General features: G+C 40.0%; 1 protein-coding gene, 2 long non-coding RNA genes, 1 other non-coding gene and 1 pseudogene across 4 annotated transcripts; 2 read left to right on the forward strand and 3 right to left on the reverse strand.

Annotated features, from left to right (window-relative positions):
• Positions 1-4,653: 4,653 nt before the first annotated feature.
• On the reverse strand, positions 4,654-53,580 carry LOC100606653 (probable C-mannosyltransferase DPY19L1). The gene is made up of 10 exons (XM_030795621.1): positions 53,395-53,580; positions 29,905-30,006; positions 27,777-27,848; positions 25,176-25,225; positions 21,795-21,819; positions 20,947-21,066; positions 19,325-19,499; positions 18,462-18,561; positions 17,176-17,301; positions 4,654-4,818 (listed from the first exon to the last, which is right to left on the reverse strand). The coding sequence occupies exons 1-10, from the start codon at positions 53,578-53,580 to the stop codon at positions 4,662-4,664; spliced, it is 1,113 nt and encodes a 370-aa protein (XP_030651481.1). The 3' UTR covers positions 4,654-4,661.
• On the reverse strand, positions 49,647-49,779 carry LOC115831045. The gene has a single exon (XR_004026593.1). It is a non-coding gene; the product is annotated as a small nucleolar RNA SNORA31 (small nucleolar RNA).
• Positions 53,581-90,348: 36,768 nt separating the features above from the next.
• LOC100593437 lies at positions 90,349-218,781 on the forward strand (annotated as a pseudogene).
• LOC115830895 lies at positions 107,959-125,774 on the reverse strand. Its single transcript, XR_004026426.1, has 3 exons — positions 125,762-125,774; positions 113,611-113,616; positions 107,959-108,451 (listed from the first exon to the last, which is right to left on the reverse strand). It is a non-coding gene; the product is annotated as an uncharacterized LOC115830895 (long non-coding RNA).
• A 10,528-nt stretch (positions 218,782-229,309) lies between the features above and the next one.
• On the forward strand, positions 229,310-232,655 carry LOC115830896. The gene is made up of 3 exons (XR_004026427.1): positions 229,310-229,391; positions 231,988-232,047; positions 232,576-232,655. It is a non-coding gene; the product is annotated as an uncharacterized LOC115830896 (long non-coding RNA).
• Positions 232,656-276,527: the final 43,872 nt, after the last annotated feature.

A 276,527-nucleotide genomic window follows, 5' to 3' on the forward strand; every position in this document is an offset into this window, starting at 1 on the left:
CGAGTCTTCAACTCTTATATATTCATTCAGAATTTTAAAATCTCTCTCACAGGAGGAAATGTAAAAGGAAAGTTTTCAAGACCTTTTTGTACCTTAATATCCTTTTCAACTTCTAATGTAAAATGTATTTGTTCTGATACAATGCTGTGAAATAAAGACCAATTCAGGAACGTAATGAAGTTTAAAAGTAGCTCCTCTTTTTCTGCACTGAGAACAATTTTATTGATTCAAATTAGAAACTTCTAGTTGGGGGCAGGAGAAAAAGGAGAAAGAAGAAAGAAGCAAGCAATCTGTGACCTAGCGCTGATTATTGGCTGACCTCTAATAAAGGAAGAAGATTCGGATTTCTGGTGCCAAAACAAAAGTAATAAAGTGGAAAATGAATTTTTGCAATCCCCACACATCATTGAATTTATCTATTGTCTTCTAGACAAAGTAATCCTACAAAAGGAAGTTCTATTTCAAGGATTGAAAATCCTTTACCATCTCTGAACTGAAAAGAAACAAGGGGCAGTTTGCAGCTTCAAAATATGTAAATAATCTATAATTCATATCAGTGTTCCGATTAAAAATTACCTAATCTGTTCTTTGCTCCTTGCAAGTTTCATTGAAACAGTGCCCCCTAACAGGCAAAGAAGGTACGTGGTAAAATTCAGCTCCTGGTAGAGTGTCCATCAACCAGCTCTGGTGGGATTGCTGCGAGGAATGGATCGCCCCCTAGAGGCCAGTCATCCAGCCAGTCTGTTCCCACCGATCAGAGCAGAGGCTCTCAAGTATGGTCCCTGGACGAACAGCCTCAACACCACCTGATAACTGTTAAGAAATCCAAGTTCTGGGGCCCCACCATAGGCCAACTGAAACAGAAACCTCTGTGGTGGGGCCCAGCAATCTACAGGCCTTCCAGGTGATGCTGATGCCTGCTAATTAAAAGAGGAGCTACTTTTAAACTGTATTAGAACACCTCATTCCCCAAAGATGTCAGAATCAAGGTGTCATTGTGTTAAGAAAGTAATTATACAGGAATGAAGAGAGCTGAAATGTCTTTCCTACATAGAGAAAGAACCAAGAAGTTGATGTTTGTATCAAGTAAAAACATCGAGCTACAATTTAGAAAATGTTGATACCAGCGTATTTTTTAAATACATTAAAGCAGGTTTTAGCAACTCTTTAATTATTCCCAATATATAGTTTGAATGAATTATTGTGTCCCTTGATGAAAAGGATAAAGGAATGTAAGTGACTCTACCATAAATACAGGAAAAGTTTGGATAATCTCAGTACCTACCACTACCAACAACAAGACCAAAGAGTCTACCCCCACTGTTATGATCCCTCCCTCTCTTCTCAGAACTGCTATCTGACTCAAACCAGTTCATGGCTATCTGACTACAAAATGAGGCCGAACTTGATCACGATCAAGGTGGCAATGAAAATAACAATCAAGAAAAATACTTCCCTCATTTTTCATGATTTTTTTTATTTAACATATATAGTACATGTAAACAACTGGCATAAAATTCATAAAAATACAATACTCCTATGCGGTATCACTTTATTCCTGATACATACTTTCATTTTCTCATTAATATCACTGCCTATTTTAACACTATACCTTTTTTGCTAAGCATTTTTAGAGGCTTATCTTTTTAAAGAAATACGGCCCCAACTTTGTTTTCTAAAATATCATAGCAATAGCTATTTTGATCGCCTCTTTGCCCATCCTTACTTTCCTCACACTAAAGCAAAAATATTTTTAAATGCTAAAAATATGCAAAACACTGAGCTTTAATACTGTTTTGTCATGCCTATGGAACCTGCTATCACTCTGCATTGCCATCAAAGGTGCGGATGCTCCACAATGCTGGTGCTGTGAGCAGGGACCTTCAGGTCTCTGCTCCGAACTGGCTCCCCTAATATATAGCCATATTTTGCTGGGGGTTACATTCATAAACACTGCTACAAAAGGATCCTTCTGGAAAAAGCTAATTTATACTACTTTTAATGGTTCCCAGCAAATGAATAAGTTATAATAGTATTTTTAATGCTTTTTTCCTATACAGAATTTAGACTTATTACATGTGAACTTATTTGGAAGGAAATTACTGGGGGTGAGAAAAATACAAAATAAATATACAAGTATAATTTTTAAAAATTGTAACTGCTGGATGTACACAATCAGCCACACTCAGGCGAGAAACAATCACAGATAAGCAGAACGCACCTCCCTCTCCCTGTCCATGTCAACTCCCATCCTCGGCCTCAAGTGTCCACTGCCCATTTTCCTGGACTGTTGTGCATCATCGCTCAAATGTTGTTTTTAATCCACAAATCATGGGCTGCTTCCCATTTTCTAAAACTAGCAAAAGCCTAAGAAATAAAAACAGTCAACCAGCAAATGAGAAACAGTGGCCACAAATCTGAAGAACACTGCCAGAGTCCCTCTCCTGAGCTGCCTCTAGGGAAGGAGCATCCCTGGGAGCTTCAGCTCTGGGCGCTGGGGCAGGGCTGGGGGCGGTGCTTCTCTGAGGGCACACTCCTCAACCTTTGCAGCTGACTCATGTCACCAAGCTGCTGCTTCCCCGGGACCAGGCCTGCCCTTGGGCTCTGGTAAGAAGGTAGAAAGGGAACAGTGGCTTCCAGGAGTGGGCACCAGAAACCATGCCTGAGGACTAAGGTCTCAAGGACAATCCACAATGAGGTTCATCTGCCTGTGGTTAAGAAAGAGAAGCAGTATAATTAAATGTGTAGTCAGTCAGCCATAGTCACGGTTTGCTTAGATTTTAAAGACACATGCACATGTATGTTTATTGCAGAACTATTCACAATAGCAAAGACTTGGAACCAACCCAAATGTCCAACAACGATAGACTGGATTAAGAAAATGTGGTACATATACACCATGGAATACTATGCAGCCATAAAAAAATGATGAGTTCATGTCCTTTGTAGGGACATGGATGAAACTGGAAATCATCATTCTCAGTAAACTATTTCAAGGACAAAAAACCAAACACCGCATGTTCTCACTCATAGGTGGGAATTGAACAATGAGAACACATGGACACAGGAAGGGGAACATCGCACTCCAGGGACTATTGTGGGATTGAGGGAGGGGGAGGGACAGCATTAGGAGATATACCTAATGCTAAATGACGAGTTAATGGGTGCAGCAAACCAACATGGCACATGGATACATATGTAACAAACCTGCACATTGTGCACATGTACCATAAAACTTAAAGTATAATAATAAAAAAAAAAAGTAGGCTTGTGTGCCAGTTGAAAATAAATAAATAAATAAATAAATGAATAATAAAACTCTAAAACCTTTTCTCAGAGCTATGAGGTTTCATCGTTTTGAAGAATCTCATTTCACACAAATTAACTTCTAAGAAACAAAAATTCATACCAGGAATTCAAAGAAGGTGTAGAAATTTTTCAAAATAAAAATAAATAGGAAGAAAAAAACTAAAGAGGAAGACGAAATACACTCATTCCTCATACTGAAATGATGATTTTTAGAACCAAAATTATAACATAACGCTTAAGGCTTTGTCTTATTAAAGACAGGCAATCTTAAAAGTAAAATATAAAAACTTCATTTATTGTTATTCTTTACGTTTTTGACAGGAAAATTAGTAATGTTTTACTGTATCTTAAGAGTAAAAGAAAAATTACCATGTACTACAGTCTACCGTTCCACTATAAGTGATGTCTACTCAAATATACATTCGTTTTTAGATGCACTATATTTGGGGTTGTTCAAAATAGTTTTTCTTAAAACTATAATTAAACATGAAAAAATTTTAAAGTGGTTTAAAGGTATTAAAATGTAAACATTTGAATAATGCTAAAAAATGAGAAAAATGCACTTACCATTAATTTTTTTAAAACCAAGAATAAGTATTTGATAAGCAACTAAATGAGTAAACAGTACTTATTTGACAGAAAATGTGGGGAGGAGGAGAAGAGAGAGAGGGAGAGAGAGAGAAAGAGACATGATAATGCCACATGGCTGGAAGTTAAGGGAATTTCCTAACCAGAAGGCCCAAGAGTTTGGATTAATAATGGGCAGGAAAAGCTTCATTAACAAGAGAACAGAGAACAAAAAGAGCACAAGGAAGTAAAACAGACAGACAGTTCTACATAGCAAACACTCCATGTCTGCCCCATCTACTGTAACTCAAGCTGATGACAGGGGCTGACATGACCGAAGAACTTACAATCATCACTGAAATGTCCAAAAGACAAGAGCAAGAGGCAGAAAAAAAAAAAGCAAGGGGCATTAATAGTTCTTACACTATAAAATCAGCCCCTACATTGTCAGAATTGTCCTGTATTTTCATGTCATCCTTGTCACAACCCATTGTGTTTTCTTTATACAGGTAACTTTGCTCACTTTAGCACAAATACTGAAGTCAAGTCCAAGCATATACTCATTTGCATAGCAAATTTTAAAGGGGGCATTGAAATAGTAACCAATTGATAAAGGTATGAGTCATTTTTATAATTAGAATGACATTCAAATTGACCAAATAAAATGTTTTCTATTTGCAAACAGTTACCTATTAAAGTTTTTGGGATATGAATAACACATGACTTAGCAAAACATTAAAACCATTACTGATGTAGTTCTCCGTAGGCAGTGGTTCATGTAGCAGTCATTCTTTTACAACTTCCAGGACTTTGTAAACACTGTTCTGGAATACAGTGGTGAAGTGAGGTTTGGAATCCTTCACCAAGAGGTTACATAAGGGAGTTTTCCCAGCATTGACAGGATCTTCTACATCCCAAATTTCAGGCATACTGCAACCAGGCCTAGAAAAATGAATGTCCATGTTAAAAATCAATGTGCATTATATAACTGCAGAGAAAGCAGAGCACTCCTTATATTCCTGACCTCATTTCCTTTTTTCCACTTAAATTACTTCAGTTTTTAAACAATCCTGTCATCTAGCTTTCATGCGCGTCCATGTGAAGAGACCACCAAACAGGCTTTGTGTGAGCAATAAAGCTTTTATTCACCTGGGTGCAGGCAGGCTGAGTCCAAAAAGACAGTCAGCGAAGGGAGATGGGGTGGGGCTGTTTTATACGGTTTGGGTAGGTAAAAGAAAAAGGGGGGTTGTTCTCTGGTGGGCAGGAGTGGAGGTCACAAGGTACTCAGTGGGGGAGCTTTTGGGCCAGGATGAGCCAGGAGGAGGAATTTCACAAGACAATGTCATCAATTAAGGCAGGAACAGGCCATTTTCACTTCTTTTGTGGTGGAATGTCATCAGTTAAGGCAGGAACCCGCCATCTGGATGTGTACATGCAGGTCACAGGGGATATGATGGCTTAGCTTGGTCTCAGAGGCCTGACATTCCTGTCTTCTTATATTAATAAGAAAAATAAAACACAAAATAGTGGTAAAGTGTTGGGATGGTGAAAATTTTTGGGGGTGGTATGGAGAGATAATGGGTGATATTTCTCAGGGCTGCTTTGAGTGGGATTAGAGGCGGTGTGTCAACCTAGAGTGGGAAAGATTAAGCTGAAGGAAGATTTTGTGGTAAAGGATAATATTGTGGGGTTGTTAGAAGAAACATTTGTCATTGAGAATTATTGGTGATGGCCTGGACACAGTTTTGTATGAATTGAAAAACTAAACGGAGTAAGAGAAGGAGAAAAACAGGTATTAAAAGACTAAGAATTGGGAGGACCTAGGACATCTAATTAGAGAGTGCCTAAGGAGGTTCAGCATAGCCTTGCCAGCAAAGATTATTTATTTACTTAAGAGTTAAGAGTGGCGGTTTGGGGATAGCACCAGGAGATATCAGCTGTGATGGCTTGGAGAAACAGTGTAAACTGGCAGTGTAAACAAGAGCAGGGCATGTATGAGTAGTTGAGGACAGTGAATAGGAGTATGACTAGACAGAAGATAGTAGGGATGACAAGTTTTTTGGGGGCACAGTCCAAGTTGGTCTGGTGTCTGGAATGAGACTGGGGCCTAATAAAATGGAGCGTCTATACAGGATCTTAAATGGGCTGTACGTTGTAGCATTCTGAGGACAGGCCTGAATTCTGAGAAAGGAAAGTGGTAAAAGTATTGTCTATTCCAAGTTGGTGGCTGAGCTTGGTGAGGTGTGTTTTTAAAAGACCTTTAGTCTGTTCTACTTTTCCTGAAGACTGAGGACCATAAGGGATATAAAGGTTTCACTGAATACTAAGAGCCCGAAAAACTGCTTGGCTGATTTGACTAATAAAGGCTGGTCTGTTATCAGACTGTATAGAGGTGGGCAGGCTAAACTGAGGAATTATGTCTGACAGAAGGGAAGAAATGACCGTGGTGGCCTTCTCAGATCCTGTAGGAAAGGCCTCTACCTATCCAGTGAAAGTGTCTACCTAGACTAAGAGGTATTTTAGTTTTTGTGACTCGGGGCATGTTGAGTAAAGCTAATTTGCCAGTCCTGGGTGGGGGCAAATCCCCTAGCTTGATGTGTAGGGAAGGGAGGGGGCCTGAATAATCCCTGAGGAGTAGTAGAATAGCAGATGGAACACTGAGAAGTTATTCCTTTGAGGATAGATTTCCACGATGGAAAGGAAATGAGAGGTTTTAAGAGGCGGGCTAGTGGCTTGTACTATAGCATAGCCTGCCTTTGCTGGTGTGTGGCAATTAGGCCTGGTGGAACGGCCATCAATAAACCAAGTGTGATCAGGGTGAGAAACAGGGAAGAAGGAAATGTGGGGAAATGGGGTGAACGTCAGGTGGATCAGAGAGATGCAGTCATGAGGGTCAGGTGTGGTATCAGGAATAATGTGGGAGGCGGGATTGAAGTCCGGGCCAGGAACAATGGTAATTGTGGAGACTCAACAAAGAGTGAGTACAGCTGAAGGAGCTGGGGAGCAGAAAGTATATGCATCAGGTGTGAGGAAGAAAATAGATTTTGGAAATTATGAGAGCTGTAGAGAATGAGTTGAGCACAGTTTGTGATTTTAAGGGCCTCTAAAAGTATTAGGGTGGCAGTAGCCACTGCACGGAGATGTAATGGCCAGCCTAAAACAGTAAGGTCAAGTTGTTTGGACAAAAAGGCTACAGGACGAGATCCTGGTCCTGTGTAAGAATTCCTTCTGCACAGCCCTGCACTTCAGCTGTGTGTAATGAAAAGGGTTGGGATGAGTCAGGGAGAGCTAGAGTGGGGGCAGTCTCTAAAGCTGTCTTCAAGGAACGGAAAGAGGAGTGGGGAAAGGATTTAGGATCTATGGGGTCAGCTAGGTTTCCTTTTGTGAGTTTATAAAATGGTTTTGTTAGGATGGCAAAACCAGGTATCTAAAGTTGAAAGTATCCAACCATGCCTAGGAAGGAAAGGAATTGTTGTTTTGTAGAAGGTACTGGGGTTTGAGAGATCAGTCGGACACCATCGGCAGGGAGAGCACGTGTGTTTTTATGAGAATTAAGCCGAGATAGGTAACAGATGAAGGAGAAATTTGGGCTTGACTGAAGTAATAGGGGCTGTCTGTGATGCCTTGCGGCAGTATAGCCCAGGTAATTTGCTGAGCCTGATGGGTGTCAGGGTCAGTCCAAGTGAAAGCGAAGAGAGGCTGGGATGAAGGATGCAAAGGAATAGTAAAGAAAGCAAGTTTGAGATCCAGAACAGAGTAATGGATTGTGGAGGGAGGTAATGAGGATAGAGAGTATATAGGTTTGGCACCACGGGGTGGATAGGCAAAACAATTTGGTTGATAAGGCATAGATCCTGAACTAACCTGTAAGCCTTGTCTGGTTTTAGGACAGGTAAAATGGGGGAATTGGAAAGGGAGTTTATAGGCTTTAAAAGGCTATGCTGTAGCAGGCGAGTGATAACAGACTTTAATCCTTTTAAAGCATGCTGTGGGATGGGATATTGGCATTGAGCAGGGTAAGAATGATTAGGTTTTAATGGGATGGTAAGGGGTGCATGATCGGTCGCCAAGGAAGGAGTAGGGGTGTCCTATACTTGTGGGTTAAGGTGGGGAGATACAAGGGGAGGATGTGAAGGAGGCTTTGAACTGGGGGAAAAGGCAGCAATGAGGTGTGGTTGTAGCCCAGGAATAGTCAAGGAAGCAGATAATTTAGTTAAAGTGTCTCGGCCTAACAAGGGAACTGGGCAGGTGGGGATAACTAAAAAGGAGTGCTTAAAAGAGTATTGTCTAAGTTGGCACCAGAGTTGGGGAGTTTTAAGAGGCTTAGAAGCCTGGCTGTCAATACCCACAACAGTTATGGAGGCAAGGGAAACAGGCCCTTGAAAAGAAGGTAATGTGGAGTGGGTAGCCTCTCTATTGATTAAGAAGGGGACGGACTTACCCTCCACTGTGAGAGTTACCAAGAACGTCTCTGATGGTCCTGTAGGCTTCTGAGGCGATTGGGCAGTGTCAGTCTTCAGCTGCTAAGCCGAGAAGATCTGGGAAGGTGTCAGAGAGCCTTGGGCCAGAGTTCCAGGGGCTCTGGGAGTGGCTGCCAGGTGAGTTGAACAGTCTGATTTTCAGTGGGGTCCTGCACAGATGGGACACAGCTTAGGAAGAATCCCAGGCCGTGGGCATTCCTTGGTCCAGTGGCCAGATTTCCAGCACTTGTAGCAAGCTCCTGGGGGAGGCAGTTCTGGAGGAACCCCTGGCAGCTGCGGTTCAGGCATTTGGAAGTTCTTGTGTGCTGGAGATATGGCTGGGATTTGTCTCACAGTGGAGGCAAGGAATTGCAACTCAGAAATACATTGCTACTTGGCTGCCTCCACTTTATTATTGTACACCTTGAAGGCGAGGTTAATTAAGTCCTGTTTTGGGGTTTGAGGGCTGGAATTTAATTTTTGGAGTTTTATTTAATGTTGGGAGCAGCCGGGCATGGTGGCACACGCTTGTAATCCCAGCACTTTGGGAGGCTGAGACGGGCGGATCACGAGGTCAGGAGATCGAGACCATCCTGGCTAACACGGTGGAACCCCATCTCTACTAAAAATACAAAAAATTAGCCGGGCGTGGTGGTGGGTGCCTGTAGTCCCAGCTACTCGGAGAGGCTGAGGCAGGAGAATGGCGTGAACCCGGGAGGCGGAGCTTGCAGTGAGCCGAGATCGCGCCACTGCACTCCAGCCTGGGTGACAGAGCGAGACTCTATCTCAAAAAAAAAAAAAAACAGTTGGGAGCAAGTTGGGTAATAAAATGTATATTGAGAATAAGATGGCCTTTTGACCTTTTAGGGTCTAGGGCTGTAAAGCATCTCAGGGTTGCTGCCAAGCAAGCCATGAACTGGGCTGGGTTTTTTATTTGATGAAAAAGAGCCTAACGCTATCTGATTTGGGATAAAGAAAAAGGAGCATTAATCTTGACTATGCCTTTAGCTCCAGCCACCTTTTTAAGAGGAAATTGCTGGGCAGGTGCGGGAGGGTTGGTTGCGGAACAAAACTGTAAGCTGGACTGGGTGTGAGGAGGGGAGGTGATAAAAGGATTACAGGGTAAGGGAGCAGAGGCTGAGGAAGAATTGGGACCTAGCTCGGCCTGGCGAGGAGCAGCCTGGGGAGGAGGGGAGAGGTCAGGTGGGTCTGTAGGAAAGGAAGATTGGAAAGAGGAAAGACTCAGCGATGCTTGGGGTTGGGACTGAGGGGACAGGCGGGAGGGAAAAAAGGAAGATTTGGGATGAGTTGCATTGGGAACAGAGACTAGAGAGGGACCGATGTGTAAAAGAATGCCTGGACATCAGGCACCTCAGACTGTTTGCCCATTTTACGACAAGGATTATTTAGATCTTGTAGGATGGAAAAATCGAAAGTGCCATTTTCTGGCTATTTGGAACCACTGTCAAGTTTGTACTGGGGTCAAGCGGCATTGCAGAAGAAAATAAGGCATTTAGGTTTTAGGTCGTGTGAGTTGAAGAGGTATTAAGTCTTTGAGAACACAGGCTAAGGGAGAAGGAGGAATGGAGGGTGGAAGGTTGCCTATAGTGAAGGAGGCAAGTCCACAGAAAAGAGAGGGTAGAGACATGGAGACAAGGGGTGGGGGATGCTTGCCCCCCAGGAAAGTGGAGAAGGGGTAGAGACATGGAGGGAAGGGGTTGGGGCGTTCTTGTCCCCGAGAAAAGCGGTACTTGCTGCTAAGGGTGAAGGACCAAGACAGGCATCCCTGTGTGGTCAGACACCTCTGAAACATGGGTGAATAATCATGTAGGCGTCCTCATGTAATTAAACACCAAGGGAAGACTCTTCCTGATTCCGTGACCAGCGCCGGAGTTTTGGGTTCACAGATAAAACGCGTCGCCTTTGTCTCTACCAGAAAAGGAAAGGAACTGAAATTAAGAGAAGAGAGAGATTTAAGTGTGGCGCCAAGATTGAAAGGAGAAAGAGGTTGAAGGATAGTGAGAGAGGTTGGAGAAGAGAGTAAAGAGAGGCTGCTTACCCGATTTAAAATTGGTGAGATGTTCCTTGGGCTGGTCAGTCTGAGGACCTGAGGTCGTAGGTGGATCTTTCTCATGGAGCAAAGAGCAGGAGGACAGGGGATTGATCTCCTAAGGGAGGTCCCCCAATCTGAGTCATGGCACCAAATTTCACTTGGATCCGTGTAAAGAGACCACCAAACAGGCTTTGTGTGAGCAACAAGGCTGTTTATTTCACCTGGGTGCAGGCGGGCTGAGTCCAAAAAGAGAGTTAGCAAAGGGAGGTAGGGGTGGGGCCATTTTATAAGATTTTGGTAGGTAAAGGAAAATTACAGTCAAAGGGGGGTTGTTCTCTGATGGGCCGGAGTGGGGGGTCACAAAGTGCTCAGTGGGGGAGGTTTTGGGCCAGGATGAGCCAGGAGAAGGAATTTCACAAGGTAATGTCATCAGTTAAGGCAAGGACTGGCCATTTTCACTTCTTTTTTGGTGGAATGTCACCAGTTGAGGCAGGAACAGGCCATTTAAATATCACTTCTTTTGTGATTCTTCAGTTACTTCAGGCCATCTGGATGTATAAGCATAGGTCACAGGGGATATGATGGCTTATCTTGGGCTCAGAGGCCTGACAATATTGATTTAAAAAATTATAAAGAACAAATATGCTTAGTTCACAGGCAAGTTGCATTAATTGTATAGATGCTCCTCAACTTACAATGGGGTTATGTTCCAATAAACCCATCAAAAGTTGAAAATGCATTTAATACACCTAATCTACCCAACATCACGGCTTAGCCTAACCTACCTTAAACATGCTAGGAACACTTGTATTAGCTTACAGTTTGACAAAATCATCTAATACAAATGCTGTTTTATAACAAAATGTTGAACATCTCATGTAATTTATTGAATGCTGTACTGACACTGAAAAACAGAATGGTTGTATGGGTATTTGAAGTATGCTTTCTACTGAATGCATATGGCTTTAACACTGTCATAAAGTCAAAAAATCAGTAGGTCAAAACATCTTAAACTGGACAGTCGATATTCTAGAATGAATCAATTTAAAGAAATTCTGGTAGTGTTGGACATACATCTTAGCTAAATACATAATTAAATCTCAAAAGCAATATATATAAAGAATAGAATAAGTAAAATTGGCATCATATGACATTTGCCTAAATAAGTCCTTCAAAATAACAGTACCATTTATTTTAAATCAAGAACAGTTTTATAGATATAACTGTTGGATACTGCTATCTACCTTTTGAGGAATTTTAAAAAACAGAAAAACATATGGGAAAATTATACAGAATTGACAACTGCTCATGTTTTATCATAATTGCCTCCCTTTTTATTTTTATTTCTAAATAAGAGAAAAAAAATTCCCAACAAGTCCCTCTTATGTTTAGTAGCAGTCCTTCCCTCACTCTCCTCCATGAGGCAAACACTGTAGCAGGGATGTACATCATTTTCCCTTTTTAAATAACATATTTAATTTATAAGTAATCAGTCATTATAAAAGTATCAAAATATAGACCTACATACATTTTAAGAAATGAAAGTCACCATCATCTCCAATAGCATTTCTCAGAGGTGACTTCTATAAACAATCCAGCATATATCCTGCTGGACCTTTTTAAAAAAAAAATTTTTTTTTTCAATAGCTTTTGCAAAACAGGTGGTTTTTGATTACATGGATAAGTTCTTCAATGGCAGTTACTGAGATTTTGGTGCACCCATCACCAGAGCAGTAGCAAGTGTACTCAGTGTGTAGTCTTTTATCCCTCACCCCACTCCTCGATTCCCCCGAGTCCCCATAGTCCGTATCATTCTTATGCTTTGCATCCTGGTAGCTTAGTTCCCACTTATAAGTGAGAATGTACAGTATTTGCTATCTGCTGGATCTTTTTCCAATGTCAGACACACATATAGACACGGATATCATTATATACATAGATGCTGTGATGATGAGTATTGAGTGTCAACTTGATTGGATTGAAGGATCAAAGTATTGTTTCTGGGTGTGTCTGTGAGGGTGTTGTCAAGGGAGATAAACGTTTGAGTCAGTGGACTGGGAGAGGCAGACCTACCCTCAATCTGTGTGGGTACCATCTAATCAGCTGGCAGCATGGCTAGAATAAAAGCAGGCAAAACAATGTGGAAGGACTAGACTGGCTGAGTCTTCTGGCCTCCATCTTTCTCCTGTGCTAGACACTTCCTGCCCTTGAACATTGGACTCCAAGTTCTTCAGTTTTTGGACTCTTGGGTCTACGTCAGTGGTTTGCCAGGGAACCTTGGACCTTCAGCCACAGATTGAAGGCTGCACTGTCAGCTTCCCTACTTTTGAGGTTTTGGGACTTGGACTGGCTTCCTTGTTCCTCAGCTTGCAGGTGGCCTATTGTGGGGCCTCACTGTGTGTTTGTGTGAGTCAGTACTCGTTAATAAACTCCCTTTCATATATACATCTATCCTATTAATTCTGTCCCTCTGGAAAACCCTGACAGATGCTCTTGAGTTGTTTTTACAAAATCGAATTATTCTGGGACTCTATACTGAACAATAAAATGTGGCACTATTTTTCCATCTCAGTGCATAAAGACCTACTCTATTGTTTTCAAAAGCTGCTAGTTCTCATATGTATTATTTAACCAATTCTTTACAGATAGATATTTTAATTGTTTCCCATTTTGCCATTATAAAGCAATGCAGCTACAAGCAGTCTTGTGCAGTGCTCCCTTCTGCAAACTAAACCTCTAGAGCAGCAGTCCCCAACCTTTTTGGCACCAGGAACTGGTTTTGTGCAAGACAATTTTTCCATGGACTGGAGGGTGGGGGCGATGGTTTTCAGATGAAATTGTTTCACCTCAGATCATCAGGCATTAGATTCTCATAAGGAGCATGTACCCTAGATCCCTCGCATGTGGAGTTCACAATAGAGTTCGTGCTCCTATGAGAATCTAATGCTGCCACTGATCTGTCAGGAGCCAGAGCTCAGGCTGTAATGCTTGCTCACCCTTTGCTTACCTCCTGCTGTGAGGCTGGGTTCCTAACAGGCCACAGACCAGTACTGGTCCATGGCTGGGGGCTTGGAGACCCCTGCTCTAGAGGCAACATTATCACTCTGCCAAAGGACTGCACATTTTTTTTTTTACCTTCCCTTCATCGAACTATCCCCTAGAAATGTTTTGCCAATAAGTGTTCCCATGAAGAGGGTTCAAGTGCACACTTTTTGCACATCCTTGCTGACACTGGTTTCTACTGACATGGAACACCTATGATCATATGGCTGGGCATGGGTTTTCTACCTTTTAATTTTCTCATACACGTCAAGGCTGAACTGTTACAACACTGAGGGCCCATGGTGGCAGAGAGTGAGACACACAGAAAGTAGAGAATGACCCACAGTTTTCCTGAGTTCAACAGCTTTTAGGAAAAAGAGGGCAAACAGCTGTCTTGGGGATCTCTGTTTGCCTTGTGCAACACTATTTATTACTCATCTGAGTTTCCCAAGGTTTCCCAGGCCAGCCATCTGCAAATAGCATTAGTGGAAATCTGAATAATTTTCTTCTAAATGCACGTATTTTATGTCAACTCTATTATTGGAGTAAAAGAAAGCAGAGAACTGTAGTTAAATAAAAACTAATCTACAACTTGCATGCAAGTAGATTTGAGTGTTTATATTTAAACACAGTGTCAAATATTTAAGGAATAATCAAGCCATACAATTAAGCCACTTGTAAATGAGATCATTTAAACATAGTGTTCACCAATTGCCAGGCACAGATTAAGCACTAGATGAATATTGGTTCCTGTTCCCCTTCCTCTCGTATCTGAGTTCCCCATCTGCTTCCCCCATTCCGACATACTTTCACGTCCCCGCAATCCACAGGGGTTTCAGGCTGATCATAACTGAAATGGAGAGTGAAGGCCAAAGAAATAAGGAAGGTCCCAAATCTGGCAGAAAGCTTTGTCAAGAAACTACCAGGCTGGGCGCGGTGGCTCACGCTTGTAATCCCAGCACTTCGGGAGGCTGAGGCGGGCGGATCACCAGGTCAGGAGATCGAGACCACAGTGAAACCCCGACTAAAAATACAAAAAAATTAGCCGGGCATGGTGGCGGGCGCCTGTAGTCTCAGCTACTCGGAGAGGCTGAGGCAGGAGAATGGCATGAACCCGGGAGGCGGAGCTTGCAGTGAGCCGAGATTGAGCTACTGCACTCCAGCCTTCGGCGACAGAGCGAGATTCCGTCTCAATTAAAAAAAAAAAGAAACTACCTAAACCCTAGATAAATGTTAGTCATTCTTCACTTTCCTCTCCTATCGGAACTCCCATTTGCTTCCCTGTCGGGACAGAAAGCACAGCTTTTGTTTTGTGTCAAGGTTGAAGCAGAGTGGACCTGTCCAAGGTTTCCTGACAGTGTGTCATCAGCCTGGCTTAGATCTTGTACTAGATGGAGAGTGTTGTTTTAATGAGTGGGGAAAACAGATGAGAGAGTCATTTTAGTAGCTTCCTCCCACTCAACTCCTGCTGTGACAGACACAATAAATGGCAAGTCAGGGTCCAGATGGGGAAATCCAGCACACCCTCTTCTGCACCCCAATTCTCAGTCTGAGTGCTTGTAAGTGACCTGAAGTCAGTTTAATGTCTGCTGATTTTGTTTAGTGTGCAAAGTTTATTGCCATATTTCCTGAATTTGCCTTCATATCCTTTCTTGTGTGGGTAAAACAGTGCTCTGCCTACTCTGCAAATAGCATGAACCCAAACATGAGACTGTTAGAGCTATACAAATCCAGGGAGCTCTCCCAACACTCTATAGCACAAAGCCTCTGCAACTTTCACATATTCAAACTGTATGTAGGGGTCTAGGAAAAAAAGGAACTCTTGAATTAAGGCTCATTGTGAGCTTGGAGAGAAAAGGTTATGAAAATTATTTTTATGTTCCAGTAACTTACAGTTGTTTCAAGAGAGTGAAGCCCACAGAAATAAAGAAGATCCCCATTCTGGTAGAAAGCTATGCTAAGAACTGAGTTCTTCCTATTGCAAATGTCAGCCTACCATTCATTTCATATAATTTCCTAATAAGATCATTATGAGATGCTTAGAACTTTTCTGTCCTAAATTTATATAACAATGTGAAAGGTGAGTATATGAATTTCATATATATATCCACAAACGCTTAAAGCATTTTCTAAATTATTACAAACTAACATTTTCTATAAATCCTGACTGAATTCAAACCACATAGCACACATTCATAGGAAAATCATTCTATAATCAACAATTATTTTAGTTGCCTTATCAGCAAAGCTGTAGATACTATGTCACAGAACTATTTTTCACTCACCACTCAATATTTAACAATGTTGTCTTAATACCGTATGTGTCATTGAAATATATGGTGGGCAAGTATGATCAAGCCGCAAATATAGCAATCTCTTGAACACTTATGTTTAGTTACAGAGTAGTAAGAATTTTAAAAATATTATTATTCCATAAAATAGTGTTTATTTCTGATAAAATTATTCCTGTACTGTGCTCTCCATGAAGTGAATGTTATGGTACTTTAAAAGCAGGCTACTGTCACCTGCTGTCCAGTCACTTATGTGCCACATTTTTAGATAGCTTTAGATTCACATCTGCTTTGAAGATCTTACTGTCACTTGGAGCTATACTCAGCTTAGTAAACATCTCTGTGGAAATAGAAACTTTTAAAAACTATAAACCCAAGAGAATGTGGGTCACAGTAAAGTCATTTTCCCATTCAAGTAAGATGTGAAACACCAGGAAAGAAAAGCTTCATTCTAGGCTGGGCGTGGTGGCTCACGCTTGTAATCCCAGCACTTTGGGAGGCCGAGGCGGGCGGATCACGAGGTCAGGAGATCGAGACCACGGTGAAACCCCATCTCTACCAAAAATACAAAAAATTAGCCGGGCGTGGTGGCGGGCGCCTGTAGTCCCAGCTACTCGGAGAGGCTGAGGTAGGAGAATGGCCTGAACCCAGGAGGCTGAGCTTGCAGTGAGCCGAGATTGTGCCACTGCACTCCAGCCTGGGCGACAGAGCGAGACTCCGTCTCAAAAAAAAAAAATAAAATAAAATAAATAAAAGCTTCATTCTGAGTTGATGCTGACAGGGTATCCCATCCATTGACAGGACATGGTGTAGCACAGAGACCCGGTAAGGATAATGCGGCCCCTGGTGCTCAGCTGCCTGACTTCACCAAAAGAGACTCCCCATTACTTGGTTTCAGACCCTGGAAGTCTTTTGAAAGAAAATACATCCAACTTTAAATAAAAGTTTATTTTAAAACTTCAAAAGCAAATATGAACAATTTGGGAGATTATCAACTAGTGCCAATAAAATCTCTTTAAGGTAGTATACACATACAAATCATTATTTAAAAAAAAGATATTTATAAAGACTAGAAAACAAAGTCTCCAAATCATTATCTAAAAGGTCTTTTCAGGCCAGGCGTGGTGGCTCACACCTGTAGTCCCAGCACTTCGGGAGGCCAAGGCAGGAGTAGCACTTGAGGCCAGGAGTTTGAGACCAGCCTGGGCCAACACGGCAAAACCCCATCTCCACTAAAAATACAAAAATTGGGTGGAGGCTGCAGTGAGCCCAGGTTATGCCAGTGCTCTCCAGCCTGGGCCACAGAGTGAGAGCCTGTTTAAAAAAAAGAAAGTTTTTTCCATGTATACTTTATGTTATATACACACCCCTGCCACCAGCAAAGCATGTGCCATGTGCTTGAATTAACCTTCGTGTCTTATGATTATAAAATGTTAACTGTGTTGATACTCACTTGGATCTTCTTACACACCATGACTCTTCTAGAATGTAATAGTTCACTTTTAACTTTATCAGTTCTCGCTTCACTTCTTCGGCTGCTTTCCGACTATACATTGAGTATACTGTTTTCGTTCTGGCTCTTTAAAGAAAAATAATTGGGCACAAAATTTTCAAGATTAAAACGATACAATAACACATTTGGAAGAAAGCACTGAATTAGGCTAGAAAACGATGAAGAAGAATCCAGTCAGGAGGAAATTCCCCATGGAAGTTCCCACTAAGGGGCATCAGTGAGGTCAAAAGCAGAAGGCAGAGGGAGGACAAGTCGTGGGAGAAGAGGGTGACCTTTAATACACCCCTACATTTCCAAACTTGGTCTCTTTGTGTTTGTTCACTTATTCATTTGTCTTAAATTCTTCACTACTCTATCACATGTAAGAGTAAGGTACCCTGTGCGTGAACAGGGATGAACTACAACAAACACAACTATAGGACTACTCTGAAGCTGCAACGGTCCCAACTTTGATATCAACAATAATTCACATTAAATGGTTCTTCGTTTTATTTCTAGATTTTAGAAAAACTAAACTTGTTTAACAAAATTGGTCTGGAAATTAGCTTGAGGAGATTGATTTTTTACTGAAAAAGCTTATTTGTGAATGTACATGCCATTGTTATGCAAAAGAAGATGCTAATAAGATTCACCTAATCACTTAGAAAATGAATAGCTTCACCTGCCTTAGAAATTGCATGAAAAACTTAATCTTTTTAAAAAAATAATTTAGACAACACATCTCTAAATTATTTTTTAAAGTCTCAAAAAAATCTGAAAAAAAAGAAAACACCCAAGATCATTCTAACAGGCTATACTGGTGAAAACCAGAATAAACTCCTCTTTGAATGGGATTCTATTTCAAATGACTTCTCCAAACTCAAGAAAAATCACCTATGAGAAAACCTTAATAAACACTCTAAGCTAAACTCTTCAGGGAGTTACAGGATGAAAAGGACTTGGACATTTTAGAGCCCTGTTAACCTGTGGGAAAGTGCAACAGTATGACTTCTTTTTTCTGCCTGGTAGAGAAGACAGTCCCCAAAGTTGTCGCTTTCCTGCCCTGTGAAGCCTTAATGGATTTGTTTAGAGCTTAGCAGTCTTATTTCAGCTTTCTGCTCCCTGACTCGATAAGCCTCAGTTCATCATATCCTTTTGGAACATTCCTCATTACTTTGCCGGTGTCCTCCACTCACTGTCTGTTTGCATGGGAGGTTTGTTTTGATGATGCGAGACTGTGCACTGACCTCAAGCCTGCATCTTCATAATGTGGATGATTCACAATGGGCTGAAGCGCAGAGAGCTTAACACTTGCCATCATGGGCATGGCACCTGCAAACACTGCATCTGGAAAGGAAGAGGAAGGTCTCAGGAAGACACTCACTGAGGGTGAGAAGGGGTCTCCTTCAAGTGTAAATCAATTATTGCACAGGTAACAGAGCAGAGGTCCAGCAGGTTCATGACTTCAAGATTCAATGGCAGAACTAGAATGAAGTCAGATGACTGATAAAGTAGCAGTTGGCAGCCAGGCCTGGGTAAACTATTTTCCTTGGAAAATAGAGCTTCATCATCTCATCATTAAAGATTTCTTTCTTTAAAGAAAAATCTTAGAAATCTTTCCTGAATCTAGAAGTACAAAATGGACTAGGAAAGCTTTATAGTAACAAGGAGTTCTGGAAGATGATTTAGTATTCAATCATTTGATACTCAGATGACAACAAAGTCTCCCTTTCCACACACATGAATAAAATATCACATTCCATGAGTCTATTTCAAGAAGGAATGTGGACTAATATTAAAAATTCATTAAGAAAATAAGCACAGTAAAAATTATTTTAAATATGGCATTTATGACTGAATAAATTTTGAAAAAATTAAAATCTATAAAAAGTGGCAGAATAAATTACTAAGAACATATGTATAACATTTCCCCTGCAAACCATTTAAACAGGATTGATACCTCCTTTGTTTTAGATATACTAAAAGCAACATTGCTTAGAAAGAGTAAGATCAGTGGAAGTAACTAGGGTTTAAGAGTTTGCAGTGGTATATAAAATTGTGGGAAAAACAGTTAAATAATATGACTTTTTTTTTTTTTTTTTTTTTTTACCTGGTTTAGTACTATATTTGATCCATTCTATAAGTTCTTCTTGCGGCAAATTGCTGAACTCCCCTACAATATTCCACTGGGTTTGCAGATTTGCTGAATCTTGTATTGACATTGCTGCTAATATAGCAAAAACAACAGCACCAGGATGTACTTTGCAAAAGAGCCATCCAAATAGCTGAAACCAAATTAAGAATACATTGGTAATTGTTAGTATAAGGTAGTATGCATCTGTTATGCAAAACTTCTTCCCAGAGAAGAATGTGGCCTCTGCTAGAGTCCCAAATAAAGGATTAATTATCCTGAAGAAAAAGCCCCAAAATAATAATCTTTGGGATCAAAAGAATTCTACCATCAGCCTCATGTAAGTCGAACACAATGTAGGAAGCTCTTTTCTCAACCTGCTTTCTCTACTCCCAGATTCAAGTAAAGCCACAACCACCTGTGCAATTTACAAGGCCCAGTGCAAAACAAAAATGTGGGGTCTCTTGTTAAAAAATTATTAAGACGTTCAAAACAGCAGCAGCAAACATTCAACCAAGTTCAGGGTCCTTCTGAATGCGAGGTCCTGTGTGACCAGCAGGAACCCCACACTTGCAAAACCTGCCCTGGGTGACACTTTCTATTAGGTTGGTGCAAAAGTAATTGCGGGTTTTGCTATTTTAATGACAAAATCCACAATTACTTTTGCACCAACCTATATCATCAGTCATGCTGTGGGATAAGACTCAAGATTAAAGGCTTCCAACCAACCTCCTTTCCTGTGTCACCCTGAAGGGGTCAGAAAGGTGGAAAGTAGTGCCTTTCTAACATAATACAACATTCTGATCGGGAACCTCGAGGCTGGCTAATTTTTTCCGCATCCAAATAGTCCACACTCCACAACAACACTTTGTTCTCTTGATCTTTCTCTACGTGTCTACAGAGCTAGATTTCAAGTTTCTTGAGGGCTTATAAACACTGGCTTTTGACTTTTCTGACCACTACTCTCTCCTCTATTCCTAGAGTGCACAGTGTAGGTGCTTAGTGACTATCTGCTACATTTAAGGGAGGTGCTGCTGTTGTACCTAGACTGGTTGACTGATGGAAAGGTGACACTAGGGAGAAGCATAAATCTGTGAATACAGAGCAAGGAGGCAGTTATCCAGGAAAAATAAGCAGCAAACCACCAAGGAAGGCTTAAACTAAATTTTAAAAAGCACAAGTCAAGAATGTGCACACAAATGTGCACCAAATGAAAAAAAAATGTTTGATACCAAAAAAAGAACATATAATTTTCAAGCACTTATAAGTTGAAATTGTTAGAATTCTTTGTGATATGAATGTCAAAACAAAAAAAAGTTATTTGTACAATTAAGCTCTGCTTTCTATCAGCACCTGCAGTAATCACTCATGAACTCAGTCTGTACTAAATCGGTGTTTGTTGTACACCAACAACTATTTTAAATCTTTAGAAAGATAAAAAACGATCAGCTTTGGCCCTTACCCTTTAAGAAAGATAAGTACAAAACCATGAAGAGCTTTAACTATAATCACTTAAAAGACTTTGTAATTCATTATTTTAGGGCCACTAATAATAAAGACTAAAATTATCATAGTAGCTATACTCCAACATAACATATTACCTGTCTTGAGCAGATCAGTGATGCCATAACACATATGTGTGGTGTCAAGAAGAGTTTTAGTCTCATAATTAAAATACCAAGGGCCGTATATGCTAACAATTGCAATGCATGGTAAACCAGCTGAAAGAAAGAAGAAAATGTTTTTTACTCCTACTGTTTGTGAAGTTTAAGAATACTAAGCTGGCAATATGCAGAAAGGGGTACGTTCTCCTTAGTAACAAAAAATACTACTACTTTGGTCTCTGAAATTTCTAAAACAATTCTTGAAATTCACTTTCAAACTGTTCCATTTTAGTGGAAGGCTAAAATTATAAAGTCATTAAGGCAAGTGTTTCTGTGATTCTCAGAGTCAAACCTGTGGTTAATAAAGCCCACATTTTTGAATCTACCTTGATGCTACATCAGACCAAGAAAAGACAGTGGTAAAAGAAATGACTGCTGCCTCAAGATCTGAGGGCTCCACCTTGGAACTGCCCTCAAAACCAGACTGGACCACTAGGAGATGGGAGCAGTAACCAATCACATCTCTGAGGCCTCAAGCAAGGTGAGCAGAGAGGAAAGTGATTTCCAATTATGCAATAGACACCTCACATGTATGTCTAAATGGGCTCCAGAAGTCAACTGCTATTAGCATAAAGATGATCAGAGCAGAACAAATGAGTTTCCTAGTTAATTTTAACGAATGGTCAGTGAATCTGCATGTAGCATTCTCATAAAAACACATAACAGGCTATTTTCAAGATGATTGCTGACAATTGCCAACAAAGTTAGAAACTGGAAATAGAAAGGAAAGTCCAAATGCATGCAACTTTAAGATAAGTAAAATTATAATGATATTAAGTCTTTACCTCTCCATGATCAAACTGGTGTTTTCTGGAACAGAAAAAAATATATTGCTATCGATTCATTATTGAAGCACTTACTTCACATATTTGCATTTTCATCTTGCAAATAGGAGTTTTACAACTTCTATAACATTCTCTCAGGACACATATAGGCAAATCAAAATAACTAAAAGTCACATGCCAAAACTGGTGTTATACTCTTTTAAGAAAGTTTAGAAGAATGACAATATTGTATTATATCCTAACTATTTGACCACATGAGTATTTATTAGGACAACAAAGGCACACTGTGGTGTCCCAGCTCCCTCACTGGTGATACCCCAGCCAAGCATGGAATGAAAAAAACCTCTGAGATTTTCACTAGGCAACCAAGTAGAGATAACAAATAGGTGGTTATATGTGTAAATCTGAGTTCAAGGGAGAAGTCTGGGTCAGAGACAGAAATGTGTGAGTTGACAACACACACCTTCTCTTTCTTAAGCACTGATATGTTCCCAAGACCTAGAGTAATACCTGGCACTTACAGCTCAACATTTTTAATGAATGAACAAGTGTATCAATAAACTGTTAATCCAGGCTGGGTGGTGCTGGCTCACGCCTGTAATCCCAGCACTTTGGGAGGCTGAGGTGGGCGGATCACAAGGTCAGGAGATTGAGACCACCCTGGCTAACACAATGAAACCCCGTCTCTACTAAAAAAAAAATACAAAAAATTAGCCGGGTGTGGTGGCGGGCGCCTGTAGTCCCAGCTACTCGGGAGGCTGAGGCAGGAGAATGGCGTGAACTTGGGAGGCAGAGCTTGCAGTGAGCCGAGATAGTGCCACTGCACTCCAGCCTGGGTGACACAGCGAGATTCTGCGTCTCAACAAAACAAACAAACAAAAAAACAAAAAACTGTTAATCCAGGTAGCATATAATCTGAGAATTTGGCCTCAAAAAGACTGATACATTAGCAAACTCAGGACACACAAGGGGCTAGTGAAGGAGATGAAACAGTTCTTTCTTTATTCTTCTTTCGCACCAAGTAAAAACTATCAGTTACCATTTGTTGAGTACTCACAATGTTAATATGCTTAGTACATTCCATTAACTCTAATCCTACAACCATTTATTACCCCAATTTACAGCCAAGGAAAGGAATCACAGAGCTAGTAAGTGGCAGCCAGGACTATATCCTGCCTGACTTCAGAGCCAATATACTTTTTACTACATCATGCTGCCTCTATCCCACTTTACTTCCTGGGTCTTTGAGTAAAGAGAATATTGGCATTCATGTCTTTGGTAGTTAAAATTTATGTCCTACTCTTCTCCTTTTTATACTGGCTTTGGTAGTTATGCAAAATAAAATGTCAACATGCCACTCCTCTTCCAAAAAAGAGCTCTGATCCTATTTGAACTGAAAACCCCATGAAGCTCAATGGTTTCCTATAATTATTTCTATAGGTGAGTTATTACTCTTGAAGGGACAGCTTTGTTTCTGTGAGAAGTTCCACCTTCCTCTTCCAGAGTTGCATACTACAGCTGAAACTTTGTAGCTCCTTCCTGAGCTCTGCAAAAATAATTTCACCTCAAATGAAGAAAAATTTTGGCATTGTAAGCCAGAACGTTTTTCTTTCCCCCTTAGCCCTCAACTCAAATGTTACAGGTATAAACAAGGGCATAGTTACAGTAAATTGTTTCCAAATGAGAACAAGGATTCTCTCAGGAGTATGTGCAATAATTTATCATTATGTTGGCAGAGACTTGGAGGTGCGGGAATAATATAAGGGTGTGTATATTCAAATTATAAAAGAGGTATAGGGCCAGGCACGGTGGCTCATGCCTATAATCCCAGCGCTTTGGGAGGCTGAGGCAGGCAGATCACGAGGTCATGAGTTCAAGACCAGCCTGGCCAATATGGTGAAACCCCGTCTCTACTAAAAATACAAAAATTAGCTGGGCGTGGTGGTGGTCGCCTGTAGTCTTAGCTATTCAGGAGGCCGAGGCAGACGAAATTGCCTGAACCCGGGAGGCAGAGGTTATGGTGAGCTGAGATCGTGCCACTGCACTCCTCCAGCCTGGGCGACAGAACGAGGCTCTGTCTCAAAAAAACAAAAAACAAAAAACAAAACAGAAAATATAGATACATACATTTGACAATCATTGTCCTCCCAAAATCCTACAAAAAATGAAAGTAAAGTTAAAACTACTTTCACTCCACCTTCCAATCCCACACTCTTAATAATTACAGGTTTTATCTTTCCAGATCACTTCTATGCACAAACACATAAAAATCTCCAAATTTTAAACAGAAGTATAATCATCCTATACACACACACAGGCAATTTTTAAAATTCAATAATGTATACTGGACCTATTTCCATAACGATGGCCTAACATTCCACTCTATGATTGTATCGTAGTAGATATTTTGGATGTTTCCATTTCTCACATAACACACAATACTACAAAAGGCATTTCTCCCCATCATCTCTGTATTTCCATGAGCATCTCTAGAGGGTACACTTGCACTGGTGGAACCTGCAGGGCTAAAGGACAGGCCCACTATATGTTTTACTGTGTATTGCCAAACTTCCGTCCCATCTACTACCTCCCACTCCTGCAAGCATTGGATATACTATTAATTTTTAGAAATATTAGAAGTGAAAAGGTCTTCACTTTAACCTGAATGTCTTTACCATAGGATCAAGACTACCTTCTCATGTTCATTAGTCATATGTAAATACTCACTCATTGAACTACTATTCTTTACTATCTTGCCGGCACTGTATATAAACTGTTGAACAAAAATGATCGCTCCCTTCAGGAGATACAGGTCACGCATCAACATTTAAGTACAAAGAGTGACAAATGGTAAGAGAGTAAGATAAAGGGTGTGATGGTGGAAAATACCAAGCATGCTATAGGCCTCCCTAAGTCTCAGGTTATAAACATACCCTCTTAATTTTGGGGTTTTATTTTTTTTTTCTATACTTAATTCTCTGCTTCATCTGAAATTTATTTTCTGCAAAAAGTGAGGTATGAATCCACCTTTATATTTCCCTGCTCATTTCCCAAAAGGCAGTCCACTGGTCCTAAAACCACTCATATAATAATTTACTTTCCCTGCTGAACTGAAGTACAAAACTGTGTCCTTTGAGTGTAGATTACGTGCAGTGCTACTGTCAGATTGTACTGGATAACATCTGAGGGATGAATAAGTGATGTGCTGTGTTCTGCACAGATAGGAAATAAGAAGAAATGCCAGGAAGGGAAATGACCACAATAAAAACATCAATTATCAAATATTAGGTACACAACATGTAAGTATACAATTAATACACTGTAAATATCTATTTAATAAATGAACAGAGGAGGTAATAAAATTCTTAATAGCATATTTACCTTACATGTGTCTGTTGTTTAGCTAAGACACCCCACATATCACTAATAATCTGTAAATAGATTTTGAAACACTTTAGAAAAGCTGTGTTGGGAAAAATGATATTTTAACTAAAGTATCTTCTAAACTGTAAAACTTTCAATGAAAATATAAGTATAGAGATAAGAGATAACTCAGAAAATAATAATCACAACAACATAATCTTATATTTGTGTAGTATCTGATCAAAGCTAATATTCAATAACCCTGTTGGGTAGATTGTATCATCCTCATTTTGTAAATGAGCAACAGGCTCATATGGATTAAATGATCGCCCTGTAGGTAGACAACTACTAAGAAGCACTGCAGTCTTGAAACCAGATCTTCTGGCTTCAAATTCACATTCAGTGCTGCTTCCACCATGCCAACGTTGTTGGCCACACCTCTTCTTAACAGTGCACACAGAAAACTGGAGAGTTGGCTCAGAGGTTGATAATCACAGCTGGAAGCATTCAAAACACAGTCACTGTGCTTTCACATTTAGCAATAACGGGGAGGTCATCTAATCTAAAATCCTATCTCCAGTACAAATATTCTCTACAACACTGCTGACAGGCTGTAATCCAGCCCTCAGAATCCACCAGCTGCTGCTTGAATCTGTAACACTCTCCTTATCAGTTGAGATCAGTTCTGGTCAAAACTCCTACCGCCTGGAATTGGCCATGATTCTAAGGAGCCAGATTGTGTGTAACCTTATTTTCAAGGCGCAGGCTTTTACCGTATTTCAAAGTAATTGTCCGCTTTCCATCTGAATCTTTTCTTCTTTAAACGAACAGCCTAGCTAATAGTTTTCATCATCTCTCACCACTCAGGTTGCTGTCTTTTGCATGTGTTCTGGATGGCCAATGCTTAGTATTTTTTGAGTGCCCACTAGGTGCAAATCCACATAAAGTATATAAAAGTGCAAAGCACACACAAAGCCTAGCACACAGCAGGAACTATTTTTTTTTTTTTTTTTTTTTGAGGCAGAGTCTTGCTCCGTCGCCCAGGCTGGAGTGCAGTGGCGCGATCTTGGCTCACTGCGAGCTCCGCCTCCTGGGCTCACACCATTCTCCTTCCTCAGCCTCCCAAGTACCTGGGACTACAGGCGCCCGCTACCACACCCGGCTAATTTTTTGTATTTTTAGTAGAGACGGGGTTTTATTTTTATTTTTATTTTTATTTTTATTTATTTTTTTTGAGACGGAGTCTCGCTCTGTCACCCAGGCTGGAGTACAGTGGCGCGATCTCGGCTCACTGCAAGCTCCGCCTCCCGGGTTCACGCCATTCTCCTGCCTCAGCCTCTCCGAGTAGCTGGGACTACAGGCGCCTGCCACCACGCCCGGCTAATTTTTTTGTATTTTTAGTAGAGACGGGGTTTCACAGTGGTCTCGATCTCCTGACCTCGTGATCCGCCCGCCTCGGCCTCCCAAAGTGCTGGGATTACAAGCGTGAGCCAGCGCGCCCTGCCGAGACGGGGTTTTAATGTGTTAGCCAGGATGGTCTCGATCTCCTGACCTAGTGATCCACCCGCCTTGGCCTCCCAAAGTGCTGGGATTACAGGCGTGAGCCACTGCGCCCGGCCAGGAACTGACTATTAACTGATTAGAAATGAAAAGTGCTGTCAGAGTGCACAGCTGAATACCAGACGTAGCCCAGTGACGGGGTAAGGTGCAGAGCCTGAGTCTCACTCTTCCCTTGCTTTTAAGTGGACATGATGTGAGGCTCCTGACAACATCTTTGATCTTTCAGTTCTGTATGTTAAAATGGAGATAACATTCGTCTACCCCATAGGGCTGTCGAATAACCAATTTAAATACTCACGTGAAAATGTTCTATACAAAGCAGAGTACAAATATATAATATGAACAATTGTTATAATACAGAATATTCTACAAATCAATGACATTGTGTTAACACAGGAATCACTGGCTGTAGATCAGGAAGCTTTTAAAGTCTGTCATCTCTTTTCCATCACAGATTAACTCTGTTCATTCTCTTAAGACACATTTGGTTACAGAATGCACAATTGTTGAAAGAAAAAAAGAGAGGGAATATCACACTTGCTTTGACCTTATTTATATCTGGGCTTTGAATTTTATTATCAAAGCCAACTTGGGGATCCTAAACATTTTATCTAGTTCATCAACACATTGCAAATACTGTTTTTTCTTTCTGATTAATAATAAACACAATCCAGTAGTTACTGCACACTGCACAAATCACTTAGAAAGGTATATTTTAAATATTTTAGGGAAATATTACATTAAAGGTAAAAGCCAGTGATAATTTACACAGGCAAGTTGTATCTGGGTCAATATGGTCTCTGATCATGCCTTCCAAAATACATGACTATCGAAACTTGAGCCATCCTTTTCCGATGTCTGTTTTATGCTAGCAGATAGAATATTTTGAAGCTATATAAATGTCTATCAAAAACTATCATTAAGAAAACATACAATATGTTACAGTAAGCCCACACAAAACATTGTATCAGATTAATATGTGGCCAAGTATATGCAACTACTATGTAAAAATAAGAAAACATTCTATTATAGGAAAGACCTCTTAAGTGATGGACATACCTTTCTAACAATAGCAATAAACACTACAAGAACAACTGGAAGCAATAATGTCTTTGTGTATCTCAGTGGAGTCTGAAATTCAAAGAGATGTTTTGTTAGAAGGAAACACTTTAACCAAATAAAGTTTCATTTCAAATAATGAAATAGGGAAATTTCTAAAAGTAGAGAAATATGAACATTCACCAATCTACTCACTGACTGCCATCATAAAAAGGAAGGTGCATTTCCATAGAAATGAACTTTCCCAAAATGCTGAGTTGAAACACTAAAAATACAGTACCCAAACACCTGTAAGTGTGAAATGAGACTGAAGAGATTACTGTTCACTTTTTGCATGCTACTTATCTAACTAGAGAGACCAACTTAATATTCATCTAAGGTACGTAAAGCTCCTTTAAATGGAATAAGCTTTACCTGTATATTTTGTGGGGGATAAAAATATTATCCTTGAAACACAAACACACACACACACACACACTTTCTCACACATAAACAAAATAATGATCAATGTTTGAGGGGAACAAAAGACTTACATTTTCTTTAGTAGCAGAAAAAAATAGAAATAAGTTTAATAACAAAGCCCTACACCTCTCAATTATCTCTCCACCCAAAAAACCACTGTTACAATTTTGCTCTTTTACACTTTTTTTTTGCTTTTATATGTGTTAATTATGGGTTAATAAGACTATATCATTTTGTTTACTCCCTTATATATCTTAAGCATCTTTCCATGTCAGTATGATATCATGTTAGGAAATACCATGTTATAGGTATTGTATGGGTGTACCATAATTGGAACATATGTTCCCTGAACTGACACTACTCTGTCTCTACAGCACAGTCCCTGTGAGTTAAGATACTTACAGTGATGAGGAATGGTATGCTGGAAACAGCTTTGCTATTTTCTTCAAATTAGCTGAAGTCATGCTATGCCTCAATAATTTCTTTCACCACATAGCTTATGTTTAATACTCTCAGGTTGTAGCAGTATGTATGATGTTCTCAATAACGTTAAAAAACTTCTACCACATCCTAATTCTCTAATATTTGAAGGAGTCTTGAACCCCTACGAACATGCATTTCAATGTCTTGCAAGATATGCTTCCTTTGTTTCAGCAGGTTTAACACTAAAACTCATATACTTTTGTCAGCCATTGTGTGTCAAAACCATTTGCCAGAACACAATAAATGAAGACTGACAGGCCACTGGAGTAAACAGTACCTCTGCAGAACACACTCAACTCCGAATGGCTGGTAGATAAAACTTTCCTGTGTGGTGCCCTGTCATCCACTGGTCTGGAACTCTGGACACTGGGCTAACACAGTGGGATCATGAGGGAAACTAACATGTCAATAGAGTATTGTTGGCCAGTTTCATATACACACACATACCACTCTGAAGGGGTGACACAGATGATGTAATTAATCAGTACCACATGGATGGTGTTAAAAATGCACATATATGCATGCTTGTTGAACTAAACCAGCTCATAAAGTATTGCAAATTAATATTTAAATATCTATTTAAAATATCAAAGTACTTTCCTTTGTATTATCTCATTTTGTCTTCACAATATCTGTTTATGGCATGCTACTAGAAACTAGTAAACTATAACACAAGATATGAGAGTTGCTTGTTCAAGAACATCAAGCAAAATTGCAGGCTTCTGTCTCACAATCCGCTAAACTACTCTCTGCTTTCCTTCTAAATCTCTGAATACAGTTTTAGAAAGAAAAATGCTGTTGGAATGAAAGCTTGGACTTGATGTTTCAAAGCAAATATCTATTTAAATAACCACAAAATGAGTGGAAATGTAAGAGTTTGAGAGCTTGACTAAATTAATGCTATCACTGAAAAATGGCAACTTGAAATGCCTCTGTGTTGACTCACCTAGAAAACCACTGCTAGTCTGAATATGTATTTCTAAATTATCAAAATGAGTAAAGGCCATATATTTCAGGGAGCTGCACTAAAGTAAATAGAAAAATCTTCCTCTAAGCTGCCAGATTTTGCTTTTCCTTCAAACTGAGATAACAGCACATAAAGAGTCTGATATAAGAGGAGCACCCTTTATGAAAAATGTGTGGGCCAAAACCTTAGGAAACAGAACTAGAAATCACATCTTACCTCTTTTTCCATAAAGTCAAACTCCGCTGCACAGGTATACAATAAAGTATCAAAATCCTTATAACTAAAGAATTTTGATGTTAATAAGTTGCCAGTATGAGCCTGGTAAGAAATAAAGTTACCATTACATTAAGCCATACACTGCAATAATATATTTTAATTTCAATAGTATCTGAAAATAGTTTTCATTACATTATGGAGCCCACCGTTCCCACACCAAGCCTGCTTTTGTTAAAGAAGGAAATGCTATATCCTCCACCTTCACAGTTCCCTTCTTTTGCTGAATAGTGATAGCTCCAACGACACCCTACCTTCCATACTCACCAACATCCCAAAGGCTTTTTCCCTTGGGTTTTCCCAGCTTACTGTGCTAAACCTGGTGAAACAGGCTACACAGCATCTCCCTTGCTGGAGCCTACCAGCAGCTCTGGGCTTGGGAACACATACAGACTTCTTTTAATCATAAAAGCACAAAGGACTACGGGGTAAAGGAAAGGAAATATGAATTCTGAAAAGGAGATTGAAAAGAGTACTTGAGTGAAGTAGAAATGGGCAGGCATTGGAATAAAAGGTACTTTTTGACTGATAATCTCCTCTCACATAATTATTCACATGTTATCAAGCATTCTCACTCACACTGCCACATTTACCTCCCACAAAAAGCCATGTGAGGAAGGTGGAATTATTTTCACTTTATAAACAAGAAAACTAGGGCACAAAGACATAAAACATTTGCCAAATGTTCAAGTTCACTATGGTCTGAAAAAGCAATGACCAAAGAAAAGAGGAGAAATTATATCTAGGACAAACCATGACTAAAATTCTGTATGATATCTACATGAAGCAGAAGGAACAGGATAAGAGTAGGAACTAGATGGTGGCAGATATGTGATGAAGCATTTCAAAATACTATGCCTCGTTGGGGGAAGAAATGTATGCTGATAAGTTTAAGAAATCAATAGGAAGAATATGCAGCACCTGAAATAGCATAAGAAAACAAATGCCAAACAAAATGAAAGAAATAAACCCTAGCATTATGACAATTACCATATATGTAAAGAGCATAAATTCACTAATTAAGGGACAGAGGCTCAAATTGGACTTAAGGGAAAAAAATCTAATATTATGTTGTCACCAAAAGAAATACTTAAAACAAAAGTATGCTGAAAGGTTGAAGATAGAAGAACGGAAAAAGATATACCAGGTAAGTTTAAAACAAATAAATCTGTTAACAATTATAATGTCTCACAAAACTGAATTCAAGCAAAAAATATATGAAAAGAGACAATAAATATTATATGCTAGTAAAATTAACAAAAAAGCAAGATTATACATATTGCCAACATATCTGCAGTTAAAAATATAGATTCAAAGTACATAGAATAAGAACTGACAAAAACTAAAGGAAGAAATAGAAAAGTTGAGTGTTCATTGAAAATGTTAAACACTGCCTCCTAGAATAAAAAAGTTGACAAAAGTTAACATAAAAGCTGAATACAATCAATTAACTCACAGAGAATATAAACTTTACAAAGAGAATACACATTATCCTTGAACACAAGTGAAATATTTTTTAATATTCACATACCATGCAACAATAAATTCCATACATATATATATATATATATATAGATATATATATATATATATCTCAAGCCCAGCTAATTTTTTGTATTTTTAGTAGAGACGGGGTTTCACCGTATTAGCCAGGATGGTCTCGATCTCCTGACCTCGTTATCCACCCACCTTGGCCTCCCAAAGTGCGGGGATTACAGGCATGAGCCACCGCGCCCAGCCTAACTTCTTTTTTTTAAGAGATAGGGTCTTGGCCGGGCGCGGTGGCTCACACCTATAATCCCAGCACTTTGGGAGGCCGAGGCGAGTGGATCACTTGAGGTCAGGAGTTCCAGACCAGCCTGACCAACATGGTGAAACTCTGCCTCTACTAAATATACAAAAATTAGCTGGGCATGGTGGCATGCACCTGTAGTCCCAGCTACTCAGGAGGCTGAGGCAGGAGAATCCTTTGAACCCGGGAGGCAGAGGTTGCAGTGAGCCGAGATCACACCACTGCCCTCCAGCCTGAGCGACAGAACAAGACTCCATCTCAAAAAAAAAAAAAAAAAAAAAAAAAAAAGAGACAGGGTCTTGTTATGTTGCCCAAGCTCCTGGGCTCTCCTGCCTCCACCTCCTGAGTAGCTAGCTATGACTACAGGTGTGTGCCACCATGCCTGGCTTCTGTATTATTATTATGAGACAGGGTCTCTGTCACTCAGTCTGGAGTGCAGTGGCATGATCATAGCTCACTGCAGCCTCCAACCCCTAGGCTCCAGAGATCCTCCTAACACAGCCTCCCGAGTAGTGAGGACTACAGGCACGCACCACTATGCCAGGCTTAATTTTTTTTTAAAGTTTTTGTAGAGATGGACAGAATGAGCCCAGAGGCAAGCCCGGAGCCAAGTGAGTGCCGGGCAGGGGTGCTGCTGGCTGCGGAGATTTCCACATGGTGAAGCTTCACAGAATCCTGTGTCAATATTACCTTTCCCAGTTTTACTATATCTTTTCTATATTTAGATACAAAAATACTTACCATTGTTTTACAGAAGTCTACAGTATTCAGTACAGTACATACTGTACAGGTCTGTGGCCTAGGGGCAAAAGGCTCTACCGTATAGCCTAGGCTCTTCCATCCATCTAAGTCTGTGTAAGTATACTCTGTGATGTGGACACAATGATGAAATTGTCTAACGATGCATTTCTCAGAACATATCCCTGTTGTTAAGTGATACATGACTGTATACAATTCAGTAGTTTTTTGTTTTTGTTTTTGAGACAGGGTCCCACTGTCACCCAGGCTGGAGTGCAATGGCATGATCTCGGCTCACTGCAGCCTCAACTTCCCAGGCTCATGTGATCCTCCCAGCTCAGCCCTCCAGTAGCTGGGACTACAGGTACATGCCATCACACCTGGCTAATTTTTGTGTTTTTAGTAGAGACAGGGATTCACCACGTTACCCAGGCTGGTCTCTAACTCCTGGGCTCAAGCAATCTACCCTCCTCAGCCTCCCAAAGTGCTAGGATTATAGGCACGAGCCACCACACCTGGCCCAATTCAGTAGTTTATAGTATATTCACAAAATAATACAACCATCACCAGTACTGAATTCCATCACTCCACAAAGAAACCCTGAACCCATTAGCAGTCACTTCCGCTTTCTCATCCAGCCCCTGGCACCCACTAATATACTTTCTATTTCCATAGATTTCACTATTCTAGACATTTCATATAAATGGAATCATATACTTTGTGGTGCTGTGTCTGGCTTATTTCACGTATCATAATGTTTTCTTTTTATTTGTTTAAAAAATTTTTTTAACACCTTTAAAAAAAAGGGTCTCACTCTGTCACTCAGGCTAGTGTGCAGTGGCATGATCTAGGCTCCCTGCAACCTCTGCCTCCAAGGCTCAAGCAATCTTCCCACCTCAGCCTCCCAAGTACCTGAGACTACAGGAACGCACCACCATGCCCAGCTAATTTTGTATTTTTTATAGAGATGGGGTTTCACTTTGTTGCCCAGGCTGGTCTCAAACTCCTGAGCTCAAGTGATCCACCCACCTTGGCCTCCCAAAGTGCTGGGATTACAGGTGTGAGCCGCCATGCCTGGCCACATAACGTCTTTAAGGTTGATCCATGTTGTAGCATGAATCAGTCCTGTATTCCTTTCTATGGCTGAATAATAGTTCATCATATACTTTCGGCTATTATGAATAATGCTGCTATGGATACTTGTGTACAAGTTTTTGTTTGGAGTCATTTATTTTTAGCTGTTTGTTTGAATTAGGACCAAAATAAAGTCAACACATAATGATGCCATTGTTTGATACATCTTGTACATCCCTATGGGTTCCTCTATTCCTTTATATATTTTTCCAATTTGTGGAAGAAAATGAATAATTTAACCTGTACAAGTCTACAAAATGAAGATTTTTTTTTTCTTTTTCTTTTTCTTTTCTTTTTTTTTTTTTGAGACAGAGTCTTGCTCTGTCACCCAGGCTGGGGTGCTGTGGCCTAATCTCAGCTCACCACAGCCTTGATCTCCTGGGCTCAAGTGATTCTCCCACTTCAGCCTCCCAAGTGGCTGAGACTACAGGCATGCACCACCATGACTGGCTGGTTTTGTTTCTTTTTCATAGAGACAAAGTCTCACTATGTTGCCCAAGCTGGTGTCACAACTCCTGGACTCAAGTGAATCCTCCTGCCTCAGCCTCCCAAAGTGCTAGGATTACAGGCATGAGCCACCATGAAGCACAAAACCTAGATTTTGCTGATTGCATCCTCTTGGTATAATTTAACATGTTCTTCTAATATCTACAGTTTTATAAATTGGTAGCTGAGTGTAGCGGCTTGATTAGATTCAGACTTGCCGGGGAGGTTGGAGGGAAGATTACATTGTAGATGGTCTGTTAATTCTACCAATATAATGTTTAGCAGTCTCTCTTAAAAATATTAATAGCCATTGGTGATCATTGCCTAGATCCATTATGGAATGAGAAATAGTGATAGTCTAATTCTGTCATTCCTTCTCTACTAGCTGGAATATGGTATAAAGAAAAAACTGGGCTGGGCGTGGTGGCTCACGCCTGTAATCCCAGCACTTTGAAAGCCGAGGTAGACTGATTGCTTGAGCTTAGGATTTCAAGACCAGCCTGGGCAACATGGCAAAACCTTGTCTCTATAAAAAATACAAAAATTAGCCGGACATGCTGGTGCACACCTGTGGTCCCCGCTACTTAGGAGGCTGAGGTTAGAGGATGGCTTGGGCCTGGGAGGCAATGGTTGCAGTGAGCCAAGATCACACCAATGCACTCCAGCCTGGGCAACAGAGTGAGACCCTGTCCCCCCCGCCAAAAACAAAATGGACTCAAGGGTCAAACATATTTGGTATATTCCAAACTTCTGATTTATTATTCTTACTGTTGCTCACACTGTCTTTTCTTTGGCCAATGGCTCTTGTTGCCTAGTTGGGTTACAAGTTTTCTGACTCTAGCAGTATTGTGTTTTGTTTTGTTTTTTGTTTGAGATGGAGTCTCGCTCTGTCACCCAGGCTGGAGTTCAGTGGCATAATCTTGGCCCACTGCAACCTCCACCTCTCAGGTTCAAGCGATTCTCCTGCCTCAGCTTCCTGAGTAGCTGGAATTACAGGCGCACACCACCACGCCCAGCTAAGTTTTGTATTTTTAGTAGAGACAGGGTTTCACCATGTTGGTCAGGCTGGTGTCAAACTCCTGACCTCAGATGATCCACCCGCCTTGGCCTCCCAAAGTGCTGGGATTGCAGGCGTGAGCCTCCGTGCCTGGCCGACTCTACTAGTCTTTGATAGCTTCCTTGATATCTGGTAGAATGAGATGTTCTAGGCTCCTTTCTATATTTCTTGACTCTCATCTGGAATCAGCTTTTTCTCCAAGAACTCTTGGCTCCTTTAGTGGGAAAGGTCAATTCAGAATTACTCTCCAAGGGCTAGGATGCTCACTGCCATAGGATTGGTGATTATTTTTAGGCCTCTTCAGTATAAATAAAGAGGAGATATGTTTTGTTTTCTTTTACAGTGAAATACAGGATGTATTCATACAGATAATTGCAGTGCAAACTCAGGACCACAGGGTTTTACTTCTATTTTACATCTCCTTTCTCCTATGCAGAGAAGCTCAGTTCTGAACTACACTACTAATGACAGATTAGATTATTGCTCATTTGCTTTAACCCACAGCACACATGCAACGGTCTCAGAATACTAATACCAACATCACCACTAATAATATGACTGAAAATACATATTTTTACTATCTTCTTTTCTTTGAGGTATATTCCACTAGTGATGCACAAATTACTGTTTTGATAAAAAGCCATTATTGGTATGGTTATGCTACCCCCTGGATACTCATTTAGATGCACTAGCTTCATTCTCAAATCTTTTACTTTGGTTTCATAATTATGTAAAATATTTACATCGTTCCAAAGTCAAGTTTACAAAACAAGAGATATTGAAAGGAACTTTTTTTTTTTTGAGATGGAATTTTGCTTTTGTCACTGGAGTGCAATGGCATGATCTCGGCTCACTACAACCTCCGCCTCCCAGGTTCAAGCGATTCTCCTGCCTCAGTCTCCCAAGTAGCTGGGATTACAGGCATGAGCCACCACCCCTGGCTAATTTTTGCATTTTTAGTAGAGACAGGGTTTCACCACGTTGGTCAGGCCAGTGTCAAACTCCTGACCTCCAGTGATCTGCCTGCTTCGGCCTCCCAAAGTGTTAGGATTACAGGCGTGAGCCACCACACCTGGCCAAAAGAGACTTTTATTATGTCGTTTTCAGAAACAGGGTCTCATTCTGTCACCCAGGCTAGAGTGCGGTGGTGGGATCATGGTTCATTGCAGCCTCCACCTTCTGGGCTCAATTGATTCTCCCAAGTCAGCCTTCCAAGTAGCAGGGACAGGCGTGCACCACCACACCCTGCTAACTTTTTGTACTTTTTGGTAGAGATCAGATTTCATCGTGTTACCCAGGCTGGTCTCCGACTCCTAAACTAAAGCAATTCACCCACCTTAACCTCCCATAACTTTTATTTTTATCCCTCACTTTGTTACTTCCCTCTTCCTGTAATTAACCCTTTTTAAATGTTTATAATTTATCCTTCCATTAAAAAAAATATAGCAAGTACTGGCCGGGCACAGTGGCTCATGCCTGTAATCCCAGCACTTTGGGAGGCCGAGGTGGGCGGGTCACGAGGTCAGAAGATCGAGACCATCCTGGCTAACACAGTGAAAACCCGTCTCTACTAAAAATACAAAAAATTAGCCTGGAGTGGTGGTGGGCGCTTGTAGTCCCAGCTACTCGGGAGGCTGAGGCAGGAGAATGGCGTGAACCCGGGAGTTGGAGCTTGCAGTGAGCCGAGATCGTGCACTCACTCCAGCCTGGGCAACAGAGCGAGACTCTGTCTCAAAAAAATATAGCGAGAGAGAGCAAGTATTTTATATACATAATATATTATGCATTTTACTGTACACAAACTTTCCTCCACTTTGCATCTTAATAATAATATGCTTTGAAGATCTACTCTATCAATCTGACATTATTTGTATAATCAGTCCTCTATTGGTGGACAACTGGGTTGTTTCTGTCCTTTTGGCTCCTACGAATATTGTTGTAAGGATGGCTGTACGTGGTGGGTCATGCCTGTAATCCCAGCACTTTAGGAGGCTGTAGTGGGAGGATTGCTTGAGCCAGGAATTTGAGACCAGCCTAGGAAACATAGAAGACCTGGTCTCTATAGAAAATTTTCTAAAATTAGCCAGGCTTGGTGGCATGGGCCTGTAGTCCCAAGTCCCAGCTACTCAGGAGGCTAAGGTGGGAGGATTGCTTGAGGCTGGGAGGTTGAGGCTGCAGTGAGAAGAGACTCAGCCACTGCACTCCAGCCTGAGCAACAGAGTGAAATACTGTCTCATATATATATTTGTTGTAAGGACTAACAGCCTTGTGTGTACATTTAAAAAGTATTTTTGCAGCCAGGTGCGGTGGCTCACGCCATAATCCTAGCACTTTGGGAGGCCGAGGCCAGAGGATCATGAGGTCAGGAGATTGAGACCATCCTGGCTAACACGGTGAAACCCTGTCTCTACTAAAAATACAAAAAATTAGCTGGGCGTGGTGGCGGATGCCTGTAGTCCCAGCTACTCAGGAGGCTGAGGTAGGAGAATAGCGTGAACCCGGGAGGTGGAGCTTGCAGTGGGCCGAGATCGTGCCACTGCACTCCAGCCTGGGTGACAGAGTGAGACTCCATCTCAAAAAAAAATAGTAGTTTTGCTCATGCCTGTAATCCCAGCACTTCGGGAGGCTGAGATGGGCAGAACACTCGAGGTCAGGCGTTCGAGACCAGCCTGGCCAACATGGTGAAACCCTGTCTGTATTAAAAAAAAAAAAAAAGCCAGGTGTGGTGGCACATGTCTGTGGTCTCAGCAACTTGGGAGGGTGAGGCAGGAAAATTGCTTGAGCCTCAGAGGCAGAGGTTGCAGTGAGCTGGGATTGCACCATTGTATTCTAGCATGAGCAGCAGAGCAAGACTCTGTCTCAAAAAAAAAATGTATTATGCCAGTTTGTTTTGGGGATAGATTCCTAGAAGTAGAATGCTGGTCAAAGGGTGTATGCATTAGTAATTTTACCAAATTTTGCCCAATCCTCCACAACCACCATAGTAAGAGGGTAATTTACAGGACCATCAGCAATGTGAGTGTGCCTGTTTACCCATCAGCAGTCATGTCAAACTTTCTAATTTTTGCCAATTTTATATATGAGAAAGATAATCTGTGATTTTTTTTTACATTTCTGTTAATATGAATGAGATAAGCATATTTTCATATGATAAAGAATCATTTGAATTTCTTTTCCTGTTTATTGTTCATCCTACAAGCTCATTTTCCTAAGGTTTGGGTTCTTTTATTATTATCTGTTTATTTTACTTATTTATTTTTGAGATGGAGGTCTCATTATGTTGCATAGGATGGTCTTAAACTCCTGGCCTCAAGCGATCCTCCCACTTCAGTCTCCTGTGTAGCTGGGATTACAGGCTTAAGCCATCATGCCCAGCTTTTTATTTGTAAAGGTTGTTTATATATTAGAGATACTAACACTAGGAATACTTTTTCCCATTTTGTCATTTGTCTGTTTACCTATGATGTCTTGTTACTTGCAAATGTTTAATTTTTGGTAAGCAAAATTATACTTCTGGAATTTGAGCCATAGTTAGGAAAGTTTTCCCTACTCCTTGTTTATAGAGGAAATCACCTATGTTTCTTTGATATGGTTTGGCTCTGTGTCCCCACCGAAATCTCATCTCAAATTGTAATCCCCACGTGTTGAGGGAGGGATCTGGTGGGAGGTGACTGGATCATGGAGCAGTTTCCCCCATGCTGTTCTCATGATAGTGAGGGAGTTCTCATGAGGTCTGATGGTTTTAAAGCATGGGACTTCTCCATTGCTCATGTTCCCTCTCTCCTGCTGTCATGTAAGTTGTGCCTTGCTTCCCCTTTGCCTTCTACCATGATTGTAAGTTTCCTGAGAGAGCCTCCCAGCCATGCAGAACTTTGAGTCAATCAAATCTCTTTTGTTTATAAATTATCCAGTCTCAGGTAGTATCTGTATAGCAGTGTGAGAACTGCTGAGAATTGGTAATGGGGCACTGCTATAAAGATAACTTGAAAATGTGGAAGTGACTTTGGAACTGGGTAATGGGCAGAGGTTGGAACAGTTTGGAAGGCTTAGAAGAAGACGGGAAGATATAGGAAAGTTTGGAACTTCCTAGAGATTTGTTGAATGGTTTTGACCAAAATGCTGACAGTGACATGGACAATGAAGTCCAAGATGAGGTGGTCTCAGATGGAGATGAGGAACTGGAGCAAAGGTCACTCTTGCTATGTTTTAGCAAAGAGACATTGGCATTTTGTCCCTGCCCTAGAGATCTGTGGAATTTTGAAGTACAGAGAGATGATTTAGTGTATCTGTCTGAAGAAATTTCTAAGTAGCAAAGCATTCAAGAGGTGCCCTGGCTTATTCTGAAAGTATTCCATTATGCATTCACAAATAGATGGTTTGAAATTGAAACTTAAGTTTAAAAGGGAAGCAAAGCATAGGTTTGGAAAATTCATAGGAAGCAGAAATTTGGAAAATTTGCAGCCTGACCATGTGGAAGAAAAGAAAAACCCATTTTCTGGGGAGGAACTCAAGTGAGCTGCTGAAGTTCACGCAAGTAACAAGCAGTGAACTGTTAATAGCCAACACAATGGGGAAAATGTCTCCAGGGCATATCAAAGACCTTCAGGAAGCCCTTTTCATCACAGGCCTGGAGGCCTAGGAGGGAAAAATGGTTTCATGGGCCGGGCCCAGGGTCCCACTTCAGGACTCTGTGCAGCTTCAGGACTTGGTGCCTTGTGTCCCAGCTGTTCTAGCTTGAGCTGTGGCTAAAAGGGGCCAAGGTACAGCTTAGATTGTTGCTTCAGAGGGTGCAAGCCTCATGATTTGGAAGCTTCTATGTGGTGTTGGGCCTGTGGGTGTGAAGACAAGAGTTGAGCTTTGGGAACTTCCACCTAGATTTCAGAGGGTGTATGGAAATGCCTAGATGTCCAGGCAGAAGTCTGCTGCAGAGGTGGAGCCCTCATGGAGAACCTCTCCTAAGGCAGTGTGGAAGGGAAATGTGGGGTTGGAACCCCCATACAGACTCCCCACTGGGACGCTGTCTAGTGGAGCTGAGAAGAGGGCCACTGTCGTTCAGCCCCCAGAATGGTAGTTTGCACCATGCAGCTGGAAAAGCCACTCAACATCAGCCCATGAGAATAGCTACAGGGCTGTACTCTGCAGAGCCACAGGGGCAGGGATGCCCAAGGCCATGGGAGCCCACCCCTTGCATCAGCATGCCCTGGATGTGAGACATGAAGTCAAAGGATATTTTGGAGCTTGAAGATTTAATGAGTACCCTGTTGGGTTTTGGATGTGCATGGGGCCTGTGGCCCCTTTGTTTTAGCCAGTTTGTCCAATTTGGAATGGGAACATTTACCTAATGCCTGTACCCCCCTTGAATCTTGGAAGTAACTAATTTACTGATTTTATAGGCTCATAGGTGGAAGGGACTTGCCTTGTCTAAGATGAGACTTTGAACTTGGACTTTTGAGTTAATGGTGGAATGAGTAAGACTTTCGGAGACTGTTGAGATGGTATAATTGATTTTGAAATGTGAAAAGGATGTCAGATTTGGGAGGGGCCAGGGCGGAATGATATGGTTTGGCTTTGTGTCCCCACCCAAATCTCATCTCGAATTGTAATCCCCATGTGTTGAGTAAGGGACCTGGGAGATGATTGGATCATGGGGGTGGTTTCCCCTATGTTGTTCTCGTGATAGTGAGGAAGTTTGCATGAGATCTAATGGTTTTAAAGTATGACAGTTCCGCTTTGCTCTCTCTTCCTTCCTCCTGCCACCATGTAAGATGTGCCTTGCTTCTCTTTCACCTTCTGCCGTGATTGTAAGTTTCCTGAGGCCTCCCAGCCATTCAGAACTGTGAATCAAACTTCTTTTGTTTATAAATTACCTAGTCTCTTGTAGTATCTTTATAGCAGTGTGAGAACAGACTAATACATTCTTCTATGAACTTATACATCTACAATTGTTCAAGCACCATTTTTGAAAAGACTATCCTTTCCCTATTGAATACCTTTATTAAAAATATTGACTATATATAGGGTCCAGCCCTACAGGGTCAGTGGGTTTTTCTCCCCATTTGCGGAGATGAGAGATTGTAGAAATAAAGACACAAAACAAAGAGATAAAAGAAAGGACAGCTGGGCCTAGGGGACCACTACCACCAAGACGCGGAGACCAGTAGTGGCCCCGAATGCCTGGCTGCACTGATATTTATTGGATACAAGACAAAGGGGCAGTGTAAGGAGTGTGAGCCATCTCCAATGATAGGTAAGGTCAGGTGGGTCACATGTCCACTGGACAGGGGGCCCTTTCCTGCCTGGCAGCCGAGGAGGCAGAGAGAGAGAGGGAGAGAGAGAGACAGCTTATGCCATTATTTCTGCATATCAGAGACTTTTAGTACTTTCACTAATTTTGCTACTGTTATCTAAAAGGCAGAGCCAGGTGTACAGGATGGAACATGAAAGTGGACTAGGAGCATGACCACTGAAACACAGCATCACAGGGAGACGGTTAGGCCTCCAGATAACTGCGGGTGGGCCTGACTGATATCAGGCCCTCCACAAGAGGTGGAGGAGTAGAGGCTTCTCTAAACTCTCCTGGGGAAAGTGAGACTCCCTTTCCTGGTCTGCCAAGTAGCTAGTGTTTTAACTTGACACTGATGCTACCACTAGACCACGGTCCGCTTGGCAACGGGCATCTTCCCAGACGCTGGCGTTACCGCTAGACCAAGGAGCCCTCTGGTGGCCCTGTCCGGGCATAACAGAGGCTCGCACTCTCGTCTTCTGGTCACTTCTCACTATGTCCCCTCAGCTCCTATCTCTGTATGGCCTGGTTTTTCCTAGGTTATGATTATAGAGTGAGGATTATTATAATATTGGAATAAAGAGTAATTGCTATACACTAATGATTAATGATATTCATATATAATCATGTCTATGATCTAGATCTAGTATAACTCTTGTTGTTTTATATATTTTATTATACTGGAACAGCTTGTGCCCTCAGTCTCTTGCCTCGGCATCTAGGTGGCTTGCCACCCACAACTATACAGGCCAGGCACTGTGGTTCAAGTCTGTAATCCCAGCACTTTGGGAAGCAGAGGCAGGCGGATCACTTGAGGTCAGGAGTTTGAGACCAGACCAGCCAACATGGTGAAACCCTGTCTCTACTAAAAATACAAAAATTAGCTGGGTGTTCACACCTGTAATCCCAGCTACTTGGGGGGCTGAGGCAGGAGAATCACTTGAACCTGGGAGACAGAGGATTCAGTGAGCCAAGATAGCACCACTGCACTCCAGCCTGTGCGGCAGAGCAAGACTCCATCTCAAAAAAAAAAAAAAAAAAATATATATATATATATATATATACTATACATATGTATGTGAGGATCTTTCTGGATTCAATTATATCCCATTGATCTATGTCTATCCTTATGCAGTACCATGTTATCTTTATTTATAATAAAACTTTGGAATAGTTTAGAGTAAGTCTCCTTTGTTCTTTTTGTAAAAATTGTTTTGACTATTGTAGGACCTTTGCTTTTCCACATAAATGTTATAATCAGCCCATCCATTTCTGCAAAAAAAGAAAAAAAAGCATAGTGGTGGTTTGATAACAATTGCATTAAATCTGCAGACCAATTTGGAGAGAATTACCAACTTACCAATATCAACTCCTCCAAACTATGAACATGGTATGTTTCTCTCCTCAGATCTTTTTAAATCTCTCTCAGCAATGTTATATAGTGTACAGTTCTTATACATCTCTTATTGAATTTATTACTAAATGGTTTTCCTTAATGACACTGTTAATTTTTTTATGGCTGGGCACAGTAACATAATCCCAGCACTTTGGGAGACCAAGTGGGCAAATTGCTTGAGCCCAGGAGTTTGAGACCAGCCTGGGCAACATGGCAAAACCCCATCTCTACAAAAACTATGAAAATTAGCCGGGCATGGTAGCTTGTGCCTGCCGTCTCAGGTACTCAGGAGGCTGCAGTGGGAGGATTGATTGAGTCTGGGAGGTTAAGGCTGCAGTGAACCACGATGGCACCACTGCACTCCAGCTTGGGTGACAGAGTGAGACCTTGTTTCAAAAAAAAATGTTTTTTAATAGTTGATAGTACATACAGTGCAGTTGTTTATTAACTTTTTTTTTTTCAGAGATGAGGTCTTGCTCTGTTGCCCAGGCTAGCCTTGAACTCCAGGGCTTAAGTGACCCTCCCAACTCAGCCTCCTGAGTAGCTGGGACTGCAGGCATGAGCCACCAAGCTTGGCTTATAGTGGTCTTTATCTTCTAACCTGGCTAAGTTATTATTTCTAGAGTTTTTGTTTTGTTTTTTTGAGACTCCTTGAAAGCCATATGCCTTTTCATTTTTCCTTAAACTATTAAGGGTTAAATTTTTTCTTTTTCTTGTCTTATTGCCTCAGTTAGGACTTCCAGTACAATTGTGAATAGAGGTGGTGAAAGCTGATATCTTTGTTTAGCTCCTGATGGTAGGGGGAAATTTTTCCATCTTTCACTATTATACATATTATCTGTAGATTTTTCATAGATGTTCCTTATCAGGTTGAGGAAGTTTCTTTCTCTTCCTAATTTGGTGAGTTGTAATCATAAATGGGTCCTCTAATTTGTCAAATAATTTTTCTATGTATTAATCCATTTTCACACTGCTATTAAGAGCTACCTGAGAGTAGGCAATTTATAAAGAAAAGATGTTTAATTGACCCACAGTTCCACGTGGCTGGAGAGGCCTCAGGAAACTTACAATCATGGCAGAAGGCAAAGGAGAAACAAGCCATATCTTACATGGCGACGAGAGAGAGAGAGAGAGAGGAGAGAGATGAAGGAGAGAAGGAAAGAGAGAGAGAGAGAGAGAGAGCGAGCACAAGTGCAAAGGGGGATGTGCCACACTTTTAAACCATCATATCTAGTGAGAACTCACTATCACAAGAACAGCATGGAGAACTGCCCCCATGATCCAATCACCTCCCGCCAGTTCCCTACCCTAACATGTGCGGATTAAAAATTCCACATGAGGCCGGGCGCAGTGGCTCCCGCCTGTAATCCCAGCACTTTGGGAGGCCAAGGCGAGCGAATCACCTGAGATGGGGAGTTGGAGATCAGTCTGACCAACATGGTGAAACCCCGTCTCTACTAAAATACAAAAAATTAGCCGGGCGCACAGGCGTAGTGGTACATGCCTGTAGTCCCAGCTACTCGGGAGGCTGAGGCAGGAGAATCGCTTGAACCCGGGAGGCGGAGGTTGCAGTGAGCCGACATTGCCCTACTGCACCCCAGCCTGCTGACAGAGCAAGACTCCGTCTATTAAAAAAAAAAAAATTCCACATGAGATTTGGGTGGGGACACAGAGCCAAACCATATCAGTGTCTATTGGCACAATCCTATTATTTTTGTCCTTTATTCTGTTAGTATGGCATGTGATTTTCTGATATTAAAGCAATCTTTTATTTATGAGATAAACTCTACTTGTTTATATCCTTTTTATATGTTAGGAAGTTTTTTTTTTTTAATTCCAACTCATTTGATGGTTATTTGACAAATCCTTTCATCGTGGTGTCAGAGACATTTCAGTACTAATTACAATTCCAAAATAGTTGCCTGAATGACTTTACTGAAGCTAAATTTTTCTTCATGACCTATACACTCCTTTACATAGGTTTGGTTCAGTTCTGTGCTTGTTATGTGCCACACACTGTTAGGTGTTGAAGATAAAGAGGTAAATAGGGTAGACACAAGCCCTTGTCCTCACAGCAGTGAAGACAATCAAAATGACAATACAGTTTGGTGTTAAGTAATATGAGGTACATTTGAAATTTAAACAAAAGGAACCAAGATAGAATTTTTGTTAAAGCCTCCTGGAGGAAGTTACATGAAGTGTAAATTGAACTTAACCAGGGTTACCATATCATTTACCATCCAAACAGGCACACTTTTGAGAGTGATAGTGAAAACAAGCATAAACTAGGATGTGTGGTTACCTAAGATTTAACCAGTCCATGGGGAATGGTGCTTAAGGCAGAAAAAACTGTATGAAAAGAAGGCCCATTAAAGTAACTAAAACATTCAATTTGGTCAGTTTGTAAATTGTAAAGAAGGAAATTAGTCCAGAAAAGCAAGCAAAGACCAGATTCAAAAGGCCTTATAAATCAGAAAATAGCCTAGATTTTATTTCAAGGGTAATAAATGTTCAAAACAAAAGCATGACATTATAATTTTATTGAAAAATATCTGATTGCAGTGTGGAGAAAGTGTGAGCAAAGAACTGCACCAAAGAGATCATCTGGGGAGGGAACGGAGAGTGGTATGGGTTTTGGGGGTCATGAAAATGTTACACAATGGATTGATAGGTGCACAACTCTGAATACTCTAAAGATCAATGGATTGTACATGTTAAATGGGTGAAATGTATGGAATGTGAATTACAGCTCAATAATGCAGTTAACTTTGAAAAAGAGATCCCTTAGAAATTTATTAAATTCTCCAGGTGACAGATGATATGGGCTCAATTCATGTGTTAGAAGTGAGGATGAATTCAAGAGATTTGAGAACCTACCAGGCCTTGTGACTGACAGAATTCATGGAGGTGCAGAAGAGGGAAGAGTCGATGTTGACTTTCAAGTTTCTACCTTAGCAAGCCAGTGGGAGATGGTGCCACTTACTGAACCTGAACCACAGGCAGGTGTGGGGTAGAGAAGAGCCAGAGGTTCTTCAGACATGTTAAATTTGAGACCTTTGACATATCCAAGGTGGATATCCAAGGCAGACTCTCAGGTAATGGTCTGGGCTGAAGGGTATCAATATGAGTCACTGTAGTGAACAAGACTGCCTACAGCATGTGTGAATAGAGGAAGGCCAAGATCTGAGATGGTTAGAGGTGAGATCAGCAAGAGGCTGAGAAAATCCCAAGATAGGAAGAAAACCAGGGAAGTATAACATCAGAAGTCCAGTTCAGAGTGTTCACACAAAGTGTTCAGTGTGGATTACTATCATGTGTCAATGAGACAAGTAGCCTCTGAACTTTAGAAAGATTGAAGTTTCAACTTCAGTGGAGTGATAGTTGCACAAACCACTCTCGCCTGGGTTCAGTGGAGAATTGCGGTTCATCAGAAGACAAGGCATGGAACAAGGTTTGTGAAGGGGAGAAGAGGGAAAGAGTTGAGGTGAGAAAGATCTTTGTTTTTAAAATGGTTTGGCTGTTTTTCCTTTAGAGAGATTAAAAATATTGAAGAAATGAGCAGGCTGCATAAAATCAGCTAGGAATGATCGTTTAAAAGTTAAGGTATGGTGGTGGCCGGGTGCGGTGGCTCACACCTGTAATCCCAGCACTAAGGAAGGCCAAGGCGAGTGCATCACCTGAGGTAGGGAGTTCGAGACCAGCCTGACCAACATGGAGAAACCTCATCTCTACTAAAAATACAAAATTAGCCGGGCATGGTGGTGCATGCCTGTAATCCCAGCTACTCGGGAGGCTAAGGCAGGAGAATTGCTTGAACCCGGGAGGCGGAGGTTGCAGTGAGCCGAGATTGCTCCATTGCACTCCAGCCTGGGCAACAAGAGTGAAACTCCGTCTCAAAAAAAAAAAAAAAAGTTAGTTTGGCAGGCTGGGCACGGTGGCTCATGCCTGTAATCCCAGCACTTTGGGAGACCGAGGCAGGTGGATCACAAAGTCGGGAGTTCAAGACCAGCCTGGCCAAGATGGTGAAGCCCCGTCTCTACTAAAAATACAAAAAATTAGCTGGGCATGGTGGCGGGCACCTGTAATCCCAGCTAATGGGGAGGCTGAGGCAGAGAATTGCTTGAACCCGGGAAGCGGAGGTTGTAGTGAGCCGAGATTGCACTACTGCATTCCAGCCTGAGCGACAGAGTGAGACTCCATCTCAAAAAAAAAAAAAAAAGAAAAAAGTTAAGGTTTGGCGCCAGGCACAGTGGCTCACGCCTGTAATCCCAGCACTTTGGGAGGCTGAGGCAGGCAGATCACTTGAAGTCAGGAGTTTGAGACCAGCCTGGCCAACATGGTGAGACCCTGTCTCTACTAAAAATAGGAAAATTAGCTGGGTGTGGTGGCGGGTACCTGCAGCCCCAGCTAATGGGGAGGCTGGGACAGGAGAATCGCTTGATCAGGAAGATGAAGGCTGCAGTGAGCTGAGATCATGCCACTGCACGCCAGCGTGGGTGACAGAGTGAGACTCCGTGTATGTCTGTGTCTTCACATGGCATTCTCCTTTCTGTGTGAGTCTCTGTGACTCTTCCTCTCTTATAAGGACACCAGTCATATTGGATTAAGGTGCACCCTAATGACTTTATCATAACTTGATTACATCTGCAAAGACCCTATTTCCAAATAAGGTCACATTCTCAGGTACCGGGGTTAGGATTTTGGCATATCTTTTTGGAGACACAATTCAACCCATAACAGCTGGGAATATCTTTCTTACATTTATTTGCATGCCAAGTTCTTTGTTAAGATTCAAATCTCCTCTCAGGTTTTCTTTCCTGCAGGAAGAATTCTGAAGATGCCTTGCTCCCATTTCCATCTTGGTGGCATCATCATATCACATTGAAGTTATATTTTTATATGGCTTCTCCCCTATTGGACTACCAGCCCCTCAAGGCCAAGGATATTCATATATGCCTAGGGCAAAGCCTGGTGTCTAATAGATGATATTCAAAGCAGAATTTAGATTTTGTGTGTGTGTAGTTTAAATCTATTTTTTCTTTGTTGCGAGTTCTTGTTGTGAAAAGAAAAATTATGTTTTCCAAATCATATACCCTGGAAGCACCCAAAAAAGATCGATTGGCATGTAGAAATAATACATTAGAATATCTATTTACATATTTTATCTCTTCCTTTAAAAGCTTTTGTCAAATGTGCATTATTATGTTTATACTATATTTGTACATAGTACAGATATAAAGTCTAGAAATATTAATAAGCAATCAATAAAATTAGTAAATAAATACAAATATTGGCAAATGCTAACATATATCTCTATGTTTCCCTTTTAAATGACAATTACTAATTTAAAGTGGCTTCACCAGGGTAGGCAAAAAAAAATCACATTTGCAGAAACACTCAGCACTCTGGCTCATATTCAAATGACCCATCCTCTTCTCTGACCCATCAGAGCTTCAACTCCTGTTGTACTGAGCCTTTGGTTTTAAAATAATTAACATTTTCGGCCGAGCGCAGTGGCTCATGCCTGTAATCCCAGCACTTTGGGAGGCTGAGGCGGGCAGATCACAAGGTCAGTAGATGGAGACCATCCTGGCTAACATGGTGAAACCTCGTCTCTACTAAAAAAAAAAACAAAAAACAAAAAACAAAACCAAAAAATTAGCCGGGCGTGGTGGTGGGCGCCTGTAGCCCTAGCTACTCGGGAGGCCGAGGCAGGAGAATGGCGTGAACCCAGGAGGCAGAACTTGCAGTGAGCCGACATTGGGCTACTACACTCCAGCCTGGGTGACACAGTGAGACTCTGTCTCAAAAAAAAAAAAAAAAAAAAATTAACATTTTCCACTCCAGCCTGGGCTATAGAAAGAGACCTCGGCTCAAAAAACTAATAATATTTAAGAATACCTGAGACTTAACACCTCCAGGGATACTTTTGTTTTTTTTTGAGACGGAGTCTCACTCTGTCGCCCAGGCTGGAGTGCAGTGGCACCATCTCGGCTCACTGCAAGCTCCATCTCCCGGGTTCATGCCATTCTCCTGCCTCAGCCTCCTGAGTAGCTGGGACTACAAGCACCCGCTACCATGCCCGGCTAATTTTTTGTATTTTTAGTGGAGACGGGGTTTCACTGTGTTAGCCAGGACGGTCTCGATCTCCTGACCTCGTGATCCTCCTGCCTCGGCCTCCCAAAGTGCTGCGATTATAGGCGTCAGCCACCGCGCCCGGCCACCTCCAGGGATACTTTCATAAAATTTTTCTTGTGAAAAATGTCAAGCATTGACACAAATAGGAGATTAGTAAAATAACCCCCTGCCTGCCCACCACCCAGCTTCAGCAATGAACACTCAGACAATCCTGTTTCGGTCACTCCCCACTCCCACCCCCCTGTCAGTTACCCGTCCTCCCACATTATGATTTTTCAAAAAGGTTAATTGAAGTATGACGTACATACACATGTATACATATACACAGGCACAGAAAAGCATATGCTATAAAATTAAAGCACAGTGAATTTTCATAACCCCAAACCATTTGTGTAAATGTAAATCTCAGATGCCCACCTCGTCCTATCTACTGGTCACTATCTCCACCCTCCACCCCACTCTCCTCACCTCAACAGCATGGGTTTGTGATTTTCTTTTTGCTTTTGTACTTCATGTAAATGAAATCATACTCATCCTGTATTATTTGAAGCTAATCCCACAATCATATCATTGTATTCATAAATATTTCAATATGTGTCTCCAAAAGATAAGAACTTTAAAAAAAATGACCACAATACTTTTATATAATTACATTTCTACCCTCTGTATTTCCCTATTCAATCTGGGCTGCCACAGTCAGACAGACAGAAAGTGTAAGTTCACTTTTTTCTTGCATCTACAGGGGAAACCTTAGCAGCAGATAGTAATTATTCTAGTCTGTCAAATAGATGCAAATATAATTGAATTTTTAAAGAGATGTGTTGTTAATACCAACATATCACTATCTCTGGGAATGAGTGGAGGAGATAGTTGTGAGGGTTGTTTACTGCCAGCAGTGTAAGTTGGGGCATGGGGCAGGTTGTTTACTGCGCCATGTTCTCCTCTGCCACTTCGTGAGGTTTTACACACCCCAGATTCAACAGTGACAGGGCTGGGGATCAAATGTCTCCACTCACACCTGTGCTGGTTGCTGATGTTTATTCTTTAGTGTGTTTCTCCTAAGGTAGTTACAGGAAGTCCTCTTTGGGGAATTGGAAGAGCTAGAATTGGGGAACACTGATCCTGGTTGTGACTTCAGGTGAGGATAAATCTGCTTGTCCTGCTGTCCTTGATGACTGCACTGTAGAGGAAGAATGTATCTTTTGAGCATTCATGTCAAGGATCCCTGACTGGAGAAATCCCTCTACAGCTGCACTCAGGGCATCTTGTAAAATGTATAGGTAAAGCAGAGATCTGCTGACGTTTCACTTGTGAGAGACGTAAGTGCCCTTGACTCAAAAGCTCCAGCACCCCGCCCTTGGAAGCTTCTAGAGCCCTTGCCCTAATGTTGGTTCTATTCTAAGTCCATGAATGGAGCCTCTTGTTCCAGTCATGTCAGCCTGTGGAACTCAGTTCTGCCAGATTTTCACAGAAAATGCAATCAGACTAGCATCGTGTGAGCCATTGGCTTAAGGCTGAGAGTGCAAGTCAGAGGCCACACCACCTCCCAGACAGCCTCCTCCAGCTCCAGCCTTCTTCCCCCACCAGAGAGAACTTAGGGGCTCATTCCCTCAGGAGCAAACACATTCCTCTCTTCCCCAGGGTGAGTCGTCCCACTGCATCCTTTCCAAATCCCCTGCCCGCAGACTCTCAGCCAGTTTTCAGACTGACTTGTCAATGATTCATGTTCGAATATTACAGAAGTCATAATAAGTGGTCAATAAATATTTCCAGAATTAAACTCTCCCTGCAGGTTGGCTATTAAAAGAGGAAAGAAACTAACATTTGCTGGGTGCTGTTATATGCCAATCATGATGCTACTGTCTCTCACAAATACTATCTTACTTAATTCTCACAACAGCCTTGTGAAGAAGGCACTATTATCCCTAGTGGGAAAGAAAAGGAAACTCGCTGGATGCAGTGGCTCATGCCTGTAATCCCAGCATGTTGGGAGGCCGAGGTTGGGGGCAGATCACTTGAGGTCAGGAGTTCGAGACCAGCCTGGCCAACATGGTGAAATCCCATCTCTACTGAAAATACAAAAAATTAGCCAGATGTGGTGGTGCATGCCTGTAATTCTAGCTACTCAGGAGGCTGAGGCATGAGAATCACTTGAGCCCAGGTGGTGGAGGTTGCAGTGAGCTGAGATTCTGCCACTGCACTCCAGCCTGGGAGGCAGAGCACGACCATCTCAAAATAAATACATAAAAGGAAATTGATGTTTAGAGGGATGAAGTGATTTGCTGCAGCTGTTCCAGACATCACATCCAGACCCATAATATTCAGTGTCGATTCCTGTGAGTCTCCCTCAAGAGCCAGGGACCTTCCCAGCAGTTTCTGCCTCTCAAAAAAGTCTTCCCCTCAGGCTGCTTCCAGTCAGAAGTGAAGCAGAGAATGAAGAATCTCAGTATTCGTAACAAATATTGTCTCAACGGCTGAAGGGGAGAAAAAAGCAAACACCTCCTCTAACCATCCGGCCCCAACCCTGAGTCTTCAGAGCAGGCCCATACTGTCACTCCATCCTGAGGAGGGTGAGTGGCGATGGGATCTTGGGAGCTGGACGATGGTCATGATCAAGAAATCCATTGAATAGATACTGTTATCATCCCTACTAGATGAGGGGAAACTGGATTTAGTGAAGGACAGTAACATGCCTGAGTGTTCAGTGCCAGACTCAGATTTTGAATCCAGCTCTTTCTGACTCCAGAACCTTGTTCTTCACCAGTGTGAAGCACTCCCGCTGGACTCACACCAGGTCTTCTCCCCTCCTGCCCCAGGGAGAGCAACAGCAGACTCAGCCCTGGCATGACGCAGCTCTGGCTTGACAGGGGTCTGGGGTCCCCACTGAGAGCCCTGGCACTAGGCACAGGGCCACCTGCAGCACCGGGGAGCCTCCGCACAGCAGCCTCTCTTCCCCACCATGTTGATATCAACCTCAGGTTCCTTGCTCAGCTCTTTCATTTCCTGCTGACTAGAGCCCTATCCCGAATGCATGCCCAGCCCCCCAGCCCTGATCTCTTCCTTAACTCTTATGGAAAAAAAGTCAATATATTAATTTAATAGAGTGAAATGAGTGTTCATTTACAAAAGCCAGCCATGCAATCTGCTAGTCAGAATGAAGAGTGTATTGAAACAAACACATACGAACACTCGCCAGAAGAAAGGAAGGGGACAGCACGCCTCTCTGGGAGGCATTGCGTTTCTAGGAAATCCACACAGGGAATCTGAGCTAAGCCACTCTGGGAGTCCAAATATGTCATCATCTGCTCCCCAGCACTCACAAAATCATATTTTCATTATGAACAGAATATGTGTTTATTATAGAAAGTTAACTGAGAAAGGAATAAAGAAGAAAAACCTTTATCATCCTACAACTCAGATATATGCGCATGAGTGAGTGCGTGTGTGTTTACAGAATCGGAGTTATACATTTATTATATACTACAAAGTATATTGCTTATATATTTACAAAATTGGACACACACTCTAAGCTACTTTTTGTGAAGTCATTTTTAATATTTGGATAGTTGTATTGTTTTGTGTAGATCAATATTTTCCAAATTTGGCCGTGCGTCACAATTGCCTGTGGAGTTGAAACATTTTTGCAAATTCCTGGGCTCTTTCCTACATGTTATTGCATCAGAATTTCTAGGTTTAGAAGTCTGCCTTCTTTCCTGGGCACGATGGCTCACACCTGAAATCCCAGCACTTTGGGAGGCTGAGGTGGGTGGATCATTTGAGGTCAGGAGTTCGGGACCAGCCTGGCCAACATGGTGAAACCCCATCTCTACTAAAAATACGAAAAATTAGCCAGGCGTGGTGGTGGGCGCCTGTAATCCCAGCAACTGGGGAGGCTGAGGCAGAAGAAGTGCTTGAACCCTGGAGGTGGAGGTTGCAGTGAGCCAAGGTCGCACCATTGCACTCCAGCCTGGGCAACAAGAGTAAACTCTGTTTCTGAAAAAAAAAAAAAAAAAAAAAAAAAAAAAAAGAAAAAGAAGAAGTCTGCCTTCTTATAGCCCTCCCTGCTGATTCTGATGCAACCCATCCTGCTGTGACCCATTTTGGGAACGACCGGTGTCCTTGTGCCCTCGTAAGCAGTGAGAAGTGGCACCAGGCACAGGGCCACCTGCAGCACAGGGTGAGAGCTGTCACCTTGGAAGAGCCCAGGAAGGTACACCTGGCCAAGTACTCTTCCAGTTCTCTCTTTGAGGGCAGAGTGTTAGGGCAGCCTCCTGGAGCTGACGGAGAGGGATGACCCTGGGAAAGAAGAAAGGCTTATTGAAATGTTTAGGGACCTGGGTCTCCCTTATTTGCATAAAAGGAAGGAATGTGTGACCTCACTGTGGTCATTCTCATAAGATATAGCCTACCTCCCACCTCGGGTCTTCACTTTCTACGTAATACCACCACAAATGGCCTTTTATTTTGGGTGACAGCTCTGCTTCATTCATCTTCTCCAACTCTTTCCTAAGGGCTGGGCCCTGCTGCCTCTTCTGAGTGTCTGTTTTGAAGTGACAACTGGCATTGTGGCCACTCCAGCTGAATGTGGACAGCATCTTTGAGCACCTGACTCAAAGCCTCCCTGGAGGCTTTAGGATTACTCTAGTGACTCTGCAGCCATTTCAGTTTTATGATTCTAATGGGCACCAACATGTTCTCCCACATCTGTCACCAATCCTACCCTGACGGCCGCCTCTCAGCCAACTGACCCCTCTGCCTCTGGTCTCCCTGGACTCCTCGAATGGGTGGACCAGTCCTCATCAGGCGTGTGCAGTCTGCTACCTGGGCACTCACTATTGCTCCGTCCAGCTTTTCTGAGGCTGTGCCTCTGACCCTGACCTCCATCCCCTTCCCACACCCCCAAATAGTGCAGTGACACTTGTCCCAACACCTGGGGCCTGGGTGCCACACTCTCTCTAGAAGCCCTTTTCTTGTCTTCCATTGCCCTCTCCTCAAGACTGTCTGCAAGGAGGCAGGAGTGGGCCACCCTCTTTGTGTCAGGTTTTGGATAAGGGGCCCTAAGGGCTACCATTCTGACCTCAGTTTGGCTCTGTGCTCTTGCCACCCCCACACCCCCATGCATCCAAGTCCCACCACCTGTCGGAACATTACCTTCCTGGCCCCACCCCATGAGAATTGTGGCTCATCAGTGCTCAGTGGCTCCATGGTCCATGCCGAGATCCAGATCGTTTTGGCTATCAGAATGATTGTCATCTTGGTGGCCCCATCTTGTGGTTCATGAACCAAATGTAGACCTTCTAACTTTCCAAATCCTTCAGAGCAGTGGTTATGGGTCTCTACTGTCCAGAAGTGGGGGGTAGGCCCACGTTGTGTGTCTGTGTGGGGAACTCAGGCTCTGCCATGTGACCTGCAGCCCTGACTCTCCCAGGCCTGATTCCCCAGTGACTCCTGCCACCCACTGGCCCTCACTGCTGGAGCCCTGCAGCAGAGCTCCTGGCATTCCAAGTCTTTTTCTGCTGTCAGAGCATTTCTCTCTAACCTTGCTCAATGAATGCTGGATTCAGATCATATTCAATAGTCTCAGACAGAGGCTGAGTAGGAAAGTGGTCCCATAGCGGTCATGACTCAAAAGATATCAGCCCAGGTCCTTCTCGGACCTCCTGATACCATTTCCATGATTAGAGAGTCTCTCTCTCTTTCTTTCTTTTTTTTTTTTTTTTTTGAGACGGAGTCCAGCTCTGTCTCCCGGGCTGGAGTGCAGTGGCGCGATCTCAGCTCACTGCAAGCTCCACCTCCCGGGTTCACGCCATTCTCCTGCCTCAGCCTCCCAAGTAGCTGGGACTATAGGTGCCTGCCACCGCACCCAGCTAATTTTTTTGTATTTTTAGTAGAGATGGGGTTTCACCGTGGTCTCGATCTCCTGACCTCGTGATCCACCTGCCTTGGCCTCCCGGAGTGCTGGGATTACAGGTGTGAGCCACCGCGCCCCTCTGAGTCTTTCTTTTGAAACAGAAGCCATTGACTCTTTTGAAGACCCCACTTAAATACAAATATTAGGTTGTATTAAAAGTAATGGCAAAAACTGCAACAGCTTTTGCACCAACCTCTAATATCTTGAGAGGAATCATGCCTTAAGCCTTTCTCAGGGGGTGACATGGGCAGGACTGGGGCGGTGCTGTATGTACTAGTTGACAGGCAAAGGAAGCAATTTCTTGTTCTTTGTGAACTAGAATTGACAGTTTATGTGTTAAGAACTGTGCTAAGCACTTTCTTATGCTTCATTTCGGTTAATTTCATTGGCATATTACCACATACGGCTAATATCAGCATCTGCATGTTGCAGACCAGGAAAATGAGATCCAGAAAGCGTAAGCAAAATGCCTTAGTCACATAGCCAGTACATGGGGTAAGGGTTTTGAACTTGGGCTTCCTGATGTCCAGCCCCATGATGTGGGACAGCAGTGATATTTCGCTTCCCCCTTCTTTCTCTCCTCTCTTCCAAGATGCAGTACAACATTTACAAATTCTGCTGTCTGCATCCTTCCCTGATCTGCTTGTGGTCTATGGCTGTCACCTCCTGTCCCACCTGTCTTTGCCCCTTCATCTCTCCCTGCCTCACCATCCCTCCCAATCCCTGGCAAAGTTTGCTGTAGCTTTACACCCTTTTCCTTGAGGAGAGACAAACAGGCCTTGCAGTGTGTCCAAGGAGCCACAGTGTTTCTGAGGAGGGTGGTGGGGCTCATGAGAGGCTACAGGAACAGTGGCCATTATAATAGGGATTTCAGGGCTGGGCTAAGCGTGGTGCACACACAATGCCTTGACTTTTGTCTCTTAATCATTTCCTGGTCCATTTAGCTGGTTCCTGCCATTCAAATCCTGTAGTAAAGGGCCATTGTGCTTCTTTCCCAAATAGAATTTGGTCTGTCATTCCAAATGCAGATAGGAGCCCCGCCTTTTAGTCAGCATGTTCAGTGCCACTGTCCCCGCAGCTCCTCATTCTCTCCTAACAATAGCAGCCAGGTGCTGCCAAGAGCATGATTCCACACAGCTGTAGGCCTCCAGGAGGCACTGGGGCTCGACACCCTCTCAGGGAGTGCTTGATTCCTTGCCTCACACTTGGGGATCTCTAGGCCAATCTGGGGTGGAGGGTAGACTGATGATGGAGCCCCAGGGCCAGAGACCTTAGTGATCTGCCTGTATTTGCAGCCTTCCATCTCATTCCTTGAATCAGACCCTTGAGGTAGGGCGCTGGAAGCAGCTAAGCTCTCTGGAAGACGTTACCCCTTAGAACAGGGCTTCTCAGTCTTCAGTGTGTGGGAATCATCTGGGGATCTTGTTAAAATGCAAGTTTAGATTCAGCCTGAGAGTCTGTATTTTTACTAAGCTTCCAAGAAAGACCAATGTTGCTCCAAGGGCCCTGTTTTTACTAGCAAGGGCTCAGGAACTTGCTCAGTATGGTCACTTTGACTTTCAATTACTTATGTGTGGGACTAGGGCCTGAATTTGATGTCAGGAAGAGTTCCAAGCATTCGTTCATTAATTCATTCATCCAATAAATATGCAAAGAGTGTCTACTATTGTTTTGGAGTGATAATGCCACAGGGACGAAGATAGAATATACCTGATTGTAACTGGTCAGTGGTGGAAGCAGGTAATTAAGCTGATGATTAGGTATAGTGCATCAGGTGAGATAAGTGAAGTGATAGAGGAAGTACTTCCCAGGAGCAGGATCCTTGAAAAATACATCTGTTGCGGAAAAAAGCAGAGGTAGTGGGAGCCAGGAGAGCAGAGGAAAAGGGAGAGCCAACGGTCTACTTAGCCTTGATGGATCAGTAAGTCCAGAAAGGGGAAAGGAAACCAACATAGCCTGCTGGGGTCTTATAACTTGGTACTTCACGTGGGACCTGGGTTTTCCTGTTAGTTGCTCATGTGGGGAGAGTTTGCCTGGCTCTGCTCAGTTTAAATTCTTCTCTCCCTAATCCCTTCCTCCCTCATTCACCATTCCTAGGGTCCTCAGAGGATGTTACCCAGAAGCTCCATAGATCCCACCCTTTCAGCTTTCAGTGGTTTTAAGCAATAAGACAAGATGGTCCCATGGTTTAACTGAGGTTTCATTGAACATCCCATGAAACAATCCATTTCTGACTATCGTGGCCCTTGCGTAATTCCAGGGGTAGGACCTGGGGACAACATAAATGACACCCCCACCCCCAAATTATCCCTCCTTTTTTTTTTAACCGGTGTCCATTTTCATCAGGTCTTTACCCAGGAATCTTTGAATTCCTTGTAGCAGCCTGATGGTAGGGTGAATCTTAGGGTAATGTGAGCTCAAATATGACACCACTATGTTTTAAAATATTAAGTAATTTAATTCTACAAGAAGATCCTGAAAGGCATTATTATTGTTTCTACATTACATTTGAGCAAAGAGAGGCGCACACAGAAAGATAAGCACTACAGCTTTCCTAGCATCACTGGGCTGGTGGTGGCCAGCGTGCCAAGGCTCCCCTTAGCTGACTAGGTGAGGACCGTCCTCTAGTTCCAAGAGCACCGGGCTCCGGTGGGAAGCCAGATTCCAGTCTCAACTCTCTACTTGTTGGGAAATTTACTCACTTCTCTGGGCCTCAGTCTTCTCCTCTTTCAAGAGAAGACTGTGTATTGTTAAGGATCTTGCCAGCTCTAACTCACCATGGCCCTTACAGGTATGAGTTGTTATAATGATCAGTTAGGGGCTGACAATAATGCCCCTTTGCTGCACTCAGGGGAAGTTGAATAATGAGGAGCCTGCTTTGTTCTCCACTGCTTCTTGCCGCCTTGTCTTCCTGCCTCCTGCCTAGGCTGTTTCTGAAGCCTGTTCCTGGCTTGCCCCACCTTGTCCAGCTGTCTTGGCATTCATCTCTGTTATGGTTTGGATGTTTGTCCCCTCCAAATCTCATGTTGAAACGTAACCCCCAATGTTGGAGGGGGGCCTGGTGGGAGGTGGCTCCCTCATGAATGGCTTAGCCCTATCCGCTTGGTGAAGAGTGAGTTCTTGCTCTGGTAGTTCATGTGAGATCTGGTTGTTTAAATGAGTGTGATACCTCTGTCTCTGTCTTGCTCCTGCTCTGACCATGTGACACATTGGCTCCTCCTTCACCTTTCACCATGGTGTAAGCTCCCTGAGGGCTCCCCAGAAGCGGTGCCAGCACCATGCTTCATGTAAAGCCTGCAGAACCATGAGCCAATTAAATCTTTTTTCTCTATAAATTAGCCAGCCTCAGGTACTTTTTTTATAGCAATGTAAGAATGGCATAAAACAAAATAACTACTGAGGAGTGGGGCTTTGCTATAAAGATACCTAAAAATGTGGATCCAGCATTGGAACTGGGTAATGGGCAGAGATTGGAAGAATTTGGAGGTTTCAGAAGAAGACAGGAAGATGAAGGAAAGTTTGCAACTTGTAGACTGGCTAAATGGTTGTGACCAAAATGCTGATAGAAATATTGAAGTCCAGGCTGATGAGGTCTCAGATGGAAATGAAGTTATCAGGAACTGGAGTAAAGTCCCCCATGTTATGCTTTAGTAAAGAGCTTGGCTGCATTTTGTCCAGGCCCTAAGGCTCTGTGGAAGTTTGAACTTAAGACTGATGACCTAGGGTGTCTGGCAGTAGAAATTTCTAAGCAGCAAAGTGTTCCAGAAGTGGCCTAGTTGATTCGAACAGCCAATGCTTATATGTGCAAGCAAAGAAATGACCTGAAACTGGACCTTATATTTAAAAGGGAAGCAGAGCATAAGAGTGTGGAAAATTTTCATGCTGGCTGATATGGTTAGGCTGTATCCTCACCCAGATCTCATCTTGAATTCCCATGTGTTGTGAGACAGACCCAGTGTGAGATAATTGAATCATGGGGGGAAGTCTTTCCTGTGCTGTTCTCGTGATAATGAATAAGTCTCACAAGACCTGATCATTTTATAAAGAGGAGTTCTCTCTCTCTTTGCCTGCTACCATCCATGTAAGAAATAATTTGCTCCTCCTTGCCTTCCACCATGATTTTGAGGCCTCCCCAGCCATGTGGAACTGTAAGTCCATTAAATCCTTTTTCCTGTATAGATCACTCAGTCTCAGGTATGTGTCTATCAGCAGCATGAAAACAGACAAATACACAGGCCATGTAGCAGGAAACAAAATCATTTTCAGGAGAGAAATTCCAGCAGGCTGTGGAGCAACCACAGCAACCACAGCAACCACAGCAACCACTTGATAGGGAGATTAGCCTGACCTAAAGGGAGCCAAGTGTTAATATCTAAGACAATGGGAAAAAGGCCTTGAAGGCACTTTAGAAGTCTTGGGGGCAGTCCCTTCCATCATAGGCCCAGAGGCCTAGGAGAAAAGTGGCTTAGGGGTCCACGCCCAGGGCCTTGCTTCCCTGTGCTGCCACACTGCTCCCTGCATCCTGGCCACTCTGGCTTCAGCCATGACCCAAAGGGACCAAGGTACAGCTTGGGCTGCAGCTCTAGAGGGTGCAAGCCATGCCTCAGCAGTTGTCACGTGATGTTAAGTCTTCAGATGCTCAGAATGTAAGCATGAATGAGGCTTCCACCTAGATTTCGGAGGATTATGGAAGAGCTTGGGTACCCAGGCAGAAGCCTGTTGCAGGGTGGAGCCCCAACAGAGAAACTCTACTAGGGCAATGGCAGGGGGAAATGTGGGATTGGAGCCTCTACACAGAGTCCCCACTGGGACACTGCCTAGTGGATCTATGGGAAGGGGGCCACTGCCTTCCAGACCCCAGAATGTAGATTGGCAGCTTGCAAACTCTGCTTGGGAAAGCCATAAGCACTCCACTCCAACCCTTGAGAACAGCCATGTGTGCTCCACCCTGCAAAGCCACAGGGGTGCGTCTGCCCAAGGCCTTGGGAGCCCACCCCTCATACCAGAGTGTGGGACATGAAGTCAAAGGAGATTATTTTGGAGCTTTGAAATGCAATGACCGTCCTGCTTGGTTTTAGACTTGTGTGGTGCCTGTTACTCCTTTCTTTGGGTGAATTTCTTTCTTTTGGAATGTGAATGGGTGAATGCTTGTGCCACCATTGTATCTTGGAAGCAAATAACTTGTCTTTGATTTTACAGGCTCATGGTGGAAGGAGAATGAGTCTCTGATGAGACTTAGGACTTTGGACTTGATGCTGGAAAGACTTAAGACTTTGGGGAACTACTGGAAAGGTATGATTATATTTTGTAATGTGAGAAGGACATGATATTTGGGGGCCAGAGATGAAATGATATGGTTTAGATGTCTGTCCCCTCTAAATCTCATGTTGAAATGTAATTCCTAATGTTGGAGATGGGTCCTAGTGGGAGATGTTTTTGTCATGGGGGTGGATCCCTCCTGACTGTCTTAGCCCCATCCCTTGCTGATGAGTGAGTTCTTGCTCTAGTAATTCACATAAGATCTGGTTGTTTAAAAGAGTGTGGTGTGTTCTCCCTCTCTCTCTTGCCATGTGACATGCTGGCTCCCTGTAACCTTCTGCCATTATTGTAAAATTAGTGAGGCCCTCAGCAGAAACAGATGCCAGCATCATGCTTCTTGTAAAGCCTGCAGAACCATGAGCCAATTAAATCTCTTTTATCTGTAAGTTACCCAGCCCCAGACGCTTCTTTATATCAATGCAAGAATGGCCTAATACAATCTTACTTGCCACCTCCACTACTAAGCCATTCACAACCTCTGCTTTCAGAGATCCATCTATCCATTCATCTACCCTTCCTTCATCCATCCATCCATCCATCCGTCTTACCCACTTCTTCCTGATTAAGCTGTCAAATTAGGGCACCCTGTTTTTTCATGTCTAGATGAGATGAATTTAAAGCCCTAGTCCAAGGATTCTGAAGTATCTAGAGCTTCACAAGATTTTCATAAATTCCCGGGGGGCTTATTAATTGTGGTCACTTCTGGCTCCAGCCTCCTTATCCTGAGCAAATTCAGTCTAGGGATCACTGTGCTTGTTGCTCATGTCTTCCCTGTTCTGCACCCCATTAACTCAGTTATAGAACTCAGTCATTTTTCTTAACATTCACCAGTCCAACCACTTATATAAGGCATTCACATTGTGAATATCTTGTAGGTATGGAATAATTTTAGCTCAGAAAAGGAAATCTCAGTGTTACATATTACTATACCTAAATATCCCATGGTCATTCCTACAATTTGGGCTCATCTCACCTCATACTTGACTCCTTTCCTAAAATGAAGTCTGATGACAGCTATTAAAATAAGATACATATTTTTTCCTGGCTCCAAATTTATTCAACAGGAATTTATTTTAGAGTGGTCCAGAAACTGGGCCAGGCACTATACCAGGGACTGGGGATATTGATGAGTCATGTCTGACTCATCCCTGGCTCCAAGAAATTTACAGTACAGTGGGGTGACAGTCACATGACTAGGTAAGTGCTGAAAGTGTTCTGGGTGTGTGCATGGTACAGAGGCAGCTCAGAGGGAGGAGGAGTCTGCTCTCCCTCTTGGGTCCAAAACTGCTTTGATATTTGAATTAAGTCTTGAAGGTAGGTATTCATCAGGCAGATGACAAGAAGAAGAGATTTCTAGGCACAGAGAGCAGCCTGGGCTAAGGTACAAAAGTATGCTGCTAAATGTTCAACAACCTGTTCTTGAAAAAGAAAAAAGCCTAGCGTCTGCTTATTTGTAGTGACTGCTGATTTCCATGGTGTAAATATTCCTACCCAGGTTGATTTCAAGCTACCAAAGCAATATCACTGAATGCAAAGTTGGGAAGAGATGTGCACCCTTGGTATCCATGAGCTGGTAAAAGCCCATGCCCACACCACTGAATGCAGAAGAGCTGAACACAGAGAGGTACTAAATTTTGCCCATAGAATGTAACTTCCTAAAGTCAAGGACTTTTGGTCTTTGGTTTACTGTTCCCTACCACTCTTAACAGTAGTCTGGGATGGAGTTGGCACTTGATAAATATTTGTTAAATGAATGAATGAATGGATGGAGGCTTTTATAAGGCCTATAATGTGTGTAGACTTTCGCCCCAAGGGGGTAGGAAGTCAGGGAACATTGCTAGAGGTAAGGAGGTCCCTGAAGAGTTTGGATATTTACACGGATTGTTGTGAAAGCAGTGGGGAAGTGGGGGAGTACAGTGAGGTGAGACTGGTGACAGTCAGAAGACTACTGCAATAATCCTAGCAGTAGTTCATTATGTCTGATAGGAGAGGGTGTGTGGGAATGGAGAAAAGGCATATTTTAAACAGGATCTGATGTCATCAAATTTGCATTTTAGATTAATCACCTTGCAGTACTATGAATGACTGGGGCTTTATGTCCCCCCACCTTGAATTGTTTTGTTGTTTCACTTGAATCATGTAATTGTCTAATCCATGCTTCACTGGTTTTTGCCTCCACTTGGTTATGCAGGACACTTTCTCCCCATGGTTTCCAGAGGCTGTCATTGATGAAAAGTCCTGTCTGCTACCATACTGTGGCAGCCCTGTCATGGAATAGACATTCTTCCTGCCAGTGTTGTGGGACTCATTTCCCCAGAACCTTTACCTTAAATGCTAAATAGAGTGGTGCATGCAACATCTTTATCAATGATAGAAACAGTAGGTACAATGAGAGGCAGCAAGGGGCAGGTCCTCAGGAGTGGTTGGTCTCCTCTTCGGCCGAAGTCCTGTCTTCTGCAAGCGGGCTTGTTGCAAGTAGGCAGCTTGTTGCTCTGGGCCACTCCCATTCAGGCCTTTGGAGATTTGAGGATCAGCAGCACCTCTTTCTCCTTCTGTGTTATATTTTGTCAGAGCGGGACAGTGTAGTCCTAATGCCTCACAGACTTCTAGTGACTCTGCCTGCCTGCCCCCAGGGTTTAAATGGGAGTCCATGGAAACTGACTCAGGGGGCAAACACGAGTGACCGAGACCACAATACTGTGAGAGCTGCCCCTCTTATTTTGATGAGAAAGTTTGTCTTACTGGGCCAATCTCACGCACCCAGCTCCTTCTTCCCTTAGTGGGAGGTTTCTCTCTTCTGCCGAGAGCAAGCTAACCCTGCCATATCTGCTGGACAAGCGTAGACACTGCTGTGCCTAGTGGTGCATCCTGCTGAGGGTCATGCTAGATGTTGAGTGCAGCTGTGTGTCCAGATCTCGTTCCCTTTCCTTGACTTTGGGGCTTACTTTTTGCAGATTGACCCTAAACCTTTCTTGGTCAGGAATGCTGAAATTCCCAACTTTGATTTTCTCCTTACTTGGGTTAGAGTTACTTAGGTCAGGCTAAGGGAGAGACTAATAGGCCAGGCGGGAGTAACAGAGGGCTGTGTGGTGCAGAGTGGGGCTGCTGCCCGGTCACTCCCTCCCCAGAGCTGGCTTTCTAGTGAAGGGGAAGCAGAGGTTTTAGACCCTTCCTAACTCTCACTTTTGGCTACCGCTGAAAGGGTCTACATCCCTACATTCCCAGGGCTTTGAAACCAGCTGACTTCTTGCTCTTTAATAAAGAAAATTCACCAGGGGTTTATTTAATAACAGTCCACTCTCCCACTGTGCCTGCAGATTATTTGGCGATTTGGCTAGTTGAACTGTCAATCTTAGATTCCTCTCATTTGATTTCCTCCCTAACGTCATTGTTTTTGGGGAGACTCAGATACTTCAGTATAGTATAGCTTTCCATGTTATAAATTTTAAAGACTGAAAGTTTTCAATAATACTGGCTGGATTTTCTCCATTTACGGTAGGCATACCTCATTACTTTATTTATTCTACAGATTTCGGAGTTCCTCCTTTTCCATAGGTGAGCTTGGAATTGTGTGCCAAACTATTTTAGACTTATCCTGAAAGGCTGGGAGTACAATGCCACAGACACCACTGAGCAGGGGAGCCACTTGCTTTATAATTTCTTAAGAGAGATTGCTTCTTAAGGAAGCTATAGTTCTATTCATCTCCCTAGTGACCCATTACTTATTTCCAGAGCAAAAATCAATCATCCCTGTTGTTCCTGGGGTGATACAGGAAATCTTCAGGAAGAAAGATGACAATGCTTCGCAGCTATGACAGTTGTGAGTCACGGGGACTTGGATGTGTTTCCAATGGGCCCTCTGATGTTACTGGCCAGTGGGCATTGCCCCAGGCCTGCCTTCCTTGGGCTGAGGAGCTGGCCTGGTCAATTGCCTGTTCCCTCCAGCTGCTGGCTTCTGGGCTGCAAATAGCCTCAAGCCTTTACTGAAGATAGAAACAGGAGGTGCAATGACAGGCAGCAAGTGCAAGGATTTGTGAGGCATCAGCTGGGATATCCTATCTCACATGGGACTCCACATCTACCACGCTTTCCACCTGCCACTTTGCCATCCTCTCCAGGGCTTGGCTTGGGAATAAGCCTTCTCACCATCCCTCCTCCCATCTGCTCTGTTTTGGAGGTTGAGTCCACAAAGCCTTTTGGCTCTTAAAACTCTGTCAGGACAATCACTCCCTTTCTTAGAGACATTCATTGGCTTTGATGATTAGGGTTCTGGGTTCCTATGTTATAGTAGCCCATGTTTATGGGTACTTGTACTCACAGCCTCTTTCACCTTTGCTTGGAAGGGTCTTATTCAGTCCTCAACATCCCACAGTGGAAGGGCTCAGTCTTGCTCTTGGGTGGAAAGATGACACTGAGGCCTGGCTTTAGTTCTCCCATCCCCAGAAGAAGAGAAAGTAAAAATCTCTCTCTTTTTCTTTCTTTTTTTTTTTTTACCAGCACCATGATTTTCTTGAAGACCTCCCATGTGGTCTAAAGAATTTTTCAATTTGGCACGGGTTTTGCTGCAGGAAACTTTTTTTCTAACTGTAACCTCCAAACCTCATAGTAACCTAAAGAATATCCCAATAATTCACCTAGCTTACTCTCCTTTCTCCCTAGAGTGCAAATCTTGCAAAACTATCTAGTGCTTATTCATACCCTTTTCCCAAAGTTTGTAGCTCAAGGCATCTTCTATTTTAGGTAGGAAGAGGAGAAGCTCATATGATCATGGTTTTCTGGATCACTTATCACAGTCTAATTATGCAATTGTGCAACTGAGTTGTCTCAGTCAGGCAAGGCACAGTGACCTTGACCACTCAAGTCAGGTCAAGGAAAAAGGGGCTTATTATAAACATAGACATGAAAAGAAAGCACTGAACGATGGACAGGTTCCAAGATATCTCTGTGAATTGTTTCCTCCAGGCTGTACGCTCTGCCTCGTGTCCCTCCGCTATCCTCTCATCATTTGCATGTCTCTCTACAACTGTGCCATTGTCCTTTCTCCATGAGCTGACTTCCTCTGTTTACTCATGGGTCCTGCTGTCTTATAGTTTTGAGATGGTTCATTGTAACTTATCTCATTTGAATTCTACATCATGAACTTTGGGTTTCAATTCCCGTTAACTGGCTTATCTCTCAGCCACAGTGTGCTGACCAATCCATGGGCGTCCACCTCTGCCTCATCTGTTTTGGTTGGGACGTGGAGGCCATGTGGGACCAAACATTGGCCCAAGTATCCAGGGCTATGCAGGGCATTGTCCCTCAGTAGGGACTACGAGCATGGCAAGCACATTGAAGTGGATTCATCCCAGCATTAGTTCAGTTATGATGGAGACTGGAGCTTTTCTCTCTCCTTTTCAAATAAAGGCAGAGTGGGGGTAGAGCCAAGATGGCTGAATAGGAACAGCTCCAGTCTATAGCTCCCAGCATGAGCAACTCAGAAGACAGGTGATTTCTGCATTTCCATCTGAGGTACTGGGTTCATCTCACTAGGGAGTGCCAGACAGTGGGTGCAGGACATTGGGTGCAGCGCACCGTGTGTGAGCCGAAGCAGGGCGAGGCATTGCCTCACTTGGGAAGTGCAAGGGGTCAGGGAGTTCCCTTTCCTAGTCAAAGAAAGGAGTGACAGATGGCACCTGGAAAATCGGGTCACTCTCACCCTAATACTGCACTTTTCCGAAGGGCTTAAAAAACGGCACACCAGGAGATAATATCCCGCACCTGGCTCAGAGGGTCCTATGCCCACGGAGTCTCCCTGATTGCTAGCACAGCAGTCTGAGATCAAACTGCAAGGCGGCAGCGAGGCTGGGGAAGGGGTGCCTGCCATTGCCCAGGCTTGATTAGGTAAACAAAGCAGCCGGGAAGCTCGAACTGGGTGGAGCCCACCACAGCTCAAGGAGGCCTGCCTGCCTCTGTAGGCTCCACCTCTGGGGGCAGGGCACAGACAAACCAAAAGACAGGAGTAACCTCTGCAGACTTAAAGGTCCCTGTCTGACAGCTCTGAAGAGAGTAATGGTTCTCCCAGCACGCAGCTAGAGATCTGAGAGCAGGCAGACTGCCTCCCCAAGTGGGTCCCTGACCCCCGAGCAGCCTAACTGGGAGGCACCCCCCTGTAGGGGCAGACTGACATCTCACACAGCCGGGTACTCCTCTGAGACAAAAATTCCAGAGGAATCATCAGGCAGCAGCATTTGCGGGTCACCAATATCTGCTGTTCTACAGCCACCGCTGCTGATACCCAGGCAAACACGGTCTGGAGTGGACCTCTAGCAAACTCCAACAGACCTGCAGCTGAGGGTCCTGTCTGGTAGAAGGAAAACTAACAAACAGAAAGGACATCCACACCAAAAACCCATCTGTACGTCACCATCATCAAAGACCAAAGGTAGATAAAACCACAAAGATGGGGAAAAAGCAGAGCAGAAAAACTGGAAACTCTAAAAAGCAGAGCACCTCTCGTTCTCCAAAGGAACGCAGCTCCTCACCAGCAATGGAACAAAGCTGGACGGAGAATGACTTTGACGAGTTGAGAGAAGAAGGCTTCAAACGATCAAACTACTCCAAGCTACAGGAGGAAATTCAAACCAATGGCAAAGAAGTTAAAAACTTTGAAAAAAAATTAGATGAATGGATAACTAGAATAACCAATGCAGAGAAGTCCTTAAAGGAGCTGATGGAGCTGAAAGCCAAGGCTTGAGAACTACGTGAGGAATGCAGAAGCCTCAGGAGCTGATGCAATCAACTGGAAGAAAGGGTATCAGTGATGGAAGATGAAATGAATGAAATGAAGTGAGAAGGGAAGTTTAGAGAAAAAAGGATAAAAAGAAATGAACAAATCCTCCAAGAAATATGGGACTATGTGAAAAGACCAAATCTACATCTGATTGGTGTACCTGAAAGTGATGGGGAGAATGGAACCAAGTTGGAAAACACTCTGCAGGATATTATCCAGGAGCACTTCCCCAATCTAGCAAGGCAGGCCAACATTCAAATTCAGGAAATACAGAGAATGCCACAAAGATACTCCTCGAGAAGAGCAACTCCAAGACACATAATTGTCAGATTCACCAAAGTTGAAATGAAGGAAAAAATGTAAGGGCAGCCAGAGAGAAAGGTCGGGTTACCCACAAAGGGAAACCCATCAGACTAACAGCGGATCTCTCGGCAGAAACTCTACGAGCAAGAAGAGAGTGGGGGCCAATATTCAACATTTCTTAAAGAAAAGAATTTTCAACCCAGAATATCATATCCAGTCAAACTAATATTCATAAGTGAAGGAGAAATAAAATACTTTACAGACAAGCAAATGCTGAGAGATTTTGTCACAACCAGGCCTGCACTAAAAGAGCTCCTGAAGGAAGCACTAAACATGGAAAGGAACAACCGGTACCAGCCACTGCAAAAACATGCCAAAATGTAAAGACCGTCAAGGCTAGGAAGAAACTGCATCAACTAATGAGCAAAATAACCAGCTAACATCATAATGACAGGACCAAATTCACACATAACAATATTAACGTTAAATGTAAATGGGCTAAATGCTCCAATTAAAACATGCAGACTGGCAAATTGGATAAAGAGTCAAGACCTGTCAGTGTGCTGTATTCAGGAAACCCATCTCACATGCAGAGACATACATAGGCTCAAAATAAAGGGATGGAGGAAGATCTACCAAGCAAATGGAAAACAAAAAAAGGCAGGGGTTGCAATCCTAGTCTCTGATAAAACAGACTTTAAACCAACAAAGATCAAAAGAGACAAAGAAGGCCATTACATAATGGTAAAGGGATCAATTCAACAAGAAGAGCTAACTATCTTAAATATATATGCACCCAATACAAGAGCACCTAGATTCATAAAGCATGTCCTGAGTGACCTACAAAGAGACTTAGACTCCCACACAATAATGATGGGAGACTTTAACACCCCACTGTCAACATTAGACAGATCAACGAGACAGAAAGTTAACAAGGATACCCAGGATTTGAACTCAGCTCTGCACAATGTGGACCTATAGACATCTACAGAACTCTCCACCCCAAATCAACAGAATATACATTTTTTTCAGCACCACACCACACCTATTCCAAAATTGACCACATAGTTGGAAGTAAAGCACTCCTCAGCAAATGTAAAAGAACAGAAATTATAACAAACTGTCTCTCAGACCACAGTGCAATCAAACTAGAACTCAGGATTAAGAAACTCACTCAAAACTGCTCAACTACAAGGAAACTGAACAACCTGCTCCTGAGTGACTACTGGGTACATAACGAAATGAAGGCAGAAATAAAGATGTTCTTTGGAACCAACGAGAACAAAGACACAACATACCAGAATCTCTGGGAAACATTCAAAGCAGTGCGTAGAGGGAAATTTATAGCACTAAACGCTGACAAGAGAAAGCACGAAAGATCCAAAATTGACACCCTGACATCACAATTAAAAGAACTAGAAAAGCAAGACCAAACACATGCAAAAGCTAGCAGAAGGCAAAAAATAACTAAAATCAGAGCAGAACTGAAGGAAATAGAGACACAAAAAACCCTTCAAAAAATTAATGAATCCTGGAGCTGGTTTTTTGAAAAGATCAACAAAATTGATAGATCACTAGCAAGACTAATAAAGAAGAAAAGAGAGAAGAATCAAATAGATGCAATAAAAAATGATAAATGGGATATCACCACCAATCCCACAGAAATACAAACTACCATCAGAGAATACTACAAACACCTCTATGCAAATAAACTAGAAAATCTAGAAGAAATGGATAAATTCCTCAACACATACACCCTCCCAAGACTAAACCAGGAAGAAGTTGAATCTCTGAATAGACCAATAACAGGCTCTGAAATTGTGGCAACAATCAATAGCTTACCAACCAAAAAGAGTCCAGGACCAGATGGATTCACAGCCAAATTCTAGCAGAGGTACAAGGAGGAGCTGGTACCATTCCTTCTGAAACTATTCCAACCAATAGAAAAAGAGGGAATCCTCCCTAACTCATTTTATGAGGCCAGCATCATCCTGATACCAAAGCCTGGCAGAGACACAACCAAAAAAGAGAATTTTAGACCAATATCCTTGATGAACATTGATGCAAAAATCCTCAATAAAATACTGGCAAACCAAATCCAGTAGCACATTAAAAAGCTTATCCACCATGATCAAGTGGGCTTCATCCCTGGGATGCAAGGCTGGTTCAACATACGCAAATCAATAAATGCAATCCAGCATATAAACAGAACCAAAGACAAAAACCACATGATTATCTCAATAGATGCAGAAAAGGCCTTTGACAAAATTCAACAACCCTTCATGCTAAAAACTCTCAATAAGTTAGGTATTGATGGGACGTATCTCAAAATAATAAGAGCTATCTATGACAAACCCACAGCCAATATCATACTGAATGGGCAAAAACTGGAGGCATTCCCTTTGAAAACTGGCACAAGACAGGGATGCCCTCTCTCACCATTCCTATTCAACATAGTGTTGGAAGTTCTGGTCAGGGCAATTAGGCAGGAGAAGGAAATAAAGGGTATTCAATTAGGAAAAGAAGAAGTCAAATTGTCCCTGTTTGCAGATGACATGATTGTATATCTAGAAAACCCCACTGTCTCAGCCCAAAATCTCCTTAAGCTGATAAGCAACTTCAGCAAAGTCTCAGGATACAAAATCAATGTACAAAAATCACAAGCATTCTTGTACACCAATCACAGACAAACAGAGAGCCAAATCATGAGTGAACTCCCATTCACAATTGCTTCAAAGAGAATAAAATACCTAGGAATCCAACTTACAAGGGATGTGAAGGACCTCTTCAAGGAGAACTACAAACCACTGCTCAATGAAATAAAAGAGGATACAAACAAATGGAAGAACATTCCATGCTCATGGGTTGGAAGAATCAATATCGTGAAAATGGCCATACTGCCCAAGGTAATTTATAGATTCAATGCCATCCCCATCAAGCTACCAATGACTTTCTTCACAGAATTGGAAAAAACTACTTTAAAGTTCATATGGAACCAAAAAACAGCCCGCATCACCAAGTCAATCCTAAGCCAAAAGAACAAAGCTAGAGGCATCACGGTACCTGACTTCAAACTTTACTACAAGGCTACAGTAACCAAAACAGCATGGTACTGGTACCAAAACAGAGATATAGATCAATGGAACAGAACAGAGCCCTCAGAAATAATGCCGCATATCTACAACCATCTGATCTTTGACAAACCTGACAAAAACAAGCAATGGGGAAAGGATTCCCTATTTAATAAATGGTGCTGGGAAAACTGGCTAGCCATATGTAGAAAGCTGAAACTGGATCCCTTCCTTACACCTTATACAAAAATTAATTCCAGATGGATTAAAGACTTACATGTTAGACCCAAAACCATAAAAACCCTAGAAGAAAACCTAGGCAATACCATTCAGGACATAGGCATGGGCAAGGACTTCATGTCTAAAACATCAAAAGCAATGGCAACAAAAGCCAAAATTGACAAATGGGATCTAATGAAACTAAAGAGCTTCTGCACAGCAAAAGAAACTACCATCAGAGTGAACAGGCAACCTACAAAATGGGAGAAAATTTTCGCAACCTACTCATCTGACAAAGGGCTAATATCCAGAATCTACAATGAACTCAAACAAATTTACAAGAAAAAAACAAACAACCCCATCAAAAAGTGGGTGAAGGATATGTACAGATACTTCTCAAAAGAAGACATTTATGCAGCCAAAAAACACATGAAAAAATGCTCATCATCACTGGCCATCAGAGAAATGCAAATCAAAACCGCAGTGAGATACCATCGCACACCAGTTAGAATGGCCATCATTAAAAAGTCAGGAAACAACAGGTGCTGGAGAGGATGTGGAGAAATAGGAACACTTTTACACTGTTGGTGGGACTGTAAACTAGTTCAACCATTGTGGAAGTCAGTGTGGCGATTCCTCAGGGATCTAGAACTAGAAATACCATTTGACCCAGCCATCCCATTACTGGGTATATACCCAAAGGATTATAAATCATGCTGCTATAAAGACACATGCACACGTATGTTTATTGCGGCACAATTCACAATAGCAAAGACTTGGAACCAGCCCAAATGTCTAACAATGATAGACTGGATTAAGAAAATGTGGCACATATACACCATGGAATACTATGCAGCCATAAAAAATGATGAGTTCATATCCTTTGTAGGGACATGGATGAAACTGGAAACCATCATTCTCAGCAAACTATTACAAGGAGAAAAAACCAAACACCGCATGTTCTCACTCATAGGTGGGAATGGAACAATGAGAACACATGGACACAGGAAGGGGAACATCACACTCAGGGGACTGTTGTGGAGTTGGGGGAGGGGGGAGGGATAGCATTAGGAGATATACCTAATGCTAAATGATAAGTTAATGGGTGCAGCACACTAACATGGCACATGGATTCACACGTAACAAACCTGTGCATTGTGCACATGTACCCTAAAACTTAAAGTATAATAATAATAAAATAAAATAAAAAAGGAAACATCATTAAAAAGAACAAAACAAAACAAAACAAAAAAATAAAGGCAGAGAAGGAAGGTGGATCTGTACGGCTGTAAGGCAGGTGGACTCTGGGCATTGCTGTGGGTGCAAACTTTCCTTAGGAAGAACCTGGTGATTTGTGAGGAAATGACCTCATTGTTAAAGAGAAGAATGCATCCAGGATCCTTATTATGTCTGCTGAGAGTGACCCTTCATGGACTCTGGAGTCTGGAGCAGGTGGGGAGAGCCATCAGGAAGGGCTGTTTCTCCTTTAACTCTCACCCACGCTTGCCCAAAGGGGACCATATGACTGGCATTCATGGGCTAGTCAGAAGACAGAAATGTAGTGCCCCTCTGTCTTATACCTGCTAAGGATGCTAAGAGGGGATGTGTCTTGAGAAACAGTATATAGAATCTGGATGGGGAAGAAAGGGAAAGATTTCTAGACATCAAGAAAGAGCTGCACAGAAAGAAAACACATTTCGGTGGGGAGCTGTTTCCTTCCATGTGGCGGTGTGATTATTTTAGCCTCTGGAAAGAAGCTCCCTCACTCCTACAAAGGAAGAAAGAGGGGCTTAAGCTGCTTGGATTGAATGTGGAAAGATTCTACTGAGCATGCTCAGCTCAGCCTCGCCCTCTTTTTCGTTGGGGGAGCTGTCCTTAGGGTCAGAAGTTTCTTCTGCGTCTCTGGATCACCTGAGCAGTTCACTTCCTGCCACAGGAAAACCTGTCCTGCATCAGCGCTTCCAGGGATTTTCTGGGTGTTTCAGGCAGGATAGGCTAACCAGCGAAACAAACAACTTCCAAACATTCCATAGCAGAACAAAAATAAATGTTTGTTTCTCACTTATGTCACCGTTCAATGAGGATTGGTGGTAAAGAAACAGGCTCTATTCCATGCAGTAATGCTGAGACTTAGTGTTCTTCCATCTGGTGGCTTTGCCCTCTTCTAAGCCCTGAGAGTCCTCTTCATTCAGCTTGCAAATGAGGGGAGGGTGTGAAAGCACGAAACACATTTGGGAAATTCTTATCGACCATGTTACGAAGGTGCACAGAATTTTTTTCCACATTCCATTGGCCAAAATTCAATCACATGAACAGAGTTAACCATAAAGGAGGCTGAGAAAGATATAGTGTAGTTGTGCCTGGAAGAGGGGACAAACACAGGCATGGGTGAACAGTAGCTGTTTATGCTACAGTGGAGAAGATTAGTTCTAGAGTTCATTGTTAGCAGGCTTTCTTGCCTGTAGGCACAAGCCACATTTGTTAGTAATAAGGGTGTTGTTTTAGTCTCTTCTCTGTTCTCTTTGTTTTATTTTATAATCTGTTCAAGATGCTCATGAGGAAAAAAGAAGTTATATTTGGACATCTCAACTCCAACATTTTGTGCATGGCCTAGGAACATTGAGAAATATAACAAAGAGTTTGAATAAGAAATTGGGATATATTTTGGACATTAATTTTCTTTAAACTTTTAATTACAAGGTGAAGAGAACATGATTTTGGACTTTAACTCCTTTGGGGTTTAATATCTTTGTATATTAATCATTGAACTTAATCTTTTAATTTTAATTTCAGAAAATTCATGATGAGAAGGAGTTTATATTCAAATTTGGAACATCTTGTAATTGGTATTTTATTGCTGGAGTATCTTTTTTTGTCTTTTTTTTCTTAATATACTTTAAGTTCTGGGATACATGTACAGAATGTGCAGGTTTGTTACATAGGTATACACATGCCATGGTGGTTTGCTGTATCCATCAACCTGTCATCTGCATTAGGTATTTCTCCTAATGCTATCCCTCCCCTAGCCCTCCACCCACTGACAGGCCCCAGTGTGTGACGTCCCCTTCCCTGTGTCCATGTGTTCTCATTGTTCAACTGACACTTATGAGTGAGGACATGCAGTGTTTGGTTTTCTGTTCCTGTGTTAGTTTGCTGAGAATGATGGTTTCCAGCTTCATCCATGTCCCTGCAAAGGACATGAACTCATCCATTTTTTGTGGTTGCATAGTATTCCCATGGTGTATATGCGCCACATTTTCTTTATCCAGTCTATCATTGATGGGCATTTGGGTTGGTTCCAAGTCTGTGCTATTGTGAGCAGTGCTGCAATAAACAAATGCGTGCATGTGTCTTTATAGTAGAATGATTTATAATCCTTTGGGTATATACCCAGTAATGGGATGGCTGGGTCAAATGGTATTACTGGTTCTAGATCCTTGAGAAATTGCCATACTGTCTTCCACAATGGTTGAACCAATTTACACTCCCACCACAGTGTAAAAGCATTCCTATTTCTCTACATCCTCTCCAGCATCTGTTGTTTCCTGGCTTTTAATGATTGCCATTCTAACTGGTGTGAGATGGTATCTCATTGTGGTTTTGATTTGCCTTTCTCTAATGACCATTGATGATGACCTTTTTTCATACTTTTGTTGGCTGCATAAATGTCTTCTTTTGAGAAGTGTCTGTTCATATCCTTTGCCCACTTTTTGATGGGATTGTTTGTTTTATTCTCATAAATTTAAGTTCTTTGTAGATTCTGGATATTAGCCCTTTGTCAGACGGATAGATTGCAAAAATTTTCTCCCATTCTGTAGGTTGCCTGCTCACACTGATGTTAGTTTCTTTTGCTGTGCAGAAGCTCTTTAGTTTAATTAGTTTCCATTTGTCAATTTTGGCTTTTGTTGCCATTGCTTTTGGTGTTTTAATCATGAAGTCTTTGCCCATGCCTATGTCCTAATGGTATTGCCTAGGTTTTCTTCTAGGGTTTTTATGGTTTTACGTCTTACATTGAAGTCTTTAATCCATCTTGAGTTAATTTTTGTATAAGGTGTAAGGAATGGGTCCACTTTCAGTTTTCTGCATATGGCTAGCCTGTTTCCCTAACACAATATATTAAATAGGAAATCCTTTTCCTATTGGTTGTTTTTGTCAGGGTTGTCAAAGATCAGATGGTTGTAGATGTGTAGCATTATTTCTGAGGCCTCTGTTCTGTTCCATAGGTCTATATATCTGTTTTGGTGCATAGTACCATGCTGTTTTGGTTACTGTAGCCTTGTAGTATAGCTTGAAGTCAGGTAGCATGATGCCTCCTTGCTGGAGTGTCTTAATATTGTCATTGAATTTCACTGTAGAACATATGATAGTCTATATTTAGAGTGACCATATAATTTATCACTCAAACTGCATAGTTTTGAGAGAGAAAGGAGGCTATAATAATAATTTTGCTGGGATAACAGGCAGAAACCTGGACTGTCTTGGGTGCATTGGTGTGTATGGTCACCCCAATTATATTGGGCAATGTGGAAGAGCATATTTCAGAAAGAGAAATGGAATAAGGAATGGATTTGCAGTCTTGTAGAAATTTAATTGGTAAATTTTCTGACCCACATCATGGGGATGAATTTTAACTTGTCCACTGATGTTCCCAAAAGTATCTACAGAGAAGCTGTATGAGTTAGGGTCCATCCAGGCAAGGAAAGAGAAACCACACTAGGTATTTCAGAAAGAGAGACTCAATGCAAGGAACCGATCCCATGGCTACTGGAGGAATGAAAGAGCAGGAAGGAGGGAGTAACATAGAAAGTCTAACTGCAGAAAGCTGCTAATATTCCTAAGACTGGAGGAATGAAAAGTAAAGGGTAGAACTATCCTGAGAGTTCAGAGGAGGCCCCAGGGCTGATGCTGGGACTCTGGGGGTGAGCTCCATGCAACGCAGGACAAATAGTGTCTGGATGCTGCTAGTAACTGAGGAGATGGCAAGGCTGGGGCTTGGAGGAAGAACTGCCTGCTGCCACCCCTGACCTCCCCACCACAATTATGTTCTTGCTTGCTTCCAGTCTCCTGCCTATCTCCTTTAGGCAGACAGGAAGTCAATGATTGAGGTATTCTGAGAAATTTGGTTTGCAAAGTACTCACCCCACCATCAAGAGAAGGGAATAGAAGGGTGGCTTTGGAACTGAGAAACAATAGGGAAATAAAGGACACAGGTGCAATGGTTGGCACTGGGGGAGTGCCTGCTGAAGAGGGAGCAGAATGCTCTTGCTGGAACTTCTGATCTCTGAGGATCACCACAGGCTTAAACTGAGCATGGGCTTAGGAGTCAAGTGCAAATGAGTTAATAACAAACAGTTGGGGATATTGGGGTGGGTTCTTCTTTTCCATTCCTGATGTCTTCTTTCATTGTGGAGATGTCACATTCCCAATTCCTATTTGCCCTTCAGTCACTCTGATGAAAAGGAATGGCTGAACCATGCATCATGAATTTGCAGAGAATAAACCAAGCATGCTCAGCTCTGCCTTCCCCTTCTCTTGGGAGTAGGCTGCTTATAGGAAGCTGATGTTCTCCTCTGCCCCTCCATGTGTAAATATTACCTGTGCATTCATTAAGCTAATATTTATTGGTGTCTACTCAATTTTGGGTGTGGTTCTGTCCTTGGGAATACAACATTGAATCAAACAAAGATCTTTGTCTCATGAGAAATATCAACAATAAACAATAAACATAGCCAGTAAGCACATTGTACAGTATGTTAGAAAGCAATACATACTACTGCAAAAGAAAAATGCCGGATGGTCGGGCATCCGGATTGCTGGGCTGGCAGCTGCAGTATTAAACAATGTAGTCTGGGTGGGCCTCTCTTAGAAAGCACCATGTGGGCAAAGATCTGAGGAAAGCAAGGATGTTGGACAAGCAGATATCTGAGGGAAACATATTCTCAGAAGGGGAACTGCTCAAGTTCATGGGGAGGTGGCTCAGAGGCTCATTCTGACAAACATGAGTGCTGTTTGTTGCTCAAACTCAGAATCCTGGCAAATGCCATCGACTTTGAGGTGAATCTTGACTATTCTCTTCCTCAATTCAAGCAATCACCTGTCCCCAGTGTAAGCAGGGCATCAGGTTCTCGCCCCCAGCAGAGGTGGGTTTAATTGCCAGGTGAACCTGCTGAGGTGTTTGTTGCCTGGAATGAAGCCTCAATCGGCATTGGCTATAGTTAGCACTTTTACCAGCTCTGCAAATGGATGCGAATGGTCCCTTAGCTTGCCTGCCTCACCCGCCTCAGCTTTGTGTCCAAGGGAACAGTGTTACAGCAAGGGCTGTCTATTGGCAAAGAAAGGAGCACACTGCTTTTCTTTGAAGATGCAGTCTTCAGTCTCCAAAGCATGGTCCAGAACTAGGATGGGGGGTGGGGAGAGTGGGGAAGGGGAGGCCAAGTCTGAAAATCTTGGGAGTCTGTGAAGTCAAAACTATTTTTATAACAGTACTAAGATGTTACTTGCCTTTTTCATTTTTGTTCTGTCATGTGTACAGTGGAATTTTCCAGAGGTTACATGCCATGTTATAATGCAACAGATTAAGTGCAGAGGTAGATTAAAATGCTCCTTTTTCTGTTAACTACATATTTGTGAGGACTGATTTTCCTTATATATTTCCATCAAAACAGCATATTGCAACAGATTGAATGCAAAAGATATGAAAATCTGTCTTCTATTAAGTCAAACTTAAAGAGATTTGCATAAAGTTAAAACAATGTCACTTTTCTCACTAAATTTTGTTGAAAATAGTTATTTTCACATAAAAGATATTTATGTTAATATAGTGAGTTTATTATTATTTGTAAATGATTTATAAACAAATACTTTTTCATTTTAAATTTTAACACAAATGGATTATAAATATCCTTGTAAATATCAATGCATACAATACACATAAGCAATCATAAAGGACTTGTTTGGTCTTTTGAGGCCAAAATATTTAAGAATGGCTGCTCTAGAGTGCTTTGACAAGGTATCACATCAGCATGTTGGTATAGCCCTCAAAACACCTCTGCAGAGGTGTCCTTCCTTGTTCCAAGACATCACATCAACACATGGCCATATTTCCCAACTTGGCTCTTGTTTGGGCATTTACATGCATGCATAACTACATTAGATTAAAGTCCATCTTTAAGTGAAAAAAATGCATTTAATCTCTAGTGGAAAGAGGAAGAATTAGAGATGTCTTGAGTTTTACTAGCAGATATCTAGATGGTTAGAAGAAGTGATTAAGTTGGACTCAGGAGATAACATTCGTGTTCTGGTTGGACCATGGGAAACCACTTAGATGTAAGCAAAGAAGGCCTACACAGTTCCTGGCCATGAGGTACTTGAGCTCTGACCCCCTGGGATGCTCCTGAGTACCAGCCCATTGAAGAGTTGCACCAGAGCCACCTGGATGAATCGCCTGGGTGAGTTGCTATAAATACAGATTTCCATATTCTACTCAGAACCCAGTAAGAATCTCTGGGGTTGGGGGTTCAGAAATCTGGATAAAAAATAAATTCCTTGAGTGATTCATGATGCAGCCAGGTTTGAGAACATTGGATTGGCCTACTTAAAGCCTGTCAGATAGTTATGATGATGTTTGAGTTACACTGTTTGCCCCAGATAGCTCTTCCAGTTGCCTACCATGGGCCCAAAGTCCCAAGCTTTGGTGATTAGTTCTTTGGAGTTAGGGCAGCAATATCTCCAGTGTTCCCTATATAGAGGATGAATCCTCTCCTGAGGAATGCTGTGTTCAGCTGTGCTCTGGGGCTAACATCACCACATAGTGGGGTATTATACACTTGAGATCTTCACCCTGGGGGACAAGGAAGGGCAGAAAGAATGAAAACAAGCAGGAGGAGACTCTTTGGATGAATATTGAAGTGGGAAACCAGGAGCAAAAGCTTAGGATTCCAGGTCCCCTCGGCAGGCAAGAAGAGAACAGAAGATGGATATTGATTTCTTCTGAACTGACTCACAAGGCTCTGTGGAGGAGCCAAGTCGTTTCTGCAGACTTTGAAAAATGTTGGCATCAATGTTCCTGCTATCACTGGATGCTAATGATAGATGATGGCTCTGAACACAGAGAAGGATCTTTCAGCTGTCTCTGCTGTTTTCTGTATGTAACCAAGACCCAGTTGATCACCTCCCTGTTTCTAGTCTGGCTCCCTTCTCTGCACTGCTTCCAAAATAAAGTGAACACCCTTGAACCTGCCACCTAGAGCAAAAAAGAGACTCTTCCAGCCCCTCTCTGTACATCTCCTCCCTCTCCCCACAAAGATATTTCAATCTGGACTCTTATAAAAAGTGATTTCCTGCTTTGCTTTAGAGTTTTATCACTGATATGGTTTGGATATGTGTCCCCACCCAAATCTCATCCTGTAGCTCCCATAATTCCCACATGTTGTGGAAGGGACCCAGTGGGAGATGACTGAATCATGGGGATGGGTCTTTCCTATACTGTTCTTGTGATAGTGAATGGGTCTCACAAGATCTGATGGTTTTAAAAATGGGAGTTTCTCTGCACAAGCTTGCTCTTTGACTGCTGCCATCCAGGTAAGATGTGACTTGCTCCTCCTTGCCTTCTGCCATGATTGTGAAGCCTCCCCAGCCATGTGGAACTGTAAGTCCAATAAACCTCTTTTTTTGCAAATTTCCCAGTCTTGGGTATGTCTTTATCAGCAGTGTGAAAAATGGACTAATACAATTACCTATGTGTGCATTGCCAAATATGATAATTTAATTTTGGCTAGTTTTGAATTTCATATAAATGAGCTCATATGATATCTTTAATGTCTCTGTCTTTGACCTTTATATTATGTTTTTTAAAGTTTTTTTATGTTGCTGCAAGCATATGCAGTTTCTTCATTTTTTTTTGTTGCTGTAAAGTATTCCATTGTATGAAGTATACCATTGTTTATTTATCTATTCTACTGCTAATGGGCATTTGTTTTGCCTCCAATTTGAGGCTCTTATAATTAGTGCTATTACGAATATTTTTTCATATCTATTATGGTGCACATAATTCACACTTCTGTAGGGTGGGTACTCAGCATGGCATTTCAAGGTCATGGGAAACACAAGTCCTTAGTTTTACTAGTTTAAGGCATGTAATTTTCCAGAATAGTTGTACTACTTATTCTCCAGCCCAACAAGATAAGCATTTCTGATCCTCTACATCCTCACCAACATTTGATATTGTCAAAGGTTTTAAGTTATGCCAATATGCATACTCATATATCATTGTGATTTAATTTACTTTTCCTCAATTTTTAATGAGATTAAACACCTTTTCATATGTTTGTTGTCCATTTGGATAACCTCTTTTCTGAAGTTAATTTTTGCCCATTTTTCTTTGTCTTCTATTGTCTTTTTAAATCTTTTTCTTACTGATTTGCAGTAAGAAATTCTTACTGATTTTATATATTACAAATACTAGATCTTGGTCAGTTATGTATTTTGCAAATGTCATTTCCATTCTATAGCTTGTCTTTTCACATTTTTAATATACTTTGATGAACAGAAATTTCCAGTTTTAGGTAATTAAATATATCAATATTTTCCTTCTTGAGTATAGTGGTTTTGTGTTTTAAGAGCTCTTTCCCTCCTCTTAAATCTTTAAGGATATTCCCTCATATTATTTTTTCAATGTTGTATTGTCTTGTGAATTTAGGTCTATAATCCACCTGGAACCAATTTGACATATAATCCAGTAGGTTTGCATTTAAATTTTCTCCCGCATAAATGTCCAGTTTTTTATATAATTGAAAAGAATACCCTTTCCTTACTGCTTTGCAATATTACCTCTGAAACAAATCAAGTTTACCTATATGTGGGCATCTTTTTCTGGACTCCTTTTCTATTCCATTTGCTAAGTTGTCTACTTTACGCCCATACCACAGCTTTCATTATTATTCTTTCATGGTGAGTTTGATATGTGGTTAGTTAAGCTCTCCCATTTTTTTCCTTTTGAGTCAACAGTGTCGTGGCTATTCTTAGCCTTTGCATTTCCATATAAATTTTAGAGACAGCTTATTAAGTTCTACCAAATTCCTCTTGGGGCTTTGGTATTCTACTGAATCTTCAGAGATCAATTTGAAAATCGATTGTCTTAGGATATTCAGTTTCCGAACAATAGTCATGATATATTTCTGCATTTCATTAGTTTTTAGAATACATCTCAATAGTATTATAATTTCTCCAGAGAGATTTACATACCTTTTATAAATTTACTCCTACGAATTTCATTTTTTAAGGCTACTGTAAATAACAAATGCAGGAGCTCATGGAACTTTACCCTAAAATATGGCTTCATGGTATTGTAATGAGTATTTTGAATTAAAGGCCCTTAAAGATCAACAGATGCTAGAAGAAATTTTCCCCCCTATCTACATAAAGACTGGACTAGTTTTCAGTTCTCTTACCAGCAAGAACAATTGTTTCTCCTCTCCTCCTGCCTCTCAATCCTGAAGTTTCCTCATCTGCCTAATTCTAGACTTACCAAAGAAGAAAACAATGACTTCCGGTCCCTTCCCTGAGTTTTCATTAACTGAACCCATATCACAAGAAGGAAGACTAAAGTCTATCAACAAACCTGGACAGACTTTTGTCACAAACAAAAGTCTGCTCTGTGAGCCCAACAGACTCTGTCCTGGACCATTGTTTTCTTCAAGCCCACCAAATTCCTAAAAATCATTTATTATTCCCCTAAAATCATCCACACTTTCCCATCTTTCTTTCCCCTAAGAAGAAGGCTCTACAAGCATCTGTACCCATTGAAGTATTGGCCAATTACTCTGATTTTACCCGTGTGCATAGGAGTAATAAATTTGTATGCTTTTTCTCTTATTTATCTGCGTTTTTATGACCTGATTTTTCAGTGAAGCCTCCAAGGGCAAAAAGGAAGCTTTCCCTTCATTGCTACAAAACTTTGAAAATTAAATTTTTTATTTATTGCTGCTATGTGGAAATAATATTGATTTTTGTATCCTGCAACCTTTTTAAACTTTCTGATTAATTCTAATAATTTATCTGTATATTATTTTGGATATTCAACTATATATTTCTATCTATAATGTCAGTTTTTATTATTCGTTATGAATCCATATACCTTTTATCTTATTTTTTTTTCTTGTTTTACTGTACTGGCTAAGATCTCTTACAATGTTGAATAGAAGTGATGATGCTGGCATTCTTCACTCATTCTTTATTTCAAAAGGAACATCTTCAAAGCTTCACCATTAAGTATAGGTTTCCTGTAGCTTTCTTGCAGATAAACTTTAAGGTTTAAGAAACTGTCTTCCATTCCAAGTTTGTGAAAATCTTCTATCATAATTGGAGGTCAAAAAAATTTATCAAACATTTTTTCTGCATCTGTTAATATATTGTTTTATCCTGTAATCTATTAATATAATGAGTTGAGTGATTTTCTAATAGTAAGCCAACATTGCATTCCTGGAATGAAACCAGTTTTGTCATATATGTTAGCCTTGTTATGTTTTGCTGGATTTGATTGGTAATTTTTGTTTTTGGAATTTTTACATATATTTTTATGGCAAAATTGACTTGCGATTTTTTTCTTGTAATGCCTTTGTAGCGTTTAGTATTGAGGTTTCTTTAGCCTCATAAGTAATCTGAAAATTCACACTTTTTCTATTTTACTGAAGACTATAAAATTGGTGTTGCTTTGTCCTTAAATTTTGGTAGAGCTCACCAACGAAGACATTCTCTTTCTTTAGCAGTTATGCTACTATTCTGATTTTGTTTCTTCTTGGGTCAATTACATGTTTTCCCATTTATCTGTATTTTCAATTTGTTTTGACATAAGCTTAATCATAATATCCTTTTACTATCTTTCGATCGACTCCAGGATCTATAGTGATATCCTTTAAAAAATACTGTTTATTTGTGCCTTCTCTCTTTTTCTTCCTTCGATCAGTCTCACCAGAGGTTTATTAATTTAATTTTTTTCAAGAACACAATTTGATCTTTGTTGAGACTTTTATTATGTCTGTTTCTTATTTCATTAATTTTACTCCTATTCTTATTATTTTATTCTTTCTACTTCCCTTGAGTTTAATTTGGAAAATTTTTCTAACTTCATAAGATAGACAATTTGCTTATTGATTTTAATCCTTCTCTTTTTTCTTTAAGTATTGTTTTATTTGTATCCCATACATTTAATACATAATGCTTTCAATAGCATTCAGTACAATTGTTTTCTAATTTTCATATGCTGTCTTCTTTGGCAATAAGTTATTAGGAAGTGTATTTCCTAATTTCCAAACCTATCAGAAGTTTCTAGTTATCCTCTTACTCTTGAGTTCCACCATAATTACAGCGTGATCAGAAAAACTAGACTATATGAATTCAATCTCATGGAAGTGTTGAAGCTTGTTTTATGGCCTGGCATGTGGTCAACTTTGGTAACTGCTTCATGTGTGCTTGAAAAAAATGTCTGTTCAGGGGTGGTAAGGTAAAGTGCTCTACCTGTGTTATTTATGTTGTTCAAATTATCTAGATCATTCCTGATTTTTGTCTGCTTTAATTACTGGCATTAAGTGTGATAAATTTCCCCATTATTGTTGTGAATTTTTCTATTTGTTTTATAGTTCTGACGACTTTTAAAAGTATTTATTTTGAGGCCACGTTTTTAAATGCCTGGAAATTTAGAATTATTACTTTATCTTATTAAACTAAAATGTTTATCATTATGAAGTGTCCCTGTTTAAATCTACTAATACTTTTTGCCTTAAAGTGTATTTAGTCTTTATTAATATAGCCTTACCAGCTTTCTTTTAGCTACAGTTTCCATGGACTCTTTGATCCATTCTTTGATTTTCAAACTTTCTATATCCTTGTGTTTTAGGCATGTCTTTTGTAAACAACAGACAGTTATTTATTTTTTAAAAAATCAGTCTCATAGTCTTTGATTATTAACTGGGGCATTTAATCTCTTTGTACTTATAATTACTAATAAGTTTGGATAAAAAAACCACCATCTTCCTATGTGTTTTCTGTTTATCCCAGCTGTTTTATGTCCCTGTTTCTCTCTTTTCTTGCTTTCTTTCAAATTGTTTGAGTGACTTGTCACTCAGCTTTCCTTCTCTTTTAGTCTGAAATATATGTATTTTTGCATTTCTATTATTTCAGTGATGACTCTGAAATTGTAACATGCATTCTTGGTGTATCAATGACTAATCTTAATCCACATTTTGCATGTAAGATAATTCAAGGAACTTGAAACTATTTAACTACATTTAATCGCCTCTAGATTTCTATGCTATTGTTGTGTGTAAGAATTTTTTTTTTTTTTCAGGCAGAGTTTCCCTCTTGTTGCCTAGGCTGGAGTGCAATGGTGCGATCTCGGCTCACTGCAACCTCCTTCTCCCGGGTTTAAGTGATTCTCCTGCCTCAGCCTCCCAAGTAGCTGAAATTACAGGTGGCCCCCACCATACCCAGCTAATTTTTGTATTTTTAGTAGAGACGGGGTTTCACCATCTTGGCCAGGCTGGTCTCGAACTCCTGACCTCAGGTGATCTGCCCTCCTTGGCCTCCCAAAGTGCTGGGATTACAGGTGTGAGCCACCATGCCCGGCCGTGTACAAATATTAATATTGAGTCACCTCCTTGGAACAGCTTTGGAGTCTCTCAGCAATCTGAAAACCATGAGACCAGATGATATAAGACTCCACCCACTTTAACATTTTGTAAGCCTGGAATTGCACTTTTAAAATGTTAACTGGACCAGCCTGTTGCGGATAATGTATTTTAAAATGCAATTGCAGAGAAATGAGGCATGGGTTTTTCACGTTTCCAAAAACACAGAGATTGGCACCTAAACAGTTACAGCCCTCTCCCTTCAACTGAATGCAATTGGAAAGCTTCAGGGAACACTAGTCGATCTGCATATAAGATGAGGTATATTCAAATAATGATGAAAAAGTTGGAGTTAGCAGCAGGTCTGTAGCTCACCTAAGATAATTCTAGAAGAGCAGAATCACTTCATTTCCTGCTAAAGATATTTTTGTTTTCGTTTTTTCTCTCAGACTCAGGCTTGTGGCCTTTTCTGATTGACATGGCAAGTTGGTGTCTTTCCACTTTCTCCTTGATGAAGCACCTGCATCCAATATGAATTTAAAGAGGCTCTGTAAAGTAATTCAACAGCAGCAAATATGCTATTTAAAAATGAGTCAATCCAAGATATGTAAATCCAAGAAAGGTTTTAGACTTTAGAAGCAGTTGTTTTATAAAATAAACATGTCCAAAGACACTTTTTTAGTGGAGTCAACTTGCTGAAGAAGAATTTGAAAGGATCTTTTAACATTTATAAACAGACCGATTTGAAATTGCCTAGAAAATAAGTAAGCTCCAAGAAGAACATACCTATGGCTATCCTATTTTTTGAAGGCAAAAATGGAGCTACAAAATTAAACAAAGGATGTATTTCATGTTTGAATTTGTAGAAGTCTTAGAGCAGGATAATGAAAATAAAATTACTAAATAAAATAACTATGAGATCCTAAAAATTTTGCCACCATCTTTGGGAATAACTAATGCTGATAAACTAGAGACTAATACTTTGGTGCCAATTCCAACTCCTTGCACTGTACAAAGGGGGGAAAGTATCTTAATGCATAAGAAATTATGAGACAGCACAAATAAAAACCAATCTTTTATGCAGAAAGTTTCAATTAAAGTGAAATTCATATTTTAAATTAGCAAATTATAAGTGGAAAAGTTTGTAATGTTTTCAAAATGGTCTTCACTGAACTACCTCTATCTAGCCTGGAGGCTAGAGATGGAACTTAACTATCCACTTAAATTATATCGATGTATTTGTGCAAAGTTAAAACTTTCAATCTAATAAATTATCAGAATCAGTTAAAACAAAGTCATTATTATTTGGAAAACTAAACCTTGGCCATGATGAATATCTTGATTATTTTGATATATGAAATATGCAATGTAATTTTTATGTGGGGTTACATTTGGAATTTTCCTACATTTCATATTTAGTAAATGAATTTATTATAAGAACTGTGTTTTTTTAAAGAATGAATTTAATAAGTAATTGAAAAGTCTTGAAATTTTGATTTACAGATAATTATTGCCATCTGCTGGTTACATAGTTTAATTGCATTTTTTTCCCAATTGCTTTACTAAAAGACAAAGGATCAGATGGTATTTCTAGTTCTAGATCCCTGAGGAATTGCCGCACTGACTTCCACAATGGTTGAACTAGTTTACAGTCCCACCAACAGTGTAAAAGTGTTCCTATTTCTCCACATCCTCTCCAGCACCTGTTGTTTCCTGACTTTTTAATGATCGCCATTCTAACTGGTGTGAGATGGTATCTCATTGTGGCTTTGATTTGCATTTCTCTGATGGCCGGTGATGATGAGCATTTTTTCATGTGTCTTTTGGCTGCATAAATATCTTCTTTTGAGAAGTGTCTGCTCATATCCTTTGCCCACTTGCTGATGGGGTTGTTTGGTTTCTTTTCTTGTAAATTTGTTTGAGTTCATTGTAGATTCTGGATATTGGCATTTGTCAAATGAGTAGATTGCAAAAATTTTCTCCCATTCTGTAGGTTGCCTGTTCACTCTGATGGTAGTTTCTTTTGCTGTGCAGAAGCTCTTTAGTTTAATTAGATCCCATTTGTCAATTTTGGCTTTTGTTGCCGTTGCTTTTGGTGTTTTAGACATGAAGTCCTTGCCCATGCCATCCCATTACTGGGTATATACCCAAAGGATTATAAATCATGCTGCTATAAAGACACATGCACACATATGTTTATTGCGGCACTATTCACAATAGCAAAGACTTGGAACCAACCCAAATGTCCAACAATGATAGACAGGATTAAGAGAATGTGGCACATATATACCATGGAATACTATGCAGCCAAAAAAAGGATGAGTTAATGTCCTTTGTAGGGACATGGATGAAACTGGAAACCATCATTCTCAGCAAACTATCACAAGGACAAAAAACCAAACACCACATGTTCTCACTCATAGGTGGGAATTGGAGAATGAGAACACCTGGACACAGGAAGGGGAACATCACACACCAGGGCCTGTTGTGGGGTGGGGGGAGGGGGAGGGATAGCATTAGGAGATATACCTAATGTTAAATGACAAGTTAATGGGTGCAGCACACCAACATGGCACATGTATACAGATGTAACAAACCTGCACATTGTGCACATGTACCCTAAAACTTAAAGTATAATAAAAAAAGACAAAGGAAAAATGAGGCAAGCTTTAGATATCCATAACTGGATTAGAGATCTCTATGTAAGACAAGTAATTTGCAGCCAGGTGCAGTGGCTCATGCCTGTAATCCCAGTACCTTGGGAGGCAGAGGTGGCAGGAGTGCTTGAGGCTAGGAGTTTCAGACCAGCCTGGGCAACATAGTAATACCCTGTCTCTACAAAAATAAACAAATTAGCTGTGTGTGGTGGCCTGCACCTGTAGTCCAAGCTACTCAGGAGGCTGAGGCAGGAGGATTGCTTGAGCCCAGGAGTTCAAGGTTGCAGTGAACACCATCACACTTAGCCTTTGTGACACAGTGAGACCCTATCTTGAGAACAACAACGACAACAACAAAAGCTAAATCATGAAGCATCTCTGTTTCAAAGATGATAAGATAATGCAAGAATATATTGCATCATATTTAATTATAATGTGCTACTTTAATTGTCAGTTCATCATAGATTAAATTATCAGGCTACCTTAAGTTATTGTCATTAGTTAGTATGCAGCTAAAAATGTGACTCAAATAACCATTGAAAATAATGAGGTCATCATAAGTGACCACTGTTAGAGGCCATGAAAAGATGAAAACATCCATGATTCTATTTAACCACACATAAAACTAAGTGTCATGATTTCCCTCTTATACACAAACCTCCTCTCCTTAGCAGGAGTAGATACATAATGATTTAGGCAACTAACTCTCAGTTAACTAATGAACCTAAAACATGTATTACTGTTCAATAATTACTAACATATCACTTGATGACAAAGAAACCAAGTGAGCAAAATATTAATTGGAAGTATTAGCAAAAATAAAAATTACTTTTGCACCAACCTAAAAATCCTCACTAGTGCACTATAGGATGGCCAGTCTAGAATGTAATAAAGGAACAGTTGTTTAAGCACGTGCTGTGTTTTTGATGCTTTACAAGCATTAATTCATTCAATCATACCATCAGTAAGACAAATATAACTGTCTTCATTTTTCAGATGAGGAAATTAATCCTCGAGTGGCTAAATTACTAGCTCAAGGTCATACATTGGTAATCTTCCTATATGAGTCCCCTGTGTAAAAGATTTAGAGCAGCACATGACACACAGTTAATTTTATGTGTTTACTAAACATATAAATCATACAATACATCCTACTTCTTTTTTCCTTTAACACTATATCATGACTATTTTCCTATATCATTAAATATCCATGCAAAATGACTTTAGTGGCTGTAATGCTTCACTATATGAATGTTTCATAACTTAGTGTTTGACATTGAGGCCATCTCTATTTTTTCAACGATATAAATAATAGCACAATGAACATTCTTATAAAAAGATTAATTTTTTAAATGATAAAAATGACCAGATTTGTACTTTCAAGGACTAGACCACGGGTAAGAGCATTTTGTATCCCACCAGGACACCAAGTGATGCAAAAGGCAGTTGGAAACTCCAGAAAAAACAAACTGACCAAAAAGAAAAACAATCACTCCACTTCACTTATTGTTCCAAAAAACATTAAAACAGTCATATTTTAAAATAAGGTGCTTTATTTTGAGTTTGCCTAGCCATTCAAGAATATATTCTTATCAACCACCATAAATACTTTGTATTTTAAATGCAGTATTGGACAGATAGAATTTATTAGCTGTTAAAACTTGGGCAAATAACTACATCCTGATGCTTGATTTTAAAATTTGCATATAGTTATTCCATGAATTAAGTAAGAAAACATTTTGAGCACTAAACACAATGCCAGGAATGTAGAAATGCTCCTTAAAAAAAACTCCCAAAACAAGAAATGAACTGTAATAGCACTTACTGAATTTAAATGAATGACAAGATAAATAGTACCATCAGTTAAGTGCTCTAGACCTTCAGAAAAAGCATAATTAATATGGACTGGAGAAATGGGCTGGGGCTTGGAAGGTGATAGCATTCAGATGGGCAGGGAGAAAAGGATGTAAAAGCCAAGGGGTGGCTTTTCCATATGAGTAAAGGAATTCAGCAGTTATGATGTCTCAGACTGTGGACCTCACCTGAAATAACTGGGATGGAAGATTTGTGCCCGAGGAAGTGGGAAATTGAAGTTGAAAAGGTATATTGGGCAATTATTGAAGGCATTGGTGAGCAAGCCTAGGACGTGATCTGTGGGCTATGGGGAGCCATGAACATTTTTGTGCTGTGCTGCATCAGGAAAAATTAACCTGGCCACAGTGAGCCATGATTTAGACTGGTCAGTTAGGATATGGAAGTTCAATTTGATCCATCATCAGACAGATGGGAAGTGAAGCGGTGTGGGCTACAGCATGTGGCCGGTGACAAGACGACATGGAAAATGTCAGTGGCCCCAGTGCATCTGTGCTAACCGCTTTGGCCTCCTGTAGGGCTGCGCGGTGACTGGGAGCTAAGCGCTCCCCTCTTAGTTGGTCCTGGCTGGTGCTGAAAGCGCTTGAGCACACCGCTCCTAGGGCTGACGACTTCTGAGGAACCTTATTAGAAAAGCATTTTGCTTTAAGATTCAGTAAACACTGTCCCGTGCCAAGGAATTGGCGTCAACCTGAGGCTCTGGGGTCAGACCCACCGGACTCAGGCCGGCTTTGCCACGTGTTGCCCGCAGTCTCGGCCCGTTCCCTTCGCATTGGCAACAGGCACTGACTGTCCGATACCCCAGACATCGTAGGAGAGCAGAGACGTTCCTAATGCCAGGCGCACCACGGGCGGTCCGGCGGGTCCGTTGGCTTTCCTGACACACTTACTACAGTCATTTCTTTCAGCTGAGATCTTCCCCTTTAATACCTCGTTAACGTGTAACCTTTTGGTTAAAATGTCAGAGCTAAGACTAAACCCGAAGAAAAGAATGAAACCACGGGAAGTTCTTCAGACTTAGTCGCCAGCAAAGTTATGGCCCGAAGCGGTGCAGGGTCGGCGCGCGGGGAAGCGATTGGCAGAGCTGTGCGCACTGGGGGTGCTGCAGGCGCTGGGGAGAGTGTGGAGAGGCTGCGTGGAGCTGCGCGCTCGGGGTGGGGGCTGCACTCCCAGTGAAGCGCGTGAAGGGCGAGCGGTGATGGGTTCTGCGCCAGTGGGGCTGGGAGCGTGTGGGAAGTGTACGTGGAGCTGCGCGCAAGGTGAGGACTGCACGTGCGGGCTTGGGGACTGCGCGCACCGGGGGCTGCAGGCGCTGGAGAGGGTGTGGGGGGCTGTGCGTGGGGCTGCCCTCACCGGAAGCTGCACGCTCGGGGAAGCGCGGAGGCGGAGGTGCTGCGAGCGCTGGGGAGCACTTGGGGGGGCACGCAGGGACTGCCCGCGCGAATGGCTTCGAACGCACGCGCCCCACCCCACATTTCACAGTCGCCATGACGACCGGGAGGTCCGCAACGGCTGCGGGGACAAGTCTTTTGAGGCTGCCAGGCGAGTCAGGCCTTTCTGGACCTCGCCCGACTGGGCTGGGCTGTGCCTGAAATTGACCCAGCTCCGCCAGGGATTATGAGAAAACAAGGAGTAAGCTCAAAGCCGCTACAATCTTCCCGCCCAGCCAGTCTAAGCGGCGGCGCGGGGCCTCCCCCGCCTGGGAGCCGGAGGTGGAGGAGGAGGTGGAAAAGTCGGCCCTAGGCGGTGGGAGCCTGCCAAGGGGCGCCCCGAGGTCCTCCCCGCGGAGGATCCGAAATCTGAAAGCATGAAAAGGCTTGGAGCTAGAGGTGGGGGCCAAGACCCTTCTTCTCGGCCCCTTCCAGTTCGTCCATAATTTCCTGGCGCAGCTCCGGGAAAAGGTACACGAACTGCAGGCGCGGCGGTTCTCCAGCAGGACCACTCTCGGCATCGGTGAGGAGAGGGCAGGAGAGCCCTGGGAGGGAGCCCCGTGGCGCTTTTCTTAAGTTTTGAAGGAGATCAGTTTAACAAGCAAGGGTTTGTGGGTGCCTAGTGGCAAACAATAGCAAGGTCCGAGTAGAAAGCAGTTGGCCAAAGATCTTGTCATTGAACCAGGGGAGAGAGAGAGATGGGGAGTATATTGGTTTGAAGGGCTGTCAGATCGCAGAGAGTGTTTTAAGGTCTAGGAGTTTTAAAGGCTGAGGGGAAGGATCAAGGAAAGAGGATGAGATTAAGATTCCAAGAGAGGAAATAATTAGCGGAGCAAGTCTTGGAATATTTGGGAGGGGTAGAATTAAAGGCACAAATTTGAGAAGCTAACTGTGGAAAAGAGGAGAGAGACTTCCTTTTCTGAGATGGCAGGGAGTAGAAAAGAAAGGATTACTCTATGGAGAAATATTAAAATGGAGATAAAAGAAGTTGGGAGTGCTGGCGTCTAATGGTCTTTGTTTCAGTGAAGTACGAGACTGGGTCACCTTCAGAGGTGAGATTGATAGGATGCTGGGGTCCAGGGGACATGCTTCTGTCACAGCTTGGAAAGGGCATGTGATAAGCCCTTCAAGCATTTAGAATACTGGCGTCGTTACACCATATCATTTTTTTTCAGATATGGTATGTGGGTTAAGGGAGGGAGTGAGAGACACAGAAAGATTTTGAGCATCTTTGGAAAGCTGGATGAATTTGGTAGTATATTTGACTTTTTCTTTATATATCATCTGAAGAGTTTTTGCCAGTGTATATAATTGTTAGGAGAATTAGAAATAGGATACAAATATAGTTGAATAGGATAGTCTCTGTATATTTTAAAATTAATGAAGCCTAATAAACAGTTAATGAACATCTTTATAACCATTTAAAGTTTTCAACCTTTTAAAAATTATAGCAACTGTGCTTGCAGACAGTCCAAAAATACACCGTGGGCCATACTTTGCCTATCCTGGTATAAAACAAGTAAATCTTTTGAGCAGTATTTAAGATAAGCCCAGGACAGTTAGTAGTATAGGAAAAGATCTGGATAAGCATGGTTGAGAATTTCAACATTGCAATTTTTAATTTTAAAAAATTTAATTTCTTCAACAATTATTGAATTAATTTGCATTTATTTTGTTAGCCAAGAGGAGTAATTTTTGAATTTTTAAGAGGCTATTATTGGTGGTTTGTAAGACGACTTGCCAAGTATATTTGGGATAACCATAAGAAATACCATTATAAAATCTCAGAAGGGAGGTAGGACTTCTGGAATAGCCAAGGAAATGCACTCCTCCATGACGACAATGAAAATACTTGGAAAATTATCGAAATCATTTTCTTCAAAACTTTGGAAATTAACCAAAGGTTTACAACAATCTAAAGGGCATTAATTCAAGAAAAGCTGCTGATCCTCTGTAAGAACAGCAAAGCCTGTGGTGCTTTAACTTGTTCCATTCCCCACTCTTCTCTCTTCAGCTCCATGGTACCCTCGAAAACAAGCAATTCCCCAACCAAACGGGGGCACAGGCTGCGTTTGCAGCTCCGGTAAAAGCTACATACCCAGATCAGTGTCTCCCAGCTCCCTGGTGAAGTCTTATGTATACGTGGGGCGCTGGAACAGGTGCCTCCAGATTAGTCTCCTAGGCCATCTAGTAGCTCCTAGGTCTGGGCACTTGCAAAGAGCTTGCAATTCATCAAGGGTTGAGTTGCACAATGGGGCTTTTAGATGTGCTGCTGAGGAAGTGATTGCCTGCATTTAATCGTCTTCTGATGAATGCTAGAGAAACTGATCTAGAGTGGCTCCTCTTGGTTAGAACTAGCTGAAGCATACTGTATATATTTACTTCTTTTAAAAATTTCATATAAACGAATAGAAAATAATACTAAAAAACCAAAAAAGGTCATAATATTCCATAATTCCATCACTCTTACCAATTACCTGAAGTAAGAAAACCCTCTCAAGTCTCTCCCTTTGCTTGTCAAGCCCTGCTGCAGAGAGGTAAGCTCTGTTCAGAATTTACTTTGTGTCCTGGATTTTTTCCTATGCTCATAGAGACAGGATTAGCTGGCCGTCTTGCTTTGTGTGTTATCTTTCTAGACGTGTAAAATAATACATTAGAAATACTTGTTTTAACGGTATTTTATAATAAAGCAGCTTTTCTTTTTTCCAGCCGTCTTTGTGGCAATTTTACATTGGTAAGATTTAGTTTCAGTTTGAAATATTTAAAAACATTTGAATTAAAAATTGCCATAACTCTTTGCATACAGTAAAACAATAACTTCTGGCTATATTTTGCAGAACATCTTTATGTGCACCAGTTTATACATATATTTTGCTTTTTTACAAACCTCATATGTGAAACAGCATTTACAAAATAGATGCATTAGGGGAATAGTAACTTATGAATTAAAATATTCTGGCTTTACCAAATAATTCACCACACTTTTAAAAAATATCTAGCTTTTCTAGTGTATTTTGCATGTGTAGTTCATTTAAAACCCTCCTTTGTTTTATGGTAATTATATGTTGCTAGTGAAATAACTTTTTTTTTTTTTTTTTGAGACAGAGTCTTGCTCTGTCTCCCAGGCTGGAGTGCAGTGGCGCGATCTTGACTCATTGCAACCTCTGCCTCCCAGGCTCAAGTGATTCTCGTGCCTCAGCCTTCCGAGTAGCTGGGATTACAGGTGTGCGCCACCACACCCAGCCAATTTGTTGTATTTTTAGTGGAGACGAGGTTTCACCGTGTTGGCCAGGCTGGTGTCAAACTCCTGGCCTCAAATCATCCACCTGCCTCAGCCTCCCAAAGAGTTGGGATTACAGGCATGAGCCACCACACCCAGACAGTGAAATAACTTTGGTGATAAAGTTTTAGTAACACCTGCCAATTGGAAATCAGGTAAAAAAGAAGATAAAGATTCTGCAGTGGTTATACAGAGTTAAATGGCTTTGAGTCTTTCAATGTGCAAGCCTGTGTACATTATTTTACAAAAGTGTTTATAAAAATTTGTAAAACAATATTTCCCTTTGGAATATTTTATTTTTACCTGTGCTCAGCGATTTCTACCCTTGGGAGGTATGAGATCTGCCCCTATGTTCTATTGACACAGTGCTTCTCTAGACATTTAATCTGCAGGGAGATTTTGATATTAGAACTGAGGCTGCAATGGTAGGGAATATTCCTGCAGTTTTTGGTACCCTGGCATATGTCCTACATGTAAAGAAGGGTTAGTGGAAAACAGGGTTAATGTATGGAACTTTGCTTTATTTTCAACTTCACTGGAAAGTACTGACTACATAACTTAGCTATAGCATAATTGTCGACCACAGCTAATTTTGTTTATCACATATACTCCTTTCTTCACTGTCTACAGCTGTTGAGTTTCACTACAAAAAGGTCTTCAAGTACACACCTGTATTCTTTGGCACTTGAAAGTTGATCCCTTATGTGATATTATACTTATTGTAAGTCTGCTTTGATCTAAAGTAATTTTATTTAAAATTATATTCTGAACCCTTTTCAACAGTTATGGAGGTATTTCCCAAGGCTGGTACATTAGAATCACTTGAAACTTAAAAAACAAACACTAACCTGCCTCTGTTCTGATTTAGAGGCCTGGGACGGAAGGGAGGGGGAAAAAAGCCACAAGAATTTTAGATATACAATTAAGTTTTTTTTTTTTGAGACAGAGTCTCACTCTGTCGCCCAGGCTGGAGTGCAGTGGCGTGATCTCTGCTCACTGCAACCTCTGCCTGCTGGGTTCAAGCAATTCTTCTGCCTCAGCCTCCCTAGCAGCCAGGATTACAGACATGCCCTACCATGGCTGGCTAATTTTTGTATTTTTAGTAGAGACAGGGTTTCGCAGTGTTGGCCAGTTCGAGACCAGAACTCCTGACCTCAAGTGATCTGCCCGCTTCGGGCTCCGAAAGTGCTGGGATTACAGGCATGAGTGAATGCACTCGGCCACAATTAAGTTTAAAAACCACGGAGTTAAGGAATTTCAGGTGTGTGCCATACTGCATTATAAATGCCTAAAAACATAAAAGTAAGCAAATTATAAAAACAATATTATAACAATTTATTGTTTTCTTTTTTATGGCTTTCTTACTTATCGCTTATTTTAATGTTGGTTTTGAAACTTGTTCTTACTGTAATATGATACTTCATTTTTTTCTAGGTTACATTTAGTAACACTTTTTGAAAATGATCGTCATTTCTCTCACCTCTCATCTTTGGAACGGGAGATGACTTTTCGCACTGAAATAGTTAGGTTTCTTCTTCTAATGAATTAATTTGTGGTTTAAGAATAGCGAGACTATGAGGTAGAAATGTATTAGGAATTGAAACGAACTTTTGGTGAACTGCACTGTTTCATAAGCTATAACCCAGGTTTATTATTTAAATAGTAAAGTGTTTGAGATTATTTTTCTGTTACTTACTTCATTATCTCTCACCCTTTCCTAATGCAGACTTCTTTTTAAGATAACGAAGATGAATTATAATAGCTGAGGAAGGAGGACAAAGAAAGCACTGAAGAAGTGATAAAGGGGAATGAAATGAGATGTTATCAGAAATTGCTCTCTTTGGCTACAGCTGGGAGATCCCATGTTTTACTGGGTCTTTTACTGATGATGATGATTATTTGGCTCTCTTTTGATTTCAAGATAATCTCTTTTAAGAGATAACTTTTGATATAATTTTAAAATATTTTTCTGTTTTTTGATACTTAATCTTTAAAATGGAGTTTTCTGCCATACACATCTCACATAATTACTGTGAGGAGTAAGTGGGATAGCGAATGCCAAAATTGTGCAATTTTACATTTAGAAGACACCACAATTGTCCATCTTCCAGATCTGCTCGCAACTGGTCGGGGGCCTAGTGAAGCATTGAAACTGACTCTTCTCACTCTAGCCATTGCTTTTTGTTTAAATTATGGTAAAATTTAGATTTAAATTTGTAATAGAAAAATTTCAATGTTTATCATTGAAGCGTACAATTCAGTGACATTAAGTACATTCTTGTTGTCTTGCAACTATTACCACTGTCCACATCCAGAACTTTTTGCTATCCCAAACAGAAACTCCACCCACTAAACACTAATCACACCCAGCTCTATTTTCAGTCTCTATGATTTTGCCTATGCCAGGCCCCTCAGTCACTGCTTTTAAATTTTCATCCCTATATTGCCCCTATAAAGTTTCAAAGCATTGGATACATTAACATATGTATGACATTTGAATATTTTAAAGGTATTTCCAAAGACAGAATATAAAATATTATTAAATAAAGAGTGTAACTGTGGCAGGGTCTGGACTTTGGTGACAGATCGCTGGATTCTAATAGCAGTTCTGTGCTTTATTATATGACGGGAAGTCAGGTCACCTCTCAGATTCTCAGTAATCTCATCTGCTCAATAGAAATAATGACAACCTTAGAGGGGTTTAAGGAAAATGAAGGGAGATCATGAAAGGCAACACATAGCAGAATACTTAACACAAAACAATAGCTGTTATTAGTAACTTATTTATATATTTAATATTTCCCTAAATATAGACTTTTGCATATTAGATATCCTTTAATTATTGTATTGCTTTATCCTCCTAAGCAGAAAGGAAAATTCTTTATGAATTCATATTTTGCCAATCAACTATGAGGTAATGGCCTTTCAGACATCAGCTAAAACAGACCTGTAATTTAGTAGTTACTCGTGTTGGATGAGGCAGATATGATTATAGCATATAGCATTTTTTAGGGAGAACGCATTTTAAACAATGTGGCCCTATTTTGCTTTTAGATTTTAGGAGCGAAAGCAAGAAATTGTTGGGGAAATAAGACATAGCATGCTATTGTTAACCCATGAATTTTAACTCAACAGCACTTTTACTATCCTAATGAAGCCTTTATTTTATATGCTGAAGTGTAAAACACTAAAATAATCTGCTTTTTAGTACATAGCATTTGTGAGCAACAATAGTCACTCGACATTGAGCTTTCTCACTTTGCACAGAGGATTAGATGGAGCTATGAATAAGCTAGAAGCACTGGATTCCTTGCTCATGATGCTTATGGTCATTATATTTTATTTCCTAAGAGCGTGGGAAAAAAAGAAGTAATTTTCTATATGCAAAGTTGTACAGAGGCATGAAGGCATCCCTGTTGATGATAGAATTAATCAGATGTCAACCTTCAAGCATCTCAAATGTGGGGGATAAAACCAGATTTGGGAAAATTAAACATACACTGTCTACACATTTTAAGACATTATTAGAGAAACTCTTTAAATCGTTCGACCATCCCTCCAACTCTTTAGTTTGAAAGCCTATAGAAAATGTGAAAGAATAGTACAGTGATCACCTGAAAATAAGTGCTTTTTAAAGTCCAAGAATGCAAAATAGCGAGGAGTAATTCGGAAGTCTTACTATTGACCTTTTTTTTTCAGAAAAAAATGTTCTGAAGAAGTGATAAAAATAAATATTTTAAAGTTTTGATTACATTGACAACATGTGCCTTTTTTTTTTTTTTTTTTTGTGACGAAGTCTCGCTCTGTCGGCCGGGCTGGAGTGCAGTGGCGCAATCTCGGCTCACTGCAAGCTCCGCCTCCCAGGTTCACGCCATTCTCCTGCCTCAGCCTCTCCGAGTAGCTGGGACTACAGGCGCCCACCACCACGCCCGGCTAATTTTTTGTATTTTTAGTAGAGACGGGGTTTCACCGTGGTCTCGATCTCCTGACCTCGTGATCCGCCCGCCTCGGCCTCCCAAAGTGCTGGGATTACAAGCGTGAGCCACCGCGCCCGGCCCACCTTTTTTTTTTTTTTTTTTTAAAAAGGGACTTTATTATTCCTACTTCAAGACCATTATTGAAGCACCTTCATTTTTGGAAGCACTGTGGATGATTATGAATGACAGGCTTACTGAATATCCTCTTGCAATTAATACAGTAAAATGCTTCCATCTTTATCCAGAGGTGAGTCATAATTTGAGACAAATAATATTTGTAGAGTGATCCTCTTTATCAGATAAAAATAATAAGCACAATCTTGTTAAAAAGAAAGACAGGGGACCTTTCAGGTTTATTAATTGTGTGTATCCTTATAGTTGAGCAGAATATCGTAAGTTCCTCTCTTAAAATTTAAAGACCCCAGAAACTGTTCTCGCATGAACTCAAAGAATGAACCTTAGTGTGTAAATAATGGCCAGGGTAATAGACAAGCCAAATGGAAAAGAGAATCATGGGAGCCAAAAAGGTTCTAACTGGGGATGGGCTTTTGGCTTTGGACACCTCGTAGGTGGGCACAATGACCACGTGAAGGGACAGTGAGAGTGACGAGCTTGAATAGTGATCTTGGAGTTACGTTAGTAAAGTAAGATTTCTTTTACAGCCAGAAATCTGTTACTATCTTCCAACACTTAGCCTAAAAGAGTATGGTTGTTATAGTAGCCTGTAAATGCTAGAATTCGAAAAACGGAGACAAAATTAGTGAACTCAGTTTGTGAACTCAAGATAAATGCTAAATTTGACACCATGGCAAATACTACTGTTGAGTTTAAAGTCATCTCAGAATCCAGCATATTAATGAAAAGTTACTGCTTTCTAGTCCTTTATTCATATTTTTATAGCTTTTAAAAATTATTATTCTTTAGATTTTGAAATGCTTAAAACTACAGACTTAGAAAATAATATTCAAATATGTGTGATCAACCATCTAAAATAAATAAATGCTAATCTTTGTCTTTTTGCATCAGCTATTTTAAAATAATTAAAATATTATAAATACAGTTAAAATCACCTTTGTTCTGCTTCTAGTCCAACTTATACCTTTATTAAAATTGGGTGTGTGTATCCATCCAATCTCTGCTTTCAGAGATTGTTTTATTATGTGCTTTAAGTCCACATAAATAATCTCATACTGAATGTGTCACTGTAGGATTTTTTCTTCAAAATTGTGTTTTTGAACTTTCTGGATATATATATTTCTTTAATTTTAACCATTTTATGAATTCTAAAGTTTATGTATTTCCCCATCTTAATATATTATTTCCAATTTTTTGGTTACAAGCAATGTAATCTAAAATGTACACTTTTGTATGGTTTTCTTCTGTATATGTGCAATATTTTGTCTAGGATATATACCTAGAAGTGGAATTGCTGTTATAGAGTGTGTGATTTTTCAGCTTTACCAGATATTGTTAAATTGCTGTCTGAAGCAAATGTAGCAGTTCACACTGCTGTCTAGAATTTTCTCATATCCTTATTAGATTTTGAATTGTCAGACCCTGTGATTTTTACTCTTATGATGGCTGTGATATGCTTTTTTGTTTTAATTTGTTCTTCTCTTATTATTTATGGGGATAAATATATTTCCACGTTTAATAAGCATTTGGATTTTTTCTTCTATCAACAACGTATATAAATCTTTGTCACCAAATCAGCTTTTTTGAGGTATGACTTACACGTAATAAAATATGCCAATTTTGAGTGTACCATTGTCTGAGTTTTGACAAATGTATGAAGCTATATATCCATCCCCACAATTGAGTTACAAAACATTTTCGGAATGCCAAAAAATGCTCCATTGTGGTAACTGTCTTTTCCCCCATTGAATTAATTGTCTCGGTACATTCATTGAAAATTGATTGATCACATTAAATGTGAATCTGTTTCTGGACTCTTATTATTCTCTTGATCTATAATTATGTCAGTACCACACTGTCTTGATTACTGTGACTTTACAATAAATCTTGAAAGTAGATAGTTCTCCAACTTTGTTTTTCCTTTTTAGAATTACATTTCTATCTAAATGTTAGGGTCAGCTTATTCATTTCTCAAAAAAACCTTGGGATTTTGGTTGGGATTATGTTGGATTTGTACATGTATTTGGGAAGAATTGACATCTTAACAATATTGAATTTTCTAATCTACGATCATGGTATAGATCTCCATTTTGTTGATTATTTTTAATTTGTCTCAGCAATGTTTTGTATTTTTTCAATGTACAGTCTTCCTCAGTACTCTTTTGTTATAAATGGTATTATTTTAAAATTATTTTTCCATTTTTTGTTTCTTTTGTATAGAAATATAGTTGATTTTGAATATTAACTTTGTACCTGCATCTTGATGAAGTCAGCAGTTCTAGTAGCTTTTTTGTAGAATCCTTTGGATTTTTCTATGCACATGATGATACAGTCTGTAATTAAAAGCAGTTTTACTTTCCAGTAGATATACCCTAAATGTTTTTAAAACAGCTTTATTGAGGTATAATTGACATATGATAGCTGGTCATATAGATGAAGTGTAAAGTTTGATTAGTTTTGGCCCACCTGTAAAACCATCACCAGTCAAGATAATGAGCATATCCCTCATCTCGAAGTTTCCCTGTGCTCCTTGGTAATCCCTCCTTCCTTCATCTCTCTTTGCCCACATCCCATCCCTACGAAACCACTAATATTCTTTTTGTCATTATGGTTTAGTTTGCATTTTCTAAAATTTTATAGAAAGAGTTGTTCTGTGCCTAGGTCTTAATTTATGTGGTTGACTGAGTGATGACACAGATAGATCAGTGCCACTGAAAGAAGAATTTATGAGTAATACTTCCTTGGAGAAGAGGACAAGTCACATCACACAGAGCCACAGGAGAGATAGTTTGGTCAGGCGGAAGCAGGACTGAGGGTAAAGCCTAGGCCTCTGCTTTTATTGGGGTTTCTATGGGAAAGGCAAAACCGGGCAGAGTTTAAAAAAGAAAAGAAATAAAATCAAAAGACAGTTGATAAACTGGGAGAAGATATTTGTGCGGTTTCTTTTTGTTTGTTCTGAGACAGATTCTCACTTCATCACCCAGGTTGAAGTGCAGTGGCGTGATCTCGGCTCCCTGCAGCCTCTGCCTCCCGGGTTCAAGCAATTCTCCAGCCTCAGCCTCCGAATAGCTGGGATTACAGATGCATGCCACCACGCCTGGCTAATTTTTGTATTTTTAGTAGAAACGGAGTTTCACCATGTTAGCCAGGCTGGTCTCAAACTCCTGGCCTCAAAGCTAGGCTGGTGATCTTCCTGCCTCGGCCTCCCAAAGTGCTGGGATTATAGGCGTGAGCCACCATGCCCGGCCAGGAGAAAATATTTGTAATATACCTCACAGATAAAGGGCTAATACACCTAATTTATAAAGAACTCTTAATTCTTTATATATTTAACGTCTGGAGGCTTCAGGTGTCAGTTTGGTGATGAAGAGAGCTGGAATGATGGCACTCTCATTCCTACAACAAGGAAAATAGCTGGACAAACTGCAAGATAACACCTTTTCTTGAACCCTTCAGAAAACTGAGGTCAGAGGACAACCAACGCAAAATTTCAAGAAGGACAGGTGCCTGCAGAAAGCAACAGGAAGTGAGTATTCTGGAATAGGAACTGCTTGACTGAGATAGATGCTTTTGCATGCCATATAAGCTGGTACAAAGATTAAACCAGAAATTTTTAATGAACTGCTACAGGGTTAGTGTGAGCTGGCATGAAATGAGAAGGTGGGCAGGCTCTCTCAGGGAAGACTGGGGAAGTATTTAGAGAAAGCTTTCCCTATGGTGCTGGCTAGGGGATAGGAAAAGCAATCATTTCTCAGACTCTGCTCACACCCTTGTTGTGAAATCTCTCCTAAGGAAAAGAAAGCCATGATCTGCAGGGAGAACGGTATCAAACCCATTGTCTGAGGACACTGGTGGGTATCCAGTGAAGCTGGTGAAAGAGAACAGGCAGGAAAAAAAAAAAAACCTAAATGTTAAAAAACAGTCATATTCCTTGAGGAGGGAACACTTATGAAGGGTACAGCCCCCAAGTCCCAAATTCACAGTACCTGTCTAAGATTGAAGCTTAATTGGAACATCAGAAAACCTGCCACTCTTCCCCCATTACATTAACAAGCCTTTGGTAAAAATCACAGTGGAATGTGACTGAGTGAGTTTTGCAAGGCATTTTCTTTCTAGAGAGCAGCACAAAGGAAAACCCAAAACCAAGTTCAAAACAAGGTACCACTAGAGGAATCTGAAATCGCTAGTGTCCATAGCGGCAACAAACTCCAGCTTTGGTAACTATAGCAATTACAAACTTCAAATCCAGCCCACCCTAACTAGATTAACAGAAATCCCTACAATAAAGACCTAACAGTAAGAAAGGTGTTCTTATTTTCAAGCATAAAAATACTGACCTCTATGTCTACTGTCTTATACAACATGTCTTTCAGCAAAAATCATGAGGCATACCTAAAGGTAAGAAAAAGCACAGTCCGAAGAGCAGAGCAGTCATCAGCCAGACCCAAAGAAGATACAGATATTGGAACAACTGGACAGGAGATTTCAGTAACTATGATTAATATTTTAAAGACCCAAATGGAAAAGACAGATGATATGCAAGATCAGATAGATAATTTTAGCAGAGAGTCAGATACTGTAAGAATCAAAGGGAAATGCTCGAAATAAAAAAAAAAGTAAAAAAATGCCTTAAATGGGCTCATCAGCAGACACAGCACAGCAGAAGAAATAACCAGTGAGTTTGAAGATAGGTCAATAGGAATGCAGAGAGGAAAAAAGGTGGAAGAAGGAAATGATAGAGCATCTAAGAGCTGTGACACCATATCAAATATTCTAATATATGCATAATTAGAATCCTGGTGGGAGAGGAAAGGATGAGGAAGAATAAATATTTGAAAAATAAATGACTGAGAATTTTCCAAAATTAGTGACAGATACCAAACCACAGATCTAAGAAACTCAGAGAACATCAAAAAGGATACATACCAAACAAATGCATGAATGAATAGATGAACAAACCAAACATGCATATGCAAACCTAGGAGTAAATGTAAACACATTAAAGAGTATGAGACAGAGACTATCTCACAAAGCCTAAAATACTTATCGTCCGGCTCTTTATAGGAAAAGCTTGCTGACCTCTTATCTAAGAGAATGAATAGACTAGGGATATAATGTGAGTTTCTTGGGCAGCACCAAGGGCTTCATTTGAGGTTGATGGTCTTGAACTGAGAACAAAACCAGCCAACAGAATTGTATTTCTCCAGCTATAATCAGATTCCCGAGTACAGACGGGGAGAAAATGGAGAGTTGGATTTAATCATGTTGGGTCAGCTTTCCCTTGGATGTAGAAAGCCGAAAAGAACATTGCTCGTGGCCTTCCAGCAACGTCAGCAGCAACAACAACAAAAGCCAGACAGTCTTCAAATTTACAGAAGCAGTCCCTGAAGCAGTCAGGGAGCTGAGGTCACAGGACAATCAAATAACCCAAAATAAATTAAAAAGAAAAACCATGTGCAAGGAGAACAGAAACAAGCATTTAATTATACAGGTCATGCCACTAGACAAAATGGTAAAGAATTCAGCTCAAATTGTTCACCAGTCAGTCGGTAAATGCCTAGTGTGGGTTAGCAAGGGAATTTGCAATTGCTTACAGACATTTTTACACAGATCTCATAAGGTGCTGACAAAAGATTAGCAAGAGTGCTCAGAAAGCATCCTCCATGGTAAAGCCTGGGAGAACAGGAGCCACTTAGAGAAAGGCATGAAACCCACCCACCCCCCTCTTCCTTATCTCTCCTATAAGTCTTAAACTCTCTTAGCTTAAACTGCTGGGGGAAAGGTAACAAACACTGTCCTTTTCACATTACTGGTACAAAAATAGGCCACAGATCCTGATATGGTCCTTGAGCCTTTCTTTTGCTAACCCCTTGATGCCTGTTTCATATCTTCTCTCTCCAGTTATCCCAAACCTCCTGTCCCCCTTTCATTCTCAGTGAGTGACCTTGTTTTCCACTGTTTTCTCGTGCCCATTATGTATTTCCTAGCTGCATCCCAGGTGCCTACTTCCTGGAATATGGAGTTGATTCAATATCATTTTTGTTGAATGAATGAAACTATGCAAATTTCCCTGTGCTACATACTCAGTAGTCAATGGATACAACCTAAGCACAACCAAAATTAGGTTTATCTGTATCCTCACCTGCATTTGGTATTGTCACTATTTTTTATTTTACTCATTCTTATACATATGTAGTGATATTATGGTTTTAATTTGCATTTCCCTATTGGCTAATGATGATGTACATCTTTTTGTGCTTATTTGCCATCCGTATGTGAAACATGTCTTTATGTATTTTGCTCCATTTCTATTTGAATCGTTTGTTTTATGAATTTTGGATCTTAGTATGCTCTTTACATATTATAGATGCTAATTATTTTTCACATATATGGATTGCAAATATATTTTCCCAGTCTGTAGCTTGTCTTTTCATTCTTTTAAACAGGGTCTTTTGCATAGTATTATTGAGTTTGTCTCAATTTTGGGGGAATTTCTGTCTAGGTATTCTATCAACTAAAAGAACTAGTTGAAAATACTAATTCTAGTTTTTTGTCAGAGGGATTCTGAAGTCTCCTAGTAAAATTATGTATTTGTACATTTCTCCTTTGACTTCTGTTTTTCTTCACATATTTTGTAGCTCTATGTTTGGCACATATGCATTTAGGATTGCAGGGTCTTGTTGAATTTTTTAAAAAATAATTTAACGAAGACTTTTTCTTCCTTCTCTGATAATTTTGTTTGCTCTGAAGTGTGCTTTTTTTCTGATAATGGCATCGTCACTTCTGCTTTCTTTTCATTACGGTGTGTATGATAAATTCATCATTTTCCATCCTTTCACTTTCAGCCTGACTATTATTATATTTGAAGTGAGTTTCTTGTAAACAGTTGGGTAATATTTTAAAATCCAATCTGTCAATGTATCTCTTAATTGGTGTATTTACCAATTGGCCACTTACACTTAATATAGTTATTAATATGTTAGAGTTTAAGTCTGCAATTTTATTTTGTGGTTTCTATTCTAGGTTTTCAATTTGTGTTTTTTTTAACCTTCTTGTGGCAGAATATTTTATTTGAACATTGTTTAGAGTTATATTTTGATTTATCTAGTTTTTTAAATATATCGCTTTACAAAGCTTTTTTTAGTGGTTCTAGCGATTATATTAACACAATTTATTACAATCTGTTGCTGCTGTCATTGTACTGGATGTTTTAATCATCAAACTTATTTTAAACTCAAGTTTTCCACACATTTTATAAACTCAGGAAGAAAGTGAAAGCCTGTTTTATTTCATCCATGTTTTTTATTTCTTCCTCTTTGATGTTCCAACATTCCTTCTTTTATCATTTCATTTCACTTTAGGGAATTTTCTTTAGCTACACTTTTAGAATAGATGTCTGTTCTAAAACTTCTGCTGGCTGCATTTTCTTTTTTTTAGTTTTTCTTAACTCAGAGAATGCAGTTTCTTTTCATTACTGAAGGATATTTTTGCTGGACATAGGATTCTGGGTCGATAGTTCCTTTCCTTCAGCATTCGGCAAGTGTTGTGCCATTTTGTTCTGGCCCTCCATATTTTCTGATGAGAAATCCACTGTTAGTTCAATTCTTTTTCTCCTTTAGGCAAGGTTTTGTTTCTCTCTTGTTGTTTTCAGTATTTTTTTTAATTTAGTCTTCAAAAGTGTATCAAAGTATAATGTTCAAATTTCAAACGTTTTCTAAAGTATGTTGTGTTTTAGTGTGGATTTGTTTAGATTTTTTTCTGTTTGAGATTTGCTCAGCTCCTTGAATATTTAGGTTTATATCTTTTGCCATATATGGGAAGTCCAGTCATTATTTCTTTTTCTTTCTTTCTTATTTGTTTGTTTGTTTGTTTATTTATTTATTTATTTATTTTGAGACAGGATCTCACTCTCGCCCAGGCTGGAATGCCGTGGTGCATTCTCAGCTCACTGCAACCTCTGACTCCTGGAATCAAGGGATCTGCCCACCTCAGCCTCCTGAGATGGGCAACAACCATACCTGGCTAATTTTTTTGAGTTTTTTGTAGACATGGGGTTTCACTGTGTTGCCTAGGCTGGTCTCAAACTCCTGGGCTCAAGCAATCTGCCTGCCCTGGCCACGCAAACTGCTGGGATTACAGGCGTGAGCCACCGGGACCAGCCTCAGTAATTATTTCCTTGAATTCTTTTTCAGCCCTGCCTCTTTCCCATCTCCTTCCAAGACTCCAGTGACATGAATGTAGGATCCATTGTTAAAGTTCCACAACACCCTAGGGCTGTTTTGTTTTTGTTTTTTTATTCTGTTAGCATCTGTTTTTTCTCTTTTGCTCAGATTGAGTAATTTCTATTGTTCTGTCTTCTAGTTTACTGGTTATTTTCTTCTATCTCTGCCATTCTTCTCTTGTACCATCCATTAAGGTTTTTTATTTTGATCATTTTATTTTTGAGTTCTGAATATTTTGACTTTATGTCTTCTATTTTTCTGCTGACACTTTTTCTTCTTCCAACTTCTATTTTAGGTTCATGGAATACATGTGTGGGTTTGCTGTATAGGTAAATTGCATGCAGTGGGGGTTTGGTGTATAGAGTATTTTGTTACCCAGGTAATAAGCATAGTACTCAATAGGCAGTTATTCAGTCTTCACCCTCCTCATACCCTTCACCCTCAAGTAGGCCCCAGTGTCTGTTGTTCCCTTCTTTGTGTCCATGTGTACTCAGTGTTTAGCTCTGCTTATGAGTGAGAACGTGCAGTATTTAGTTTTCTGTTCCTCCATTAATTCACTTAGCATACTGGCCTCTAGCTCCTTCCATGTTGTTGCAAAGGACATTATCATGTTCTTTATAATGGCTGCGTAATATTCATGGGGTATATGTACCACATTTTCTTTATCCATTCCACCATTGATGGCATTTAGGTTGATTCCATGTCTTTGCTATTGTGAATAGTGCTGCAGTGAACATACATGTGTATGTGTCTTTATGGTAGGCTAATTTATATTTCTTTGGGTATATACCCAGTAATGGGATTGCTGGGTTGAATGGTAGTTCAGTTTTAAGTTCTTTGAGAAATTTCCAAACTGCTTTCCACAGTGTTTCAACTAGTTTATGTTCCCACCAGCAGTGTTTAAGCATCCCCTTTTCTCCACAACCTCACCAGCATCTGTTATCTTTTGACTTTATTTTTTTACATCACAACATGGTTTATTATGTGAATTTTTTACAATACAAACAAAAAATACAGAAATGCAATATATGAATACAGCTAAATGCAGAATGGTGACTTTTTTCTCTTCAAGGGGGCATGATTCCCATTTCTAGTAAAATAAAGAGACTGCATATATGTAGAAACAGGTTGGTCATTAGCTTCACAATTTTGCCTAGAAATGATCTATAAATGCTTTTTTTCCCCCAGCTACTTACCATAAAGTGTAAAAAGGCAGTTAAAGGAAAGTTTCCATGTTGGTTCCTACCATATGAAAGATGCTATATTCTATTTTAGCAGGGTCAATATATGGAAAGTATCTAAATGCTATTACAAAAATGAAGCAGTAATGAGATTCTGGCTGAAGAGGGCACTAAATGAGAATAATATACAAAGAATCCAAAACAAAAAAACAAAAAGAGGTTGTTATAAAAAAAGCTCTAGGTGCACTGTAAGCATATAGGGTTTTTTTTCATGTGTATTTTTAAACAATGGAAGTGTCAAAAAATAGGGTCAACTGTGTTACACTAAATTACATTATTGTATATGCTGCATTGAATGGAACCTTTGTATTATAATCATCATAGAGAAGCACAGTTTGCATATTATGGCAGTTTATCCTCAGTGAAAACCTTTCAGAGTCCTTTTATTTTGGAATCTCCTGTAAACTATCAAACCACCAGAACATGATTGTACAACAGTAAAATGTTCTCTTGCATTAAATTGAAGATACCTGTTTAATAAAAAAAGAAAAAGAAAATTTAGGAAAGGTACTTAGAGCTGTTAGTTTCTAAGTACACAACACCCTAGACAATTCAAGGCATCTTAATCTCCATCAAGAACAACAACAAAAATAATTTTTGTCATGCTGTTAAATCCATCATTATGGATAAAACTGGTGCAAATTGGTCAAACGGATCCAACAAACACTGACGTCCCAGCTGGCATATTAGCAACTAATACATAACTGGTGGTCAATGGAGAGTTTAAAAGATCTTCCCTTTCTTCTTGTTCTTTTCCAAGGTCCTCGAAGAGTTCTGTTGTTCTAAAATATGTTGTTGAGTTTCCCAGTTTGCTTTCTCGTCCTCAAACTGTGGACATTTTTTCTCTAATTCTTTGTGCTGTGCTTCCAAATTCTTTTTCATTTGCTCATGGTGCTGCTGGAGCTTTATCTTTTCAACAAGATAATTTTCTTCATCATCTGTTTCTGGAAATTCATATATTTTAATTCTATGCTCTTGGATTTCTTTCATTATCTGTTTTGTAAACTGTTGGCATTCCTCTGGTGTGAGTGTGTCTGCTTTGGCAATAAGTGGGATGATATTCACTTTTTCATGCAAATGTTTCATAAACTCAGTATCCAATGGTTTAAGTCTCAACAAAAGGCAATGGCAAGTAGTTACAAACATGTACTACCCAATCCTGCCTGAAGGTGGGAGTCTTCAGTTATGTAATGGTCCATGCCCTATAGGAGCAATGAAGTATAAACAACACTGTACCCTGTTATCAGGCATCTGACGTCTGTTCACTCGCGATTCTGCATTTAGGTAGTCCTCAAATTTACTATCAATGTAATCGATAACAGGCTGCCAGCAATTACTATTATCCACTGCATCTCCAAATCCTGGGGTATCAACTATTGTGACCAGCAACAGAACACCACCTTCTTTGATTAAAACTTTGGATTGTTCCACGTTTCTCCAGTGCTAGATTTCTAGGAGACCACACTCTTCTCTTCCTGTTCCTTCCCTAGATAAAAATGGAGCACAAAGTTCTGACTACAGATTTCTTCAAGAAAGACCAGTGGATTCGGTAAGAGCCAGAGCCCAGGCTCAGGCGAGGCGAGTACGCGGCCGGGGCTGCAGCGGGCGCTGGCCATTGAGGAGCTTCTGCGCGACCATGCGATCGTGCCTGCCAGGCGCCGGCCGGTTGGCGCGCAGAGCCTGCTCACGCCGAGTCTGGCCCTTGCTGCCCCCGGCCCCGCAGTCCAGGAAGTCTAAAGCTCCTCGTGTAGCTTTTTATTATTTATGTAAAATGTTTGTGTTTCTTTTTTCATATCTAAAAGTTACTGTAATTCTCTGTGGTATTGGTTCCCAGTACATCCCAGTAATGCAGAATGGACAATTTAAATTTCCACATGCTTCAGCTGAATTCTAGAATGACTTTTTAATTTTTTAAGATTCCTTTTTCCTTAACTTTTTCCCGTAGTTGTTCACTTATTACTTTGCCAGCACTTACATTTCTCTTCAATGTTTTTTGAAACAGAAAAGTGGTGGTATATAAAAGTTGTTGCTACACATACAGGAGAAGCATGTTGAGGTGTGCAGGGGCAGTGCCGTGTCCTATTTTCTGACCTCCTTGCTGGAGTATTAAATTTCTTATGTCATGCATATGTAGAGAAAAATGAGCTTTTGTATTTAAAATATTTAATGGTAAATTACAATGTTATTTTTGAAACTAATTTTGATTGCTTCATGCAAGGCAGGAAGTATTTCAATTTCTTTTTAGTATACTTTAAAAAGTTAACTATATTTTGTTGTATTATAGTAAAGGTAATGGAATAATTTAGATTTTATCATTTTGCAATTAGTCTTTCTTTTCAGTGACAGACTGTTTTTAGGGTGAAACTTATTGGTATCAATTCTCTCTATTAAGGACCTCGAGCAATGATAGAAGGCCCTTCATTGCACTCTGTCTTTCCAATGTTGCTTTTATGCTTCCCTGGCAGTTTGCTCAGTTTATTCTTTTTGCACAGGTAAGATGACTTTTTAAATTCATTTTTATTTTTATTTTAAGTTCTGGGGTACATGTGCGGGATGTACAGCTTTGTTACGTAGGTAAATGTATGCCATGGTGGTTTTTGCACCTATCAACCCATCACCTAGGTATTAAGCCCAGCATGCATTAGCTGTTTTTCCTAATGCTCTCCCCAGCCCATCCCCTGACAGGCCCCAGTGTGTGTTGTTCCTCTCCCTGTGTCCATGTATTCTCATTGTTCAGCTCCCACTTATAAGTGAGAACATGTGGTGTTTGGTTTTCTGTTCCTGTTGCTGAGGATAGTGGCCTCCAGCTCCATCCATGTCCCTGCAAAGGATCTGATCTCATTCCTTTTTATGGCTGTGTAGTATTCCGTGGTGTATATGTACCACATTTTCTTTATCCAGTCTATCACTGATGGGCATTTGGGTTAATTCTATGTCTTTGCTATTGTGAATAGTGCTGCAGTGAACACATGGGTGCATGTGTCTTTGTAATAGAATGATTTATATCCCTTTGATTTGTATTCCTTAATTAATTTATATTAATTAAGTTGAATGCAAGATGTACCTGGTTGTTTCCATAGAAATTTTAAAATATGGTTACATTTATGCCCTAAAAGATTTTCAAAGTAGGGAATAAAGTTTACTTAAAGGTATGATTTTTATGAAATAATATAATTCCACATTATTTTACTGTATTGGTTAGTTTGACAGATTTTAAGGCTCGACATGTGAAAGAGTTTTTCTATTATTTTTATTCACAAATGTTATTTTTGGTGTTTGAGATAATATCTGTGTATATCTACCTATAGATTTTCCTTTTGTCCTGGGAATCATTCTGGGTGCCAAGCTACATAGCATGCTAAGGGCCAATCCTACTCTTCACAGCAGGACGTTCTGCTTCTAATCCAGCTAAATGTTGGCTGTTTTATCTGTGGAGCAGAATTTTACCTGGCATCATTTCTGCGAGCTTTAGTCATAAAGCTCATCATTGCTTAAGAGAGCTGAGCCCATATACTGTTTCCAAAGCAACTACGTAACTAGTACCAAGAAACTGAATTGGGGAAGCAAAAAGTAAATGGAGAATTTTGATGAAATTTCATGACACTAAGATTTTCCATCAGAGCTCCTTCCTGCATAACAAGTACTGATGATAATAATAATATTCTATATTGGAAGTGAAAAATTCTGCCAAGAGGTCTCATGCTGCCAATAGCCTACAAAGAATGAAATTATAACCCCAGCTCAATTGGTGCTGCATGTTTAAAGTATTCCCTCTCTTTTACTTCATGATAGTTGGCCCCTTTCAGGTTATAACACAGACATTATTTCTATGGTTTTCATTATTTGCACATGCCAACAGAGTAGAATAGATTTTTAATGAGCATCACTTCATTGCAAGCAAATTTATTAATCCAGTGGTACTGATGAAACTAAGAACCTCTTTGGGGCCGGGCACGATGGCTCACACCTGTAATTCTTGGACTTTGGGAGGCTGAGGCGGGTGGATCACGAGGTCAGGAGTTCAAGACCAGCCTGGCCAAGATGGTGAAACCCTGTCTTTACTAAAAATACAAAAAAATTAGCCGGTTATGGTGGCGGGCACCTGTAATCTCAGCTACTCGGGAGACTGAGGCAGAGAATTGCTTGAACCCGGGGGGAGGTGGAGGTTGCAGTGAACCGAGATCGCACCACTGCACTCCAGCCTGGGTGACAGCGAGACTCAGTTTCAAAAAAAAAAAAAAAAAGGAAGAAGAAGAAGCTATTGAGTAAGTTTGATATTGCTGTAATGATTTTCTAGCCATTCTCTGGATATATACTAGGCTTTTATTTTCTTTACTAATGTATATAGTTTTATTTGTATGTGTGCATTTCATGCTTACAGAGGGATAATTCAATGTTATTTGTTATTTTCTGGGATTACTTTAAGATTTATTCTTAATTGTGTTTTTCATAGATTAAGGCTAAAATTAGTTCATCGTGCCACCACACCTGGCTAATTTTTTAATTTTTTTAGAGATGAGGTATCACCATCTTGCCCAGGCTGCTCTTGAACTCCTGGGCTCAAGCAGTCCTCCCATCTTGGCCTCCTAAAATGCTGGGATTATAGGTGTAAGCCACCATGCCTGGCCCAATTTTTTTTTATGACGTCTGTGCTCTCCTGGAATTTTCAGTCCTATCTGTTATTTCCTTGAACATTTGAAGCAAAACTAAAGACATATCTGATTATGCCAGACAAGTGTTTGAGTGATCTCCAAGCTAAGAATAGTTTTTTATATATTTAAAGAGTTATAGAACAAAAATAGAAAAAGAATATACAAGAGACTGTATGTGACCAACAAAGCCTAACATATTTATTATCTGGCCTTTTATATATCAAATGTGCTGATCCCTGATCTAAATCTTTTGTGGATCTATTTCTATTGTGTTAGTGATAGTGTCTTATCTCTATCTATGCTGGGTTATTTTTGATTTGGTGCTGGATATTATAAATGAAAAATTGGAGAGGCAAGTAAAAAGCACTAATAAATCTTGAACCACCTTATGCAATCAGATTGAGATGATCCGTAGATGGGTTTCAGTCTTTCTGAGGGCTGCTTGATTTCTGGTCCACTATTATAGTATGGCCTTTTGAAACTCCAAACTAAAGCACCCTTCTTGGTGCACTCTGACTGCTGAATCTGCTGAAATGCCTGCTCAGCTTGTTGGTCTCCCAACTGCCTCTCAGCTGGCAGGCATCTGCCTCTGTTGAAATTGGCAGATACCTCTGGGAGAAAAGTGGCCCAAAATGTCATGCTCATCGGTATAGATTGCCATCTATCTTTTTTATTCCTCATTTGTTTTGTTAATAATCTGTGGCTTTTGTACATATTTTTAAAATATGTTTATTTATATCTTTATATTTTTCCCAGCCATTCTAGTTCTTAGTGGGAAGATTGGTTCAAATTCCTTTGCTTACCATCATTAGAACTGTAGCCCTCCTCTTATATTTACTTTGCCTGTGAATAGTAAAGTGTTAGTTTTCTATACTTTTTTCACTTTTGCTTTTTTATATTATTTCAGATAGCATCATTATTTCCCATGTATGTTGTGGGATACATTGAACCAAGCAAATTTTGGAAGATCATTTATATGAACATGGTAACATTTTTAATATATATAAGTCAAATATTAAGATAGGTTCTCAGAGTTTATAAAATAGAAATGATTCTGTTTTATAGGGTACCTCCTTTTTGGTAATATTTAATACATATGGTATTGGTGATACCCAGAAGGAAAACTGGAAATGTATATTATAGATGTCATATTATAACAGATTATACTTTCAACTAGACGTAGATGTGTTTTACTCTCTAAAAGTTTTATTTTTATGTTTTATTTATTATTATTACTACTTTTAAAACTGCCTTTTCTTTCTCAGACATGAGATTTTTAGCATTTTGCCTGAATATGACACTCTAACTGAAATTTTATATTCTTGCAATTTTGTTTTTGGCTTAGGTCCCAAACATACCTTCCTTAAAACCATAAAAAGTTAGTAAAGCTTCATAAATAATAGAAGTCCTGAAGTCTAACAAAAATAAGATTAGTAAAACTGGTATTTATAACTAAGTCTTTCTTGTTATATTACTCCATTGATAAAACAATAGAAATCATAGACTTATTTTTCATTGTTCCAAGTAGCAGATAGAGAAAAAGTTAAATTCTGCCAGATAGAGTTTATAGTCTTGAATTTTAATACTTAGAATCCAGCAGTGACTTGAAATTCTATTAACATTTGGCCAAGAATCATTCATCCTTATGCAAATAAATTTGCATTAGAAATGGCTATATACCTACAAAGTATGCATTATGCCAATATATGTAATAACCATAAAATGTATTTTTTTCACTTTTTTTCAGATTTCAGTTATCCTTAGTTTCATTTTGATGTTTGGAAATTTAATGTACTTCTTATTATTTTTCGTCTTTGTTAATGATGTGGGTGTTTAGTTCATAAAGTTGGGTTTTTTTTAACTTACCAAATGGCACGTTTTCCTGTCTAAAACAGGTATAAGAGAATAAATAGGCCCTTTCCCGATTATCGTTCAACATGACACAGTTCTTCCCAAGCAAACCTTTTTCTCTGTCTTATCCTTGAAAAATATTACAGTATGAAGTGTTTCTTTTTAAGACAGTGCCCAAGTAAATATTTAAAAATTATCAAGTAATAAGACTTACTTTAAACATATCCCATTTTATGATAAAAATGACTTCTTTTCTCCTAAGTCACTTGAGGAGGTTAAGTACTCATTGCAGTGACACTGCCATTGCCCAAAACATTTTTGGAACTCTTCAGAGTTCCCTTCACAGACTATGGCACATTCTTCAGAATGTCTTCACTGGTTGCAAATCTTTGCCTTTCAAGAGTGGACTTGATTTTTGGAAATGACCAAAATTTTGTGAATATTTTGTGTGATTGGGCTGGGTAATACAGATCTTGCTCAAACGATGGTGTGACAATAAAGTCATAAGACCAATTATTTTGCACCTATAACTAAATTATTTCTGAAGGCAGTTTAGAAAGTGTGGTTCCAAAGTACTTTGAGCAATGGCAAGATAATTAGAATAAGTGTGCAGTCTCCTCACAGGAACTACATGGAATGACACTCGTTTGGAAGGGTGGTTTAGTAAATCAGTTCTATTACATTGTTGTCATATTTCTGGTATCTATAAGCCAGAACCTAGAATATTCTCCTCTACCTCCCATCTCCACACTGATCAGAAATGATACCAACTACAGTAATGCCAAAATATAGCACTTTTCCATGTATGGTGCAGTGATTTAATCTTTTAGGATTGCCCTTATGTTTTAACATTTTTGCTTTCCATATCCTTTTCCCCTCATAGTAATTAATCCCTCCTCTTTCTCTCCCCCCCAAAAATGCTCTTTCTTTCCAACATTTTGTCAAACTATTTCACCATCACAGAGCAGAGGACTCCTAATAGTGTGCTCATCTACCTCTTTTAATGAAAACATTTTTTATTTTGAAATATAGTACAGATAAAAACTGCATAAAGCAAATGTTTTGTGTGCTTAGTGCTGGCTAATGCTGATAAGTACAATCTCCCCTCCGTGTCTGCTGGGATTGATTGCAGGACACCCCCAACCCCTGTGAATACTAAAATCTGCAGATGTTGAAGTTTGTTGTGTAAAATGGTGTGTTATTTGCATATAATCTATGCAAATCTTCCTATATATTTTAAATCATCTCTAGATTACTTATAACGTCTAATGCAATATAAATACTATGCAAATAGTTGTATACTATATTTTTTCATTTGTACTTTTTAAACTGTATTATTATTATTATTTCAAATATTTTCTATCTGCTGTTGGTTGAGTCTGCAGCAGTTGGAACCCATGGATGTGGAGGGCTGACTGTGTTATGTATTATGTGGCAAACATTCTTAAACTACCATTATATCAAAATTATAACTTTCTAAACGAGTGTAGAAGCCCTCCATGTGACCTGTCCCAAAGCACTCCCTTGTGCTGCCCTAAAACAGTAATGACTGTCTTGACTGCTATGATAGTAACTTTCCAGCATTCCTTTATAGTTTCATCACTTAAGTTTCTCTTTTAGCTACAAGTTTCCTGCATATCTGCCTGGTTTTATCCTCATGAAATTTATTGAGGAACTGGAGTCATAGAACATGTGGAGGATTTCATGGTCCAGATTTTGCTTTTTGAGTTCTTGTGGTGTAGCTAAGTGTGTTCCTTTGTCTCATGCTATAGCTTAATATATTAGAAATTGGATCTGAAACTTGGATTGCTTCAGGCTTGATCACTTTGGCAAGTCTATAGTATTGTTCTTTCATTAAAAGGCACATAATGTCTGTCTTTATGGTACTAGCCTTCAGTGCCTTATGCTGGATCTGTTAATTCATTAGGGATTGCAAAGTGGCCACATTCTAATCTGTCATCTAAAGTTCATTTAGGAAAAGTAAAGTAAGTGTTGATTTACCTCCTTATTTGCAAGTTTTAAAAATAATGAATTGATTCCCTGTCATCTTCCAAATGTGGGCTCTTTGGGCTGGGTGTGTGTGTGTTTAGGTTTCATTAGGAACATAGGGATTTAAACATTTTTGATGTATTTCAAGTTAATTGAAATTAATATCTTTACTCATTCTCAGATTGTTTCTTTGTTGACCAGGGGAGCCTCTTTAGGTTTCTCCTAAGTTCTCTGACATGACACTGGTGGTCTGATAGCATACCTGTGTCATGTATGACAAGTTTTTCCAGGTTTCTCTTGTGTACTGCCCAAAACCTGGAGGAAGCCATTCCTGCAAGGCACCCTCCTTGCCTTTATTGGGGAAATGGTGTTTTAAGACCGCAGTCTGGGACCCAAGGTTGCTCATTGCTACTAAGTAGGTCATTGTTTCTAGGCCTTATTAGTGGGCAGAGCTAGGAAATATTACAGGTTGCAGGCTCTCTCTCTTTCTTAAAAAATCTACCATGAGAATATGTGTGTGTGCATGTGTGTGTGTGTGCGTGCATTTATGGTAAACTAGCTCACAAGTTCTGATGGATATTTCTAAATCAAATTCAACAATACAGGGTTTTTACTTAACTCTTTCTATCCTGTATTTGTTTTTTTGTTTCTCTTGGGTCTCAAGAAGCCTAGGGATGATAGAATATCATATATCCATTTGCCTTCTCCCTAAGTGTGTGCATGAGAATTGCTATACTGCACCACGCACATGATTATGAGAAATAAAGAATTTTTTGCATATCCTTCTTTCATTCTCTTCACCCAATTTTTTTTTGTTTTTTGGAGATGGAGTCTCGCTCTGTCACCCAGGTTGGAGTGCAGTGGAGCAATCTCGGCTCACTGCAAGCTCTGCCTCCCAGGTTCACGCCATTCTTCTGCCTCAGCCACCCGAATAGCTGGGACCACAGGTGCCCACCACCACGCTCGGCTAAGTTTTGTATTTTTAGTAGAGATGGGGTTTCACCGTGTTAGCCAGGATGGTCTCTATCTCCTGACTTCGTGATCCACCCACTTCGGCCTCCCAAAGTGCTGGGATTACAGGTGTGAGCCACCGTGCCTGGCCCTCTTCATCCATTTTTTTTTTAACTAATTCTGTATCTATGTTGTCAGAACATAGAGTATTGCATACTGTACCTTCTGCCCTATAAACCTTATTTCATGTTTTTATGTGAACAAATATGCATTTATTTATCACCAGTCTTTACGTCGTTATCTCCTAGTTATCTTGGTTATTTAGTCTTGTTCTACAAGAGAATTCCTTCAATTCTGATGTGTTTGTCACAGTTTGTTTTGTCGCCTTTTACTTGAAAGTGAAGTTGGCTCTGTAAAATTCTCGTCTCTTTTTTCTTTTTCTTTTTTTTCTTTTTTTGAGATGGAGTTTTGCCCTTGTTGCCCAGGCTGGAGTGCAGTGGTGCAATCTTGGCTCACTGCAACCTCCAGCTCCTGGGTTCAAGTGATTCTTTTGCCTCAGCATCCCGAGTAGGAGTAGCTGGGATTACAGGCGCCCACCACCACGCCCAGGTAATTTTTGTATTTTTAGTAGAGACGGGGTTTCACCATGTTGGCCAGGCTGGTCTCGAACTCCTGACCACAGATGATCTGCCCTCCTCTGCCTCCCAAAGTGCTGGGATTACAGGTGTGAGCCACCACACCTGGCCGTCTCTTTTATCTTTTGTGTTGAGTACTTGTTTTACTTCTGTCCAAAAGGGTTTCTGTTAAAAGTGTTACAAGTTTTGATACGTTATAAACGTATCACTTTCTCTTGAATACTTTTTATCTTATTTTTTTTATTTCTAAAGTTTTCTTCTCTTCACCTTTTATAGCTCTTAAGGCATTATTGTTATGTTCATTTCCTCATGTTCCTTCTACTTTAATTTTTATGTCTGAAATTATTGTTTTATTTCAAATTCTTTGATTTCTGTCAGCTCATTTCTCAGTTTTTCTAATTTTGATTTGTGTCATTCTTTCACATATTTTAGTATTTTTAAATGTCTTATTTTAAATGGCTTATTTTGAAATATAAGTTTTGTTTAATTATACAGTCTTTCATCCTCAAGTAACAGTGTTAGCTATAGGATTTTTCAGAGAAGCCCTTTATCAGGTTGAAGAAGTTCCCTTCTGTTCAGTTTGCTGAGTTTTTTCAAAAACGAATTTTGAAGATATGATATAATCATATAGTTTCTCTTTTCTGTTTTGTTAATGTGCTGCATTATATTGGTTGATTTTCAAATGTTACAGCATCTTTGCATTGCTTGAATAGACCTCACTTTGGTCATGCTGTTTTATTATTTTTTGTTGGATACAGCTTTCTAAAATTGTGTTTATAATTTTTGCACCTAAGTTCATGACAATAATTGGTTCATAGTTTTCTTATGACATCTTTGTCTTTTTTTGTTTCATGGCAATGCTGGTCTCATAAAATGAGTTGTGAAGTGTTCTCTCATCTCCAGTTTTCTGAAGAGTTTATGTAAAATCATTATGATTTCTTCCCTAAATATTTGGTAGAATTTACCAGTGAAACCATCTAGGACTTTCTTTGTAGGAATGTTTTTAACTACAAGTTCCATTTCATTAATAAGGTATAAGGCTATTCGTGTTATCCATTTCCTCTTGAGTGAACTTTGGTTGTATCTTTCAAGGAATTTTTAAATTTTATTTATTATGTCAAATTTATTGACAAAGGCGTAATATTTTATTTCTTTTATGCATCTATAGTATCTGTAGTGATAGTTCCTCTTTCATTCCTGGTATTAGATGTTTGTGTTCTATTTTTTTTTTCTGATCAGTCTGGTTAGAGGTATATCAATTTTAATAATTTTCTCAAGGAAGCAGCTTTTGGTTTCATTGATTTGCTGTACTGTTTTTGTTTTCTGTTTCATTGATTTCTACTCAATCTTTATTACCTCATTTCTTCTGCTTACTTTGGGTTTTGCTCTCCTTTTTTTCTAGGTTTTTTTTTAAAGGTATAAAGCCAGGTCATTGACTTGAGACCTTTCTTGTTTTTTTTTTTTTTTTTTTAAACACAGGCATTTAGTGCTATAAACTTTTCTCAAGGCACTGCTTTATCAGCATCCTACATATTTTGATAAAGTGCATTCTTAAATTTATTTCATGTTATTGTCATACATTTTACTTAAACATATGATATAGAAATCTCAATAAATTTTTGTTTTTATTTAAACAGTAAATTACCTTTTAAAAGTATTTTAAATTTTTAAAACGTTATATATTTATCCCATAGTTACAATTTTCAGTGCCCTTTACTTGTGTACAGCCAGATTGACCTACTGTGTTCCTGCTGTCTGAAAGACCTCCTTTAACATTTCCTTTAGTGCAAATCACCTGGTCATGAAGTCTTTATTTTGCCTTCATTTTTGAAATGTATGTTTCCTGGGTGTAGAATTGCAGGTTAACAGCAATTTTCTTTAAGAATTTAAAAGATGCTGCTTGACTTGTCTTGTTGTTTGCATTTTTTTCTTGTGAAATCTGTTGATATCCCTACGCTTTCATCTGTAAATAATATGTTACTTCTCTAGCTATTCCTAGCTAAAGATTTTCTATTTACCACTGATTTTGAGCAGTTTGTTTATATAATGTGCCTTACTATAGCTTTCTTTATGTTTCTTGTATTTAGGATTCATTGAAATTCTTAGATCTTTAGGTTTACAATTTTTATCAAATTTGGAAAAATTTTGGCCAGTATTTCTTCAAATATTTTTCTGCCTCCCCACCTCACTTTCATTTAGGGACTCTCATTACATGCATATTGGGCTGCTTGAAATTGTTCAGTGGTTCATGGAGCCTATGTTTATTTTTGTTCTTTATTTAATTTTGGATAGTTACTATTGCTGTGTCCTCGAGAGTTCACTAGTTGTTTTTCTGCAGTATCTAACCTGTTGTTAATCACATCCAGTGTATTTCTCATTTAAGTCATTGTAGTTTTCATATCTGGAAGTTCATTTTGGATCTTTGAAGTATTTTTGTGTCTCTAGTTAACATGTTCTCTCTCTGTTACCACTTCTTCACCTTGTGTAATACAGTTATACCAACTGCCTCAGTGCCTCCACCTGCTAATTCTGTCATCTGTGTCAGTTTCAATTAATTGTTACTTCTCCTCATATCGGGGTTGTGTTTTCTTGAGTGTTTGCCTACTTGGAATGTTTACTTGGATGCCAGGCTTTGTGACTTTTACCTTGTTAGCTGCTGGATATTTTCTTATTCCTATAGATATTCTTGAGCTTTTTTCTGTGATACAGTTAAGTTACTTGAACATAGGTTGATCTTGTCGGGTCTTGCTTTTAAGATTTGTTAGCTGGAATTAAAGTAGTGGTTAGTTTATGGCTAATATTGCTGCTCTCTGAAGCAAACTCTTCTGTGTAGACTACCTGACGTGCCCTTTGGCTGCACTATTTTATATTCCCACCAACAGTGCATAAGCATTCCAATTTTTCTACATTTTTGCCAAGACTTGTTACTTCTGCTTTAATTTTTGTTTGTTTTGTTTTATAATGGCCATCCTAACAGGTTTGAGGTGGTATCTCATTGTTGTTTTGATTTACATTTCCCTGATGATAAGTGATGTTGAACATCATTTTAAATACCTGTTGGACATTTGTATTTATTCTTTGGGGAAATGTTTATTCAAATCCTTTGCTCATTTTTAATAGAAATATTTGTGTGGGTTTTTTTTCTTTTTTCGCTATATTCATCAGAGATACTGGCCTGCAGTTTTCTTGTAGTATCTTTTTCTGGATTTCATATCAGAGTAATGCTGGCCTCATAAAATGTGTATAGAAGTGTTCTCTTCAGTTTTTTGGAAGAGCTTGAGAAGGATTGCTGTGAATTCTTACTGGACTATAAATCATGCTGCTATAAAGACACATGCACACGTATGTTTATTGCGGCACTATTCACAATAGCAAAGACTTGGAACCAACCCAAATGTCCAACAACGATAGACTGGATTAAGAAAATGTGGCACAAATACACCATGGAATACTATGCAGCCATAAAAAATGATGAGTTCATGTCCTTTGTAGGGACATGGATGAAACTGGAAAACATCATTCTCAGTAAACTATCGCAAGGACAAAAAACCAAACGCTGCATGTTCTCACTCATAGGTGGGAATTGAACAATGAGAACTCATGGACACAGGAAGGGGAACATCACACTCCGGGGACTGTTGTGGGGTTGGGGGAGGGGGGAGGGACAGCATTAGGAGATACACCTAATGCTAAATGACGAGTTAATGGGTGCAGGAAATCAACATGGCACATGGATACATATGTAACAAACCTGCACATTGTGCACATGTACCCTAAAACCTAAAGTATAATTTAAAAAAAAAATGTTTCATAGAATTCTCCAGTAAAGCCACCTGGTTTGAGGTTTTCCTTTGTTGAGAAAATTTTTTATTACGGATTTAATATCCTTATTGGTTATAGGTCTGTTGAGTTTTTTGTGTTTTCATAATTTACTGTTGGTAGCTTGTATGTTTCTAGAAATTTATTTCTTATAAATTATCTAATTTGTTGGCATATAATTGTTCATAGTTGTCTCTATAATCTATTTTGCTTGGTATTTTAGTTTTTTAGGGTGAGAAAGTAAATGTGGTTCCTGTTATACAAACTTGGACAGAAGCAGAAGTTTCATTCTGATTGATTTTAGTTACTTTGGGTGAAACATTACCATGTTTCAGTGAGGAAGAAATATAATTATACTCAAAATATTCCCCACTAAATATATTTATATAAAATATGTATAAAATATATATACATATATAAATATACATATAAATATATATAAATATATAAATATATAAATGTATATAAATATATATAAAAATATATATGTAAATATATATAAATATATATAAACATATATAAATAAATATATAAACATATATAAATATATAAATATATAAAAATATATAAATATATATAAATATATAAATATATATAAATATATAAATATATAAAAATATATATATAAACATATATAAATATATAAATATATACACATACATATAAATATATATAAATATATAAATATATATAAATATATATAAATATATAAATATATGTAAATATATATAAATATATAAATATATAAACATATATAAATATATATAAATATATAAACATATATATAAACATATATAAATATACATAAACATATATATAAATATATGTGAATATATATAAATATATAAACATATATAAATATATATATAAACATATATAAATATATATAAACACATATATAAATATATAAACACATATATAAATATATATAAACATATATATAAATATATATACCTATATATAAATATATATCTATATATAAATATATATCTATATATATAAATATATATCAACATATAAAAATATATATAAATATATATAAAAATATAAATATATATAAAAATATATATAAATATATAATATATATAAAAATATATATAAAATATATATATAAAATATATAAAATATATAAATATATAAATATATATAAATATATAAAAATATATATAAAAATATATATAAATATATAAAAATATATAAATATATATAAAAATATATAAATATATAAATATATATAAATACATATATAAATATATAAATACATATATAAATATATAAATGCATATATAAATATATATAAATATATACATATATGTAAATATATATACATATATATAAATATATATAAAATATATAAATATATATATAAATATATATAAATATATAAATATATATAAAATATATAAATATATAAATATATATAAAATATATATTAAAAATATATAAATATATAAATATATATAATATATAAATATATAAATATATAAATATATAAATATATAAATATATATAAATATATAAATATATATAAAATATATAAATATATAAAATATATATAAAAAATATATAAAAATATATAAATATAAAAATATATAAAAATATATAAAAATATATAAATATATAAAAATATATAAATATATAAAATATATAAATATATAAAATATAAATATATAAATATATAAATATATAATATAAAATATATAAATACATATATAAATATATATAAAAATATATAAAAATATATAAATATATATAATATATATAAAAATATATAAATACATAAATATATATAAATATATCAATATATCAATATATATCAATATATATCAATATATAAATATATAAATATATATCAATATATAAATATATATCAATATATAAATAGATATCAATATATAAATATATATCAATATATAGATATCAATATATAAATATATATAAATATATATCAATATATATCAATATATATCAATATATAAATATATATCAATATATCAATATATCAATATATAAATATATATAAATATATAAATATATGTAAATATATATAAATATATAAATATATATAAATATATAAAAATATATAAATATATAAAAATATATATAAATATATACATATATAAAAATCTATAAATATATATAAAAATATATAAATATATAAAAATCTATAAATATATATAAATAAATATATAAATATATATAAATATACAAATAAATATATAAATATATAAATATATAAATATATATAAATATATAAATATATAAATATATATAAATATATAAATATGTATAAATATATAAAAATATATAAATATATATAAATACATATAAATATATATAAATATATAAATTTATAAATATATATAAATATATAAATATATAAATATATATAAATATATAAAAATATATAAATATATATAAATATATAAATATATATATAAATATATAAATATATAAATATATAAAAATATATATAGATATATAAAAATATATAAATATATAAATATATAAATATATATAAATATATAAATATATATAAATATATAAAAATATATATAAATATATAAATATATAAATATAAATATAAAATATATAAATATATATAAATAATAATAATTATATATATATATATAAAATTATATGGCTGCGCGAGGTGGCTCATGCCTGTAGTCCCAGCACTTTGGGAGCCCGAGGCGGGCGGACCATGAGGTCAGGAGCTCGAGACCATCCTAGCTAACACGGCGAAACCCCATCTCTACTAAAAATACAGAAAATTAGTTGGGCGTGATGGCGGGTGCCTGTAGTCCCAGCTCCTCGGGAGGCTGAGGCAGGACAATAGCGTGAACCAGGGAGGTGGAGCTTGCAGTGAGCCGAGATACGCCACTGCACTCCAGCCTGGGTGACAGAGTGAGACTCTGTCTCAAAAGAAATAAATAAGTAAATAAATAAAAATAAAAATAAAATTATACTCAGAAAATATTCCCTACTATTCCTTCCAGCCCATTCTCTCCACCTTTCTTTTCACCCTGTTACTGCCTATTCCTTGTAGGTAAGAAATCTCATTCGTTTTCTGGTTGACCCATTTAGTTGGGCTTTTTTGAGTACTAGTAACTGTTATATGTATTTTTTTATATCTCCTCTTGTTATATTAAAGATAGACTTTTGCACTTTTTTTTGCATTTAACAACATATTTTTTGCATTTAACATCATATCAGTTCATAGAGATTTTCCTCATTCTTTCTGGTAGTTTCCTAGTGTTCTACTGTGGATTTACTGTAATTCAGTCACTCTCCTATGTCTGGGCATTTAGGTTGTTTCCTAAATTTTGCATTTACAAACAATGTTGCAATGAATAATCTGATACATTTATATTTTCCTACTGGAAGTTTAGTAATCTTGGCTCACTTTGGGAATTTCTACACCAACAAAATGATATTTTGAATCCAAATCTAAATAATATGCAAGTCCAAGAATTCAGCTTCTCATGAGAGCACTGTTTTCACCCCAAACTTGGGAATAAACAAATAACCTATCAACTTGTAGAGATGGTAGGTGAAGTATTCTTAGTCACTGTGTGTCTTAGTCAGTTTGGGCTGTTACAACAAATTTATCACAGACAGGATGGCTTAAACAACAGGAACTTATTTCTCACAGTTCTGGAGGCTGAGCAGTTCAAAAATCAAGGTGCCAGCTGATTTGGTTCTTGGTGAAAGCCCTTTTTTTTTTTTTTTTTTTTTTTTTTGAGACGGAGTCTCGCTCTGTCACCCAGGCTGGAGTGCAGTGGCGCGATCTCGGCTCACTGCAAGCTCCGCCTCCCAGGTTCACGCCATTCTCCTGCCTCAGCCTCTCCGAGTAGCCCTTTTTGTGGTTTGCAGACAGAAGCCTTTTTCTGTGTCCTCACATGGTAGAGAGAGACATCAACTCTCTAGTCTCTTGTAATACGGGCACACTAATCCCATTCATGACGGTTTCACCCTCATGACTCAATTACTTCCCAGAGGCCCACCCTCCAAACACCATTACACTGAGGATTAAAGATTCAGTCTATGAATTTAAGGTGGACACAAATACTCAGTCCATAGCACTGCAGATATAGTTTTGAGGACCCTAGCTTTATGTATTAGTCTCAATTCCAACTTCTTACCTTGCATAGACCGAAGGCCTCTTCTGCTGCCCTCCCCTTACAATACAAGCCTATAGTTGTAATCTTATTCTACAGGCCTTTATAAAGACTGCCAGGGGTGGTGGTTCTCTGCTAATTAATACTGTATTTTTAAAAATTCACCTTTTTTCTAGCATCAGAAGTTCCTTCTCTTTCACAAGTGTATACATTTTTTAAACATGTTTAAATATTTTATTTGGCAGTTTGGAGAGGAAGGATTTTCATGTTAGTTTAGTTCACTAATGTTGCTGGATAACTCACATACAGACTTGCATGGATGCTCTCATCTGCTCACATACCATTTACCTTCGTAGAGGAATTATCCTGCAGAAAATGGCCCGGTTGTCTAAGTGAGGAAATAACTTGATTCAAGAGGCCAGCTTTTTGACACATAAACCATTTAACTCTCACCTCAAGGAAATTTGCCACGTCCAGAATTTGAAAAATAAACAGTTAAAGAGGAAAATGGCTGGTGATAGCTGAGATGGAACAGGGTGACTATGTAATTTTTGGAATGTACCATTTATACAAAATATAAATGTTAATTGAATTGAATTGTTTCATTTTCGCTTATATGCATTTTAGGCAATAATTCTAAAGGAAATAAAATTTAAAAACTGGGAGTAACTGAACTCAACTTTTGGGTAAGATTCAATGTTTTTAATGCAGTTCATTTAAATTCTACTTTTTATTTCTATAAACTGAACACAGTTAATAGGCTTTAAAATGCTAATGACTTATAGTTAATAAATAGCTACTGTCTTAAAAATAGCTACTATCTAAGGTAGATTGATATGTAAGGAAATAGTCCTTAGCAAAGACTAGAAATCATTTTCAAGAAGTTAGCTCACGTATTTCACAGCTAACTTTCAGGCCACTCTTCCTTTATGTTTCATTCTGCTATATCCATACAGCCTTGCTTTTTAAAATTTGTTTGTCTTGAGTTTCTCTCTTTAGCTTCAGTTAACCTTCCCTTCAACATAACTCAAGTTTGTAGTTTCTTTCCAGCCTTCTCCTTTTCTTTCCTCTGCATCTATCCATCATCTATCTCTCTTTCCTTCTGCTTCCAACTTTCGACTCTATTACTTTTGTCCTTTTAACATTTTCCTTACGGTCTCCCAGCCCCTTCTAATTTGAACTCAGCCACTACCTAATTTTTGTTTGGCTTCTTCCCAAATATGCAGATGGATGGCCCATATTACCTCCGTGGTTTCCTAGTAAAATAAGTTATTAGGCTGGTATTGCAACTCCTAAATTCTCTTAATATGAGACAGACGATATTCTTTTTCTCTGGTCTGTGATGTACTTCTGTTAAAAAATAAACCCTGGGCCACACACAGTGGTTCACACCTGTAATCACAGCACTTTGGGAGGCCGACGTGAACACACAGCTTCAGCCCAGGAGTTTGAGACCAGCCTGGACAACATGGCAAAACCCCGTCTCTACAAAAAACTAGAAAAACTAGTTGGGCATGGTGGCATGAGCTTGTGATCTCAACTACTCAGGAGGCTGAGGTGGGAGGATTGCTTGAGCCCAGGAAGGTTACAGTGAGCCATGATCACCCCACTGCACTCCACCCTGGGTGACAGAAGAAATGAACTGTATGTTTACATGTTATATATTGAGAGGATAAGTCTGGAAGTGTTACAAGTTGAGGAGTTAGGTTCCTACCTACAATACAAGAGAACAAAATAGAAGGAGTTGCTATTTTCTCCTTGTTGGAGGCATTCTCCCATCCTTTATGGTGAAAATATAGAAAGATTTGTCCACTAAGTTGTTGAATGAATGACATGATGCTTTTTTTGTCTTTTTATTATTCTTTATTGGTTCTATCAATTTGACTCTTTACCCAGGCCACCTGTCCTTAGGCATGCAGGCTTTGTAGAAATTCACATGTCGACATTACACTTGTAATATATAATTCTTTCACTTCAGAAAAATTGAGCAATTTAATAACTCAAAAGAAGGTCAGAATTTCAGTTGCAAACTATTGAAAAATGACAATAAATAGAAGAGTGTCCATAAACATCAAAAAAATTCTGCCAAGGCTGCACTCAAAGGAAAATTTACTGTCTTCATTTTCAACAACATTTTCAGTAGTAGACTGGAAAGAACATGAATTGACTAAGTTTTAAATTCAAGAATATCAAAGAAACAAAAAATCTAAGTAGGGAAAAGTTGAGATTTAATCAAATGTTCAGCTTATGTTTTTTAAGCCTCCGTAGGTATTATTTTCTGTTTTTAACTCTGTATATCTTTGGCAAAGATAAGTGTTTATTACACACAACCTGAACACGATATTTTTAGATCTAAGTGATTCACTTTAGAGTTTAACGTCAATAGAAGCAAATTCACTGTTTAATGGGAGACTCGAGTTTTAGGTGGCAAGGTAATTATTGACGTGAGCTCATGCTGAAATTTACAAAGGGGAACTTTGTGTGTGCCATGAGGCATGAGAATCATTACAAGAAGGGAAATGGAACCTCCAAGATAATCTAAAGCTCAGTACTAAGGCCAGATAAGGATAGTATGAGAAAGGATATTCTTACTCATGAGCGTAGATTCAAATTTTCACCTAGATTAAAAACATTCCTTACACACAAAAGTATAGAAGATTAGTAACTCAAGAGCAGCCGTATATGTGATACAGATAATCCATTCATGATAAAACTGGCTTATTCTAGGAATCCAAAGATGTTTCTGGAAAATCCAAAAATGTAAGTTATCACACTAACAGATTAAAAGAGAAAAATACGATCATCCTATTAAATGCAGAAAATAAAATTGATAAAATTGAAAAAATTGAACACCCATTTATAATGAAAACGTTTAACACAATAGAAATAACAGTTTTCTCAACCCAGCAAAATTCTTCAGCAGTCATTAGTCTTACTGATAACAAGGTATTTAGAGTGTTCTATTTAAAATCAAGATAAAGATAAATGTGCTTTTTCACATTTTATTAAAGTCCAAACTAGCCTAGTAATGCAAGAAAAGTAAATAATAGGAAAAGGAAAGAAACAGAAAGAAGGAAAATGTATTATAGTATCAGTATTTACCTAGAAAGAATAAAATAATTGACAAATTATTAGGAATTAGAAGAATTCAATACCATGGCTAGATATAAATTTAATATTCAAAAATCAATTGCATTTCTATTCTTTGGCAACAAACAGAAAACATATTTTTTAAAAATATGCCTTATGTATTAGGAAGAAAAATGCATAGGATCTGAATGAATCTAACAAAATATATATAGTATTTGTATGGAAATTTATTTTAAAAATTCTAAGACATAAATAGAAAAATAAAACACATTTATGTGTATGAAGGTTCATGTAATGCAGTTCTCTCCAGTTGATGTTCAGATTCAAAGCAATTTCAGCAAGATTGTCTTGCAGGTCACTTTTCACTAAATGATGCTGGAATAGTCTATCTAAGAAAAACCATATGTTATACACAAATATCAGTCCCAGGCCTAGCCGTTTTGAATGTTCCTAAGCTGGATGTCTTGTTGACATGTCTTTATACATTTATAATGCTCCAGGCTTTTCTTGATTTTCCTTGTGCTAGCCTTGGAATCAGCCATTTTTTCCAAGGAGCCCTGGTTCCTTTTAGAGGAGAATGGTATTTGGAAATCAAGACCTGAGTGGTATGTGCACTCATTACTACCAGTGTGTCCTTGTTTCTAGGCCCTTTCACTGCACGTATGTGCACGTGTGTGTGTATGAAATCATGATTTCATAACTATAGCTCCAATCCCAGCCTAATGCTATAGAAAGGCAGACTAGTTAGGTACCTCAGAACTCACAGAAAAACACCACAGCCTGTCATCTCCTGAAACTCCATCCAGTGGCAGAAGACACTCAGAAAGAGGGTCCAGGGAAATGCTCTCCATCCTGTGGGTCTGGTATCTACTATTCCCTCCAGGGAGGCTGCCCATGCACGTAGCAGCAGCAGGTTTCTAACAGGTGCCCTGCTAGGACTAGGCAGCCCAGGAAAGAGCCCTCTGCCCTCTGCTGACCCCGTACCCCACAACCTGGTGTCTCTCACCCTCCACCCCATGTCAACAGGACATGGGAAGTACATTCTTCCTGCATCAGCAGCATGATTTGGGGCGGAGACGGAGCACCAGGGCACCAGATGAATCAAGCTGACCAGAATAGCACTAGTGCTGCAAAGGCTCTGAAAACTAAACTGTCATTGTAACTATAGCACACAGAAGTAGGCCAGGACTTGCGTGATAAACCTAAAAACAAAGTGACTGTCTGCTGAAATAGAAATTTAAAATAGGATCCACAGTCTCTAACATAATATAAAAAATGTACTGGACACAACAGAAAAACCACTCATCATAGCAAGAATGGAGAAAATAACAACTTGAATGAGAAAAGACAATCAACAGATGTCAACACTGAGATGAAATAGGATGTGGGGATTATTTGACAAGAGTTTTAAAGCAGTCATCATGAAAACACTTCAATGAGCAGTTTTAAATACTCTGGAAGCAAATGAAAAGGCTATAAGATCTCACCAAAGAATTGTTTTTTTTTTTTAAAGAACAACTTGGTGATTATAGAACTGAAAAATACAATCACTGAAATTAAAATTCAGTAAATGGACTTGGTAGTGGAGTGAATATTACAGAGGAAGCAATCAGTACTCTTGAAGATAGAACAATAGAAATCTCCCAATCTAAATTGAGAGAAAATCACAGGAAAAAGGACAGAGCCTCCGGGACCTATGGTGTAGTAACAAAAGATTTAACATTTGTATCATCAAAATTTCAGAAGGAATGGAAAAAGAGAGTGGGGCTGAATAGTATTTTAAGAAGTAATTGCTAAAAACTCCCCAAGTTTGGTGAAAGACACACCTGCAGAGTGAAGACACTGAGTGATTCCCAAGTAAGACAAACCCAGAGAAATCCATGCCAAGATACATGATAAGTTAACTTTTAAAACTGAAAGAAAAAATCTTGAAAGCAGGTACGGAGAAATGACACATCACCTACAGGCAAAACTGACTTGAATTGTAGCAGACTTCTCATGTGAAACTAAGGAGGCCAGAAGGTTGTGGCAGAACATTTGTCAAGATGAATTACATATCCAGTGGATGTTTCCTTTAGGAATGAAGGGGAAATAGACATTCTCCAATCAAGGAAAATTAAGATAATTTGTGGCTAGCAGAGAACCTTAAAGAATGGTTAATTGAAGTTCTTTTGTCAGGTTTCTTGAAGACCAGATGGTTGTAGATACGTGGTTTTATTTCTGAGTTCTCTATTCTGTTCCATTGGTCAATGTGCCTGTTTTTTACCATGACCATGCTGTTTTTGTTATTGTAGACTTGTAATATAGTTTGAAGTCAGGTAGGCTGAGGCCTCCAGCTTTGTTTTTTTTTGCTTAGGATTGTCTTGGCTATATGAGCTCTTTTTCGATAGCATGGAAGCAACCCAAATGCCCATGAATGATAGACTGGATAAAGAAAATATGGTACATATATACCAGGGAATATTTTGCAGTCATAAAAAGAAATGAGATCATGTCCTTGGCAGGGACATGGAAGGAGCTGGAAGCCATTATCCTCAGCAAACTAATGCAGGAACAGAAAACCAAACACTGCATGTTCTCACTTACAAGTGGGAGCTGAACAGTGAGAACACATGGGCACAGGGAGGGGAACAACACACACTGGGGCTTGTCAGGGGTGGGTAGGGGGAGGGAGAGCATCAGGAAAAATAGCTAACGCATGCTGGGCTTAATACCTAGGTAATGGGTTGATAGGTGCAAAAACCACCATAGCACACGTTTACCTATGTAACAAACATGCATATCCTGCACATGTACCCCTGAACTTTAAAAAGTTCTGAAAACAAAAAGGAAATGAAAGAAGGAATCCTAGAATGTAGGGAAGAAATATAAAACAGCAAAATAGATACAGAGAGGGGTAGATATAATAGACTATTCTTCTCATGAGTATTTCCTTTCGTGCACTTTTTTTGCTTTGTTATTCTTTATTTAGATTTTTAAGACAAGGATTTAATTCATTGATTTTCACTCTTTCATTTTTATTGATAAAGCTTTTGAGGCCATGAATTTACTTCTTATCCTTGCTTTAAATGTCTTCCTTAGTTTCCATATGGAAATGGTATTTGCCTGCCATGCTTGCTGCCATCATTCTATTTTTCACCTTTCTGAATCTGTTTTTATTTTTCTTCCCTGTGTAGCATAAGTTGAGTCTGTCTTTGCTTTGTGAGATAATGTGAAAACCTTTGTTGTAAGTTTTATGTGTATTTGACTATATTTGCTTTGTTTCTGTATGTGATTCTCTTTAAAACTTTTTGTATTTAAGAAGGTTACTATTATTTCCTCAATTATTGCATATTTGAAACTTTTTTTATAACGTCTATACTCGAATGACAGATTGGCTAGATATAAAATCCTTGGTTCTCACTTTTTTTTTGAGACGGAGTCTTGCTCTGTCGCCCAGGCTGGAGTTCAGTGGCGTGATCTTGGCTCACTGCAGCCATAAAAAAGGATGAGTTCATGTCCTTTGTAGGGACATGGATGAAGCTGGAAACCATCATTCTCAGCAAACTATCACAAAGACAAAAAACCAGACACCACATGTTCTCACTCATAGGTGGGAATTGAACAATGAGAACACATGGACACAGGAAGGGGAACATCACACTCTGTGATGTGGGGTGAGGGGAGGGGGGAGGGATAGCATTAGGTGATATACCTAATGCTAAATGACGAGTTAATGGGTGCAGCAAAGCAACATAGCACATGTATACATATGTAACAAACCTGCACGTTGTGCACATGTACCCTAGAACTTAAAGTATAATAATAAAAAAAGAAAATAAGTCGTTATTACCTAATAAGTTTTAAGGTATGTAGTCTCTGCAATTTATAGTTTCACCCTAAAGAAATATTGGTACAAATATACCAAGGAAACCAATTACATGAATCTTCATGGAAGCATTATTTGTACCTGAGGAAAAAAAGCTGAAAACAACTCAAAGGCCCACCAACAGAATGGAACCAATGTCAAACAGCAGGAACCAATGTCAAATAGACTGTTAAAGATAAAAAACTAAGTCATCAAAGGGGATGTGTGTGCATATCAATATATATGCCATTTACATAGGGCCTAAAAGCAAACAAGACAGCAATATTATAGAAGATATAGTGTGGCAAAACAGCGAAAGCGTAGGCATAGTTAATTCAAAACATAGGCTGGTGATCACTTCTAGGAAAGACTGCAATACAGGAGAAGCCCTGGGTGCTTCAGTGTTAATATTCAATTTCTTGGTGTTAAGTATACAAGTGTTCATTTTATAATTCTTTAAAATGTGTGTGTATATATGTATATAATGCTTGATATACATTTATACTCTTCAAAGTAGGGCTTTGATTCCTCATCAGTGGTTCTTAAACTTCATGTTCTCTTTAGGTAGCTCTGGGTGCTTAAATAAGCATCAAGAATTGTTCTGATGACACGTCCAGCTATTTAAATAAATGTTCAAATTGTAGATTTTATTGTTTCCATTTGTGCAATGTATTTTTTTCCTTCCAACTTCTATTTTAGGTTCAGGGGTACATTTGCAGGTTTGTTATATAGGTAAATTGCATGTCATGGGGTTTGGTGTACAGATTATTTTGTCACCCAGGTAATAGGCATAGTACCTGATAGGTATTTTCTCGGTCCTCGCTCTTCTCCCACCCTCCACCCTCAAGCAGGCCCTGGTGCCTATTATTCCCTTCTTTTTGTCCATGTGTGCTCGATGTTTAGCTCCCACTTATAAGGAGCACATACAGTATTTGGTTTTCTGTTCTGTGTTAGTTCACTTAGGAAACTGGCCTCCAGCTCCATCCGTGTTGCTACAGAGGACATGATCTCATTCTTTTTATATGGCTGTATAGTATTCCATAGTATATATGTACCACATTTTCTTTATCCATTCTGCCATTGATGGGCATTTAGGTTGATTCCATCTCTTTGCTATTGTGAATAATGCTGCAGTGAACATACGTGTATATGTGTTTTTATATAGTAGAACAATTTATATTCCTTTGGGTATATATCCAGTAATGGGATTGCTGGGTTGAATGATAGCTCCATTTTAAATTATTTGAAAAATCTCCAAACTGCTTTCCACAGGGCCAAACTGATTTACATTTCTACCAGCAGTGTATAAGTGTTCTCTTTTCTCCAAAACTTCACCAGCATCTTTTTTTTTTTTTTTTTAACTTTTTCGTCATAGCCATTCTGACTGGTGTGAGATGGCATCTTACTGTGGTTTTGATTTGCATTTCTCTAATGATTAGTGATAGTGAACATTTTTTCATATGCTTGTTGCCTACATGCATGTCTTCTTTTGAGAAGTGTCTGTTCACATTTTTTGCCCATTTTTAATGAGGTTGTTTGTTTTTGCTTGTTGATTTAAGTTCCTTATAGGTGCTGGATATTAGACCTTTGTCAGATGTGTAGTTTGCAGGTGTTTTCCCCCATTCTGTAGGTTGTGTGTTTACACTGTTGATAGTTTCTTTTACTGTGCAGAAGCTCTTAGTTTTATTAGATCCCATTTGTCAATTTTTGTTTTTGCTGCAATTGCTTTTGGCATTTTCATCATGAAGTCTTTGCCAAGGCCTATGTCCATGGCCTTTCCTATTTTCTTCTAGGGTTTTTATAGTTTTAAGTTTTACATTCAAGTCTTTCATCCATCTTGAGTTGATTTTTGTATATTGTGTAAGGAAGGAGTGGTACAGCTTCTTAAAAATTACTTGATTGTGGCCGGGTGCAGTGGCTCACACTTGTGATCCCAGCACTTTGGGAGGCCGAGGTGGGCGGATCACGAGGTCAGGAGATCAAGACCACGGTGAAACCCTGTCTCTACTAAAAATACAAAAAATTAGCTGGGCGTGGTGGCGGGCGCCTGTAGTCCCAGCTGCTCAGAGAGGCTGAGGCAGGAGAATGGCATGAACCCGGGAGGCAGAGCTTGCAGTGAGCCGAGATTGCGCCACTGCACTCCAGCCTGGGCGACAGAGCGAGACTCCGTCTCAAAAAAAAAAAAAATAAAAATAAAAATAAATTACTGGATTGTGTTTCATAGGGTTTTGAAAAAAAGATGTCATTCATAGAAATTGCATTAAAATTCACATCTCTCAGGATGTGTTTCTTCATCTGTACATAGGTGGTAATAACTACCTCATAGAATTATGAGGATCAAGCAAGATGTTCCAAGTCAATGTGCATTATTAAGGGCTACACATGTGATCCATTTTAATACCACCAGACAATAGACCAACTTTGAATTGGATGTTAATAAAAAAGCTATGATGTATTCATAATCCGAAAGAGTAATAAGATTATTTATATTTGACTTTGAATAATTTTTTGAGGAGCTTTTGCAGATACTGGCTTCCTTAGTATGCTTGCCTGAGATTAAAATATATATTGACTTCCTTATTATGCTTTTCTGAGATTAAAATTATTTTATATCCTTTGAGCACATGTAGATAATGGCCTTTACTTTTAAAATTTTCATCCAAGAGATACATATAACTCATATATAAATACTGATATTATTCAGATGAAGCTGCAAAGCCAGTTCGTGGAATATACTGGATTGAATCATATCCAAGAACATACGAATTTTATTTAAAAAGCACCTCAGCTGGCCGGACACAGTGGCTCACGTCTGTAATCCCAGCACTTTGGAAGGCCAAGGCGGGTGGATCACGAGGCCAGGAGATCGAGACCATCCTGACTAACACAGTGAAACCCTGTCTCTACTAAAAATACAAAAAATTAGCCAGGCGTGGTGGCGGGCACCTGTAGTCCCAGCTATGCAGGAGGCTGAGACAGGAGAATGGCGTGAACCCAGGAGGCAGAGCTTGCAGTGAACTGAGATTGCATCACTGCACTCCAGCCTGGGCGACAGAGCGAGACTCTATCTCAAAAAAAAAAAAAAAAAAAAAAAAAGAATACCACCAGAGACTAGGTAATTTATAAAGAAAGGAGGTTTAATTGTCTCATAGTTCTGCATGGCTGGGGAGGCCTCAGGAAATTCACAATCATGGTGGAAGACAAAGGGGAAGCAAGGCACATCTTATATAGCAGCAGGTGAGACAGAGAGAGAGACACAGAGAGAGAGAGAGAACGAACCAGGAAGTGCCACACTTTAAAACCATCAGCTCTCATGAGAACGCACTCACTATCATGAGAATAGCATGGGGGAAACCACCTCCATGATGCAATCACCTCCCACCCAGTTCCTCCTTTGACACCTGAGGATTACAATTTGAGATGAGATTTTGGTGGGGACACAGAGACAAACCATATTATTTCAAAGTTCCACAGGTCTCTAGAGCAGGTGCAAAATGCTGCCAGTCTCTTTGCTAAAGCATAGTAAGAGTGACCTTTACTCCAGTTCCCAACAGGTTACTTATCTCCATCAGAGACCATCTCAACCTGGACTTCATTGTTTATATCACTATCAGCATTTTGGTCAAAACCATTCGACAAGTCTCTAGGAAGTTCCAAACTTTCATTCATCCTCTTGTATTCATCTGAGCCTTCCAAACAGTTCCACCCTCAGCTTGTTACCCAGTTCCAAAGTTGCTTCCACATTCTTGTAGCAGTGCCCCACTACCTCAGTACCAATTCTCTGTATTAGTCTGTTTTCACACTGCTATGAAGAATACCACCAGAGACTGAGTATTTATAAAGAAAGGAGGTTTAATTGACTCATAGTTCTGCATGGCTGGGGAGGCCTCAGGAAACTTACAATCATGGTGGAAGGTGAAGAGGAAGCAAGGCACATCTTACATGCGGCAGGCAACAGAGAGAGAGAGCACGAAAGAGAGCAAGCACCAGGAAGTACCACACTTTAAAACCATCAGCTCTCGTGAGAACTCACTATCATGAGAATAGCATGGGGGAAACCGCCCCCATGATCCAATCACCTCCCACTAGGTTCTTCCCTTGACACCTGAGGATTACAATTCAAGATGAGATTTCATTGGGGACACAAAGCCAAACCATATCAGAGTCTTCCTCTTAAAATTCATGGGAAGGTCATCTCTGTCTAATGTCTCTCTGACGCTTCTTTTGGCAGTACCACTAAAGATATTTCCATCCCAGAGAGTAGATGTGGAGGATGTCAGATTCAAAGACAAAAAATTATTTGTCATTGGTTTAAACCATAAAACCATTTACTATGGTTTTAATATTGTGAATATCTGTTCTGATCCCAAGAAATCATCAGTCAAGCAGAGAAAAATAGAACAATCTATTTGTAGAATGTCTAAAACATTAATTCTATCATTTTAGTAGATGATATATGTGACCATCAACATCCAGTCATTTCCTGAATAATACAAGACATTATAATTTACCTTAGAGTGAAGCTGTTCTTACAGAATTTACATTGTGCAATTTTGCTTTTTCACATGAATAAATTAGGAGCTCAGGAAGTAGAAGGACAAATAAGGCAGAGAACAAGCAGGAAAAATAATTGAGGTAGGACCAGTGATCCATGGAGGATCCCCAAGTTCAGGTGAAAGCGTAGAATATATCTGAATGTGAGAGTTGGGCCAAAGACAGACTCATTTAGCCATGGGCTTACTGATGTGTGATCAAAGAAAAATAAGTCTGAAGGGCATTGGAAACCTGGGCAATGGTCATGGAATAAATGGATAGTCAAATACTACTAAAAATAATAATAATAGCCATCATTTACAGGCTTACTGTTTGCTAGACTCTTTATCTATTATGTAACTTAATCTTTAGGACATCTTAGTAAAACTGTTTTGCAGATGAGAAAATCGGGTCTCAGAGATGTCAAGTGCCTTTCTTAAAGCCCTCCAACTAGACAGGGGCAAAGCTTGCAATTAGATTTGGGCCTGTCTGATCCATTGGTACAATCAAACAAAACCATTGTGCCCTGGATGGAAGTCATTAATTTAAGGGGAAGTAGAACTGGACACCTAGAAACTAAGAGATCCAGGAGTTCTCATTGTATATTTGGGACTAGGTGGTAGAGGATATGAAGAACAAGGAATAGCTAGCTGGGAATAAAAGCACTGACCCTCCTGCAAGAGAAAAGTAAGACAGAAACCCTGTAGTTGAAGAACCCAGATTCCAAAGGTTATCTCAAGCATTGTTTCAAAAATTGTTGACCAAGCAAATTACTCAGCTCTTCTCATCCAAAAGCTTCTCAGGCTTGACGTAGACCTGGAATCCAGGACAGGACTGTACCTCAGGGATGAGGACCACTGTCCACCAGTGCACACGGTGCAGAGGGCAAGGGAAGCAAGCCAAAAGGCCATTAATTAAACCCAAGGACTCCTGGCTCCCAGCAGGATCCTGTTCTTTCTCTTCCCACAGTAAGAAGCTAGTGGGGAGATACAGACTCCAAGTGAGTCCCTCAGCTGACTAGTCAGCTGTAGGATCACTGGGAAAGTGAGAGGATCCTGCGTCCTCTTGAGGAAGTGCAGCTTTCTGCTGTCCAGGCTCTGGAGTCCCTGCTAGATTTGCTCACACACAGGACTTGCACTGGGCAGAAGTCTGTGGCATATGCCTTTGAAGCATTCCATTAGCTGGAATTTAAACTTCTCTGGCAGAAATCAGAATCCTGTCTGAAGGCAATTTTGCAACAGTGTGAGGCTCCTGAGGGCCATGGAGCTATTCCAGTCAATTCGATGAATGGAGCGTTCAGCTGGACAGGGCAGGCACTCAATTTAAAACGTGCAGGTGAATGACTGATGGGACGTCTTGCCCAAATCTCTCGAATGCATTTTGCCAGGCTCTCCAAGTATGCAAAAGCCTTGGAAAATAACATGAAATTGCCTTGACTGCACTCATAAAATGGCTGAATGTAAATGCCCTTTAAAAATAAAAAAAAAAAACTAAAGAGCATTTTTAAGGCTTTTGCTTCACAATAGGATGAAAATGATTTGAGGTGGGGGCACAATGATGTCAGTGAAGTGTGTGGCTCAGCCACGCTTTTGGTAGTTAATGCAGTCAGAGACACAGAGGAAGTCGGAAAACCTATTCTAAAATGATGTCGTAATGCAAAAAGAAAAAGCAGTGATGTGTAATAGATACTGAGTTGTGTATTCTATTATGCCGTTGAAGGAAATTGAGATCAGAACTGCCATTCTAAGTAAGAGTTGACGCAGATTCTCCATTTCAGTTTCTTTGAGGTGCTTAATAATCTGAGGTTGAATACAAAGACACCCGACTTTCCCGTGCCTTGATTTACCTATCTCTGAAGCAGAGAAGACACAGTGTGGCCACTCCATGATACTCTTGTGTGTAGTGTTTACCTTTCTGAGGCATGAGAAGGCTGCAATTACAAGATGGTTCTCAGAGATGTGTGGGGTATTTTTATCATACTTGTTTAAGAGAAGAAAAATGCTATCCCTCATTCCAAGAATATGAAAGTCAATTTTAAAGCAAGATCACACATTAAAAAAATTATTATATTCCTGCTATGTACCAGAATCTGTGCTAGGAGCTCAGAAGGCAGAGAACATTCTGTCCTTAAGGAACCTCAAGGAGGAGATAGACATATAAACCAGCAATTACACTAAGTATTGTAGATATTGGTGGCAGTAGTAGTACATGTTTCCAGAGTGTGAACATAAAAATGGGATACCAGATCAATATGATTTGTGTGAAGTTGAAGCTATCAATATGCAAATGAGTCCCAAGTAGATGCCAGAAAATGCTTACCTAACAAAGCTGTTCCCACCTCTCCCAGTGAAAACAGAAGTCATCCCACAATGTCTCTAAAATTCCCACTATGCAGCATTCTTAAAAGCCCTCCTAAAGAGGGTAGGATAGGAGATGCGTGTTGTACATGGAATTCAATAATTATTAGATGTTAAATATTACTGCGACTGCCAAGATAAAGTCAGCCCTCTTAGTCTGTCTCTCTCACAGATTACAGCTAAAAATAAATACAGAAAGCAACTATTTAAGGACTCTGAAAAGTAAACACCAGAAGATAGTTTGAAAGTCAAAATTTGAAGAAAAACCAGTATTAGGATGAGAATCCTGAGTTATTTTTGCTTTTTTATCCCACTGCTTTGAAATGAAAGTGGCCCTAATTATGGAACTGAGTAGTAAGAGCAGATGTCAAAACTCAGAGAAATCTCCTTTGTTGAACCAAACAGATACAGAGACCTCTGTAAGCTGAAAAGTGTAGAATATATTCCAAGGCTTTTTTTTTTTTTCTCTTTTTCCCCTCTTTTTTTTCTCCTATCTCTAAGCGAGGAGTGGCCACAGTCTAGAGCTTCTCTGCAGCAGTTGTGGCATGAGCACCTAAAACACTGAGAAAGCAAACAAACAAACCACTGTCTCTCTGGTCAGAGGATCTTCAAAAGAGTTCCCTATCACCCCAAGTGGATGGGGGAAAATTTTTGTTTTCGTTCTCTTTGTCTCTCCAGTTGTGTGGAACTGCATAACAGGGTGGTCATTATGGAAAATCAATATTCTCTAGAGGATTTTAACAGGACTCAGAGTCTCGCAACATAATATCAGATTGTCTAAAATACAATCTGAAACTACTTAACATACAAAGAACCAGGAAAATGTGACCAGTAGTCAAGGGAAAAACCATTAACAGGTGCCAACCCACTCCGAAACAGCAAAACACGTTCTTTTCAAGTACCTATAGAGGACACGTTCTGAACCATTAAATAAACCTTAACAATTTTTAAATAATTGAAATCATACCAAATATGTTAATAATATGTATGACCATAAATGGTTAAATTAAAGAAAAAAATAAAAAATAAGGTATATCTAGAAAATACCTAAACATTTGGAAGTTAAACAACACAATTTAACTGTGTTAAACAACACAGTTCTAAATAACCCATTGGTTAAATAAGTTTCAAGGGAAATAATAAAATATTTTTAAATAAGTAACAATAAAAATACAATTTATAAAAAATTGTGGAAGTGCTTAGAGAGAAGAAAATTATAGCACTAAATGCTCATATTAGAAAAGAAAGTCTCAAATCAATAACTTAAGCTTCCACAGTGAGACAGTAGAAGAAAAGAACAAATAGCCAGGCGCGGTGGTTCACGCCTGTAATCCCAGAACTTTGGGAGACTGAGGTGGGTGGATCACCTGAGGTCAGAAGTTTGAGACCAGCCTGGCCAATATGGTGAAACCCCTTCTCTACTAAAAATACAAAAAATTAGCTGGGCGTGAGGGTGGGTGCCTGTAATCCCAGCTACTCGGGAGGCTGAGGCAGAAGAATTGCTTGAACCCGGGAGGCGGAGGTTGCAGTGAGCCAAGATCGTGCCATTGCACTCCAGCCTAGATGCTAAGAACGAAACTCCATAAAACAAACAAACAAAAAAACACAAAGAAAAAAAGAACAAACTAAACCCAAAGCAAACAGAGAAAATGAATTAACAAAAATAAAAACAAAAATCAATGAAAATGAAAACAGAAAAACAGCAGACAAATCCAATGAAAATATCAATAAAATGCATAAATCTCTAGCTAAAGTAAGCAAGAAGGAGAGAGGGAGAGAGAGAGAGAGAAAGAAGACAAAGGCTATCAATATCAGGAATGGAAGAGTGGATATCACTACAGAACCTAAAAATGAATGACTCTATTACCATAAATTTGGGTTTAAATCAGGGTTAAATCGGGAATTAAATGGACTAATTCCTTGACAGATACAAACTACCAAGCCTTGGTGAAAAAATTAGATAACTTGATTTATCTCATATCTATTAAAGAAATTGAATTTGTAGTTAACATACTTCAACAAAGAAAACACCAAGTCCAGATGGTTTTACTGAGTAATTCTCCCAAACGTTTAAGGAAGAAGTAACCAATCTATATAATCTTTTCTTAAAAATAGGAAAGAATGAAATACTTCACAACCCATTTTATTAGGCTAGAATTATACCAGCATTAAAACCAGACCAATATCCCTCATGAACATAGGTGAAATAATTCTGAACAAAATTTTAGTGAATCTATTCCAGCAATATTTACATAGGATAATGTACCATGACTAAGTGGGATTTGTCTTGGGAATGTAAGGCTGGTTCGACATTTGAAAGTCAATCAATATAATTAACCATGTTAATAGGTTAAGAAGGAAAACCATGATTGCTTCAATAGACACAGAAAACATATTTGAAATTTTCAGTATATATTCATGATAAAAATTCTCAGCAAAATAATAATGGAAGGAATTTTTTTAACTGATAAAGGGCATGTAGAAAAAACTTTATAGTTAATTTCATACTTAATGGAAAAATATTGCATTCCCCTAAAATAGGAAACAAGGCCAAGATTTTTGCTCTTACCATTTTTTTACAACATTGTTCTGGAAGTCCTAGCCAGTGCAATAAGGCAAGAAAAAGAAATAAAAGGCATACAGTTTGGAAAGGAAGAAATAAAACTTTGTTTATGGACAACATGATTATGTGGAAAATTCCAAGGAATCTATAAGAAAGCTCTAGAGCTCATAATCATAATTGACTAAAAAGATCAATAATATAAAAATTAATTTTGGCCAGGCATGGTGGCTCACACCTATAATCCTATCACTTTGGGAGGCTGAGGGAGGCAGATCACTTGAGGTCAGGAGTTCGAGACCAGCCTGGCTAACATAGTGAAACCCCATCCCTACTAAAAATAGAAAAGATTAGCCAGGTGTGGTGTCACATGCCTGTAATCCCAGATACTCAGGAGGCTGAAGCACGAGAATCGCTTGAACCCAGGAGGCAGAGGTTGCAGTGAGCCAAGATCATGCCACTGCACTCCAGCCTGGGCAACAGAGTGAGACTCCATCTCAAAAAAATAAAAAAAACCCAAAAAAACAAAAAAAATGTATTTCTATATACTACCAATAAATAATTTATATTGAAATTTTACATTATACCATTTATAACAGCACCATAAAATAAAATATTAAGAGTAAAGGTAATATCAGCAGGATCTATATGTTATAAACCCTGACTAAAAAACAATCCCAAAGAAGGGCCAAATAAATAGGAAGATATACTGTGTTTATGGGATATTCATAAGATGTCAATTCTCCCCAAATTTATCTATAGGTTCATGCAATTATAATCAAAATCTCCACAGAATTATTTGTACATATTGGCAAGCTGATTCTAAAGTGTATAGGGAAAAGCAAAAGAATGAGAATAGCAAAACAAATTTGAAAAAGGGCAAAGTTGGAAAACTCATACCATTTTATTTCAAGTTAGTGTAATCAAGTGTGATATTGGCAAAAGGATGAACACCTAAGTCAATAAAATAAAGTCCAGAAATAGATCTATATAAGTATGGTCAACTGAATTTCTAAAAACATACAAAGATAATTCAGTGGAAAAAAGGATGGTCTTTTTAACAAAATTAACTCAAAATGAATCATAGAGCTAAGTATAAAATGTAAAACTGTAAACTTTTAAAGGAAAACATAGGAGAAAATTATTACATCCCTAAATTAGGCAAAAAATTCTTATATATATATATATTAATAGCACCAAAAACATAATACTTTCAAGCAAAAAATTGGTAAATTAGAATTCAATAAAAATTAAGAATTTTCTTTGCAAATGACATTGTCAAAATAATGCAAAGAAAAGCCACAGACTAGGAAAAAACCATCTGTGAATTACATATATGACAAAAGACTTGTATCCAGAATATAAAAAGAACTAAAATGCAACAATAAAAAACCAAGGAAATTTTTAAAAGAATCAAAATTTTGAACAGACATTTCAACTAAAATATGTATGTATGGCAAGTAAGCACATGAAAAGACAGTCAACATCATTAGTCATCAGGGAAATACAAACTGAAACCACTACCTGCCAATTAGGAAGGCTAAAGTTTAAACACAATATGACAGTAAAATATATTAGTGAGATTCAGGCCACTGGAACATTTGAAAAACAGTTTGGTAGTTTCTTATAAGAAACTTAAATGTACACTTACTACCTGATCCATCAATCTCATTTTAAGGTATTTATCCAAAAAAAAAAAAAAAAAGAAAACTTAAGTTCATATAAAACTATTATGCAAATATAACATAGCAGCTTTATCTATAATCACCCAAAGCTGGAAACAACTTAAATGTCCTTTAACTAGTGAATGAATACACAATGAATAGGCAAATTCAGCCATAAAAAGGAACAAACTATTGATACATGCAACATGGAAGATTCTCAAATTCATTATGCTAAATTTAAGAAGCTAGGCTCAAAAAGCTACATATGGTAATCCATTTACATGCTACCCTAGAAAAGGCAAAACTATAGGAATGAAGAACAAATCAGTGGTTGCCAAGAGTTTGGAGTGAGAGAAGTTGCCCCAAATGGGGGGAAGTTAGAAGGAACACTTTGGGGTCATAAAACTTGATTGGGATCCAAAATCATACAACTATACACTAAAATCAGTGAATATTACCTTATGTAAATTAAAAATTAAGAAATCAAAAGAAAAGCATCATATCAAAAATAGTTTTTTCTAAGCATTTCTCATTTGTAAAGTGTTTTAAGTACGTTGTATGTTGTCTCATTTCACCCCCATAACAAATCTATGAAAGAGGTACTTTTATCCCCCTGTTAACATGAATAAACCCGGGTTTGCAAAGTCGAGAAACATACTTACTGTCATATAGTTAACAAGTGACCGAGCAGGGATGTGAAGCCAGATTCCTCTGACTCCAAGGTCTGAGTTCTTCCTCCTGCACAGTGGTCAATTGGCTAGATCCACTTAAACAGCACGCACAAACTCACACATACATACCCACAGACACACACCACACAGATGGGATACAACTCACAGTCACATATATGGAATAAGTGATATGCAAATATAAAATTGCATTATTTTTATATTATTCTCATTTTATATAAATCCTACCACGAGGTACAGTCTGTCTTATTCATTCATTCATTCATTTATCCATCCCTTCATTCATCCCCTCATTTCTTCAGGAAATAGATTCCTTTGTGGCAGGTGCTATTCCAGACTCTGGAGATACTACAGTAAACAAAACAGAATAAACTCAAAAACTCTAAAATGCAACAATAAAAAACAAGGAAATTTCAAAAAGGATCAAAGTTTTGAACAGACCTTTCAACTGAAATATATATGTAGTTAATACACAAAGAAACAAGTAAATAACAAGTGGGATATTTGGTAGTGACAAGCGCTATGAAGAAACACTAAAGCAAAGTAAGAAGAGTAAGAGGAGGAACTGTTTTAGAGACAGTGACCGGGGAGGCCTCTCTGGGAAGGGGAATTGAAGCAGAGAATGGATGGAAGTGAGGCAGGGAGTATTGGGAAGGTCTGGGAGAAGGTTCTTCCAGGACACAGGAATAACCAGGAGAAGCCCCTGAGGCAGGAGTCGCTTGGCACGTTTGAGGTGCAGTCAGTGGGCTGCTCGGCTGGGGTGAGCTTGCAGGGCTGAGAGTGGGAGGAAGCCAGGGAAGCTGTAGAACTTTCCTACTTACGGTGCGTACTTGTAGCTGTTCTTCAATTCTCCAGTATAAGTGTATCTCCCTGGTTAATTTCAAATTATTTACAGGACCATGCTTTCTATTTTTTAAATGAAGCTCAGTCTGTACCTAGCACTTCACTGGGCTTGGAGCTAATGCCAAATAAAAACGTGATGGTTGATGAGTGCTGTTCATACACATTTCCCAGTGGTTCTACCCCTGGGAGGCAGCTATGTGATAATAAATAGGATGCTAGGAGAGTGGGAATTTCCAGCAGTGCTTCATACTGTCACATTTGAGACCTATAGAGAGTTCTGCTGAGGGCAAGGTTTTGTGGTATAGGAGGTCATCCTGATGAGGGTTTTTTTTTTATGGTGGCTTTTAGCATAAATTGGCAGGGATTGATCAGGTGCTTCCTCTGGGCTAATGCTCCTTGGGGATCATGGGATGTGGTCTGCATACTCATCTGAGAAGGTCCAGTAATGGCAAGGCAGTCACCAGGGGACCCATGTCCTCAGAGGACCTGGCCTCTCAGAGAAAGTGCAGGTTCACTGGGGGAGATTATCAGGACTTTAGACCTCAGGATGAAGAGACACACTCCGGGAGGCGCTGTGGATAGTTACTACAGTATCCCAGAAAGGTGTCAGGGTAGTGCATGGGGAAAGGCCCCCAGGGTCCTGGCCAGCTTAGAGGCAATGGGGAGGAGCATGCTGGGCAGACTGTGTGGGGTCCAGTCATGACCAGCCTAGCTCCTGAGGGGCTTTGCGTGGCACAGGTGTGAGGATAAGAGCAAAGATTCCAGTAAGGAACAAAGAGACAGTGAGTCTCTAGGAAGCCTGGACTTTTGATTCAGCCAGACTTGGGTTTGCGGCCTGGCTCCTGCCCAGGGAAGAGTAAGCTCCTGTCACCACCTCCGCCATTACAGGGGAATCCTAGCAAATCTATGAGAGCCAGAAGCTAGATACAATGCCTGGCGCTTAGTGCTCACCATATACTTGTCCTTGGATAGCCAATATCAAGTTAAATTTGCCAGAATTGTCACTCTGGGCCAGAAAGAGCTGTGTCCTGGCAATGGTGGCAGGGAGTCACCAGCAGGACCAGGTGGGACCTGTGGTTGCCACAGTGGCTAGTGCTGTGAGGAGGATGGAGATACGGGACAGTTTGCTCCCATAGGGCAGCACCATGGTGGGGCCACTGAGACTGAGACCAGCGCACTGAGGGCTGGGCCTAGCGGTGGCCCCTTTGCACAGGCAGAAGAGCCTCCCAGAAGAGGACTCCGTCTGGGCCCACTATGGGGGCTGGCTGCTTGTAAGGAACGGAATAGACCACCAGGGGAGAACACCTGCCAGGTGGGGCAGTGCCAGGGCAAGACGCTGGACCTGACAACAAAGCCTTCAGTGGTGAAGACAGCAGAGACACTAAGCTCCCTGTGAAGGAAATGACTCACCCCGTCCCCAGCCCAGCTCCTTTCCTAAGGAGGAAAAGGGTGAGAATTCCAAAAAGAAAAACTCTGTCAGTAAATTCTAACATGGGAGGTCTCAAAGAGCCCTACTTGGCCCCCATCCAACAGCCAGTAACACAAAAAGCTGGCTGCTCAGAGACCATAGCACAGTCTGTTCTTAGGACAGAAGAGCAGACGGGTGGCACACAGGCCATAACCTCCAACATGGAGTTGCTGTGCCAGGTGGAGCCAGGGCCTCACTCCTGCACCCCGTGGAGCTGTGACAGCTGGTGGCGGGCATTCTGGTGACAAGTGAGCCATGGGCAGGCTTGCGTGGCACAGAGAGTGGGCTTGTTCTTACACACCCATGAGACACCCTCTGGAAAGTCCCAGAAATACTGGCCTGGAGCTTACAGGTGGAGGAGGTGTGAAGGTCTGCAGGTGCAAATGAGGCCAAGCAGTCAGTGAGATTTAAATTGGTCCTGTTAACCTGACCTCATTTGTATCCTCAGTATGGAGACGCTTTGGGAAGATAAGGCAAGAATAGTGATGATCAGTGACAGCCATTTGTTGAGCACCTATTGCAGGCAGGCACTATGCTTAATACTCTAAACATATTTTTTTACTCTTTATCCCAACCCTGAAATAAGGACATTTGAGACAGGAGGAAACTGAGGCTGAGCACTCATGTAAAGGTTGCGGCAGCATCTGGGAGAGGTGTGGGAAAGCACAGGAACAGGACCCAAATGTTCACAGCAGAAGGAGTCCCTAGCAGGGGCCCTTCCCTGGCATGCTCGCTGCTCCCTCTGGACTCGGCAGGAGCCTCCAGGCTCCAGGAATGACATGGGACAAAGCTCTGCTTTTTGACCTGGGCATCTCCTTTTGAGGGAGCGGTGAGTTAGCCAAAGGGGGCATGGAAATGACTGTGAAAATGGAATGGCAGCTGGAAGAAGGTCATGATCCAGGAAAGGGCATGAGGAGGGCAAACTGCAAAAGGCTGAGGCACTGCAGGGATGGGAATGTTGAATGGTGTAACAGCACATCAGGGTTTCCATGACTTTGATGCAAGGAGAAAGCGATTTTCACCTCAGACTCAAACTGGAAGTTTTTCTCCCTACCAAAAAGGCAGGATGCCAGAGAAACAGACCTTTTCCCTCCTGGGTAAGAATTTGGTGTTTCTCCAGTGCTCCACTCTGACCTAGGAGGGAGCCAGCAGGGACCATCCCACAGTCACCTCATCCAGCAGAGGATTTTCCACATGTGCCATGGGCTCTGTTCCTCAGCGACTTCAGTAACAGAGGTCCAGCATCTGGAGGGTGCCAGGCTAAAGGAAGTCAATCAAGCTTTTTGTTTTATGTTTCATTTTGCTTTTACCCTAGCATTTTCCAGAGCCTTTAACATGCTAAAACGAATTGTCACTCATCAGGAGTGGAGATGCAGCCACTCCTGAATTTATCTGAAAAGTGAAAATCTTTATTTGGAAAATGCTTATTAACATCTTAGCGAATTGGTGTTCTGGGGAAGATGGTTTAGGAAAATCTGCTCTATGCATGTCACTGCCTGCTTCATGATTGCTTACTGCTTAATTTGATGCAACTTTTTTTTTTAAACCAAAAGTCAAGTAATAACCCAGGTTTACCATTTGCAAAGCTTCTCCCTACTCCCAACACACACACCTTCCTCCTTCCTCCTTCCTCCTCTTCTCCCTTCCCCTCTCCCTCTCCTTTTCCTGCCCTTTACTGTACAAGAATGCCTTGAATAAAGAAAACCTATAAAACAGAAATATAAATTTTGCAGTGATTATTTAATTGGCCTTTGATTTCATGACAGGCAAAAATAAGTTGTCCCTCATTTTTTTTTTTTGAAAAAAATGTTACTTTAAATACTAAAGGATTTAAAGGATACTTGGTAAATATTTGTTGGCTTAATTCATGAAACATGGGGATGTTATGTGAAAATACATTATCTGTACCCCAGGAATAAAAAAATAATAACCTTTTTCTGGCCTAGAGCATATCAGCCCTGGGGACCCCACTCACTTGGTATCTTATGTATATGGCGCCCCCTGCAGCAGCCCTGGCCTCATTACAAGTAACATTGATTCTTAGGTGTTCTATGCCTTTTTACCAATCTCTTTAGAGGAAGCAGATGAAAATTTAGAATTTTAACAGGGAATGTTTACCTGAGGACAGAAGCTAGATGAAAAGATCAGCTGGCACCCAGAACACACATATTTTTCCTGACAATCCAGCCAAATGTGAATCTAGGGACTGGGTGTAATTCATCAGAACAAAGCAACACTCTGCAGGCAGGTTGTGTGGTACCCACTTGCCTTTGTAATGCCGCTGCGCTCAATTCTAAACACAGCCTGTCAACTTATCAGAGCAGGACTGGTGAGAAAGCCAAGGCTGGCAGCAGGTTTAGTGCCACCTCTTGGTGCCAGAGCCACCTGCACACAGCATGGAGCAGCGGAATAGCCAGGGTGCCCTGGAGCCAGTTCCTTCCAGAAGCCAGCAGCCCTAGGACTCTTCTATCCTGCCACTCCCAGCAAGAAGGAGCTGCCATGAATATGAAGGTGGAAAGAGGAAGCTCAGAGCAGGGGAGGGCTTGGGCTGTGTCTTAATTCTTCTGTGGTCCCCAGGGCCCAACACAGTTGTCTGGTTAATACTGCATTAAATGCAGTGAAGTGATTCTAGCCCCAGTTCCACTAAGAAATTCCTGAGTGATCTTAGAAAGTTACTTCTCTTGGAGCCTGCAGCACAACAAACCACTCAGAACTTAGTGCTATAAAACAAAGGCAAGCATTTGTCATTACTATCTTTCACTTCTTTAGGGGTTGATGGGGCTCAGCTAGGCAGTTTTTGGTCCTCAAGCAGTGACAGTCAGACAATGGATGGGGCTAGAGTTCTCTTGAAGGCCTTTCCATTCATACTCTCTGGTGCCTGACTTGGGAAGACCTAAAGAGCTGGCGGCTGGAACAGCCGGGGCTCCTCAGGCACCTCTGTCTATTACAGTGTGCTCCCTCCATGTGGACTCTCTGTCAGGGTAGCTGGACTTCTTACATGAAGTCACCTGTCCCTGGAGACAGGCTAGTGGAAGTCAATCACCCATTGTGATCCAGCTTCACAAGTCAAGCAGTGTCACTTCCACCATATTATATGCATGCAGACAGTCGAAAGTGCTGCCCATGTTCCAGGGCAGGAGATAGGTCTCTCTTCTTGATGGGAAGAATGTTAAAGAATTTACAGACTTGCTTTGAAACAGAGCCTCCGTTTCTCAATGTCCTCTAAATGAGGATAATAATACATCATGGGCCAGATTTTTTTGGTGCGGGGGATGGAAGGATACTTGGGGCTAATGCAGATGAACTCATGTGGTGAAAATTAAGGTGCAGTCCAAACATAAGAGATGGACAATTAGAGCTGTCTGGAGTTACAAATTCTTAAACTGGAACATATTATAATCTTTCAGAGGCCAAAAAAGTTTTCCTGTTGGCATTCTTCTCTTCAATAAATAAATCACCTGAGTTGCAAAAATATAATTTTCCCCATAAGATCAACAATAAAACCATTTTGAATGAGAGAGAAATATAGCCTGTAAGTAATTTTTGCTTTTTCCTAATTAGCTCTTTATCAAAATAAGGTTGCCCACCATTGCTATGCGTCTTGTTACACTCACTGCCAAGGCTCAATGTCTTGCAAATGTTGCTGTGCATGTTTACAGTGGAAAGGATTTAAGAACAAAAATGAGTTGTCATTGGCCTATTTAACATTAAGTACAATTGACATCTGTACTCTATTTGTATAAATAAGATAGGTTAAAATTTGTTCTGTTGTCGTACCAACACTTCCATTGTCATACCAATAACAAGTTATTACACTCATTTATTAGTTGGAACTCTTGGTTGCAAAGAAAAAAAAATCAAGGCTTAAACCACAAAAAAAGGAAATGTAGGGGGCCTCAAGCACTGGGGTGTTGGAATGTGGCTGGAGGGTCTGGATTCAACAGCTGGTGGGAAGCAAGGCTCTCCAGGATTCATTCGGTCATCTAATTATTCATTCTCTCTCCCTCCCCATCCTTGTTTCTCACTGTCTGCTGCACTCTACTCTGCACACTGATTATTTCTATATTTCTACTTCTCAGCCAACATGACAAGCAGAAGTGGCTGCTCCATAATCTTCAGTTTTGAGTCTGTCATTCACCAGGCTTGCCCAGGCTAAATTAAAACTCTTAGTTATAGGTCCAAATTCTTGGGAGAGACAATGTTGCCTGGTTGTGCAGGGGCCAGTATCCATTCAGGGCTATGTCACATAATACAATTGTGCTGCAGGCTCTTGGGCATAGAAGGGGAAAGAGTGCTGCTGGGGAGGGCCTAAGGGATTCTTGGTGAAATGGAGAACCACTCCAGAGGGTGGCGGCTACAACGTATTTACACACACACTTTCCTGCTCTACTAGACTTAAGGACAGAACTATGTTTTGTTCATCTCTGTCCTCCATGTCAAGCCCAATCCGTAGTAGGTAGTCAATGCACGCTAAGCTTTAGGAGTGGAAGTTTTTACAGTCACATTTCTTTTTTTTTTTTTTTTTTGAGACGGAGTCTTGCTCTGTCGCCCAGGCTGGAGTGCAGTGGCGCAATCTCGGCTCACTGCAAGCTCCGCCTCCCGGGTTCACGCCATTCTCCTGCCTCAGCCTCTCCGAGTAGCTGGGACTACAGGCGCCCGCCACCACGCCTGGCTAATTTTTTTGTATTTTTAGTAGAGACGGGGTTTCACCGTGGTCTCGATCTCCTGACCTCGTGATCCGCCCGCCTCGGCCTCCCAAAATGCTGGGATTACAAGCGTGAGCCAGCGCGCCCACAGTCACATTTCTTAAACAGCAAAAGCACCTAGAGCTCTGGCGCACTTTGAGAATCTTGTGATAATTAGCACACTAAACGGTGTTACCTCTTTTAAGTCCATCTTGATAATTTGAAATGTAACCCAAAGGCGCATGTTCATGTCTGAAAAGAAGCTTCTCTCTTTAATGAAACTTCTCCTCTTTAATGAAACATCACAAAATGCATTTTAGGTGGTAATGGAATGGGGAAAAAGTACATAATGATCAAGGAAAGTATGCAAACACAGTACTTAGATATATAGATATGTCTTTGGCTTACAATTTAATAATGCTAATGTATGTCTTAGTGTCTGTGGACCAGAGATGCAGTAGGGCTCTATGAAAAGTCTATTCATTTGAAATAATAAGGATTTGGGGGTAAATTATTGGGAGACGATTGAAGGCCAGGGGAAAATATGCAGTGAAAATCTAGCAATCAGAGGTAGACATTCTCAAAGGGAATCAGAATTTTGTGCCAATCTCATTTTATTGAAAGTATCCCATATTTTTTGAGTTGGAAGGGATTTAGGGAAACATGTATTTCATCCCCTTATGGTAACAACCAGTGACTTGGCCAAAGTCACATCAATGTCTTGGAGGGTCAGGGGACCAAAATGCCTAAGTGGAGGCACACATGTCCTAGAAGAGTTGGCTCATTCTTTCCCCGGTGCCTTGCCATTTATTCCTTCAAAGGGAGAAATTCTCAGCTTGGAGTGATTTAATCTTATGCAACAAATGCTGTGGCTCCTGGGACTTATGTAGTCTTGGCAGGCAGCAGAACGCCCCAGAACTTATCTCTGCAGGCTCACTCACAACACTGATGTGTTTGCTTTGTCACCATCTATTTTTCCTGCCCATTTTCCAGGAAGGCCCTAAGCTGGAGCACCTGACACACACTGCCAATGTCTAGCTTCATGCACCTTCCAGCTACCTTCTTCAACTCAGTTACATAAATATCTTTCTGCCTAGGTCTGTTTTCCAGGCCAATTGTTCCCAGCCATGGTGGTATCACAGCACACTGGGGTGTTGCAGTGGGCTGGGGTGTAAGCCATTTGTTACTAACAACAGAGTTCCAAAGTCTGCTAATGACTTACTTTGTAATATATAAAAAGAATTCAAGTTAATCCCCATAATTTGCCACACTCAATTGCACTGAACATACTTTCTTAGGATGGGTTGTGATTCTTAGGGTGGGCTCTTAGCATCTTTATTTTCAAGGAAGAAATTTTTAGCTTTTAAGGGAAAAAACCTCATGTTGTTATCTTTTATGAATTGTCCACCTCACAAGACTGTTGTGTCAAGGGTTAGGAACAGTGGCCTGAGTTCATACCCCAGCTCCACCCCTAACTAGTGATATAACCTTGAGCAAGTTTCCTCAGCCTCTCTGAGTTCTTTCTCCTACAAATTGAGGATAATGAAAGGATGCATCTTGTAGGCTCCTGTGAGAATTAAACAAGGTAGTACATGTGGTATCCTTAGACAATCCCTAGAACTTGATAAAGGCTAGTTTTGTAGGGCTCTTTTTATTTGCTATTGTAAGGCTTGTCCCTTTTCTGGGGGTTTTCGTTGATGGTGTATCAGTCTTCTTATTTTGGGGCATAAAGAACAAATGTATCATTACTGCCTTGTATCATGCCCATACACAAATCTACAGGCTGGCTAAGCCTGGATTTCTTTTGTTTTCTTGACTCTTAAAATTCCATGGGCCTCTTTCTTGGCTGGCTCCTGAAATGCATCTTGTGCTTGAGTAACTCCAGGAAAAAAGGGGATTTGAGGAGATTTTCTCCAAGATATTTCATGACTTCACCAGCTCTCAGTCTTGCACCTTGATTCACTTCTTCCTTCCTCCATCCATCATCTTCACGCTCTTTCTGTTTCTCTTCCAGGGAGAGGGGAGATGGGGTGAGTCCTGCTCAGGTTGCCTGCGCTGCAGTCAAGCTGGGACCAAGCAGAGGAGACAAGTAGGGGTCTGGGAGGCAAACCTCTGGCATCCCAGGTTAAAGTTTCAAATCATTTTCCAGCCAATACTGTATATCTACTGTGCCCGGTGGGATAAATTAGCATTCATGAGCTAATCTAATTGTTGTAAAGGCTACAAAAGAGGAGCTCAAATAGAGACCAGTGCCAGGAACGAAGTCCCACCTTTGATGTGGGAAACCCACTTCCACATTTTGACCTGTGATCAGAGAGACATTGTGCATTACTTGTTACCTCATTATCTTTTCCTTTTATTGTACAGACCCTGGGTAAAGATAAATTAACATATGTTAAAAATCTGTCATATCATAAGGAATGAGCAAAGAGGTCATTTCTCTTTTCCCTAAAGCTGTGGGTCTCAGGCTCCCCGCTTGGCAGAATCACCTGAGAAACTTCTAAAAGGTACAGATGCCACCCTTTTCTGATTGCATTCTCCTGGAGTGACATCTGGGCACCAGCATTTCTAAGAGCCTCCCAGGTAATTGTAATGTTGCCAGAGCTGCAGGGATGAGAGGCAGTGGCCTATGGGTATCCACTGAGCAGTGTCATTACTCCTTTTGCCCCTCACTTTCAGGTTCCAAAAAAAGGGTTAGATGACACCAGCTCTGAAATAGTCTAACTCCACAGATCCCAAAATAATGTATCTGTGTAACCTCTTAATAAAGTTTTATAAATAGTACATGTCCTGGCCGGGCACGGTGGCTCAAGCCTGTAATCCCAGCACTTTGGGAGGCCGAGGCAGGCGGATCACGAGGTCAGGAGTTCGAGACCAGCCTGGCCAATATAGTGAAACCCCGTCTCTACTAAAAATACAAAAAAAGTTAGCCAGGCATGGTGCCAGGTGCCTGTAATCCCAGCTACTCGGGAGGCTGAAGCAGGAGAATCGCTTGAATCTGGGAGGCGGAGGTTGCAGTGAGCCGAGATTGCGCCACTGCACTCCAGCCGGGGCAACAAGACAAGACTCCGTATCAAAAAAAAAAAAAAAAAGATGAAGGATAAACTTTGTGAAAATATGACTATTTTTTCCACATGATTTCTACAAATTTTGTTTACTTTTCCTGAACATGTCCTTCACAAGTGTATAGATTATTAAATATTCCTAATAGAGGAATATGAGAAAATATTTGTCCTCAAAAAATGGAAAACAGGAGCAAAAACTTTTAAAAAATTGAAAAACCTTGGCCAGGTGCCATGGCTCATGCCTGTAATATCAGTACTCTGGGAGGCTGAGGCAGGAGGATTGCTTAAGCCCAGGATTTTGAGGCCAGCCTGGGCAACATAGTGAGACTCCATATCTATAAAAACACACATACAAAACAAAAAAAACAACCCTTAAGTTAGTGGGAAGTGTGACCTCCAAACACTCAGAACTGATTCCTTTGGAGTAATGACCCTTAAACCACCTTTCAGGCCAGCATTTTGCAAGGTATGGTCAAGATCCATCTGTCTGACAGTCCTCTGGCTAGAAATGCAGACAAAAGCCTCACCTGAAACTCATTCTCTAGGGACAGGAGCTGATAAAGTGCATCTTAAGCAAGCTTCCTAGATATTTTGCTTGCCTTTATTTTTTATAGCAGCATTGCCATCTTTAAAATAAAATTGTGCCTGGAATCCCAGTAAATAAACTAGGTGAAGGGATGATGCAGGCTTGAGGTTCAGCAGTGGCCTGTTCTGGGGCTCCAGAGAAGTTTCCCTGAGGCATCATACCCAGCCACATGAGGGACTCCAAACATCAGTGTCACCTCTGCCTCCAGCTTCCAATGAGCTGCCCATCCCTTAGCTTTCCTACTCTCTCCCTCCATCATGTCTTCATTCCCTGCGCTGCCTTTGTTAAGGTCCTTGGTACCCTGGTCTCACCATATTCTTTCTCTTTTAATCGTCTTATTTGCTCAATAATTTCTGGAATGCATGCATTTGTCCAAAATAGTCACAGAAGAAAAGAAACTCAGAATATATAAGGTTGGGGTGAGGCAAACTAATTTTTTTGAATGTTTGCATTTAACACACTGAACAGTGGAAGTTTAGCATCCCATTATTTCATTGTTTACCCACTTTGGCTGGAGTGGGTTTCAAAGATAGCCAAGCATTCTCTAGCTGTCCAGGATTGCTATGGAGGGCCGAATCTTGTATTACATGGTTGTCTATATTATGTAAAGTAACTAACATCAGATTCTCCATGCAAGTCTAATTCTCATGAAGAAAATAATATTGCAGATTAGAACTTTGAAGCTGACATTGTAGGAATTGTGTGTCAGTTCTTACAGTCCTAGTTGTGTTTTTTTTTCATCATGAGAGATGAGGAAAGGAGAACAAACACCAAGTCTGTGTGTGAATTGCAGTGCTATGATAAGCATAGATTGGGCAGTTCCAACTAGCCCTCAAGGCTGTTGAAGATCCAAATGTGACTAAATGCTGATCACATAAAGCAAGACACATCATTTGAAACAATCACGGGGGGGTATTATTGTGGCATCTCTTTGGGGGAATCCAGAGGCCCAACCTAACCCTCTCTGACTTCCACACATTGAACAACTGAGTATTGAGAGAGGCTCAGGATGAAGAAAAGCACTGGCCCTAAAATATCATGAACATCATTACCCACCCCCCCAACCCCAGTCACCCCCAACCAGAGGTGGAAACCCTCAAAACATAGGTGGAAGTCCATGGACCAACCATGGAATTTTGGGCTGTGTGCTTAGCTGATGCCACTTCTTCCTCTGTGTGCTTAGCTGATGCCACTTCCTCTTTTGTCCATTGCATCCATAAAAGAAGCCATTTTGGGCAGGCCAGAAAGGATGGGAATAAGCTCTTTTTTTAATCTTCTATCCTCCAATTCTCTCATTAACTCAGGGCCAGTGGCAACTGGGAATCACTTATTTTGATTCCTCCTGAGACTGCACAGAACACACATGGCATATTCCTCCCAAAGCTGCTAGAAACCTAGCATGGTGTACATGGCTCTGCAAGCAAGACGCCAACGCTGGAGCACAATTTCACTGCACTTTATACTTCAGCTCTTGCCAGAGCAGCCTTGACTCCTCCAGACACAATGTTCATAGTCCAGGTGCAAAAATCAGGTGCTGGAATTCATGTCAGTTAGTTTTCTTTTAAAAGCAAAAGACTCCTTACCAGCGACTCCTCCCTAATCTGTTGCCTGTTACAAACTGGATACTGTAGCAACAGGGAGCTTCTTGGCTGGCAAAAGTAGGGAATTCACCCACTCCAGCGTTGTTGAGCAGAGTGTGCTTCAGGTCATCTTGCCACAGCAATGAAATGTTTCCAGCTATTTCCTTAAGGTTCATTTCCTAAGAACAAACTATGATTCATGGCACTAGGGGAGGTGAATTGAATTAATGCCTGATTGGTAAGTAAAACAACTAAATCTCTTAGTTTTAAAATATATCTGCAAGATTACTGTAAAGTAACTATAGTTTAGAAATGTACAGTGAATACTTTGAAGGTCTAGACTTACATCAATCTGTTTCTTAATCTTTAGGAATCTGTATTAGAGTTCTGTCAGTCAAGATTTGATTCACTTATTTATTCAACAAATGTACTATGCATGTAGTGTGTGCAGCTACTGCCCTAGGCACTGGGGATACAGTATTGCCTTCAAGGAACTTACATCTAATCTATACTTAATATATTCAAAATGGGCGAATCTTTGCTTGAAACTATTAATGAGGTCAAGTACAATCACACATATTTTCCAAAGAATTAGTTTAACCTTTCAGCTGGTCTTATATTTGTCCTGTCATGCTCTAAACATTGTATTACAGGCATGCCATACCTCATCCTTCCTGTTCAAAGCAGCAGCCTCCCAGTCCCTAGGAGTTCTCCCCTTGTCCACATTCTTGCTGTCATCTCAGCCATCCCCACCGCCCACATGTCACAAATTTACTCCCTCATAACGTATCTACTTGCACAATGTTCCTCAAATCCTGTTTAAAATCCATTAGTGTTTTGCTCAAGAACCTTCACTAGTTTTTTATTTCTAAATAAAACATTTGCCCGTCTTTAAGGCCCTGAATCTCAAGTCATTTAACCTAATTAAACTTGTTTTTCTGTTATTTAATTCATTCATTTAATCATGTAATCAATCATTAACCAACAAAGATTTAATAGGCACCTATGGTGTATCTGGTGGCCCTGAGCCACTAAAGGTATTGGTAGCAGATGCTGTGGTGGCCACCCGGATTCCTCCTTCAGGTCTGAAGCCCTCCTCCCCTCAGCATGACAGGGGTGTTGGTGGCTGAGGGCTCCCAACTGAGTACCTCTTTGGCAATTGCTCTTGGCTGAAGGGAGCTGTCTTCCTGAGGTTACTCCTGCTCATTGGAAGCAGTCAGCACTGATAATAGGTTGATGTGAATGTCAAAGGTTTGAGATCCTTACTGCAACTTGCAATGAGTTTGAAGGGGCATCCTAGCTCCAGAATTCCCTGTGGGATTGGACTGAAGTTCAACTTCTCTCAGCCCAATTCTACTTTCCTCAGCCCATTACAGGCTCAAGAAGCTTACAGTCTAACAAAGAAATCAGACAAATAAGTGGACAAATAAAACTCTAGTAAGGCTCACGCCTGTAATCCCAGCACTTTGGGAGGCCGAGGTGGGCGGATCACCTGAGGTCAGGAGTTCAAGACCAGCCTGGCCAACACGGTGAAACCCCATCTCTACTAAAAATACAAAAATTATCCGGGTGTGGTAGTACGCGCCTGTAATCGCTGCTACTCAGGAGGCTGAGGGAAGAGAATCACTGGAACCCGGGAGGCGGAGGTTGTAGTGAGCCAAGATCACGCCATCGCACTCCAACCTGGGGGACAAGAGCGAGGCTTCATCTCAAAACAAAACAAAAACAAACAAACAACAACAAAAACAGTGTGGTAAGAGATACGACAGGGGAAGGTCTAGGTTACAGGAGGAGAGGACAGTTCCTGCAGGAACTGAGTTCTAAGTGAGATGTGAAGACTGAGCCAGAGATATTCAGGAGAACTGGCAAGGCCTGGGCAGAACAAAAGAGTGGCCATCCAAGATAACAGTATCTGTGCATGTCCAGGGAAGAGAGGGCATCAGGCACTGAGGAATGGTGAGAGGCACTGGGGAATGATGAGGAGCACTGGGGAATGGTGAGGGGCACTGGGGAATGGTGAGACGCAAGGCTGGAGAAGAAGGGGCAGGAAGAGGGTATGCAGCATAGATCTTGAAGGCCTAGTTAGCTATGTCGACAGATTTGGAAGTGTTGAATGGTTTTCAAAACAAGGAGTGACAGGATTCGATTTGCATATTGGAAACAGCTCTCTGGAAGATTGATGGGCAGCAAGAGAAGATGCAAAGAGGCCAGTTAGAAGCTGCTGATGAAGACCATGGGAAAAATGACTGTGGATCATGGCATTCACGGTGGAAAGCAATGAATTGATTTGAGGACCATTAATGAGACAGAATCAGCAGGATGACTGCCTGGATAAAGGAATAGAGGGAATGGTAGTGCCACTTGCTGGAGTAAGGAGACTGGAGGAAAAGCAGGCTTGGGCTTTGGGGTTTGAGGTGACTAAAAGATACCCCATCACAAGGAGCCCCTCTTCTGGACACAGCTAACCTCTCTTCCAGGGGATGGTGCTCCCTCTACTAACTAGCTGCTTGGTCATCTCTCCACTCTTCTGGCTGCCTTTCTACAGCCTTAAGCATGCCCAAGGGACATAGCTGTTATCTTTACTAGAACTCTCCACTAAACCAGCATCTCCCCAAGGCAACCACTCGATCTCCCTCTTTCCTTCATGCATAGACATCCTTGGCAGAGTCCCTTATACTTGCTGTCTCTGCTTCCTCAGAGGCTTCTAGGAGTCCTTGTGCTTTCCTCAGAAGGATTTTCCAGTCACATTCAAGTTCACAGAAGTCTGGCATCTTCATCTAATACTGCACAGAACTGCTCTCACCAAGATGATTAAAGACCTCCATGTTTCTGGATCATAGGACACGCCAGTCATTATCATGTCAGCTGACCACTTCCTTCCGTTGGTTTCTCTGACCCACATGCTCCTGGGTTTTGTGATCTCTCTGGCTGCTCTTTTCCAGTCTCCCTTAAAGACACCTCTTGTTCACAAACATCAATGTCCTCTAGAGTTCAAAAACTAGGCTCTTTTTACTTCACACACATCCCCTGGGCGATCTCATTATTGTCTTTTTTTGAAGATTTCCAAACCTGTGTCTACAGGCCAGCTCTCCTCAGCCTCAGACCCATATGCCCACCTGCCCATTCAGTGCTTACACTGGGGTAAGAAGCAGAATCTTTGGTGAGTCTGAGGGTATGTGGCAGCTCCTTCTGATGGTGCCCAGTTTCTCCACTGCGTAGGAGGCAAGGCCATGTTTAGGGATGTGGGAGCTGGTGACAGGGTAGCAGGTTTAAGAGACTAGTGGACATTTGCTGTATCTTCTTGGGAGAATGGAACCAGGAGAATGTAGAAGGCAGTATGTAGGATCCAGTTGCTAATGGAAACGATGAATCCATAGGGTTCCTGCCTTCTAAGTTGTGGGATTTCTCCAGCACTCCAGTAAATACCATGGGTGTACATCCAAAGTTGGATAGTAACATTCTGCCACATGGATGAGACAGAAGGACCATGCAGGGAAAGATCCTGGCAGAGGAGTTGCAGTGACAGGCCCTGGCATGAAGATAGAATACCAAACAGACTTGGGGGCAGTGGAGGATTGGATGTTTGAATTTTAAAATGCAGAGGCAAAGCCAGACTGGGGTGATGATATGGTGCAAGGTGAGACCATAAGTGTTGGTCAGTGACATGAAGTGGGAGTGCAGGTCCCTGGAGATGAGGATGTCAAGGGACTGAGAGGCTCAGTGTTGAAGTCATTCCTAGCACTGGTAGGAGCTGGAAGGGCTGGGGCCAATGCTAGTGAGGTCAAGGGGGAGCTGACGGGCAGTCTGCACAAGACACTAGTGACAAACAGCGGAGATGAAAAGGAGTTCAGAGGAGCTTTCCAGGAGGGAGAAAGAAGGCTTGGGGAGCGAGGGAGTGGAGCTGTGGGAGAATGAACCTGTCATAGGAGAAGGGTCTTCTGGGAAGGGATGGAAGCTACAGAGAAGAGCTGAGTGTATCAGGAACAGATCGCTGACCCCAGGGAGCACAAGGCAAGGTTGAGTAGAGGGAACAGCTTAGGAGTGAGAGGATACATTGTGTGATACATCCAGGTGCCCACCCTAGATAACGGAGGTAGGAGACTGACCATATGGTGTCCAGCTGAATCAGTCCCAAATCTTCCTGTGTCTGGGGGCAGGTGAGAGGAAGGTTCAGAACTCTGGCAAGGAGTCAACAGAGGCAAGCTGGAGGAAAGCAAGTTCTGACCCAAAGAGAAGGCCAGAGTTAGAATTTTTGCCTCCCAGTATTCCTAAAGCCACCTTCACTGTAGGGGGAACTAAGTACTCTTGGGAGAGAAGCCTGCTCTGGCCCAGTTAGATTTGGGGAACTCTGAAAGCCAGGCTCCAGATTGGGGTACTCTAGGCATTTCATGTTCCACTCATTAGCTAACTCATTCATTCACTCTTTAATCCATTCACATATTCCTAAAACGTACATTAGTTGTTTCTTCCCTTCCTCATCTGAAAAGGTTTAAGGTGTTCATATTAGCACCGACTGTGTGCCAGGCACTGAGCAAGGGTTTTTAGAAATATATAGCTCCCTGATTATAATTCCTTTGCCATGTTCCCTTCTATTAAAACAAAATCTAGCCTTCCAGCATGGCCTAGACCAAATTTCACCTACTTCCCGAAAACTAAATCATGTTGGCCATCATCTCTTCTCTTTGGAATTCTTTTAGTACTTATTCTATGAATCACATATTTTGCTATATATTTTTTTCTAGCTTACCCTGCCTGTTCAATGAAACTGTAAGCCCTTGGGGATGGGGACTTAGTATATGAATTTTAAGTGTCTCTAATATCTACTAAAGACATAGTAAGCCTTCAACAACAGGAATTACATTCTAAAGAGACATGCCTGTCTGCAACAGAGTGGTTCTTGATGATTTACTATAACTAGACCCAATAATGAACGCTGAGTTTCTCAGGAACACTCACTGAAGCATGAACAGTTTAAATTACAAGGTCAGCTCCAGGAAAGACAGAAGATAAAATGTGAAGAGCAATAGAGTAGCAATTACATTTGTTCTCACCAGACTAAAAGAATACATTATAATATAGTGTCAAGTTAATGCTGGAGCTTTGGAAAGTAGAATGTTACACAGACATATTTTTTTGCACCCATTTTAGGTTTCCAAGAAGTGTGCTGGAATTATGCAGGTTCCTCTCTTGGAATGAGCAACTGCTTAGCGAGACAAATGTCAGATTCTAGAACTTGACCCCAGGATACTTTTCCAATACAGTGATCAAGTGACCTAGTTTAAGGAAATGACAAATAAATGTCATGGATTTCTCATTCAGCTGTCACTCTATCGGTAGGAGGAGAGCAAGTAGGAGGAAAAGGGGAATATTTAGAAGTTCTAAATGGGGCCTTTAAAATGCCAATGTGGAGACATAGGAAAACTGGTTTCCAACACAGTCTTCCTTTGACCAAATTTACTTTTTTCATTGCACATCTGATGATGTTTCCCTGATTCCTATACCTTATTATCACTAAGCTTTATTTCTCCACATCGTTTTATTCTATGATTTTGTGTTCTTGCTTTTTATTTTATGTGCATTTCCTCCTTATAATCTCCTCTGTCTCCATCCCCAAAGTTTAAAAGATATGTCTGTTTAATTAAACATTTTTATTTCAATGCCCAAAGTGTAGCTTATAGTGAGAAAAAGACTTGGCTTGCACCCCAGGGACCAGTGCAGCAATTCTTTATAAGTGGTTGCTCTTTCAGGTTCTTGTCCTTAAAAATCTGTCTGCCCTGACCCAGTATTTCTATAGCATCATGCAGGAAGTACCTTTCTGGTGCATCTGGAATTCCCAGAAAAAAAGGACATTAAAGCTGGTAATTTTAATGCTTAATTTCATTATAATCTTAGATCCATTCATAGATCATCCATGTATAAAATGTTTTTTTAATATGCAGCTTGCAGTGCTTGCAACTTTCAGTTTGCCAGAGGTTTTTTGTTTTTTAGCATCCATCGCTATGTGTGGCAGGCACTGGTCTACAGATACAGATACAGAAATTAACTGCATTCCCACTCCCTGCTCTTATGGATCTCGTCGTACTAAGGATAAAATGAAATTAGGCATATAATCTTCCATGACTGTTATGGTTTCCATTCCTCCACCCTTACTGTGTGAAATGCCTCCGTTTTGGGAGGGGGCACGAGGAGTTGCCCACTATTTTATCCAGGCCTAAGGACCCATGAGATGGGCAACATTTGTAAAGCATCTGTGGAAAGCAGGAAGCCATTCAGGCACATCAACTGCCCAGGGAGCTGAGAAGCTTGACGCCCAGCAGGCCTGGCTCAAAGATCACGTGGCTGTTCTTTCTCTCCCACTCAGGGCAGCATTCTCCCCTTGCTATACCCCAACTTGGAATGTCAACCTCAGGTTCTGGGAAGACAGAAGTTTGCCACTCTCCTTAAATGTCATCCACTACTTTGAACACTTATCGAGCAACTACCAACATCCAGACAATTTGAACATTCACTGAGCAACTACTTGGATATATGTAATTGTTAGATGCTTTACATACATTGTCTTATTTTTTACAAACCTGCGAACTAGATGTTTTTGTTACTCCCATTTTAAGAATGAAGAAATCCAGACTCAAAGAGGTATAATACTTTGGTCAAGGCTGGTATGGGACAATGTAGTGGCTGCAAGCTGGATCTAAATTGACCGTGTTTAAAAAAACAAACAACAAACAAACACAAAAAATCCAAAAAACTAATACCCCGCACTGCCCCTCTCTGGGATTCTCTGCATGGTTGCCAAGCCAAGAAGGGGAACTGACAAGCACTTGCAGAACTGCATTCATTCACTCACTTATTCATTCGACTAGTGTTTTCCTGGTACAACGGTATCAGCTTAAGGGAGGCAGTTCCTGAATTCAGGGCCTATTACATAAGGAGACACACACCAATCTAATAGTTCAAATGTTGAACCTCTTTTTCCACGTCTTTCTAATCATTAAAAGAAAATCCATCACGTTATTTATCTGGTTTTTTTTTTTTTTTTTTTTTTTTTTTTTGAGATGGAGTCTTGCTCTTTCGCCCAGGCTGGAGTGCAGTGGCACGATCTCGGCTCACTGTAATCTCCGCCTCCCGGGTTCAAGTGATTCTTCTGCCTCAGCCTCTGAGTAGCTGGGACTACAGGCACCTGCCACCATGCCCGGCTAATTTTTGTATTTTTAGTAAAAACGAGGGTTTCACCATCTTGGCCAGGCTGGTCTTGAACTCCTGGCCTCATGATCCACCCGCCTCGGCCTTCCAAAGTGTTGGGATTACAGGCGTGAGCCACGACGCCCGGCCAGTTATTTGTATTATCTTTAATAGACATTGAATTAGCTTTCTTTTAGCTGAATAAATTCAACATTAATCCCAGAGGTAACATTGGGTTCAGATGACACACTGTTTCAGAATCCAAGCCTTCTGTATCCCACTTTCAACCATTTTTTAAAAACCCGTTTATAAAAATAGTTGTTCCTTGCTCCAATAAAGACATTGGAAAATCCAAATTCACAAACTAGACAGGGTATGAGGGAGTATTAATTAGCATGGCAAATACCCCCCCTTTACAAAATAATCCACTGTCTCTTAAAAAGGCTAACAGTGACGAATACTGGTATTAGTAAAGAAATCACTGGGCAAAGAAACATAGAGAGCGAGAAAGCCACGTGAAGTCCCTGGAATTACAATAGAGATAAGCAGAACGATGGGCCTTGATTTACAACATTGGGACTTAAAGACGACTTTTTGGAACAAGCCCACTGGGCACGGCCAGGAAAGGAACTTCCCAGTTGTAATGCATGCGGTTGTAAGACTGTGCAAAGAATGAGGGGGTGGAGGGAGAACTGGGATCTACCTGGGTTTCTACATTTTCCCGGGTTTAATTTACTCGTGCATTCTGCTATGTAAAAGAAAACATATTTTCGACTAAAATCTCCTATTTTATCAACGCAAAGTGTTCCTGCTTTCTATTAAGCAACAAGGTTACAGCAAGTGTAGCAAACTGAACGTACTTGTTGATAATCTCTCCTGCTCCAGCCAAACCATCCTATCACCTTCAGCCTGGCTCCTACCCTGGTCTTCAGTTTACACTTGTGCCTCGGCCCTTATCAGCTCCCCACAAGATTCCTGGCTGCTATTTTAATACTCTGTTACTATTTTAAATCGGGTCGCGCCCGTTCTTCGTGTAGGTGAGTAAGGGGCTGCGATCCAAATTGCGCGACCACACAGTGGGGAGTAAACGGAGACGGTGACTTGATTGCCAACCGCGCGCTTCACAGCGGCGGGGCAGACCAGGCGACCAGGGCGCACGCACAGCGCGCTCCGGGCGCCTTCTCCCTGCCCCGCTGCGTCTCGCCCGCGCCGGCTCCACGCGCAGCCTTAATAGGCTCCGAAACTTGGATCAGCGCCCCGATCCCGAGAGGGCTCTTCCTTCGGCCCCATCACTCCCACAGTGGAAGGGAGGCCGCCTCCGGAAGGCTTTCCGCGCCCGCGTCCTTGCCCCGGCCGAGCCCCGCAGACTTGTGGGTCGCCGGGCGGCAGAGGAGTCCGGCCCTGCCCGCGCCGGAAGTCCGCGCGTGCGCGCTGGCCGGCCTGGAGCTCGCGTCCGGCGCAGAGGGGCGGTAGGGGCGGGGGCGGGGCCGCAGCCGTCCCCGCCCCCGCCCCGCCCCCCAGCGTTCCGCGGTCGCCGTGACAACCGGAGCGGCGGCAACGGCTGCTCACTAGCGCGTTCCGCACCGCCTCCCGGCGGTACTGCCGGGCCGGCAGCAGCCGCCCAGTCTCCGCGATTTCCCCGCCTCCCGGCCCACGGGGAGGGACGGGCCCGCCTTCCGCCCGCCCTCCGCCCGCCCGCTGGAGAGTGAGCACCGCCCAGCCGCCCAGCCAGCCCGCCGTTCTCCGGCTGTCGTTCGAGCGCGCGCAGCGAGCCGGCGCGACCATGCCAAGGTGGTCCTGCAGGCGCCAGAACAAGCACCGGGAGGCGGCTCCCAAGCCGCCCCAGCCGCCCCGCGCCTCGCAGTCGCCGCTAAGGGAGGCGCCGGACGTCGGCGCCGGCGAGCCCGGGCCCGAGCGGGCGCTCCTGTCCCCAGGGCGCAAGGGCGCAGCGGGCAGGAAGGGGCCCCGCGCAGAGCCCGCCGCGCCGCCCGCCGTGGGCGGCCTCGGGGGGCGTCTGGCGCCGGCGCTGGGGCCGGACCTGGACCACGCACCTGTTAGGTGAGCAGCCCGAGCGCGGGCGCCGCCGGAAAGCGGAACTTTGAGGCGCGGGACCCCTCCCCTCCCCTTCCTTCCCCTCTCCTCCCGCTGCGGCCGCGCCGAGCCCCGCCAGCCGGACCAGCCAGTTTGCAGCCCTCTCCGACTTTTTCTCCGGGACGTTCTTACCTTCTCCTCCCCCCAACTCAGCTCTCCTCGCACGCTTCCCACCCGCTCTCTGCCTGGGCTTTAAAAAAATGGCCCGGGGATCAACAGCTGGCTGCGGGCGGCAGGTCTGCGCTAACGAGACTTGGGCGCTGCTGATTAGTACGTACGATCTGCCTTCCCGTTATCTCGGCCTCTGACCGCCCAGATGGTTTGCTTTGGCTTGGAAACAATTCCGTGGAGCTCAAAGAAAACGCACGTTCCATGTCCTAGAGAGTTGCTTAAACTTAGAATTAAATTTTAGCGTGCTTTTTCTTCTTGGCCGCAAACGCCGCCGGTGGCACTTTATTTGTGATTCCCCTCGACACGTCACTTTCTAGGTTGTGTTGTGTTTGGGCGCCCGAGCCTTAATCCTCCCTGCTGGCCTGGGAACTTCTGGTGAGGAGGGCTCTCCTCCCCTCCTTCTGTCAGGCACCAAATGGATGATGTGTAATGATGTCCTGAAAAAAATGAAGTTGAAGTATTCATATGTTTCGGACTGACTTCAGGTTTCCTGTTTCCTGATTGACATTTCGATAAGGCAAGTTATAGCAGTTTGGATAACAGGCCTAATTTTTGTAAGTCAACTAGTAAAATACTGTAACATTGCTTTTTCTATATGCCTCAGTGGGCTTTTGGCTACTGAACTATTTATTTACTGTTGATTTATCCCTTAGTATATTTTCAAATTCCCTTGGTGACCCAAAGTTCCCTTAGCCAGGAGTTGGGGTCCAGTATAAGTCAAGGAATAGGACACAGCAAATTGGCTTTCCCTGAGATCACAGCCACCACTAAAAGCCACTCAGTCATAAAATACCACTCATCTCTGTGTGTATGTTTTAATGGGCTGAAGAAGGTTGTTTTTAGGGTACTTCCCCCCCATTGCAGATTCAAGCCTAGAAAAACTCATTTTTTTTTCCCAGCACATTCCCACCCCCACACCCCCCACCCCGCCGTCCGCCTTTTTTTTTTTTTTTTCTCAGTAGCGAGTGTGCAGGTTAGAAAAGCTCACCTTGGGGAGGCAGCACGATACAGTGGATGAGGCAGAGCCTTCAGATCTAGTACACAGCGGTTGGTTCAGTTTGGTTTAAGTTTCAGGTTCCTTTGTGAGTCTTTCGTTCTCTGCTAGTGGAGGGTTATCACATGGCGAATTTACTCCACAGGGATCCGCAGGGATCTGCTAAGGATCATAACTAAAAGGGGTTGGTGATACATGGGAAGATACTTTGTGTTTAGAACGTTTGACACATTGTAGTTGCTGTAATAAAAGCAAATGTCTGATGCTGATTTGAGATCTGATGACAGAATGGAGTTGCATTTTTATTGAATGACTAATATAAACATTAACCACTTTGTAGTAAAATATAGAATGGCATTGCTTTTTCAGGGATGTTACAATAACAAATCTTAGAATAATGATATTTATTGCTATTTTCTGCATATTTTCTTTTTTGATTGCCTTTCCTTTGAATCTTCTTTGGATGGATGCATGACTTATATTTGGATGACTTGTCTTTGGATTTAGTAATGCCCATAACTAAATACAGTTTTGTATTAATGTAACAGTATAGCACGTTGCTTGACTTGCCACTTTGAACATTGAAAGGAGGTACAGTGAATGTGGTAGACCGTATTCTTGGGTGTACCCTGGACCGTGGCCATCAGATGTATGGAAGTTGGATGAACAGACCCAGGTCTAGAGACTTTCTGTCCTTGTTAACCCTCTGCATGAGGCCCCAGGGCACCTTGAGAGGTGATTCTGCTGAATGATTGGACCTGGGTTGCTTCTTTCTCTGTACCCTCATAGACTGATGTCAGACCTATTTCTTCCCCACTATTATGCCCTGCCACAGCGTCAAAAAAACACTCAGATCCTGCAGAGAGGAGCAGAGTTTAGACATTTTTGAAAGCTGCTTTATTTCCTGTTTTCTTCCTCCCTCCCAGAATGAGTGAGAGTTGAGCTGACATTATACAGTATTTCAGTATGGGACTTTAAAATAGCTGTTTGGTTTTCCACACTGCATTGCATATTCTTTGGTTCATCAAGAGTTCATTTGTAACTGAACAAAAAAAAAAGAACAATTATAACAACTAAATATTAAGCTAGACAGAAATGGATTCATTTCTATTTAGAAAGTAATTTTGTAACTTGAAGCTCCGTGATAGAAGCACACATTTTTAAGAGTTAGAAACTGACTGGGACTTTGCTCCATAGGTTCTAATCACTGATGAGGAACTCACTGCCTTCCAACATGGTCTTTCCACTGTTGGGCAGGGTTAAGCATTGTTGAAAAGTCTGTTTTAATAAATATATGTTTTTCTTATTTTGGGGCATTATTTGCTACTTATTTAGAGGTAATGTTTGTAAAGAGGGGTTCTTGACATGTTTATTTTTAGAAGTTTCAACCTGATAGCTTCCTCATGCAGAGGCGGCTGTGACATACTAAGAACCTTGACAATGTTTCCCAAACTTTTTTGACCACAGCCCACATTATAAACAATACATTTTATATTAAACCTGTTCACACTTCCAAAATGCAACTCAGTATATATATGCATAAGTCTATATGTCTGTTGATCTATTTATGTATGCCAGTGCTCCGTCAGGAAACAATGGAGTATTTTCAGAAGCGTGGGCAGGTTTAAAGAACCTACAAAGGATATTGAATCACCACCAAATGATTGTCACCAACAGGAAGGTGCTGCCGCCTCTGGGTCTGAAGGGAAAGGGGAGCTTTATCAGAGGCTGCCCTCAGTGAGAGCTGTGTTGTGGGAGCAAGGTCACTCCAGAAGAGTGACCTCAAGCACTTTCCCTGCACCCTCTGGTGTCCCTCTAGTGTCTCTCACTGGCTGAAGCTACTAGAAACCCTTGGGTAAGGGGCACAGCTGAAACACTCTGTAGGGTTAGCTTCTTGGGGCTGAGAACAAGGTAGAGAAGGGAGAAGAATGGATTTGAAGAGATAAATGGAGCAGCACTTATATGCATATATTTAAAACAAAAGTTTCATGTCACAATATATATATTTTTTAAATCTGGAGCTGCATCTTTTTTTTATTATACTCTAAGTTCTAGGGTACATGTGCACAACATGCAGGTTTGTTACATATGTATACATGTGTCATGTTGGTGTGCTGCACCCATTAACTCGTCATTTACATTACGTATATCTCCTGATGCTATCCCTCCCCCCTCCCCCACCCCACAGGCCCCGGTGTGTGATGTTCCCCTTCCTGTGTCCATGTGTTCTCATTGTTCAATTCCCACCTATGAGTGAGAACATGTAGTGTTTGGTTTTCTGTCCTTGTGATAGTTTGCTGAGAATGATGGTTTCTAGCTTCATCCATGTCCCTACAAAGGACATGAACTCATCATTTTTTATGGTGGCATAGTATTCCATGGTGTATATGTGCCACATTTTCTTAATCCAGTCTATCATTGATGGGCATTTGGGTTGGTTCCAAGTCTTTGCTATTGTGAATAGTGCTGCAATAAACATACGTGTGCATGTGTCTTTATAGCAGCATGGTTTATAATCCTTTGGGTATATGCCCAGTAATGGGATGGCTGGGTCAAATGGTATTTCTGGTTCTAGATCCTTGAGGAATCACCCCACTGTCTTCCACAATGGTTGAACTAGTTTACAGTCCCACCAACAGTGTAAAAGTGTTCCTATTTCTCCATATCCTCTCCAGCACCTGTTGTTTCCTGACTTTTTAATGATGGCTATTCTAACTGGTGTGTGATGGTATCTCATTGTGGTTTTGATTTGCATTTCTCTGATGGCCAGTGATGATGAGCATTTTTTCATACATATGAAATAAATACGATATTTAACCCTATAATGTGCAATAATTCTGATATTCTATTCTTTTTTAAAAAAATATTTATAAACCATTAAATTGATATCATGACCCAGTGTTGTGACCCACAGTTTGAAAACACAGGAACTATTTTCAGGTTCTGTAACCTGTTTTAAATTAGTTAGGTGCCTGAGCAAAGCATTTAGTTTTCTGAGCCTCAGTTTGTGCACATGTAAAAGGAAAGACCTGGACCAGAACAGGGCTTCTCAGTCTTAGCTGTGTACTAGAGTCACTTGGAAACTTCAACACAGTTTGGTATCCAAGCCAACATCAAACCAGTTAAATCTGAATCTGGGATGGGAAGGATAGTGGCGGCGGCGGCGGCGGCGGCGGCGGCGGTGGTGGTGGTGAAGGGAAGCGTCAGTAGTTTTTAAAATTTAATGTCCTGCCTCATTTTAATAGTAGGCGTCTAGCATCACTGAGCTGATGTTCCTACATGGCAACAATCTGCAAGAACTATGTAAATCTCCCCACCCCCCATGAGGACATGACACAGACAGGCCAGTTTGCCACAGCTTCTCCTAATCTCTACAGTTTCCCCAAAACTGGGGCTGTTATTTGCCATTTATCATCTGATTAGGCCATTATTTTAATTAGAGAAGAGTGATGTATTTTTTTTACTCGTGTCCTTTATGAAAAGAGAAGACAAAAGGGTAGCTGGAGAAGGCTCTGCGTTTCAAGGGAAGATGGCAAGGGTGCTTTTCTTTGTGGTGGTAAAAGATATACCCATTAGACATGCAAACAGCATGTCTGTGGTGAAAGACTAACATGAGATACGATTTACAAAACAATAAAAAAAGAACCTGAGTATGGAAAAAGTGGATGATAAAAACTACCTTTTCCCCCCTTTGCATCAGTCTTGTTTGACTCATTCCCATTACTCACCTGGTTCCTGTGGTCAGTGGCAAGGGTACCCCTGCTATAACCTGGTTCCTTATTGACAAGGCTTTGCAACCTCAGCATTGTGGCATTTTGGGTGGGATAATTTTTTTGTTTTGGGGGCTGTCCTGTGCACTGCAGGATTTTAGCAGCATCCTTGGCCTCCACCTACTAGATGCCACTAGTACCTCCCGAGTAGTAACAACGAAAATGTCTCCAGATATTGGCCATTGTACCCTGGGAGGCAAAATTGCCTCATTTAGGACCACTGCTTTTATTCTCCACAGCTTACGAGAGCCTTCAAGCCCATATGATAGGAAACACTTGTGACTTCTCAGAGGCAGAAGTGGTCAGAAACTGGGTGGAGACAGAGAGTTTAATCTAGCTGTTGGGGACTAGATGTGGGGAGCAATGTGGTGTGGTGGAAGCAGCATAGCCATTTCAACACTGGCCTGCATTTGAATCCTGTTTCTGCATTCAAGCTGTTCTACTCCCGTAATATTTCTCACCCTTAGTTGGTTTGTCTTTAAAATGGGGATAATAAATGCTTTGTCTGATTATGGTAAAGAATAAATGAGATCATACATGTAAAATAGCACAGTAAGTTCATTCATAGTCAATCATACCATATCATTGAGCGTCTACTAAGCCAGATGCTAGTTGGTTGGGCTAACATGTAGAATGAGACTCTGTCACCCCTACCTTCATGGAACTTACATTCTAGAAGGGGGGATGGTAAATAAATGAAAATAATTGCACATTGTGAGTGAGTGCACTGCAGGAAAGAAACAAGCTGAGATAGAAAAAAAAAAAGGAAATACCCACTTTAAGTAGGGTGAGGAAAGGCCTCTGGGGAGGTAGCCTTAAAGCTGAGACCGATAAAAAGAAAAGATGTCAGCTGAACAGAAGAAGAGAGAGTATTGTGAATAGCATGTGCTAAAGATAGGACAGAGCTTAGCATGTTGAAAGAAGAGAGGGTGCAGGTGCATCAAAGTGAGATGGGCATGGACCAGATCTTGAAAAGGAGCTTGGGTTTTATTCTCAGTGCAACAGGAAGCCATTGAGGAATGCTGAACAGGAAGAGAGTGATATGATTCAATTTTTGCTTTGAGAAATCTGCTCTTGGGAAAATGGATGGTTGCACTATAAGGACAAAAGCAGAGAGACCCATGAGGAGGCTGTTCAGGGACCTAGCAAGAGGGTTGCTGGCCTGGATGAAGGCAGTGGCTGTAGAGATGGAGAGAAATTCGTCAATTTGAGTTGTATTTTGGAGGTGAAAATGATAGGACTTATGAATTGGGCTTGGATTGAGGGAAAGGAAAGAGTTATGAATACTTTGTACATTTTTGGCTTCTCTAATTGGGTAAATAATGCTGGCATTCACCAAGATAGTGAAGACTGAAGACTAGGGGTATGGATGAGGGAATGGGTTTGAAGGAAAAGGTCAAGAATTTCATCTTGGACATGTTACTTTTGGGATATTTGTGAGATGTCCAAGTAGAAATGCCAATCAGCGGTGGGATATGAGAGAAAAAGTCTGAGTAGAGACATACTACAGGGAGTCATCAGCAAATAGGTAGTTTTCACATTATTGGAAATCGAATTCATATTCCCATTGAACTTCTATTTCCATGCTTACGGGAACAATAGCATCTTATACTGATGGGGGGGCTTACTCTTTGCCAGGCTTTATTCGAAGTGCTTTAGATAAACTCATTTAACTGTTAACTCAGTCCTCACCATGACACTATGATTACTGTGCTTGTTTTACCACGTGGGGGGAATCTGAGGCACACAGATATTAAGTAACTTGTCCAAGGTCACCCCTAGAATGTAGAAGGGCTGGGATTTGACCCAGGCAATGTGTTTCCTAAGTTCATGCTCTTTACTAGTATGCTATATTTCATCTCCTCTAGGGGGACAGTACAGCAAAAGAAGTGAAGCCCTAGAGTCCAGTTGTCAGAAACTCTAACATTTTGTGCTCAATGTTAGTTTTCTTGTTTCTTCCTCCTCCTGGAAAAAGAAGGAAAAGAGGGTCATACTTAGAGATACAGGAACAGGAAATACAAAGAGCATATTAGGGGTGGCATAAGGGCCAAGAAAAGCTAAGGAAGCATGAGGCACAGGGACACAGGCCATCTTGGTGTGCTTGCTTTCAAACAGACACGTAGACCCAACTGAGCACCAGCTGTGAGAGTGTATTTATGTTAATTCATAGAGGTCATGCCAATGGGAATTTGGGATTTTAAAGAATTTCTTTAATGTGTACCGCCATTTTTTTTCTTTCTAAAATAGACTTCTGTCTAACTCTAAAGAATGTTTATAATCACCTAAACATATTTTATTATTAACAGATACAGTTAGAAGTTTTCTGAATACGTGATGCTCATTAGCATCCAAATAACAAATTTGATGAGTTTAGTTTATATATATATAAGCATATGTTATCTATTTGTGATTGATTTTTGGCCAATAATATGGCATCAATACTGAAAGCACATACAGTTTTATTTATGTACATATGGGTATTTGGATGTTGCTAGTATTTGAACAGTGGCTGTTTTTCATTGTAAATAGTTATCCTATTAGGCTGTATTAATTTCTCTTAATGAGTGTATTAGGTATATTAATGTTTCTTAAAGTTCATGCTAATGAGGCACAGTTGTTCCTTAGTATCCCCGAGGGATTGGTTCAAGGACCTCCCTCAGATATCAAAATCTGCAGATGCTCAAGTCCCTAGTATAAAGTGGCATAGTATTTGCCTATAACCTACACGCATACTCTTAGATACTTTCAATCATCTCTAGATTACTTAGAATACCGAATAGAATGTAAATGTTATGTATATATTTGTTATACTGTATTGTTTAGGGAATAATACCTGTATGTGTTCAGTACAGATGGATTTTTTTCCCCCTACTATTTTCACTCTGAGGTTGGTTGAATCCACAGATGTGGAACTGACAGATATGGAGGACTGACTAAATCTACATTGTCACAGAGACCATAAACCTGTATACATATTTCCAAATGGGGTAGCTTTAGGCTTTATTATTCATATGTTTAATCCTAAATTCCTGTTTTGCTAGTTCTTCTGCCATCAGCTTGTACTTTAGCCAAACCATTGGGACATTACTCTTCCAGGGGAAGAGGCTGCTAGTTTTATTTAGTTACTGTTAGAACCATTTAGTTATAATGGTTACTAGTCATCAAAGCTAGTAAAAATTATGTCTATATCTGGGTCCAGGTGTTGTTTAATCTCATAAAGGGCAGTCTCATTTCATAGGGAAGATCAGTTCTCATGGAGGACCTTTCATAATTCAGTCAAGAATCATTGAATATAAATACATTTAAAAAGTGGAATAATTTATTTTCAGAGTACATAAATCTACAACTATTGTAGCATGTTTTTGTGCTTTAATATTGCTTTCTATTTTCTCAGCATTCTCACTATTATTTTTTTCCTGAGGGCCCTTAAATGAATAGCTGTTTATGTTTTTCTGGCATCTTTCTCCATATTTGTGGCTGATTGTCAGGTGTGTTTTTCAGTACGGTCACTATCACATAAAGAATGTTTGGATGGCATTTTGTAACTTTAACTTTATTAAAGCAGCAATTGTTAACATAATAGCGTAGCTGTCACCAAGACCACTTACAGAAGTTCTAGTGTGGTTTATTGTACTGATCATGAACGCATGTGATTTTATCTACTAGTTTACAGTAGCACTAATTGTAAACACAGTTTATAAGTCACTTGACCAGTTACTTTTGAAAACTTGCTATCTAGACAAATTATTAGTTTAGGGAGATTGTTGTAATTGAGAAGAGTGAGGCTTTATTCATATTTTTAATACTAAAATTTGCCCAAAGTGCTACTACTCTGCCCTGCATTTTCCTATTTCCTAACAGTAATTACAACTTTTTATAATACAGCTTTTCAGTGCTGGAGTTGTCAACAGTAGAATCTTTTTCTGTGGGTTTTCATGTTAACCATAAAGTTCTTATGTAATTGTTTTCCACTAAGTTTAAAAAGTTGTTGTTTTTTTGAAAATGAGACCTTATTTCTCACTCTTTTCTCATCTTTCATATCCATGGGAATGTTATAAAAATGTACAACTTAAAGGTTACCTCCTAGACTTTTCCTGTTGAGAAAACTAAAGTAGGGCCAGGTGAATGGTCCAGTATCATTACTGAGTTCAGCAGGTGAAGTTTGGGATTGAAGTTGAGGTCTCTTGGCTTTGTTAATTACATCTGTGTAAAATTGTAGGTTTCAGATCTGAAGTCTAAGGCATCTGTCAAAGGCACATTAGTGGGAAGTTGACCTCATGTGTCCCAAGACCCTAGAGCTCTTTTGGCAAGAGCACTGCTTTACTGGCTTCTGGTTATTTGGGGGAATCACTCTTTTGTATCTTTGTGGTCAACCTGTCAAGTCTCTGTTTTTTGTTTTTTTTTTACGTAATTATTTTTGAAAACTAATCTGAATTTTTTTATTGGTTGGTTGGTTTGGCAATGATGTAACAACACAGTAAAACAGTAAAAACTGTCACAGTTTTCTTAGTCACTTAAATTAAAAGATAAGCAAGATTTGTGATACCCAAGAGAAGCTTGCAATTTGAGGGGAATGTGTATCTTACCATTGGAATGGGTTATCAGTTAGTGAACTTGTTAAATCTCTTGCTGAATATCATGGGCCTGGATGTGTGTTGTAGGTTCTATTTTTACTCTAGTGGAGAGATGCAGTTTCTACTTAAACTTTTTCCATTAGGTTTACTAAAGTTTTACAGCTTCTCTATGCATGCTCAGAAGCAGATCATATTATCTTGGTTGTGTATCTTATCTAGCTATTTGTTCTTAAAACAATAGAATGTATTTTTTTCAACAAGGAGAAAGTTACTTTATGAAAATTACTAAGGTAGATTACTGTTTGATTTTGAAATGTTTGTGTCAGAGTCATTTGAATCAGAGCAACTCCATTTCGAATGGAGGCTGGGTAAAATAAGGCTGAGACCTACCAGGCTGCATTACCAGAAGGTTAGGCATCCTAAGTCACAGGATAAGATGGGAGGTCAGCAAAAGGTACAGGTCACAAAGACCCTGCTGATAAAACAGCACGCGGTAAAGAAGGCAGTGAAAACCCACCAAAACCAAGATGGCGATGGAAGTGACCTCTGTCGTCCTCACTGCTCATTATACACTAACTGTAATACATTAGCATGCTAAAAGACACTCCCACCAGTGCCATGACAGTTTACAAATGCCATGGCAATGTCAGGAAGTTAGGCTATATGGTCTAAAAAGGGGAGGAACCCTCAGTTCCAGGAATTGTCCTTCCCTTTTCTAGAAAACTCATGAATAATCCACCCCTTGTTTAGCATATAATCAAAAAATAACTATAAGTATCCTTAGTACAGCAGCCCAAACTGCTGTTCAGCCTAGGGAGTAGCCATTCTTTATGCCTTTACTGAATGAACTTGCTTTGGACTCACCCGGAATTCTTTCTTGCGCAAGATCTAAGAACTCTGTCTTGGAGTCTGGATCAGGACCCTTTTCTGGTAACATCTGTATTCATATTATGTGAGGATAAGACTTTTATGGGAAGTTAGAATTTATTGTCTTCAAAACACTTATGTTGAGTAGTTGTTGTATTAAATATTGCCTACCTTAATATCTGTACATATATACATATTTAAAATATGTGAACGTTTACTTAGTGTATTTCTCTGTTTAGAAGCCTAATTATATTCTGCTTTGGGATGGTGATATATACTTTCCATGCTCTCCTGTTTTCATATACTGTATTCACTTTAAAATAAACCATTTTGTCCTTGATGCTTTTGTGATTTCTAAGGCATTTCCTCTTGTGTGCCAATGCATCCTCTTCGTTGAATGTGCTTAACATCGTCGAGCCTGAGCTTGGAGTCAGAGAAACCCAACTCTCCTCCAGGCCTTGCTGTATCCCAGTCATGTGCCCCTGAGCCTCATGGGAAAATAAGACCCATATCTGCCTCAAAGGCACCCCTGGATCATTTTTGCTTAATAAGTGAAAGGGCTCTCTAAACTGCAACTGACAAACAGATGTTAGACATTTTCATTGTAATTAAGTTTTCTAATTTTTTCTTAACTGTTGAAAAAGCAGTTTTGCTTAATGCAAAATATATGGAGGATATTCTGATTAACTAAAGTTGTCCTTAAAACCATCATCACGTAGACCACTGATTTGTAGATCTTACTGGGAGCAGTAGTTTCTTCAAATCATGACTGAATTTTATTTTTATTTATTTATTGAGACAGAGTTTTGCTCTTGTTGCCCAGGCTGGAGTGCGATGGTGTGATTTTGGCTCACTGCAACCTCCGTCTCCCAAATTCAGGCGATTCTCCTGCCTCACCCTCCCAAGTGGCTGGGATTACAGACATGTGCCACCATGCCTGACTAATTTTTTTTTTTTTTTTAGTAGAGATGGGGTTTCGCCATGTTGGCCAGGATGGTTTGGAACCCCTGACCTCAGGTGATCCACCTGCCTCGGCCTCCCAAAGTGCTGGGATTACAGGTGTGAGCCACCAAGCCCGGCCTTCATGACTGAATTTTAAAAGCAATCTTGCTTCTCACTTTGAAACTCAATATCTGTATTAATAGAGTGCATTCCTTCTTTTCCTAGTCAAAATAGATTTCTTTCCCTATTCAAAACAGAAAACAAAAGTGCCAAACCTACCGAGGCTTTGTAGTTCGAGGAGCAGAAAAATCAAAATGAAAACAGAAAATTGTCAGAAAACAGCTGTGCAGTCACCTTGGAGGGTACAAAGTCCAGTGTGTTAGTGATAATAGCTGTAGGTACCTACTCAAAATTGTCAAGTGCTAGGGATGGAGACGACCTAAGAGAAACCCCCCCCCTTTTTTTTTTTTTTGAGACGGATTTTTCTCTTGTTGCCCAGGCTGGAGTGCAATGGCGCAATCTCGGCTCACTGCAACCTCCGCCTCCTGGATTCAAGCAATTCTCCTGCCTCAGCCTCCCGAGTATTGAGTAGCTGGGATTACAGGTGCCTGCCACCACGCCCAGCTAATTTTTTGTGCGTTTTTAGTAGAGACGGGGTTTCATCATGTTGGCCAGGCTGTCTTGAACTCCCACTTCTTTTTTCCTCCTCCTTCTTCTTTTTCTCTTTCCTTCTTTCTTTTTTTTTTTTTTTTTTTAGAAACAGAGTCTCACTATGTTGCCCAGGCTAGAGTGCAGTGGCTGTTAACAGTCACAGTCATAGCACACTGCTGCAGCCTTGAATTCCTGAGCTCAAGAGATGATGCTGCCTCTGCTTCCCCAGTAATGGATACTACAGGCATGTGCCACTGTACCTGGCTTGGGTTTCATTTCTAAGAGTATTTTCATAGTTTGATTCCTTAGTTAAGAGTTATTTAATGAGAAGCCTGCCATCAGCTGTATCTTGTGAGGTAAGAAAATTGAATGGTGTCTTCCAGGTTCATCTTAGTATGTTCTTCCTACTCGGACAGATAGCAAGGTATTCATTCTCATATGAGACTGATTTTATTTCTAGCTTGTTTTCTGTCTCTTACCTTTTCTTCTTTTTTCTCCTTTACTCGTTTCATTTTAAATTTGTTTAAAAACACGGGTAAGATTGGTCATAAAATTTCAGGCATTCCAGCAGTATATCAGAAGTGGTAGTTCCCTTTTTTCTCCCACCCCAATCCTGTACCCCTAAGCCACCATATTTCCTTATTCTAAGTTGTCCTTACCTGTTGATTCCATTCCTCTCTCAGTTCTGTTAGCGATAGTTTCCATCTAATGGTTTCTGTCTATTAGCGGATATTAGGCCCTCATATATTTTGTTGAATGAGTGAGTGAATGAAAATGGTGGCTGTATGCTTAATTCCCTTATGAGCTAGTCAATCACAATTTTAAACGTAGCCCTGGGGCTTTTCTTGAAGAGCCAGTATTCTTTTTTACACATTTCAGTATTTGACATGCTTATCTTTGAAATGGCTTTTCTATAAGATGAACATATTTATGCTAAAATTCTAATTTAAATTTCTTTTTTCTTACAGCTGCTTTTGCAGCAGCATTGGCACTGGTAAGATTGTTTTTTTCTCCTATGGTATTTTATGCAGACGTTTATAATTTACTAAAGCTATTTCCCATACATTTAAAGGAATAATTTCAGCATAATTAGTATGAATATATATTACATGTAACACAATAGTCTGAAAAGCTAGTTTAATTGATAAATCAGGGTCAGAATAATATAATTGTTTAATAAAAAAGAGATTCATTATTAAAGAGGCTATATTTGAGACTCCACTCAACATTAATATGTTCATGGTGAGAGAAAGATTAGTTTAATCTTCTAGATAGAAATATGAATTTCATTAGATGTTTCTAAAATGGTAACCCAATGACATTTACAGTTTAATCTATACTTTTATTGTACTTCACTTAAAATATTCTGGTTCATTTTAATTTTAAAATCTAATTTGATTTTTTATAGAGGGAAATTTTAGTATAAATGCAATGCATACTGAGCGGAAAACAAATATAGATACTATTGTATTTGAGTTTTATTACAAAATTATCTGCAAGTTAGTTGATACTTTTATTTTTGCTTTTAGCTTACTTTAAAAAATAATACTTACAGTGTAAGTTTTAACACTGTTGCTTTGTTTTGTTTTTCCGGGAGCCATATAATACCCCTCTTTGAAAATGACCGTCATTTTTCTAACCTCTCGACATTGGAAAGGGAGATGGCTTTTTGCACTGAAATGGTTAGTTTTTATTTGGCATTTCATCATAGTACTTTAGGAATTTAAAAACATTTAAGATTTTTTATTATGGAAAATTTCAAGATGTTCCAAAGTAGAAAGAGTAGATGCTCCAGTTTCTACAGCTGACAGCCACAGTCAGTTTTCCTTCATCTACACCCGCACTCACTATGTCTTTTTATTTTTTTATTTTTATTTGTTAATTTGTTTTTTTGAGACGGAGTCTCCCTCTGTCGCCCAGGCTGGAGTGCCGTGGCGCCATCTCGGCTCACTGCAAGCTGCACCTCCCAGGTTCACGCCATTCTCCCGCCTCAGCCACATTCTCAGCTACATTCTCCTGAGTAGCTGGGACTACAGGTGCCTGCCACCACGCCCGGTTAATTTTGTTTTTGTATTTTTAGTAGAGATGGGGTTTCATCATGTTAGCCAGGATGGTCTCGATCTCCTGACCTTGTGATCTGCCCGCCTCAGCCTCCCAAAGTGCCGGGATTACAGGCGTGAGCCACCGTGCCCGGCCAACTATCTCTTTTTAAAGGGAATCCCAGACATTATATCATTTCATGCTTTCATACTTTCATAAGTGTCTCTAAAGATAAGACTTTAACTATGACACAAAACCGTGGCACAAGACATACTGGAAAACATTTAACAATATCCTTAATATCATCAAATAGAAATCAGTATTTAAGTGTCTTGTTGGGCACCTTTAAAAAAAAACAAAAAACAGTTGATGTGTTTGAATAGGATCCAAACAGTGCCTACACATTGCATTTAGTTGATGTGTATCTTAAGTCTTTTAATATGTTAATTCCTTTACCTGTTTTTGTTTTGTTTTCCTGCCATTTGTTTGTTGAGAAATCCAGGTGATTTGTCTATAGAATTACCCACAATAATCCACATTCTTCAATTATGTTCCTGTATCCCAAGTTTCCTGAACATTTATGGATCAGAAGATTTGACTTTTTTTCTGGCAGGAATACTTCCTAGGTGGTGCTGTATATTTCTATTGTATCAGGCCAAGAGGCACATCATATCTGGTTGTCTCACTTTCTGTGTTGTTAAGATTGATCACCAGCTTTAGGTATTGTGATGCTGATTCCTCCTATAGCCAAGCCATCTGCCTAGGTTAATTATTTCATTATCCTTCTTGAACTGTGATACCTAGTCTATCATTTTTTTCCCTGCACTTATTAGCTATAATTCTTCTATTAAGAACTTTCATACAATACCTTTTGATTTCTCTCTGAGGTATACTTCATAGAGGAAAGACAGGAAAATGCTTTATTCTTTCTTTTTATTTACCAGTTTTCAGAAAAATGAGTAGCTTCCCTAGCATCTTCTAGTAGTGATCAGTGGAGTACCTTCTTTTGGAGTATCATTATGATATGATGGATTTTAACATATTTTGTAAACTTTCTTGTCTTTAGCTATTAAAGCCCTTGCAGCTCTCCCTGTTTGCCCTTGATGTGACCTCACTAGTATCCATAGCTTCCTTCCTTTCAGATACTACAAGACATTTTCTTCTGAGACCTGGCATCAGCCAGTTTTCCCATGAGCCACCATTCCTGTCAGTGGCAGATGCTCATTGCTACTAGGTTGGCCATTGTATTTCGGCCTTTTTACTGAACAGAATTAGGCTACAAAATTTTTTTTAAAGAGAAAATAAATCATGAATTTATATTAATTTTTAAAATGGAAACGATTAGATTTTTTTTTACTTACTTGATATTAATCTTTTAGTTTGAGAATCTTGGTTTCAAATTATTGATTTGTTAGGAATAAAAGTACCAAAGGTATAATAAAAAATGTGATTACTGAAAAGAGTTTAAGATTTTCTTTGGTTCTTCACAGGGCAACCCCCAGAATTGGGGCTGAGCCCAGGAGGCCATGTGGGTTCTTGGCTTTGGGCAGGAAGGAATTCAAGAATGCTCCAACAGAGTAAAGTGAAAATAAGTTTGCCTTAAGAAAGTAAAGGGATGAAAGGGTGGCTACTCCACAGGCAGAGCAGCTGTGAGGGCTGCTGGTTGATTGTTTTTAAGGTTATTTCTTCATCATATGCTAAACAAGAGGTGGATTATTCATGAGTTTCTGGGAACAGGGAGGGGAATTCCTGGAACTGAGAGTTTCTCCCTCTTTCAAACCATATAGGGTAACTTCCAGAGGTTGCTTTGGCATTTGTAAACTGTCATGCTGCTGGTGGGAGTTTCCTTTAGTATGCTAATATATTATAATGAGTACTAAGGATGACCAGAGGTCACTTTAGTTGCCATCTTGGTTTTGGTGGGTTTTGGCCGGCTTCTTTACCACATCCTGTATTATCAGCAGGGTCTTTGTGACCTGTAACTTGTGAAACCAGTCCTGCCGAATTCCTGGGCTCCATTTTAACCTTAGGATATAGTCCACTAGGGATATACAGTAAAATTACAATATCTTAATGTTACTTGAAATCTTCTCCCAAGTTGATAAATAGTTCATTCCTTTCTTTCATTTTTATTTTGATATTTAGGGATTTTTAAATTTTTGATATGTTTCCAAAATCAAACCTACAAAAGAAGGAAGATATAGTGTCCTAGGGCTGTCATAAAGAAATACAACAAGCTAGGTATCTTAAAACAGCAGAAATGTATTCTCTCACAGTTCCAGAGACTAGCAGTGGGACATTAAGGTGTTGACGAGCATCTTGTCTCTGAAGGCTGGAGGGAAGAGTCCTTCCTTGCCTCTTCTCAGCCTCTGGTGGTTGCTGCCCATCCTTGGAATTCCTTAGCATGCTGATGCCTCACCGCAGTCTCTGATCCATCTTCACACGGCCTTTTCCCCTGTGTGCCTGTAGCTTTGAGGCCAAATATTTCTCTTTATTTAGATTTACCAGTTGTGTTGGGTTTAGAGTCCACCTTAATCCAATATGACCTCATCTTGATCACGTCTGCAAGAATCCTATTTCCAAATAAGGCCAATCCGCAGGGTTTGGTGAACATGAAATTTTAGGGGACACTATTCCAAATCAGTTCACAAGGAAACATAATTTTAAAAATAGTGATATCAGAGCTAATACATCAGATTATCAAGACCATTTTTTTTCCTTTTTCAATAAATTTCTGGGTAGGCATATCACTTTTGTATTTGTGAGTCTTAAACCTGGTTTAAACTTTGGCAGCTACTGGCACTGGCTACCAGGGCAGCTACAGGCAAAACTGAAGATGCAAATACAAGATGTAGATTTATCTTGTGTTTCTCTGTCTTCCCTCATACTGCCACTTAGACTCCCCATTAGGCTTCTAGTGTTTTCTTGTTTTTTTTTTTTTTTTGTCTCACGTAATTTTCCACCCTTGCTATCTTTCCAAAGTAGTGTGCCAAGCTAGAAAACTGTCTCTTTTCTTCAAACTAGGACCACTCCCCACCCTCATCCCCAGTCCCACAGGGTTCTTACCTTATGCTGAATTGATAGGAGGGAAAATAATCTATAAAATTAGGTGGCACCTGAGTGAAATTCATATGTAATAATACATTAGTGTGTAGCCTTCTCAACACATTTGCACTTTTGCATGTAAATCTGGAGGAAAAATGACTGATAGTGTCATTTTGGGGATTAAAATAAGCAGTTAGAGGAGCATTTTTGGCTTAAGATTTCTTGGTTAATGATAAATTTTAGTTCCATAAGAAACCACTCACTCTATTCATAAGATAGCATTTTCTAACAGTTATATTAGTATGGATAATAGGATTTTCTTTTTTTTAATATATATATATTTTTATTATACTTTAAGTTTTAGGGTACATGTGCACAATGTGCAGGTTTGTTACATATGTATCCATGTGCCACGTTGGTGTGCTGCACCCATTAACTGGTCATTTAGCATTAGGTATATCTCCTAATGCTATCCCTCCCCCTCCCCCCACCCCACAACAGACCCCGGAGTGTGATGTTCCCCTTCCTGTGTCCATGTGTTCTCATTGTTCAGTTCCTACCTATGAGTGAGAACATGCGGTGTTTGGTTTTTTGTCCTTGCGATAGTTTACTGAGGATGATGATTTCCAGTTTCATCCATGTCCCTACAAAGGACATGCACTCATCATTTTTTATGGCTGCATAGTATTCCACGGTGTATATGTGCCACATTTTCTTAATCTAGTCTATGTTGTTGGACATTTGGGTTGGTTCCAAGTCTTTGCTATTGTGAATAGTTCTGCAATAAACATACGTGTGCACGTGTCTTTATAGCAGCATGATATATAATCCTTTGGGTATATACCCAGTAATGAGATGGCTGGGTCAAATGGTATTTCTAGTTCTAGATCCCTGAGGAATCGCCACACTGACTTCCACAATGGTGAACTAGTTTACAGTCCCACCAACAGTGTAAAAGTGTTCCTGTTTCTCCACATCCTCTCCAGCACCTGTTGTTTCCTGACTTTTTAATGATGGCCATTCTAACTGGTGTGAGATGGTATCTCATTGTGGTTTTGATTTGCATTTCTCTGATGGCCAGTGATGATGAGCATTTTTGCATGTGTTTTTTGGCTGCATAAATGTCTTCTTTTGAGAAGTGTCTGTTCATGTCTTTCGCCCACTTTTTGATGGGGTTGTTTGTTTTTTTCTTGTAAATTTGTTTGAGTTCATTGTAGATTCTGGATATTTGTCAGATGAGTAGGTTGTGAAAATTTTCTCCCATTCTGTAGGTTGCCTGTTCACTCTGATGGTAGTTTCTTTTGCTGTGCAGACTCTTTAGTTTAATTAGATCCCATTCATCAATTTTGGCTTTTGTTGCCATTGCTTTTGGTGTTTAAGACACGAAGTCCTTGCCCATGCCTATGTCCTGAATGGTAATGCCTAGGTTTTCTTCTAGGGTTTTTATGGTTTTAGGTCTAACATGTAAGTCTTTAATCCATCTTGAATTAATTTTTGTATAAGGTGTAAGGAAGGGATCCAGTTTCAGCTTTCTACATATGGCTAGCCAGTTTTCCCAGCACCATTTATTAAATAGGGAATCCTTTCCCCATTGCTTGTTTTTGTCAGGTTTGTCAAAGATCAGATAGTTGTAGATATGCGGCATTATTTCTGAGGGCTCTGTTCTGTTCCATTGATCTATATCTCTGTTTTGGTACCAGTACCATGCTGTTTTGGTTACTGTAGCCTTGTAGTATAGTTTGAAGTCAGGTAGTGTGATGCCTCTAGGTTTGTTCTTTTGGGTTAGGATTGACTTGGCGATGCAGGCTCTTTTTTGGTTCCATATGAACTTTAAAGTAGTTTTTTCCAATTCTGTGAAGAAAGTCATTGGTAGCTTGATGGCAATGGCATTGAATCTATAAATTACCTTGGGCAGTATGGCCATGTTCACGATATTGATTCTTCCAACCCATGAGCATGGAATGTTCTTCCATTTGTTTGTATCCTCTTTTATTTCATTGAGCAGTGGTTTCTAGTTCTCCTTGAAGAGGTCCTTCACATCCCTTGTAGGTTGGATTCCTAGGTATTTTATTCTCTTTGAAGTAATTGTGAATGGGAGTTCCCTCATGATTTGGCTCTCTGTTTGTCTGTTATTGGTGTATAAGAATGCTTATGTCTTGCAGTCCTTGTTAACTTCCAGTCTTGTTGATCTGTCTAATGTTGACAGTGAGGGGTTAAAGTCTCCCATTATTATTGTGTGGGAGTCTAAGTCTCTTTGTAGGTCACTCAGGATTTGCTTTATGAATCTGGGTGCTCCTGTGTTGGGTGCAGATATATTTAGGATAGTTAGCTCTTCTTGTTGAACTGATCCCTTTACCATTATGTAATGGCCTTCTTTGTCTCTTTTGATCTTTGTTGGTTTAAAGTCTGTTTTATCAGAGACTAGGATTGCAACCCCTGCCTTTTTTTGTTTTCCATTTGCTTGGTAGATCTTCCTCCATCCTTTTTTTTCGAGCCTATGTGTGTCTCTGCATGTGAGATGGATTTCCTGAATACAGCACACTGATGGGTCTTGACTCTTTATCCAATTTGCCAGTCTGTGTCTTTTAATTGGAGCATTTAGTCCATTTACATTTAAAGTTAATATTGTTATATGTGAATTTGATCCTGTCATTATGATGTTAGCTGGTTATTTTGCTCGTTAGTTGATGCAGTTTCTTCCTAGCCTCGATGTTCTTTATAATTTGGCATGATTTTGCAGTGGCTGGTACCGATTGTTCCTTTCCATGTTTAGTGCTTCCTTCAGGAGCTCTTTTAGGGCAGGCCTGGTGGTGACAAAATCTCTCAGCATTTGCTTGTCTGTAAAGTATTTTATTTCTCCTTCAGTTTTGAAGCTTAGTTTGGCTGGACATGAAATTCTGGGTTGAGAATTCTTTTCTTTAAGAATGTTGAATATTGGCTCCCACTGTCTTCTGGCTCGTAGAGTTCCTGCCAAGAGATCAGCTGTTAGTCTGATGGGCTTTCCTTTGTGGGTAACCCGATCTTTCTCTTTGGCTGCTCTTAACATTTTTTCCTTCATTTCAACTTTGGTGAATCTGACAATTATGTGTCTTGGAGTTGCTCTTCTCGAGGAGTATCTTTGTGGTGTTCTCTGTATTTCCTGAATCTGAATGTTGGCCTGCCCTGCTAGATTGGGGAAGTTCTCCTGGATAATATCCTGCAGAGTGTTTTCCAACTTGGTTCCATTCTCCCCGTCACTTTCAGGTACACCAATCAGACATAGATTTGGTTTTTTCACATAGTCCCATATTTCTTGGAGGCTTTGTTTGTTTCTTTTTTTCTTTTTTCTCTAGACTTCCCTGCTTGCTACATTTCATTCATTTCATCTTCCATCACTGATAGCCTTTCTTCCAGTTGATCACATCGGCTCCTGAGGCTTCTGCGTTGTTCACATAGTTCTCGAGCCTTGGCTTTCAGCTCCATCAGCTCCTTTAAGCACTTCTCTGTATTGGTTATTCTAGTTATACATTTGTCTAATTCTTTTTCAAAGTTTCTAACTTCTTTGCCTTTGGCTTGAATTTCCTCCTATAGCTCAGAGTAGTTTGATCGTCTGAAGCCTTCTTCTCTCAGCTCGTCGAAGTCCTTCTCCGTCCGGCTTTGTTCCGTTGCTGGTGAGGAACTGCGTTCCTTTGGAGGAGGAGAGGCACTCTGCTGTTGAGGGTTTCCAGTTTTTCTGCTCTGTTTTTTCCCCATCTTTGTGGTTTTATCTACTTTTGGTCTTTGATGTTGGTGATGTACAGATGGGTTTTTGGTGTGGATGTCCTTTCTGTTTGTTAGTTTTCCTTCTACCAGACAGGACCCTCAGCTGCAGGTCTGTTGGAGTTTGCTAGAGACCCACTGCATACCCTGTTTGCCTGGGTGTCAGCAGTGGTGGCTGCAGAGCAGCGGATTTTTGTGAACCGTGAATGCTGCTGTCTGATCTTTCCTCTGGAAGTTTTGTCTCAGAGGAGTACCCGGCCATGTGAGGTGTCAGTCTGCCCCTGCTGGGGGGTGCCTCCCAGTTAGGCTGCTTGGGGGTCAGGGACCCACTTGAGGAGGCAGGCTGCCCGTTCTCAGATCTCTAGCTGCGTGCTGGGAGAACCCTTCGAAGCTGTCAGACAGGGACATTTAAGTCTGCAGAGGTTACTGCTGTCTTTTTGTTTGTCTGTGCCCTGCCCCCAGAGGTGGAGCCTGCAGAGGCAGGCAGGCCTCCTTGAGCTGTGGTGGGCTCCACCCAATTCGAGCTTCCTGGCTGTTTTGTTTACCTAATCAAGCCTGGGCAGTGGTGGGCACCCCTCCCTCAGCCTCACTGCCGCCTTGCAGTTTGATCTCAGACTGCTGTGCTAGCAATCAGGGAGACTCCGTGGGCATAGGACCCTCTGAGCCAGATGCGGGATACAATCTCCTGGTGTGCTGTTTTTTAAGCCCATTGGAAAAGCGCAGTATTAGGGTGGGAGTGACCCGATTTTCCAGGTGCTGTCTGTCACCCCTTTCTTTGACTTGGAAAGGGAACTCCCTGACCCCTTGCGCTTCCCGAGTGAGGCAATGCCTCGCCCTGCTTCGGCTCGCGCACAGTGCACTGCACTCACTGTCCTGCGCCCACTGTCTGGCGCTCCCTAGTGAGATGAACCTAGTACCTCAGATGGAAATGCGGAAATGACCCGTCTTCTGTGTCCCTCACACTGGGAGCTGTAGACCAGACTAGTATGGGTAATAGTATTTTCTAAGTTGAAGTATGCTGAGTCATATTATTTTTTAAATGCTGAAGCTATTGTTGAAGCTATTTTGCATTCAGTTATTTCAATTAAGACAAGTTTATGTGAAAATACATAGTTTTTTCGCAACTTTAGGATTTATCAATGGTCAGAAACCTGTGAAATTCATTGTCTTAATAGCTATTAGTTGCTTAATTGCTTTGTTTTTCAAAAACAGTGTATTTACTTAGAAGAGGCATCATAATTATGTACCTTTTGTTGTTTTAACTGAGCATATCCTTATTTCAGGGACTGTATTATTCCTATTTCAAGACTGTTGTGGAAGCACCCTCATTTTTGAATGGAGTATGGATGATCATGAATGATAAACTGACTGAATACCCCCTTGTTATTAATACATTAAAAAGGTTCAATCTTTACCCTGAGGTAAGGTACTTTTTCCAATTGTGATTTTTCACTTTTGTAAAACTTTTTTGTATTAAATGCTGATTCTAAATCTGAGATATAATTCAATATATTAAATTGTATTTAATTTTTTAAAAGAAAATATGTGTCTTGGGGAGGAATATGTAAAAAAGATCATTACTGATTTTGAGGAGGGGGCTTTAATTCTCTGGGGAATTGCTGTTGTGATTGCATTGTTTAAAAAATACAAAAACTAGATTTGGTGTGCTTACAGGGATTATACTAAGGGAGCTCTGTTACTTTTATATGTCATTAGTAAAATGTTTTCTTCCTTATCCTCATTTAATTGAGTGCACTTTCTTGAGTGGGGGTGGAGGGAAGGTGAGCCCAATCCAGCAAGTGGAGATTACATTTGGCCTTTCCTTTATCCTCCTTGCAAAACTATAAATTTGTTGATGTGGAACTCTTTAGTTCAATAGAATATACACTTTAATGATTTTGTCAGAAGGCCTTCCAGATAGATATTCAAGTATCCACCAGCAGTGTTTTTGAAACTATTTATTTACCTGCATCTTTGTTAATTGGATAGACAAAGAAATTGAAGTCACATGATGTATTTCATTCATTGATTATATATATATATTTCAGTGTTCTTTATATATGTATATATAACATACATATACATATAATGCATTTTTACTTTTAAAATTAATTGCCAATTCATGCCTTTTATCTATATTTCTATTAAAATTTTATAAGAGCTCATCTATTATATACTGGATATTAATATAATGCTATATAATAAAACATTTTCCCTTTAGCCCTTTAGCTTTGTGTATGATGTCTATGTATTTTTTATATACAGAAATATATCTGAATCTTTTTGTCTTTTATACATACATGTAAAAAACCATTTTTATAATTATAATTTTTAAAAAATTTACATTTTTAATTTATCTGGAATTGGTTTTGATGCATAGTGTGGGGTAGGATTCTAACCTTGAATTTTTCTTTGAAAATGGTATTGTGTGTAACCTAACACTGATGAGGTGTCCATCCTCTCTCCACTGATTTGAAGTAAGCTTTCTTCTTTATGTGCAAAATTATTATACATACATGCTTGCGTGTGTTTCTGGATTTTGTGCTCAGTATTGCCTTAGGTTGAGGTCATGGGAAGTGGACTTTGAGATGGAGATTTGCATACAGGAAGTAGTTGAGGGAGTGTCCTTAGGGTCAACACTTGAAAGGGGATGAATGAAGCAGAATGAGGCAGGAGGAAGAGGAGAGCTTTGATGCAGTCACTGTGAAGGCCTCATCCAGTCCCTGGGCAGCTCTGGATCTGGGATGGCCTTGCAGAGTTGTCCTACCTTGACATAAGGGCCCCTGGTATCTTTCCCTATTGACCAGTCGGTCATTGGATGCAGATTGCTCTTGGGTAGGGGGTGTCACTTTGAGTGAATTTACTTTCTTCCCAGGGAGGGACACAGCTTCTAGCTCTCAGGCACCAGTCTTCCAACCAGCTGGAGGAATGAGTGCCTCAGCCCGGAAGAGGGAATCTGGGGTGGCTTACCACCACCTGTACTATGGCTACGTTGATCTGTCTAGCCAGTCTTGTGCCAGTATCACACTATTTTAATTATTAAAGGTGATAAGACTTAATATCTGTTATAACATTCCCTTTTGTTTTCTTGTTAGTTTTCTAGTTACATTTTAGGCACTTGGAATTTTGATTAGAATTATTTTATGTTTATGAATTAATTTGAGGGAGAATTCATATCTTAAATAATTTGGTCTATTCCAGTAGACCCAGTATCTTTTACTTGAGCAAATCCTCTTTTGTATCTCTTAGTAGAGTTGTATAGTTTTTGAAAAACTAAACTTAGCACTGTTTTTTGGCCCATATTTTGTCCTTACCCATGGATGAACAATTGAAAACTGACCAGTGAAGAATCTGCCTGGGAGATTCTGAGCCTCGTTTTACTAGATTTAAAGGGAGCCAAGTGGATGGTATAGAAAGGGAAAATATGGCAATTGTCACAGTATCTCAAAAGTATTCTAGTAATGAAAATTGTTTAGTATATTTTCTTAAGATGCCACTGTATTTTTTAAAATAGGTAATTTTGGCCAGCTGGTACCGGATTTATACCAAAATAATGGACTTGATTGGTATTCAAACCAAGACATGTTGGACGGTTCAGAGGAGAAGGACTCAGCCCTATTGAAAGCTGTGAAGGTAAGTTTCTTTCTGTAATATTGTCCAGTTATCTGTTGTAATGTAATAAATTTATCCAGCATAATAAACTTACACTGTAAACTTAGTGGTGTAAGCAACACGCATTTTATTATGCATATGGATTCTACAAGTCCAGAATTTGGGCAGGCTTTAGCGGGGCTGGTTTATCTCCATGATTTCAGGGACCTCTGCTGCTAAGACTCAATGTCTGGGAAGGCTGGAGTTAACTGAGAGGCTGCATTGCTCACATTTTGGCTCCTGGGCATGGAGGACTGTGAGGCTGAGCTCAACTGGAACTGTCAGCTGGGACACCTACATGTGGCCTTTCTGGTTGACTTGGGCTTTTTGATAGCAAAGTACCTCAGAGTAGTAGTAAGGCTTTTCCTATGGCAGCTGAAGGCTCCAAGCTGGACACTGTATGACCTCTTATGACCTAGCCTCAGAAGTCACATAGTGTTGCTTCTGCCGTACTCTGTTGAAAGAGTCACAAGCCCAGTGAAACTCAAAAATGGGGGCTGTAGACCCCATACCTCCAGAGGAGACATTTCCGTGAATCTGCAGCCCTGTTTTAAAACCATCATTGCTAATTACCCTGATCTCATCTATGTTCTGCAGTAGTGTTGGGTTTTCACGTGGGAACCAAGGCAACTATTTAATATATCTGGCAACCATTTTCAGAATGAACACAATTTAATATAAATTGCTAGACACATAAGGTAATTTGGGTTAATGTGATTAGAACATATGTTTTGTTTATTTTTAAAGGATTAGGAGATCCTGCTTGCTTTTATGTTGCTGTAATTTTTATTTTAAATGGGCTAATGATGGCATTATTCTTCATATATGGCACATATTTAAGGTAAGAATATTTTAATATGTGTTTATAAGATATACTAAAATAAAATAGTTGATTAGTTAATAGTTAATCATTGATTAACTTATAGTTCAGTTTTATGAAAATATCCTAAAATATCTTATTATCATAAAATCATTCATTATTTGCATGATTTCCCCATTGCCATGGCCCATCACACTTAAGATAGTTTTAGAGATGTAAATAGAATTGGGAGTACTTGATAAATTTAATTACTATTTTTTTTGAGACAGGGTCTCACTCTGTCACCCAGGCTGGAGTGCGGTAGTGTGATCTCTGCTCACTGCAACCTCCGCCTCCTGGGTTCAAGCGATCCTCCCATTTCAGCCTCCTGAGTAGCTGGGACTATAGGTGCACGCCACCAAACTCAGCTAATTTTTTTTTTTTTTTGTAGAGACAGGGTTTTGCTATGTTGCCCAGACTAGTCTCAACTTCCTGGGCTTGAGTGATCTGCCCATCTCAGCCTCCCAAAGTACTGGGATTACAGGCATGAGCCACAGTGCCTGGCATAAATTTTAAATATTCATAGGCATTTGAACATAAACAATATATATTCCATATATTGTTATGGTATATCTAATATATTGTTATGGAACAATGTAATCCATTTGCTGTATGTACATGTGTATGTGTGTGTGCTATGTGTGAAGTCTTACTTCTTACTGTAGTTTTGGTGTAAAAAAAGTCTGTAGAATACTGCTTAAGGTAGCATGAGGGAGCAGCTTTTACCTTAGAGCATTTGGGTCTTTCCAGATGGCTGTCTCTGGTTCTTCTTCCAATGTCAATGGCTGTAGATTGTTTCAGCTCCATCCAGTATATATTGTTTACATAAAATATAAGGGAAAAGACCACTCGTTATCCAATGATATTAATAGCTCTTTAGTAATGTTAAAATAGAAGTATCTTCTATGTAATATTTAGAAGTGTCTTCTATGCAATATTTAATATCTGACCTGATTTACTTTACAGTTGAGCAGCATTCCTAAAACTAAAAGACTAATTTTTTAAGGCTTTTTATGTTTACTTTTCTTCTTTCTTATTTGTTTTGCCGATTTATTATACTGTATATATGTTTGAAGTATTTTGCCTTGAGATTATCTTTAGAATTTTCTTCCTTGCTGCTTATTGATTCTTTATAGTACAGAATTATGAGAATTGTATATGATTTTCAATTTGGGATAATGAGTTTGAATTTGCTATTATCCCATTATCTCCTTTCCTTTGGAAGTGTGGCATTTTCAGTTTAGTACCTGAAAGATCTGTTGAGTTTCTAGCTCACCGTTTGAGTATCTAGCAGTTACTTGATGAGCATTTATCAAATGAGGAAGCTGTTAGAAGATTGATGTAAAATATATTTGCATATAGATTTAAGACACTTTGAAGTTAATATTTCTGACTTAGGTCTAAGAAAATTCTTTTGTTTAATTGGGGAGACTAAAATAAAAATGCATGATTAAAAGATGATGTGAAAGATTTTGTTTTTGAAACAAGATGCAGGGAAATAAGTTAAACCAAAAGAATATGGTAATGAGAAAAGGAGGCTGACTTGAGGGAAAGTGGGCCTGTGTGCTTGCATTGTAATGAGCCAGGGGGAGAGAAACTTGGTGATGTCTATTCATTTTGCTGAGTACTGCCCATCTGTCTATGGCTAGCTTTATTACATTTGGGAGATTAGATTTTAAATAAGAGAAGTTAAAATATGAAACATGGCATAACTGCTAAGCTGCTAATCTGCACTTATGCTACCCTTTTTTTAAAAAAAAATATGGGGTCTCACTATATTGTTGCCCAGGCTGGAGTCCAGTGACTATTCACAGATGTGGTCACAGTGCACTATAGCCTCAAACCACTGGCTTCGAGCAATCCTCCTGCCTCAGCCTCCCAAGTAGCTGGAACTACAAGTGTGTGCCACCATGCCTGGCTACTTTTTTAACTGAAAGAAGAATTTATAAACAATTGTTAAAGCATTCATATTTTCTTGTAATGCTTGTTATAACTTTTTTCAAAGGCAGAAGGCACAACATCTACTGAAGAGAATAGAAGGTTCAGGTTTCGGTTGAGGGGTTTTTGGTGGTTTTGGCCCTGACCTGATCTTTCTCAGTGTTTAACTCCTGTGGTGCCTGGTAGGCAGTTTTTTGTATTCAGTTGTGCAGTCAACACAAACAATTCATACCAAGTAGTTTCTTAAGACTGTTTGGGCTCTGAGAGGAAGGGAGTGCAGCAGGGTGTGTGTGAATGGAAGATAGAAAGGAAGGAAAAATAAAGTGCTTGGAACTCCAGAGGCAGGAGAAATTTGTTCCGCATGGAGGGGCTACTTTAGTGTGACCTTGTAGAATCAGAGGTATTTGGATAGGTGGAAATAAACCATGAGGATAAAAGCATACCAGGATAAAAGCATACCAGAGGCAAAGGCCAAAATCTAGTATGCGGAAAGCAGGTAATAAGCAGATCAGTTTTGCTGGGATGCGTGTTCTTCAGGGAGTGTTGTGGGGCATTCAGATTGGAACAGTGGTTGTGCTGGATGATGAAAGGCCTTGGTAACTGGGTTGAAACCTATTCCAAAGCAAGTGAAATAAATACAAAAATTGACCAGTATAAGAACAGGATTCAAGCTGAAGCATGATCTCATGGAACACTTGACTTTCCCCAGTCCTCAAAGTCAAGTAGTGACTACTTCAGCACAGTGTTTGTCAAATTGCAGGGCATCACTTATTAGAGAGTTTTAAAATTGATTCAGTGGGTTGAGCCCATTTCATTTTAGATGAGAAAAAAATACTACAAAGTAAATAATATCATCTACCACACTAGTAAGGATAGATACTACTTAGAGAAGCTTCCATTTGCTGTGTGTGTGTGTGTATATATATACACACACACACACACACATACACACACGTATGTGTGCTGAGTTGCGTAAAGTCTTCTTACTGTAGTTTTGGTGTGAAAAAGTCTGTAGACTACTGCTTAAGGTGGCATGAGGGAGCAGCTTTTACCTTAGAGCATTTGGGTCTTTCCAGATGGCTGTCTCTGGTTCTTCCAATGTCAATGGCTGTAGCTTGTTTAGGTTCCGCCCACTTGACTGCTTTGTGCTTTAGCTGGCCCCTTCTGTGTTACCCAACTCTTGGACCCCATGGTGGCCTGCACTAGTATAAGAACAGGATTCAAGCTGAAGCATGATCTCATGTTTTCATTTTTCCAGCTTTCCTTTTGCTGTTTGTGGGCTTTTTCTTAACCTGGAACCATCTCTTTAGCTCTATTCAAAGGCATCCTAAACTGAAGGTTCTTCCCACAATTGATCCTGATGTATATTATTTTGAATAGAGTCTCTTATCACTTCTTTTCTGTCAGTGTTTTTCATTGCATTTTTGTATGTTTTTTGACCTGAAGTACATTTAGAGGTTTCAAATTACTAGTTAGTTTTTAATGTTTTCTTCCTTGATGGTTAGTCACTCTTGTAATTTTATGAGAGGGATAGCTGCAGACTTCTTAAAATATGGGTTAAAAATAAAGAGGAGGATATCTGAAGTTGTTTTTAGGATTAAAAAAATAAATTGTATTATATACTGAGAAATAAAAGTTGAGATTTGTCTAGCAGATTAGAAATTTGCAGGCAGATTGACTATGACATTTTAAATTCAGAAGTATATTTGTTTTGAAATAATATACATACAGGTTTTTAGAAGCCAGGTAAGCCAGTCCATTTCACCAGAAATGGAAGAAGGGAAAATAGAAAACAGCCAAATGGTGAATGGAGCCAGGCTGCCAAGCTCTAACTTGAGGAGATGAAGTGAGATCTGTTTTTCAAACACAGCCTACTCATGGTATAATTCTTTTTCTGGAATTCTCAATATTTTAGTATTTTTTTTAAATACTCGTTAATTATTTTTTGAAGCTGTATTGATTTATACTTACCGTTATTTATTTCACAAGATACCCTGATATTTCTTAGCCACAGACTAACAGTTTCTGAAGGCCAGTTTCTTAAGACCCAGTGTGTGGAAATCTCTGTTCTGCAAGTAAGAAGGAGCATTGGTTGTTGGGCAGTTAGAACTTTACCCACAGTTTATTCTGGAGGAAATTCATACATGCTTAAGGTTCTCTTATTGATAAATATAAAAAACTTTTGGTGTTGGGATCTAAGGCAGATATCAAGCAGGTGATACTACAGCTTTTCTTTGTACTTTGGTGTGATTTTGGTATTATTTTGGAATTTGGGGTTAACTAGGTTATGGTGCATTGTTGAGGAAGAATAGATTGGATAGTATATTAAGCTGTTAAATAATGTATATGTTTAACAGTTCTCTGGAAAAATATATATGTATATAAAGTTTATTATAAATTTTACTGCTATGTAAGGATGAGTGCAAACAATAACAGGGTTTCTAAGCAGGAGATTTTTTCTTTCTCTTTTGAAAAGGGTGCCAGAAATACTCTGACTAGCTGAAATAAAAGAGGGAGTACTATACTGGGATACAGGGGCCTGGTGGAATCAGAGAATCATCGAAAAAAGTGCCTTTGTTTAAGGCTTATTCCTTTGTAGGTGTTAGATTTATCCCTACTGGCTGCCAGTTCTTCTTTGCCTGTTGCTGTCCTTCAGGCTTGCTTTCCTGGTTCCTTCCCATCTGCCTCAGAATGTGTTCATCCCTTACCTTCCCTCTAACATGACAAAATTAAGACAAAACTTTTTTTTTTTTTTTTTGAGACGAAGTCTTGCTCTGTTGCCCAGGCTGGAGTGCAATGGTGCGATCATGGCCTACTGCATTTTCCGCCTCCCGGGTTCAAGCAATTCTCTTGTCTCAGCCTCCTGAGTATCTGGGATTACAGGCGCATACCACCACACCCAGCTAATTTTTGTATTTTTTTTTTTTTAGTAGAGGCAGGGTTTTACCATTTTGGTCAGGCTGGTCTCAAACTCCTGACCTTAGGTGATCCACCCACCTTGGCCTCGCAAAATGCTGGGATTGCAGGCGTGAGCCACCGCGCCCGGCCAACAAAACTTTTTAACTGGACTTCCCTTGGGTCCCCTTGCTATCCCCATCTAGTCTCCCACCCCTTCCTCCTCTCCCCAGCAGCAAGGCCCTGGTCCCATTCGCCTCTCCCACTGCTCTGCTTGTGCAGCTGCTTACTTAGCAGCTCTGCCTTTGATTGCTTGATTAGTTTTGAATCTTAGGATGGTGAAATGATGCATGAAACCACCCAGGGTTTTCACAGACCAGGGCTGTGTCTGGCCAGAGAGGACTCTGGTGCTGTCTTTTTGAACTTCATTTTCTTTGTAGCGTTCTCCCCTGATTACTGCTGCCTCTGTCCAGAGTTCCTACTACTGTCCTTAAAACTGGAGCTGAAGGATAGACAAAAATTCGTTTGCCTGAGATAAGAGAAATATGGTAGAATTATAAAAGCACTTAAGTTGATTTTTAGATCTTACGTTAGAATCTTTGAGTTCTTTCCCATTCAGTATCCTATCCGAGGTTGCCCCCAAAATACCCCATTAGGTTTTTAGACTCTTCAGCCTTTGATTCCATTCTAGATCAAGTGCCCGCTGAGGAGATCTGAAGAAAACAGTGGGCAGTGGGTGTGGCTGGTAAGTCATCCTGGGGCAGACGGAACAATGCCCCTGCAGAGTGTCTCGTTATTGACTGACAGCTGCCCAGTCACTGCTGCCTACTTGGACTTTTGTTTATTGTATCCCATGCAATACTTTTACTGGAACTTTACTTTTAAATTATCCCTTCAGTTTATGTTGAGGATCTTGTCAGAAACAGCTGTGTGAAATTCCTTACTTTATTTTATGCATTGTTATCATATGAGTGTATTATCTGTGACCCAGTAAATAAATAACTAGTAAAAAAATACTTTTTTATTGTAAAATGTTACGACAATGGAATTGTGTAAAATTTTTACATACATTTTTAAAGATTAGTAAAATGAATGCTTACATATCCATGACACAGATTAAAAAATAAATAAATTATCAGAGCTTTCATACCCTTAAAATTCCTTCTTAATGCATTCTCTTTCCTTCCCTCAACCCTCAGAGGAAATGGCATCCTAACTTTTGGACCAATGTTTTCCTTTATGATTATGCCACTCATGTGTATATGTTAAATATGGTGTGTTTAGTTTTGAAAAACTGAGTATCAGGCACAAACCTAGCTGCTTAAGGAGAGGACACTATTGCCCTTGTTAGAGGAAAGTTCCCAGAAGAAGAGAATTTCTGAGTCATGGTCTTTAGGTTCCCTGAGGGAACTTTCTGAGGCTGTCAGGAGCTCAGCTGAGCTAGGGGAGGGAGCTGAGCTGCCAGGTATTGGAGTGGCTGGTTAAAGCGACAAGGCAAAAGTGAGAGTTAAGGCTTTAATCATTTACTGTAATGGTATAAGTGAGATGTGAGGATGAGGATGTCTCATCCCCATCAAAAGGGAGCAAAAGGCTCCTGCAGTTTATGGTTCTTGAGGTGGTGGGGCAAAGGAGAAGGGCTAGGAGCCAAAGAGTGCAGAGTCTGAGTCAGAGTGGGGAGCAGCCTCTTCAAGGAGCCCCTCTCCTCCAGCAGAGAATGGGACCAGGAAATAAAGGTGCCTGGGCTAGGAAGGCAAATATAAGATGAGCTTTATCACCCAGAAGTGGCTGAGTCGTTAACTGCAACTCCGCTGAGAGACTACAGTACACTGGCTCTGCACCAAGCCTGGTGTGTGAAGGGCTTCTTTTCCCTGTGAGGCCTGCCAGGCAAAGCCTTGCATATGGCCAGGCCTGAGAAATCCCATATAGGTTTTCAACCAGGAGCCTGATTCCTCAGGACATCAGTAGGCAAGGTCATGAGCTAGTCCTGGGATAAATGTCGGACTTAGTCGGGAGGGACATCTGGCAGAAATGTAGTGGCCAGGTACAGAATATCCAGCAGAAATATCATGAAGGGAAGAGCTGTTCCCTCTTTCTAAATTCACCACTGTTTACCCTGGCTCTCCAGAGCATATCAAAGCAGAACAACTTCTGTGAGTGACGTAAGTTTCTTTAACTGATGCCAGCAGTAAAGCATGTGGAGCCAAGATAAAATACAGACAAGAATCTGGTCCAGGCTCATCCAGGCTCACACAAATAAAATGTGGAGATTTTTGGCATGAGTCAGTACTTGGTTCTGGACTGGCCACCTTCCATAGTTTGTGTACATCTGTCCTCTTGGCATCCCATTGGGATTTCCTTGACTGCTCTCCCCTGTTGGATTTCCTGTGCCCTTATCCTGTTTGTTCCTCTTTCTTGGTTTATTTTCTCATTTTGGTAGACCTCATCTTCTAGTATGTAGGTCTTGAGAGTAGATAGCTGGGAGGTAAACATTTATGAAACTTTGCATATTTGAAAATGTCTTTATTTGCTTTCATATTTGGTTCACTGTTTGGCCGAGTATTGAACTCTAGACTTGAAAACATTGTTGGTTGCTTCAGATGGTGCTATTCAGATGTTCCTGTTATTCGGATTTCTAAACCTTTGTATGTGACCTTTGCTTCGCCTTCCTCTCTCTGGAAGATTGTAGAATATCTTCTTTGTCTCTGTGGTTCTGAAATTTCAGAGCAATATCATCTCAGTGTAGATCTGCTTTCATGTGTTCTCTTAGACACTTGATGGGTTGTTTCAATCTTGTAACTCATGCCTTTGATTTCTGGGAATTTTCTTGCATTATTTCTATAGTTATTTCATTCCCTTTGTTTTCTGATTCAGAACTTTTATTGTTTGGATGTTCATAGTTCCCAGTCCTCTCATTTTCTTTTCTTTTCTTTTTTTTTCCCCCATTTTTAAGCTCCTTGGCTTTGTTCTACATTCTAGAACATTTTATCAGCCTTATTTTTTCCAACTGTTCTACTGAGTTTTTATTTTTCATTATCATGCTTTTAATTTCCAAGAAGTTTTGTTTGTTCTATAAACATTCCTTTTTAAAAAATAGTATTTTATTTTTGTTTCATGGATTCAGTGCATTTTCTCTCTAAGGGTATTAATGATGTTTTTACCCTCCCAGAATAATCTTGGCATCTTCTAGCTTGTGTTTTTTGTTTGTTTGTTTGTTTGTTTTGAGCCGGAGTCTTGCTCTGTTACCAGGCTGGAGTGCAATCGCATGATCTTGGCTCACTGCATCCTTCGCCTCCTGGGTCCAAGCAATTTTCTCTTGCCTCAACCTCCCAAGTAGCTGGGACTACAGGCACGCACCACCACGCCCAGCCAATTTTTGTATTTTTTAGTTGAGATGGAGTTTCACCATGTTGGCCAGGATTGTCTCAATCTCTTGACCTGGTGATCCGCTCGCCTCAGCCTAGCAAAGTGCTGGGATTACAGGTGTGAGCCACCATGCCCGGCCTAGCTTGTTTTTTTAAACATCTTTTGGTCTCTACCTTCCATGTTAGGTGCTTTCCTTAGATGTCTGGCAAACTTAGGCTGTCATGATTAAGGCTAGAAGACCAAAAAAAGCTGTATAGAAGCTCTAAATTGTGGGTGGAATCTATTAAGGTTGAGTTTTTATATAGTTTGAATAAATGATGTGAGCAGAACTTTGACTGCCAGTTCTTTGGTTTGCCTTTAGATGTAAAAGAAAATATAAAGTAACAAAGGTCTTTTAGGGTTGTAAAAGGGAGGTGCAGTGTTTTATTAGGTTAACTAAAATGGAAGATTATAGAAAATTTTTAAAGAAGTGATTGAGTAGAGGGGAGAACACCTAAATGAGTTTAAGAGACTCTGTCTTCTATGTGAGAATGGAATAAGGTAGTGTTTGCAAATGACCCAGAAGAATACTTGCCTTCTAAAATATTTTTTGATAGAATAAATGAATTAATAATAAAATATTGAAAGGAAAACTTAGCTTATGGTTGCCATATATGAAAGGCACAATAAAAATATATTATCTATCACATAAGCTTTACTAGCGTTTACCAATTTAGGAAGTATTTTTCCAATGGACTCATTCTGAAGCTTTCCCTCTGCAGATTCCAATCTTCACTGAAGACTCTTTTTGATTGCAGAAATTCAGTTCATGTATAACGCTTATGTGTGAGGCTGTAGTCTAAGCTCTTTACTATCAGAAACTCATTTAATCCATATGGTTACCCGATGAGATAGGTAAACCACTTTATAGATGAGGAAACTGAGATACAAGGATATTAAATAACTTTGCCAAGGTCACAGAGCTAGTCATTGGCAGAGTAGGGATTTGAGTACCAACAATGGCTCCAAAGTGTGTGCTCTACTGTCTTTTTTTTTTTTTTTTTGAGATGGAGTCTCACTCTGTCGCCCAGGCTGGAGTGCAGTGGTGTGATCTAGGCTCACTGCAAGCTCCACCTCCTGGGTTTACTTACGCCATTCTCCTGCCTTAGCCTCCCGAGTAGCTGGGACTACAGGTGCCCGCCACCAAGTCCGGCTAATTTTTTGTATTTTTAGTAGAGACGGGGTTTCACCATGTTAGCCAGGATGGTCTCGATCTCCTGACCTCGTGATCTACCCGCCTTGGCCTCCCAGAGTGCTGGGATTACAGGCGTGAGCCACCACGCCTGGCCTACTGTCTTTGAGAATACATTTTAAGTGTTCTTTCCACAGCAATTATATTGTCTGCAGCTTTAGTTAGTTTTTGTTTAAAGATCCTGCATAATGAAGAAAAAAGTATTCCATTTCCAAAGTGAGTGGTTTTTATATTTCATAAAAAGTTTTACTTAAACATTAAAATGTTTTAAAGATACATGACACTAAGAAGGATCTAGACTTTCTGTTCTCTTTTCTGTTCTAATGTTCCTGAATATTACTGTTCTGTAATAGTTCATTTCCGAAGGATTCTGAGGTCCCAGGATTTTGCTGTTCTTCAGCTGATATTTCTGTATGCATTGTTTTGGTTTGATAGGTGGAAGTTTACTCTTTCTAATATTGTCATTTTTCTGGATCCTATTTTGCTCCATTTTTAGCTGTCATACATGTAATTTTATAATGATTCTAATAGTTTCCTCAGTTAATTTTACTTAGAATCATTTATTGAACTAACGACACATTGGAGGGAAAGGTAACATACTGCGTGTTGCGGGGCGGATTCTTAAATGTCTGCTTTTGCAATTACACATTTCCCCGACTCCTCATTCTCCAGGTAAGATGACTGTAACTCCATACCTTTGCATGGTCTGGTAGTTTGTAGTTGATAATTTCAGTATGGAAAATTTCTCTTTTTTTGGAAGGTTTTTCTTTAAATTTTTCAAGCCAAGATGAAAATATACTGTATTATTTCTTTTGATGGTGAATACGAACATCTATTTTAATGTTATCTGGAACATTTTTATGATTTCTTCCTTATAAGTATTTTTTGACAAATATCAAGAGGTCTCCAAATAAGTAATTGAACAACTTTCTATTAATGTAATGCTCTACAGTAGGTTATGTTACTTATTAGTATGTTTTTAAACTGAATTTTCACTGCTTTGTATATACATGCATATCTTTTGGCATTATTCAACTTTTTATAATCAAGTACCTCAGTGGTCCCTTGCCTCATCTGTCTTCCCCACCCCATCTATCCCTTTGTCTAGGGAAAGCCACTTTCAGATCTTTGAAACCTCAGCAATTCTGATACGTAAAACAATAGTCCACAGTTACGTTACTCTGACTGTAAAAATACTGCTTACTGCTGAATTAAGTAGTATAAATAATTGTTTATTTGGTAACTTAAAATTTTTCCTGTGGTTACTTATTGCTAATATTTTGTTTTCTTTGGTGTTCTGTATGCTGATTAATTGCTCTCCAGGTCTACAACTGAACTGTAAACACTTATACTTTGTCAAATGTATAAAATCCATTATTTCAATTCTCCCACTCCTATCCCCTGGGGCCTCCCTCCTAGAGCCTCTGTCTCTGGTTCCATCCTAGACCTGTCCTTCCCTGGGCTTCCGTATAGCGATTCCCTGGGAGTTTTGTTCACCACCATCCTGAGAATTCCCCTTTCCTCTCTCGCATTGAATTCATTGTGTTTTGGACCCCAGGTTGGTCTCTTTCTGGTCTGTTTTATCCTTTTGAGGATCATATCCTCAGGTAATTTCCAAGAGAGTTGCAGAGATAGTTTTAAAATACATTTGTCTGGCATGTTTGAACATTTCCTTTTTTATTTTTATACTCAATTACTGGTTTGCCTGGTTGTTGATTTTTATTTTTCCTCAGACGTTTAAAGGCTTTGTTTGACTGTCTTCTAAGATGGAGTGTAGCTTTTCAAAAGTCTGGTGCTGTTCTACCATTAGTTCCTTTTGTGTGTGGCTAGTTTTTTTCCTCTGGCAGCTTTTGGGTTCATCTTTCTCTCTTTAGTCCCCAAAAAGGTCATGATGTGGTAGATATTTCATCCTTCTCATCGCATACTTTGTGCTCTCTATCTGGGCACTTACTTCACTTCGGAGGAAAACTTTTTTTAGTAGTATTTCCCTAATGACTTTCTCTTCTCCATTTTTTTTTCCTGTTTTCTTGAAAGTTATTGATATTGGACTTCTTGAAGTCGAATTTTCTCAGGGTTTTTCTCCCTTATTTTATTTTTACATTTTATTGTCATTTCTGTTAGTTTCCAACCTAAAGAATCTTGAGTTTGAAAATTTCTCTGCCTGTTGCATTGTCTGTATTAGCTCTAAGTCCCCCTTCAATTTGTATTAGTTTCGATTTTTCACATTGGAAGCTTCCATCCCCACAGCCTGCTGATTCCTAGCTTGACATTTGTATGTAACAATGAGGAGCTGGTTAGAAGGCTGCAATGTGGATGGGTCTTAACTGACTAGTGGCCTTTATTACAGCATGATCAGAGTGTAAACTGCTTTGTTGGGGGAGACCCAGGCTCCTTTCATCTTGTTGCTTTTTCATTTACCAGCCTCAGCTGCCTCTGCCTGTGGCCGGAGTCCAGGAGGCATATCTGATTCTTCACCTCAGTGCAGAAGTGACACCCAGTGCCAGTGACTCCTCCTCCCCCTCAACCCCGCTCGTATGCAGATGCTTTTGCATGAGGGCTGAGCACACACTCACTGAGGCAGGGTCAGTGTTCCCTTTTCCTCACTTCCACCCCCTCTCTGACAATGAGGTCACTTTTTGAAGAGGACTTTTAAATGATCTTTTTCATGAACTTCTCTACATTTAATGTGGGCTTCCCAGAGTCCCTGTGGCCCCTCTGATCTGTTCCTGATCTTCTCCCCCACTTTTGAATATTTACCCTTGTCTCTACCCTGTTCTCCATTGTTTCTGAGCTTTTGTGAGAAAAGCCTGGATGTCCTTTTGTAGACATAAGTAGTCAGCAGAAAATCCCTTTTCTTCCACGTAAGGAACTGGCTAGTCAGAGGACAATACTTTCATCTTCCGATTTTCTGTTCTCTTATTTTCTTTGGTCATTGGAGGTTCAGAGTGGTTTCTTTGATACCTGAGAGATTTTTTTAAGCTGCTTTATTTCTAGATATGTTCCAGAAGCCCTGAGGGCCTGCATGATTAGTCTGTATGTCAAAGCCCTTTTTAATTTTGCTTGATGTCTCCCTTTACATCTGGAGTGAATAGTCATCATTAACACAGTTAATCTTCCTACCTTCTCTTCCCGTGATCCAACCAAGTTGCCTATGAAGTATTCTTAGGCTCTGTAGCAGAATGGAATAGCGTTTTGTATTAATTTTCCACTCTTCCACTGCCCTCCCCCTGTTTTAAGGAAAAGTTGAATTTCTTAAATTTTATGCCAGTTTTGCTTCCATTGTTTTACATGATATTTTCTTATTCTTTATTTTCAAAAAATCAAGGATTTACTGCTTATACAGGCTGGATTTTTGGCTAAAAACACGTCTTAAATAGGCTGTAAATTCTACCATCTCAAAGTTTTCCAGCTACATTTTTTTTTTTAATGTACTATTAACTTGGCCTGCTAACACATCTTTAATCAAACCCATTTGGTCTAACAGTTGTGTATGAATATTTAAAATATAAGTTTTTATTTAGTATGCATAAATTGATGAAAGTTATTGGTTGGCAATATTCGCATCTTTTCTCCAAAACCTTCCCCTTTTTATGCCTTCACTCTCTCAGCAAATGACACTTCTGTCTACTCTAATGCCCAGTCTGACCTCTAAGAGATAGCCATGACTTTCCTCTTTCCTCTGTAATCCAAGGAGTCACAAAATCCTATTATTACTGTCCTGCTTCAGAGTATCTCTGGCATCCTTCCACTTCTCTGCTAGCCCATCCCCCTGGGATGACTCTGCATCAGCTCATATGGCTCTGCTCCCCACCAGTCTTGCTCCCAGGCTGCTCTGCACACTGTTGTCAGTGTGGTCTTATCATTTGAGGAACTGTGACGAGGACAGTGCAGCTGGAGAGCAGAGTGTGGGTAGTAGGAAGAAAGGTGTATGCAGGGGCCAGATCCTGTGAGGCATTTCGGACATGTTTTGGTGTTTGGATTTGACCTTGTGGGCAGGGATGCCATTGAAGGGCTGTGTGGATGGAGTGGGATTGGGTCCATTCATTGTTAAAAACAACACACTCTGCAGCATAGAGGGAGCAGGCTTTGGGTGGGGGGCGTCGGAGGCTGTAGCAGCCCAGGGGAAGAGGATGGGAGCCTGAGCTGGTATGACGGTGGTGGGATGGAGGGAAATGGACAGACTCTGGGATACTAGGAGGGAGGCTCCAGGGGAAGCATTTGTTCAGAGGAGAGTGATATTTCCAGGCAGGAGAAGGAGGAAGCATCTGGGAAGAGGCTGTGGATGTTGGGTAGGTAGTTGTTCACCATGGAATGAAGGGCCTGGAGCACACAGTGGAGAGGTCTGCATAGGAGTTGAGGAGTGTGGTGGTTGGGTCAGAGCAGAGGCTCACCTGAACACATGGCCCTGCCTGGTGTGACATGAGGTGTGGTGTGTTTGGCTACAAGCTTTCAAAAAAGGAATGCCAGCAGTCTTTTGATTGAATAGTTCTGTTTTCAGATACCCTTTCACTCTCTTTCATGGACAAGGCTTGGTCCTTGGCACCATGGGTGAATAGAGGAGTTCACAATCTAATAAATGAAAACTTCTGTTAGAACTGACAGAGAGTTAAATTAAAGGCATTAATCACTTGCTTGAAACAGACTGGAAAGGACCAAGCTGAGAATTTTTCTCACCCTTCCCGATTCTTATCCTCATTCCTCATCTTTCTTTCCTATCTCTTTACTTAGTAACCAGTGAATCCCCCCACCCCCCACCACCATGAGTATAGGGGAAGGTTCTCAGCTCTGAACTAGGCCTGCTTGGCATTTCTTCATTGGGCTAGGAAGGTGCCCAAGCCTTCAGTCTCCAATTTAAGATTGGAAATTATCTTAATTTGGTTATTTCCAGATTTTTCTCCATTTTCTCTTTCTTAAGCATTTACACAACAATAAGAAAACTTAACTCGTAAGAGTTATTTAATATAGTTTTGAATGAACTCTGATTACTTTTTTCTCTTCAAAAGTTTAACTTTGGATGGTTCATCATTTTTGTAAATAGAGATAAAAATCTCAATGATTAATGAAACCTATTAAAACTTGATAATTGATTTAAATCTATATAACTGTAGTAGGTAGGAAAGAAGAGAATTATAGAATTCTTAAATTTTAGAACTGGAAAGTATTTTTAGGTCCTTTTTAGCTTTATTTCTTATTATCCCCTCATTTTATGTCTAAGAAAAATCAAGGTTTAGGTGAATGAGATGTATGAGTAAATGTAGTAAATGTTTAGCAAGCTTAGAATGTTTTAAAATTTGCACAATAGGAGCTTTCATATTTTCTGACAGTTGGTGGTAATATTGCAGAAGAGACTTTTTTTTTTTAACCACTAGGGAATGCTAAAATATCAACTGATCAACTATAATGGGAAAAATTTTTTAAAAAAATTTAGGTATTCTGATTGCTGCATCTTTTCTGTTTAGCAAAATAATAGGACTTACTTAGTAGCCTCTATGCATTGGGGTGAGAGGGTGGACATCGAGAACACTAGTTTAGATTTGTTTCATGTCATATCATTTCACAGTGATTCTAACTCAGAACATTCCTTGTAGATAAACAAATTTTATTCTCCTCCTCCAGCTTTGCAGTTCTCAAAAGTGTACTAGAAAAAATCTGCCTCTTTTGTTAATTAAGCAAAGCTGAGCCCATATTCATGGAAGATGTTGAACCATAACCTGTATTTTAGTAATTTGGTGGAAAAGGAATGTTGTCACAGGGGCTCTGCCCTCAGGAAATTGTCCAACCTCAAAGCCTCCCAGGTTGTATGGCAACTGAGTAAGGGTATGCGACTTCTTAGGCAGACCTCATCCCGACATTTGGTCAGGGAATTGGATTTGTGAGTCTTTTGTTCTTTCTCTACCTTTACTCTGCCATTTAGAAAATTAAAGTTATTAAATTTCCATTTTTATTCCTCGTCGTTCCAGATAATTTTTAAAAGAAAATTTTACATTAAATTCCCCAAGTGTCATTTTTTAAAAAACTTATCTTTCTTGTGTTTTAGGTTGTTTTAGCTTCTAATCAGAGAATGAGGTGCCTTTACAACTAGATGATCCAGTGACATAAGAAAATGATGTGTAATCTCTGTATAGTCACAATATTGAGCTTGTTGATTATCTCCTTCAGATCCCTAATATGTTTCCTTTAGCTTACTTGACCTGTCAGATTATGAAAGAATTAAAATTTTCCACTGTGATCAGATTTTATCATATTCTCTTTGTATTTCTAGAAGTTTTAACTTGGTACTTACATTGGTTGTCCAAAAAAAATTTATTATTTTTTGAGACAGTTTCACTCTGTCACCCAGGCTGGAGTGCTGTGGTGCAATCTCAGCTTATTGTAGCCTCTGCCTTCCTGGTTCAAACGATTCTGTGTCAGCCTCCTGAGTAGCTGGGACTACAGTCATGCACCACCACATGGCTAATTTTTTTTTTTTTTCGTAGAGACAGTGTTTCATCATGTTGGGCAGGCTGGTCTCGAACTCCTGGCTTCAAGTGATCCACCCGACGTGGCCTCCCAAAGTGCTGAGATTACAGGCATGAGCCACCGTGGCTGGCCCCAAAAATTTTTATTTAAAGGAATACAATTAGAATTGAGTAAGTGGAAAGAGATATACTGTGCAACTGAATGGCCATCATATAAATGACAGCCCTTCCCAACCCAAATTATATATAAATTTAATGTCATTCTGATCAGAAGCCTGACAATTTTTTCTTGGGTTGGGGAGCAGGGTTGGGAAACTGGTTCAGATGTTATATGTAAGAATAAGTTGGTAGGAATTACCTAAAAAATCTTAAAAATAAGAGTAGTTGGGGGTGGGGAGCTTTTTAGAATCATGTGTTAAAATTACCATAATGCTACAGTAATAAAAACAGTGTGATACAAAAAAATACAGAATTAAGTCAGTTGAATGAAATAGAACAGTCTAGCATTGTAAGGAATTAATATAAGATAAAGACTGAATTTCATTTCACTGGTAAAAGGGATGTTTACTTGATAAATGATTTTATTGTAATTGGGTATTTCAAAGAGAACAAAATTAGGGTGAAAGAGCTAAGTGGAAAATGCAGTTAATATGAGAAGAAATTTTAGGAGACTATAGTTTTGAGGTATGGAAGACCTTCAGAGACAAGACAGGAAGTGCAGAAGAAATAAAGGAAAATATCAACATATTTAAATACATAAAAATTTAAAAATTCTTTCTGACAGAATACATCACAAATTACATCAAAATACATTGTCACACATATGTGTTAACTTAAAATAATCAAAAGGATCAGAATCTAAATAGCGTTTATTCAAGCACAAAGTGTGAGGGTGGACCACTCAGGAACACCAACTCCAAAGGAATGAAGTCAGCCTTTGGAAGTAGGGAAGTTTAGGTTTCATTTATACAGGCAGAGACAGAGACATTTTTAGCAGGAATACAACATTATTCATACGGATTGGCACATAGTCACAGCAGTTTGATTGGTTATAGGTGGTATTTCTTTTGGGGAAGGGTACATTTAACTTTTTTTTTTTTTTAAACAGAGGGTTTAATAATGATGGGTTTTCTATAGTCTGATCTAAGCAAAGGAAAACAACACAGGGAATGTTAATCTTTAACAGGGGTTATTAACTACGAAGGCAGGCTCACACCTGTATTTTCAGCTACTCTGGAGGCTGAGGTCAGAGGATTGCTGGATCTCATGAGTTCGAGGCTGCAGTGAGCCATGATTGTGCCACTCTACCCTAGCTTGGGTGACAGAGAGAGACCCAGTCTCTGGAAAAAAAAAAAAGGCAGGAAGTTTTTGTGCCTGACATTGTTTAATTCTCTAGTCATTGTACTGAACAAGAAAAATAAGAAAGCAAGTTAATCTATAATCTCAGAATGGAAGTTGTAACCATATGTGACTCATCACAGTCACATCTTTCTCAAGGCTTAAAGTGGTTGTTTTTTTGGACAGCTTTTAAATGTTATTTTCACGTTTGACAGTCAAAGGTTTGATAACCTTAATTTTTAAGTAGGGAAATAGTCTAATAGAAAAATAGACAAGAATATGAATAAGCAGTTCACGGAAGAGAAAAATACATGTTGTCAAAACAAAACACTAAAATGCTGCTGCATACAAGTAGGCAGTGAGAAAAGGGTTTTCAACTGTCTAAGGACAAAATTTGAAAAACACATGAGGTGCTGCACAAGGGGTGGAGAAACGACCTCCTGCGTACTCTGTGACAAGGGTGTGGACTGCTGCAGTGCTTCCGGGCACAGCTCACACATCCTTTGACTCGTGTCTCACAGTTAGATCCCTCCTGAAACAAACGTGCCAGCATTTACATGTACGAGGATGTTTACTTTAACCATTTTTTATTATAGCAAGAAATTGAAAAATATTTATATACCTAGTAATATGGAATGGGCTAAGTAAATATATTTGTACTATACGGTATTTGCCATCTATAAAAATAACCCCTGTAAGTTTACATATATTGATTAGGAATAATATTTATGCTAGAATAATTAGAAAAGGAACAAATTTCAGAGAGATGTTATCACATAGAAAATATATGTTTGTGTGGTTAGAGAGAGAGATTTGGAAGAATAGACACATACTAAAATGTTCTTAGGTGAATAGGATTGGGAGAGGGTAGTGAGAAAATCACATGTTTTTCCCCTATAAACTTCTGTATTTTTTGTCTTGTTAGAGTAAGTTCAAAACACTAAAATGTATTTATTTGTTTTTTAACCATTAACTCTGTCTTAACCTTTCTAATGTCTAATCACTTGTGATGAAGCCTGGGCCTAGCCTGTGTGCTTCTCTTTTGAAGATGTGGTACACCTTTCAGGAGAGAACCCTGGCGTCCACTTCCTGGCCTGTACTGCTTTCTAAGCTCCTCTATCTGATGCTCTCATTTCAGTGATCCATCACTTCAGACACTTTCTGACCAATGTCCTCAGTTTCTTTGCCCCTTTATATTTCATTTGTGCTGTCTAGGCTGATAATCGGTAGGCAAAAATCACACAATCTTATGATTAGTGACCCTATAGATTTGTGTTCTGCAGCCTCAGTTGTTCCCCTAAGATACACCAGCAGCACTGTGTTTTCCCCAGTTACCGCTCTCCTGAAATGTGAGTGGTGTTTCAGACATTTCTGTCTTTCCTCAAACGTTTAATGCTGCCATCGTTTCTCTCTAGCAGCAAGTGGCTGTGTCTTCTGCTCTGTGGGGAACATGGAAGCTCCACAAAGTACTTGCCACTAAATATGCAGTCTTCCTCCTCTTTTGCCAAGGCAAACAGTTCACCTGTGCTGGGGTCCCAGCCCTACCTGTCTCCTTCTGGATACTCCCTACGTGGATTACCCCTGCTGGCCATTGCATCTCTTCCTCTTTTCCTGATTCATACATCACAAGAGTAAATACAAGGCCTTTGATGCCTGTACCATCTGGTTCTTTGTTTCCTCTCTGACCTCTCTGTGATATACTTATAGACAGAGAAATAGAAGGAAGGAAGGTAGAGAAAAAGAAGGAAGGATATTTGGGTAGAATAATAAGAAAGCAGCATGAGCTAAAATGAGTAAGAAGACCTCAAGAGTAAAGATGCAGAACGTGATGAAATAAACCTAAACATAGCCTTATGTCCCCTACCCAGGCCTGGGGGACAGTAGGGAACATGTTTCACTCTTACCTGAGCAAATGAAGGTTAATTGTTAGAACTACCAGATTATACCATTGTAATTTCTTACCCAGAGTTATAAGCCTGATTGTCATACTTTGATATTTGTGTTCTATTCCAGTTTTTGAAAACAAATGAAACATAAAACTTTATAAACTGGTATTCCTCAAGTGTATTCTGCAGAAAAGTAGCTTGGGGATGGGATTTGGGAAATATGAAATTAAATCTTTAATGTGTGGAAGTGCCTTGTGAATTTCTAGGAGCAGGTAGGCAGTGTGGGGTTTTCCATCCTCATGACCATGGATCCCTTTCCTTGCACGTCTTTCTCACCCCTTTTCCTAATGTATATCATCTGTCCCAAGGAAAGCAGTTTGAGAAATGTTGAAGGACATAAGTAAATATGAGGTTATAAAGAAACTAAAAAGAAAAATCAGGTTGCATGATGTACAGCAATATGACTAGTAAGAATTTTTTATTCCCTTTCAGTTTGCGTGCTTTTCTGAGTCTATACATATTATAGATAGCAAATGATTTTTAAAAAATGAAAAAAGATTATTTTGACTAATGATACTTTGGAGGAAATAAACTATTTTATAAATAAGCATAGGAGAGTTCTAGTGTGACTAAAATCTTTAATAATACCAGAGGTTATGATGTTATGCATTTTAACATTTTTCTTAGGATTGACCTGGATTTTTGTTATTTATATTTTCTTCTTTTCCAGTGGCAGCCGATTAGGAGGCCTGGTTACAGTGTCGTGCTTCTTTTTCAATTATGGAGAGGTAGGTAATCAAAAACTATTCTCAGAATTACTCCTGGAAATGCAGTTTTCTTCTTTAAATTTAATCTATAATGGCGTTCTTTAAATGTTTGATCTTATTATTTTGATTCAAAATTTAAACACTAGCATTCATTTAAGTTAACTTTTCATGACCATTATACTTCTTATGTGATATAAGGCTTAGTAGTTTGATGAAATAGTGGGTCTGTATCAACTGTATCAATTCTTTTTTTTTTTTTTTGAGGCAGTGTCTCTTTTTGTGGCCCAGTCTGGAGTGCAGTGGTAGATCATAGCTCACTGCAGCCTCAAACTCCTGGGGTCAGGTGATCCTCCTGCCTCAGAATCAGCTTCCAGAGTAGCTGGGACTACAGGCATTCATCACCACACTCAGCTAATTTTTTAAATTTTTTATAGACATGGAATCTTTCTATGTTGCCCAGGCTGGTCTCGAATTCCTGGCCTCAAGCAATCCTCCTGCCTTGGTCTCCCAAAGTGTTGGGATTACAGGTGTAAGCCACCACGCCTAGCCTCAAGTATCAATTGTTTGTATAATTTTAAAACTGTGAAAGCTCATATTTTAGTTATAATAGAAGTAGGCAGTAATCGATATAACTTTCTTTTGTAGGGATAACTTTTCAGGAGCTACACAGTGTATTCTTATTTTAATGTATTAACATTTGATATTCTTTTAAGTACTTTTTACAAAATATTTGAGCGTTCAAGGGCTTTCTAAAGAGAACAGTATTGTAAAAAATACAGACTCTGGATCCAGGTTGCCTGGGTTCAAATCCTGACTGCTATTTAGTGGCTGTGTGATCTGAGCAAGTCATTTAATCTCTCTTTGCCTTAGTTTCCTCTTTGTAAATGGGCATAATGATGTTACCCACCTCATAGGATTATTGCAGAGACTAAGTGAATTCATATGTGTAAATGCCTAGAACAGTGTTTGGCACATGGTAGGTGCTATGTAATTGTTAGCTTGTATTATTACTGTTATTAACTAATTAACTTGGTTTAAATTCTAATATAAATTCAGAGTTTCAGTGTTTCTAGATTAATCATAGTTGTAAATGAATTTCTAATACACCTCTGTCTAGATTTCTTTCATGAGAAATTTTGTATGAGGGAGAAAAGAATAAAGGTCAGCTTGCTTTGTGTGAAGTGACTTTGTCCTTCCATGCATTTTATACACTCAGTGCCTGCTGTGTTTGAATATGCACATGTTTTAACATGTGCTATAACAGTAATCATCTCCAAACATAATGCAGAGTCGATGCTGGACTTCTTTTTAGTCAGCGAGTTACTAATAGATACTTAGCTAATATGTTCTTAGTATTTAGAATCACAGAAATATAGAGTATTTGACAACTGGTTGCAACACGACATCAGTTAATTGGTATAGTATGTGTTTAAAAAAAAAAAAAGATTTGGCTTTTCCTGACTATGGATCCTGCACATTGTGTTAGTGTGGACCATGAAGCACTTTGAGCCACAGGTTCTGTGAGAATGACCTAAGAAATAGGGAAATAACCATTTAATAATGGAAGAAGGAAGCATTGTGTGTTAACAATAAGGTGTCAGAGGAAAGAGGTTATTCAAAATTTTGGAACCTAGACCACCAGGAAGACCACTGTTTGTAAAGCGCAAAGGTCTGTCATGCTACCCTCAGTGTATACTATGGTTTTTTTATTCTCGGTCTTAAGTTTTCTTATAATTTTGATAATTACGTGGCATGAACATCATTCCTTACAAAGTTTTCTTAAATTTTAACAATGGAATTCAGACTATTCAATTGGCTTTTCAGGCTGATGAATTGTCTTTTTGATACTTTTCAGCTACTTGGTGTAGCTGAAAAGCATGCTTAGACATTACTTTTTTAGGAAAAGGTAAACCGAATATCATTAGAATTAGAATTTCAGTTTTGCTGAAATAGTCAAGTAGATAATTTTACTTACATGTAAAATTACGTGTGAAAATACAGGTAATGACATTAAAATTGAGAGCATAAACTGCAGTTTTGGGTAAAATATTGGTGAGAACTCAACATATTTTGGTTTTAGGTAATGAGATTTTCAGACCCTATTTTTTTCTGACTTTTAAGTATATGCTTTCTCTATGGACAGAAATATTTACTCTGGTAGTACCTATTTATGTATTTAGTGAGCTTTTGTAGAGCATTGCTCACTGGAAATGCTAGTGGGTTACTAATTGGTACCTTACTTTCTTAGGAGAGTTACTTTGATCACATGAGTGATTGGTTTATGTTGCAAAGAATAGTTCTGAATTGTTACTTGCATTTAACTTCTATTTCCATTATTTACTTTGCTCTGCACTAGATGCTAAGATAGCATAGGTTTACTTTTTTAAAATTTGCTTTTTCCTCATATGGTTTTACAAGGGAAAAATTTTGCCTGAACAAAATAGTTATAAAATGTGTAGCATGAATAGCTTAATCGATTATTAAATACATTATTTAAAACACATTTAAAACCTTCAAATCTGAAACATGTGAAATGCAATAAAAGGGTTTATAATAATGATCAGTAATGTTGAGGTTATACATTCTATAATAAAAACTATGCAGATGTTTTCATTGATCAAGCTTCTTTAGTAAATTTCATTCTGTCACAACTGAGAATTTTTGCAAAGACGAAAGCTAGCAATTTTGTTTTGCCTTTAAAATGTTTTCTTTTACAAGATGCACACAACATGTGTTGATGGTGCAGGGTTTTGGCATGCTGATAGGAAAGCACATGAATGTGTATTAAGAAAAACCTGAATACAGTATTTTTCTCCAATTTTTTTGATTGTTAGAAATTCTTTTTTTGTGAAATAAGATTGTTTAACTTTTTCATGGTAAGATTAAAAAAAAAAAACTATTACCAAGCATGATTGATTCTGTTTTATGTAAAACATAATCGCATATATAAAGATGTGCACATATGAAGAGGAAATTCCTTACTTTGTATTTTTTAGAAATAAATACATTTTAAAAAAGTAATTCAAAGTAAATGAAAGGATTGCCTTGGGGTTCATATCTAATTAACCCATTTTTATGACCCACAACATATTTCTGACCCACATTTCTTAAATATTTTTGCACTGAACTGAAATTAAACTATAAACATATATGTTGCTAATTACTTATTGACATAGTTATACCATTTATATAAGATTTGGAAAAGAATTCTTAGAACACTTTGAAAACAATCTCATTCTTATAATATGCTTATATGGTAGATACATAGTAAATATTCCAATATCATAAAAATGGAAGCACTGAAACATTAAGTGATTGGCTCAAGGTTACCCAGCAGGGAGATGATTTTATTTATTTGTATTTTTTAAAAATTATTTTAACTTACAAATAATAATTGTAGATATTAATGGGCTACAATGTGATGTTTTGATTTATGTATACATTGTAGAAAGAGTCAATCAAGCAAATTAACGTATCTATTCCTTCACCAGCTTAGCATTTTTTGTGATGAGAATGCTAAAAATCTATTCTTTTAGCAATTTCGAAATATGCAGTACATTATTATTAACTGTAGTCACCAAGTGGAGCAATAGATGATTAAAACTTATTCCTCCTGCCCAACTGAAACTTGATATCCTTGGATCATCTCCTCATTACCCATCTCTCCCCTGAGCCTCTGGTAACTACCTTTCTGTTCTCTGTTTCTATGAGAATGACTCTTAGACTCCACATGTAATTGAGATCATACAGTATTTGCCTTCCTGTGCTTGGCTTATTTCACTTAGAGTAGTATCTTTCAGTTCCATTCATAGTGTCTCAAATGACATAATTTCCTTCTTTTTTTAAGGCTGTGTCATATTCCGTTGTGTATGTATAGCACATTTTCCTTATTAATCTCTTTATGGACACTTAGGGTTGCTTCCGTATCTTGGCTATTGTGAATAATGCTGAAATGAACATGGGAGTGCAGATATCTCTGATGTACTGATTTCAGTTCCTTTGTATATATACTCTGAAGTTGGATTGCCAGTTCTATTTATAGTGTTTTTGAGGAAACTTACATGGCTTTCTAGAATGACTGTATGAATTTACATTCCTGCCAACAGTGTGCAAGAGTTCCCTTTTCTCCACATCCTCTCCAACACTTATCATTTGTCTGTTTTGATAATAGCCATTCTAACAGGTGCACATTGATATCTCATTGTGGTTTTAATTTGAATTTCCCCTATGATTTGAGAAGCTGAGCATTTTTTTTTTTATATATCTGTTGGCCATTTGTATCTTTCCTTTTGAGAAATGACTTCAGATTCTTTGCCCATTTTAAAAATCGAGTTGTTTTGTTGCTATTGAGTTATTTGAGTACCTTACATATTTTGAATATTGGCCCCTTATCAGAGGTGTGGTTTACAGATATTTTCTCCCAATCCTTGGGTTGACTCTACACTCTGTTAATTATTTCCTTGTTGTGCAAAAGCATTTTAGTTTGACGCAATCCTATTTGGCTATTTTTGCTTTCCTTGCCTGTGCTTTTGCAGTCTTATCCAAGAAATCATTGCCCAGATCAATATTGTGGATCTTTTTGCAGAGAGAGGATTACAAGTTTCCTGATTCTTCATTAATCTCTCCAAACATGAAACTCTTAGGTAGGGGAGTAGCATTTCAAAGAAGACATCACTATAATTTATCTTTTACAAATGGAAGGTGCAGAGACCTTTTCTTACCGATTTGTGGACCTCTTCGTTTTTCTTTCATTCTTTCTTCCTTTCTTGCCAGTGTTGGTAAGGTTTTGGCCTGCTGTACACCAGGTACTTTTTGATGCTTGAGATGTATAAGTAAAACAAAGACTCCTATCCTTGTGGACAATCATGTGGATGTGGGATTATCTTCTGCCTTAAAGCAGGAGAATAACTGGCTTATCTGGGCAGTAGCAAGGAGGAGCAGAGAGTGGTAGCAGATAAGGTCAGACAGTTAATAATTGGAGGTAGGATAGAGTGGGAGCAGATTTCTGTAGGTCATTATAGGGTCTATTTGGAGTGGATGGAATGCCACTAGAGGATGATGACTAGTAGAGTGACATGATTTAAATTATGTTTTACATGAATTTGGGAAACAATGTAAGTACAAGACATATAGTTTCATGAAGGCTATTCACTGGTATGTCTGGATTTGTGAACTTACTATATTAAACTTACAGTAACTTCAAAAGTTCAATAAAAATAGAGTGTGTTAATCTTAGCAGCATATCTGCTGATGTAAATTTGAAAAGCAGTCTACAATAGAAAAGTAGCCTACAACATCTTTAATGACCTTGCCCAGCTGGATTTCTGGTTTTGTCTCCCGTCACTCTTCAGGCTATTTTTTATTGTTTTGCTTCAGCCCTATGGGCCCTTCTTTCTCCAGTTCCCAGAAAGGACTATTCCTTTTCCTACCTCAGGGCCTTTGCACATGCTGTTTCCTATGCTTTGTATATGCCTCTGCACCCCTCATCTTGACCTGTGCCTAATTAACTCCTAGTCATCCTTCACAACTGAGCATTTCAGTTTGCATCTCAATGGTGTTCTTCATTTCTTCCTGCAGATCTGGATTTCCATCTGACATAATTTCTCTTTAGTTTTAAGAATTTTATTTAGCATTGTGATAAGGATCTCCCAATAAGTCCCTTAGTTTTTGTCTGTCTAAAAATGTTATCTTGCCTTCATTTTTGAAGTACATGTTTGCTGCATAAGAATTATAGGTTGATAGCTGTACCTTTCAGCACTTTAAAGATGCCATTCCATTATCTTCTGGCTTCTACTGTTTTATAAGAAGTCAGCTATAATTTTTGTTGTTGTTCCTCTGAATGTAATGTGTCTTTTCTCTGCTGTTTGAGGATTTTCATTATATATTTGTTTTTTATTGGTTGATGGTGGTGAACCTAGATGTGCTTTGTTCATTGAACGCTTTTGTTTTGTGGGTTAGTTTTTATTTTTAATCAGTTTTTGAAAATTTCTAGCCAAGATCTTCTTTTTAAATACTTTATTTTCCCCATTCTTTCTCTCTTCTTCTTTGGGGATTCTAATTACATGTATGTTCAGCTTTTTAAAAATACTATCACAGATTTTTGACACTTTTTTTTTCCCATTTTTTTTCTCTGTATTCCTCCCTTTGGGTATTTTCTCTTGCCATGTCTAGGAGTTGATAGATGCTTTATTCTGATGCATGCAGTCTGCTATTATCACTGTCTGGTAAATTCCCTCCCTCCCTCTCTGCCTTCCTCCCTTCTTGCCTTCCTTTCTTCCCTCCTTCCCTCCCTCCCTCCCTCCCTCCCCCTCTCCCTTTCTTCCTTCGTTCCTTCTTAGAATTTCCATTTTTTTCCTAGAGCCACCATTTTTCTGTTGAAATTTCCTCTCTCTTCATTCATCTCACTAATATTTTTCTATATTTTAAAATCTAATTATTATAGTTATTTTAAAATCTGTCTTCTAATGCCAACACCTATATTATCTAGGAATTTAACTCCATTGACTGTTTTTTTTCTCTCGATTGTGGATCATGTTTTTCTGCTACTTTGCATGTCTCATAGCTTTTTATTTTGTGCAAGACAATTTCTGTAAAAGAATGATAAAGGTTGAACTAGATAATCATTTTTGCCTCAATTTCCCTAGAAAAGGAACATCTTCTTTTATGTCAAGCACCTAGGAAGAGAGACTGAGAATTTGGATCCCACATGAAGCCCTGCCAAGCGGGGCAGTAGTATAGTTTTAATTTGTTTTAGTTTACTTCCAGTTTCAAATGAACTACAGTGATCTCTTTTTTCTTTGTCTCAGTCTCCAACTTTCCAGATGGTCAACTTGGGATGATTCCTTTGATCTTACCACTCTTTAAACTGGGAAGGGGTTAGTTTTCAGCTTTTTAGTTAATTTTAATCCATCTCCAGATTCAGCTGTGGCAAGGCCCTGGAACCTAAACGCTGTGTGAGATTGTGATCTCACAGAGTTCTGACTTTCCCCTACTCCTCTTTATCTGCCAGATTCATGTGTGTGTATGTTTATGTGTGTTCCAGGTTGCGGGAGGGGTGGCTGTCACAAAAAATATTCATTTTTGTGTTTGTAGCTTTTTCAGATTCTTGTTTGTATTGTTAGAAGTTGTTTGGTTCCAGCAAAGACTCTCTGCCTGTGGCAGATCCTTACCTAAATTATGCAATTGTTCTCAGGTGTGACGACAGAGCCAACAACTGTTTTATATCTTCACTTGGGCTATGTCTAGTTCTACTGTAAATCTTGTACTAAAAAGGCAGTACAAGAAAAGTGCATTTTTCTCTACTGCTTTTTCTCCAGCTTTTTATTTTGAACAAATTGAAACTTAAAGAAATGCTCTAGATTCACTTTCATTGACCAGTTTTAATATTTTGACACATTTGCTGTCTCTCTTATACAAACACCGACACAGACATTTTTCTAATCCGTTTGAAAATGAGCCGCAGATATGATGAGATCTCACCCCTAAATACTTCAGTATATATTGCCTAAAAGCAAGACATTCTCCTACATAATCACAATACTGTTATCATACTAGAGAAATTTCACACTAATAATTATATAATAATATCTTAATACATCCCATGTTCTTATTTACATAGTTTAGTCCTATAAATTCTTTGATGCTTTTATTTTGGATCCAGAATCTGATTAAGGATTGTACATTGCATTTAGTTGTCATTTTATTTAGAGAAGTCTATCTCAAACAGTCTCTTTTTTTCATGGCATTAACATTTTTGAGGAGTCTGAACTAATTATTTTGTAGAGGTCTGACATTTTGGACTTGCCTGATCGTTTCTTCATTAATAGATTCGGATTAGACCATTTTATTTTATTTTGAGATAGGGTCTCACTCTGTTGCCCAGGCTGGAGTGCAGTGGCACAGTTTTGGCTCACTGTAGCCTCTCCTTCCCCGGTTCAAGTGATTCTTGTGCCTCAGCCTCCCGAGTAGCTGCGATTACAGGCCTGTGCCACCACGCCCAGCTAATTTTTATACTTTCATTAGAGACAGGGTTTCACCATGTTGGCCAGGCTGGTCTTGAACTCCTGGCCTCAAATAATCTGCCTGCCTCGGCCTCCCGAAGTGTTGGGATTATAGGCGTGAGCCATTATGTCCAGCCAGATTGGACATTTTAATGAAGAATATGGCACATATGATGTTGTGTCCTTTTCTTTGCATTACATTTGGAGGCACATAAAACCAATTTGTCCCATAATTGAATTTACTAAGTTAAATCACACGGTTAAGGTGGTGTCTGTCATATTTCTCTATTATAAAAATGCCCTTTTTCCTTTTAATAAGTGAAATGTGGGATGATACTTTGAGACACCAATACCCTCTTCCTCTGTAACATTTACCAACTGATTATGCATCCATTGATGATACTTGCCTGAATTAGTTATTACATTGGCCATTGCAAATGGTAATTTTCTAATTCTGCCATTTCATCTACATTTAATGGTGTTCTTTAAGGACAAATCCCCTGTCCCGCCATTTTCTTTCACTATATATGCATAGGTTTTTCTTTTTATTTATTCAATGTTTTATAATCCGTTGCAAATCTTTTTGATGTTCTCATTATCACACATTTGGCCGGTAGTAGTCTCCCCACATTTTAATTATATATAATTTTCATACATTAAGATTTGCATATTTTAACTGTTCAGTGGATCTTTACATATGTATACAGTCTTGTATCCAGGAACTAGATCAATGTATAGACTATTTCCAGCCCCCAAGCAGGCTCACCTCTGTTCCTGTCCAATCTGTATCCTTCTCCATCCTTCAAAACAGGTAGCCACTCTTCTATCACTATTGATTAGTTTTGCCTATTTGGGGATTTCATATAGTGGAATCATATTTTCTTATGTCCGATGTCTTTCTCTCAACGTATGTTTGTGATATATATCCACATTGTTTTCCAAAGTGCTTGTACCAGTTTTCACTCCCATTGGCAATGTATGAGAATTCCAGTTTCTTCTATCAGTATGTCCTTGTCAGTGCTTGGCATTGGCAGTCCTCTTAATTGTAGTCATTCTGATGAGTGAAATGGTACCTTATTATGGGTTTAGTTTGCATTTTCCTGATGAGTAATGATATTGAGTACCTTTTAATATGGCTTATCTGATTTAGATATTCTCTTTTCTTTAATACCTATCTAAGTCTTCACCCATTAACAAATATTTGGGTTATTTTATTCATATGTGGTAACTCTTTGTCAATTCCATGGAGTTGTTTGTAGAATATATGTTCTGCAAGTACCTTCTCACCACTTATGACCTGCCTTTTCATCTTTTTGGATTTTGTGATTTTTATCTTTGTGTACACAGATCTTTTTGAGGTTTTTTGATGAAGTTCTTAATTTTCATGAAGTTCCATTTATCAATCTCTTATGTTTAGTCTTTTTTGTGTCTGATTTAAAAAGTCTTTGCCTACTGTAGGTCATAAAGATTTTCTCGTATTTTCTTTTAGAAGCTTGAAGAAATATAAGGGAAAAGCTTGGTATAGCTTTCACGTTTTGGTTTATAATCTGTCTAGAATCTCGTATACAGTATGAAATAAGTTCCAGATTCCTTCCTCCCCTACCCCACCCCAAATAGGATGTCCAATTAACCTAGTACCATTTGTTTTTTTAAAATTTATTTTATTTTATTAATTTTTTTTTTGCACACAAAACAATAAACATTTTCTAAAAATACATACAAACAAAAAGATGCATATCAAACATATTAGGAAGGTTGCACATGGGAAGACGGGGAATAGAAATGGGGGTTGGGACTTAAAGAAAATAAATGAGAGAGGGACTTTGTATGGATCAATGATAATAACTCAATCCTCTATTTGACAAAGAAGAAGGAGAAGGAAGAGGAAGAAAAAGAAAGTGGGATAAAGGATCAGAAAGGGAGGAAAATAGAAAAAATTAGAGTATGACTCCAGGGTAGACCTGTTTTGTTGTTGCTGGGTTGGTTGGTTTGTCTGTTGTATTTTTCATATGTTTTGCCGTGTTGGCCAGGCTGGTCTCGAACTCCTAACCTCAAGTGATCAACCCGCCCCGGCCTCCCAGAGAGCTGGGACTACAGGCGTGAGCCACCATGTCCAGCCCCCACATTGCGTCTGGCCTCCGTGGTAGACCTCCCAGACAGGGTGACTGGGCAGAGGCGCTCCCCACATCCCAGATGGGGTGGCCGGGCAGAGGCGCTCCTCACATCCCAGATGGGGCGGCCGGGCAGAGGCGCTCCTCAGATCCCAGACGGGGCGGCCGGGCAGAGGCGCACCTCACTTCGCAGATGATGGGCGGCTAGGCAGAGGCGCTCCTCACATCCCAGACGGGGCGGCCGGGCAGAGGCGCTCCTCACTTCCCAGACGGGGCGGCCGGGCAGAGGCGCTCCTCACTTCCTGATGGGGCGGCCGGGCAGAGGCGCTCCTCACTTCCCAGACGGGGTGGCCGGGCAGAGGCGCTCCTCACATCCCAGACCATGGGCGGCTGGTCAGAGGTGCTCCTCACATCCCAGATGATGGGCGGCCGGGCAGAGGTGCTCTTCACTTCCCAGACGGGGCGGCCGAGCAGAGACGCTCCTCACTTCTTCCCAGACGGGGTGGCCGAGCAGAGGCGCTCCTCACTTTTTCCCAGATGGAGCGGCCGGCAGAGGCGCTCCTCACTTCCCAGACGGGGCGGCCGGGCAGAGGCGCTCCTCACATCCCAGATGATGGGCGGCCAGGCAGAGATGCTCCTCACTTCCTAGACGGGGCGGCAGCCGGGCAGAGGCGCTCCTCACCTCCCAGACGGGGCGGCCGGGCAGAGGCGCTCCTCACATCCCAGACGATGGGCGACCAGGCAGAGACGCTCCCCACCTCCCAGACGGGGCGGCGGGCCGGGCAGAGGCTGCAGCGAGCCAAGACCACGCCACCGCACTCCAGCCCGGGCAACACCGAGCACCGAGTGAGCGAGACTCCGTCTGCAGTCCCAGCACCTCGGGAGGCCGAGGCGGGCAGACCATTCGAGGTCAGGAGCCAGAGAGCAGCCTGGCCAACATGGTGAAACCCCGCCTCCAGCTAAAGGACAAAAACCAGGCAGGGTGGTGGCGTGCGGCTGCAATCCCTGGCAGCCCGCAGGCGGAGGCAGGAGAATCACGGCAGCGGGAGGCAGGGAGTGCACAGCGAGCCGACGACACTCCAGCCTGGGCAACAGAGGGAAGAAAAGAGAAAAGGAAGGAAGAAAGGAAGCCTAATTTTTTGTATTTTTAGTAGAGACGGGGTTTCACCGTGTTAGCCAGGATGGGCTTGATCTCCTGACCTGGTGATCCACCTGCCTTGGCCTCCCACAGTGCTGGGACTACAGGCATGAGCCACCGCACCCAGCCCACATCTCTTGATGAAGAACTAAAGCGCCGGGCGCGTTGGCTCATCCCTGTAATCCCAGCACTTTGGGAGGCCCCATTTATTAAAAAGAAAATTCTTTCCCCGCTCAATTGTAGTAGGCCTTGTGTCATAAATAAAGTGACTATATATTTTTAGATTTATTTCTACACTCTCCATTATGTTCTATTTGTCCGTTTATCTTCAAGCTAGTATCACACTGCCTTAAATATTGTAGTTTGTAAGTTCGATATCTGATAATGAAGATCTGTAACCTTGTTTTTCGTCAATATTGCCATAGCTGTTCCAGGTCCTTTGTGTTTCCATATAAATTTTAGAATCAGCTTGTCACTACTCCCCTCTCTTTCAACACATAAGCAGCCTGCTGGTTGTGTATTGGATCTCTAGATTAATTTAGAATGGACATTGCTGAATATACTAAATCTTCCAATCCATAAACATAGATTTATATTCGTCTCCTTTAATTTCTCTTAGCAATGTTTTATGTTTTGCGCATATTTTATTAATCTCTAAATATTTTATGATTTTGGCACTATTTTCTGCCCTTTTGATACATCTCATTGTGTTCAAACACTTCCTTTCAAACACAAAAAGGTTCCAGAAACAATTATTCTGTAATTTCTAGCATTAAATAAACTTGCTTTTCTGGGCTAAACACAATTTTTGCATGTCGCTGGATTCAGTTTGCTGTCATTTTGATAGGATTTTTACATCCTTGTTCATGAATGAGTTAGACAGTAATTATGTATTTTTTAGACATGGCTTATTTTTTCCCAAACTATTTAAAATAGTTTTTTATTTTATAGTATAAATCAGATTAAATATTAAGCCTTCAGAGTTGGCTGGTCACATAGGCAACTATGGCTGAGGGCCTTGACTCAAAGTTATAGTTATAAAATTATAAAATTACACAGCGTAGTTTGTAGTAAAACCTACCTTGGTTAAATGATACTGCTTTATTATATGACTTACTATTTTCTATCTTCTTCCATTATCATTTTATAAATTCCTAAATTCTTATAAAAAGAAAATATATATAAAATTATTCCCCAAAAAATATTTTTCCATTTTTTATTGTGGTAAAATACATGTAACTTAAAATTTACCACCTTAAGCATTTTTAATTATACAGTTCAGTGATATTAAGTACATTCACATTGTTTTACAACCATCACAACCATCTATTTCCAGAACATTTTTCATCTTGCAAAACTGAAACTCTATACCCATTAAAGTCCTTATTCTTCCATCTTCCTAGTCCCTGGAAACCACCATTCTACTTTCTGTCTTTGTGATTTTGACGACTTTATATATGTCATGTAAGTGAAATCATACAGTATTTGTCTTTTTGTGACTGGCCTATTTCAATTAGCCTGCTGTCCCCAAGTTTCTTCTATGTTGAAGCATGTCAGAATTTCCTTCCTTTTAAAGCTAAATAATAGTACATTGTGTGTATACACACACACACACACACACACACACGATTTTGCTTATCCATTCGATCTGTCCATGGATACTTGGATTCCATTGTGTGTACACACACATACACACACACACTAGGTTTTGCTTATCCATTCAGCCTGTCCATGGATACTTGGATTCCATTGTGTGTACACACACACACACACACACACACACACACACACGATTTTGCTTATCTATTCAGTCTGTCCACGGATACTTGGGTTACTTCAATGTTTCAGCTATAGTAAATAATGCTGCTATGAACAAATATTTTTTGAGATCTTGCTTTCAATTATTTTGAGTATGTACCCAGAAGTGGAATTGCTGGATTGATCATATGGTAACTCTATTTTTTAAGGAACTGCCAAACTTTTCCATAGTAGCTGTACATTTTACATTCCTGTCAACAGTGCACGAGGTTCTATTTTCTCCATGTAATCACCAACATTTATTTTCTGCCCTTGTGATGGTAGCCATCTTAATAGGTATAAGGTGATATCTCACTGTGGTTTTTGTTTCTTAATTAAAAATCTTTATTTTTCAGAGAAGTTTTAGATTTATAGCAATTTTTTTTTTTTTTTTGAGATGGATCTCGCTCTGTCACCCAGGCTGGAGTGCAGTGGCACGATCTCAGCTCACTGCAACCTCCACCTCCCGGGTTCAAGCGATTCTCCTGCCTCAGCCTTCCGAGTAGCTGGGATTAGAGGCACGTGCCACCACACTCAGCTAATTTTTGTATTTTTAATAGAGATGGGGTTTCACCATGTTGGCCAGGCTGATCTTGAACTCCTGACCTCATGTGATCTGCCCACCTTGGCCTCCCAAAGTGCTGGGATTACAGGCATGAGCCACCGCACCCAGCCAGCTTTATAGCAAAATTAAGCAGAAAGTACAGAGTTCCCATATACCCCCTGCCCCCAACCATGCACAACCTACCCCTCTATTGACATCCCACACCAGAGTGGTACATTTGTTACAATTGATAAACCTACATCACACATCAGAATCACCCAAAGTCCGTAGTTTACGTTAGGCCTCACTTTTCTGTGGGTGGTTGTTGTGTTTTGTTGTGTTTTTTGAGACAGGGTCTTGCTCTGTTGCCCAGGCTGGAGTTCAGTGGTGCAAACATGGCTCACCACAGCCTTGACCTCCTGGGCTCAAGGGATCCTTCTGCATTGGCCTCCCGAAGTGCTAGGATTGCAGATGTGAGCCACCACAATCGGCCTGGATTTTGACAAATGTATAATGACATGTGTCAACCATGTAGTATCTTGTAGAACAGTTTCACAGCCATAAAGTTCCTCTGTGCGCCACCTATTCATCCCTCCTTCCCCCTAACCCATGGCAACCACTGATCTTTTTACTGTTTCCATAGTTTTGCCTTTTGTATAGTGTCATGTGTTTGGAACCATACAGTAGGTAGCCTTTTCATATTGGCTTCTTTCACTTAGTAAAAAGCAAATAAGTTTCCTCCAAGTCTTTTCATGGCTTGATAGCTCATTTCGATCTTGATTATTATTAACATTTTATTAACATATGGATGTACCACTGTTTATTTATTCACCTATTGAAGAACTTGTTGGTTAACTCCAAGTTTGGGCAATTATGAATAAAGCTTCTGTAAACATCTGTATTCAGGTTTTTACATGGATGTTTCAGTTCATTTGAGTAAATACCAAGGAAAGTGATATTTGGATGGTATGGTGAGAGTATGCTTAGTTTTTAGGAAATTGCCAAACTGTCTTCCAAAGTGGCCATACCATTTTGCATTACCACCAGCAATAAATGAGAGTTCCTGCTGCTCCACATCCTTGTCAGCATTTGGTGGTGTCATGGTGGATTTTGGCCATTTTAATAGATGTGTAATGGTATCTCATTGTTTTAATTTGGTTGAACATCTTTTAATATGCTTTTTTTTGCCATCTGTGTATCTTTTTTGATGAAGGGTCTATTCAGATCTTTTGCTTATTTTTCCTTGGGTTGTTCATTTTCTTATTGTCGAGTTTTAAGAATTCTTTGTATATTTTTGGTAGCAGTCCCTTATCAGATGTGTCTTTTGCAGATATCTTCTCTCAATCATTGTCCTGTCTTTCACAGAGCAGAAGTTTTTAATTTTAATGAAGTTCAGCTTATCAATTGTTTCTTTCATAAATTGTACCTTTGTTCTTTTATCTAAGAAGTCATCACCATACCTAAGGTCATCTAGGTTTCCTCCAATGTTATCTTCTAGGAGCTTTATAGTTTTGCAGTGTGCATTTAGATCTGTTGTCTGTTTTGAGTTAATTTTCATGAAGGGTGTAAAGTCTGTGTCTAGATTTATTTTTTTGTATGTGGATCTCTAGTTGTTCCAGCACCGTTTGTTGAAAGGACTATTTTTGCTCCACTGTATTGCCTTTGCTCCTTTGTCAAATATCAGTTGACTATATATGTGAGTCTATTTCTGGGCTCTATATTTTGTTCCCTTGATCTGTTCGTGTCTTCTTTCACAAATACCACACTGTCTTGATTACAGTAACTTTGTAGTAAGTCTTGAAGTGGGGTAGTGTCAGTCCTCTGACTTTGCTCTTCAGTATTGAGTTGGCTCTGTACTGGGTTGTTTATATCTCCATATAAACTTCAGAATCACTTTATTGATAATTTGCTAGGCTCATGATTGGGATTGTGCTGAATCTATAGATCAAGTTGGGAAGAACTGGCATCTTGACAATATGGAATCTTCCTGTACATGGAATAACTTTATGTATTTATAAAGTTCTTCGATTACTTTCATTGAAGTTTTGTAGTTTTGCTCAGATAGATTTTTTACATAGTTAAATTTGTATCTAAGTGCCTCATTCCAGGAAATCAGGAATGCGTTGATATTAGAAATTCTATTAATATGATTTATCACATTGAGAAGTTTAAAAAAATCCATAATAGGCTGGGCGCGGTGGCTCACGCCTGTAATCCCAGCACTTTGGGAGGCCCAGGCGGGTGGATCACGAGGTCAGGAGATCGAGACCATCCTGGCTAACACGGTGAAACCCTGTCTCTACTAGAAATACAAAAAATTAGCCGGGTGTGGTGGTGGGCAGCTGTAGTCCCAGCTAGTTGGGAGGCTGAGGCAGGAGAATGGTGTGAACCTGGGAGGTGGAGCTTGCAGTGAGCCAAGATCGCGCCACTGCACTCCAGCCTGGGCAACAGAGCGAGACTCTGTCTCAAAAAAAAAAAAAAAAAATCCACAATATAATAATACCTTTGATACTGTAAAGGTATTTGATAAAAGCCAACATCTATTTTTGGTGTTTAAGACCATAATCAAGTAAAAATAGATGGATATTTCATTGAAATTTAAGATACCCACACCTCAAAACAAAAACTAGTACCACATAAAATGATGAAGCAATAGAACAATTTCCTATTTCCATTAATGCCAGAAGCATGATAAATATGCTTACTGCCTCTCTTATTACTTAACTTTGTTGCAGAAATGTCAGCTAATACAATTGACTAAAAAATAATTCAAAGGAAGATGTAAAAATATCATTGTAGTTGATATCGTTTTGAATACTTGAGAAATCCAAATAAACTACTACTAGAAACAATGAAATCATATTCACTGATGCATATTTAATATAATTTTTCTATATGCAAACAATCAGAAAATATGAAGATTCTTGATACAACAACAGCAAAAATAATATGCTTTAGAATAAACTCAAGAAAATATGCAGGATCTATATAAAGAAAACCGTACTTGCTAATGCATGTAAAAGAAGATTTAAAGAAATGGAAGGAACATGTATTGCTTTGGGATCTAAAGATTCAATGTTGAACCAGATATAACTATAAATAACATACATTATTAAATAAAGTAGTTTTAATAAAAATTTTAGTTTTTGAAACAAGCTGATTCTGAAATTCACATTGAAATTGATATATATGGATCAAAAATAAATCTTCTGGAAGAAAATATGGATTATTTTATTTTTAGTGCCTTTTTAAATGACAGATAAATCCAAAGACCTAAAGGAAATGAAAGATACATTTGCTAACATAAATATTTAGAAAATAACCATAATACAAAAAATACCACAAAGGTCAAAAATGAACTGAGAAAAATATTTACAATATGTTTACTTGATAAGGAGCTATGTTCTATATATATATGTGTATATATATGTGTGTGTGTGTATATATGTGTGTGTGTGTATATATATATGTACTTTAAGCTCTGGGATACATGTGCAGCAAGTGGAGGTTCGTTACATAGGTATACACGTGCCATGGTGGTTTGCTGCACCCATCAACCTGTCATCTACATTAGGTATTTCTCCTAATGCTATTCCTCCCCTAGCCCCCCACCCCCAACAGGCACCAGAATGTGATGTTCCCCTCCCTGTGTCCATGTGTTCTCATTGTTCAAATGACACTTATGAGTGAGGACATGCGGTGTTTGGTTTTCTGTTCCTGTGTTAGTTTGCTGAGAATGATGGTTTCCAGCTTCATCCATGTCCCTGCAAAGGACATGAACTCATCCTTTTTTTATAGCTGCATAGTATTCCATGGTGTATATACGCCACATTTTCTTTATCCAGTCTATCATTGATGGGCATTTGGGTTTGTTCCAAGTCTTTGCTATTGTGAATAGTGCTGCAATAAACGTATGTGTGCATGTATCTTTATAGTAGAATGATTTATAATCCTTTGAGTATATACCCAGCAATGGGATTGCTGGGTCAAATGGTATTACTGGTTCCAGATCCTTGAGGAATCGTCACACTATCTTCCACAATAGTTGAACTAATTTACACTGTCACCAACAGTGTAAAAGTGTTCCTATTTCTCCACATCCTTTCCAGCATCTGTTGTTTCCTGACTTTTTAATGATCACCATTCTAACTGGTGTGAGATGGTATCTCATTGTGGTTTTGATTTGCATTTCTCTAATGACCAGTGATAATGAACTTTTTTTTCATATGTTTGTTGGCCACATAAATGTCTTCTTTTGAGAAGTGTCTGTTCATATCCTTCGCCCACTTTTTGATGGAGTTGTTTTTTTTTTCTTGTAAATTTGTTTAAGTCTCTTGTAGATTCTGGATATTGGGGCTATGGTCTGTAATATATGAAGAGAGCTGTTAAGGAAAATAATGAGAGCCCAATAGACAGATGGGCAGTGGGAATAAGCAGTTCACACATACACACAAGACAACATAACCAGCAAATAGAATAAAAGGTGCTGTGTCTCATCTACTATTAAAAGAATGGAAAAGTGAAACAATGAGGTAACATTTTTTCCCCACTGGATTGGCAGATATTTAAAAGAATAATACAGTGTTGCCAGAATATATATCCATAGGAACTCTCCTGCCCAGTTGGTGGGAAAGTGAATTGGCACAATCTTTTTGTAGGCCAATTTGTCAATATTTGTATTGAATTAAAAGATGTGTATATCCTTGATCCATCAGTTTCACTTCTAGTAATTTATTCATAAATGTACTGACATGTACATAAGGTATACACATAAGGATGTCTATCACAGCAGTGTTTTTATCAGGAAGATCCAAACAAAACAAAATAGAAGTGGAAAGCTCTTAAGTGTTTTGCAGTATACGGAGGACTATTTAAATAAATTAGGGTACATCTGTGGAATAGAATACTTTTTCCAGTTCTTAAGCAGAATGTATTAGATTGGCTTGCATGTGTATGGAAAGCTCTCTGAAACATTACAAATAAAAGCAAGAAATAGTATAGCTTGTGGGGTAAGTGTCTGTTTGTGGTTTAACAAAATATATAAACTAGAATTTATACATGTTGTCTGGAAGGATGCACAGGAAACTGTTGATGATGGTTATCTCTGGGAGTTTGAAGTGTGGGATGGAGAATGGGCTGTTTTAATCTTATAGTCCCTTTTGAACAGTTTGAATTCTGTTTATTATGGGCATGTACAATTTTCACAATAAAAAACAAAGGTTTTTTGTTTTATGTGCATTACTTATATTTTTTTCTTGGATTTTTTCCAGATTTCTCTTGCACTTTGTTTTGTTTTGATGTTTGGGAACTCAATGTTATTATTATGCTTCTTCTTTGGTCCTTATTTGGGTAACTATTCCTTACTTATATGGCTGTTTTTGAAACTCATGGTTTAACAATTTTTTCTTCACTGGCTTAGGATTCATGAGGGTTTTCTGTAGGAACCATCTTAAGTGTCTTACTGAATATTCTAGATGTGATGGTGTTTATTAAGTACTCACTTTTAAAACAGGAAAAAAAACAATGAAAAATTAGTATCATTTCAGAAAGATTTCTATGCTTTCTTCTCCCTTCTTCCTTTCCATTTTTATCCTACTCCTGCTCCACTTTTTGAACCCCTTTCCTCGAACTGCAATCTTATAACAGCCTCCCCTCTTCATTCCACTGTGATCAGAAGATCAAGGCCTTGATTACTTAGGGTTTTTTTTTTTTTTGGTTTGTTTTGTTTTTTGCCCCTTGTCTACTTATATGGACTTTCAGAAGGCTTTAGTAAGGTGATGATTCAATTTTATATTGCTAAATCACTACCAAGAGCATCTTTAGATTATGGAGAGAGTATTTTACAGAATTAGAACAAATTGATGGAACGTCATCTAATTCCTTCTGCCACATTTGGCAGGATGACTTTGTTTTTTTTTTTGTTTGTTTTGTTGTGTTGTTTTTTTTTTTTTTAAGACGGAGTTTCGCTCTCATGGCCTACGCTGGAGTGCAGTGGCGCAATCTCAGCTCACTCTGCCTCCCAGGTTCAAGCTATTCTCCTGTCTCAGCCTTCCGAGTAGCTGGGATTACAAGCATATGCCACCATGCCCGGCTAATTTTCTATTATTAGTAGAGACGGGGTTTCTCCATGTTGGTCAGGCTGGTCTCGAACTTCCGACGTCAGGTGATCTGCCTACCTCGGCCTCCCAAAGTGCTGGGATTACAGGTGTGAGCCACTGTGCCCGGCTGGCAGGATGACTTTATAAGTCCAAAAGTCTTCTGAAATTTAAAGACTGCCTTTTTTTTTGATGAGTTTCCATTAAAATGTTTGCAAACTTGTTACTCCTTATGTTTAAAGTGCATGTGCGTTAGATTCCCGATGACTTTAAAAGCGTATTGCACTGTCGTAATTGGAATGTATTCTACTTCTTGAGTAATTAAGTGACTCAGATCATTTGGGGTTTCTTAATTTCTGGAAGCCATTACATTTGAAAGCTCCATTTTCATTTATTTTACAAATAATATTTATTTAAAAACCCGGCCGGGCGCGGTGGCTCACGCTTGTAATCCCAGCACTTTGGGAGGCCGAGGCGGGCGGATCACGAGGTCAGGAGATCGAGACCACGGTGAAACCCCGTCTCTACTAAAAATACAAAAAATTAGCCGGGCGTGGTGGCAGGCGCCTGTAGTCCCAGCTACTCGGAGAGGCTGAGGCAGGAGAATGGCGTGAACCCGGGAGGCGGAGCTTGCAGTGAGCCGAGATTGCGCCACTGCACTCCAGCTTGGGTGACAGAGCGAGACTCCGTCTCAAAAAAAAAAAAAAAAACAAACAAAAAACAAAAACCCATTTCTCAAAAATATGCCTCTTCCCAGTCTGGGCCACCACCCTTTTCAGGTTGTGCCTTGAGTATATTTAGCTACAGAAATTAACAATTAGCATGATGCTATATTTTCAGCAACAACAACAAGAAAAATCGTAACTTTGGGATTAATAAGTATAGTTCTTCAGTTCTGTGTCAAAGTGACAAAGTACTCAGTTGTATATTTTACATATGTACTTTGTCATGTACTGCTATCACCCAGGATAAAGTACATGAATCTTGGTACTATGGACAGGGAAACCATTGAATCAAATATTACATATAAATAAAATCTAATTTAAGTCATTTTGTAGGAAATTTCTCTTCAGTTCTATATGTCAGGTATGCTGCTAGATGCTTCACACTGAGGTGCGTCTTAGATATGAATTAAGCATATTTATGTATATTCCATATATTTTGGTGTATAAAAATAAATGATAACAGGGAATACAGCATGTTTGTGCATATTTAACTATAAACACACATTTGCATATATTTATAATTAATCACTTTGAAACCTGAATTGTATCACATTTTGTATTCTCAGGTATTCAGAAACTTCCAAAAAGATTTAATTTGGTTTCAAGTATTTATGTTTTGATCTCTAATCATATTTTTGCCATGTTTGAAGTAGTTTTAGCTCCCCAAGGTTTGGGAGCGTTACTACTGAAAATACTTAAGATTTGACAAGAGAAGTATTTAGTTGATCCATTAACATTTCATTTGTTGTTTACCCTAAGAGTCAGTAATTTTTAGCTAAAGGAAAATCTTATGCCTGTATGACTACTGTTCAAAATTCTGAAAATGTTATATACCTCGTGGCTCAGAGATAAATCAGAAATGTCAAATCAGTCATAGGCATTTACATATGGTGATTCCTTTTTCAACTTTAAAAAGTCACGCATTCACTTAATTGACTTTGGATAATAGGGCTATACCTTGAAGTCACTGACTCTAGAAATGAGCATGTGGATGGTATGTGGAAAGTCAACCATGTGCTAAATTTTAGATACTTGAGAATCTTATTATTTAGAAGAATTTTTTGGTACTTGAATTTATGTCTATAAGTGTTAACTGTGTATACTATGTTATTTTTCTCTACTCAGGGTATTCTGGCAATGAAACCACATTTCCTGAAAATAAATGTATCTGAACTTAGTTTATGGGTAAGAATCAATCTATTTTGATGCTTATGTTTTTTCTTCTCTAAAATATATCATTGGTTTTACGTTTTACTTTTAAGAAAATGATCTGTGTAATTCAGGGAATCCAACAGTTTTATAGTATGTTAGTGCTCAATTTTAATGTACCAAATTGCCCTTTTTATGAAACAAGTTAAAGTTAATCCTGGGTATGTAGTTAAAAAATTCCAGTTTTATTTATTACTCATGTTTCATCTGAGAAACAGTGCATGTATAAGAAACTGTTAAAGGGAATTTAACTGCAGTGGTTGTGTAAATCTTCTATAAAATGTATTAATTTTTATAAGATTGTATGATTATATTTTTATTTTTAGTTACTGTCCCTTGATTTTGAGCAACATGCTTGATTTTAAATTGAGATGCATTTTCTAACATTTTCTCTTGTAGATACTAATATGTATTTCGTGTGTGATTAAAGCATTTATTTTTTTCTTCCTAGCCTATGTCTATGGAATATGAAGCATCAAAGTTATTTTTGTTTTCTTTTTTTAGGTTATTCAAGGATGTTTTTGGTTATTTGGAATTGTCATACTTAAATACTTGACATCTAAAATTTTTGGTATTACAGATGATGTAAGTGCATTTTTTGCTTAAACTTGAAAGACTTGAAAAGAATCGAATAGGCTAAGAATAAATTGAGTTATTCAAGTATCACTATTAAATGAAATTCTAGGATGAAGTCTGTTCACCTATTATTTTATGTATTTAATATAATACAAAGTAAATGTATATAGATTTTTGTTCTCCAAAATTAGTTTCTTAAAACAATCTCTTATTTTATTTGTTCTTCTATATCACTAAAATTTTAAAATTTTAAAGCAGGAAAACTCTAGAGGTTAAAGATTGAATTTTAAGGTCCGTACAGTCATTTTTCTCTAGCTTCTTTGTAACTGGTAAAGACACCATCTTCAGAGCCTTAACTGGAGATCGTATTATAGTCTCATTCTTTTTTCTCCCCAGTTTTCAAGTCATTACTTATAAAAGGCTTTTATAAGCCTTTATAGATAATGTAATCCAAGTTAGTCTTATTTAAAGAAGATTTTTGTTTGTTTTTGGTATTAGGGTAGAAGGGAAGATAAAATGGAGAAGTCTGTCTTATAATTTTAAGAATTCTCCCTGTCCATAATTGCTTTGCCTATTTTATTTTGGTGTTTTAATCAGCACATCCTAAGTCAGGAGGCTGTCAAAGATTTAATTTTAAAAACCAGCACAAGAACCAACATGGAAAAAATAAACTACTTTTTTTCCTATAATTTATTTTTATTGGTGATTTTCTTCCTTCTGTACTAGATTAATGCTATGTTTTGAAACTGGGTTATGTGAAGTCCTAGGACTTCCCAGGACTCTTGCCTGAGGGCTGTCTACTCCCCCATCTCCTAGCCTCTCTTTTACCCAGGACAGTTTAACCTTAATCTCTTTCATATAGGTTTTCATAAGAACAAGGGTTGTTTTTGCTTAAAAGATTGAAAACACATGGACCATTAAATGGGTGGTCTACAATCTGTGGAAAGATTTTTAAAACTTTAAAACTATAGTTGAAAATGTATTCATTCATTCATTCATTCATTCATTCAGTACCTCCTGTGTGTCTGACAGTGGAAAGTATCCTAGAGATACAAAACTGAGTAAGGTATGGTCTAGTGGAAAATTCGGAAAATAGGAACAATTCCTAGCAGTTGTAATATAGTGTAATAACGGCTGTGATAAAAAATGAAGTACAGACTGCTGCAGGAATACACAGGAGGAATACATCAGGGAAGGATCCTGGAAGTCAGTTGTGAGGATGAGAGCGGAAAGGTGGGTGAGTCGGCCAGTATGCAGAGCGCGAGCAGGAAGACAAGTGAAATAACCCTAGTCCTGCCTTTATGGAATCTGTTTTCCTCACTGGGGGAACATGAACCAGTTAAGGTATTAATTCAGGTTAAAGCGATTATTGTCATTTTCTGTCATAGCCTAAAATTATGCCAGGGCCAAAAAAAAATGCTATAACCTATGTTATTTGCAAATTAGAAATAACTTAATTGTAACGTTAGTGTTTTTAGAAAACACGTTGATCAAGGGCATTGGCTCATAAATTCTTAATTTTGACATTGGTTAAAGGAAGAGAGGAAGAGAGTGGCAAGGCTACCCAGCCTTTCATTTCCTACTGAGTTCTCTACTTTTACTGATAGTGCCTCTGAGCGTAGGTTTTTAGCTGTCCGCCCCAAATCAGGTCAGCCTGCTCCAGTAGTAAAGATTCTTTTTATGACTAGTCATACTCTATCCCTCCCCCTTCAAAAGAACTGTTGGACTAACAGTATGGGGGGGATGGGGGTGGTGCTGAGGTGGATGGGAGCAAACTAGGTAAAAATGCCACAGACTCCCACTGTTTTTACCCAGAGTTTCTCAGTTTTTTATGAATGAATGCTTCCCACGTTGTTGCTTCCTTTTGGTTAATTTCTAGAACCCGATATGAGTGTTTTTTTAAATAATTTTGTCCAACTTTAAAGTTGTTTTGGAGAATGGGAGATATCAGTTTCTTAACTTGGCCGTATTTGGAAGTTGACACATTTTTTGATATATGAGTGTTGATCTAGTTTGTATCCTGGGATAAACCTCACCTGCTCAAATGCAGTATTTCTTTTCTATATTGTTGGATTTGGTTGGCTAGTACTTTGAAGGATTTTCGTCTATTATTCATGAGGAATATTTGTTGTAGTTTTCTTGTAATGATTTTGTCTGGTTTTGGTTTCAGGGTAATGTCATCTCCTAAAATTATTTGCAAGTGTTCTGTCTTCTGTTTTCAGAAAGATTTTTGTGTAGAATTGGTATTATCTCTTCCTTAAGTGTTTGGTAGAATTTGGCAGTGAAGCCCTCACGGCCTGGAGCTTTCTTTGTGGGTAGGTTTTTTACTACAAATTCAATTTCATTAGGAGGCTCTCCAGTTCATCTGGAGTGAACTTTGGTAGTTTATGTCCTTAGAGGAATTTTGCCCATTTTATATATGCCATCAAATGGATAATGCTTTTTAAATTTAGTCAGTTAAAATTCTTATTGGAATTTTTGTGTATATGCATATTTGGGAAGTGATCTTTTTGTTCTTTGGTTGACTTCTCCTTATTTGCATTTGGAATTAATATTGGTCTCCTATTAAGAGCTGTTGTGTCTGTTTGTTTTTGGTGTTCTTTTTTTTAATTTTTCCTACTTTCTGGCAATTTGGGAAAGATGTTTTTGAAAGTTTAATAATTCATCCATGTTAACCATCTCAGTCTAGGGCTTTTTGGGAGGGAAAGTACTTGATTTCTATTTCAGATATTTGAATGCTTTTTGTTCTATTCAGGTTTTCTATTTCTTTTTGTGCCAGTTTTGGTGTTTTATGATTTTCCAGAAATGTATCCATTTAACCTAGGTTTTACAATTTATTAGCAAATTGTGCAGCCTACTCTTCTTATTTTAATTATGTTGAGTCCATAGTTATTTATCCCTTTTTCATTTTGCTTTTTGTTTGCATCTTTTATTTCCTTCATTAGACTTGCTCTAAAGGTCTATTGTTTTAATATTTTTAAAGTTATACCTTTTTTTAGTCTTCTTTGGTTTTGTTGTGTTTCTCTTTGTCACCAATTCCTGTCCTTATTCTTACTTCTTTTTGTTTCCTCTCTTCTGATGCCCAAGGGAAATGCTTAGCTCTGTTGTTTTCACCTCTCTTATTTTCCGATATATGCTTTTAAAGCTAAAATTTTCTTATAAGTATATAGTACTTTTTTATCTTATATCTTATAAATTGTCTATTTGTGATTTTTTTTAAAGGTTAAGTTTTATGATATTTAATTTCTAATCAAAATAATTTTTAAAGCAATTTCTAGTCATTTTCTGGGTGACAGAGCGAGACTCTGTCTCAAAAAAAAAAAAAAGTTAATGCTTAATTTTCCCCTTGAATCAAGTGGGCAAATAGAATGAATATGGTGGAAGTGACACTGTATGACTTCCAAGAGTAGGTCACAGGAGGCACTGCTTTCTCCTTGCTTTCTCTCTGAGATCTCTTTCTGTAGGAGAAGCCAGCTGTCATGTCATGATGACAGTCAGGTAGCCCTGTGGGAAGTTCCATGTGATAAGGAACTGAGGCCTTCTCAGTTCTAGCACTAACTTGCCAGGCATGTGAATGAATCATCTTGAAAGTAGATTCTCCAGCCCTGGGCAAGCCTTCAGATGACTGCAGCTTCTGGCTGGTGCTTAAATGCAACCTCATTAGAGACCCTGAGCCAGAACCACCCAGCCAAGCCACTGCCAAATTCCTGACCCATAGGAACTGTCTGAGTTCATAAGTATCTGTTGTTTTAGACTACTAAGATTTGGCATAATAGCAGTGGGTAACTAATTACAGATGCAGAATCTAGGGGAAATTGTGATGATTAGCAGGATATTTCTTGATCTCAAAGTGTTGCCCCACAGACTGTTAATTATCTCTAAAAAGGAAAAAAACAGGAATTGTACAGGGATGAAATCAGGTAACAACCTTAACTGGTGATTAGTATTGACACTGACCATCATATGCCTCCAGATTGTGTCCTGAAAAGGACACAATATCACCTAGTCAGTATACTGACGAGAGTCACATCTTGTCAAGAAGTGCGCCTCTTTAATCATAAGGAAACAGCAGACAGCCTCCACACAAGGAACATCTTAAAAGAAGAAAGAGGAATTTATTTTTCCAAAAAGTCTGTGCCATAAAGGACAAAGGTTCTGGAAATTTTCTTTTTTTTTTGTTTTGTTTTTTGAGACAGAGTCTCACTCTGTCGCCCACGCTGGAGTGCAGTGGTGCGATCTCGGCTCACTGCAATCTCCACCTCACGGGTTCACGCCATTCTCCTCCCTCAGCCTCCTGAGTAGCTGGGACTACAGGTGCCTGCCACCACACCCGGCTAATTTCTTTGTGTTTTTAGTAGAGACGGGGTTTCACCGTGTTAGCCAGGATGGTCGTGATCTCCTGAACTCGTTATCCGCCCGTCTCGGCCTCCCAAAGTGCTCGGATTACAGGTATGAGCCACCGTGCCAGGCCGAAATTTTCGTAATTAAACGACACGGACAGGCTGGAATGGAATGGAAAGGAGCATGGAATGGACAATGGAGAATGGACTGGAGAATGGAATGGAGAATGGAGAATGGAATGGAATGGAGAATGGAAGGGAATGGAATGGAGAATGGAGAATGGAAAGAAATGGAGAATGGAGAACGGAATGGAATGGAAAATGGAATGCAGAAAGGAATGTAATGGAGAATGCAATGGAATGGAGAATGGGATGGAGAAGAGAATGGAATGGAGAATGGGCTGGAGAAAGGAATGGAACGGAGAATGGGATGGAGAATGCAATGGAACGGAGAATGGAATGGAGAATGGAATGGAATGGAGAATGCAATGGAGAATGGAATGGAATGGAGAATGGAAAGGAGAATGGGAAGGAGAATGGAATGCAGAATGGAATGGAATGGAGAATGGAATGGAAAGGAGAATGGAATGCAGAATGGAGTGGAATGGAGAATGGAATGCATAAGGGAATGGAATGGAGAATGGAATGCAGAATGGAATGGGATGGAGAATGAAATGGAGAATGGAATAGAATGGAGAATGGAATGGAATGGAGAATGGAATGGAGAATAGAATGGAGAATGGAATGGAATGGAGAATGGAATGGAATGGAGAATGGAATGGAATGGACTATGGAAAGCAGAATGGAATGGAATGGAGAATGGAAAGGAATGGAGAATGGACTGGAGAATGGAATGGAGAATGAAATGGAATGGAATGGAGAATGGAATGCAATGGAATGGAGAATGGAATGGAATGGAGAATGGAATGGAATGGAGAATGGAATAGAGAATGGAATGGAATGGAGAATGGAAGTGAATGGAATGGAGAATGGAATGGAAGGGAGAATGGAATGGAATGGAATGGAATCGAGAATGGAATGGAAAGGAGAATGGAATGGAGAATGGAATGGAATGGAGAATGGAATGGAGAATGGAATGTACAATGGAAAGGAATGGAGAATGGAATGGAATGGAGAATAGAAAGGAGAATGGAATGGAATGGAGAATGGAATGCAGAATGGAATAGAATGGAGAATGAAATGCAGAATGGAATGGAGAATGGAATGGAATGGAATGGAGAAAGGAATGCAGAATGGAATGGAATGGAGAATGGAATGTAGAATGGAATGGAATGGCGAACGGAATGCAGAATGGAATGGAATGGAGAATGGAATGGAATGGAGAATGGAATGGAATGGAGAATGGAATGGAATGGAGAATGGACTGGAGAATGGAATGGAGAATGGAGTGGAGAATGGAATGGAATGGAATGGAGAATGGAATGGAATGGAGAATCGAATGGAGAATGGAATGGAATGGAGAATGGAATGGAATGGAATGGAGAATGGAATGGAGAATGGAATGGAGAATGGAATGGAATGGAGAATGGAAAGGAGAATGGAATGCAGAATGGAATGCAATGGAGAATGGAATGGAAAGGAGAATAGAATGCAGAATGGAATGCAATGGAGACTGGAATGGAATGGAGAATGGAATGCAGAATGGAATGCAATGGAGAATGGAATAGAATGGAGAATGGACTGGAGAATGGAATGGAATGGAGAATGGAATGGAGAATGGAATGGAGAATAGAATGGAGAAGGGAATGGTACGGAATGGAGAATGGAATGGAATGGAGAATGGAATGGAATGGAGAATGGAATGGAGAATGGACTGGAGAATGGAATGGAATGGAATCGAGAATGGAAAGGAATGGAGAATGGAATGGAATGGAATCGAGAATGGAAAGGAATGGAGAATGGAGTGTAGAATGGAATGGAATAGAATGGAGAATGGAATGGAAGGGAGAATGGAATGGACAATTGAATGGAATGGAGAATGGAAAGCAGAATGGAATGGAATGGAGAATGGAATGCAGAATGGAATGGAATGGAGAATGAAATGCAGAATGGAATGGAATGGAGAATGGAATGGAATGGAGAATGGAATGGAATGGAAAATGGAATGGAGAATGGAATGGAATGGAGAATGGACTGGAGAATGGACTGAAGAATGAAATGGAATGGAGAATGGAATGGAATGCAGAAGGGAATGGAATGGAAAATGGAATGGAGAATGGAATGGAGAATGGAATGCAGAATGGAATAGAATGGAGAATGGAACGGAATGGAGAATAGAATGGAGAATGGAATGGAGAATGGAATGGAAAGGAGAATGGAATGGAATAGAGAATGGAATGCAGAAGGGAATGGAATGCAGAATGGAATGGAGAATGGAATGCAGAAGGGAATGGAATGCAGAATGGAATGGAATGGAGAATGGACTGGAGAATGGAATGGAATGGAGAATGGAATGCAGAATCTAATGGAATGGAGAATGGAATGCAGAATGGAATGGAATGGAGAATGGACTGGACAATGGAATGGAGAATGGAATGGAATGCAGAATGGAATGCAGAATGGAATGGAATGGAGAATGGACTGGAGAATGGAATGGAGAATGAAATGGAATGGAGAATGCAATGGAATGGAATGGAGAATGGAATAGAATGGAGAGTGGAATGGTGAATGGAATGGAATGGAGAATGAAATGGAGAATGAAATGGAATGGAAAATGGAATGGAGAATGGAATGGAAAGGAGAAAGGAATGCAGAATGGAATGGAATGGAGAATGGACTGGAGAATGGAGAATGGAATGGAGAATGGAATGGAAAGGAGAATGGAATGCAGAATGGAATGGACTGGAGAATGGAATAGAATGGGGAATGGACTGGAGAATGGAGTGGAGAATGGAAAGGAATGGAGAATGGAATGGAATGGAGAATAGAAAGGAGAATGGAATGGAATGGAGAATGGAATGCAGAATGGAATAGAATGGAGAATGAAATGCAGAATGGAATGGAGAATGGAATGGAATGGAGAAAGGAATGCAGAATGGAATGGAATGGAGAATGGAATGTAGAATGGAATGGAATGGCGAACGGAATGCAGAATGGAATGGAATGGAGAATGGAATGGAATGGAGAATGGAATGGAATGGAGAATGGAATGGAATGGAGAATGGACTGGAGAATGGAATGGAGAATGGAGTGGAGAATGGAATGGAATGGAATGGAGAATAGAATGGAATGGAGAATGGAAAGGAGAATGGAATGGAATGGAAAATAGAATGGAATGGAAAATGGAATGGAGAATGGAATGGAATGGACAATGGAATGGAATGGAGAATGGAATGGAATGGAGAATGGAGAATAGAATGGAGAGTGGAATGGAATGGAGAATGGAATGGAGAATACAATGGAATGGACAATGGAATGCAGAATGGAAAGGAATGGAGAATGGAATGGAGAATGGAAAGGAGAATGGAATGCAATGGAGAATGGAAAGGAGAATGGAATGGAATGGAGAATGCACTGGAGAATGGAGAGTGGAATAGAGAATGGAATGGAATGGAGAATGAAACGGAGAATGCAATGGAATGGAGAATGGAATGCAGAATGGAATGGAATGGAGAATGGAATAGAATGGGGAATGGACTGGAGAATGGAGTGGAGAATGGAAAGGAATGGAGAATGGAATGGAATGGAGAATAGAAAGGAGAATGGAATGGAATGGAGAATGGAATGCAGAATGGAATAGAATGGAGAATGAAATGCAGAATGGAATGGAGAATGGAATGGAATGGAATGGAGAAAGGAATGCAGAATGGAATGGAATGGAGAATGGAATGTAGAATGGAATGGAATGGCGAACGGAATGCAGAATGGAATGGAATGGAGAATGGAATGGAATGGAGAATGGAATGGAATGGAGAATGGAATGGAATGGAGAATGGACTGGAGAATGGAATGGAGAATGGAGTGGAGAATGGAATGGAATGGAATGGAGAATAGAATGGAATGGAGAATGGAAAGGAGAATGGAATGGAATGGAAAATAGAATGGAATGGAAAATAGAATGGAATGGAAAATGGAATGGAGAATGGAATGGAATGGAGAATGGAATGGAATGGAGAATGGAATGGAGAATGGAGAATAGAATGGAGAGTGGAATGGAATGGAGAATGGAATGGAGAATGCAATGGAATGGACAATGGAATGCAGAATGGAAAGGAATGGAGAATGGAATGGAGAATGGAATGGAATGGAGAATGGAAAGGAGAATGGAATGCAATGGAGAATGGAAAGGAGAATGGAATGGAATGGAGAATGCACTGGAGAATGGAGAGTGAAATAGAGAATGGAATGGAATAGAGAATGAAATGGAGAATGCAATGGAATGGAGAATGGAATGGAGAATGTAATGGAATGGAGAATGGAAAGGAATGGAATGGAATGGAGAATGGAATGGAAAGGAATGTAATTGAATGGAGAATGGAATGGAGAATGGAATGGAATGGAATGGAATGGAATGGAGTGCAATAGAGAATGGAAAGGAATGTAATGGAGAATGGACTGTAATGGAAAATGGAATGGAGAATGGAACAGAGAAAGGAATGGAATGGAGAACGGAATGGAGAACGGGATGGAGAATGGAGAATGGAATGGAGAATGGAATGCAGAATGGAATGGAATGGAGAATGGAATGTAGAATGAAATGGAATGGAGAATGGAATGGAGAATGGAGAATAGAATGGAGAGTGGAATGGAATGGAGAATGGAATGGAGAATACAATGGAATGGACAATGGAATGCAGAATGGAAAGGAATGGAGAATGGAATGGAGAATGGAAAGGAGAATGGAATGGAATGGAGAATAGAATGGAGAATGAAATGGAATGGAGAATGGAATGGAGAATGGAATGGAAAGGAGAATGGAGAATGGAATGGAGAATGGAATGGAAAGGAGAATGGAATGCAGAATGGAATGGACTGGAGAATGGAATAGAATGGGGAATGGACTGGAGAATGGAGTGGAGAATGGAAAGGAATGGAGAATGGAATGGAATGGAGAATAGAAAGGAGAATGGAATGGAATGGAGAATGGAATGCAGAATGGAAAAGAATGGAGAATGAAATGCAGAATGGAATGGAGAATGGAATGGAATGGAGAAAGGAATGCAGAATGGAATGGAATGGAGAATGGAATGTAGAATGGAATGGAATGGCGAACGGAATGCAGAATGGAATGAAATGGAGAATGAAATGGAATGGAAAATGGAATGGAGAATGGAATGGAAAGGAGAAAGGAATGCAGAATGGAAAGGAATGGAGAATGGACTGGAGAATGGAATGGAATGGAGAATGGAATGGAAAGGAGAATGGAATGCAGAATGGAATGGAATGGAGAATGGAATAGAATGGGGAATGGACTGGAGAATGGAGTGGAGAATGGAAAGGAATGGAGAATGGAATAGAATGGAGAATAGAAAGGAGAATGGAATGGAATGGAGAATGGAATGCAGAATGGAATGGAATGGAGAATGAAATACAGAATGGAATGGAGAATGGAATGGAATGGAGAATGGAATGCAGAATGGAATGGAATGGAGAATGGAATGCAGAATGGAATGGAATGGAGAATGGAATGCAGAATGGAATGGAATGGCAAATGGAATGCAGAATGGAATGGAATGGAGAATGGACTGGAGAATGGAATGGAGAATGAAATGGAATGGAGAATGGAGTGGAGAATGGAATGGAATGGAGAATAGAATGGAATGGAGAATGGAAAGCAGAATGGAATGGAATGGAGAATGGAATGGAATGGAGAATGGAATGGAATGGACAATGGAATGGAATGGAGAATGGAATGGAATGGACAGTGGAATGGAATGGAGAATGGAATGGAATGGAGAATGGAGAATAGAATGGAGAGTGGAATGGAATGGAGAATGGAATGGAGAATGCAATGGAATGGACAATGGAATGCAGAATGGAAAGGAATGGAGAATGGAATGGAATGGAGAATGGAAAGGAGAATGGAATGCAGAATGCAATGCAATGGAGAATGGAAAGGAGAATGGAATGGAATGGAGAATGCACTGGAGAATGGAGAGTGGAATAGAGAATGGAATGGAATGGAGAATGAAATGGAGAATGCAATGGAATGGAGAATGGAATGGAGAATGGAATGGAATGGAATGGAATGGAGAATGGAATGGAAAGGAATGTAATTGAATGGAGAATGGAATGGAGAATGGAATGGAATGGAATGGAGTGGAATGGAGAATGGAAAGGAATGTAATGGAGAATGGAGTGTAATGGAAAATGGAATGGAGAATGGAATGGAGAAAGGAATGGAATGGAGAACGGAATGGAGAACGGGATGGAGAATGGAGAATGGAATGGAGAATGGAATGCGGAATGGAATGGAATGGAGAATGGAATGTAGAATGAAATGGAATGGAGAATGGAATGGAATGGAATGGAGAATGGAATGTACAATGGAATGGACAGGAGAATGGAATGAAGAATGGAATGGAATGGAGAATGGAATGGAATGGGGAATTGAATGCAGAATGCAATGGAATGGAGAATAGAATGGAGAATGGAATGGAATGGAGAATGAAATGGAATGGAGAATGGAATGGAATGGAGAATGGAATGGAATGGAGAATGGAATGGAGAATGGAGAATGGAATGGAGAATGCAATGGAATGGAGAATGGAATGCAGAATGAAATGGAATGGAGAATGGAAAGGAGAATGGAATGGAATGGAGAATTGAATGGAATGGAGAATCGAATGGAGAATGGAATGGAATGGACAATGGTATGGGATGGAGAATGGAATGGGGAATGGAATGGAGAATGGGAAGGAGAATGGAATGCAATGGAGAATGGAATGGAAGGGAGAATGGAATGCAGAATGGAGTGAAATGGAGAATGGAATGCAGAATGGAATGGAATGGAGAATGGAATATAATGGAGAATGGACTGGAGAATGGAATGGAGAATGGAATAGAATGGAGAAAAAAATGGAGAAGGGAATGGTATGGAATGGAGAATGGAATGGAATGAATAATGGAATGGAGAATGGAATGGAATGGAATGGAGAATGGAATAGAATGGAATGGAATCGAGAATGGAAAGGAATGGAGAATGGAATGTAGAATGGAATGGAATAGAATGGAGAATGGAAAGGAGAATGGAATGGAATGGAGAATGGAATGTACAATGGAATGGAATTGTGAATGGAATGCAGAATGGAATAGAATGGAGAGTGAAATGCACAGTGGAATGGAATGGAGAATGGAATGGAGAGTGGAATGAAATGGAGAATGGACTGGAGAATGGAATGGAGAATGAAATGGAATGGAGAATGGAATGGAATAGAGAAGGGAATGGAATGGAAAATGGAATGGAGTGGAGAGTGGAAAGGAGAATGGAATGCACAATGCAATAGAATGGAGAATGGGATGGAATGGAGAATGGAATGGAATGGAGAATGGAATGGAGAATGGAATGGAAAGGAGAATGGAATGCAGAATGAAATGGAATGGAGAAGGGAATGGAATGGAGAATGGAATGCAGAAGGGAATGGAATGCAGAATGGAATGGAATGGAGAATCGAATGGAGAATGGAATGGAATGGAGAATGGAATGGAAATTGGAATAGAGAATGGAATGGAATAGAATGGAGAATCGAATGGAATGGAGAATCGAATGGAGAATGGAATGGAATGGAGAATGGAATGGAAAATGGAATGGAGAATGGAATGGAGAATGGAATGGAATGGATAATGTAATGGACAATGGAATGGAATGGAGAATGGAATGGAATGGAGAGTGTAACGGAGATTGGAATAGAGAATGTAATGAAATGGAGTGGAGAATGGAATGGAATCGAATGGAGAATGGAATACAGAATGGAATGGAATGGAGAATGGAATGGAGATTGCAATAGAGAACGGAATGGAATGGAATGGAGAATGGAATAGAATGGAATGGAGAACGGATTGGAGAATGGAAAGGAGAATGGAATGGAATGGAGAATGGAATTGAGAATGGAATGGAATGGAATTGAGAATGGAGTGGAATGGATAATGGAATGCACAATGGAATGGAATGGAATGGAATCGAGAATGGAATGGAATGGAGAATGGAATCTAGAATGGAATGGAGAATGGAGAGGAGGATGGAATGGAATGGAGAATGGAATGGAATGGAGAATGGAATGGAATGGAGAATGAAATGCAAAATGGAATGGAATGGAGAATAGAATGGAATGGAATGGAAAATGGAATGGAGAATGGACTGGAATGGAGAATGGAATGGTGAATGGAATGGAATGGAGAGTGGAATGGAGAATGGAGCGGAATGGAGAATGGAATGAAGAATGGAATGGAATGGAGAATGGAATGGGCAGTGGAATGGAGAATGGAATGGAATGGAGAATGGAATGAAATGGAGAATGGAATGGAGAATGGAATGGAATGGAGAGTGGAATGGAGAATGGAATGGAATGGAGAATGGAATGTAGAATGGGATGGAATGGAGAATGGAACGCAAAATAGAATGGAGAATGGAATGGAATGGAAGGGAGAAAGTGTAGAGTGGAATGGAACGGAGAATGGAATGGAGGATGGAATGGAGAATGCAATGGAATGGAGAATGGAATGAAATGAAGAATGGAATGGAGAATGGAAGGGAATGGAGAATGGAATGGCGAATGGAATGGAATCTAGACTGGAATGGAATGGAGAATGGAATGGAGAATGGAATGGAATGGAGAATGGAATGGAATGGAGAATGGAAAGGAATGGAGAATGGAATTAAATGGAATGGAGAATGGAATGGAATGGAGAGTGGAATAGAGAATGGAATGGAATGGAGAATGAAATGGAGAATGCAGTGGAAAGGGGAATGGAATGGAATGGAGAATGGAATCGAATGGAGAATGGAATGGACTGGAGTGGAATGGAGAATGGAAAGGAATGTCATGGAGAATGGAGTGTAATGGAAAATGGAATGGAGAATGGAACGGAGAAAGGAATGGAACGGAGAATGGAATGGAGAACGGGACGGAGAATGGAGAATGGAATGCAGAATGGAATGGAATGGAGAATGGAATGTAGAATGAAATGGAATGGAGAATGGAATGGAATGGAGAATGGAAAGGAGAATGGAATGGAGAATGGAATGGAATGGAAAATGGAATGGAGAATGGAATGGAATGGAGAATGGACTGGAGATGGAATGGAGAATGGAATGGAATGGAGAATGGAATGGAGAATAGAAAGGAGAATGGAATGGAATGGAGAATCAAATGCGGAATGGAGAATGAAATGCAGAATGGAATGGAATGGAGAATGGAATGGAGAATGGAATAGAAAATGGAATGGAGAATGGAATGGAATGGAGAATGAAATGGAGAATGAAATGCAGAAGGGAATGGAATGCAGAATGGAATGAAGAATGGAATGGAATGGAGAATGGAATGGAATCGACAATGGAATGGAACGGAGAATGAAATGTAGAATGGAATGGAGAATGCAATGAAATGGAGAATGGAGTGGAATGGAGAATAGAAAGGAGAATGGAATGGAATGGGGAATGGAATGGAATGGAGAATGGAATGCAGAATGGAATGGAATGGAGAATGCAATGGAATGGAGAATGGAATGCAGAATGGAAAGGACAGGAGAATGGAATGCAGAATTGAATGGAATGGAGAATGGAATGGATAATCGAATGCAGAATGGAATCGAATGGAAAATGGAATGGAATGGAGAATGGAATGGAGAATGGAATGGAATGGAGAACGGAATGGAAAATGGAACAGAATGGAGAATGGAATGGAAAATGCAATGGAATGGAGAATGGAATGCAGAATGGAATGGACAGGAGAATGGAATGCAGAATGGAATGGAATGGAGAATGGAATGGATAATCGAATGCAGAATGGAATAGAATGGAGAATGGAATGGAATGGAGAATGGAATGGAGAATGGAACAGAATGGAGAATGGAATGGAGAATGCAGTGGAATGGAGAATGGAATGCAGAATGGAATGGACAGGAGAATGGAATGCAAAATGGAATGGAATGGAGAATGGAATGGATAATCGAATGCAGAATGGAATTGAATGGAGAATGGAATGGAATGGAGAATGGAATGGAATGGAGAATGGAATGGAATGGAGAATCGAATGGAGAATGGAATGGAATGGAGAATGGAATCGAATGGAGAGTGGAATGGAGAATGGAATGGAGAATGGAATGGAGATTGGAATAGAGAATGGAATGGAATGGAATGGAGAATGGAATGGAGAATCGAATGGAGAATGGAATGGAGAATCGAATGGAGAATGGAATGGAGAATGAAATGGAGAATGGAATGGAATGGAGAATGGAATGTAGAATCGAATGGAATGGAATGGAGAATTGAATGGAATGGAGAATGGAGTGGAGGAAGGAATGGAATGGAGAATGGAAAGGAGAATGGAATGGAATGGAGAATGGAATGCAGAATGGAATGGAATGGAATGGAGAATGAAATGCAGAATGGAATGGAATGGAGAATGGAATGCAATGGAAAATGGAATGGAGAATGGAATGCAAAATGGAATGGAGAATGGAATGGAGAATGGAGACTGGACTGGAATGGAGAATGGAATGGAGAATGGAATGGAATGGATAATGTAATGCAGAGTGGAATGGAGATTGGAATAGAGAATGCAATGGAATGGAATGGAGAATGGAATGGAATGGAGAATGGATTGGAGAATGGAATGGAGAATGGAATGGAATGGAGAATGGATTGGAGAATGGAATGGAGAATGGAATGGAATGGAGAATGAAATGGAGAATGGAATGGAATGGAGAATGGAATGTAGAATCGAATGGAATGGAATGGAGAATTGAATGGAATGGAGAATGGAGTGGAGGAAGGAATGGAATGGAGAATGGAGTGGAGGAAGGAATGGAATGGAGAATGGATGGGGAATGGAATGGAGAATGGATGGAGAATGGAATGGGGGATGGAATGGAATGGAGAATGGAATGGAGAATGGAATGTAATAGATAATGGAATGGAGAATGTAATGGAGAATGGAATGTAATAGATAATGTAATGGAGAATGGAATGGAATAGAGAATGGAATAGAATGGAGAATTGAATGGAGAATGGAAAGGAATGGAATGGAATGGAGAATGGAATCGAATGGAGAATGGAATGGAATGGAGTGGAATGGAGAATGGAAAGGAATGTAATGGAGAATGGAGTGTAATGGAAAATGGAATGGAGAATGGAACGGAGAAAGGAATGGAACGGAGAATGGAATGGAGAATGGGATGGAGAATGGAATGGAGAATGGAATGCAGAATGGAATGGAATGGAGAATGGAATGTAGAATGCAATGGAATGGAGAATGGAATGGAAGGGAGAAAGGAATGGAATGGAGAATGGAATGGAGAATGGAATGGAATGGAGAATGGAATGTACAATGGAATGGAAAGGAGAATGGAATGGAGAATGGAATGGAATGGAGAATGGAATGGAATGGGTAATGGAATGCAGAATGCAATCGAATGGGGAATAGAATGGAAAGTGGAATGCAATGGAGAATGGAATGGAGAATGGAATGGAACGGATAATGTAATGCAGAATGGAATGGAGAATGGAATGGAGAAGGGAATGGAATGGAGAATAGAATGGAGAATGGAATGGAATGGAGAATGGAATGGAAGGGAGAAAGGAATGTAGAGTGGAATGGAACGGAGAGTGGAATGGAGGATGGAATGGAGAATGCTATGGAATGGAATGAAGAATGGAAGGAAATGGAGAATGGAATGGTGAATGGAATGGAATCTAGACTGGAATGGAATGGAGAATGGAATTGAATGGAATGGAGAATGGAATGCAATGGAGAATGGAATGGAATGGAGAATGCACTGGAGAATGGAGAGTGGAATAGAGAATGGAATGGAATGGAGAATGAAATGGAGAATGCAATGGAATGGAGAATGGAATAGAATGGAGAATGGAAAGGAATGGAATGGATAATGGAATGGAGAGGAATGTAATTGAATGGAGAATGGAATGGAATGGAATGCAGACTGGAATGGAATGGAGTGGAATTGAGAATGGAAAGGACTGTAATGGAGAATGGAGTGTAATGGAAAATGGAATGGAGAATGGAATGGAGAAAGGAATGGAATGGAGAAGGGAATGGAGAACGGGATGGAGAATGGAATGCAGAATGGGATGGAATGGAGAATGGAATGGAGAATGAAATGGAATGGAGAATGGAATGCAGAATGGAATGGAATGGAGAACTGAATGGAGAATGGAATGGAATGGAGAATGGAATGCAGAATGGAATGGAGAATGGAAAGCAATGGAATGGAGAATGGAATGGAATGCGGAATGGAATGGAGAATGGAATGGAATGGAGAATGGAATGGATTGCAGAATGGAATGGAATGGAGGATAGAATGGCATGGAGATTGGAATGGAGAATGGAATGGAATGGAGAATGGAATGCAGAATGGAATGGAATGGAGAATGGAATGGCGAATCGAATAGAATGGAGAATTGACTGGAGAATGGAATGGACAATAGAATGGAATGGAGAATGGAATGTGATGGATAATGGAGTGGAGAATGGAATGGAGTGGATAATGGAATGGAGAATGGAATGGAGAATAGAATGGAGAATGGAATGGAATGGAGAATGGAACAGACAATGGAATAGAATGGAGAATGGAATGTAGAATGGAATGGAATGGAAAATCGATTAGAGAATGGAATGGAGAATGGAATGTAGAATGGAATCTAATGGAGAATGGAATGGAATGGAGAATGGAATGGAGAATGGAATGGAATGGAGAATAGAAAGGAGAATGGAATGGAATGGAGAATGGAGAATGGAATGCAGAATGGAATGGAATGCAGAATGGAATTCAGAATGGAATGGAATGGAGAATGGAATGCACAATGGAATGGAATGGAGAATGGAATGGAGAATGGAATGGAATGGAGAATGGAATGGAATCGAGAATGGACTGGAGAATGGAATGGAGAATGAAATGGAATGGAGAATGGAATGGAGAATGGAATGGAATCGAGAATGGAATGGAATCGAGAATGGACTGGAGAATGGAATGGAGAATGAAATGGAATGGAGAATGCAATGGAATGGAGAATGGAATGCAGAATGGAATGGAAAGGAGAATGGAAGGCAGAATGGAATGGGATGGAAAATGGAATGGAGAATGGAGTGGAGTGGAGAATCGAATGCAGAATGGAATAGAATGGAGAAAGGAATGGAATGGAGAATGGAATGGAGAATGGAATAAAGAATGGAATGGAATGGAATGTAGAATGGAATGGAATGGAGAATGGATTAGAGAATGGAATGGAGAATGGAATGGAATGGAATGTAGAATGGAATGGAATGGAGAATGGAATGGAGAATGGAATCTAATGGAGAATGGAATGGAATGGAGAATGGAATGGAATGGAGAATAGAAAGGAGAATGGAATGGAATGGAGAATGGAATGCAGAATGGAATGGAATGCAGAATGGAATGCAGAATGGAATGGAATGGAGAATGGAATGCAGAATAGAATGGAATGGAGAATGAAATGCAGAATGGAATGGAATGGAGAATGGAAGGGAATGGAGAATGGAATGGAGAATGGAATGGAATGGAGAATGGAATGGAATCGAGAATGGACTGGAGAATGGAATGGAGAATGAAATGGAATGGAGAATGGAATGGAGAATGCAATGGAATGGAGAATGGAATGCAGAATGGAATGGAAAGGAGAATGGAAGGCAGAATGGAATGGAATGGAGAATGGAATGGAGAATGGAATACAGAATGGAATGGAGTGGAGAACCGAATGGAGAATGGAATAGAATGGAGAATGGAATGGAATGGAGAATGGAATGGAATGGAGAATTGAATGGAGAATGGAATGGAGAACGGAATGGAAAATGGAATGGAATGGGGAATGTAATGGAATGGAGAATGGAATGGAATGGAGAATGGAATGGAGAATGGAATGGAATGGAGAATGGAATGGAATGGAGAATGCAGAATGGAATGGAATGCAGAATGGAATAGAATGGAGAATGGACTGGAGAATGGAATGGAGAATGGAATGGAATGGAGAATAGAAAGGAGAATGGAATGGAATGGAGAGTGGAATGCAGAAGGGAATGGAATGCAGAATGGAATGGAGAATTGAATGGAGAATGGAATGGAATGGAGAATGGAATGGAATGGAGAATGGAATGGAGATTGGAATTGAGAATGGAATGGAATGGAATGGAGAATGGAATGAAATCGAATGGAGAATGGAATAGAGTGGAATGGAATGGAGAATGGAATGGAATGGAGAATTGATTGGAATGGAATGGAGAATGGAATGGAGATTTGAACAGAGAATGCAATGGAATGGAATGGAGAATGGAATGGTATGGAGAATGGATTGGAATGGAGAATGGAATGGAGAATGGAATGGAATGGAGAATAGAAAGGAGAATGGAATGGAATGGAGAATGGAGAATGGAATGCAGAATGGAATGGAATGCAGAATGGAATTCAGAATGGAATGGAATGGAGAATGGAATGCACAATGGAATGGAATGGAGAATGGAATGGAGAATGGAATGGAATGGAGAATGGAATGGAATCGAGAATGGACTGGAGAATGGAATGGAGAATGAAATGGAATGGAGAATGGAATGGAGAATGCAATGGAATGGAGAATGGAATGCAGAATGGAATGGAAAGGAGAATGGAAGGCAGAATGGAATGGGATGGAAAATGGAATGGAGAATGGAATACAGAATGGAGTGGAGTGGAGAATCGAATGCAGAATGGAATAGAATGGAGAAAGGAATGGAATGGAGAATGGAATGGAGAATGGAATAAAGAATGGAATGGAATGGAATGTAGAATGGAATGGAATGGAGAATGGATTAGAGAATGGAATGGAGAATGGAATGGAATGGAATGGAGATGGAATGGAATGGAGAATGGAATCTAATGGAGAATGGAATGGAATGGAGAATGGAATGGAATGGAGAATAGAAAGGAGAATGGAATGGAATGGAGAATGGAATGCAGAATGGAATGGAATGCAGAATGGAATGGAATGCAGAATGGAATGCAGAATGGAATGGAATGGAGAATGGAATGCAGAATAGAATGGAATGGAGAATGAAATGCAGAATGGAATGGAATGGAGAATGGAAGGGAATCGAGAATGGAATGGAGAATGGAATGGAATGGAGAATGGAATGGAATCGAGAATGGACTGGAGAATGGAATGGAAAATGAAATGGAATGGAGAATGGAATGCAGAATGGAATGGAAAGGAGAATGGAAGGCAGAATGGAATGGAATGGAGAATGGAATGGAGAATGGAATACAGAATGGAATGGAGTGGAGAACGAATGGAGAATGGAATAGAATGGAGAATGGAATGGAATGGAGAATGGAATGGAATGGAGAATCGAATGGAGAATGGAATGGAGAAGGAATGGAATGGAATGGAATGGGAATGAAAATGGAATGGAATGGGGAATGGAATGGAATGGAGAATGGAATGGAATGGAGAATGGAATGGGAGAATGGAATGGAAAGGAGAATGGAATGCAGAATGGAATGGAATGGAGAATGGAATGCAGAATGGAATAGAATGGAGAATGGACTGGAGAATGGAATGGAGAATGGAATGGAATGGAGAATGGAATGGAGAATAGAAGGAGAATGGAATGGAATGGAGAGTGGAATGCAGAAGGGAATGGAATGCAGAATGGAATGGAGAATTGAATGGAGAATGGAATGGAATGGAGAATGGAATGGAATGGAGAATGGAATGGAGATTGGAATAGAGAATGGAATGGAATGGAGTGGAGAATGGAATGAAATCGAATGGAGAATGGAATAGAGTGGAATGGAATGGAGAATGGAATGGAATGGAGAATTGATTGGAATGGAATGGAGAATGGAATGGAGATTTGAACAGAGAATGCAATGGAATGGAATGGAGAATGGAATGGTATGGAGAATGGATTGGAGAATGGAATGGAATGAAGAATGGAATGGAGAATGGAATGGAAAATGGAATGGAATGGAATCAAGAATGGAATGGAATGGAATGGAGAATGGAATGGAATGGTGAATGGAGTGGAAATGGAATGGAATGGAGAATGGAAAGGAGAATGGAATGGAATGGAGAATGGAATCGAGAATGGAATCGAATGGAGAATGGAATGCAGAATGAATGGAATGGAGAATGAAATGCAGAATGGAATGGAATGGAGAATGAAATGGAGAATGGAATGGAATGGAGAATGGAATGGAATGGAAAATGGAATGGAGAATGGAATGGAGAATGGACTGGAATGGAGAATGGAATGGAGAATGGAATGGAATGGAGAATGGAATGGAGAATGGAATGGGATGGATAATGGAATGGAGAATGGAATGGAATGGAGAATGGAACGGAGAATATAATGGAGAATGGAATGGAAGGAAGAATGGAATGTAGAATGGAATGTAAGGGATAATGGAATGGAGGATGGAATGGAGAATGGAATGGATTGGAGAATGGATGGAATGCAGAATGGAATGGAGAATGGAATGGAATGAAGAATGGAATGGAGAATGGAAGGGAATGGAGAATGGAATGGAGAATGGAATTGAATCTAGACTAGAATAGAATGGAGAATGTAATGGAATGGAGAACGGAATGGAATGGAGAATTGGAATGCAATGGAGAATGGAATGGAGAATGGAATGGAATGGAGAATGGAATTGAATGGAATGGAGAATGGAATGGAAAGGAATGGAATGGAGACTGGAATGGAATGGAGAATGGAATGCAATGGAGAATGGAATGGAGAATGGAATGGAATGGAGAATGGAGAGTAGAATAGAGAATGGAATGGAATGTAGAATGGAATGGAGAATGCAATGGAATGGAGAATGGAATGGAATGGAGAATCGAAAGGAATGGAATGGAATGGAGAATGGAATGGAAAGGAATGTAATTGAATGGAGAATGGAATGGAATGGAGAATGGAATGGAATGGAGAATGGAATGGAATGGAATGGAGGATGGAATGGAATGCAATGGAGTGGAATGGAGAATGGAAAGGAATGTAATGGAGAATGGAGTGTAATGGAGAATGGAATGGAGAAAGGAATGGAATGGAGAATGGAATGCAGAACGGGATGGAGAATGGAGAATGGAATGGAATGGAGAATAGGAGTGGAGAATGGAATGGAATGGAGAATGGAATGCAGAATGGAATGGAATGGAGAATGGAATGGAATGGAGAATGGATGGGGAATGGAATGGAGAATGGATGGAGAATGGAATGGGGGATGGAATGGAATGGAGAATGGAATGGAGAATGGAATGTAATAGATAATGTAATGGAGAATGGAATGGAATAGAGAATGGAATAGAATGGGAGAATGGAATGGAGAATGGAATGCAGAATGGAATGAAGAATGGAATGGAATGGAAAATGGAATGGAAAATGGAGTGGAATGGAGAATGTAATGTAATGGAGAATGGAATGGAATGTAACATGGAATGGAGAGTCGAATGGAATGGAGAATCGAATGGAATTGAGCATGGAATGGAGAATGGAATGTAATGGAGAGTTGAATGGATAATGGAGTGGAGAATGGAATGGAATAGAGAATGGAATGGAATGGAGAATGGAATGGAGAATGGAAGGGAATGGAGAATGTAACGGAGAAGGGAATGGAATAGAGATTGGAATGGAGAATGGAATGGATAATGGAATGGAATGGAGAATAGAATGGAATGGAGAATGGAATGGAGAATGAAATGGAATGGAGAATGGAATGCAGAATGGAATGGAATGCAGAATGGAATGGAATGGAGAATGGAATGAAGAATGGAATGGAATGGAGAATGGAGTGGAGAATGGACAATGGAATGGAATGGAATGGAACATGGAATGTAGAATGGAATGGAATGGAGAATGGAAGAGAATGGAATGGAGAATGGAGTGGAATGGAGAATGGAATGGAATGGAATGGAGAATGGAATGGAATTAAATGGAGAATGGAATGGAGAATGGAGTGGAATGGAGAATGGAATGGAATGGAATACCTGACCTGAAAGTAGATCCTGTAATGGAGGGAAGAGAAATGCTGTAGAGAGCATTATTGGGGTCGGGCACAGTGGCTCCCATCTGTGATCCCAGCACTTTGAGAGACCAAGGTCGATGGATTTCTTGAGTCCAGGAGTTCAAGACCAGCCTGGGCAACATGGCAAAACCCTATCTCTATAGAAAAAGAAAATTGGGTGAATTCACAAAATTGGAACACAAATGGTAGAGAAAATAAAATGATTTAATTAGTTTACGTTTACTGAATTTGATAAGTGTGCCATGGTACATAAGAGAATGTCCTTTTCTTGGGAAATACACGTTAAGTATTTAGGAGTAAAAGATGATGATGTTTATAATGTAGCCTCAGATAGTTGAGAAAAAAAGTGTGTGTGAGTGTGTGTTTGTGCAGGGAGAGATAGCACATACAAATAAGCAGTACAAATGTTAACAACAGGTGAATGTGGGTAAATGGTAAAGGGTATTCTTTTTATTATTTCCATCTTTGCAACTTATTTATAAATTTGAAGTTATTTCCAAATAAAAAGTTTAAAAAATACAGCAAAAAAAGTTATATGAAATGGAAGAAAATGAGTGTGGGTAAATATGCAACAAGATCGGCCATACATTGATAATTATTGACACTGAGTGGTTTACTACAGTATAAAAAGAAGTTTATTATGCTCCTTCACTACTATTGAATATATTTGAAATTTTTCATAATAGAAGAAGGTAAACAGTAATGAAGGCATCTGAACTTGAAGATTGCTAAGTGTATTTCCCAACTCTAAAGCTCTATGGCCATTTGAGTGTGATGAATTGTGTATGTTAGGTATGATCCTTTTTTTTTTTTTTTTTTGAGACAAGGTCTTGCTATGTTGCCCAAGCTGGCTTTGAACTCCTGACCTCAAGCAACCCTCCTACGTTGGAGGCCTTTTGAATAGCTGGGACTACAGGCTTACACCACTGTGCCCAGCTTGATATAAATTTGAGTTCTACTTCTGCTCAAGTTTTTCCTCTAAAAATTGGGAAAACTATCTACTAATAAGAGTAACTAAATATCTGTTATGCATTTAAAGTTTTTAGCACATTTCCTGGCACATAGTATAGTAATTGTTCAATATATGTTAGTAATAACTTATTATTGGATGAGTGAATGAAACAAAAAGATTAATTTTCACTGATGGTTAGAAGATGGAGCGTTATCGGTAAGGAATTTGACCTGCACAACTATTCTCATTATTGTCATGAGGTGTTACAAGAGGTTCACAGAGAGGGGTACGGAAAGAACAATCTTTTTATAATTTTTTAGGTGGACTCCTATGTATTGAGAAATACATATTTCTCTCTTTTTTTTTTTTTTTTTGAGATGGAGTCTTGCTGTGTCACTCAGGCTGGAGTGCAGTGGCGCAATCTTGGCTCACTGCAAGCTCTGCCTCCCGGATTCACGCCATTCTCCTGCCTCAGCTTCCTGAGTAGCTGGGACTACAGGCACCCGCCACCACACTCGGCTAATTTTTTTGTGTTTTTAGTAGAGACGGGGTTTCACCGTGTTAGCCAGGATGGTCTCAATCTTCTGATCTTGTGATCCGCCCACCTCGGCCTCCTAAAGTGCTGAGATTACAGGCATGAGCCACCACACCCGGCCTATATTTCTCTTTTTTAAGCAGAATGTAACAGAGTCATTTATTTACCAGAAATTAACTCATGTAGAGAATAACATAATATCCCCAGGAAAAGTAGAAGACATAAAATTAGAACCTTTCCCATCGTTAAACAAAGGCTCTGTGGAATCAAACCTGAATTTTTTAAGAAAAAATTGTGGTAGGCTGGGCACAGTGGCTGGTGCCTGTAATCTTAGCACTTTGGGAGGCTGAGGTGGGAGGATCATTTGAACCCAGGCATTCAAGACCAGCCTGGGCACATAGTGACACCTCATCTCTCCAAAAAAAAAAAAAAAAAAAAAGGGCATGGAGGTGCTGGCCTGTGGTCCCATCTACTGGGGAGGCTGAGGGAAGAGGACTGCTTGAGCCCAGAGGTCAAGGCTGCAGTGAGCCATGATCACACTGCTGCACTTCAGCCTAGGCAACACTGTGAGACCTTGTCTCAAAACAGAAAAAATTGTGGTAAAATACACATAACATAAAATTTACAATCTTAACCATTTTAAAGCATACGATTTGTTGATATTAGTACCTCCACAGTGTTGTGTAACCATCACCACGATCCAATTCCAGAACTTTTTTATCTTCCCAGACGGAAATTCTGTATGCATTAAACACTAACTTCCCATTCTGGCTCCCTCTACCTCCTGGTAACCAGCATTCTACTTTCTGTCTCTGAGAATTTGACTACGCTGGTTGCCACATAGGAGTGGAATTGAGGTAGGAGGCAGTACTCGACTCCAGAGACAGGGCTTATGCTCCAGACCAGATTGAAGACTAGCTGAAACAGGGAAGAGGCGAAAGCACCTTTCCATAAGACAGACCCATTGTCAGCTTACCATTGCCATGAAAACACCTGGAAGTTACCACCCATTTCCACAGCATAAGCCAATGACGCAGAAGTTAATCTATTTCTAGAAATTTCTGCATAATCTGCCCCTTAATTTGCGTATAATTAAAAGTGGGTATGAATATGACTGCAGACCTGCCTCTGAGCTGTTACTCTGGGCACACAGCCTATGGGGGTAGCCCCGCCCCACAAGGAGCAGTGCCTCTGCTACTGCTGCTGTGCACTGCCACTTCAATAAAAGTTGCTGACACCACCAGCTCACCCTTGAATTCTCTCCTGGGCAAAGCCAAGAACCTTAGTCCTGGGGCAAGCCCCAATTTTGGGGCTCACCTGCCCTACATCAGAATCAGATATAATAGTGTTTGTCTTTTTGTGACTTGTTTATTTCGTGAAATACGTCTTCAAGCTTCATTGATTTTGTAGCATGGGTCAGAATTTCCCTCTCATATGGATACAGCACATCGTGTTTATCCATTCATTTGTCAGTGGCTGCTTAGGTTATTTCCATCCTTTGGCTTCTGTGGAAAATGCTTCTATGAACATGGGTGTACAGATCTCTCTTCAAGCCCCTGCTTTCAATTTCAAGCCTGGATTTTTACATATGTTGGAGAAAGAAAGTTATAAGTTCCCCTTCCCATCTAGCATTTAGGGGTTTTTTGTTTGTTTGTTTTCTGAGACAGTCTCACTGTGTCACCCAGGCTGGAGTGCAGTGGCATGATCTCGGCTCACTGCAACCTCTGCCTCTCGGGTTCAAACAATTTTTCTGCCTCAGCCTCCCGAGCACCTGGGTCTACAGGCGCACACCACTGTAGTCAGCTAATTTTTGTATTTTTAGTACAGATGGGGTTTCACCATGTTGGCCAGGCTGGTCTCAAACTCCTGACCTCAGGTGATCCGGCCTCCCAAAGTGCTGGGATTACAGGCATGAGCCACCACATCCGGCCGGATTTCGTTTTTATTTGATGTTTTAATTGACTTTTAAGGCGATAGTGATTATGCTTTTCTTGGTAAAACACCAACATGAATAGTCTTGACCTGTTTGTAATAGCCAAGCTTCAGTTTAGTTTCCAATGTGTTCCTTCATGTGCAGTGCTCCTCACATGACTATTTGTAAATAATTTCTGCTGGAGGGAGTTGATAATAGAAACTTTGTTTTTGGTTTTGGATGTTGGTTGAACACAGAGAAAACACATTGAGATTGGTCAAGTTCATGAGAAAGGGCACATGAGCCCAGATTCTCTTCAGTAACAAAGTCCTCTTCTTTGAGGGCTGAGACCTGTTATTTTCTCAAGTGAGCCCAGCTTTGCTCGTGTTCACATTTGATTTTCCCCATGCACTCCAGCATGATAGCGCTTCTTGTCTCTTTGTTAAAGGGTTATATAATTATGCAGATCAACGTTGTGGGTCTTTTTCCCCTTGGACAGTAGTTTCTGGAACTGTTAGATTTTCAGATGAGAGCTGTTTATTCTGGATCAGACTTAATTTGGTCAGCTGAATTCTCTTGGGTATGAAGAGTTTTTCTTGCCCTTGGCCTACTTTTTGTGGTTCTAAATATCTTTTTACAGTTTCAACAAGTACTCTGTAAAACAGAAATAGTTGAAAGCACTGCTTTCTTTTGCCTTCTTAGTTCCTGTGCTGTTTAATGAGCTCAGTATGTCAGTTACATTGCCTTCTTTGAAAGCCATAACAACAGAGCCCTGCATTGCAAAGGAATGCTTTGTTATTCTCACCATATTCATCGAGTGCCCACTACGTGCCAGGCTCCTCACAGCTTGTTACAAAGCCAGATGGTTACCCCAGCGCATTCAGGAAGGTGATGGAGATATATTCAGGGCCCAGTGGGAAAAAAAAAAGGCACTGGTCTAGCTGAGATGGCCCAGGAAGCTCCGCGCTGCTTTTACCCACACACAGCATCTTCTCTACCTTTTATTGCACTTGGATTCTAAGCTCCCGCCCTCCCAAAGAGTAACAACTTAAAAGCAGAAGAAAATCACTGTAGTAAATCACCCTAATAAATCAACTCATTTCCCATGTTCTCACAGTTCTTGTGGAAGAAATGGAGAAAAAATACAGGAAGAAGAGAGAAGAAATGAAGACGGAAGCAAGTTCGACTCCTGTTCTCCCAGGTGCCTCGTCCCTTTGTCTAATTTTGTATTCTGCATTTTCCTCTTTTCCACCTTCCCCTAGCGTTCACAATGATTGGTTTGTTTTTAATTTTTATTTATTTATTTATTTATTTATTTATTGAGAATGTTTCGCTCTTGCTGCCCAGGCTGGGGTGCAATACTGCAATCTTGGCTCACTGCAACCTCCACCTCCCGGTTCAAGCGATTCTCCTGTCTCAGCCTCCCAAATAGCTGGGATTTACAGGCATGCGCCACCACGCCCAGTTAATTTTTTGTATCTAGTAGAGATGGGGTTTCACCATGTTGGTCAGGCTGGTCTTGACCTCCTGACCTTAGGTGATCCACCTGACTCTGCCTCCCAAAGTGCTGGGATTACAGGCGTGAGCCACCACACCCGGCCAACCACCACATCGGCCTTTTTTTTTTTTTTTTGTGAATAGAGATGGAGTCTCAGGCTGGTCTCAAACTCCTGGGCTCCAGTGATTCACCTGCCATGGCCCCCCAGAGTGTTGAGATTACAGGTGTGAGTGAGATAGTCTCACTCTGTCCCCCAGGCTAGAGTGCAGTGGTGCCATCTAAGCTCACTGCAACCTCTGCCTCTCTGGTTCAAGCAATTCTCCTGCTTCAGCCTCCTGAGTAGCTGGGATTACAGGTGGGCGCAACCACGCCTGGCTAATTTTTATATTTTTAGGAGAGACGGGGTATCACCATGTTGGCCAGGCTGGTTTCAAACTCCTGACCTCAGGTAGATCCACCCACCTCGGCCTCCCAAAGTGCTGGAATTACAGATGTGAGCCCCTGCACCCAGCCTCACAATGCTTGTTTTATTAGTTGTCCAACATCACACTGAGTATCACACTTAGTATTATGCTTCAGTGTGTAACTCAGTTCTCTGTTGGTGGTTCCCAGTTTTCACTATTATGTAAAATGCTGTGACAGAGAACTTCATGCTTTTAACTTTTCTTTTTCCTTTTGGATTATTTCTTTAATATAAGAATGGAATGCTGGTCAGGCTTAGGATGGGAGTCAATCCATTTTAAATGAATTATGATCTCATTATTAAGCTACAGGGGCATAAAAACATTCACTCCTGCTGTATTGACCATGCTTCTCAAAAGCACACCTCATTTAAAGCAATGAAACAAGTGTTAGCTTAATATTCAGATACACTCAAAAAAGAACTTGGTTGAAGCAGGAGAGCCAGCTACAGTGCTGGAAACCCTGAGTCACAGAGCCCTCAGTGAGGGAGCCTGGACCGCCACGTGCTGGGGGAGCGCCCCCTTGCTGCCGTACTCCTCATTTTATCAGGACGGGACTTCATTTGAGCAAAGAGTTTCCCATCTAAAGAAATATTTGGAAACCAGGAGTCCATTTCCTTTATTTTATTCAGGACATAGGCTCAGCAAGGTCTCTTTTTAAATGCAGCCAAGATCCACAACAATCCAGGACTGCATTCTGCCTTCAGGTTTTGGGGTGCTCTGGACACAGAATTCCTCTCCTAGTGAATGAGGGGAACGGAAGGAGTGAGGGCCTGGGAGGCCAAGGGAGGAGGTTCACCTGGGAAGAGTCAGGCCTGTTTCTCCTCATTTCTTCTCTCCCTCATTCCTAGCTTCTTCCACACGTCTGTGAGGACAGATCTTTCTAAAACAGCACATCTCAAGGCCGGGCACGGTGACTCATCCCTGTAATCCCAGCACTTTAGGAGGCCAAGGTGAGCGGATCACCTGAGGTCAGGAGTTCGAGACCAGCCTGACAAACATGGTGAAATCCCGTCTCTACTAAAAATAGAAAAAAAAAAAAAAAAATCGGCCCGGCGTGGTGTTGCGTGCCTGTAATCCCAGCTACTTGGGAGGCTGAGGCACAAGAATCACTTGAGCCCGGGAGGTGGAGGGTGCAGTGAGCAGAGATCGCCCCACTGCACTCCAGCCTGGGCGACAGAGCAAGGCTCTGTCTCAAGAATAAATAAATAAATAAACAAAACAGCACATCTCCTATGTCGCTCTCCTGGTGACAGCCCCTCACTCCCTCCACTGCTCACCAGGCACCTTCAGTGTCCTGGCCACACGGCTTCTCCTCACCTCCACCAGCCCCTCAGACCTCCCCCTGCAGGAAGCCTCCTGGCACAGGGACTTTACCCCTTTGTTCCTTCCTCTCTGTTGTCTCTCTACCTGGAGCTCCCATCCTGGTCTCACTCGACTTTGCCCTTCACGAGAATCTTTCACGAGAATCCCAAGGGCATCCCTCCCACGCCCATGGCCGTGGTGCTCCTAAGGCTTCTGGAAGGTAGGGCCCTGTCTGCTTTCCTCGGTTTCTCCAGCAGCCTGGGGCCGGGAGAAGGGCAGCACTACGAGAAAGAAGGGGAATGGGAAAGAGCCATTTGCTTCCTTAAAGATGGCGGGAAGCTGTTTGAATTACATCGGTTAGCCATCACCGGGGGGGCAGATTCGTGAGTTTTTCCCCAAAGAGAGCTTTCTTTTTTCTTTTTTCTTTTTTTTTCTTTTTCAACTTTTATTTTCAGTTCAGGGGGTACATGTGCAGCTTTGTAACATGGGTAAAGTGCGTGTCACTGGGGTTTGATGTACAAATGGTTTCGTTACCAGGGTAGTGAGCATACTACCTGATATGAAGTTTGTTGATGCTCACTCTCCTCCCAGCCTCCACCCTCAAGTAGGCCCGGTGTCTGTTATTCCCCTCTGTGTCCATGTGGACTTCATTTATAAAGTGAGATAAATAAGAACGTGTGGTGGCCAGGGTGGTGGCTCACGCCTGTAGTCCCAGCACTTTGGGAGGCTGAGGCAGGCGGATCACGAGGTCAGGAGTTCGAGACCAGCCAGACTAACATGGTGAAACCCCGTCTCTACTAAAACAAAAATTAGCTGGGTGTGGTGGCACATGCCTGTAATCCCAGTTACTCAGGAGGCTGAGGCAGGAGAATTGCTTGAACCTGGGAGGCGGAGATTGCAGTGAGCCCAGATCTTATCACTACACTCCAGCCTGGGTGACAGAGTGAGACTCTGTCTCAAAAAAAAAAAAAAAAAAAAAAAAAAAAAAAAAAAATGTGGTATTTGGTTTTCTGTTCCTGTGTTAATTTGCTTAGGATAATGGCCTCCAGCTCTGTCCATGTTGCTGCAAAGGACATGATTTCATTCTTTTTTTATGGCTATGTAGTATTCCATGGTATATATGGACCACATTTTCTTTATCCAGTCTACCACTGATGGGCATCTAGGTTGATTCCATGTCTTTGCTATTGTGAACAGTGCTGCAATGAACATATATGTGTATGTGTGTTTTTGGTAGAATGATTTATATTCCTTTGGGTATATACCCAGAATTGAATTGTAGTTTTTTTTAAGTACTTTTAGAAATCTCCAAACTGCTTTCCACAGTGACCAAACTAGTTTATATTCCTACAACAGTGTATAAGCATTCCCTTTTCTCTACAACCTCACTAACATCAGTTATTTCCTGACTTTTTAGGATTAGCCATCCTGACTGGTGTGAGATGTTATCTCATTGTTTTTTTGATTTGCATTTCTCTAATGATTAGTGATATAGAGCATTTTTTCGTATGCTTGTTGGCCACATGTGTGTCTTCTTTTGAGAAGTGTCTGTTCATGTTTTTTGCCGATTTTTTTTTTCTTGAGATAGAGTCTTGCTCTGTCACCCAGGCTGGAGTGCAGTAGCACGATCTCAGCTCACTGCAACCTCTGCCTCTTGGGCTCAAGTGATTCTTCCTGTCTCAGCCTCCCAAGTAGCTGAGATTACAGGCGCCTGCCACCACGCCTGGCTAATTTTTGTATTTTTAGTAGAGACAGCGTTTCGCCATTTTGGCCAGCCTGATCTCGAACTTCTGACCTCAAGTGATCCACCCGCCCAAAGTGCTAGGATCCAAACATATCTTTCTTTTCTTTTGTTTTTTTGGACAGAGTCTCACTGTGTAGCCCAGGTTGGAGTGCAATGGTGCGATCTCGGCTCACTGCAACCTCTGCCTCCTGGGTTCAAATGATTCTCCTGACTCAGCCTCCCAAGTAGCTGGGACTACAGGCACGTGCCACCACGCCCGGCTAATTTTTTGTATTTTTAGTAGAGACGGGGTTTTACCGTGTTAGCCAGGATGGTCTCGATCTCCTGACCTTGTGATCTGCCCACCTTGGCCTCCCAAAGTGTTGGGATTACAGGCGTGAGCCACTGTGCCTGGCCCCAAATATATCTCTTATATCACGATGATAATAGTAATAGCTTACACATACCTAGCACTTCACAAAGAGTGTCTACATGCCTGTGTATCTGATAACTGCTAAAAAAGAAAGAATTAACATTTGTTGAGCAGAAATGATTGAATACATGCAGCGAAGCCAGCCCCTCATTTTCCTCAAACAGCACTTTTAATTTATATAGTGATAGGAAGTTTTTAGGGAGATGAAGCAAAAACTCAATTAAAAGTCAGGAGTCCTGGGTTTGACCTTATTTCCTAATTTATAAAACTGGGACGTGACCTATTCTTGCCTTTTCCACAATGAGATAATGCTATTCTGGCCAGCACAGATGATATGATTGTGTAGAAACTCTCCCCCCATTATAAAATTATAAATTATTGAATTATAAAGCAACAACAAAGACAGAATGGCTTTAATGCAGAGATAGTCAAATTGACCAAAGGAATAGGAGGAAATATCTTGAAAAGGACCCAGGCTGCTTGTGGTGGCTCACGCCTGTAATCTCAGCACTTTGGGAGGCCAAGGCAGGAGGATCACTTGAGCCCAGGAGGAGGAGACCAGCCTGGGCAGTGTGGCAAAACCTTGTCTCTACAAAAACTCAGAAAACTTAGCTGGGCATGGTGGGACATGCCTGTAGTCCCAGCTAATCAGGAGGCTGAGGTGGGAGGATCACTTGAGCCCAGGAGGTTGAGGCTACAGTGAGTCATGATCACGCCATGCTACTCCAGCCTTAATGTCAGAGTGACACCTTGTCTCAGAGAAGAAAAAGACTCACATGTATATCTGTTCATCCAAAGATATTGTAAAGAAAGCAAAAGGCCAACCCGCAAACTGGAAGAAGATATCTGCATCCACATAACTGACAATGGACTAGTGCTGTGGTTTGAAAGTCCTCTGCAAAACACTTGGGGAAATTATTTATTTTTGTTTTATTATTATTATTATTATTAGAATCAGAGTCGTGCTGTGTTGCCCAGGCTGGAGTGCAGTGGTACAATCAAAGCTCACTAAAACCTTGAACTTCTGGGTTCACGTGATCCTCCTGGCTCAGCCTCTTGAGTAGCTGGGACCAAAGCCACGTGCCACCATGCCTGGCTAATTTTTTATTTTTTGTAGAGATGGAGTCTCACTATGTTGCCCAGGCTAGTCTTGAACTCCTGGCCTCAAGCAGTCCTCCTGCCTTGTTCTCCCAAAATGCTGGGACTGCAGGCATGAGCCACCACACCTGGCCTTCACGTTGAAATTTAATTGCATTGTATAGTAGTAAGAGGTTGAACCTGTAAGAGGAAATTAGTTAATGAGTGATCTGTCCTCATAAATGTATTAATGACATTACTGGGGGAATGGGTTAGTTATCATGGGAGTGGGTTTGTGATAAAAGGGTGAAGTTCAGCTCCCATCTGTTCTTGTTCTTGTGCCTTCCACCATGGGATGAGACAGCATGAAGGCCCTCATGTGCCAGATCCTGTGCCATGCTTTTGGACTTCACAGCCTCCAGAACTATAAGCCCAAAAAACTTCTAGTGTTTATACATTAGTCAATCTGTGGTATTGTTATAGCATCAGAAAACAAACTAAGACAACTAGTATTGAGAATATTGAAAGATTTCCTACAAATAAGAAAAAGAGTACTCTGTAATACAATGAATAAAAAACTTGAGCAAACATTTCACAGATGAGATATGAACAACCAATAAATATTTGAAAAGGTGCTCAAATTTCTTAGAAATTAGGAAATACAAAATAAGTCCACAACACTTTTATACTCATTTGTGTTGTGGGAAGTCAGGGACCCCAAACTGAGGGACTGGCTGAAGCCATGGCAGAAGAACATAAATTGTGAAGATTTCATGAACATTTATTAGTTCCCCAAATTAATACTTTTATAATTTCTTATGCCTGTCTTTACTGCAGTCTCTGAACATAAATTGTGAAGATTTAATGGACATTTATCACTTCCCCAACCAATACTCTTGTGATTTCCTATGCCTGTCTTTAATCTCTTAATCCCATCATCTTTGTAAGCTGAGGATGTATGTCGCCTCAGGACCCTGTGATGATTGCATTAACTGCAGAAATTGTTTGTAGAGCATGTGTGTTTGAACAATATGAAATCTGGGCACCTTAAGAACAAGATAACAGCGATTTTCAGGGAACAAGGGAGATAACCTTAAAGTCTGGCTGCCTGTGGGCTGGGCAGGACAGAGCCATATTTCTCTTATTACCAAAAACGGGTAAGAGAAATATTGCTGAATTCTTTCCCCAGTAAGGAATATTAATAATTAACAGCCCTGGGAAAAGAATGCATTCCCAGGGCGGGGCCTCTAAAATGGCCACCCTGGGAGTGTCTGCCTTATGCAGATGTAGATAGGGATGAAATGCGCCCTAGTCTCCTGCATCGCCCCCAGGCTTGCTAGAATTAGGAAATTCCAGCCTGGCAAATTCTAGTCAGACCGGTTCTCTGTTCTTGAACCTTGACAATGCGTGCACAGCAGGACATGGAAGTTCACTAGTGATTCTAGTTTCGCCCTGACCTTTTGCCTTGTGATCTTTTGTCGCCCTTGAAGCATGTGATCTCTTGTCGCCCTTGAAGCATGTGATCTCTGTGACCCACACCCTATTCATGCACTCCCTCCCCTTTGAAAATTGCTAATAAAAGCTTGCTGGTTTTATGGCTCAGGAGGCATCACCGAACCTGCCGACATGTGATGTCTCCCCCAGACACCTGGCTTTAAAATTTCTCTCTTTTGTGCTCTTTCCCTTTATTTCTCAGACTGGCTGACACTTAGGGAAAATAGAAAAGAACCCACATGAAATATTGGGGGCTGAATTTCCCCCGATACTTGAACAGCAAAAATTTAAGTCTGTCATGTGTTGGTGAGGTCAAAGAGCATATCTTGCGAGTGGGAATGTCGTTGGTACTACCACTTGGGAAACCATTTGGAATTACCTTGTATGAAACATTGAAAATGGCCACATTTTCTGATACTGTTGCCATTGAGAGGCTGAGTCCCTTCTCCTTAAATCTGGGCTGGTCTTAGTGACTTCTTGGCCACTAGAATGCAGCAGAAGTAGCCAGGTGTGGTGGCTCATGCTTGTAATCCCAGCACTTTGGGAGGCTGAGGCGGGTGGATCACGAGGTCAGGAGTTCGAGACCAGCCTGGCCAACATGGTGAAACCCCTTCTCTACTAAACATACAAAAATTGGCCGGGTGTTGTGGCACATGCCTGTAGTCCCAGATACTTGGGAGGCTGAGGCAGGAGAATCGCTTGACCCCGGGAGGCGGAGGCTGCAGTGAGCTGAGATCACACCACTGCACTCCAGACCGGGTGACACAGCAAAACTCCATCTCAAAAAAAAAAAAAAATGCAGCAGAAGTAACACTCTGGGACATCAAATGCTAGGACAGAAGAAGCCTGCAGTTTCTGTCTGTTTAGGTCTTTTGGAACACTTGTTCTTGGAGCTTAGCCACCATGCTGTCAGGAAGCCCACACAGTCACAGAGAGAGGCTCCCTTGCCAGCCAGCACCAACTTGCAGTCATGTGAGGATCCTAGAAGTTGGATCCTCCAATTGACAGTTCATCCTGGGAGCAGATGAAACATACCTGCTAATCTCTGCCCAAATATCAGATCCTTGAGCAAAATAAATGACTTTTATTGTTTTTTAAGCTATGTGATTTTTTAAAAATAACTTTATGTTATAACTTACATACCATAGAATTCAACCATATAAGTCTACAGTTGGGTGATTTTTAGTACGTTTTAAAAGTTGTGCAACCATTACCACAATTTTAAAACTTTTTTTTTTTTTTTTTTTCATTTTAGAGATAGGGTCTCTCTGCCGCTCAGCCTGGAGTGCAAGTGGCATGATCATAGCTCCCTGCAGCCTTGACCTCCTAGGCTCAAGTGATCCTCCTACCTCAGCCTCCTGAGCAGCTGGGTCTACAGGCACTTGCCACCATGCCCTGCTTTTTTTTGGGTAGAGACAAGGTCCTGCTTTGTTACCCAGACTGGTCTCAAACTCCGTGCTCATGTGATCTTCTCACCTTGGCCTCCCAAAGTGCTAGGATTATAGGTGTGAGCCCACTACCACCCTATTATGATTCACTGTGAGGCCCCAAGTTTTGGGAAGGGTTGTTATACAGTAATAGATAATAGAAACCTAACAAACTGAAGATACACATACACTATGGCTTAGCAATTCCATTCCTAGGTGTGCACCCTAGAGAAACTCATACACACCTATCAGGAGACGTACACAAGACTGATCTTAGCAACCTGCTTGTACAGTAGTCAAGCAGTTTGCTGCTTATCCATGAAACCTTATCCAAGGTTTCATGGTTTTAATTCCCTGCATTCAACTGCAGTCTGAAAATATTAAATGGAAAATTCCAGAAATAACTCATAAGGGTGTTTTTTTTTAATATATCTTTCTTTTTTATTTATTTATTTTACTTTAAGTTCCGGGATACATATGCAGAACGTGTAGGTTTGTTAGACAGGTATACAGGTACCATGGTGGTTTGCTACACTTATCAACCCGTCATCTAGGTTTTAAGTCCAGCAAGCATGCATTAACTGTTTGTCCTGATGTTCTCCCTCCCTTCGCCTTCCACCCTCCGACAGGCCCCAGTGTGTGTTGTTCCCCTCCCTGTGTCCATGTGTGTTCTCATTATTCAGCTCCTACTGAGTGAGAACATGCAGTGTTTGGTTTTCTGTTTCTGTGTTAATTTGCTGAGGATGAGGGCTTCCAGCTTCATCCATGTCCCCGCAAAGGACATGATCTCATTCCTTTCTATGGCTGCGTAGTATTCCATGGTGTATATGTACCACATTTTCTTTATCCAGTTTATCATTGAGCATTTTTGTTGGTTCCATGTCTTTGCTACTGTAAACAATGCTGCACTAAACATATGTGTGCGTGTGTCTTTATAGTAGAGTGATTTATATTCCTTTGGTTATATATCCAGTAATGAGATTGCTGGGTCAAATAGTATTTCTGATTCCAGATCCTTGAGAAATTGCCACACTGTCTTCCACAATGTTCGAACTAATTTACATTTCCCCCAACAGTGTAAAAGTGTTCCTATTTCTCCACAGCCTCACCAGCATCTGTTGTTTCTTGGCTTTTTAATAATCGCCATTCTGACTGGTGTGAGATGGTATCTTATTATGGTTTTGATTTGCATTTCTGTAATGATCAGTGATGTTGAGCTTTTTTTCATATGTTTGTTGGCCGCATAGATGTCTTCTTTAGAGGAGTGGCTGTTCATATTCTTTGCCCTTTTTGATGGGGTTGTTTTTTTCTTGTACATTTGTTTAAGTTCCTTGTAGATTCTGGATATTAGACCTTTGTCGGATGGGTAGATTGCAAAAATTTTCTCCCATACTGTAGGTTGCTTGTTCACTCTGATGATAGTTTCTTTTGCTCTGCAGAAGCTCTTTAGTTTAATTAGATCCCATTTGTCAATTTGGGCTTTTGTTGAAATTGCTTTTGGCATTTTCGTCATGAAATCTTTGTTCATACCTACGTCCTGAATGGTATTGCCTAGGTTTTCTTCTAAGGTTTTTATGATTTTCAGTTTTACATTTAAGTCTTTAATCTATCTTGAGTTATTTTTTGTATAAGGTGTAAGGAAGGGGTCTAGTTTCAGTTTCCTGCACACGGCTAACCAGTTTTCTCAGCACCACTTATTAAATAGGGAATCCTTTCCCCATTGCTTGTTTTTGTCAGGCTTGTCAAAGAGCAGATGGCTTTAGATGTGTGGTGTTATTTCTGAGGTCTCTGTTTTGTTCCTTTGGTCTATATGTCTGTTTTGTTACCAATACCATGCTTTTTTGGTTACTGTAGTCTGGTAGTATAGTTTGAAGTCAGGTAGCATGATGCCTCCAGCTTTGTTCTTTTTGCTTACAATTGTCTTGGATATGTGGGCTCTTTTTTGGTTCCATATGAAATTTAAAGTAGTTTTTTCTAATTCTTTGAAGAATGTCAATGGTAGTTTAATGGGAATAGCATTGAATCTATAAGTTACTTTGGTCAGTATGGTCATTTTCACAATATTGATTCTTCCTATCCATGAAGATGGAATTTTTTTTATTTGTTTGTGTCTTCTCTTATTTCCTTGAGCAGTGGTTTGTAGTTCTCCTTGAAGAGGTCCTTCACATCCCTTGTTAGCTGCGTTCCTAGGTATTTTATTCTCTTTGTAGCAATTTGTGAATGGGAGTTCATTATGATTTGGCTCTCTACTTGTCTATTGTTGGTGTAAAGGAAAGCTTGTGATTTCTGCACATTGATTTTGTATCCTGAGACTTTGCTGAAGTTGCTTACCAGCTTAAGGAGTTTTGGGGCTCAGATGATGGGGTTTTCTAAATATAGAATCATTTTGGCCGCAAACAGAGACAATTTGACTTCCTCACTTCCCATTTGAACACCCCTTGTTTCTTTCTCTTGCCTGATTGCCCTGGCCAAAACTTCCAATACTATGTTGCATAGGAGTGGTGAGAGAGGGCATCCTTGTCTTGTGCTGGTTTTCAAAGAGAATGCTTCTAGCTTTTGCCCATTCAGTATGATATTGGCTATGGTAATGTCATAAATAGCTCTTATTTTTTTGAGACATGTTCCATCAATACCTAGTTTATTGAGAGCTTTTAACATGAAGGGATGTTGAATTTTATCAAAGGCCTTTTCTGCATCTATTGAGATGATCATGTGGTTTTGGTCATTGGTTCTGTTTATGTGATGGATTAGGTTTATTGATTCAGATATGCTGAACCAGCCTTGCATCACAGGGATGAAGTGGACTTGATCGTAGTGGATAAACTTTTTGATGTGCTGCTGGATTCAGTTTGCCAGTATTTTATTGAGGATTTTCACATCAATGTTCATCAGGGATATTGGCCTGAAGTTTTTGTTCTTGTTGTGTCTCTGTCAGGTTTTGGTATCAGGATGATGCTGGTCTCCTAAAATGAGTTAGGGAGGAGTCCCTTCTCTTCAATTGTTTGGAATGCTTCAGAGGGAATGTACCAGCTCTTTTTTGTACCTCTGGTAGAATTCACCTGTGAATCCATCTGGTCCTGGGCTTTTTTTGGTTGGTAGGCTATTAATTACGGCCTCAGTTTAAGAACTTGTTATTGGTCAATTCAGGGATTCAACTTCCTCCTGGTTTAGTCTTGGGAGGGTGTATGTGTCCAGGAACTTATCCATTTCTTCCAGATTTTCTAGTTTATTTGTGTAAAGGTGTTTATAGTATTCTCTGATGGTAGTTTGTATCTCTGTGGGGTCAGTGGTGATATCCCTTTATCGTTTTTTACTGTATCTATTTCATTCTTCTCTCCCTTATTCTTTATTAGTCTAGCTAGTGGTCTATCTATTTTGTTAGTTTTTTTAAAAAAAAAAAATCAGCTCCTGGATTCATTGATTTTTTTTGAAGGGTTTTTCATGTCTCCATCTACTTCAGTTCTGCTCTGATCTTAGTTACTTCTTGTCTTCTGCCAGCTTTTGGATTTGTTTGCTCTTGCTTCTCCAGTTCTTTTAATTATGATGTTAGGGTGTCAATTTGGGAGCTTCCTAGCTTTCTGATGTGGGCATTTAGTGCTATAAATTTCTCTCTTAATACTGCTTTAGCTGTGTCCCAGAGATTCTGGTACATTGTCTCTTTGTTCTCATTGGTTTCAAAGAACTTCTTGATTTCTGCCTTAATTTCCTTATTTACCCAGGAGTCATTCAGGAGCAGGCTGTTCAGTTTCCATGTAGTTGTGTGGTTTTGAATGAGTTTATTAATCCCTGAGTTCTAATTTAATTGCACTGTGGTCTGAGAGACTTTTATGATTTCAGTTCTTTTGTATTTGCTGAGGACAACTTACAAGTTTTAAATTGCTTGGCGTTCTGAGTAGTGTGATGAAATCTCAGGTTGTCCTTCTCTGTCCCACTCAGGACATTCCATCTCTTGTCCAGTGTATCCTTGAGGTATACACTGTTGCCCTTGTTGGTAGTCATCCATTTGGTTTCCTCCTGACACCCAACCATCAACATCATTATGACTCAATGATCCAGGATCACCTGAAGCAGATGGTCCTCCTTTTGACATATCATCAGAAGGTCAATAGTAGCCTGACACTAGTCACAATGCCTGTGTCATTCACCTAATCATGTAGGCATTTTATCATCTCACATCATCACAGGAAGGGTGAATGCAGTACAAATAAGATATTTTGAGGGAGAGATCATATTTGCATCACTTTTATTATAGTATATTGTTATAATTGTTCTATTTTTTTTTTTTTTTTGAGACAGAGTCTCACTCTGTAGCCCAGGCTGGAGTGCCGTGGCGTGATCTCGGCTCACTGCAAGCTCTGCCTCCTGGGTTCACGCCATTCTCCTGCTTCAACCTCCTGACTAGCTGGGACTACAGGTGTCCACCTACCACACCCGGCTAATTTTTTTTGTGTGTTTTTAGTAGAGACAGAGTTTCACTGTGTTAGCCAGGATGTTCTCGATCTCCTGACCTCATGGATCCACTGGCCTCGGCCTCCCAAAGTGCTGGGATTACAGGCGTGAACCACTGCGTCCGGCCTCTGTTTTTATTGTTAGTTATTGTTAATTTCTTACTGTGCTTAATTTATAAACTTTGTCATAGGTACGTATTGGAAAAAAATGTAGTAATATATAGAGTTCAGTACTATCTGTGGTTTCATGTGTGTAGTAGGGGTCTTAGAACGTAACCTCCAAAGGTATGGTGGGACTACTGTGTTTTTTGTTTCTTTTTCTTTCTTTCTTTTTTTTTTTTTTTTCAATTCCAGGCACATGATGCTCGAGGGGGGCCTACTATAATAGCAAACATCGATTGGGGAGGGGAAGACCAAAAAAATTGTTCATGAACTCATGAACAATTGAGTGTGGAAATGAACTGCAGTATTTTCATACAATAGAATACTTCCTGGCAGTGAAAATGATCTACAGATAGACAAAGCGACATGACGCTCAGAAACTTAATATGCAAGAAAAAGCAAGTCACAGGGTAATATGTATGTATGATTCAACTTGTATAAAGTTCAAAAATCTGACACACTAAACAATCTGTTGTTGAGAAGGGAAATATATCGTAATTTTTTTTTCCTTTGAGACAGAGTCTCTGTTGCCCAGTCTGTAGTGCAGTGGCACAATCACAGCTCACTGCAGCCTTGATTCCCCTGGCTCAGGTGATCTCCCACCTCAGCCTTGTGAGTAGCTGGGACCACAGACATGTGCCACCATGCCCGGCTAATTTTTTTTTTTGTATTTTTCATAGAGATAGGGTTGTGACATGTTGCACAGGTTGGTCTCAAACTCCTGGGCTCAAGTGATCCAGCTGCCACGGCCTCCCAAAGTGCTGGCATTACAGTCGTAAGCCACAATGCCTGGACAAATTTTTAAGCAAAATGAGGGATGAGAGACACCTTCTTAGAGCTGGGTGGTGGATTGTTCATTTTATTGTTTTTTATATCATACACATTAGATAAAAATTCTTTTGAGTTTCTTCAGTTATTAATATAAAGAATCAAAAATAGGCCAGTGTGGTATCTCACACTCAGAACCCCAGCACTTTGGGAGGCTGAGGTGGGAGGATCGTTTGAGTCCAGGAGTTGAAGACCATCTGAGGCAACATACCAAGGTCATTTCTCTACAAAAAAATTTAAAAGGGCCGGGTGTGGTGGCTCACACCTGTAATCCCAGCACTTTGGGAGGCCGAGGTGGGCGGATCACGAGGTCAGGAGATTGAGACCATCTTGGCTAACACAGTGAAATCCCATCTCTACTAAAAATACAAAAAATCAGCTGGGTGTGGTGGCACACGCCTGTAGTCCCAGCTACTCGAGAGGCTGAAGCAGGAGAACCACTTGAACCCGGAAGGTGGAGGTTGCAGTGAGCCAAGATTGCACCACTGCACTCCAGCCTGGGCAACAGAGCGAGACCTTGTCTCAAAAATAAAAAATAAAAAACATTAGCTAGGCCTGGTGGCGTGCGCCTGTAGTGCCAGCTACTTAGGAAGGTGAAGTGGGAGGATCACTTGAGCCCAGGAGTTTAAGGCTGCAGTAAGCTATGATTGCACCACTGAACCCCAGCCTGGGCAACAGAGTGAGACACTATCTCTAAGAGAAAAAAAATTAAATAAAAAAAGAATTAAAAATAATAGTAATAGCAGGCCGGGCGAGTGGCTCATGCCTGTAATCCCAGCACTTTGGGAGGCTGAGGTGGGTGGATCACCTGACATCAGGAGTTCGAGACCAGCCTGGCCAACATGGTGAAACCCCTGTCTCTACTAAAAATACAAGAATTAGCTATGTGTGGTTTTGTGCACCTGTAATCTCAGCTACTCAGGAGGCTGAGCCAGGAGAATTGCTTGAACCTAGGAGGTGGAGGTTGCAGTGAGCTGAGACCGCACCACCTGCACTCCAGCCTGGTTGACAGACCGAGACTCTGTCTCAACAACAACAACAAAATAGTAATAGCGCATATGTATTCAGGGTCAACCATATATTAGATATTATGCCAGTTTGAGTATGTATAAGTTCACACTTCCTTTTCGTATCCAATTATGTCATTCCTTTCTGATGCCCTGTCTTCTAACCACAGGAACCCACGCCATTCTTTTCATTCTCCTTTGTTCTGCTGCTTCTCCCAGTAAGAAAACATCTCCCTTCTTCTCCAATTACAAATCAGAATTGTCTATCAGTCTATTCATCCAGTGTCCACTAAGTGCTTACTCTGCACCAGGCACTATTCTAGGCTCTGAAGATAAATAAAACAGGAAAAAAGCCCTGTTCACATGCCATAGATGATGAACAATAGACGAATATGAAGATACATAAGTGCAGCCTCAACACATGCATCATCGTCTCATTTAAACTTACTGTACTGAAGGAGAATGTGTGGTTCAGAGATGTCAAGTAACAAGCAAGTGTGGGTGCTGGTTTTCCAACCCAGGCCTGTTGACCTCCTATTTATGGCATCCCGACTTTATTATAAAGCCCTGAACAAATGCAAAGACTGATGCTAATTGTTGCCAAAATTGAGTGAAATGAAATGCAGGCAATTTTATGTGGAATTTTTACTTGTCAGAAACACCAGCCTCTTGGGTTTGTAGTTTTCTTCAAAGATGTGTCTGAAAAGTGGAAGCTATATTCCTTCCACTGATCATACTTCCCTGAGAAGTAAATTACATTTTGAAATGATTGGGTATTTTTTTTTAAGGATTAGAAACATTAAAATACATCTTACATGTACAGCTTGATTTTAACTATGTGTATACTTATGTAACCACCTAAATCAGGTGAAATGATTTTAATTAACATCTGCTTAGCCTTGAAATCTGTTGCAGCTTCAAAGTGGATAAAACATCTTTTGATCCCCAAGAAAAACTGATGTTTATTTTCAAAACATTTTGGTTTGTGATATTGATATAAAGGTAGTTGCACTTTCCCAACCCTTCCAGCTTCCTTGGTGGAAGGTACTTCCCACGCTTGCCCCTGGAAAGGCAGCCACATCATCACACACACGTCCTCAGCACAGACCGCTCCTCACAGGCTCTTCTCTTTTTTTCCTGTGTCTGCCAAGAGGGGTTTTCCCCCTCCTCACACTCTTTCCCTTAGTCCCTGTAGCCTCACCAAGAGAAACAGACTCCCAGGGGCAGAGCAGGAGGAGCTGGTTTCTGTATTTCTCAGATTCCTTCTGGCTTTAGCAACCCCGCAGGCTGTATTCTTCTTCAGTTCTCCTCTCTCATCACTCTTTTCCCCTTCCTAGAGCTTCACTCCCCCTGACCTGCCCCTCCCCTGCATCTCAGGCCATGCCACACCCGGCCCCATCCCCAAGGCTGGAGGACAGAAAATCTGCTCTCATCTTCTTCACTGCCTCATCCTCACTTCAGCAGCTCAAATGATACTTCCTTGAGGAAGCTTTCTCTCACTGTCCCAGTGAAAAGATTGCCATGATGGCACTTTACTGTACTTCTCAACACACTCATCTTTCTTTCTTTTCTTTTTTTTTTTTTTGAGATAGGGTCTTGCTTTGTCACCCAGGCTGCAGTGCAGTGGCACCATCATAGCTCACTGCAGCCTTGATCTCCTGGGCTCAAGCAATCTTCCCACCTCAGAGTAGCTGGGACTACAGGCGCTTGCCACCATGTCCAGCTAATTTATTTTTAGTAGAGAAGGGGTCTCGCTATATCACCCAAGCTGGTCTCAAACTCCTGGGCTCACGCAATCCTCCTGCCTCAGCATCCCTAACTGTTGGGATTATAGGTGTGAGCCACTGCACCCAGCCCCATCACTTTCTTTATATCACGTATCTGTACAGATCTAATCTGTTATATTCTGGACCCAGACAGCCCTCACCCATAGCAAGTTGTTTTGTGTTAAGACAAGACTGAGTGAAGCTTAACTTATTCTGCTGGGGCTGTGGCGAATGGGAGTTACGGTTTCAGCTGCCAGGTTGTCACTTGACACGTTTCCATCTGTTGCACAGTTCTCTAG

Source organism: Nomascus leucogenys, chromosome 17, assembly GCF_006542625.1.
Source record: "Nomascus leucogenys isolate Asia chromosome 17, Asia_NLE_v1, whole genome shotgun sequence".
Lineage (NCBI taxonomy): Eukaryota > Metazoa > Chordata > Mammalia > Primates > Hylobatidae > Nomascus > Nomascus leucogenys.

Coding starts and splice junctions, on each gene's coding strand:
- LOC100606653 (XM_030795621.1), bottom strand. CDS start 53,580: ATGCTGTCCACATTCAGCTGGAGTGGCCACAATGCCAGTTGTCACTTC. Junction 30,007..53,394: donor GTGAAGACCCGAGGTGGGAG/GTAGGCTATATC, acceptor ATTTCTTACCAG/GCTCATACTGGCAACTTATT. Junction 21,820..25,175: donor AAACAACAGACACATGTAAG/GTAAATATGCTA, acceptor TTTCTGTTCCAG/AAAACACCAGTTTGATCATG.